Source organism: Cryptomeria japonica, chromosome 3 (genome assembly GCF_030272615.1).
Source record: "Cryptomeria japonica chromosome 3, Sugi_1.0, whole genome shotgun sequence".
Lineage (NCBI taxonomy): Eukaryota > Viridiplantae > Streptophyta > Pinopsida > Cupressales > Cupressaceae > Cryptomeria > Cryptomeria japonica.
Window position 1 is genome coordinate 971,724,015 of NC_081407.1, and position 288,358 is coordinate 972,012,372.

General features: G+C 37.6%; 1 protein-coding gene across 2 annotated transcripts; it reads left to right on the forward strand.

Moving 5' to 3' along the window:
- The first annotated feature begins 20,483 nt into the window (after window positions 1–20,483).
- Window positions 20,484–136,316, forward strand: LOC131035594 (uncharacterized). Of its 2 annotated transcripts, XM_057967328.2 has the most exons (5): window positions 20,484–21,039; window positions 21,111–21,349; window positions 91,872–92,020; window positions 127,154–127,396; window positions 135,998–136,316. In XM_057967328.2, exons 1-4 carry the CDS (start codon window positions 20,888–20,890, stop codon window positions 127,352–127,354), a joined length of 741 nt encoding a protein of 246 aa, XP_057823311.1. In that variant the 5' UTR covers window positions 20,484–20,887; the 3' UTR covers window positions 127,355–127,396; window positions 135,998–136,316. The 2 variants fall into 2 exon arrangements, with proteins under 2 accessions (XP_057823311.1, XP_057823310.1); XM_057967327.2 differs by lacking the exon at window positions 135,998–136,316 and having other exon boundaries at window positions 127,154–127,623.
- The last annotated feature ends 152,042 nt before the right edge of the window (window positions 136,317–288,358 follow it).

The following is a 288,358-nucleotide window of genomic DNA, read 5'->3' on the forward strand; positions in this document are numbered from 1 at the left end:
TTTCTTCTATAACCAACTGCACTATGCTTACCGACTGAAAGATTCGGTAGAAGTAACCAACTAGAATATATAGAATAACTTTGAACATAAGACTAATGGCAATCTTAGTAAGTAGTAACAATCTCCGCTTTTGACATTAGTCGAGATGTTTGACAAAAACTACTTTCAAAGTTATAACTCAAAAATCTATATACTTGCAAAATTTGACTAAACTAACAATATATACATTTGTCAATGAAATAGTATATTCAGATATACTCCCTTTATCAATATATTGTACATAACTCTGATTTTGCATGCTCGGTGATCAATGTTCTGTGTGCTACTCTTGTTCTTTGCTTACTGCTCTGTTCACTGCTCGGTATACTCCCCCTGTATACTACACTCCTGGTGCAGGAGCACCCTTTCAAGCACTCCCTCTTTCTTTTTTTGTTGGTATTATGCTTCTTATGAAGCCATTGTACATAAAATAATGAGCCATGTGCTCATAGGTCCTAGGTAGGGTCCTAGAGGAGATCTTAGGGGTCATAAGTCAAAATTGTGATTGCCTTGAAAATGGAGGATATGTGTGTCCTGGAGGTGTTTAGGGGTCCTTCATATCATGGTGGTGACCTTAGGTTGGCCCATTGTGGGTCTAAAGTAATGAAGAGCAACATTGGGAAAGTTGCTCAAAAGTTCGCATAAGTTGCATGACAACTTTTAAAAGTTGTCAAGCAACTTTTCCACCATGATGTCAAAATCGTTAGGTTGGCATGGACAAACCTAAATGTGGCACACTAAACAAGGTATGGGTAGTATAAGATGTTTTAAACCCTAAGTTAAAGGGTTGGTTGTCAGAGATTGTACAGCTCAAGTAAACTGTATTGACTATGACTATTTTTGAGTTACCAGTCTATTTAAATGAAGTTACCGAGCAAACAAATGGATTGATTTGTGATCAAAAACATGTGGAATGTATTCTTTGGTGTATATATCTTCATTGTGAGTGAGTAGATTGTATTTTTGTTTACCAGTTGAGTGTGTTTGTAAATAGTTTGTGAATTGCAGTCTTACTGTCCAGTTTTGGACCGGTTTGAGTAAATGAAGTCTTGACTCCATTCCCCATTGTGGAACCACCATGAAACCATGGGGAATGGATGTGGAGACCCTATACTATAGTCCCAAGCAAGAAGGGCCCTTGGAAATTCTAGGAGGCCAAGCAAATACACATTCCTAGGCGAGACTGGACAATGCCCGGTTAGGAATGGTCATTGGTGCAGAGGTCTTGGAGAGCAAGGTTGATTAGTGGAGAGTGCATCCTTTGGAGGAAGTGCAGAGGAGTGAGTGAAGAATCATTGGTGTGAAGGAGGAGCCTCCACCAATCCAAACAAGGTGGCTAAAACTTAAAACACTCACTGTGACCCAGGCAGACCCTAAAAACCCTCACAAAAACCCTTAAAAACCTTAAAATCCACCAAGGACAGAGTACGAACACCTGGAGGCCTAAAACCTAGAAAATATTTGAGTCCTTTCCAAATGAATGGCAGTCCTTTTTGGGAGATTGGGTTGTTTGTGCATCGTTTGTGAGAGGGAGCTCTAGAAGACTGGTTAGGAGGCCTAATTGGTCCTAATCCTTATAGCCCTTTTTGAAGGGCAAAAACACTAAATTGTGAAATCGGTAAGGGGTTAAAGGCTTGAAACCTCTTGAGGGCACATGAATGGGTGGAAAAACCTTGAAATAGACCTGAAACAACCTTGCTAAGACCTTGGAAGGTGTGGAACAAGATTAGCCCTTATTAGCCATAGTAAGGGGACTTGAGTCTCATGAGTAGGTGAGACCTTAGGAGCAGCATTGCAACTCATTGGTGGGTGGATTGGGCATGGTCAGGGGATTCCTCAAGCAAAGGGAAGTCCTAGAGACCCTAGGGTGTGTAGAGAACACCAGGTGATCCAAGGAAAGGATCCAAGAGCATAGACTAGGCTAGTCTATCCCAAACCCCATCCCATTAGATTGGTATCAGAGCAAGTAAAAGACTTGTTGGACTGTGTATGTCTCTATATACTGGTGAATCAGTAGGGGAGAGCATAATGGTTACTAATGTAGAGCTAGCTAGAGAAGTGGAAGGATAGAAGGAGAAAAATAGACTCCTTGAAGAAGTTGTGAGTGAGATGAGGGATAAACTACAGGAAGTGGTGGATCAAAGGGCACAAGGACCTTGGGATGAAGACACCAAGGGTAAAGGCAAGAAGACTATAGACATAGATGACATTATCCCTGAACCGGATCCCATGTTCAATGAAGAACCTTTTGTGAAAGATATTAAGGCCTTGAACACCAAAGCCTTTGAAGGATTGCCACATTTCAGTGGAAGAATGGATATAGACACTGTTATGGAATGGATTGAGGGCATGGAAAACCACTTTGAGTGTGAAGGAGTGACAGAGGCTCAGAAGGTTAAAGTTGCCAAATCAAGATTAAGGGGAGCAGTTTTGACATGGTGGAAGTACCTGCAAGAGGAAAGAGTTAGTATGGGGAAGCTACCTATTGCAAATTGGAAAGCTATGGTGGGTAAGATTAAGGAGAACTACTTACCAGAGGATTATGAAGTCCAACTTCATAAGAAGAGACAAGGATTGAAGCAGAAGGATCTTGATGTGGCCTCCTACATAGAGGAGTTTTAGAAGCTATGTCTTAGGTCCAAAGTCCAAGAAGATGAATCCATTAAGGTGGCTAGGTATCTAAGCGGCCTAAAGTGGAACATTCAAGAGGAGATAAGCCTATGGACTCCTAATGTTGTCCAGAAGTGTCATCAGCTTGCTACCAAGGTAGAAGAGAGGAACAAAAGAAAAGGAGACTCCCATAATAGGGGTAGAGGTAGAGGTAGAGATCAAGTGAACCACCGAGGTGGTTACCAAAGCAAGTCAAATGAGTAGAGGAACCAAGGAGAAGCCAAGTTGACTGAACATGGCAGTGAAACCAATCCTAGAGGAGGACATTATAGAGGAAGAGGTGCACAAGGTGGACCAAATAGGGGTAGAGGTACTGGCAGAGGTAACTCCTATTTTGCAACCATGAAGTGTTACAATTGTGGACAATTAGGACACCCAACATATAGATGCCCTGACAAGCCTACATCATCCAACAGTGGCAAGAGGGTTGCTTATGCACATGAAGACTCTTCAAGTAGCAAGACACCTGAGGTGGATCATATTGAATCAGAAAGTGGAGAAAATCTGATGTTCAATAGGGTCTTGATAAGACAACCAATCAAGAGTGAACCTAAGCATAGGAGAGCATTGTTTAGGGTAAGGTGCAAGATTCTTGGTAAAGTGTGCAAGGTGATAGTTGATTAAGGCTCAACTGATAATATCATATCAGAAGAGGCAGTTAGGAAGTTGAAACTCACAAGGATACCCCACACTAACCCATACGAGGTGACATGGTTGAATCATGAGCATAGTGTGTTGGTCAATGAACATACTTGGGTAGAGTTTTCCATTGGAGGATACAAGGACAAGATCCTTTGTGATGTGTTGCCCACGGATGCATGTCATATGCTGCTAGGAAGACCCTGGAAATTTGATAGAAAGGTGATCTATGATGGAGAGGAGAACTCCATTTCCTTTAAAAAGGACAGCAAGACCTTTAAAATTCAGTCTTTGACAGAGAATGAAGAAGGAACTTCAAAGACACCTAGTGTCTTAATGGCTACTGGTAAAGAGTTTTTGAACTTGCTACATGAGTAGGAGATAGTGAAGTGTGCCATCTTTGTGAAACCAACAGAGGAAGAAGACAAGTTGCAGGTAGAAATACCCAATGAGGTAAAGCAAATGTTGCAAGAGCATAAGGATATAGTGAGTGATGGAACACCTGCAACACTCCCACCTAGAAGGTCTATAAGTCATCAGATAGTTGTTCCTGGTGCATCCTTACCTAACAAGGCTGCATATAAGCTCATACCTGATCAGAACAAGGAGGTAGCAAGGCAAGTGCAGGAGTTATTGGAACAAGGATTGATTAAAAAGAGCATCAGCCCATGTGCAGTCCTGATAGTGCTAGTATCAAAAAAAGGAGGTAAGTGGAGACTTTGCACTGACTCAAGAGCAATTAATAGGATTACCATAAGGTATAGGTTTCCTATTCCTAGAATAGAGGATCTAATGGATTGTTTAGGAGGGGCTATGTATTTTACCAAGCTAGACCTTAAAAGTGGTTATCACCATATAAGAATTAAGGAGGGTGATGAGTGGAATACTACTTTTAAAACCACAGATGGATTGTATGAATGGCTTGTGGTGCCATTTGGACTCACCAATTCTCCAAGAACCTTCATGAGGTTGATGAATGAAGTGTTGAAGGATTTCATAGGCAGATTTATGGTGGTGTATTTAGATGACATTCTCATCTATAGCAGAACCAAAGAAGAGCACCTTGAGCATTTGAGGTTGGTCTTAGAGAGGTTGCATGAGGAGAAGCTATCCATCAACCTAGAGAAGTGTGACTTCTTGAAGCAAGAGTCGGTTTACTTAGGATTTGTGTTGTCTAAGGGAACCTAGAAGATGGATCCAAGTAAAGTGGAGGCAATCTTGAATTGGTCTGCACCTAAAATAGGGACTGAGGTAAGAAGTTTCCATGGATTAGCTCAATTCTATAGGAAGTTTGTGAGGAATTTTAGTGGCATATGTGCACCAGTCCTTGACACCATCAAAGGAGGTCTTAAAACTAAGTTTAAATGGACAGAGCAGGCTGACAAAGCATTTCAATTGTTGAAACAGGAAGTAGCCACAAAACCTATCCTTCTCCTACCTACGTTTGATAAGCTATTTACTTTGGAGTGTGATGCAAGTGGAATTGTAGTAGGTGGTGTGTTGAGTCAAGAGGGAAGACCTGTGGCATTTTTCAATGAGAAGCTTAATGAAGCAAAGAAGAAGTACTCAGCCTATGACGTAGAGTTATATGCATTAGTGTAGTCTCTAAAGAAGTGGAGACATTACCTACTCCCAAAGGAATTTGTAGTGTTCACAGACAATCAGGCATTGAGTTACATCAACACTCAAGAGAAGCTAAGCAATAGACATCTAAAATGGATGGAACATCTCCAATCCTTCACCTTCACCATCAAGCATAAGAAGGGACAACTTAACAAGGTGGCAGATGCATTGAGCAGGAAGTTGTTGACTGTTCAAGAGTTACAGTTGCAGAGCATAGGCATAGAGGGTTTCAAAGACCTCTATGAAGGAGATGAAGACTTCTCATTAGCTTACAAGGTTTGAAAAGAGTTTGAGAACCATTTCCATGGTGAGTATGCAGACTACACTCTCCAAAATGGTCTCTTGTTCAAGGGTAACCAATTGTGTGTACCTAGAGGATCTATGAGAGAGAACCTCATCCAGGAGAAACATAATGGCAGTTTGAGTGGACACTTTGGTAATAATAAAACCTTGGATTTAGTACAGAGGTACTACTATTGGCCAAAGTTGCCAAGAGATGTGAAGAGGTATCTAGAGCAGTGTGGTGTATGCCAAAGAGCCAAAGGTGGATCAAGCAAAGCCGGTTTGTATCAACCATTGCTGGTCCCTAATAGACCTTGGGAATGTATAAGCATGGAATTTGTAGTAGGACTTCCCAAGACTAAAATAGGTATGGACAACATCTATGTGGTAGTAGATAGATTTTCCAAAATGAGTCATTTCATACCATGTAAGACTACACATGATGCTAGCTATGTTGCACATCTCTTCTTCAAAGAGACTGTTAGGATTCATGGACTCCCTTTAAGCATTGTTTCAGACAGGGACAACAAGTTCATGGGTCATTTTTGGCAAACATTATGGAGGAGACTAGGAACTAACTTGTCATTTAGCTCAGCTTACCATCCACAAACAGATGGTCAAACTGAAGTCATCAATAGAGTGTTAGGCAGTTTGTTGAGATGTCTAACTAAGGAGTATGGTCAGACATGGGACCTTATCATTCCTCAAGAAGAGTATGCATATAATGATAGTGTGAATAGGACCACTGGTAGAAGCCCTTTTGAGGTTGTGTATGGCAGACATCCAAGGGGAGTATGTGAGTTGAGAGATTTGAGTAGTTTGGAGATGAAGAGTGGACAAGCAGAGGACTTCACCCAAACCATCAAGGAAGTACAAGAGCAAGTTAAGAAGGCCATCCTTGAATCCACTCACAAACTAAAAGCCAAAGTGGATGAGAAAAGGAGAGAAGTTCAGTTCAAGGTGGGTGACTATGTGATGGTCCATTTGAGCAAAGCTAGGATGCAAAGTGGTAAGCCTACCAAACTGCAGATGAAGAGGGTAGGACCTTGTCAAATTCTAGCAAAATATGGGGAGAACGCCTATAAGGTTGATTTAACTTCAGACTTAGCCATTTCACCAGTCTTCAATGTTGCTAATTTGGTAATGTACAAGGGAGAGATAGCAGAGTAGATTGAGAACCAAGCCAAGGTATTACAAGACTTGGATGTGAATACCTTACCTCAAGTAAAGAAGCCTAAAGAAGTGGAGATCTTGGAATCAAGAGTGACGAAGTCTACCAGACACCAGGTCTACATGGAGCACTTAGTGAAATGGGCAGATCAACCAGTTTCTGAAGCTACATGGGTGGAGGAGAGCAAGTTCAAGAAGCTTGGCATAGACCCGGCTCTCATTTCTTCTCCTATTTCTTAATTGTGTGTAGAGGGGGATTATGGTGCAAGATAACCCTTTCAAGCTCTCCCTCTTTATTGTTTTGTTGGTATTATGCTTCTTATGAAGCCATTGTACATAAAATAATGAGCCATGTGCTCATAGGTCCTAGGTAGGGTCCTAGAGGAGATCTTAGGGGTCATAAGTCAAAATTGTGATTGCCTTGAAAATGGAGGATATGTGCGTCTTGGAGGTGTTTAGGGGCCCTTCATATCATGGTGGTGACCTTAGGTTGGCCCATTGTGGGTCTAGAGTCATGAAGAGCAACATTGGGAAAGTTGCTCAAAAGTTGCATGACAACTTTTAAAAGTTGTCAAGCAACTTTTAAAAGTTGTCAAGCAACTTTTCCACCATGATGTCAGAATCGTTAGGTTGGTGTGGACAACCCTAAATGTGGCACACTGATTGAGGTATGAGTAGTATAAGATGTTTTAAACCCTAAGTTAAAGGGTTGGTTGTTAGAGATTGTACGGCTCAAGCAAACTGTATTGACTATGACTATTTTTGAGTTACCAGTCTATTTAAATGAAGTTACCGAGCAAACAAATGGATTGATTTGTGATCAAAAACATGTGGAATGTCTTCTTTGGTGTATATATCTTCATTGTGAGTGAGTAGATTATATTTTTGTTTACCGGTTGAGTGTGTTTGTAAATAGTTTGTGAATTGCAGTCTTACTGTCCAGTTTTGGACCGGTTTGAGTGAATGAAGTCTTGACTCCATTCCCCATTGTGGAACCACAATGAAACCATGGGGAATGGATGTGGAGACCCTATACTATAGTCCCAAGCAAGCAGGGCCCTTGGAAATTCTAGGAGGCCAAGCAAATACACATTCCTAGGCGAGACTGGACAATGCCCGGTTAGGAATGGTCGTTGGTGCAGAGGTCTTGGAGAGCAAGGTTGATTAGTGGAGAGTGCATCCTTTGGAGGAAGTGCAGAGGAGTGAGTGAAGCATCATTGGTGTGAAGGAGGAGCCTCCACTAATCCAAACAAGGTGGCTAAAACTTAAAACACTCACTGTGACCCAGGCAGACCCTAAAAACCCTCACAAAAACCCTTAAAAACCTTAAAATCCACCAAGGACAGAGTACGAACACCTGGAGGCCTAAAACCTAGAAAATATTTGAGTCCTTTCCAAATGAATGGCAGTCCTTTTTGGGAGATTGGGTTGTTTGTGCATCGTTTGTGAGAGGGAGCTCTAGAAGACCGGTTAGGAGGCCTAATTGGTCCTAATCCTTATAGCCCTTTTTGAAGGCAAAAACACTAAATTGTGAAATCGGTAAGGGGTTAAAGGCTTGAAACCTCTTGAGGGCACATGAATGGGTGGAAAAACCTTGAAATAGACCTGAAACAACCTTGCTAAGACCTTGGAAGGTGTGGAACAAGATTAGCCCTTATTAGCCATAGTAAGGGGACTTGAGTCTCATGAGTAGGTGAGACCTTAGGAGCAGCATTGCAACTCATTGGTGGGTGGATTGGGCATGGTTAGGGGATTCCTCAAGAAAAGGGAAGTCCTAGAGACCCTAGGGTGTGTAGAGAACACCAGGTGATCCAAGGAAATGATCCAAGAGCATAGACTAGGCTAGTCTATCCCAAACCCCATCCCATCAACTCCCCCTGTATACTTTGATACTATACTCCCCCTTTTTGACAAACATCAAAATTTAGTTACCATTTGGTGGAGGCAACTGGTCAAAAATGGATTTATACTTTGTCCTTGCTTCGGTGAGGGCGACAGAGAGTGCATCCTTGACACTGTCCATTAAAGAATTTTGTGCTTGAATGTCAACCAATAAAGAAATTAAGCCATCTAATGTGCTTCCCTCTTGTGTAGTAGACAGGTAAGTGGCTCGGTTGATCTGTTCTTGAATGAAGGACAAGTGTGGAATGAATAAGGTTTGAAGAGTCATAATGTCCATCCTTATTTTGTGTTCTTCATTCCCGAGTTCCAATTGTTGAGCCATGAGTTGTTGTAACTTTGTATAAAAATTATGAATAGAATTGGGCTCGGTGGTCAACTTATTTGAGAGATCGGTGATCTCTTTCTCAATTGCTTCTGGTTTATTTTTGATATCTTTAATGAATAAAGAGAATGTACAGAGTTTCTGAAATAAATAAAGAATGTGCTTGAGTTGAGGGGACAACTCAACAATAAATTTGACAAGTTTAACTTTGCCAATGGCAATAGCTTTCTGTACCTCTTCAATCATTTTTGCAGTGAGCTCTTTGTCCTTTAACTTGCTCAAATATTCAGATGCATCTACTCTAGATGTCTCTATCTGATTGAGGAGTTCATCCATTTGAATATGGATGGCTGCATTTGTTGACACTGTAGCTGCAGGTAGCATATCTGATAATAGTGTCTTTACTTTCTGAAGTACTTTATTTTTCTTTTGTATGGCCATTTGTTTTTCCTGTTCGGCCTTTGCTTTGCATAGTTCACCAAATTCAATGAGAGCTTGCCCTTTTAATTTTGATAAGTCTACATTGGGCAACACTATTGGTTTCGATATATCTACCTTGAAACTATGCTTTTTCATCTTCTTTTCTTTAGATTTGGTTGATTGAACCAATACAATATCTTGGGAGGCTTGTGGATCCTTGGTAGGTTGCTCCGTGGAGGAAACACTTTTGTCGGTTTCTTTAGCCTTTGCTGAGTCCTTCGGTGGTTCGGTGCTCGGGGTCTCAGTTGCAACATTTTTAGTGTTGGGAGGATCCTAAGAGGTTTGTTCCCTGGTGGCCTGAGGAGTAGCTTCTCCTTCTGTAGACTTGTGCACCTCTGCACCTTGTTCAATATCATGAGGGGCCTCGGTTGCAGTAGAATGAGTGATCGAAGGATAAGGCTGAACTTGTTCCAAAACTGACTCACTGGATACCAGTTTTGCATAGGCATTGCCTTCTATCATTTCCTGTTTAGGTGCCTCGGTGTCCATGATGTCTTCATCAATTTGTATGGTGTCAGTAGGGTCTTGCTTGGTGACATCAGGATCTTGCTCGGTGACATCAACTATTTCTACTTCACCTTGCTCACCAATAGTCTTGATTCGAAAGATTTCCTGCCACTTTTCTTTTGTCTCATTTTCCACTTCAATATTCAAACCATTCATCAGTTTTAAGGCTCTTTGTTTGATGAGGAAAGTTGTGTGGTAGGTTGTCAGATGTTCTTTTATTTCAACTACCGACATGTCTGGAAAGAGATGTACTAGACTTCTTTCTCTAATCTGTTTCTCTGAGTCCATTACATATTTCCACCTGTTATCAATATGCAAATATAATTCTTTTGGAAGATACTTCCAATGGGACCAATCAGAATTTTAGAAGTGTGCAGATGACAACTTCTTCTATTTGTCTCTTCTCATCATCAGATCTGGTTTCATACTTAACATATCTAAATCCTCCAAATCCACCATATTCTTTCAAATTAGTACATAAAATAGCAACACTATGTACATTTTCCTTTGTACTCTTAACAATTTGAAATTTGTTAGCATCTTCAGACTCTGTGTCACTGGACTCTTTAGTCAAAATGAGTCTCCAAGTAGATTTCTTATAGGTCTTTGTTACCTTAATAACAACAACAGTCTTTGGTTTCTTACTTAGTGACACTGCAGATGATCTTGTGTTTGGGCGCTTTACTGAGGGAGTCGGTGATGCCTTTGATGTGTCCTGTTTCTTCCTCTTCAAAACTTTCCCTTTAGGCAACTCGGTGCTTAGTGTAATAGCAGCCTCTTGGGCTTCTGATTCCTCCTCAGTGATTACTAGTGTGCCCTTGACATGTGTGGAGGAAGAACCTTCTCCAAATTTCTCTAATAGTGCCTTGATCATATTTGTTGCTTTTCTTGTAGCTTTTGGTACTACAATGCTCATCTTTACTTTCTCTTTCACTTCTTCATATGTTCCATACCTCAGCTCGGTAGCATGCCTTGGTAGTGTAAGAAAGGCATCTATTTGTTGTTGTGTGATGTCAAAGTCAATCTCATAGCCCATAGGTGGCAAAGATTGAGTTCTTGGTTCCACAACATTCACATAGTAGTAGTCAGTGTCTACTTCAAAACATATGTCATCTTTGTATTTTTCCACTAGCTAGGGTGGAATTCTATACCTATTATGCATCTTCTCTTGAAACTTGCTAAAATAATCATCCATAATATCATTGAAGTTGTCACCTAGATGTTTGATAAAGTCATTGATTTGATGGGTGATTGGTCGGTGTAGCTCCCAAACTACTTTACCAACTATTGGAAAGAATTTTTCAAAATAGAAAAACATGCATACTAACAGTGATCCAAACTTTAGTGTATTGGCTGAGTTGTTCTTCTTCGGCTTCCTGATGGTGTTCAGATTCTCAAACAGGCTTTTCATCAATACTTCACAAAGATCAATTTTCATTCCCTTTTTCACAATTTTGTATGCTAAGTCGACTGCTGCACAGGGTACACTGTTTTCCCTTGCCGATTGGAAGAAACAATAGCCTATCACTCTAATAGCAAACTTTAGCTCTGCATCAGTTACATTATTCAGTTTCAATCCTCTACAATTGGATTCCACTCCGGTTAAGGTGATCAATTCCTTTTGTGATATCATCTTCTAAGCTCGAGCATGATCATAAATAGGATAACCGGTGATCAGATGAATGATTTCCTTGGTGATTTTGAATGGTTGCTCCTCTAACCACATGAAATCATCATGAACTCTTCTCAGAACAAACTTGACCCACTGGGGTTTGAAGACACAGGGATAGGTTAGGGCTTCAGTCAATCCCTTGATCTTAATGTGCTCATACTTGCTATCCAATTTCCCATCGGTGCACAATTCATCATAGGTGTCTTTGATTTCAACATGACCTAGTTCTTCAACTCAACATTTGGTGAAGAATCTGACATCCTCAACTAGTAAAACTCTATCCAAGATGAGTGAAAATGTAGTTTTGTCATCCAATTCTGATGCTACTTTGGGAGTTAGAGAGTATTTTAGTGAGGGCTATTCAACATTCTTAACAACAACGGGTTCTTGGATCTTCGGTGCCATTGTAGATTTCAGATAGAAATTATCAGAAGATCCTTAGGGTTTGAAAACTTTCAAATGACAGATGCTTTTCCTCTTAACAAATATGAAACAAAAATCTTCAACAGATATGATCGGTAAACCAACTTAACAATGCGTTGAGATTGATGTAAATACCTTGAATTACGCTTCGGAGGAGGTTTGATCGCCTTGGAATCACTTTGCTCTGCTCTCTTGAAAACTTGGTAAGTGAAAAATGACCGCGTAAATGCTTTAAGTACACAATATACCTTATCAGGCTCCGTGTAGGTTAGGTTAAAACATTAAATGCACTCGGTTCCACTAAACCGATTTACTCTCCTTTTTTCGCTTTAAACAAGTAGCCATATTTCCTTCATTTACCGATTAGACAGGCTTCCTGTAGTTATCGACTTGACAGGTTTCCTGTATAGTGCTTTCAAAAGACTTTGATAGAATTTCAAACTTACTAATACATCTTAGCTATGCAGATTTTGAATTAAGTACATAATAAAATAGAAAGTGTTTAAGATTTAACCTTGAGAGAATGCAGTCCCTTCATACCTTTACCGATTAATTTGGAATAGGTGCACCTAACTCGGTAGGTAAGGTGCTTTCTTCATTTGACACAATTTCCTTCTTTTTCCAAATCATCTGTAATTTGCCTTTTATTTCTTCAGTGTATCCTCTAGGTTGATCTCTGCAATTTCCAGCCAAGTGTCCAACTTTGTGACAATGAAAACATGCCATACCAGGATTTCTCCATGATCTTTGGTTGTTCATTCCAAACCTTATAAAGTTGTTGGCACTTATATGTCCATATCTTCCACAACATTCACACCATATCCTTGTCTTGTAATCCCATGGTACTACAACATATGGTCGGTTAAGTTCTGTGAGTTCGGTAGCTTCCAGTATTTGCTCGGTGTGCAGACCACATATAGTTCTTTTGCTTAAACCAACACTTCTCGGTACTGTGTCCATATCTATTGTAGTTTTACAAAACCCTTTGAATTTTGCCTTATTATAATTGCTAGCAGACTTTGTCCTACATTGGTTAAATGTGTGACCATATTTATTGCAATTGTAACAATAATCGTTGGACTTAGTGACATTTTGTTGCTTACCTTTTCTGATTTGGCACATGTTGGCAGTATAACCTTGGTTTCCATAGTAGTTGCAAATAGGCTTCTTTCTTTTGATGTTCTTCTTGATTCAAGCTTGCTTTGATGATTCTCCTCTCTCGGTAATATGAATTCCCTTCTTGGTAGAGTCTTTTTCTTTGTAACCAAGTCCTGCATCTTTGTTGGGTCTTCTTGTATTCAGTTGCTCATCCAACATCTTTGATGCTTCATAACTCTTCTTCAGTGTTTCTTTGGATTTCTTCTCTATTTCAAGTTCATCGGTCAACCTCGATACTTCAAGTTTCAATGCTTGATTCTCATCATCTTTTAGATTTGCTTCATGATGTGCATAACCTAGTTGATCTGACAGATTTTGTTGAATCCCGGTCAATCTTATGATTTCATCATTCTTTTCAGATACTAATGCTTCAAGTTATTGTTTCTCTCTTTCTAGATCTCTTACTTTATCCTCGGCTGTCCTCAATGCATCAAGATTTTCAGTCATCTGTGTGCTGAAATGCTCATGTTCTCTTTTCATTGCTTTTAGCTAATCATTCAGTGCTTTGTTCTTTTCTTTCAACACTTCAATCATTTCTTCAGTCTCTTCAAACATACTGTTCTCAGATGATGCCTCAATTTGTTCCACCAGCTCTTGAGAGTCTTGCAAATCATCAGATAACCTTCTAACTTTCAGAGACTTTTGCATTTGTCTTTGCATGTCTACAATCACTTGATTAGCATGATCCAACTCTTCTTGCAAATATACAATTCTCCGAGATTGTTTATAGCCTTCCATTGATAAGATCTTTCTCTTTAGGCAGTTAAACCCTTTTCCAAGATTGAAGCTCTGATACCAATTGTTAGCCCCAATATGGAAAGCTAATGTACTGAGAGGGGAGGGGTGAATCAGTACTTCAAAACTTTTCTTCAACAATAAATTTACTGTTAAGCATAAATTGAATAGTGCAGTAACATAATATAATGCTAAAACAAATAAATAACAATCATACATGATTCACTCCATAACACATATATTTTGGTTACACAGAAACTCTTGGTTAGAGAGAAAAACTGCTGTGGGGATGACACCCACAACTTCACTACTGCAATAATAAAGGTTGCTCGGTTAGAGCTACATGTTTAGCTATTTCTGATAGCTTACCCTGTTAGGAGTATCAAGATCTATTAGATCTACCTTGCTAAAGGATTTTACAACACTTATTCTAAATGCTGCACTTGGTTAGAGCTACATGTTTAGCTATTTCTGATAGCTTACCCTGTTAGGAGTATCAAGATCTGTTAGATCTACCTTGCTAAAGGATTTTACAACACTTATTCTAAATGTTGCACTTGGTTAGAGGCTTTACAATTTATAGACTTAGTTAGAGTCTTTTACCTTGTTAGAGGTTTTTCTTACAACTCAAAATATTACAATCAAATCTTTACAAATTATCTGCTACTTTACATCTGAAATGTTATAGCAGATTCTATGTGCTCAAAATGATATTACCTTGCTTATAGCATACCTCAGTAATCCATATATTAACTCGGTAAACCCTTCTGTTTACTCTGTTCCTTGACTGTTCTTTGAAATCCTTCACGGTGACTTCTGTGTTTCTCTGTCAACTATAACAGTCATAACACTTTGTGATATCTCATGATTTTCCTTTTTGTATATGTCTTGCTTCACACACACATGCACATATATCTAATCTTGAATTCATGCTATATAAATAGATCTCTTATGTCGGTGATTTGGTCCATGCTTCGATCTTACAAACATGATTTCTCGAATGAATAACCATGCAATATTTCATTGGTTAGATGACCTCAAAATCATACACAATCTTTAAGTAAAATTTCCAATGTGATAACGGTTACTTGTTCCTCGATCTTTGTAACACATTTCCCATATATGTCCAGGTTCAGTGAATCTAGTAACACGTTTCACTCGGTGTGTGTTCACTCGGTATATCATTCTTGCTGCTCGGTAGACATAGAGTGTTTGGTGTATACTACGCTCTGAGACTACTTTCTTCTATAACCTACTGCACTGTGCTTACCTTGCTCTACAATCATTCTCAAGCTCCTTGTCCAGGTTTGCCAGAGGAGGATTGCCAGATCCTAGATTATAGGGTGTGACACCATTCTGTGTGATCTCCCAATTCTCCTTGCCAAAACATCTCAGATGAGTCTCCATATGAATCTTCCATACTATGTAATTTGTTCCATCAAGCCTCAAAATATCTCTTCAAAAGATATCTCCAGAAGAACTGGATGAACTTGAACTATTAGTCGCCATATGATCTTCCTCAAGTAGTTAAGCTTTCTGCAGAGAGGACCAAAGATCTGATACCAATTATTAGATAGTTCAGATAACCAGAAGACAATTGAGAGGGGGGGGGGGTGAATTACTTGTCATAGCCGGAAGCATTAACAATTTAAAATTTAATACCAGAACCCAAAACAATATTACCAGAATAGTAGATAAACCAATTAAGCATAAATAATAATCACAAAATAAATATCATCCACATGACACCAAGATTTGTTCATGGAAAACCCGATAAAGGGAAAAACCACAGTGGGAAGCCTACCCACAGTCAAATAATACTTCTGCAATAAGTATGTGAATTACAATGAAGGGGCCTGCACTTGCAGGAAGGCCAACGACCTAGAGCACACTGCTCATCACAAAAGGAGCCTCACTAAAAACATATAAATCTAGACTACAATCTGGAGAAGTGTTGAACTGCAAAAGATAGCATCTCCTATGCCTGAGTACAATTCCGATTAAGCTCAATACCAAAGGACTAAATCCTCTTACACAATCCCAATTCGATCTCCAATGATCGACCAACTCCTCTGCCTGAATGATATTACATTATTCGCACATTACATTCCTTGACCATGACCTCTTACATTAATCATGATGATCTACAATGAGATCTTACATCTATTTATACAAACCCTCGACCATAAATAATCAGGTCGGCCACCAGACAATAAACCGATTACATAATTACAAACCATGTCGGCCTTAGACCAAAATAAATAATATCAACACATAAGACATCCCAAAAATACATCAATAGGTCCTATCCACACATTACATTAATGTCGGTCCATAACCTAGATCAACCAGGACCAAGTATAGGTCCACATGCTTCAACAATGATCTCCAATCGCTAAGTCTCGAACATGATCACCAACAACATCCTGAAACTCCATCAGAAGATGCACCAACACCACTTATGCAATTCATCAAAGATCTCCATCAAAAGCTTTGTCGATGAAACCCTCGTCGGAACCAAAAACCAATCTTCTAAGCAAGCAGGATAGCATCCAATCACTAGAACAAAACCAACTGACCAAATATGAGTATAAGTATCATGAACAAGCTAATTCCATCACCAAACTATATCGGATCCAAGTTAACCAGAAACCACTCATCCTACCGCTACCAGAAGGGTGCCGGTAAAGCATCCAAACAACTAGTGTTGACATCAATGACAAAACATCAATGCAACACATAATCAATTCTACCAAATGGCCAACAATTGCTTGAACACCCAACAACATTTACAAATACTTATTTCCTACTGTCACATCAAAAACATGTTGGAACAACACAATTGATACAAAACACTTCATTCCATAGGGCCAAAATACTCAGTCATGAACAAATCATCATCATCAACTTTTGCAAACCACATGAATACTCAAAACTTGAATTGAGACACAACATAAATATTATAAACATGTCCTCTAGGTCACAACACCTAAAACATCAATGCAGATAAATGCCTAGCATTTTCCAGACCAATCATGTTACCCAACCAATCGCCAACAAGCTGCAATTACCAACCACATCAGGTGAAACACCAAATACTTGAAACAAACAGGAGCACACTATCCATACAACACACACATTATGTTCAAATATGAAAGACCATGTCGTCAAATGCGAAGGAATGCAGAGTATTCTTCCAAATAATCTTCAACATACATTCTCACAACTTACTCCATCAAATTTCGAAGGACTAGAATGTCGTAGAAACATCATTAGAAATATAACCACCATCCTATAGCATGCACAATATCAACACAAACACCTCAATTCCATTGCCATGCTTCTAATCCTCATCTTAATTCTTCTTAATGTATTTAATTCTCATGTTAATATGATATCATCATCATGCTTCAATACATCATATTGAGTGTAGACATTAGACACCAAGAAGGTGAACATCCACAACACAAAGCAACTACAACCATAATCCATCTGTACTCTATATCAATGACAACAACTTCCAACAATCTCCACATACACAAATACTCATCATACTAGACATATCAATAATGACAATTCACACAAATGACAACTTGACATCAATGACATTAACACAACAACTGCCAACAATCAAAGACAACACATATTGTTAGACATCAGGTTGACATCAATGACAACACATATTGACATTTAATGTGAAGACTTAAACTTGTGTGTCAAATACATTAAATTAGAACTATTGAAGGTGACGGGGCCTTGAAAATTTTATTTTGTTATTATATTGATTTCAATACCCATAATGGGAGACAAGCTTGAAAGGGCCTTGGTTTGCATAATAATCTTATTATGAAGGATCCTATCCAAATTTATGCTACTTTTGTGGTTAACAGAAAATGGAAAACCAGAGAAGTCAGTAAACCTTGGTTTAAAAGGGATGACAATGATTTTTGTGAGGGGATATTTATCGATTAATAGTCTATTTGATGGGCTCCTATTAGTTCTTTCCAAGACCCCCCTCTTACTAAGATTCCTTGGGTTCATGTTTTGGAAATTTTTTTAAAAAGAATCAAAATCCTTATAAGGTGAGCAAGAATCTCTCTTGACTCATGAATAAGATAAACATAAGTTTTCTAATTAGAATTTTTAAACTTACCGAACAATAGTTGAATCAATGCATCCCAATATGATTCAAAAGATTTAGTTTAGAAACTTTAAGCCGTGGTGGAAGGATTGGAATTGGTATTCTAATACATAATATTCCTCTTATAAGCCTCATTAAGGTTATTCTTATCTCTCTCAACACCTTCACATGATGCTTAAATTGAACTAGAGATGACTTCTTCAATCCTTTCTGAGCTCGTGGAAACACAAATTCCTAATTGTTTGGTTGACCATTATTGAGTTAAAGTTGGTTGATTTTGCTTTGTACATCTTCTATCAAGGTCTCTCTATTGGTGCTAAGTTGTCTTGTCTAGGTATTATGTGTCCTTGTTTTCAACTTTGTGGGCAACATGGAAATCTCAAGCACATTTTTTTTGGTTTCATCCTATAGTTCATGTGACTTGGATTTGTTGGTGATTTTGTCGACAATTTAAGTTGAATCCTTTCTCATGACATATATTCCTTTTGGCGGATTGGTATATAATCTTCGATAATTTTGCTTATTTTTACCATTCTTGTAAGGTGGAAATTTATTTTAGAATTTGGAAGGACATGAATTATGCCATTTTCCATGATATTTTATTGATATCCATTTCTTTCTTTGTTAAGGCTATGCTATGTTTTAATTTGCTTACGGAGATTCAAGTGCAAGGTATATAATGTTGCCTTTGAAGTAACAAATCTACAAGTACTTCTTGATCATGGCGACAATGCCCCTTGTATGATTGCTAGGGTTTTACCAAATTTGGCTCCTAGCAAGGGTAATCCCCCCTTGTCGACATAACTACGAAAGTAGTCAAACTAGTTGTGGAGAAGAAGATGTTTACTCATATGCTTCTTAGGCCCTACACATGTCTATTTATGGGTGGTCTCAACCCTCTTGACCTCACTTTGCCTCTCCCTAGACTTGTGAGTTAATTTGTTAGATGATTAGATTTTATCTAGTTTCTTCAACTTACTTTAAATATTTAATTTGCTTGTGATACTTAAGAAGAAAAAAAAAGAAGGTTTGATTTTTGGTTGGAAACTTATCTTAGATGACTCAAACCATACTGAAATAATTAGATGAGAGGGATCCCCTCCACCACCTAATAATATAACTCTTGTTGCTTAACATTTTTGTTTCAATTTTTACTTCGGAATTAAAGCCCAATTAAAAAAATTATAAGTTGATCAACCACAATTACGAAAGTCTATTCATTAGCCGATAGGCTATTATATTACGTGGGCTTTTGCCCATCGGAAATGTCTCACCCTGTCGGACGGGAAATTTGTCAAAAGTTGTCGTCGACGGTAAATATAATTGCATTGGTTGTATTATGTGAGCAGCTGATAAATTAGCAGCTTGTATCTAATTTTCGGGGGTGATAGCAACGAATGGCTGGAGAGATCAATGTATTTTATGCATGGATATAAGTTTTGCTCTGTGTCTTTCTTGTTTAACCTTATTTCATTTACAAATTTTAATGATTGAAATGTTCCATTTGAATAGAAAGTAGGCTACTTTTTAAATGTTTGTTTTTAATAATATATTATTTTTATTACTATTATTTTATATTACATTTTATTCTATTTGTGAAGATCCATTTTTTATTAAACTTTTTTTTACAATAATGATTTTTTTTACAATTATTTATAAATGTTTTAGTTTTGATTTTATAAAATATGTTAGCTTTTTATTTATTTTTATTTTTATGTATTTGCTTCTAAATTTGATTTTTTTAATTTCTTTTTTATTTATTTTTTATTTTTATTTTTATTTTTATATCAGATTTTATTTTATTTGTAAAGATTAATTCAATGTTAAAGTATTTTCAACAAATTTAAATTGTATTGATTTTTTTAATATTTCTTTAATGAGTATTCTAATTTTAATTTTGTATGATATGTGAATTTTATATTTCTTATGTGTTTGTATTAATTTTGTGTCTTTAATATGTTTTCTATTTTTATTTTTATTTTTTATATCATATACTACCTTATTTGTAAAGATGTGTTCTTATTGTAGTAGTATCTTAAGTGATTTTAAATTGTATTGATTTTATATTTTTTAATGTGCTTGTTTTTAAATATGTTTGTCAAATTAATTTTAAGGGATGATTTTCAACCAATAGAAGAAAATGGAATTGGTGTAAGTTAAAAATGATCTTTTATTTTCAAAGTCTTAAAATGCAAACTATTGCAAGGTGTCTAAGTTTCCAGAGTTTATGAAAGAAACTATTCCTAAAATATAATGCATTCATGAATTCTCTCTAAATTAAGTTTATTTACTCTCTATTGAAAATCCGCAATCACCATTTTAAAAGAATTTACTCTAAACATTCTCTCATGAGTTCACTCTAAATTAAGTTAAGTTTTTTTACTCTCTATTGAAAATCCGCAATCATCATTTAAAATAATTTTCTCTAAACATTCTCTCTTGAATTCACTCTAAATTAAGTTTAATTTTATGTATACTAAAAATATAAAGATAAATTTTTAGATTTATGTATAAAATGAATATGTTATATATTATATTTAAGATTACAAGACTTCTAACATATATTACTATCAGCTTTACCATTGTAGCTTCATTTGATACAAGCGCTAGTAAAATATATAATTCGAGAAAATCTATTTTGTTAATTACAATTACCGGCCGTCCGCCGAAAAAAAAACGAAGAAAAAAAACACCAGAGTTAGAAACAATGAACAGACCAAAAAAAAAACATATATTCAAATCTTTTTACTGAAAAAAGACAGACAATAATAGTGCGACAATTTCTTTGCCCGCTTGACTGCAATTCACTTGAATCGAGTCCTATTTGTAATTATTTACAATGGAAACACTTTGTCCTTCTTAGTGAGTGGACCAAGATCGTAATGGCTATTGCTCAGTCTTTCAACATTTTCTCGTAAGAAAATTCATGGCTCAACTACATCTCGTTTTAGTTCAGATAGGAAATCCCTCATTAGGAGCTGCACTAGTGCGGCTGGCTCGAAACGCTCGAGTGAAGAGACGTCTGCCGTTCAGAATAATGTTTTGAAATAATTTCTCATTCATGCAGCTCAGCTATTAAAATTGAGCAAAAACTTATATTTGGGTCAGGTAGGTAGGGTTAACAATGTTGCCTCTGATACGCCTCATTAGAGTGAAAGGGTTACCCATATTGCAGCAGCTTCAGCTGGAGGAGAGATTACTTCGCACCACTTCGCACAACTGGTGCATTATAAATGACGGCACGGATGCTCCCACTATCGTCATGGGCATTTCAGGGTACTTCCATCTTTTGGTCTTTTGCTATATTGAATAATTTTCATATTGAACTTAGAAATTGAGCAATGCAGGAAACCAGAGCAATTGATTGAAGTGGAGCCCGCTTTGCGCGATCGGATTCCTGTAATTAAGCGGTTTAGCGGTGGAGGCACTGTCATCGTTGACGGAGATACAGTTTTCGTGACATTAATTTGCAATCAGGGCGCTGTTCCCACTCTGCAACTTTATCCTCACCCCATCATGGCCTGGACGGAGCAGTTTTATGCCCCTGCCTTTAGAAGAATCCCGGATTTCCGCCTACGAGAACACGGTATTGCATTGGAAAACCCTACACATACGTCGTGGTTTTTGAACTAGAAAATCTTAAATGCCAGTTTGGAATTTTTTTTTTCATTTTAAATTTCTGTTTGATAAATTTTTGCATAGATGGGACTACTATATCATGAAAACCTGAAAATCCTAAAATCTTACTCTAGGAAACCCTATACGCGGGCTCCCAGATGGGAAATATTTTTTTGTTTAGGGCAGTTATGCGTACATGTGACTAGCATAGACTGGCCAAAAACACTTGCTTGTATTGTTTTCCATTTTTTTTCTGGATAACCCGTCGGACAAAAGCTTCTAGTCAGTTTATCAAACGCCTACTATGAAATTCTTCATTCTAAAATTGTGTTTTTTTTGTTTATCCGTCCCGGGCATCTGGTAATTACTAAATGCTCTTAATTTTCTTTAACCTTATGCTGTTATTTTATTTATGTTATGGATGGTTTGAAAATTATAAGATTTGCAAATTTTAACTTTAATTTCTGGCCTATCCCCTTGGGTTCTAATAGCCACGCCAGATTCCCAAAGCATAGATGCTAGACTCCTGTTGAAACTGTTACGTTCATATGGTTTTCTCTTGATATTTTTATGTTTAATTAACATATCTCTGGAAGCTGTTTTCTGCCTGTTTTGGGCACATTTTTTCCCATTTTTTCCCATTCCACATGATATTCAGGGGAAGGTGATAGTAAATTACTAAATGGTTCCACTAGAACATAAGGACACAGAGAACGGATTTCCTGAGCAATCAAAACTGTCTAAAAAAAGTTAAAACACATTTATCAAATTTGAAGAATATGTGGAACCCTCCTATAGCCATGTGCCTTCTTTCAGATCAGATCAACACACTAGGTGTCACTCAATTGCCATGTCAAGCACTCCATGTCATTGCCTTATTCATATCTCTTTTTTGCCATGCCAGTTGTCTTGCTATTCCAAGTTTTTTTTTGAAATTTTTGTTCTAGAACTAGTGGCAGCTACCCTTTTCTAATAAGTAGTTGTGCGAGTGGTTTTCAGTTAGGACTTTATGTGTTTAGAATAAGGCAGCTGAATCTTCAGTTAGGGAGTGGCTGTGCTTGTGTTTCTTTTAATTGAGCTGTGACTGAGTCTGTCAGTGGAAGCAGCCGAGTTTTGGTGTTGGTATCATCAGTTAACACCAGCATTCGAGGGGTTGATTCATCAGTTAACTGCCAATGATCGAGGGAGTGATTTGTGAGTTCAGTGCCACTGATTGGAGGATTGATTACCTATGATTTGGGTGTCCGGGTGCTGGAAGAATAGGAAGTGTTGAGGGAAAAGTTGGAAAAACACTTTTGAGATTTAAAACATTCCACTCTCATTTCCTGGAAAGTGACATTGCTACAGCAGTTGAGTGCCTGGGGATGAAACCCTAAGAGTAGCAAATGGTAAAGTTTGACAGCAGATTTGTACAGAGGGCTGTCAGGATCATCAATGAATTCAGACTTGCAGATTTCAGAGTGCTCAGGGTTATCAAAGGTGGTCAGTTCTGTATGTTGGGTGTGCTCAGTATTTCAATTAGACTAGTAGGTTCAATTCAAATCCATGTATATGACTGAAAATAAACCAAAAAAAATATATTGGTTGCTGAAAAACCCAAAAATAAATATACATATTTGTTGCTGGAAATTTTTTCTCTTTGAGTATTCTAGGTTAGGTTTTCCATGTGTTTTCAGTTATATACTATTTTAATCTATGTGTGAGATTTTGCCAAGATCAAGGGCACAATGAAAAGCATAAAAAAAAGAGACAATAGAATGACAAGAACAAACTGTATTCTCATCAATATGCAAATGATCAACTGGATTAACCAATACAATGAATATAGGCCTGCTTATATAGGCAAGGCCATATGGATGTACGAGCACACAATCATGACATGTGGCTCAATGAGAAACAAGGGTAGGTAAGAAATACTAGGGGTAGGTAGGAGAAATAATATAATATTCCACAAGAGGTGGATGACCCACCAAATGTGGAGTGTAACAGCAAAATAAGACCACAAAAGGTGGAATTTCTCCTACAAGCTCTATCCCTATGTGCACACTTCTCTAAGTGTCTCAAATCCAAACTACGAAGAGATGCATTATCGTAAGTTAACTTAAGTAAAGTGTAATAATATCCATGATGAATATTTATTTACACCAACACCCCCCCTTAAGTGCAACTTAGGGGAATGAAGACTCAAGTCAACAATGCAAGATGGGTCCCGACCGCTAGGCCATGATAGGCACCCATGTACAATATGCAAATGCAAGCAAAACTGTGCAATGCGATCTCTCACAAACAAAGAAAGGGAGAAAACCCAGTGGGAAAAAACTCCCCCCCAAAAGAGAGATGAATGTACAAAATAACTCTCAAAGAAGAAGGACAAAACCTCAAAGAGGAAAAAGTCCCCCCCATAAGAGAGGAAGGAGAAGTCAGCTGACCCCACCTAATGACACATCTCGCACCCCCAAGAGAGATCGCAACTGCTGGAACTTACTCTCGATGAAAGGTTTGGTGAATATGTCTGCAACCTGCTCCGTTGTAGGACAATACAACAAATCAATGACTTGCTCCTGAATCAGCTCTCGGATATAGTGCATATGAATCTCGATGTGTTTGGTCCGCTGGTGCTGGACCGGGTTCTTCGAGATTGCAATAGCACTCTGATTGTCACAATGTAGAACTGTCGGTCGTGGAGTGGTGAACCCAAACTCTGTGAGAATCTGGTAAAGCCAAATGGTCCCAGTCACTGCGTTAACAACTCCTCGATACTCAGCCTCAGTCGAAGAGAGAGCAATAGCATGCTGCTTCTTGCTTTGCCAACAAATGGGGCCTGAACCAAGGTGAAAACTGTAACCTGAAGTAGACTTACGACCATCAAGATTGCCAGCCCAATCGGAGTCTGTGTAACCAACCAAGTGAAGTCCTGTGCCTACTGCATAGTGAAGCCCATAGTGATGTGTACCCTGGATGTAATGAAGGATGCGTTTGGCAGCTTTCTGTAATGTCCCCACTTTAGCAGTTGACCAAGTGTATGTGCATTAGCCTAGCTCTACATAGTCCCGAGGGCTAACAAAGGGTTTAAGGGGGGATCCTGGAATGTTTTGGCCTAGTCATTTCCAGTTTGGGCTAAAACGGAGTTGATTTACTTAGTTTCAGGCATACTTACTATTTTTAGTAAGTCAGCAGGACACAACGGAGGCTAGCTTTGGTGATTGGATTCGATACTCCTCGGCGAGAACTTTCCGACGAGCTATCACTCACGCTATTCGGAGTCCAATTGCTAATATATTTTAATGCCTGAAGTGTTATTAAAGTAACATTTAATTTAATTGTAAAATATTAAAGTGTTACTTTAATATTTATTTTATGGGGATGTGTGCAAATCAAAGGGGCACCCAAGGGAGACATAAGTGAATATTTTAATATGTTTTATATTGCACATCTTTTATCCCACATTGCTCAAGTGAGTTGGGTCGACCCTTGGAGAAAGAATAAAAGGAAGCTTTTGTGGCTTCACTCGGCATGTTGAATATGAGAAAAAATTGATGTGTGAGTTGCAGATCCGTTCTTGGCATTAGGGGACGTCTATCCTCTCTTGTGACATTCTAGACGTCATTCCTTTGGGGTTTGGCCTTTGGAATCCATTGCTATCAGCTTCATTAGCAGGCAGATTGGGTGCATCTCCAGCTACAGGCAGATTTGGTGTTTTGCTCATACCTTCTTCACTTCTTGTCCAATGCTTATGCCATTCTGAAGGGATGATTTTATGAAAATGTTGGACTGATTGAAGACTAATTAATACTGTAGCAACACTGTAGCGCAATACTATTCACGTTACTGTAGCACGACACTATTCACGCCACTGTAGTTCGACACTATTCATGTTACTGTAGCACGACACTATTCATGTTACTGTAGCAGCAAGATGAGAAGTCATTGTTGGAACATTATGTCAAAAATGCTGGAGTATTTAGTGAGTTGAAAAATCTGCTATGTATTTGATTTTATTAATTCTGGAAATAATATCATATCAGCAATAGTTCAATCTTCATGTTGCATATTATTGTAATTTCCTTCTAGTTCATGTTATGTGATTTCAAATCTATGCAAAGACTTAAAAACAAACAAACATTTCATTTCCGAAGCCATAAGGGGGTTTAAACATTAAACGGAGAAATAAGGAGTTGGATGCAAACTGTTTGACTAAATTCCTACCAGCAGTTGGTTTAGTTTTTGGGCATTCTAGGGTGTCCATTACACTTTCCAATGAAGCTCATGTGGTTCCTGCATGAAGTGGGAAACCATGCCAACTGCAAATAAAATATTAGGGCGTGTATGAGTCAAGTAGATGAGACTACCCACAAGCTGACGATACAATGTGGCATCAACTGGTGGAGAAGAACACTCAGCCTCAAGCTTGACTCCTGAAAGAAAGGGAGTCGGGACAGGCTTACAATCAGCCATATGAAAGCGTACAAGTAGATCAAGAGCATACTTAGGCTGCGATAGTGTAATCCCGGAAGGTGACTGTGAAATCTCTATCCCGAGAAAGTAGTGCAAAAGACCCAAGTCAGTCATAGCAAATCTGTCATGCAAAGCAGATTTGACCTTGCTAATGATGGATGTGGTACTCCCTGTAATGATCAAATCATCAACATAGAGCACAAGTATCAAGTGAGAGTCATCCTGTCGCAAAATGTAGACATTTTGATCAGAATGACACCTGGTGAACCCTGCTGAGAGAAGAAAGGAATCCATCTTGGCGTACCAAGCCCTGGGGGCCTGCTTAAGGCCATAGAGAGATTTCCTTAGTCTGCAAACCAAGGAAGTATCCTGGATGAAACCCCGTGGCTACTCCATATACATCTCCTCATCAAGATCACCATGAAGAAAAGAACTCTTCACATCCATCTGATGTACAACCCAACCATAAGCTGCAGCAATAGCAAGTGTCAAGCGAATGGAGTTCATCTTGGCTACGGGTGCAAAGGTCTCAGTATAGTCAACACCTGCAACCTGAGAGAAACCTTTCGCAACAAGCCGAGCCTTATACTTATCCACACTACCATTCGCTGCAAACTTGGTCCGATAGATCCACTTACATCGAACCATCTTTCTCCCCTTAGGGAGATGGACTAAATCCCATGTGTTGTTCCTCATCAAGGAACTATACTCTTCCTCCATAGCGTGGTCCCACTCAGGAACCCTTGATGCTTCCTAAAATGTCTGTGGATCGGAAGCGGTAGCAATGAATGCATGTGGAAGATCTTGATGCTGTGATCGAGTTCTTTGTGTATCTGAAGGATCCCCAACAAGAGATCCCGTTGACTCAGGTGTCTGTCGAGCCCAACAAGGTCTAGGTGGAGGTGGAGAACGAGTCTCCTCAACTGCAAGTGGACCCTGCGGAGGTGTAACCCTATGAGTCGGAGTTGAAGGAGTCTCATCATCTGAATCACTAGCATCACTATCCACAATGGAGGAAGGTGGAGGAGGTAGAGAGGCAAAGCTAGGAGAGCTTTCCTCAAAGTGAACACTCTTCTCAATAAACACCTCATGTGTCTCAGGATCCATCAATCTATATGCCTTAACACCCTCAGGATATCCAACAAATATGCAAGGCCTACTCTGTGGTTCCAATGCCTTGCGTTTTTGCAGAGGTATGCGAGCCCATGTTGGACACCCAAAGACTCTGAAATGTTTGACAATCGGTCTCCTACCAGCCCAAGCCTCAAAAGGAGTAATACGTTGCTAGGCTTTGTGAGGAACTCGATTCTGGATGTGTGTGGCACAATTGATAGCCTCTGCCCAAAAGGCGGGATCAAGAGAATGTGCATGTATCATACAGCTAGCCATTTCTTTGAGAGTTCTATTCTTGCGTTCTGTAACTCCGTTCTTCTGTGGAGTGTATGCAACAAGATGCTGAAGATCAATCCCCTCAAATGTACAAAAATCCTCAAGTCTCTTGTTCACATATTCCCTTCCATTATCTGTACGAAGAATCTTGACCACTTTCCCGGATTGCTTCTCAGTGAAGCGGGAGTAGTCGTCAATGAAGGTGAGGACATAGCAGGCCTTGCTAAATGAAGGTGCTGGAAATGGACCTGCTACATCGCCGTGAACAAGTTGAAGAACTTCCAAAGCTCTCCAAGCTTTCCCCTTATCAAACTTCTCCTCGGGATGCTTGCCCATGGAACAACCTGAACATACACCCTCTGAAAAACTGATTCGAGGTAGACCTGTGACCATGTCTTTAGTGCTGAGCTGCTAAAGATAGCGGTAGTTGAGGTGACCAAACCACTCATGCCATAGCTTACTTTCTGAATTTGAATGAGTAAGCAAGGCTCTAGAAGGAGAACTTGGTACAAAGTGGGAGAATGAATAAAGCCGTGAGTTGTCATTGACTTGTCCCACTGCTACCAAGGCATCATCATCAAGTTCCTTTACCACAACTGAATCAGGTGTAAACTCAACCTTTTTCCCTTTCCCATAGTGAGTGATTTGGTAGATGGAGAGAAGGTTGGTAGACAAGTTAGGAACATAGAGAACATTCTCAAATGTGCCATCATCCATGTCAACTGAACCTTTCCCTTCAACCTCTACTTGTGTATCATCATCTATGTAAATGTGAAGTACCTTAGATGGCTCCAATGAAGAAAACTGCTCTTTTGTAGAACCCATGTGATAAGAGGCACTCGAGTCAAGTATCCACTGCTGTGAAGAACTTGTTGTAGCCACAAATGCTTGCCCTTTTCCCTTAGACTAAGGAAGAGGAAGGAGTTGAATCCTTCTTTGTGTAGGCGAATGGCAAGTTGATGTTGTTTTTCTTGAGAAGATTTGTCAACTCATCAACTTGCTTGGTGTGGCATCGATGCTCATCATGACCATACTTCTTGCAATATGCACAAGTTGGTTTATCCTTCTTAGGCGGAGTCCCCTTCTTGGAAGAGGATGAAAAATTGCCTTGTGATGGAGAGGATGATTGTCCTTTTTCCTGCGGTGGCTTTGACGTAGAGTGCTTCTTCTTGTTGTTGGTGTTAGTTTTCGTGATCAGATTAACAGTAATGAGCAAGAAATAATAATGCACAGTCACAAGAATCAAAGCACACAAATAGAAAGGGCACACAACACAAGTCTACCCTGGGAAAACCTCCCCCTTGGAGGAAAAACCCAGCAACAACAGATCCTCAGATCTGATTATTCATTATGAATAAAATTGCAGTCTTACAACACTTATCTTAGGCTGAATACATGTGCAGATATCTTCAGCTTCAAATGACCTTTTTGTAATCAGCATAACCGTGCCTTCTTCAACATGAACAATAGACTTAAGTTCGCATCAATCAGAGCACAGTCGCATCCATAGATCAGGTATCTTCACACCAAAGGAGAGCAAATATATTTCGCACTGTTATTGCAGATCTGATTCGCATATATAAATAATTGTATCAAGATACATTCTATGTAGCTTTTATATATGAGGATTGGTGCCTTATTGGGTCGGCCCAATAAGACACTTTTTGGCGCTAAAGTCTTTGTACTTTTCCCACGTTATATGTGCAAGATAGGGTCGGCCCTATATCTCACTCCACGATTTATTTAGGTTCAGCCCTATCCTGGGCGCTAATGTAGATGCTACAATCTCACACGTTTGACCTTGCTTAGCCTGTGGAAGAAAAAGTGCCCAACCCTATCCTAATTTGTGCACATAGATAGGGCCCAACCCTATGTGCTCTTTTACATAAATACATTAGATGGAGATAGGGCCTAGCCCTATTTACACGCCTCCTTAATGAAGAAGGTCCCAACCCTATAAGGATTCGGATGATGCCTTAAGGCAATCCGAATCCTTTTTATTTTCCTATCCTAGTTACACACAAAAAAAAACAACAGTTGGAATCTTTGCCTTGACCTCCTTGATTCCCTTGATTAGCCACCAAAGCCTTGGACTTTGAAGACTTGAGAAGCCCTATGTTCAACAACTTAGATTGTTCCAATATCAACATTTCTATGAAAGCATCAAATGAAGGCATAACATAGGAACTCCCCACTGTCAAACGATGAGTTTGGAAGCTAGACACAAATGCTGCATATTCTGGTGTAAGCTTGTCCAACAAGTTGGATATCAACTGAGCATCCTTTTTGTCAATTCCACAATCCTTAAGCTTTGCTTTTAGCTCATTTGCTTTGGTGACATAATCTTGGATTATATCAATACTCTTGGGATCCAAGTTGGTGAGTTCATTGTCAATTTTGTAACCTCTGATTTCATCAACTTGACCATACAATTTCTGAAACATATCCCAAGCATCTTTGATGGTAGTACACTTCTCAATATGAAAGATGAGGTCATCTGATACATACTTGCGCAAAGTTCCAAGAGCCATGCAATTCTTAGTGAGCCATTCTAACTGAGCATTAGGATCAGCCTTAGGATTAGGTGGTGCTGCTATTGTTCCATCTATATAATGCGTGAGACCTTTTTCCATTAATTTGCTCCATACTTTAATTTTCCATGATGCATAATTATGTGGAGTTAAAGGTGGAAATTTATGAGGACTCATTGCAACAAAAATGAAAGAGCACAAGGAAAGAGAGGCACAATCACACAAGACAACCCCCCAAATTCACTCAATCAAAGAACCCCCCCCAAAAGTGATGATTTGACACTTTATACTTAGTGCGTGTACAATGGGCTACTTGTAAAAAATGGCAAAGTGGACTTTTAATTTCAATTTTACAATTGCCTCAATAAGGCCAAAAGAGACTCAAACTACTAGTGCAAGAGATCTAAACTAGGATCCAAACAATTTACAAGTACCAAATAGGCCAAATAAGACCAATATCTGAAAGTACAATTTCCACTTAAAATCTTTGAAATCTGATCATAGAATATGAAAGTAGACGAAAAAACATGCACTTTAAAAAAAAATGGCACCTGAAAAAGATATTGTATGAGCTCAAACGAGGCCTTTGAAGTTGCAAAATTGAGGATTGGACAAGTACAGCTGAGAGAATCCGAAAATTCCGAAAAACCGTACCCCCCGAATTGGGCAAAAAATTCTCCACACCCAAAAATCGATTTTCGCCAAAATAGGTTGAGTTTATACTCGAGTTTTATGGAAACGGTCTCTCGGACGCAATGGTGAGGTCGAAAATGCTCCAAGATGCCTCCAAAAAGCACAGTTCCTCAAATCCGAAAATAGAAGCCTTCCACGATGTCTCCAAAAACCAATCAATGAAGCCCCAATGGCTCTGATACCATGTGAGATTTTGCCAAGATCAAGGGCACAATGAAAAGCATAAAAAAAAGAGACAATAGAATGACAAGAACAAACTGTATTTTCATCAATATGCAAATGATCAACTGGATTAACCAATACAATGAATATAGGCCTGCTTATATAGGCAAGGCCATGCTTATATAGGCAAGGCCATATGGATGTATGAGCACACAATCATGACATGTGGCTCAATGAGAAACAAAGGTAGGTAAGAAATACTAGGGGTAGGTAGGAGAAATAATATAATATTCCACAAGAGGTGGATGACCCACTGAATGTGGAGTGTAACAGCAAAATAAGACCACAAAAGGTGGAATTTCTCCTACAAGCTCTATCCCTATGTGCACACTTCCCTAAGTGTCTCAAATCCAAACTACGAAGAGATGCATTATCCTAAGTTAATTTAAGTAAAGTGTAATAATATCCATGATGAATATTTATTTACACCAACACTATGAGCTATTGGTGTTACATGCACAAGGCCAATTGCAAGCCATAAATGCTTTTGTTCTCTCCTAAATCTTGTTTCTTGAGTTGTCTAGATCATTTTGTGGCCCTTTCTATGTGTAGTAACCCTTAAGAGATTATGGAAGTCTTCCAATAGTACCATACCTTTCAGGGGAAAAACTTAACATTGAGGGCTTAGGGGATGATGTGCACTTAGTGTCTCATTTTCCAATGCCAAAGACATAAAACTTGGACTCAACAATAACTTGGCAGGCCCAAAATTTTAATAAATTCAGGGCTCGGCAAAAACTCGGCGACAAACTCAATAAATTTATAGAACATTTGAAATTACATAATTTTTAAAATACTCTTAAGAAAACACATATATGTTGAATTTGTAGAGCATATTACTGATTTCCATCATATATAAGTCAAAATTTGAGATTACTACATATCATCAACCAAGAAACAAGTACAACCTCTGAATAAATCTGAGTATAATACATATCATAGACCAAAAGACAAGTTCAACTTCTGAATACATATGTTTTGGTATCAAGAATAATTGTAAATCATAAATTTTGTCTACAGCTAAAGCTTAAAAAAGTTTGTTGTTATTGTGTGGGTGTTGCTGAAGTAGATGGTACAACTGAAATATCCTCAATAGGTGCCTCATCCATAGTGGTAGGATCAAGTTGTGCATGTGTGGAAACTGCCTTTGCTGGCTGACCAACCTTGCTTTCTGCCGTTGCCACTTCCACTTCCCATTCAGCTGCTTCCCTCTCCAAATCAGCTAACACATCATCAATCAACAATGGATCCACACCAACATCATCAAGCTCAACAATCCAATCTGAATATGGATCAACGTCATCAAGGTCAAGTGCTTCATGTGAACTCTACCCTTGTACCTTCTTTTCATGCAACCAAAGGTTGTACCTCACATAGACAAGGTCATTCAAGTGCTTTTGAGTCAACCTATTGTGCTTCTTTGTGTGAATGGCCTCAAAAACACTTTAGTTACACTCACAACCAAAAGCACTTCAAGTTTAAGATAAATGTGGATGGCAAGCTGTTGAAGATTAGGCGTTGTGGCACCATAATCTTGCCACCACAAATTTGCAAGGATAACAATGCCATTTATAACTTGGTAAGGATTTTATTATAAACTTAAAATATGAAATAAATGGCAAAATATAATTAAACACGTTTTTTTTTTCACTTGGTTGTAGAGTTTCTCTCCTACAAATGAAAGGATTTGAAGAAAACAATGCTCCTTTGGCCCTCTTATAACTCTGTATCTCATCAAATATGAGGTCTTGAAGGTTAACATCATCAACCAATCTCTCAGTACATGTGTTTAGGCCAACAAGAACCTCTATATCTGCTGTGAAAGTAGGGGAGAAATAAAACTTGGGGTTCAAATAGTAGGCAATAGCATGAATATGTTGGTGGAGTTGTTGGTTCCACTTGCACTCAATTATGCACCATATGGGTTCATATTTGGTCTTGTTTGACCCATATAAATGCCAAATCACCTCTTTGACTTTATACGTGGCTTCATATAGATACTCCATGGGGTTTTGATCTCCATCCACCAACCATAGAACCCTAACCAATGATTTTGACAAAATAAAATTAGTGAATTGTAATATTAGAAAATTAAAAAATAAATAATCAATTTAAGTTTGAAAACTTACATTGATGATCTCCTCCATGATTTTGGAAAATCTATAATCAAAATTGGTCTTAACGACCTTCTCTGCTTCAAGATTCCTACAATAAGGACTCTCTGACCATCTTTCACTTACAAACATGCACTTAAGGTGTGGCAATGTAGCTAATATGCTCTACAAGGTGAAGAAATTAGTAGCAAATTGTGTGACGATCACATGAGAACTTTACCATCAATGTTCTCTCATAAGATTTATGACCCATGAGTGGTTGTAGTTGTACTTTGTGCTATTCCTTTGATTGTCAACCACATTCTTCATCCAACTTAGTTTCCTAATGTCCTCAAGGAGCAAGTCATACATTGCGTAGCACAAGGGCTCCAAAATAATGTTGGGAGCCTCGCCTATAGAAGTTTACTAGTTGCCTCATATGCGACTGCATTTTCAATCACAATTTGAATGACATTTTGCACTCCCACTTCCATCACCGCCTCATCCAACATTTTGCACAAGGTCCTTGCATTTTTTATTTCATTGGAGGCATCAATTGATTTAAAAGTTATGTCCCCTTGAATTAGTACTTAAAACAATTTCTTTAATCTAATCAGCAACAATTAACCAAATCTAATTATCTAATGGCAAGAAGAGACACAAAAGCAAACAACCATAACACCAGATTTATGTGTAAAACCCAACAAGGGAAAAACCATGGTGAGAAAGTTACTTGGATCTACTGTCCAAATCCAGCCTCACAATAGTAAAAACAGGATTACAACTTCGTTTTAGGGCTACAACCCAAGGAAGCAACTACTCCTTGAATTACAACTTTGTTTTAGAGTAACATCTCGAGGAAGCAACAACTCCCTGAAATACAGTTTTTGGTACAGAAGAGATGACTGATATTGATGGCTTTATTCCATAGATCAATCAACAATTATTTCTATTTTGCATCTTTGGTTGCCTTCGGCTCACAGCCTTTAGCATTTACACCTGCTCATTATGAATACTCACACACTTTCACCAATCTTGATCTTCTCTCTCTGTATATATATATCCTCCGTAGGCTTCCAAAGATCAACTAGGCCAGCATCAAGATAACGCATGGATGAGACACATTAATTTTACCAGTCGGCCATATGGTAAATCCTCCACAAGTATTCAAAACATCAATTAGGTCAGTTGTAAAGAAAATGTGTAGTCCACTGCCAGTCAACCAGAAAACAAACATGTCAAGAGAGATAACATGTTGCAGTGCAAGGCAAGATTCAGGTGGGCCCACAATCATCTCATTGCAACCTCTCAAAGTGGTGTACACACTAGGAAATATGACGCAAGCATGAAAACTGTCTTGTTGGCCCATTCACCATTAGTCACCCAAGGAAAACAATACTGAACAGCTTGCGGTATTGAAAACATGGAGAAACTTCATGCACATCAAGCCTTGAGCACTTTTGAGACACGCGAAGAGTCCGCACAGACTCATACAGTTGAAATACATATCCTTTTATGTGCAAGTACATGATCACATGTATAGGTGAAGACGAAGCATACCCGTCGACTGTATCATCTTGATACTTTGAAAAACTGAACTTGCGGTACACCAAATCATTTGGAACTAGAATTGAACATGCCTTTGACATCTCTGATCATGTCCTCAATGAAAGATACCAACTACTAATTTGGACAGCTGATTGGTTTTGCTTGACTGAATTCTTTGACCAGCGAATAGTAGTTTTAGGTTTGAATGAGGTTTTTTGGTTTTAATGCGTTTTTGAGGGGGTTTGAGTGATGCACAATGGAAGTAAATTGCAAAGAGAAACTAAACTAATACTAAAAATTGAAATCAGACTTCTGATTCTTATTACAGCAATACAATATGTCAAAGAATAACAATTTATTTCACTTAGAGTGCAAATTTGCATACCAGGTGTCTTGAGCCTGGTTGAGCCTCCTTATTTAACTGAAATTCAATATATGCTGAAGTAGGAGCTTCCTTAATGTGATAACAGCTCCAATTGACTTTATTGACCCTAGAATGAATTACTAAAAACAATTGAAGAGGAATTGTGCAGACCCAGATGGAATTCTAACTCCTTGCTAGGTGTGGCCCTCCAGGAATGAAGAATTTCCCAGTATTATTGAATGTGCTGATCACATAAGACCTTATTTCTGCAGAATAACTTCTAATTTGCTGATCCTAATCACCAATGATGAATTTCAATGCAATTTGCTGATGTAAAACCCTTGCAATTATTTTCTACAATCTCCAGGCAAGATTTGGTGGTGCGGTTCAGCTGGGGATTGTACAATTTGCTAGAATATTGTCTAATTTGCTGATAAGATCTTCCAAACCTGCTCAGACCTGAAATATAAGCTCTGTAGTTGCTGTCAAACCCTGTAAACTTCTGATTTTTGGCCCCCAATGGCCTGAAATGAAGTTCTTTGTGCGCTCAAATGCTGAATTAGTGAAAGGGGCTACGTCTTGTCACCAAATTGATGGAGGTTTTCGTCTCCAAACTACTCTCAAATCTCTGCCTTGTTGTTGCAGACCTGCTGAAGGAGTTGTAATCTCAAAAAAATGAATCATCATACCAAAAATGATACTCCTTGCTTGGCTTTAAGCCTCAAAACCCTGAATTGAACTCTTCCTTGGCAAGATTCCAAGATTCCAAGGGAATCTTCTTCCCCTCAAAGCTACAGCTATGCATGAGGGTAACTTTTCATTATAAATCTGGCCACTTTTGTTTTTAAAAAAACTCTTATTCTCTTAGGTAGGCATGCCATGGTACTTTTTAAGAAAGTTACTTATTAATCATAAAGTAACTTATAAAGTCACTTTTAATTAACTTTTCTAAATTTGGAAAAAAGTAACTTTATAATATAATGTTATAAAGTTTTATTATAAAAAGCTCACCAAGGCCAAAATTAACTAAGTATAAACCCATTCTTGGTTAGCCAATCATCTCCAAACACTGAACTTCACCTGTGGAGTTAGGTGATAGGTGAATTTCCACTCCTGAACGATTATTGAGAAAGAGGGGACATCACACTCAAGACCACATGACCATGTCGATTAGTATAGCAGAATGTGGAGTATTCTAGCTTGCCTTCTAAGACTTTTTACTCTACCTAGGTGCAGTTTGGTATATTGTCATCTCTAACTTTCTTTGCGAAAGAGGCTGTGACTTGAATCTTTAGATATAACATCTTTTTATCTCTCCGGACTTGACTCCTGAACCGTAAGGCAGTATCTCGCTATGCGGAAGAATGCAGACCAAATTATTGTGTCTCTGCCTTAGAATATAAACTTTTATTGCTTTAGACAACTCTTGTGCTCTTTGCCATTATGTGAGATACATCAACTTGACAGTGGATCACTGCAAATCACTTCAAACATGTGTATTCACTACTGCATCTGACTTAGTCATCAAGATAGACTATCTTTGATATGAAACTCATCAAGAATGCACTGATACACAGTATAGATATGAACTTTAGAAGATAAGGTACAACTGTTTGCAGTTAGTACTTACTCCTTGTCCTTGATGTTACTGTCAATACTTACTCCTTGTTTTCCCCATTACTGCAATGCTGAATCATTGTCTTCCATACCACGCTGTTGACGTGTATTTTGTACACTATCAAACACAGAATAAAATACCCAAGGGTACCTTATCCTCTCTTGAGAAAAGCCTCTGAATGCTGAAGATATCGCGAGAAAGGATCAATCAGGGCGACTTCAAGGTTCTTCGTTGTAGGATCTCTACGTGTGGATAAGCACCAGTGGTCGTTGTAAATGCTGTTTCTTCAAGGGGCCTTACGTTTTCGAGCTGCAGGAACAAAATTTTCCTAAAACTAACAAGTTCTCAAAAAAGATCAAAAGATAGGGTTTGCAAGAGATGAATTCTAATCTAATCCTAAGAATGACTCAATGTAGGCTAGACTTGGTAAGATTCTACCAATTTCAGTATTGCCAAGGAATTACAACTCTACTGGAATTGATGCGATCTTCTAAGGTGAACAGTGATTTTTCAAATCATCAAGAATTATAGATACTACCATAAAGATACATATCAATAGTTCAATAATGATTGAAGGTTCAAGCAATCCAGATATCTCCAGTTGACCACACAAGGCGTCCTTACAATCAGTAAGAAGCTAGTGGTTTGGAACGTGAATCTCACCAAAGATCAGGCCCAACACTTAGTGCTTCAAACTTAAATACTACTTCGACTGAGAATGATTCAAGAAAGCAAACAACCATGAAGATAGCCACAAGAATTGCAATAAAACACCATAACTTCAATATTTTATTGATCTCAAAGCCAAAATAGACAACAATTGCTTGAAATTCTTTCTTCAATGCTCAATCTTGCTACAAAATAACTTTCTTCTCTCCAAAAGCTCTAATCTTCTAATTTCTAACTATTTTATCTCTAATATCTAATGACAAAAATGAAAATGAGTGAGGGTATATATAGCATCCTCAATTACAATGAATGGCCCAGATCAAAAGAAGATCAACGGTTGAGATTTCGACACCTAAACCCTAATTAGGGTTTGTTACAAAAAGTTCCTTTTTTAGTTGAACATTATTAAATGCATAGCCAAATATTTAATTGGCACAAAAATCGAGGGAACATAGACCAATGATAATTAAGATGCCACATCATTTTATAACAACCTCTCTTCTAGAACCTTATTCCCTTTCCAATGCTCTTTCTTAGCATATGCAACGAGTTTGGACATAATTCGTTCAATCTTAGCAATAGGAATCTCGGGAAGATTCCTCATTCACTCCTCTAAGTGAATAACCTGATCAAAGGCCTTGAGAAGAGTAGCTTCCCATCCTGGTTCGAGTTCTTTGATTTTCTCAATCAGGAGCATAGTAGTGAACATTTGATCCCGTTGCCCATCTGTGATGACATTCTCATCTTTGCAAAAGATGACCTTGACTCTTTCTTCCAACTCTTGAAGATCCACATCTGTCTCAACCTCGATCCTCCTACCAAGAATGGTACATAACACTTCAAACACCTTGTCCTGAATTGGATGGATGACGCCCTCCACTTGATTGCATTTGGTGCGCGCCTCTAGGATGAGAATTGTCTTCACTTGCGCTTGCTCCTCCTTCTTCTGGTCTTTCCTCCAAAGTAAAAGTCATTGGTACGTTCTGTTCTCTTAACTTTTGATGTTGAACATCCACCCATCATCGAGTACATGACAAAACTGGAGCCATCAAAGCTCTCAAGTCTGAAATCTCAGGCTCATTCCAATCTATCTTCACTGCCTTGTCTTCTCTATCATAGGATGACTGGAGATGTCTGCCACTGTCCTGAGCTTGATCAGCCACTCTGTAAACTTTGCATTTCCTGATGAAATCTAAAGGTAATCTGGAATGCATCTTTCTTTTCACTTCTAAATCACTTGAGAGATTCATCCAAAAGTCCTCTACCTGAAATTCGTGCTTGTACTTCCTACTAGTTGTCTCTTCCATATACCCATAAGGATCAAAATTCTCCCTCAAGGCAAAGAACTCGAATGAATATAAAGCCAATTCCCTCTCTGCATCATCCAAGGCTTGAGCATTAGGACATACCTCAACTGAATTCCCCAATATGATGGGCACGGGAATTCCACTTCCATGCCTGTGTCTGAATGCCTTCGCATAAGCTGCCAACTGCCTAGTCACCTCAAGTAGCACTATCTTGTCTGTCGGATACCTCGGTAACATATAGGGAGGTGAAGGACACTCATGAACTCTGATATAAGTAAACTTTTGAAACTGGATGAACCAAGCACCATACCTCTTTACAAGTTCTTGTGCATCTAGAGATAGTCGATTGTGAATCCTGCCTTGCAATATCCTAGTGACGTTCATCGTGAAGGTATCATTGACTAACTTGTAGTCACTTCCTGGTGGATGATGCAAATGAACATAAGAGTCACAAACTCTCACCTCTCGGGGTCCTCTTCCGATCACTCCTCTGTGAGGTAGTCCTGCATATTCGAAACTCCTGATCAAGGCATATATGACGTATGAGCTCACGTGAAATGACTTGGTAGGCTTTAGTCTTCTTAACTGCACATCCAGGCAATGGCTAATAATTCTAGCCCAATGAATCGTTCCTTTCCCTTGAACTATCACTTGGATGAAGTAGAACATCCACTTCTCAAAGTAGAAGGCCTGAGGGGCCCCTGTAACTCGATTGAGCAAAGTTATCAAATCTTTGTACTCCTCCTGGAAGTCGATCCTATGTGGTGTGTTGGGAATTTTGCTCAGGCGAGGACGACTTTTGAGTAACCAATTCTTATTGATGATGCTCAAGCAAGTGTCTGGATCATCTTCATACATTGACCTGGCTCCTTCTAGGCTTTTGTAAATCATATCTTTATGCTCTGGAAGATGGAGAGCTTCACTTATAGCCTCCTCCGAAAGGTATGCCAAAGTGTTCCCTTCCTTGGATACGATTGATCTTGATTGCGAGTCATAATGGCGGGCACACTCGATCATCAACTCATGACACTGGACCGCTGGAGGGAAACCGACCGCCTTGATGATGCCACTTTCAATTATTCTCTTTGCGACAGGTGATGGCTTGCCAATGTAAGGGACCTCTCGAAACTTCTTGACACTGAAATTTCCCAAGTTGGTATCTCCAATATTGCTCCACTTGGACACGATCTTGGTCTCCAATTCTTCATTCCTCTGATCTTCCTTCATGAGAGCCAGACGACTAGTAGATACTCCTGCCTTTGGAGTCGCCATCTTGATACCTACACAACATTTCATAATGAGTAATATATTTTGAAGTGTAGAAATATAGAGTAGACAGGAAGATTCAAAAGGAAGATAAAAGATATTAATTAGGAAACTTCATGATAAATCTTGAGTTATCATTTCCTAATTAGCTACATCAAACTTGGAATTTTCAAAACGAAGCACAAAATTCAAATCTTCAATGTTGGGACTAGGATGATCTTGCCATACCTCCACTTTGAGAATTAACCCTAAGAAATGATGCAAAAATAGGAGAATTCGCTAGGCAAAAAAAAATGTAGATCAAAGCTCTCCCTTTAGCAAAATGTGCCTCCTTTAGTCTTCAATATTTAAGATAAATTCGCTCCAAATAGACCAGCTTTCGCACCTTCTTCTTGATCTCCAAATTCGCACTTGAAGTAATGAGTGAATGATGGATTAAACTTGATCAAAACACCCCTAATATATAGGGCGCTCACCACTTTACTCCCCATAGGCCGACTTGGCAAAATAGGCCCAAAAAATAAATAAAATTGCAAAAAAGGAGAGGCCGACTTGATAAAATAATAAAAATAAGCCTCCAAGCGCTCCATTTTTAATTTTAATTTCACAAAAAATTAATTTTAAATGCCTTTATAATAAAAAATTCGATTTTTGAGGCCCAAAATTAATTTATTAAATATCAACGTGTCTTTTATTAAATGCCAATTTAATTAATTTTTTGAAATATTTCGAAGTTGGCAATTTTGGCATCTAATGCGATCTTAGAGGATATTAACGTCCAAATAAGGTAAAAATAAAGAATGCCAATAACCTCGCCTTGGTCCCTTGGAGAGGGACAGGAGCGAACTTGCAATTTAAACCTTGCATTCTTCATTTTTAATCGCCAAAACTTCATCTAGGCATCTAAAGTGGCATTTTCAACTGGAGTCTTGAGTTTGATTCGCTTGATTTTAAGAAGGGAAGTGTATTAGGACATTTTCGCCCTGGACCCTTGGAGAGGGACAGGAGCGATTTTTTACTTTTGTCTTCAATCCTTCATCCTTAAATTTGTCAATTCACGCTGAGGGGTGAGTAATGATCCCTTTCATTCATTTCATGCATGCCTAACTCGTTTTTTGCAAGGCAAAATTGATTCTCCAAAGATTTTCGCCCTGGTCCCTTGGAGAGGGACAGGAGCGACCTTTTGCATTTTAGCCTATGATTGTCAAGTTTTGGAGTCAAACCTTTGTTCACCATGCTTTAGAAGACCTTTCCCATCTTGCACAATCTTGCCTTAGCGTAATCTTGGGGGGAAATTGTTGATTTTATAAAAATCGCCCTGGTCCTTCAATGAGGGACAGGAGTGCTTTTGAGTCTTTTGTGCAAATTCTTGATCACATCAATCTTTAAATTACCCTCCAGGCGTAGAATATCACACATCACTCCCTCTTGAGTCTTGGGAACAAAATTATCAATTCAAAATGTAAGGTAAATGGGCACATTTGGAAATTTCGCCCTGGACCCTTGGAGAGGGACAGGAGCGACTTTCCTCATTATCATCAAAATTTGCAAATCTTGTATCTCAATTCCACTTCAAGGCATTTTAAACACTCTATCAAACTTGCGCCTTGATTTAGTTTTGTCTAAACTTGGAGAGAAAGGCTAGATATTAGGTTTTTCGCCCTGGTCCCTTGGAGAGGGACACGAGCGATTTTTCACTTTCAAGCTTGTCTGCCTTTTGCTAGCCTTCCAAATTATCTTCAACAGGCTAAACATGCCCTATTCCATTCATTTCAATCACAAACTTGCCTTGTCTTTGCAAGAAATTTGCACTTATAAAAAAATCGCTCTGGACCCTTGGAGAAGGACAGGAGTGCCTTTTGCCTTCTAGGTATATTTCCTTGTTCTTTAAACCTTCAATCGCATCTAAGGCATAAAACAACATTTTCCCCTCCCATCCAGGTCAGGTTTTGCCTCAAAATCTCAAACGAAGAGGACAATCTTGAAAAAACGCCATGGTCCTTCAGTGAGGGACAGGAGCGCCTATTGTCACTTGGGTTGATTTCCTCCTTTGTGGACCACTCAAATTATATTCAATGGACAAAACATGCCCTCCTTGATCTCTTCCAATCATAAAATTGTCCTGATCTTGCAAAAAGAGTGCAAATTTGAAATTCAAGCTCCGGTCCTTCAGTGAGGGACAGGAGCGAATTTTGCCTTCTAGGCCAAAACTTCATCATTTCATTGTTTTTAATCACGTTTGGATGCTCTATCACGTTCATTTCGCTGTCCACCATGCCTTTGATGTTTCAATTTGACCAAACAAGGCCAGGAATGACTCAAATAAGTCTTTTCGCCCTGGTCCCTTGGAGAGGGACAAGAGCGAACTTCTCTAAATCTTCAAAATTTACCATTTTCGTGCCTTCAAAATCTTCAAAATCATCAAGTCACCTCAAGTTATCTTTCCTGGAGACCCTGCACAAAACAAAATAGTAAAGTCAGTGACAAATATGCATTAAATAACATTTTCGCCTTGGTCCCTGAGGGAGGGACAAGAGCGATTTTGTCCTTTCTGGCTAAAATATTCAAAATTTAGGTCTCCAATCATTTCACAAGGCAGAGTTAGGTCATTTTCAAGGCCAGGAATCAGTTAGCAAGCCCTCGCAAAATAAGAAATTGCACTTAGAATGAAATTCGCCCTAGGCCTCCAGTGAAGGACAGGGGCAATTTCTTTGTTTTAGGCATCATCTTACCTCAAAAATGATCAAATTTACCTAGGCAAGGACACACAATTTTACCTTCAAAATGCTAACACTTAGACAAAATTTGGATTTTACCCAAAAAAAACCCTGACTAGACCTAACCTGGGACCTATCTGACTTTCCTGACAGACTTACCCTATTTCAACAATCTCAATCCTCGGGAGGACGCTTAATAACTTTCAAAAATTTGACTGGACTTAGCTTGAATAACATCCAAAAGAAACCCCTAAGGTTTAGCCTTAGCCTAGACAGACCACTCACTCAAAACCCTTAAAGCAGAGAGAAGAACAGGCAAAACAAAAGCGAAGAAGAGGGGGTCCCCATTTTAATGGGGCGATGTGTGAAATGGTCACAACACACGCCAAGGTTGAATCGCACCATAATGATAACACGCGGATATTATAACTGCACTAGTCTTCCCCTTATTCATACAAGTGTATTTGAATATATGTATCATGGGTTGACATGAATGACAATATACTGCTCCATATTTGCAACAATCTCCCCCTTTGTCATTGATGGCAATGCTATTTACAAAATGTCTTCTCTGCTCCTTTAACATCAAGGGAAAGGATAAGGGGTCTTCATCTGATTTTGCAACAAAAGCATGCTCCCCCTGGCAGTATTAACCCACTATCTACTTACCTTGAGAGGTTGCCTTGGTTTCCTCAACACTGATGTAGCAAAAAGTTCTTCAAGTGCCTTATGAAACACACTGGTAATCTGTACATAATGCCTTATCAAAAATTAAAATGGCATTTCTTAACTTATTCTTTTTCTCTTCATATGTACATGTTAACAAAATTGCCCTATCTGCAGCAATCCTTCTAACTACTTTGAAGGCAGAATGTTCTTTTTTATATTTTCACTTGGGGAAGAGTAGTATTTCAGTGCACCTTTGCAGAGGATAGGATGTGAATCTGAAATTCAGCTTGAATATATAACTCTTCGGCTTCTTCCACAATAGTTGGCACCTTCATCTTTTGATCAACATTTTTACTTCAGTCAAAATACCAGTCAAGGATGCCAAACTCAAACTCACAACTTCCGTAAGCTTACCAATTTCTCCTTTGATTTGTTCCTTTTGGTCTATAAGCTGCTTCAACTGAGTGTGTAGATTTTCTATTTGTGCCCTTGTAGCACCATCCTTATCCTTTGTTGGATCATAAATGTTGGCCAATTAAATTATTTGACTCAATAGAGTCAATTTGATCCTTAATGCTTATTGTGGATATTGGCCATTTGAAGCAGAATTGGTACAATGCAGTGGCATCCTCTAAGCCTTTTTGAATACTTTTAAAATTTTCTTGTAGTTTATTATGTGCATTAGCACATCTGTCAGAAGTATGTGCCATGCTTTTATTGTTTATTTGATTTATTGCATTTTTCTCTGCCTGCTTCTCTAGATGAGATGAATGGGCTTTGAAATAATCTAGCAAAAGCTTCATTTGTTGAGTGGGAGGCAGAGATGGATCCTTTTTTGCCTTAGGAAATTCTTCTTGAATTATCTTTATTTCTTCTTCCAATAGTTTAGTACTTTCAACATGTTGCTGTAGGCATATGAGTGGAATATGTCTCCTTGTTGCAACTTGTGGAGAGGTGATATATTGGATAGGTCAACTTGTTCATCATGGGTTGGTAGTTGTAACAGTTGTGGAGTGACCACCGGTTGATATTGCATTTGTTGTGTCAGGATAACACTAATAGACTCATCAGTGGAGGAAGATGTTTCCTGTTTTTTCTCAGATCTCTCTTTTGTGCTCAAATTCATCTGCCCATTTTGATTAGGCATATCTAGTTGCATTGTGGTTTTTGGTGGAGATGCAATCCCTTTTATCTTTTTCATCTTGCTTTTTAGTTTGTTTTGTTTTTGCACCTTGTTCGGTGTGATCTTTTTGTAGGTTTTGTTTCGTCGGAGGTGTATATGGTTGCTTTTCATTCACTACTCCAATCCTTTTCATTTCATCAAGAATCTTATTTGTCACATCTTCTGTTTCTTTTTGTATTTTGCCCTAGTCCTCCTTTTCCATGCTCACGAGAACATTTACTCTCTGTTTTGTCCGAAGGTCCTAAGTTTGTCTTTGAGATATTTTTACCATTTCTTCGAGAGACTAAGGATCCGGCCTCGTCAAGGGCCTGCTGTCTTATTTCCTCATCCATTTCTAAGGCTTTTTCTCTCTTCCATCTATCTCAAAACATCAGCAAGACTTTCCGAAATGTAGTTTAAGATGTAACTCAAGGGCACATTGTACATGATCAAGTACATAACTATTGCTTTTTTAATAGTTTTTTGGTCTACTGGAGGTACTTCCAGATAGAGTTCTCTTGTTTCCTTTAGGATTTCGTGTTGCACGATTCCATTAAGGACTGCATCCAATTGAAGAGGCTCATGTGGAGGTGCCATCGAAGTTTGCTTGTTTTTTTTCTTTGTTCTTTGGTTTTGAGGTGCCTTTCTATGCTTTTTCTTTTTCTTCTTCCGCATCCATAGTTTACACTTTCTTCCTTTTGGCAAGACGTTTGGGTCTAGCATGAGTATTCTTAGTTGTTTCCTGTTGTGTCAGAGGTTCATATTCTGGTCTTCTTTTGGTGGAGGCAGTTTGAGTAGATCTGGATGGTTGCAGAGTAGTTGTAGTGGAGAAATAGTTTTGCTTGACCTTCTAGGTCCTTGAGCACTCTTCGGAAGAATTGGGAGGGATTGAGGATCCACCATAGGAGCTCTAGAGGAGGGTTTTGATGGAATACCCCATTTTTCATGCAACCTTTTCTTTGTTCTTGTTGAGATTTTATTCTGCACTCATCTTATTTCTCTTATTGCTTATTTCATCATACATTCCGAGTCTCTTTGCATTAGGGTCTTTTGGTTAGCTAAGCAAAATATCAACATAACCAATTATTTCATGTTTCGAGATCTCATAGGGCAATTGTGGAACCCAAATAGTCCTTGGTTCTACAGCCTCCATGTAGCAAGTCTTTATTTACCAGAAATGTAATTTGGCCTTCATATCTTGTTACCATCCCGAAGGGGATTCTATATCTTGCTTGCATCTCAACTTATAGGATTTTGAAAAATCCATAGTACATTTGGCTACAGTTCTTTTCATTCCCAAAACCTCTCATGTGATTCCTAATTTGGGTGGCAACCCAAAATGACTTTTCTTAAATTTTACCCTTAAAGCTAGGAACTTCATTCAAAAAGAACGTAAGACAAATGATCAAAGATCCAAACCTTAAGTTATATGCAGTCTCTTTGGTTTTCTTTAGGTTTTCAAGTAGTTGTTCCTTCAACAATTCACACTAGTCAAAGTTTGCTCCTTTAACCATTTGGTACGCATTGTGGATTACGGCACCGGTTGCTAAACCTTCTCGATTTGTGAAGTAAATTTGTAGGTGATGCACATAGAAGCATACTACACCCCTAGGTTAGTAATGTTATTTACACTCAAGGTCCTCTTGTCAATCTTGGCCCTAGTCAATTTTGTAACTTCATCATTCTTAATAACTTTCATCACTGGGACAGGTCCAGTGGAACACAAACTAGTAATGGCCCTAATTGTATCCTTAGTGATCAAATAAGGCTTATCCAAATAAATGAACTTGTCATGAATTTGACTCAAGACAATTCTTACCCATTCATGGTTGCGATGGAAATTAGGGAAATCCTTCCACACATCTTACCCCTTTTGCCGCCAAATTTGTATATTCCACTTTGTACAAGCCAAGTGTTGTGACATTTTCACACATTGCCCCTTAAGGAATGAGTTTTAAGGTCTTGTTGGTCTAGATTTTGATCTTTGAAAGTAATAAAATGACTAAGTAGGGAATGGATTCTTAAGGAATATACAACCTAGATAGGATACAACCTCAATATTGTCATCAAGTCAAGAATGAGGATTTTGATGCATTGAGAAATGCATTGTGCTTTATCCTTTGAACTTTGCATTTTGCTAATTATGAACTTGATTGATACTTGTACTTCACAACGTTTCCTTGTCTTTTTCAGTTACATTGCAGGGAGCAGGACTTTGGATGCTGAGAGGAGGACATCATTGAGTGGATGATATCATCATCCAAGGAAGAGATTGCAGTGATAGAACAAAGAATGCATGTGCAGAGGAATGGAATGATGGATATTTGGCTAAGTGTCAAGATAACCTTGAGAATTGATATGAAACAGCTAAATTTTGGCTCTCTGCAAGTGTTTTGGAGAAATTTGTTTAAGTCTGGAAGCTGGTATTGTCTATTTTAGGGTTTTTACCCTTTTAGACTTAGAAAGGAGGTCAGTAACTTAGGGTTTTGAGAAATCTGAACGAATCATTGAAATGAGAACCCTTCAAGGAAGCTACCAATGAAATTTGAGCGAATTCTAAGAACTTACTATTTTTAGTAAGTTTCACTGCAGCTCGGATTGGTCTAATTTTGCGTTTAAACAAACTTACTATTTTTAGTGTCACCGTGTCTTGGTTTGCCCTAATTTGATGTTTGGAAGAAATTACTATTTTTAGTAAGTCTATTTTCGGAAAGCCTATATCTGGTAGTTGGCAGGACACTGACGGTAGAGTATTCTTGAATATCCAATTCTAAATTCGGAAAAGTTGAAAAGCAAGCAGACGATCAAAATTTTGTCTGTTTGGAATTCTTTCCCGAAATGGCAAAGGCACGAAAAGTTTATTCTTGGGCATGAAGGAATTCATCCTTCACTAAAAATTCCTCCACTACCTCAAAATTGCACTCAAGGACAAGAGGAGAGCGCATTTCCTTGGTCAAGGAAGATTTTTCTTCCTTGGCAAAATTCCTCCACTACCTCAAAATTGCACTCAAGGACAAGAGGAGAGTGCATTTCCTTGGTCAAGGAGGATTTTCCTTGGCAAAATTCCTCCACTATCTCAAAATTGCGCTCAAGGACAAGAGAAGAGCGCATTTCCTTGGTCAAGTAGGATTTTTTCCTCCCTTTCAAAATTCCTCCACCTCAAAATTGTGCCCAGGACAGGGAAGGGAGCACATTTCATTGGTAGTGAAGGATTTTCAAAAATGCCAAAATTCCTCCTTCCATGCCAAAATGCGCCGAAGTATGCTGAATTCCAAGAAAGTGAAAAATTGACTTAGTGTTGAGAATTCCTCACCTCCAGACTCTAGACTGGACAAAATTCTTGAAAGATGGAAAGTGGTTGAATGTCAGAAACTTCCTCCTTCAGGACAAATCACGCACGAGCGTTCACAGAATAGGAAATGACAAAAATTCACAAGGAAAGGAAGTTTTCCTTCTCCAGGGTTGATATGCGCTCAGGAATTCCTCAGAAATGGAAAAGATCATGAAATTTTCTCCTAAGCAAATATATCCTTTAGTTCCTCCCAAATGAGTCCAAGCGCTTTCAGGGCATAGACAGGATGAAATTTCACTAAGGAAAAATTCCTTCTTTCGCTTCCAATGCGCCCAAGTATCGAGGCAAGAGATGATGAAATTTTACTAAGTTTGGGAGGAATCTTTCTTGTCATTTCGTGTGCACCCAAGCAAGAAGAATCCTCCACCATGGAGAATTGGCATCCAGACATGGAGAATCCTTCCACCTCACAAATGCGCCCATAGAAGAAAAATGATTGGATACATAAATTGAAGTTCGTAAGGAGATATTTTGAGAAAACATGGCATTCTTGACAAGTCAGAAAATGATAAACATCAAGAATTCATCTATCCAATCCAAAGACAACATCAGGAAGTTCATGGAGGAATTCCAGTTCCAGAGAATGCCAGTTGAAAGACCTCAAGATTCAAACAAGTAAAGATGAGAAGAATTTACAACTATCTTCAATTTCCTTTGGAAGTCCAAGATCCCAGCCAGGAAAGAACAAGGAGGAAGAATTCCAGTTCCAGACGTTCAAGGAAGGCATTCAAAGTTCCCGAGATCCAGTTCAAGTATGAAAGACTTCAAGAATGACAAAATTGTCGACAAGGAAAGATATCCCAAGAAGGTGAATTCCCAACCAAGTACATGGAAGGAAGAAAATGATCAAGGAAAGACGATTTCAGAAAAGTTAATCAAAGTTAGAACCTTGATCACAAAATGATGCAAAATGGAATATTCCTTATGATGAGTCACTGGGTCCACATGGTGTCCAACATGTTGAGGTGGTGCCCCGTCATCTTCTCCAACCAATCACGTGTCTACAAACCGTCATGACCAAATACAATGCATTTGCTGCCAAGGAGAGGGATAGTGGGCGTGCTATTTTGGTCGAGAATCTATTAAATGCATGGAGTGGTAGTTCATTTAATGTATAGTGGCCGCCTTACTTGGAATGATGGGTCATTTAATGCAAAGTGTGTGCAATGCCTTATTTATTACTAGACCCATTACTTGGCGGCACGAAGTGTTCATTTTTGATCAAACCCTGATTAGGGTTTTGCATCTTGTAATCTCGGCCCTTGATTTCAAATCAATCTTGGCCGTTCATTTGTGGAGGGATCTCTATAAAAGGCCCTGTCTTCTCAATTGTAATTCATTAGATAGTTAGCTCATTAGAAGCAAAGAGCTCTTGCTCCTTAGAGTAGAAGTAGAGTAGGAGAAGGAGAAGACATTATTGTAAGACTTGGAGAAATAAAATTTGATTTCATTGAAGATATGGTGGCTTCATATTTATTTCAACTTGTTGCATGGTGTTCTTCCAATTTCTCAATTGTTAGATAAAGTGCTTTGATTTCAATGGAGAATGTAATGATGTTTGATGAATTTCCATGGCTCATACTTTTGCATCTTATTGATTATAAGTTGCAGTGTAAAGTTAGCCTCAACCTTTTGTATGGATGCTTAACTTCAGTCATTGAATGTGCTTTGTTCGTTATGATGGTGTTCATTATGATATGAAAATTCTTTGCATAACCCTTAGAAGATTGCACCAGTTCTTGTGGAGTTGTAGTTGATCTCGGCGAAGCAGAGCTTGGTTTATTTGGAATTCGTCCATTAGAGCACTATCCATTGACATCATTGTCCTTAGTAGTGGATTTAGATCCTTCTAACCCTTTCCCCTTTAATTTCAGTTCATATCAGTTGTGTCCGTTCAAAGGAGAAGGCATCATGAAATTGCAATAGCTGACGATCAAGTTCCAACCACAACAAAGAAGTGAAAGGATGATTCAAACATAATTCCCTTTGTGTTACCAGCATAACAAATCAAGCCAAATGAGCTCATATCCAACATAAAGTTGCATGTTCACAGTAGGCACCTTGGAGTTGCCTCTATGATCTTCACAATCTTAGCTAACGAGGGGTCTTTTCTCAAGAGAGGATAAAGTTTCTAGTGTCCTTTGGATACTTTATTCTATGTTGGTGTGGTCATAAAACACTTGTCAACACCAAGGTCATCTAGGAGTTAATGTCAGACTACTTTGAAATTTGTATGATCAATTTCATTGAGTGTACAATGAATGTAGGCCCTCACATCCTCTATATAAACCACAAATGCTGGAACGAAGGAGAATGCTCTATCTTTGTCATTTTTTGTAGACTTAAAAGAAAATTTCTTATGTTTCGGTTGTGGTCTTTCAACATCATATGCTTGTGGAGTTGCCATGATAAATTCTTCAAGTGTTAAAAAACTAGGGTTTCAAGATGATTGTAGGATGCCTCTACAAATGTTCGCTAGGGTTTCACCTTTCGTACTCGAAATCCTTGGATGCCTTCTCTTCTCATCTATCAACTCAAATGTTTGCTTTCAAATAAGATCAGATCGATCAAATGAAGCACAAATAGCTTTGCATTTGCCCTATCCTTTTTGGCATAAATGCATTTGTCCTTGTTAGGTAGTTTGTTGTCACCTGTCGCACAACTTTGTGACAATACAAAGATCTAGACACCCACTGCAATTCTCCACATAATGTGTTGTTGATCCATAGCTTTGAGCTAACCTCTAGATCTTCCTTCACAATCATGTACCTCAGATAAGTTGTTACAAATCAACTTGTATGTTGTAAACAATAGTATTTTATGCTTTCCAGGGGGTTGAAAGATTTTGCAGGTGGTAACTCCCCCTAAGCTTGTGCACTAACTCAATTCATTATGAGGTCTTGTGCACCAAGCACAAACACAGTGTCATCCTTCTCCTCATTATCCTACCCTTGTTTCTTTCTCCATACTTTTGTAGTTTCCTTCTTTTGCTTATTCAAGTTATCCTCCTTCCTGTTCTAAATAGATGGTTTCACAGAACCACTCTTGCAGAGCTTTTCTTTATCCCAAGGTTGTTTCATTTGTAGTAAACAATATTGTAGTCCTGTTGATGTGTCTTTTGTACACGACCAAACACAGAATAAAATACCTAGAGGTATCTTATCCTCTCTTGAATAAAGCTCCTCGAATGCTGAAGATTTCGCAGAAGGATCAATCGGAGCAACTCTAAGGTTCTGTATGTAGGTTCTCTACTTGTGGATAAGCACCAGTGGTTGTTGTATTTGCTGTTTTACAAGGGGCCTTACGTACTTTCTAAGAAAGCTTGTTCTTACAATTACTTTTTAATGAGGAAACTGGATTCTCTTAATATTAACTGATATTTCAAAAAAAAAGGCAAAAGATAAGGGGTTTAAGAAGCCGATGCTAAACTAAGCCTAGGAATGACTAAATGAGGAGTGGTCTTGGTAAAACTCTACCAATTTCAGTATTGCCGAAAGATTACAACTCTACTGGAATTGGTGCGATCTTCAAAGGGGATTCAATGATTTTTGAATAATCAATGGAATAGATACTATCAATAAGATACATATCAATAGCTCCAATAATGATTGAACTCTTAAACAATCTTAATATCTCCAGTTGACCACACAAGGCGTGCTTACAATCAGTAAGGAGCTAGTGGTTTGGACTATGAGTTTTACCAGAGATCAAACACAACATTCGTCCTTCAACCTAATTCTAAAATTCAAGTACTATCTCTACTAAGAGTGATTCAAGAAGATAAACAACCATGAAAATAGCCACAAGGATTGCAATAAAACACCATAACTTCAATATTTCATTGATCTCATAGCAAAATATAACAACAATTGTTCAACTTTCTCTCTTCACTACTTCTTTCTCTGCTGCTAACAATCTTACTCTTTTATTTTCTCTTTTCTCTAACTAACTCCTTAAAATGAATTGAGTGAGGGCTTATATAGCATTCTCAAATACAATGAACGGCCTGGATCTAAAGAAGATCAAAGACTGAGATCTTGACACCTAAACCCTAATTAGGGTTTGTTACAAAAAAGACCCTATTTAGATAAGTATTATCATCCCATAGCCAATAGAAATTGGCACAAATAACAAGGAAACATAGCCCAATAGGAATTGAATTGCCACATCATTTCATAACAACTTTTCATCTAGAATTTTGTTCCCTCTTCTATGTTCTTTTCTGGCATATTCAATGAATCTGGACGTAATCCCCTCGATCTTAACAATGGGAATCTCATGCAGGTTCTTCATCCGCTCTTCCAAGTGAAGGACTTGATCAAAAGCTGCGAGAAGGGTCATCTCCCATCCATGCTCTAGTTCTTTTGTTTTCTTGATCAGGAACATAGTAGCATACATCTGATCTCACTGCTTTTCTGTGATCATGTTCTCCTCTTTGCAAAAAATAATCTTGATCCTGTCTTCCAATTCTTGGACATCCACATCTGTTTCGATCTCTATCCTTCTGTCAAGGATTGTACATAATACATCAAACACCTTATCCTGAATAGGATGGATAGTGCCCTCAACTTGGCTGCATCTACTATTGATGTCTTCAAAAAGAACTTCCTTCATTTGGAGCAAAGTTGACCATTGTAGAAGATTATGGGTTCCTCCATCAATTATCTTCTCTTGTGCTAAAACCTGCCTTGACGTCCTTCTTACCACTTGTAATACAAGGATGACAATGTCTCTAGTGTGAGTGAATGCATCTACAGTTATCAAAAGATTATGAATGATCTCAAGGACTTGGTTAGCCCTGTGGACTGTTTTCATCATTCTTGTTACAAATTCCATAGCTACCCTGTAGGATTCATCAATCCATGAACTCATGAGTTGGGCTAAGTTTTTCATCTTTTTTGCCTCATCTATTGATTCAGGAGGGAGTGCATGCAAGGGTGATATTGCTGGATCCTATCGCCTTAATAGTTGATTAAGGTGGCTAAAATAATTCCTCCAAGCGCTAACTTCCTTTTCTAACCTCTTATTCTTTTCCATTTCTTCCTTGAGTTTATCATTAACTACTCTCACTGAATCAGTCGCTTCTTCCATGGCTTGCTCCGAGGTAAGTGGACCAAGATCAAATGTTTCTAAATCATATTCTTCTGCCATAATCTCATCCTCATACTTGTCCACTGCTGGTGTAGTTACCTGTATCTACCTGGATCCTGCATCATCTCTAATTACTTTTGATATCTTTGTAGCCTTTTTCTTTTCGATTTCTTCTTGGGAGTTTCCTATGAGATTTTCCAAATCAAATACTTGTTCTTCCTCCTCAACTACAACTACCCTCGTCAGTCTTTCTTTCAGTCAATCTGGAATGGAAGACTTTCTTTCCCTTACCTGTATTTCCTCAGGCAAAGGTCTCTCGGCTCTAAAAGGAGATGTTGCTTCATCATCATTCTTTTCTTCTTGTTGCTCATTAGCACCAATTTGGAGAGGTAGAGACGGACTTGATGAGTGATGAGGTGTTCGTCCTTTGCCTTGTTTATCATCCTGCACTGTGGATTCCATAGACTCGTCTACTTCATACACCTTCTTTCTTTGATCCTCTCCTTGACTTATCTCCTTTTCATGTCTAGAAGAAGTACTCGATGGACGATCAGGATTCACCTTTTGTTTTTTCTTGGATGGTTCTTTCTTCTTAGGTCCTTCCTTTCTCTTCGACCCCTTGGAATGAGAAGTATTCTCACTCACACTTGCTTCTCCTTCTTCTGTTCTTGCTTCTAGGGTGAATGTCATTGCTATATTCTGCTCCTTCAATTTTTGATGCTGTACGTCCACCCATCTGCGAGTGCAATTTAAAACTGGGTCCATCAATGCTCTCAGGTCTGCAACTTCTTGCTCATTCCAATCTATCTTCACTTCTTTATCTTCCTTCTCATAGGATGATTGGAGATATCTACCACTGTCTTGTGCTTGATCAGCTACTCTATAAACTTGACATTTCCTGATAAGATCTAAGGGTAATCTAGAATGCATCTTTCTTTTCACCTCCACATCATCTTGAACATTCATCCAAAAGTCCTCTACTTGAAACTCATGTTTGTACTTCTTCCCAACCGTCTCTTCCATATGACCATGAGGATCAAAATTCTCTCTTGAGGCAAAGGATGTGAATGAATACAAAGATAGTTCCTTTTTTGCATCTTCGGCTGCTTGAGAATTAGGACACACTTCAATTGAATTTCCCAGTAAAATAGGTACGGGGATACCATTTCCATGCTTATGTCTTGATGCTTTAGCACAGGATGCCATTTGTCTAGTCACTTCAAGTAGTATTATTCTATCTGTAGGATACCTTGGCAACATATAGGGAGGTGAAGGAAATCCATGGACCCTGATGTAGGTGAATTTTGGAAATTGAATGAACCATGCACCATGTTTCTTCACGAGCTCTTGTGCTTCTGGAGATAGTTGTTGGTGAATCCCTCCTTGCAATGTCCTAGTGATATACATTGTGAAGGTGTCATTGACTAGCTTGTAGTCATTCTTAGGCGGATGATGCAGTTGAGCATAAGAATCACATGCTCTTATCTCTCCCGTCCCTCTCCCAACAACTCCTCTGTGTGGTAGCCCTGCATACTCAAAACTTTTAACTAAAGAATATATAACATATGAACTCATGTGGAATGACTTAGTAGGGACTAGCCTCCTCAACTGCACATCTAGGTTGTTGCTAATAATTTTGGCCCAATTGAACATTCCTTTCCCTTGGACGATCACTTGAATAAAAAAGAACATCCATTTGTCAAAGAAGAAGGCCTGAGAAGAACCTATAACCCGATTGAGCATGGCTATCAAGTCTCTAAATTCCTCTTGGAAATCAATTCTGTGTGGCGTATTAGGTATCTTGTTCAAACAAGGCCTACTCTCGAGTAACCAATTCTTATTGATGAAGTTCAGAGAGGTATCAAGATCATCTTCGTAGATAGACCTAGCTCCTTCTAAACTCTTGTAGATCATATCTCTCGGTTCCGGGAGATGAAAAGCTTCACTTATAGCTTCTTTTGAAAGATAGGCTAAGACAGTTCCATCCTCGGTTACAATTGTCCTTGAATGTGAATCATAGTGCGTGGCACATTTGATCATCAACTCATGACATTTGACTGCTGGAGGGAAGCCTGCGGCCTTGATGATGCCACTCTCAATTATCTTCTTGGCTGTGGGTGATGGCTTGCCAATGTAGGGTGCTTCTCGAAACTTCTTCACATTGAAGTTCCCTAAGTTGGTGTCTCCAATATTGCTCCATTTGGACACGATCCTTGTCTCCAAATCGTCATTCTTTTGATCTTCTTTAATGAGAGCCTGACAGGTAGCGGATCCACTTGCCTTGGGGGTCGCCGTTTGCTACCTACAAAAAGAAGCTTAAGTTAGGTTTAAGTTTAGAACCTTAGCTAGGTGACTTGAGACTCCTTAAAAATTGAAATGATAAAACCTTAAAAAGTAAGAATTTCCTAACTTGGCATGACCTAGAAATTAAACTAGATATTGAAGACCTAACCTTAAGAAAATTGATGCAGAAACTTGAATCAGATCTTCAATACCTTGTCAAAAAATCAGATTGTACACCTTACCTTCGATTTCTAATTATCAACTTTGAAAAGATGGATAAAAAATGGAGATTGCTGCTGGATTCGCCTTCCTTCCATGGTATTCAAAGGGTTTCAAAAGTCTTTGATCTGTACTTCAGGTTCACTTTTGTTGATTCAGTCCTTAACCAGCCTTTATGAATCAAAAATTCGCCTTCTTACTGCAATCTGCTCTTCCACTTCTGCTCCTCAAGTTCGCTTTAGGAAGAAATACAAATGAATGAATGATTAATGCTCGTCAAACCTTCTTACCTTTATATGGTGATTTCCTCATTTTCTCAAGAGGCTGACCTCTTAGATAAACAAATAAAATTAAAAATTCATTCTTAAGGTGGCCGACCTAGCCATAAGGCTTTAAAAAAAATATAATTGGCAAAGGGTGAATTTTTTGAATTTTAATGCCTAAAAAAATCAATTTAACATATTTGACAAGTGTTTAATTAAGGTGGATTTTATCCAAATGAGGTTTGATTAGCAATTAATGAGAGGGAAAATGTGTCTTGAATGTGTCTTAATTTGTGAATCTCTTGAAGAGGCATAGGCAAGCCTAGGAGATATTGATGCTTCTTTAATGTTTGCCACTTTTCTCTATTTTTTTTTTATTCCACCATCTTGATCCTTAACCTCTAATGTTCTTGCCATTATGAGCTTTGCCTTCAATCAAGGTGAAAATGGGGTTTTCTAAGGACTTTGCCCTAGACCCTTTGGAAGGGTCAAGAGTGATTTCTATGATTAGGCCCAAATTGCATCACTTCTTCACTCCGAACCGCTCCTTAAGGTAAGCATATGCTAGTCTTAGCTCTCCCAAAGCCTAGGGATTCATTTTTTAGCCTCCATTATGAGTGAATTACATAATCTTAAGAATTTCGCTCTGGACCCTTTGGAAGAGTCAGGAGCGAAATTTATCCTTAGCTCAAAATCCTTACCTCTTGAACTCATAACCTATTCAAATGCATGCCTATGGCAATCTTTAAGTCCAATTCACCTTCATCAACGTTTTGGCTTAACACAAATTTGAAAGAAAAAGGATATTTTGTGAATTTCGCTCTGGACCCTTTGGAAGGGTTAGGAGCGAAATTCAAGTTTTAGACTTGATCTTTCATTTCCTTCACTTCAATTCATCTTGCAAGGCGAAAATACATCACTCCACCTTCAATCATGCCATAGGAATCAATGTTTTGGCTTCACACAAGGAGAAAATAGGTGATTTGAGGAATTTCGCTCTAGACCCTTTGGAAGGGTCAGGAGCGAAATTATTCCTTTGCTTGTTTTTTCTTACTTAGCTCCATTCTTCTCACTTTGTTCTTCCTTGACTCTCTCCTTTGGATCCCTCTCTCAACATGACAACACTTGCTTGACCTCAAAATGACTTGAAAGGAGAATTTCGCTAAAAATCGTGGCCAGGGACAGGTCCTATCTAGAATTTCGCTCTAGACCCTTTGGAAGGGTCAAGAGCGAAATCCTTGTTCTAGCTCAAAATCTTCATTTTTTGGTGGCCATAATCCATTCAAGGGCATGCCTAGGGGTATCTTCAAACTTATTTCACTTTGATCAAGGTTTGTCTTGACACAAAAGTTGGAAGAAAGAATAGGTTTTGGGATTTTCGCTCTAGACCCTTTGGAAGGGCCAGGAGCAAAATCCTTGTTCTTGAGCTCATTTCTTCATTTTTCCACTTTAATTCACCTCAAAAGGGCAAGGACATATTACTCCATTCCTACCTAGGCCATAAAAACCAAGAATTTGACTTTCTTTGAAGGGAAAATAGGTGTTCTTAAGAATTTCGCTCTGGATCCTTTGGAAGGGTCAGGAGCGAAATCCTAGTTTTTGCTCAATTCCTTCACATTTGGTGATTACTAGCAACTCAAATCCATGCTTAAGGACATCTCTAATCTTAATTCACCCTGACCCACACTTGTCTTGGCACAAAATTTAGAGAAAAGGGAGGTTTTGGGGAATTTTGCTCTGGACCCTTTGGAAGGGTCACGAGCGAAATCCACATTCTAGGCTTGACTCTTCATCTTTTCAACTCCAATCCACCTCAAAAGGCAAGGACACGTCAATCTACTTCCAAATACGCCCAAGGAGCAAGGTTGGTAGTCTAAGCAAGGAAGCAAATGAGGCTTATGAAGAATTTCGCTCTGGACCCTTTGGAAGGGTCAGGAGCGAAATCCTAGTTTTGGACAAAATCCTCACTTTTCAATGCTTTCAATCACTTCCCAAGGCAAGAACATATCAATCTACCTTCCAGCATGCATTAGAAACTAAGAACTTGGCCAAAACAAGGAAGAAAATGAGGTCTATGGGGATTTTCGCTCTGGACCCTTTGGAAGGGTCAGGAGTGAAATCCATGCTCTTGGTTGGTTTCACACTTCCTTCATCCAATCCTTCTTCAAACTTGATCAAATTCACCTTCCTTTCACCATATTTAAGTGAATCCACCATCAAATTAGCTCAAGACAAGGTCAACCTAGGGCTTAAGGCAAAAAAGAAACTCAAATTGAGGATTTCGCTCTGGACCCTTTGGAAGGGTTAGGAGTGAAATCAATCTTCTAGGTTATCTCTATCATTTCATCGCCTCAAACCTCCTTTCAAAGGCAAACATGTATCTAAGTCGTCCAAACCATGTCTTAGAAGTTACAAATTTGGTCATGTTAAAGAGCAAAATAGAGAAAATATGAATTTCGCTCTGGACCCTTTGGAAGGGTCAGGAGCGAAATTCTCATTTTAGGCTCATTTCTTGTTTCCCTTCTCCTTTCCTCAGCTTGGACATAACTTGTTTAGCCCTCCTTTGATCTCTATCAAGCTCACCTTGGCATCCATTTGGAGACTTTGTGAAGAAAAATAGGGTTTTATATGAATTTCGCTCTGGACCCTTTGGAAGGGTCAGGGGCGAAATTCACCTTAGGCTATGATCTTGACTTCAATTTTTCACATTTATTCATTCAAACAAGTGTTTTTACCTTCATTCAAGCCTAGGAATGGGTTAGCTCATAGTTTGGGTCAAGGTGGAGTGTCTTGTAGAGGAATTTGCTTTGGTTCCTTTGGAAGGGTCAGGAGCGAAATTCTCATTCTAGGCATAATTTCCCTTGAAATTGACTTGACTTCACCCCAAATTCATCCCTTGATGCATATCCTTCCATATCCTTGCCAATTCGCTCAACAACTCTTTGACTCAGGTGAAATCTTGGGTCCTTGATGAAATTTCGCTCTGGACCCTTTGGAAGGGTCATGAGCAAAATTCTTGTTCTAGGTTCAAACTCTTTACCTTTTCCATCCATCCTGTCTTAAATCGCTTCTTGAATCTTCTCTTTGTCATTGGCTCTATTCAATCGACTCCAACTCGACAAAAGACAAGACTTTGACCCAAAAACCAACAACCTTGACCTATCCTGACTTAAAACCTTTGACTCTTTTGCACAATTTATCCATTTTCCATCTCCTGAGAGGCAAGATCCTTCCAAGATAACATTAGGGTTCAAGGAAGACGACATATGACTTTCCCAAGCCTAGGTCAAATTTGGCTCTGAAAGAAAGCCTAGGTGAGCTCTCCGAAGGAAACCCTAACCTACCCAGCCCAGGCGACCACTAACTCACTCAAAACACCTAGCAAGCAGAGAAAAAACCTAGCTAAGAGAAAGCAAAACCAAAAAGCAAGAGGGGGTCCCCATCCTGATGGGACGATGTGTGAAATGGTCACAACAAGTCCGAACCAAAATGATTTCTCCTCACCTTAGTTCTGCAATCTACAACCTCATGGCCAAACTTATTGCATGCAGAGCAGTAATCATGAAAGGAATGTGAAGTCATAGCATTATATCTTACTTATGTGCTCATTTCTTCTTGCTTTAGTTCTGCAATTAATATCCTCATGACCAAACTTATTGCAAGAATAACAATAATCATGAAATGATTGAGAATACCTGGAAGGAGCAGCTTGTCTAGAGAAAGATTTCTTGAAGCCCTTCATTTGATTATTGACCTTTGTGTGGTCATTTTACAACTTCTGCCTTTCATCTTTAGGCTCCTTAGATTCCTTAGTGTAAGCTTCATTCTTCTTTATCTTAGAATTGTCTTTAGAAGCATCCGACTTTGAGTTCTAACCTTTTTCAAATCCAAGACCACCCTTATCCTTCTAGGATTTTGGTTATTGATTATTTCATCAATAATGTTGGTACTTTTTTTAAGTTTTAAGCCTTTATCAATCTGATCTTTTGCTTTTTCCAATTCTTTTTTAAGAAGGCCAATCTCTTCCTCAAGCTTTGAACATTCAACTGATTTGTCATTGAGCTTAGTATTTAGGCAATCTGTAATTCTCTTACCTTCCTCAGCATGAACTTTCAGATTAGTGATTGTTTCTTTTGACTCTTTGAGTTTGATTTTAAGATCTCCATTTTCTTTGCTTGCTGCATCTTGATCTTCTTGTGCAAATACGAGTTTTCCTTCATAATCAACTTCACAATCTTCTTCATTGAAGTCAAACATGTCTTTATCATCGTCCGGACGATTAGGTAGTGTTGTGCGTTGCACACGCTCGCTGTCGCCGACAGGGTCCCCTCTCCTCTTTTTGGTCTTTTCGCCTCCGCCCTGTTGAGTTCCGCGCGGGGTGTCTCGCGTCCTTTTTGAGTGTGCCTGTAATCAGTCCATGAGATGATAACATTATGAACGGAAGCCTGTGAATTCGCAAGGTGAGTTGAGCCTTCGAGCATTGAAATTCCAAGGGATCGTTTAAACTTATAAAATCGCCTGAGATAGGCGCGTAGAATGATAGAAACTGGCGAAATCCGCCAAGTAAAGGGATAAAGCGTCTGAAGGTCGCATGAGGACCCAAAGTGTCGATTTCGCCAAGGGATATAGGAGAAAGAATGCAAAGTGTCAAAAAACTGACAAAACTCCTCCAAATTTTGAAATTCGCACTAAGGAGGAAATTACATGAGGTTTTAAAGTTTACAGAATGGATGAAAATAGCGATTTTCGCCAGTCAGAGGGTAATTGCGAGAGGGAGTAAAAATTTTAAAATCCTCCCTAAACCCCGAAATTCGCGTAATAAGGACAAAATGCAAAAAGTTAAAACTTTCAAACTCCTTCCAAGGCCTGAAAATCGCGTAAGAGGAGAATATTGCAAAAGGTTCAAAGATTTGAAAAATGCTCCAAAATGCCGAAATTGGCAAAGTGGGTCAAAACCCCGAAAATGGCATCATAAGGTAAAAATGCAAAATTTAAAAATTGCACCAAAGTGCCGAACTTAGCAAAACCCCCAAAAACCCCGAAAATCGCACTTCAGAGGAATAATGCGGAACGTTAAAAGTTTGCAAACGCCACTAAAAGTCCGAAGTTGGCAAAAGCAACCCAATCGCCGAAATTCGCATTTGGAGGAATAGTGCGTAGAAGTTAAAAGTTTCAAAATGCCTCTAAACGCCGAAAATCGCGATCTAAAGGGTAAGTGCCAAAAGTTAAAAAGGTTTTCAAACACCCTCAAATCGTCGAAATTCGCATTTTAAGTGGTAAGTGATGCATGTAAAAGGTTTGAAAAGGCTCTAGAATCGCTGAAAATCGCCATCCGAAGGGTAAATGCCAGGGTTGAAAGTTTGAAAAGGCTCTCCAATCGCCGAAAAGCGCGATTTGGAAGAAAAATGATAAAAAGTTCAAAGTTTTAAAACTCGCAAAAGCACACAAAACGTTGAAGTTCGCATTCATAAGGCAAAGTGTGAAAAAGGAATGAGTTTTCAAAACACTTAAAATCGCCGAAGTATGCATTATGGAAGTAAATGCGAAAAGGTAAAGGGAAAGAACTTGCAAAGTGCCGCAAATGCCAAAATTCGGATAACCCCCCCAAAATCGCGTTTTTTTTGATAAAGTCATAAGGGTTTGAAAGCTTGCAAACCCCACCAAAAAACCCGAAGTTTGCAATATCAGGTAAAGTCGCGTAATGGAGGAGAAGCGATAGTAAATGAAAACTTTCAAAATGCCTTGAAATCCCGAAAATTGTGACCTAGGAAAATCTCAATGCTTTTAAGACTGCGTTTTAGTTAAAATCGCTATTAACCCAAGTCACCAAGGTAAGATAGCAAAAATTTCAAGGAGATCGCGATTTTCGCCGGAGTTAACAAAACTCTCCCACTCTCCGAAATTCGCCAGATAAGGCGTAGATGTTAAGGATTGAAAATTTGCAGAAGCCCCATCCTTTGAAAATCGCCATTGGGTAAAATGCAAGATTGAGTTTTCAAAGTATTGCAACTCCCCCGTTCATTTTTACCAGAATGGGATAGATGTGTGTGCGAAAGTTGATTAAAACGATTAAATCTTAAAACCGCATCTTTTCCCATTTATAGGACGTCAAGCAACGCAATGAAATGAAAGTTTGTTCCTAGGAGTTAACCAGAAAATGCATTTTTCAGACTTAGGGAAAATCTTAAATTTCGTCCATTTTGAAAATTGATCCTAGAATGCCTAAGTCTGAATTCAGCAGTCGGAATCACCTAAATCTTTGAGCCGCAGCCGAATGAATAAATTCATAATCGAAAAGCTTCATAAATATTCATGTCTAAATCAATCAAGCTTTTTAGCTAAAAGTATCATGCTATTCTTTAAATTCGGTTTTCGAATTGATCTTTGTATGTTGGCGTATCCCTTTATCTAACCCGCTTTGTTTCCTTTATATTGTCTCGTAATCTGCGTCCAGTTGTGCAGGATAAATGCCTAAATCGGCGGTAGAATCATCAAAGACACCTGCTGCAACTGAGACATCACGAGCGTCCAAGTCAGATATCCCTCGCAGAGTCGAAAAGATGCAGTATCAATATCAGAGAGGAGGACTGAGGGAATCAAAAGTCCAAAGTGTCTGGGAAAATGTAGGTGATACTGAGCTGGGGCATATTGATATTCAAGATTTCAGGGACCGAGTTTTCTCCCCTAATGCCTATGGCAGGCCTAGGCGGATGATGGAAAGTGGAATCGCCCAAGCAGCGGGATTTCCCCCGTCAGTACAAAACTATGAGCTAGTAGTAGAGGCTGCTCGACATTACCAACCAAACTCCAGATTGGTGCTCCTCGAGAATATGGTCCTTGCTGACTTCACTCCTGAGGCCATTGGCGACGCATTTAATATTCCCCTCCCAAACAACCCCATAGCAACAACTATAGATAAAGCGCAGGTGGTGTATGATATGAACCCTGCCAAATGCAGAACACTGATAAATGAGGAGTGGTACAAGGAGAGAAGACCTCCAAGCGTCAGGATTGGGAAAAAGACCCTTGGAAGCGACTTTCACAATGAGCATGGAGACATGGTCACATTGCTCAACAGGATTATGGGACTCCCCCAATCCAATTACTTTGAGGAGTGGACGTTTTACTTCACAGAACAGGTCTTCGCTGGGAAATCCAAGTTCGACTGGGCCCAGATCATAAGCGACAACATCCACACCCAATTGATCAAACTTGAGGCAAATAAATACTTTACCATGACATCCTATTTAGTCTACATGTTCGCTAGAAACCAGCCACTGCCGGGTTTAATCATGAAAGGTGAGATTGGGAATGGACCCAATCAGGTAAAGGTATATGATTGTTATCCACAGCTGCACTATCAGGACATAGCTCAAAGAGAAAAGAATAGCCCTGCCTATGCAGTTGGTCAGTATGAGCATGTCAATGACACCTTCACAATGCGCCTGGTCAGGCTGATGCAAGGAGGACTACACATAAGGCTCTTAGAGCAAGCTACTATTCTAGTACAGAGGTATGGTGCCTGGTTCATCCAGTTCCCAAGGTTCTCCTACATCCGGATAGTTGGCTTTGAGGGTGCTCCTTTCCGACTTCCGCAATACCCAACCGACAAGATAGTTCTCTTGGCAGTCGCAAGGTAGTCACGTCCGACGAACAGTTTACTTAGAGACAGGAAGCAGTTTGGATTCGCCTTCCCTATGATTATAGGTAACCTTGATGTCCATCTAAAGAACCCAGCCTAGGCAGAGGAATCCTTCGTAGAACTAGCCTCCTTCGGCCTACAAGAGCATTTTCCAAGGAAATGCTTTGATCACGACAATTTGGCAAAGAGAGACTATGGCAGGCGATACAGAGCATAGGAATCAATTGAATATTATTGGAAGAACTGCTCTGATGACTATGAAGTCCGACAACGCGAATATTCAAGGCTGAGTGTGCAGCAAATGCGACTATGAATATCGTCGGGTCCCAGATCAACTAACAGATTCAGGAAATTGCCTACAAGTTCGGGAATTTGAGGCGGTAAGACATCTTTTGCCAAGCATCGATTGGTCGCAGGATCCAATCACTAATTTTGAGGTGGTTATGGCAGCCCCAGGAAGATATACTGACCAGTGGTTGCACCAACAAATTGAGCGACCGATTCATGAGGGAGTCCAATTCACCTACCAAATGATGGGTAGCCTTGATTCTCAGTCCTCTGAAGATGAGGGAATATCCAGTGCACCAAAGGAAGAGGTTGAAAAGCCTGAAAAAAGGAAGAAGGCTAAAGCCAGCAGAGGAACTCGGACATCTAAAAGAACAAGAAGGGAAAAGATCCTTATTAGGAGACCAGAGGTCACTTCATCATCAAAGGACCCCAGTTCGTCTGATGATGTAGTTGAACTAGATTATATACCTGCTCTGCCTTCCCAGAGTCATATTGACGCATTTGGAGCTGATGATCCTCTTGCACTCGACATGCTAGATACCGAGGTAAGAGCCATTGAACCCGGTGAACCTAATAATCAAGTGGAGGAAGGAGAGATTCCATCCATTCAAGGACTGGAGATGCATGAACCCACCCAGCAGAGCCGCCATGAATTACAGCTTCATAATACTGCCAAGGATGACTCCACTGTTGAAGGAGAGCAAAGGACAGATGAGACCCACGAGCCTGAAAGGACAGAAGAGCAACCATCACATGAAAATACTAGACAGTTGTTCAGTGAAGTGGGAGAGAATTCAGTTGCGAGCAAGGAACTTGACACTTCCTCCACTCCATTAACCGAGCAGTTGCAAATATGCAATGAGCCGACTGAAAACATTGAAGAACAAAATGCAGATTTAACCATTGCATCAACCCAAACTGTACCTCAAGATTGGTTAATTGCTCGAGCTCAGCGTAAGACAGCCACCAAGCCACCCATTGACTTGGAGGACATCTTCTCACGCATAGACCAAGGCCAAGGGAAAGAAAAAGCCTAAGGCGTATTCCAGGATAACCCATGATGAGCAAAGGAACCGTACCCTTCATATTGCCACCCCGCCTGTCGATAAGCCAGCAGATCAAGTTACACTGGTTGATTATAGCATCACAACTGTCCCCATCGGACGAGCCACTAAGGAGCAGGAAAGAGAGGAATTCAAAGACTCCGTGCAAACGTGCTCAGACAACTCAAAGAGATAACAGTTGAAAAGAACATGTATCGAGTCCGTGCTGAACAGGCCGAGGGATACATTGATCAACTCCTGAGACCATTGCATAATGCTTCCGAATCCCACATTCCCCCTACAGCATTGGCACAGAGGACCACCACAAAATTTGAAGGAGTATGAGATACTGCAAAGGTCGTCAAGGAATGGATGCAAGGCCTTAAGGAAAGAGGAGAACAAATTATTGAAGAGGTAAAAGAAATGGCCCACCATCGAGAGACCATTTTGGTCAAGCTGCTCGAGGTAAAACGAGAATGCCTCGAAATCCATGAGGTAGCTGCTACAACCCTACCTCTTGTAAGAGCCCTTTTCTGGATCCAGGCACAGATCCCTACACTCTCCGCCATCCTGGACCTGTTGTGACGTTTTCACACATCGCCCCATTGCAAATGGGGACCCTTGTTTTTTTTTGCTTTTTAGGGTTTGTTTTCTAGGTCTTTTAGGGTTTTGTTAGTTAGCCTTGGCATTTTGAGTGCTGTCGGGGAGATCAATAGGATAGCAAGTCCGGCTTGAGTGATGTCCTGATCTTGAAATTTGGCTAAGTCTGAAAGTCCTGATCCTGAAATTTGGCTAAGTCTGGAATGTCCTGATCCTGAATTTGACTAAGTCTGGAAACTGAAAAAACCTCAAAAAACTAGATTTTGCAATATAACTCCTGGAGGTCTGAAACCACTCTCAAACATCCTGAAAGTATATATGGAATATAACTTAAAGTATAAGAAAGAAGAAACATAGAAGGAAATGTCACTTAATGTTATATTCCATTAAAATTGTCCTCATAGAGAGTTCGAAAAGTCACATTTCGCTCCTGTCCTTCTCCAAGGGTCCAGAGCGAAAAGCGCTCCTGTCCCTCTCCAAGGGTCCAAGGCGAATCGCTCGTGTCCCTCACCAAGGGTCCAGAGCGAAAAAGCTTAGTGGAGTCATTCCTGACCTTGTTTGGACAAATTGAGACATCAAAGGCATGATGGAGGACAAAATGAACGTGATAGAGCATCCAGACTTGATCAAAAACAATGAAATGATGAAGTTTTTGCCTAGAAGGTCAAATTCGCTCCTGTCCCTCACTGAAGGACCAGAGCGCTTTTCTTTATATGCACAATTTTAGACCTTTTTTGGACATTAACTTTTATTCATAGCATGAAGTAAGATGATATCTTCCTTAGCCAAGACTTTTTTTGATGAAAATTGTAACGATTTGGCCTAGAGAGCAAAATTCGCTCCTATCCCTCACCAAGGGACCAGGGCGAAAATGCTTTAAAGTGCACTCATTTCAAAGATCGAATAAATTGAACTCGAAATTCTAAGTAAAAATGCCATCTTGGACGTCAAAAATGAGGTCTTGGACGTAAAAAACAAGAAGTGTGAGGTCTAGAATGAGATCGCTCCTGTCCCTCTCCCAGGGACCAGAGCGATCTCGTTAATAGCCATTATTTTTCATGATTGGGCGCCAAATATCCTTCAAATTACATTAAATGTCAGATTCGATAAAACCTTGAAATATTTTTGGCATTTAATAAAAGCGCATGGTATTTAATAATTAATTTATGCCTTTAAAAAATCGAAATTTTAATTATAAAGGCATTTAAAATTAATTATTATTATTTAAAAAAAATAAAATAAAATTGGAGCGCTTGGGGTATTATTTAATGTTTTTATCAAGTCGGCCTCTTCTTTTATTAATTTTTATTTATCTTTTGGCCTATTTTTCCAAGTCGGCCCATGGAAATAAAATGGTGAGCGCTCTATATATTTGAGGCATGTTTTTCATTATTCAAATCATTCACTCATCATTTCAAGTGCGATTTGGAAGAGCAATTTGAGGAGCGAATTTCTACCAGGAGTGGAGACTAAGAAGGGCGAAATTCATCTTGAAGGCTATTGGAGAGGAGTATTTCTTGCTAGATTGGAGGATAAATTCCAGATGTTTTGAAGGTATTTGAAGGCGAATTTCCAGATCTTGAAGAAGCTAGTGGAAGATGGAGTTCTTTTCCAAGCTAAAGGGGGCGCATTTTGCTAAAGGGAGTCTTGATCTACATTTTGCCTAGCGAATTCTCCTATTTTTGCATCATTATTTAGAATCAATTCCCAAGTGGAGGTATGGCGTAATCACCTTGGCACCATTTTTGAAGATTTAAATTTTGCTTTGAAAATCCTAAATTAGGAAATGATAACTCAAGATTTATCATGAAGTTTCCTAATTAAAATCTTGAATTTTCCTTTTAAAGTTTAATTTTTTCAAAGATATATTACTAATTTTGAAATGTTGTGTAGGTACCAAGATGGCGACTCTCAAGGAAAATCAAGCCAGATCAAGGACGGTCTCCTCAAGGACGATCAAGCAAGGACAAGGGCGACCTCCTCCAGCCTAGCATCGACAAGGACGGCCTTCTTTGGACTAACGTCATCAAGGGCGACTTCTCCAATCCAGTATTCCAAGGCAAGGTACATCAATCGTCCTGCACATCAAGGACAAAAGGAGTTAGAACAAGAGTTAATTAAAGATAGCCTCTCAACGACATCAAATTGAATATCTAGCAAGCTACAAGTGTCAGATGAGGTGGCATCCCAGTCATCACTCCTCTAGTCAGTGTGGTCCACCTCAGCACGTCTAGATTCAATGTACCTAACTCATGGAAGGTGGCACAAACTCCGATGTACCTACCCCAGCTATCCATTGGTGGAATTTTCTAAAGAGGACATGTGTCCAAGCAATACAATTTTATCATTGGTCAAGCATTAAATGTTATGTAATGGTTGTAACAAACCCTAATTAGGGTTTTCATTGTTGAATCTTGGCCATTGATCTCGAATTGATCTAAGCCATCGAATTGTATTGAGGGCACTATATAAGCCCTGGCATTTCATTTGTAAAGGCTAATCAAAAGATAGTTAGAGTTAGAATATAGTTAGAAGCAGTTGGAAGTATTAGAATAGCAATTAGAGTAGAGTAGAGAGAGAAGGCAAAGATTGTTGCCAAGATGTTGTTGTAAAAGACTTGTAACTTCATTGAAGAAATGGTGAAATTTATGGGTCGATTCGACAATTTGCATGGTCTTTATACTTCTCATATTTGATTTCATGTTATTAGATGAGTGGAAGAAATGTGCTTGATTGATGATGGAATTCGTATATCCATACTACTAGCAGTTTGTTGATTGCAGACTTGCCTTGTGTAGTCAACTGGAATCATTCAGCTTAAGCCTAACTTCAATTGTCGCTTTTTCATTGATATGCATCAACCTGATGGTGTCTATGCCTGCAGTGATGATTTGAACATCATAAAGCTTCCCTTCGAAGATCGCACTAGCCTTGTGGAGATGGTCCTGCGATGTCAAAACAAGACCTAGTTAGAGTTTCATCAAAGATCAATCATTGCTCCTACATTCTTAGTATTAGGATTAGATCCTCTCTTCGCCCTCATCCTTTTTCCATTTTTTCAAGTCAAAGCCAGTAAGAGCCTATGTTCCAGCAATATTCAAAGCAGATCAGACGTTCAGGCATCAAATGTAAGTCCCCTTGTGATTCCAGCAAATCACATCATACCACAGAGAGCTTATCCACATGTAGAGACCCTACATACAAGAACTTTGAAGTCATCCTGATTGATCCTTTTTCGCGATATCGTCAGCAATCAGAGGCTTTACTCAAGAGAGGATAAGGTACCTTTAGGTATTTTATTCTGTGTTTGATAGTGTACAAAATACACGTCAACAGGACCCCCATGATATTAGCGTTTTTAAAGAATGTCACTGGATTATAACTATGAAGAATGAGACAAGGGAGATCATTGACAAAGAGCAAGATGCATGCGATGGAATTCTGAAAAACATGCAAGAACTTGGCAAGACAATCCTCCGATCAATGGTTTTGGGGTGGAAGAATGATCTATCCGATGACGTAATGCAGCCGAACTGGGAGAAAAGATTAAGAACAGACAAGATCGCCTACTCAACCGAGGACCTTGGTTTTGCCGGTCGACTACATGCAAACATGTTGTGTTTTGAGCGTAATCGGTCCAGCTGGCAGGATGGTTTGAGGCACGTAGACCGTTATCTAGAGGGCATGCAGTATAAAATTTGTCATCCCCCTATGCCTCCGTTCAGTTTGCTGTTCCAATTGTGCATTAGGTTCCAGGAGTATGTTCGTGAAGAACGTGTAGCAGGTCGGGACCTTTGGAAAGAGTATTTGCATGGCAAAGATGAATTTTTAGAAAGAAAATCTACAACTGGAAAAGAAAAAGTGCTTTCCTAAAGTGCTTTTTTCTTTCAAATTTGAAAAAGTCACTTTTTGGCCAAAGTTCATATTTGACTTCTAAGTCAACTGTAAACTTTAAAACTTTGTGCATGGGCACTTTTTGAGTTATTATTGATAGCTTTTATTTAATTACCTTTTTGGGTAGTTATTGCTCCCTTTGGGGTAGTTGCTGATATTTGCCCTCCATTTATGGGTATGGGTACCTTTTTGTAAGGATGAATCTGGGCCACTTGTTTAAGTTTAGATCTTGGCCATGTTGACATGTTTTTTAGGACAACGTCTAACACAGAATAAAGTTGCCTAACGGTCACTTCACTCTCTCTTGATCAAAGTACGATTGCATGCTAAGATTGCAAGAAGTTCAAACAATCGACTCCAAGGTTCCTTCAATGCGTGGACGTGACTTAGTTGGCTGATGTGATTGCTGGTAATCCAAGGGGCCTTAGGTGTGCATCGTTCTTTCACTTCTTTGCTGTGGCTGGAACTCCATCATCGGATATGGCAATTCTGCGATGCTATTGCTTCAAATGGACTAAAATGAATTGAAAGAAAAGGGAAAGGGTTCAGAAGGATCTAAATCTACTTCCTAAGGGCAGTGATAACAATGAATAATGCTTTGGTGGACAAATTCCAAATAAACCAAGCTCTGCTTCGCCAAGATCAACTACAACTCCGCAAGAACCGGTGCAATCTTCTGAGGATGTTGGAGAATTTTCATATTGAGAAAAGTGCATCTGAATACTCAACACGGCGCAATCCAAACGACTATTCACAATTAAACTTAGCACAAATTTGGGGGTTCAGGCTAACTTTACACTGCAACTTACAATTAGCAAGATGCAAAAAGTATGAACCATGGAAATTCATCAGACACCATTACATTCTCCATTGAAATCAAAGCACTTTACTATTTCTAATCTAAGCGAGGAAGGTGAAACCATGCAAGCTTTGAAAAAATAATTGAAGTGGACACCATCAGAGAACAATGTTTCACTATTATTTTCTCAAAAAACTTATCGCAACAATTTCATACAAAGCTCCCTCCTTTTGCAAATGAGGGGGGTCACCCCTTTATAGGCTTCAAGCCCTGGCTACATGCAAAACCCTAATTAGGGTTTTCCCAAAAGATTCTCCACACATGATGCAACAAGGTGGGAATCTCCAATTAATAACCCATCATGCCCATATACCATTAATTCAAAAGTACCCAAAATAGCACCCATTGCGCATTAAATGCACCACCTCCTTCAAATTCGTCCAACATGTGTTGAATATTCATCCATGCAAAAATCACCCCATTATGGCATAAATGCTCCATCATTTCCACATGCGGCGGCTGCATGCAAAAGGAATCTGCCATAAATTCAACATGCAATGACCAGGTTGCCATTTGGTCAAATATTCCGGCAATGAATGTGCCACCATACTGCCATGCGTTCAATAGATCCTCGCCATGCAAATGGACTCTGCCATCGTATATCCGCTCCTGCACATCTGGAATTGTTGGAGAGGGAAAATTCGATTCAGGAAGAATTTTCTTGAAGTCTCCTCAACTTTCCTTGCTTGAAGAAGGTTTTTCATCAATTCTGCACATTTCCTATTTTTTAGGAACTTTGCAATTCAAGTCCAGGAGGAAGAGAATTCTCCTACGAATCCGAATCTGTAAAACTTTCTAAATCTGGAGGTCATTTGAGCCCTGAAAATGGATTTTTCAAATTCTTCCCCGGGGGGGAAATTTCTTGTTCATTCATCCTTGATTCCTTCCTTGCCTTAGAAATTTTATGTTCAATTCATCCTTGGGTGTATTTCTTCCTTGCCTTGGAAATTTTATGATTTCCAAGAACTATGTCCTGAAGGAAGAAATTTCAAACACTTAGTCAATTTTTTCACCTTTCCTGGAATTTTGTTATGAAGGAAGGAATTCATTGTTTTGTGAATTGTCCATGTCTCCCTTTCAACATCCCTATTTTTTAGGGATCCTCCTAAAATTTAGGAGCCAGGTTCATTGGGTGAAGAATTTCACTCCGATTCTGAATCTATGAAAATTTCCATATTTGGCTGAGATTTGATGTCTAAAAATAGCATAATTGAAAATTCGCTCGAGGGGAATTCTTCTTTTTATTCCTCCTTGACTCCTTGGATTCCGTGCCTTAGGCAAAATTTCAAATTTTCTGCTTAGGTGAAATTTTACCACGCCAAGGATTCATGAATTTTCTTTCTGTGAATGGCTTCTTGGATTCAGCACCCCAGCCTATGCCCAGGCGCATTTTGGCCATGTCCATGGAATGATGGATTTTTGCACTTGTGAATGACCTCTTGGATTCAGCGCCCCAGCCCATGAGTGGGCGCATTTTGGCCCTGTCCATGGAATGATGGATTATTGCAGTTGTGAAAGCATTCTTGGTTTTAGCGCCCCAGGCCTGACTTGGGCGCATTTTTGCCGTGTCCAAGGAATGATGGAAAATTGCACTTGTGAAAGCTTTCTTGCTTTTAGCGCCCCAGGCCTGACCTGGGCACATTTTTGCCATGTCCAAGGAATGAAGGAAAATTGCAGTTGTGAAAGCTTTCTTGGTTTTAGCGCCCAAGGCCTAACCTGGGCGCATTTTTGCCATGTCCAAGGAATGATGGAAAATTGCACTTGTGAAAGCTTTCTTGGTTTTTCCACTATTTCAGGCTCTTCGTCAGGATATATATATGAAATATAACATTTAAGTATAAGTGGTACTTTAAGTTATATTTCATATATACTTTCAGGATTTTTGAGAGTGGTTTTAGGTCCATAGGAATCATAATGCAAATTCTGGATTTTGGAAGATCTTCCAAATTTCCAGACTTAGTCAAATTTCAGGCCATTTTCAGATCAGGATGACATTGGTGGATTGATGTGAATTTCTGGACTTGGATGATCATGCTTGCTTTCCTCTTCTGGAATAGGAGATCCAAACTTAGCCAAATTTTGACCACTGTCTGTGCTGAGATGCCACTTTGGGATTTTGAAGGTGGATTTTCCAGACTTAGAACAATTTTGTGCCTTCCACTTCAGGGATGATTCTCATACTTAGCCATTTTAGACCCCTGCCTGTCTGCTTTCAACTTTCTAGATTTAGAAGTGATTGTGCATGTTGATTCTTCGCTGTTTGCTAGCCTGATCCTGCCACAAATAGACTTTCGCAAAATAGAAACTTTTCCAAAATGTCAGAGTTAGAGCCTAAAATAGGACGCATGAATGACTTACTATAAATAGAAACTTACTAAAAATAGAAATTACTAAAAATAGTAAGTTTGATTTTTGGCAAAATGGTGACATTCCGAGACTCGGAAAAATCCCTAAAAAATAGGGACTTTCTAAAAATAGAAAGTTGCTCTGTTCGGGCTCAAATTTTACTGGGAGGTCCCTTGAAGGGTTCTGATTCCAGTCGTATGTTTAGTTTTCCCGAAACCCTAACAGGAACCCCTAAAATCTAGGACAGAAGGCAAAAACCCTAAAATTCACAAAACGAGTCCTTGACTTAGCCGAATTCGCTCAAACAAAAAGCAGATTTTAATCAATATGACCCCCAAACACTTGCAAAGCAGAGAGACTGCTGCGAAAAGACCCCAAAAACGCAAGCCAAAAGACCGGGAGGGCCAAAAAAGTAGGGGGTCCCCATTTGCAATGGGGCGATGTGTGAAAACGTCACAACAGGCCATTTATCTGTTTTTGGAAGCCTATTTAAAGGGGACTGGTTTTCCCTCATTTTGTAAGAAGTTCATGGATTGTTGCTGAAGCTTTGGTGAAATTTACACAGGATTTAATGCAAAGCTAAGACTGTTTCTATTTCATTGTGAGTGCATGGTCTCCTTCTTCACCATTTGAATTATTCTGTTATGTTTCTTTCGTTTTTCTATAGCATTTTCTAGATAAACATCTGATAGAATCCTCGCTGTTCATACCATTAGGGATTGACTGACTGTCATTCCTCTTGCATGGTTAATTTGAACCCTCTCACATGCTTAGTTCAGCTATTGAACACTTAGTGAATGAGTGTTAAAGTTCTGAAATTGTGTTTAATAGCATGAAAACTCTATTTTCCTCGAAGATCGCACTAGATTCATATAAATATTGTGCTTAAATAGCTGATAGTGTTTAATCTGGTTATTTGGAGGTGTCTGTCTACTTTTCTTGAATATGCTATCTTAGTTAAATAATTAGACTTTCTGTATCTCTTTTCCCCCTTTTTTACTAAGAAGAACCCATAGTCCTGCTGAATTAGTATCAATCCCGCTGAAACCAATCGATAACGAGACTGTTAGAATTTTAGGGAACTCATCCAGCAATTGCCCATCTCACCGTAAGTCCCCTTGTGTTTCCAGCAAAACACATCAAACCATTGAGTAATCCCGTAGTCAAGACCTGACAATCAAAACCTTGAGGTCGTCCCCTTTGATCAAACGAAAAACAACATTAGGGATTTCCTTATCTCAAGAGAGGATAGGATACTCAGCGAGTATATTCTATTTTGCGTTGGTTGGATGGAGTTTGCAGTTATGCGACTTTAGACACGTCAACAGGTAGTACATTAGATCCCACGTGTTCCACTCCAAGTTCTACCTTTGCTGTTAGTCTGTACAAAGGAACCTTGCTCTAATATCAATTGTATGGCTGATCCTATATGAGTACTAAGGGAAGGGGGTGGTGGGGGCGCGGGCACCAAACTTATGCGAAAAACTACAATGAGAAAGCTACTTGGGTCTACTATCCAAATCTAGCCTCACAATAGTAAAAATAGGATTACAACTTTGTTTTAGGGCTACAACTTGTTGTGACCTATTTCACACATTGCCCCATTGCAAATGGGGACCCCCTGTTTTTTTTTGCTTTTTAGGGTTTTGCTTTGGCATCGCAACTGCTAATCACCAGCCTTTTTGCAATGAGGAGTTAGAGTTTTTGAGAAGTCACCCCGAGCCAAATAGAGAATTCTTGCCCCAATCAGTGTCTAGCCATCGCCAAAGCACTCAGAAGGCCCAAAGGACAAAAATTGCAATTGCTTAGGGTCAATTCTAACACCTTCCTACTTTTTAGGATTTTTTTTTTTTCATTTTTGATTTTTGGCGCTTTGGGACCAATCCAGGAAGTAGCTTTTTTGGCTTTCTTCTTTTTTCTTTTTTGAAAGTAGGATCAGGGTTCTGTTCTTCATGTCATATGATTTGTGCCCATGTCTTCAGAATTGAAAATTTTTGTCTCTAAGTGTAAAAAGCTCCGAGCTAGGGTTTGTTCCAGAAGTTCTAGGTATGGTCATGGTTGAGCGAAAGAATTCATCTAAGTGTTGTGGCTATGAAGAGATTGTCCAAGAGTGGGTTCAACACCAAGCATGGCAAAGGCTGCTCAAAGTCCGCTCAGCTAGTGAAGCATGTCAAAGACCAAGTAAACTCCACCTAGGAAAGATGGCACAAACAAGGGAAGTATGGCAGGAGGTTGGAATGTCTAAACACAAGACAAAGTCTGCCCTTGGCTGATGGTCTTCAAAGTCCGCTCTTATCCAAGGAACCTCCAAGTCCGCCCAAGGTACAAAAGGCATGACAAAGAGGAAAGATGGCTGACCTATGTCCAAGTCTGCGTAGCTTGGGAAATGTGGAATGTCACATCAAACGTCAATTCTGCCCAGCATGTTAGCATTGTCTAAAGATCTTTCAAGTCCACCATGCCAAAGAGGAGATGGCAGCACGTTGGCAAACTCCGCTTTGTCCAAGCATGTGCCAAGTCTGCCTTGGCAAGGAAACCATCAAGTCAACAACATCGAGGAGATATCTAACAAAGTTTGAAGTCCACCTAGGAATGTCTAAAGATCCTTGAACCCTGCCTTACATTATGAAAAACAAAGCTGCCAAAGAAACATGTCCAATACACTCCAAAGTCCGCCCAGTCTGAGGAAAATATGGAAGGTATATAAAGCAAGACATGACATGAAAAGCAATGTCCAAGCTTCCTCCAAGTCCGCCATCTAGACAAAGTTGCAAGGAAAGAAAATCAGGAAAAGCAAACAATAAAGCAAAGCCAAAACAAAGTTGGCAAGACTTCCTCCAAGTCTGCCAAAGAAGAAAGACATGGTTAGAAGAAAGAGATATGGCTTATAAGCTTTCAAGTCCGCCTAGGTGGGAAAGGTAAAAAGCATGGCAAAGGAACCTTGATCTTTGCCTAGCTTTAAGATGGATGTCCAATGCACTTCAAAGTCCGCCAAAGACACATGTAAAGACATGGGCAAACAAACTTCCAAATCTGCCATGTAGAAAAGCAAGGCAAGGTTACAAGGAGAAGGATAAAAACAAATAAAGCACAAAACAAACATGTCCAAACACATGGGAACTCTGCCCTACCCAAGCAAGGGCAAACATGGCAAGGACTAAGCCAAGTCCGCCTTGGCCTAACACCCATGAAGTCCGCCCATACTAAGTAAAGTTGGCAAAAGACTATTCAACTCCGCCATGCAAATAAAGCTCCAAGTCAGCCCTGCCTATGAAAGATTTGGCATGTCAAAAAGAGAGCAAAGTCCTCCTTGACTAGACTTTCTTGAAGTCCGCCATGGCAAGTCTAGGAGGATAGAAAAGAATATGTCCAAAAGGAAGCCAAGTCTGCCTTGGCTAGAGAGTCTCCAAGTCCGCCCATGATGAGAAAGACTATGGCGAGCAAAGGTTAAACTCCGCCCAAGCATGTCAGAAGGTGGTTTGATATAGCAGGAAGATAACTAAGTTTGCCACAAAGAAGAAGAAAATGGCTAGGGGAGTCGACAAATTAGACAAAAAGCATAAGATCCACCCTTGAAAGATCAATCAAGACTGAACGGGTTGGAAAAATATACTTAGGATATTCTTATATTAGAGAAATTTCAAAAAATTGGCTGCGTGAAATTTCAAAAAATATACTTAACTCTTGAACCGCAAGGCAGTGTCTTGCTATGCGGAAGAATGCAGACCAGATTATTGTGTCTCTGCCTTAGAATATAAACTGTTAATGCTTTAGACAACTCTTCTGCACTTTGCCATTATGTGAGAAAGATCAAGTTGACAATGGATCAATGCAAAACACTTCAAACATGTGTATTCACTATGGCATTTGACTTAGTCATCAATATTGAGTATCTTTGATATGGAATTCAGCAAGAATGCATTGATACACAGTATAGATGTGAACTTTAGAAGATAAGGTACACCTGTGTGTAGTTAGTGTATGCGGGAAAAGTGGGCTGATAAAACTTAATATGTGAAAATATTGCTAAATACTAGTCCACACACACACACAAGACTTCTTGGTGCAAGCTATGGAGTAACAAAGTATTACTCAGCCTCCCAAGGTGGGTCCCATGGTTCTATATCTTACAATGTCCCTCAAACCAATGTTTTTGCTCTCAGATCACTGAGCAAAATGGTTTAGGGATGGCAAATGCAAGAACGAGGGATGCTTTGATAAATTTTAGTATGAGATGTGTTATAAGCTATGTATGATTCTAGAAATGCAATAAACTAGATGATAAGATGACAAGGTTAGTATGAATACTATCCTAACATGATATATTTAGTCTATGATTGAGCTAAATGATAAAGAAAGTATTCTAAACATGCATATTTAGACTAGTTTCTATTCTAAAGAGAGGCTAAAATGATGAGCATAAAAATGATATGAAAGATTGAATGTATTTGAGCATAAGTGTGATGCTACAAATTTGAAGGATGATTGTTGAAAATGGAGGAATGAGAGCTCTATTTATAGCAAAAACAGGGCAATGGATGGTCAAGATTGAATGGTTTAATCAAGGGTTGAGTTTGAAAGTTGGGGATCCATGTTTGTAATTGACACCAATGAAATGGTGACAAGTGTCAACATAGGGTTGGGTTGAGAGAAGGGGTTGGAGGCATTCAATGCCTGAGGAGACCTCATGGTTATCTAGAGGGTAAGGGTCAAGCTTAAGTTAGGATTACCCAATGGATTAAGAGTTAATCCAAGGATAAACCTTTGTGCAAATGTTTAAGAGATAATCATGGTCAAAGCATTAAAGGCCTGATGAGACCCTTGGGTTGGATGAAGGCTGAGTCAAAACAAATGTTTTAACCATGTAGGAGGGTTTGAATTAACCATTAATGGTTATTGGAGACTTTGGGGATTAAGTGGTTGAAGGTTGAAAGCCTTCAATGGTTATCAAAGACTTTGAGGAATTTAGTGGTTGAAGGTTGAAAGCCTTTAATGGTTATCAAAGACTTTGAGGTTTTGAGAAGTGACTTCCCTTTGCTTAGGGATGTGACAAAGTTTAAAGGAGGGGTTAGGTTAATTAGAAGCGATTAGAAGATTTTAGAAGGGATTAGAAAGGGGTTTGGGATTTTGCAAGTGGATGGAGGGATAATAGGATTTAATTGAATTAAATGATTTATTCAATTTGGTTGCAATTAAATAAATTAGATTTATTCAATTTAGGATAACTATTTAATTAAATTTGAATTTAATTAAAAGTGGATAGGGGGGTTTTATTGAATAAAATGATTTATTCATTAAATGGGTATAGTGAATTTAATTTAAATAAATTGAGTAATTTACTTAATTAAATAGAGGAATGTGGGTAATTTAATTAAATTGGATTTAATTAAATAGAGAAATGAACATAAAATATTCATTTAGGAATATGGTCATTTTTATACGTCTACATTTTGCCCTTCTTTGAAGTGACGTGTGTGCACATGTTATTTCAAAGAAAATGATGTGTTATCATGATTTATGATCAAATGCAATTTTTGTGTCGCTCTTTTGATTTGCAAGTCGTGCCCTAGATTCGATTTGATGTGTGATGCCCCAGATTCGATATTTTGATGGTGATACCAGATTTGATTTGATGTGTGATGCCCCAGATTCGATATTTTGATGGTGATGCCCCCTCGAGAGATGAATCAATTTTGTTTTTTGAAATTTTTTGATTTGATATGATGAGTTGCGTACCTTGTTTCAAGTTCAATGTGTGAAGCCTGATTTGTGTTACAAGCTGATATGGGTTGGAAACTTGAGTTGTGTTACAAGCTGATATGGGTGGGAAACTTGAGTTGTTTTACAAGTTTATGTGATTGTGGAGACTTGAGTTGTATTACAAGTTTTGATATGGTTTTTGATAACTTGAGTTGTTTTACAAGTTGATATGAAATGATAAGATTTTGAACTTGATGTAGATGAGCAAATTGTTTCATGTTGTTGATGTGAGTTTGATTTTGATAGCTTTGTTTTGATGTGGAAACTGATATTGGATTTGATGTTGAGATTTGATATGATAATGCCCCCTCGGGAGATCGTTCATGCACACAAAGCATGAATGATCTCTCGAAAGAAGAAGAATGTTGTTTGAAAGATAGAAGAGTAGATAGTGATGGCATGCATGGGTTTGATAAGATTGATTAGATTGATTGGAATGAGAGCAAGTCTGGTTTCAGGTATGACACCTCCTCTATAAGACATGGATGATTGAGCGTCTGGTTTCAGGAATGATATCGCCTGTATAAGACATGGATGATCAAGCACCTGGTTTCAAGAATGATACTGCCTGTATAAGATATGGATGATTGAGCGTCTGGTTTCAGGAATGATACCGCCTGTATAAGACATGGATGATCGAGTGTCTGGTTTCAGGAACGATATATCCTGTATAAGACCGATCAAAACGCCTGGTTTCAGGAATGATATATCCTGTATAAGAGCTGATCAAAACATTTGGTTTCAGGAACGATACATCCTGTATAAGACATGATAGAAGATAGTTTGGAAGAATGATGAAGATAGTTTGGAAGAATGATAGAAGAAAGATTCCATGATGATGTGATAGATATGCATGCGAGGGATGCAATGATGAATGATGAATGATATTTTGAAAATGAGATGTATGATATGATATGCAACTAATTGTAAAATGATATGCAACTAATTGTAAAATGATATGTAACTATGTGTAAAATGATATGCAACTATGTTTTTGGTAGCATCCTTATTCTGCATTTGCCATCCGATATAGCCATTTGTTTGCTTTCTTTGTAGATATCATCATTGAGCATTGATTTGTTTAGGATATGTTGAAAATTTATACAAGCATAATGGTATAATTGAACCATAATGACCTGAGAAAAATTTACATGATTTTTTATTTTGCAAGATAGCACAAGCGTCAAGGTATAATTGAACCAGGACGCCCTGAGTGCGTATTGCGTAAACATACAAGAGTTAACCTTTGTCCCATACAAATTCGAAATGTCCTCAGCGATATGCCACCTGATTTCTTCATAGGACAAATTTGCATGGTAAAAGACTTCACTCACAGATAGAAGACAAATAAAACATCACATTCCTTCCTTGCTTCTCTAGTCGTAAGACATCCTTGAGTCACTTAGGAGATATGATAAGCAAAAATTAACAACCATAAGTAATCATGCATGCTATTGGAAATGTATTCTTGTCAATTAAAACATCTTGCAAATAGATCTTTGTTTAGTTGAAATTAGTTCAAGTTTGTGATGTTTAGCCTTCTCGCATTGTCGTTTGGCATTTATTGGTTGTTTTGATCCTTGTTGTCTTGCTACGTTTTTGGTCTGATGTTGAAAACCCTGAAGGCGAGATGCCCCCAGCGAGGTCAGGATTTTGCCCCTTGCTGTTGATACTAATTTGATATGGATATGTATACTGATCACCAAGCCATGGTGGGATATTATTTGGATAATTGTTTCAGATAAACCAAGGACAGTGACTACACTAAGTATGTCCAGGATTGATAAGCATTTGTGAATTTCTGGTGATGCCTCGGATGGGTGGATATGATATGTACAATATGATTTGTGAAACATGTATTTCCATCAATTGATAAAGATAAGGCTAACTATAATAAAATCCAGCAGTCATACTGATTGATGTCATTGTTATGATTGGGTCGATGATTGATAAGAATGTCTGGTTTCAAAGAGTGAGTACCCCGTATAAGACCGATCTGTCTGGTTTCAAGTGTACCTATCCTTGTATAAGACAGGTTGATGTTGATGTTGATAGATGGATTGATTATCAAGACTTGATGATTGATAGAAATGTCTGGTTTCAAAGAGTGAGTACCCCGTATAAGACTGATCTGTCTGGTTTCGAGTGTACCTATCTCTGTATAAGACATGTTTGATGTTGATGTTGATTTCAAGTAATGAATTGATTAACAAGACATGTGATAAATTTGATTGCAGACTTTGCAAGTTTTCCTGTTGTTGATCTGATTTGATGGATGGTCCATGTGTTCATGCTTTGATTTTTTTTGATTTTTTTGATTTTTAGTTTTTGGATATTTTGATTTTTTTGATTTTTTGGAAATTTTGATTTTTTTGAGTTTTTGGATTTAGAAGAAAGATGTATTTGGTTTCCCCAATGTATATCAAGACAAGGAATGGATGAATGGATGACTGAACCATTGAGGTGGAAATAGATTTGTTGTCCATACTTTTGATCAAGATCAAGGATGAAAAAGGGGATATGGATAGAGATAGGATATAGATAGCACTGGATGATGGAAGCAATGAATAGATAGGATAGATAGATATGAATTAGAGTGAAGCAAGATTGTAGAAATAATTGGATGATAGAAGATATGAATAGATAGGATAAGGGATATGGATTAGAGTGAAGCAAGATTGTAGAAATAATTGGATGATAGAAGATATGAATAGATAGGATAAGGGATATGGATTAGAGGACATGGGAGATATGGTAGGAAGAATAGAGTGGATGAACTTTGCCCCCCAAGCATAGAGGTTTCCATTTGCAAAAAGGTGATATGTAAGATTGTCACAACATTTAGCATCATCTGAATAAGTGTTCTTTGAACTTTTCAAAGATAGAGACCCAACCCACACTTAGAACCTCTGGAAAATTTCAACTGAACATTTCGAGCAACTAGGAAGTAGATTCAAAAGGGAATAAGAATCCCAAACTGGATCAAGGTACTTAGTCTTTGATTACCCATGTGTGTGCAAGTGGGTTCATTTTGGCTCATATGATCATTGTAATCTTCAGAATCCAGCATGGCTAGCTACATGAGTTACCTTGACTTCAAAAGCATCCTGGATAGAGCCTCGTTGCCAGCGAGCGTCCATAGCCCCGACGAGGTTATTGCTGTAATCTCACAAATATTGCTCCATTGCCAGCCAAGCGTCCATAGCCCCGATGGAGTTACTTGCCTGTTCCCATAGCCAATCATTTTGATATTGCATTTCATTGCTTTTTGTTTTTCTTGATATTCATTTTCTTGCTCATGCTTTTGATATTTTTTTTTTTTTTTTTTTCTTTATTTTTCTTGCATTGGCTTGTAAGTGATGAAACTTACATGGGTCTGATAATTACAGTGGCGCTGAAGCAAGATTTTAGATTTTTCACTAGCCATGTCTTCAATTTAAGAGATCACAATGATTTAGAGCAATCGATTAAGTATATGAGATATAGTAATCAAAAGATGTCGGTACCAAGATACGATAAGTGGTTCTTTTCTGGATTGAGTGTGTATCCCAACCAAAAGAAAATGTTAAAGAGGAACAACCTCGGATTCTGAAGCATTTCATGAATAGATATCTAGGAAAAGGACTGAACATGAGATTCGAGCATGGGCAAGTATGTGACAAAATGACACAAACACCTATCTCATAGATGAAGGATTTATGCAAAGGATTGAATGAAAGGGATGGAAGGATAGAAAAGAGGTGTTGGATAATAGATAGAATGTTTGAAGATTTGTGCAAGGATAGATAGAAATGTTTTGAGGATGAGTGTTGGTACTTGAGAAGTGATGAAGAGATGGAGGAAAATTGAATTTTGGGACAGAAGGACCCTAAATAGATAGAGGAAATGATAGAAGAGTAGTTTTGGAAAGATGTTTAGATAGAGGGTTGAAAGAAGTTCAAAGATGTGTGCCTCGTTGATCTTTCTTATGGATCATTTGAGGTGATGGATTGGTGGATGGAGGGAAGTAAGGACCCAAGATAGATGGAAGGGATGAAGAGTTTGATTGTGGAATGAAAGGACCTAAGATAGATTTAGAAGAAGAAGAGTTTGACTTCGGAATGAAAGGACCTAAGATAGATTTGTAGGATGAAGAGATTGACTTTGGAATGAAAGGACCTAAGATAGATTTGGAGGATGAAGAGATTCCTTGATCTTGATCTTGACTTGGAGTAGGATCATTTGATTTTGTGTTTTTCTCTTGATTTTGAATTAGAATAGTGGAGGATATGGAAGGAATATCATGACTTTGCTTAAGAGATGGATGTTGAATGGGACTCTGCTCTTGAGATGAAAGAGGGTCATCGTGGATGGAATACCAAAATTTTAGGGGATCATCATAAGATTCTTGATAGGTGGGATCTTGATAAAAAATGGGATTAGATTGGAGAGCCATGATATCTTGATCTTGATTTATGCTAGGACTCATTTCCTTTGACTGAGTTTCCTTTTTCTCGGTTTGATGATGAATGGTCCTATGAATGATCAAAGTTGATGTTTTTGATAGGTTGATGTAGAGAAATTTACTCCTTTTGGTAAGGGTCTTAGGACTAGGTTGTCTCTTCTTTAACTTAGTTTTGTGATGAAGACTTGTTCATCTCAAAATATGAGGAGTGGTCATACACAAATGATCAATGGTTTCCTTCGATGTTTGGATTGAGATACTTCGTTTGGAAACTTAAGTCTACTTTTATCAAATGAAGGTTTAGATGCCCCCTCACGACAAAGTGTGTCAAATGATATGGATAAAGTCTCCCGATATAGAAACTTGATTTGACAACTTAAGGTTTAAACTTGGTATGTTGTTTGATAGAATCCTTTAGATGATGGACCTTTTGATCAAGGTGATGATAATACCTGATTTTGATAGGATAAAGTCTTATCTTTGGCTAGTTTTGGATTTGACAACTTTTGTTCTAAGACTGACTTGTTTGATTTGGAAATGATTTCTCTGGTGTTTTGATTTGATTAAAAGCAGACTTTTGACAGTATGCTCTTGTCTTCAAGGGTTCTTTGTCAAATTCGCTGGATTTGTTTTGGATATAACGTTTGACGTGATGAAGGAATACTCGATGAGATTTGAATAGTTGACGATTGATGTATAAGAACTTGTTTCTTTTGATGAATTTGGAAAAACTAGGTTGTTGTTTCTTCAACGTGATGTTACGATAAAGGTTCTTTCTTCTCAGAATATGAGGATTAGTCATGCATGAGTGATCAATGGTTTCCTTTGATTGGTTTGGATTCAGTTGATTCTTGTTTTTGAAAATTTCAAATCTTACTCTATCAGAGTGAAGGATTTTAGATGCCCCTTCACGACAAAGCGTGTCAAATGGTATGGATAAAAGCTTCCCGATATGGAAACTTGATTTGACAATTTGAAAATTTTAAACAAGTGGTGTTTGTGAGATAAAATCCGTAAGATGGTAAATGATTCTGTTGATACTGATGATGAGGTTTCCGCATTATGATAAGAGAGACATCCTCTATCGCGCGATTCGTTTAGGATTCTGACAACGTTCGTTTTGACACAAATTAGCTCAAGAAAGTCTTAACGGTTTGTTTTTGCTATTCTTGTTTGATGAAAATGATGCTGATGAAAAAAAGTTTCTGAAAATTTTAAAATTCCTTCCAGTTTTGCCCTCTGTTTTTCTGTTTTGATCATGCGCTAAGCCAGAGTCTAGATGCGCTAAAAAAAAATTCTCAACGCGCTAGAGAAAAGACTCCACGCTACACTGCCCCCTGATACGCGCTAACTGGTTTATTTTTCTTTTGTCTTGGTTCAAAAAGGTCATGCACCAATATGGGCCACCAATGCGCTAACTGTTAAACCCTACGCGCTAAAGTTTGACTTCCACATGCTAAGCTGATGCTTCAACGCGCTAAACTGTTTCTTTGATGCGCTAAAGGATGTTGCACTGTTTTTGTTTTAAGATGGAACGCTACTGTTTTGAACCAACGCGCTAACTGGAGGTTTGGATGCGCTAACAAAATTACTCCACGCGCTAAGAAGTTGCTCTCACGCGCTAAACTGCTTTGATATATTTTGACTTGGCTGTTTTTCTGCGATTTTTGAAATTTTTAACACTTGTGATTTTGATGGATGATTTCTTTTTGGATACTCAAGCTTACTATGTAATGTCCCCATTTTGCGAGCATCAGAGTTTGTAAGAATTAGCCTATCATTTGACCCTCGTAGGCTAATAATTATTGATAGAGGGCCTCGTGTGGCAGTTACTTGGTGATTAGAGACATTACTCTTCAGCTGGATTCAGGTTTTGGCCTTTGCACAGGTTTTTTGACTCAGATTGGCACACTTACTATTTATAGTAAGTTACTATTTTGGGAGAGTCAGGGTTCCTATTAATAGAAAGACACCTGAGCAGAGCTTATTGGCAGTGGCAACCTTGATTGGGCCTTTGCAGCTATTTCTAGACTCAGTTCCACATACTTACTATTTATAGTAAGTCACTATTCAGGGTTTCTATTTTTAGACAGGCATCCAATCACATGGAGAACAGGGAGAGTCGACTCCTGGCTCAGACGGTTTAGCAATCAGACAAGTACATCAAGAGATATTAAAGTGTAAGTGACTTAAGTGATTTATTTAATATTTTAATATTATTATAAAGTTCTAAAGTAACTTTATAATAATAAAGTCACTTTAATATAATAAAGTGCGTTAAGTGAATAATTTAATGTGGGAATAAATCTTTTATCCCACATTGGCCAGGAAGGTGTTTGAGCTCTCTTAAGGAAAGAATAAAAGGAAAGGCAAGAGTTCATTCTCAGCATCCAGTTGATGAATAGTATTTTGATTGATTTTTATTGTGGAGCCTAGGGCTTTCGCAATTTTCTTCTTTGATCATAGGAAACGAAAACTTCCTATTGATAGTAATTTTGAAGGTGTGAAATAACACCTGAATTATTGCAGTTGTGGGAAAGAATACTTCAGTTCTTTCATTTGTGCAAATTGGTGAATTTTTCTACAAGGGTTTGAAGTTTATTGTTGGAGAACATTTATAATTGGTTGTGAATCGTCCTTCTTTGGCACATGGAGTTATATCATTCTTGTTGGGAGAGATTATCAACAAATTATTCAAGGTTTTAAGAGCAGATTGCAAGTTTGTTCTTGCTGCTACAGTGCGCATGAACAGTGCGCGTGAACAGTGCCGCGCTACAGTATTTTGCTTGATTCCGATTGCAACTTTCATCTCCATCATTAAGCATCACTATTATCAGGTTCCTCTTGCAACTATTAGTAGCTAGTATTGAAATATTAGGCATATAATTTTGTTGTTGTAAGTGATAACTTAGAATTAGATTTGGCATTGATGTAGTCTTTTTGTAAGCCAATTAGTCTTGGCAAATCCATAGCAGCATTGTACTTAGGAATGAATTCAATAAAGAAGATATATGTTGCATACCATTTGTTTGACGAAATGTCCTTTTAATAGCATATATGATCAACATAATAGTTGCATGCCAGTTGTTTGTCGAAATGTCAGTTGGCTGTAGGTATGCATTCCATATCTAGTTTTCATGTATATGCATTAAAAATACCAAAAAGAACTGCACTCGCATACTAGTTCATTGTAAGAGGTATTGTCAACATCATTGGTGAACTTCCTAAATTTCTTGGCAACTTTCAAAGTGTATCAAACAATCTGAAATACAAAAATCAGAATAGAGAAAGACAGCATACAAAGTGTTTGACAATATTCCTTGAGCCAAAATCAGTCAGTTTGGGCAAGGGATATTACATACTAAGTCGAATAGATAAAATCTTGATCACTTGGTTTGGTATTCCCCTAATCTTGTTGGATGAAAGTCTTTCCTAAAGATAGTTGAAATGTTGATAACCATCTCAAAAGATGCTTTGTTGGGTTTGGAAATCTTCTCCACTTTATGTTTTCTCCTTGTTTGAACGGACTTTTGAGTTTGATTGTTGGATACTTTGCAAGATATTTTAACATTTGTGACAAGAATACATAGCACACATGAAGACAATGGTCATCCTAATGCTAAACATTGAGTGTATGTTCTTTTGAGGATGTGTTCAAATCTTCGATGTTATCACTGGTTTGATTTACAACAAAAGACACATCAGATAGACTCTTTATTCAAAGGTCATTGACAATATCATAGCCCACTAGTTTCGATACTCCGTCAGCTCAAACAGCCTTGTCACCCCCAAGAGGGCGCCCGTTTTTTTGCCTTTTGCCAGAAATTAACCCAAAGTGAATTGCTTCACAGTTGAGTAGTTATCTTGGGAGATATATGGTGAGTAATCTTGGGGGCGGATTCTTCCCCACCCTTGCACTATGATATTGCCAATGTTTGGCGAGTGACTCGGTTCAAAGTTTCTAATGCTATGGTTCGTAATCAGGCTTCCTGTTCGGCCGTCAGTGATAAACTCCCTCAGGAGGCTTCCCAACCTTTAGAACAAAGGCTTTACGTATTGCAAGGATACTGGGGGAAGGCTAATTGTTGCGCGCAACCGTTGAAAGGGACTTTCGTCACCCTCCACTTTTGATTATAGTGGGTTGGAACACTTGGCATCAAAGTCGTCCCCCACTTAGGTCGTTCCCTTCACACTGGCCAAAGAATGACTTTAAGAGTTTTTCAACCCCTCGGGAAGGCAGGCCTGCTAAAGGATTTAAATGCTTGAAGTACAGAAAGCTTAAGAGTGGCTTGACTTTTTGGTCACCCAGTTATGGGGAGAGCATATACCTTCCACTTTCAAGACAAGGCAATCAAGTTGTTCTTTTTAGCCTTCAAGACAATGATTTGCTAACTTCTATTTGGAGATGTTGCTCCAACAAGCATGATGTTCTTTTTAACCTTTCATAGCAAAGTGTGTATTTCCAAAACTTTTGTAAAACAAGCCTGGTCAACAAAGTAAATCGTGATGTTTGGTCAGCAAAATTAAAGTCGATAGGGGAAAACTTTCCCTCTTTGCCTTGCACAAAATGAAGATGAGGTTCTTTTACTTTGCAAAATGAAGTGAATCCTTTAAACACCAAAGGATGGTGAGGTTCTTTTTAAAACTTTTGCCAAAGTAAAGATTGTTGGTTCTTTTTACAGCTTCCAAAATGAAGTGTTTTTCCTCTAATCTTGCAAGAAAGCAAATATGAAGTTTGTTGTTTTTTTTACCTTGCAATAAAGAAAAGATGAAGTTTTATTTTAAAACACCAAAAAGGAAGGCATGAAGTTCATTTTATGCATCCAAATGAAATGATGAGGTTTATTTTAACTTTTGCAAAAAGGAGAGAGTTCTTTTTAACCAACTTTTGTTGAAAGAAAGTAAAAAAAGAAACTTAAAGCCTCTAAACTTGCTCCTTCCCCTACACAGAAAATATTAGAACCTGCACACAGTCAGTGATAAAATGTTAGTGTGGGCTTACACAAGCCTAAATTCTGATCTTGGTTACAAATTTTACAATCCTGATCCTGAAATGCCCTGAAATTTGTCTAAGTTTGAAATTTGGAAGATCTTCCAAAAACTAGATTTTGCATTACAACTCCTAGAGGTCTGAAACCCCTCTCAAACATCCTGACAATATATATGGAATATAACTTAAAGTATAAGAAAGAGAAAAGAGAAGAGGATTCTTATACTTAAATGTTATATTCCATATATATTATGCCTCCCACAAGCCTAATTTTTGACTCTGTCATAAATTTTTGGCTCTGCCAACTTTATGCGCTAAGAAATGATGTCTATGCGCTAAGAAAAAGCACCTACGCGCTATTATGTGCCCCCAATATGCTAAATTGTTTTTTCGATGCGCTATTCTGTTTTTCTTCCGCGTCGAGACCTACAGGAAAATATTAGTGGAAGTCATACGCTAAAGAAAGGACTTCATGCGCTAGAGTATAGACCCCACGCGCTAAACAGTAAGCGGGATGCAGTACTCTGTTTTTCTCCCGCGTTGATACCTACAGGAAAAGATTAGTGGAAGTCATGCGCTAAACAAAGGTCTTCACGCGCTAGAGTATATACCCCACGCGCTACACAGTAAGCGGGATGCGCTAGACTGTTAACCGGATGCGCTAGGGAATGTTTCCCACGCGCTGATTCATGTTTCCCGCGGACCTGCAAAAGTGGTTAAATTCAAAAACCGATTTGATATATGGGGTCTAGCCCCATGGTGGGCGCCAGAAATGTATTCGAGAAAAGTGGGTTGATAAAACTTAATATGTGAAAATATTGCTAAATACTAGTCCACACACACACACAGGACTTCTTGGTGCAAGCTATGGAGTAACAAAGTATTACTCAGCCTCCCAAGGTGGGTCCCATGGTTTTCTATCTTACAATGTCCCTCAAACCAATGTTTTCGCTCTCAGATCACTGAGCAAAATGGTTTAGGGATGGCAAATGCAAGAACGAGGGATGCTTTGATAAATTTTAGTATGAGATGTGTAATAAGCTATGTATGATTCTAGAAATGCAATAAACTAGATGATAAGATGACAAGGTTAGTATGAATACTATCCTAACATGATATATTTAGTCTATGATTGAGCTAAATGATAAAGAAAGTATTCTAAACATGCATATTTAGACTAGTTTCTATTCTAAAGAGAGGCTAAAATGATGAGCATAAAAATGATATGAAAGATTGAATGTATTTGAGCATAAGTGTGATGTTACAAATTTGAAGGATGATTGTTGAAAATGGAGGAATGAGAGCTCTATTTATAGCAAAAACAGGGCAATGGATGGTCAAGATTGAATGGTTTAATCAAGGGTTGAGTTTGAAAGTTGAGGATCCATGTTTGTAATTAGCATCAATGAAATGGTGACAAGTGTCAACATAGGGTTGGGTTGAGAGAAGGGGTTGGAGGCATTCAATGCCTGAGGAGACCTCATGGTTATCTAGAGGGTGAGGGTCAAGCTTAAGTTAGGATTACCCAATGGATTAAGAGTTAATCCAAGGATAAACCTTTGTGCAAATGTTTAAGAGATAATCATGGTCAAAGCATTAAAGGCCTGATGAGACCCTTGGGTTGGATGAAGGTTGAGTCAAAACAAATGTTTTAACCATGTAGGAGGGTTTGAGTTAACCATTAATGGTTATTGGAGACTTTGGGGATTAAGTGGTTGAAGGTTGAAAGCCTTCAATGGTTATCAAAGACTTTGAGGAATTTAGTGGTTGAAGGTTGAAAGCCTTTAATGGTTATCAAAGACTTTGAGGTTTTGAGAAGTGACTTCCCTTTGCTTAGGGATGTGACAAAGTTTAGAGGAGGGGTTAGGTTAATTAGAAGCGATTAGAAGATTCTAGAAGGGATTAGAAAGGGGTTTGGGATTTTGCAAGTGGATGGAGGGATAATAGGATTTAATTGAATTAAATGATTTATTCAATTTGGTTGCAATTAAATAAATTAGATTTATTCAATTTAGGATAACTATTTAATTAAATTTGAATTTAATTAAAAGTGGATAGGGGGGTTTTATTGAATAAAATGATTTATTCATTAAATGGGTATAGTGAATTTAATTTAAATAAATTGAGTAATTTACTTAATTAAATAGAGGAATGTGGGTAATTTAATTAAATTGGATTTAATTAAATAGAGAAATGAACATAAAATATTCATTTAGGAATATGGTCATTTTTATACGTCTACAGTTAGTACTTACTCTTTTTCTTCCATATTATTGTCAATACTTACTCCTTGTCTTCCCCATCACTGCAATGCTGAATCCCTGTTTTTCACATCTCCGCAATGTTGAACTGCACCATAATGATAACATGAGGAAATCATAACTGCACTAGTCTTCCCCTTAGTCATACAAGTGTATTTGAATAGATGTATCAAGGATTGACATCAATGGCAACATATTGCTCCATATTTGGAACATTTTGAAGCTTAACTTGTAAGCTATTCTTATTGAAAACTGACAATTGAATTGATTCTTCATTTTGAAGCTTAGTTGAGTACTAAAAATTGGTCTTGGCAGGCATGGTACTTAAATGATGTATCACTTTGTATTAGTCACCAATGTATAACTTGTTAAACCCTAAGCGCACATTGTATTTATTTATTTCTTTATAAACCCTAATTGTAAGTTCCTATATACTTGCAGTTTTGGAAACTTAAAAGACGGAAACCATCCAGTTGCGTTGTTGTGCCTTAGGTTGCACATTATGATTATCCCCTTTATCACATCCAAAAATTTCTTGAAAAAGTTTTATAACATTAATATTTTGTGTATTGCCTTTTTTAATAGCAAGTTTGGCTAGTTCCTAGACGAGTTTCTGCTTTTTTGGCAATTTTTTTCTATAACTTGTTGTGAGTTTATTGGAAAAGATGGTGCCAAGGTTATAGGAAAAGGCAGCATCAAGTTATTCTGCAAGTAACTTACCACCACTTATGGCGCGAGAGTACTTGTTTGTTTGGTAGGTAAGTGACAATTTTTTCAACTATGATTTAGAGAGCCTGAGTGTGAGAAGATTTACACATGCCATGGTGAAGTAGACTTATATGCATGCTTTGGTAAGTTAATTTCTGGCAGCAGGGACACACCATGTGTCACATTTCAATGCTTGTACACATAAGCCTATTTGGATCCAATTGGACATGTAGCTCAGTTCCTCTTTCTGTAGTTGTGTAACTTGTGTTTTAGCTCAATGTTTGTCATTTTGTAATGGCTGAAAGTTGAATCATTTTGGCTTGTTAATTCCCTGATGTTATTCTTCACTTGAGTAATAAAAAGAACCATGGAAATAACTGGTCAATCAAAATGAGAGATACCCGCTTTTGGAATATGTAAGTATAAAGCTGACAAATTAAGGAAAGGTTGCAAGTGAGCGAGTGCGTCTTGCAAGAAAGTCTAGAAGTCAAGATAGTTATAGGTTGTTTTTGTAATTTGAGTTTGAGTAGATGGTAGAAGTATAATCTGATGATGTATTTCACCAAATAACTGATGTAATGAAGTTGTGAGTGACCTATCAAATTGAAGAATCTGTTTTTATCTCAGCCAGTTTTTTGTATAGATGTGTTTGCAAAATCAATAAAGAACAAAAACTTTCTGCGACTGAATTTCGTTTCCATATTGTGTTTGTGCACACCGACCCATCTGAGTGGTTGATAGCCGTTGATTTGATTTTCAACCACGCCATGAGTCATAGTTTGAGTAAATGTATCTGTTTTTCAACTGCTTTTGTCTACAGTTTTTATTATTCTCCATGTTGAAAGTAATGGGATTATAAATTTTATTCCCCCAACTTTTCTTCAACTATTGTGCTGCTGATGCTTTTATCTTATTTACTATGGAATAATTCTTTGTTTGAGCTTCATGCCTTTTTTATTATGGACCCCATAATTCTACTGTGGGTCACTAGAGATTGTTTTTTGCATATTGGCATCTAAGATGTCAAACAAGAGTATTTGTTGTGATTCATTAATACAAGGACTATATAATAGGAGAAGGATGTTACTAGTTATCTAGCTATTGCCTCAACTTTGTAAAGCTTTTAATTTTTTAAAAATATATGGCTGAGCCAATCAGCTCATTGGTTTGCCCCATGTATAATTTAATGTGGCATTTATCTCTCATTTTGTCTGCTCTGGGCATATATGTTCTGTTATGGCCTTTCGGAATTCTGGAAATTTTGATTCTTTTGGCTTGTTTACAAGAATGATCGTTATAAACCAAAATACACTCACTGCATACACTTGTTGCAAAAAGTAAGATAACTAAATTTTAGAATACAACGAGCTGGTTTCTTTGTTTGAATGTTCTTTCTTCATAATATTCCCATTGATATATTATTTTGCTTCTGCGGTCTGAATTAATACATTTGCACCAGTTCACTATCTTTGTATTCCATGAGCACAAATGCTATATAATATACCTTCGGCTGCTAGAAGAACATGCAGCCTCTTAGCATATTGTGAGCAAGCTGCAATTCTATGCTTTCGTTTCTAATTTCTAAAATCCATATTGTAGTTGTGCCTTTCCTGGTTGAAATAATTGCAAAAGGTCTATAAAACAGCATAGAGTACATCTTTTTGTTTTATATTGGCATATAAAATGTGGGTATTTATGCTCAATATTACTCAAATCCTGAAGGCTGGCTTTTGAATATCCTCAGACTATGCTCTTGGGGATCGTAAGTTTGGTGGTAATGCACAATCTATAACAAAAGGTCGGTGGCTTCATCATACATCATTTCTGTGGGATTACAGAGCTCAAAACATGGCGTATTTGAAACTTCCATATCGTGCTCCAAAGTATCGTCTGGTACATGTTTTATTAGTTGATCTCAAACTCTCATTTCTCTCTATTATGACAATATTGCTTATTTATTAACTTTAAGTATTTGTGGAAAGTTAGAAACTATGAGGTTACTCAAACCAAACAATGTAAAAGCCTCTAATTTTAGGAGATTTCCAATCTGCTTTCGTCAGTAACGCTCTGCTTTGCAGGCTTCAAGTTCTCTAGAGATAATGTTTCTAATTTTTTCAAATATCTTTATGCCTCTTTTCTGATCACATCTATCTACATTTCATAGGTTTTACAAATGTGGGTTCTCTTATTTGGTGCTGGAAAATAATTCTTGGTAGGTTTTACTGGAAATTTAAAACTAGAACTTAGAAGCTATAAGATAAATTCAACATTTAGTGTGCTGAAAATACTCAATATGCATCAGCATTATCAATTGTAGAAGTAACAAGAACAAATAAGTCATTCAGTGATTACATAACAAAGACAGTCATTGTGTGATGATTTATAGGGATTCAACCACGTGATTTCAAGTCGATATTCATAAATCTAAATTTCATGAGTAGTGGTTTACAAGAACCCATTTCTCATGACTGTGAAGGGTCCGATTAGCAGTAATTGCATCAAGGTGATGCTTATAGGGTGAATCTCTTGGACTTCCAAGGAGGTCATTGATCTGAAAAAGGATCTGGCTTTTGTACTTATGACATGTTTTTGGAATTAGTATTATTTCTGTAATGCTGGAGAATGTTTGAGGGTAGAATGGGACATCCATGAGTATGTTTGGTGTTCAAGAAGATTTTTAAAACTGAAGTATTTTGCTCGTTTGGCAGAGTCACCATTTTGAGCAGGTGGCAAATGCATAACTGGTAGCATAATTGTCATTGATGTCAAAGGACTGATTGGTGACATGTAGCTTTTAATATGTGACAAAGCTATCACACCTAATTTTGACCCATAGGCCAACCAATGGCTGGTGCATTTATGGCTTAAAATGATCCATAAATAATCTTATTTTTTTGATTGATCCCCCTCCTATGGCCTACCTGGTTAAAGGCAACAATTTATATTAGTTGGCTATTTTTATTGAGTCCCTAAAAGGGACGACCTCATAAGGAAGTGCACTCACCTTGGGCAAGTGCAAAACAAATAAAATTTAAGACATTTTGCAAGGGCCGACCTCTTGAAAAGTGGCACTCATTTAGGAAGAAATTATTTCAAATTAAATAACTTTTATGCACCTTTTCTGGCTGACTTAGTGAGGAGTTATGTTCCTTGGTGAAGAGGTGCCTTTTGGAAGGAATAAATAGGAGATTGATGAGGGTCATTTATTCACCAATTCATTGAAAATCATTTGTAATTTTTGTGTTAAAAAAGGGTTTATTGCAGCAATTATTTATCATATATTTGAGCAGATTTATGAAGACATGTTAATGAAGATACTCAAGGCAACATTATGGAAATAGTGTGAGGAAATATATCAGATTACTTTTGAAGATTATATTGCAGATGTGAGTGAGGGTTTGAGAGCAGAATTGAGCAGAATTTCGAGGCTAATTTGTGTGAAATTGGGGGCAGACTTTGAAGACCTTGAAGGGATCTAGGGCAGATCCAAATAATACTCCTTTTACTTTTCAAATGTTGGTGCCTTCATTTGGCAAATTCAGGAGGTGCTCTCTTAGACTAAGAATTAATATCTGTTGTTAACAAGTCAGTTAAGGATTAGCCTTTTAGTTTATGAATCAAGTGGTATCAAAGCAATTTCATTCCTTTGGGAATGGGTTGTTTGTGAGTGTGTTTTGTAGGTTCCTGCCCAAAACAAGGTCAAGTCGAGAAAATATTAGCATTCCAAAGGGAGATCAAATCTTGTAGGTGGAGAAGTGAGTTGAGAAGTATGGCAGGAGAAGAAGACTTTGATGCTGAAAATTACATAAGATGGAGGCTGCAATGTGAGAAGAAGACTTTGATGCTGAAAATTACATAAGATGGAGGCTAACATTAACATTGCAAGCCTTATGGAGTCCATATATAGCTTGATGGAGACTCTTATGGAGAGTTTAGATGGTGATATAGAAATCAGGTCAAGTACACTATACTATTGGGGTTAGTTGGAGTTCATTTCTCAAAAATTTCACTTGTGAGAACTTTCCTTTGCCAAAATTGATGATATGATGCATGACAGCTGGAAAATTGGTTTTGAGGGTGTATGGTATGATCTAGCACACTGTTGCATATGCTAGCCTAATTGAAAAACTAACCCTAGTGGCAAACATCTATATGGTTCGGTGGATTTGTTGTGAAGTGATGAACAAAATATTGCCAGAACTGGTGAACTTGTCTTGTCACAAGCAACGAGTAGAAGTTGAGGATTTTTAGATGTTGTACTGACTCATTGGATGTCTTTTTCACTTACTAATTGTCATGGAAGCATAGACGAGGTTTGTAACTTGTGTAATTATGTGGTTGCAAGGGCCGAGTTGCATGACAAAGTTTGTTTTCTTGTGTGTTAGGAGAATTACATTAGGAAGATCAGGGTTTTTACAATATTAAGAGGTAGAGCAGGTGCGAAGAGGCTTAAATATGTTTTTTAAGTCTCAATTAACTAATGTGGTGATGTAATATCTATAGCAAACATCTGATATAGTGACATGAGATGCTTTTGCATACTCTTCCTAGTCTTTAACTTGTCTTGAGATTTTCTCTTGCTGAATTTAGTGTTTGTTTGCTAATTCCTTGTTGTAGACCAGCTATAAGTATGTTTTTATTGTTGTAATGGCCATATTGAAGTGATATTGCAATGGTAGTAGAGAGTATGTGTTTGTAGAACTAGTATAGTTTTGTTGTTGATAAGGACTTGGGGACTATGTAAAATTCCTGAACTATGATTGGTTTCAGAAAGACTCAAGTGCAGAATACATGCATTAAGTTCAACTCAGCAGGTGGAATACTTTAAACGGTTTATTGTCTTATTACACAAATCTCAATTGCTGATTAACATAATATTTACCAACAGGAAACTGAATCATCTTTATTCAATGCATTTGATAACAATTGATGAAATATTCCATCAATAAAATGAGTTAAGAATTCTTTTGGTGCACTTGATGAATACGCAGTGAAGGCCGTTGTTCTTCCGCGTGGTGCCAAACATAATGCCAAATACTTGTTGAGAGTCTTCAAAATACGATAAACCATTCAACCTCTGATTACTGGAAGTCACCCACAGTTCTTCCGCAGCAATTCCGTAGTATAGAATTCATCATCTTCCACAAAAACAACCTCCTTGCACGGCGACGCGACCTTGCTACATAGTCACGACCTGGCTGAACACCCTCACGGGTTATGGGGCACGGAGAGTGGAAAATGCGGCTGCTACACACCTTCACAGGTTACGACACAGAGTGTAGAAGATGCGGATTTCACTTAGCATCTGGTGTTGCACGGGAGGAAGGAAAACGCCCTCGATAATCTTTAGTTTTCACGTGGTTTGGGGTCTACACACGTGTGCAACTCTGACAAGCTCGTTTCAAAGTCCCAACTGGGCTCTTCTCAAAGCTCTCGCAACCAATAGGCCAGTGGTTAACTGGCGAAAGGCATCAATCCACTGTGCAATTTCGCACTAAGGCAAATCATTTTCTATTCCGCCATGAATGTTTCCTGCGCTGCCATCTTTTTATTCGAAATAATTTGGTTAATTTCCTATAGGAAACTACTTCAATAGTTAAGAGTAATCTTGGTGTTTGTCACTTTATTCACAAAAGTATTAATAATATTGTTTGTTACTTTATTCACCAAAGTATTAATAATATTAATTATTTATATTAATCTATAGCTAAGATATTAATATAAAGTAATTAATATTGTTTCAAGTTTACTTTTTGTAACTCAATTATTAGGGAACATTACAGTTTCCCCTGCCCCATGTTGCTTGCCCACAAGCAACTGCAATCCAGGATGTTGAAGAACCTGTTCATTTTCCCAAGTAGCATCTTCCAATGGTAAATTCTGCCATTTAATGAGATATTCCCTGATTGTCCTATTCCGCAAATGCCTGTCGCGGGTTTCCAAAATCTCTTCGGGTATCATCTCTAATTTCCCTTCCTCATCCAACGGTGGTAGATTTTCTGAAACTATCACCTGTTGACCCAACGCTTTTTTGAGACAAGGTACATGAAATACATTATGTATTCTGCTTTTGGCAGGTAAAGCCAATTCATAGGCTACTGCACCAACCTTCCGAACCACTGGGTACGACCCATAAAATCGAGGCTTCAATTTCTCAGTCCCACTACGCTTGAGGGATGACTGCCTATAGGGTTGTAGTTTGAGATACAACAATTCTCTAATTTCAAAATGTCGCTCAACGCACTTCTTATCTGCATAAATTTTTTGTTGATTCTGAGTACATTGCAAATTTTCCTTAAGTGCTTTTAATATATCTTGGCATTCCTGAAGCACATCACGAGATTTGGGAACATTACTCTGATCAAAAGCAAGATCAATAAAAGATAGTGCATCATACCCATATGATGCTTTGAAAGGAGTCATACCGATAGACATATGGTATGTAGTATTATAGCAGTATTCACCCAAATATAACCAACGAGCCCAAGCTTTTTGATGTCTTGAGACATAATTACGAAGGTATCCTTCAACCCACTTGTTTACTATTTCTGTCTGCCCATTGGTCTGTGGATGATAACTCGTACTATGATTCAACTCAGTACCTGTCAATCTGAGCAGTTCCCCCCAAAATATACTCAAAAATCTGGGATCTCGGTCACTGATTATATTTTTCGGTAAACCATGTAAACGGAATACCTCTCGGAAAAACAGTTCTGCAAGCTGGACAACTGTGAATTCTGTAGTGATAGATAAGAAATGTGCGAATTTAGTTAGTCTATCAACCACAACAAAAATGCAATCTTTACCTTGAGATCGCGGTTGGCCTGTGATGAAATCCATTGATATACTTTACCATTTCTGTTCTGGTATAGGTAATGGTTGTAATAGACCAGTAGGATAAGTATGCTCTGCTTTATTCTGTTGGCAAGTGATGCATTCTTTGACATAACGAAGGACATCATTTTTTTGCCCCTTCAAAGTGAATCGTTCCCTTATTTGCTGATACGTTTTGAAGTACCCGGGGTGCCTTGCCAAAGGAATATCATGCATGGATTGAAGAATCTTCTCTTTCAACTTTGAACCTGGAATCAAATAAATCCTGTCCTTGTAAAAGATAACATCATTTACAATCTTATATTTATCATCTTGTATATTACCCTCTAGCAAATCACATGCAAAAGAATCCTTAGAATATTCAACCAACAATAAAGATTTCCAATCAGCGGTGACTACAGATAATGCATTTATTTCAGGCCTTCTAGATAACGCATCTGCAACAACATTGTGCTTTCCTTTCACATATTCAATTTCAAAATCATAAGCTTGGATCTTACTGATCCATTTTTGCTGCCTGTCATTCAAATCTTTCTGTCCCAAGAAATATTTTAAACTGTTATGGTTAGTTTTGACTACAAATTTGCTACAGACCAAATATTGTCTAAATTTTGCCAATGCATGTATGATTGCCAACATTTTTTTGTCATAGATAGAGTACAATCTTTCTAGATTACTAAGTTTCCTACTTTCATAGGCTATAGGATGTTTATTTTGCATTAAAACTGCTCCTATTCCCTCACCAGATGTATCGCATTCCAGGACAAAAGGTTGAGTAAAATCTGGAAGGGCGAATACTGGGCAAGAACTCATTACCTTTTTAAGTTTCTCAAAAACTTGTTGTGCTTCCTCAGTCCAATGGAATGCCCCTTTTTTGGTAAGATCTGTCAATGGTGCCCCAAGCTGTGAAAACCCTCTGACAAACCTCCTATAATAACTGCATAATCCAAAGAACCTGCGTAAATCTGTAAGATTTCATGGCGGTGGCCAATCCAAAAAAGCTCTTATCTTATCCTGATGAACCTTTACCGCTGTAGCACTGATCATATGCCCCAAATATAAAATGTTTGTCATTCCAAATTCACATTTAGAAGCCTTTGCATAAAGTGATTGAGATTCCATAATACCAAGAACTGTATCAACATGTTTCAAGTGATCTTCCCAGGTTTTGTTGTAAATTAATATATCATCAAAGAAAACTAGCAAAAATTTCCTTAGCTGTTTGTTAAAGATGTGATTCATACAAGACTGAAATGTCGCTGGAGCATTTGTTAAACCAAACGGCATAACCAAGAATTCATAATGACCATAGTGACATCTAAAAGCAGTTTTATGGATATCTTGATCTCTTAACTTTATTTGATGATATCCCGACCTCAAATCAATTTTAGAGAAATAAACAACACCATGTAATTCATCTAACAATTCATCAATTCGAGGAATTGGATACCTATTTTTGATTGTCTTCTTGTTAAGAGCATGGTAATCTATACACATGCGAAGAGTTCCATCCTTCTTTTTTACCAGAACTATTGATGATGCAAAAGGACTAGAACTTGGCCTGATATGCCCCATATCCAACAATTCCTTAATTGCCTTTTCTATTTCATCTCTGAATGTTTTAGGATGTCTGTAAGGGGTCATGATAATGAGTTTTGCACCTTCCTCTAATTCAATGGTATGTTCAAATCCTCTGTCAGGCGGAACCCCTGGAGGTATATCACTGAAAACCAGATTAGGCGAATCTAATACTTTCAATAAATCATCTTGATAATTTTTAGACTCAAAATCTGTTACCTTGTTGGAAATTAAACATTGTGACGACCATGCCACATCACCATGTCTGAAAATAGCCTCCATTCTTTTAGCACTAACGATCCTGGGACCACCGTTAGACATACCCCGAAGTACTACTTTCTTATCATCAATCTTAAAAGAAAATTCCAAGCTTTTAAAACTCTGTGTGTACTCATCTAATGTTTCCATCCATTGAATGCCCAAAACAACATTTGTATCAGCCAAGTCAATCACATAAAAATCACCAGTAACAGTATAATTGCCAAGAGTAATACTCAATTTAGGGACTTCATGAGTATTGGGCAAATTAGTTCCACCTGCTACTCTAACATCAAAACCTTCATGTTTTTCAGTTTGCAATCCACGTTTTTCCACAAGAGCTGCATCTATAAAATTATGAGTAGAACCACTATCAAGCATGACAACCACACGCTGCCCATTCAAAACCCCTCTTAACTCTGAAAATATTATAATGAGGTGTCCCTGTCATAGATGCTATTACCCCTTCTCCATGTTTAGTTCCTGTCCCTGATTCTGTGTTCTGTGGTACAGTTTCTATATTAGGATCAACATTCTCTTCATCGTCACTATCTGACATAACCTCAATGTAATGAATTTTTCCCTTTCCCAAACATCTATGTACTGGCTGCCATGACTCCCTACAGCTGAAACATGGTATTTCCTCCTAAGTTCTTCTCTCTCTTCTTTATCTAACTTGTTTTTAGGGAAATTATGTTTATGGAGAGGTTGTTTGTCATTTTCAGCTTTAGATGGCGGGGCTTTAAAAACTTTCCCTTTTGAAGATGGCTCCAATTCTCTTGCTCTCTTAATAGCTGTTTGTAAAGTAGGAGGGTTCAAGGACTTAACCCAACCTTTGAGTGAATCGGATAGTCCATCTATAAATATCACGATTTTATGTCTCTCTGAAATTTCAGTTACTAAAACTGCCAGTTTTTCAAATTCAGAAATGTATTGTTCAACAGTCCTAGATTGCTTAAGTTTAGTTAAATCTTTAAGATGAAGTTCAGGATCTTTGGAGTCAAATCTGTCAATAAGTTTCTCAGTGAATTCAACATAAGTATTAATCTGATTATGACCCAAGGTTACTTGCCCATGGTGCCACCATTCGTGTGCTACACCATCAAGATGTAATGCTGCATATTTAATTGCTTCATCTTCCAACATAGGATTTAATTGGAAGTAGGTGTCAAGTTTCCACACCCAAGCTCTAGCAGCTGTTTTCCTTGACCCATCAAAATAAGGGATAGACATCTTACCTATTTTCCTCTGCAATTCACTATTATTCCCTCGCTGTCCCCTTGGCCTATGTTTCATTCTGACATCCAAGTACTCTCTAAATGTCATGGTTGATCTAAAATCATCTCCTGATAATAACCAATCTTGGTGTATCTCATCCTGTATTTCTCTAATTGTTGGTTCATTCTTTGGTTGCACATTTTTAACAGTGAACGTTGGCATAAAAGGTCTGGCTGTTCCTGTTCTTTCCGGCTGATTATTAATGACAAAATGCTCATCTCTACCCCCATTGTTTGCCCCAATATTTTGGTGTTGATTATTTCCATTATTTTGATGCTGGTTGATAAATTGGGTCATTAAATTAGTCATTTTGTTGATATTGTCCTTCAGATCTTGTTGACTTCTAATTAAGGCTATTATGAGATCCATGTTATTTTCTGGTTCCCCCATACTGTTTGTTTCAAAAATAATTTCTTCATCAGTTTCAATATGGCTATCCTCAATCTCAAATTGAATAGAAGAGCTATTGTGTGCTAAAGGAGAGTTTTGATTTCTGTTTTGTTGGACCCTAGTATTCCGGAAATTATAATTTCCTTGGTGCATACTCAGCTGTGCATAAATTTTACATGAATTTTCAACACCCTACAGGCTGGCAAGATTTCTATGCTCTGATACCACTGTAAAATTCCTGAACTATGATTGGTTTCAGAAAGACTCAAGTGCAGAATACACGCATTAAGTTCAACTCAGCAGGTGGAATACTTTAAACGGTTTATTGTCTTATTACACAAATCTCAATTGCTAATTAACATAATATTTACCAACAAGAAACCGAATCATCTTTATTCAATGCATTTGATAACAATTGATGAAATATTCCATCAATAAAATGAGTTAAGAATTCTTTTGGTGCACCTGATGAATACGCAGTGAAGGCCGTTGTTCTTCCGCGTGGTGCCAAATGCAATGCCAAATACTTGTTGAGAGTCTTCAAAACATGATAAACCATTCAACCTCCGATTACTGGAAGTCACCCACAGTTCTTCCGCAGCAATTCCGCAGTATAGAATTCATCATCTTCCACGAAAACGACCTCCTTGCACGGCGACGTGACCTTGCTACATAGTCACGACCTGGCTGAACACCCTCACGGGTTACGGGACACAGAGAGTGGAAAACGCGGCTGCTACACACCTTCACAGGTTACGACACAGAGTGTAGAAGATGCGGATTTCACTTAGCATCTGGTGGTGCACGGGAGGAAGGAAAATGCCCCCGATAATCTTTAGTTTTCACGTGGTTTGGGGTCTACACACGCGTGCAACTCTGACAAGCTCGTTTCAAAGTCCCAACTGGGCTCTTCTCAAAGCTCTCGCAACCAATAGGCCAGTGGTTAACTGGCGAAAGGCATCAATCCATTGTGCAATTTCGCACTAAGGCAAATCATTTTCTATTCCGCCATGAATGTTTCCTGCGCTGCCATCTTTTTATTCGAAATAAGTTGGTTAATTTCCCGTAGGAAACTACTTCAATAGTTAAGAGTAATCTTGGTGTTTGTCACTTTATTCACAAAAGTATTAATAATATTGTTTGTTACTTTATTCACCAAAGTATTAATAATATTAATTATTTATATTAATCTATAGCTAAGATATTAATATAAAGTAATTAATATTGTTTCAAGTTTACTTTTTGTAACTCAATTATTAGGGAACATTACAGACTAACCTTAGTCTTTTATGCAGAGAGGGGTATCAAAGCTATATTAGATTAACAATTGGAGTTGTGGACATGTCATGCCATCGACTAGATCAAGTGGAAGTGAAAATATTACTCCATATGAACTTGAGATTGGATCAAGAGAGTGGACAAGAGCTAGAAGAGCAATGACACTGGAAGAAGAAGATGGCAAGGCTTGCAAGGGGCTAGAAGATGTTGTGAGAATAGCTAGTTCAATGGGCAAAATTGATTGGTTGGAGAGCATCATGCTTGATCTAACTAGGAGATTGGGAATGGAAAAACTTACTCCGTATGAACTAGCATAGTTTTGTTGTTGGTAAGGACTTGGGGACTAACCCTAGTCTTTGTAATGTCCCCTTCTAGAATTGCCCTAGATGAAATCTTGCAAACACAATTACAATAAACTAGGGTTAGGGAAATGACTTACAATTAGTTGTTTCTTCATTATGCTCCTGAATATAAATCTCACAACCATCACATAGAAAACACAAGAGCATACATGTATAGATATAAAATTAATGACATTGTTAGAGTTAGCTAAAGTATATACATATATCTCTTATATTACTATTATACCAGACATATTGTGTGTTTAGAGATAGGAAAATGATAGGTTTGACCAAGCCATCCCATACTAAGCCCAAGAGCAGATCTTTGGCCCTCTTGGCCTGGTGGGAAGACTTAGACATCCACCCGAGATATCCTACTTAGTAGGGTTCCTGTCATGCTTCCCTATCCATGCCTCATCTCTTATAGTTAATAGCTCATCATGGTAGGAATAGCATGGAGATCATAGTGGGATTCTCGGCTTGTCCGATCTAAGTCCAAGAGCAAGACTTTGACCCTCTCGACCTCGGTGGCAGGACTTTGACATCCACCCAAGGTATCCTACTTAGATGGTAACCTTATACACTCTTATCTACCTCTACCCCTTCCATCCATGATGAGGTTCAACATTTTGCTTACATCTAAAATGTACTGGAGATGATTGTTCTGTAATACATACCAAGCCCTAACATTATTATAAATGCTGTGATTAATAATGGGGCTAAGATTCTATTAATAAAAATATTATGATATTAATAATGCAGAGATGTTAACATTTTATGACTGTTATTTCTAATAGATTATGGCTGAAATCAAATTTATAATCCTATAGCCTTAACTAAATGTTTAATGTTATCAAAGTAATAGGAGAATGATGATCAGATCATGACACTATGATACTGAGCCCATATGGCTTTGGCAGTTTTGCTGTGAGGACATGATTAAGGCTAATCCAAAATATGCTGGATGGAACTACATGCTAGAGAAATATTGATAAGATAACAAAGTATTAGATTCATACCTGTTGCCTTCCTTTTTCGGGCTAATTGCAGACTTATACCTTCCAATTGTTGACTGAATGCTTCCAATGGTTCCACGGGATGCAGCCTTTGTTTCTTGTTTTCTCTATTTTCTTCAATGCCTTCCACAAAATGATCGCTGGTCTTCTTATACTAGCATTTTCAAATAATGGGCTGCTTAAATAAGACGTGTCTTTTCTTTGTTTTTGTTAATTGTTTCCCTTCATTGATACGATGTATCTTTATGTCTTTAAGCAAGGTTTTAATCCTAAATAGAATTGCTGCATCAAATAAATAATAACCGTGCCTCTTTACCTCAGATCGCACCTTCTGTTATGGACAGATTAATAATACTTAACCGATGTTATTGTTAATAGGATTTGCTAATCGGATGGTAATATTGTTTAATTAATATTACAAATAATCAACTAATTAACTAACGGTTATATTGCTAATCATGATGAATAAATAATCAACCAATATTACAAATACGTACACTGTCATTTAATTAACAGTGATTGTGTTATACAAGCAAGATCAATTAAATCTTAGAGATTTATTATTATAGTATAAATGATCCAGTACATCTGATCAAAGGGGTGGGGCATGATAGTCTTTTATGGATTAAGGGGTATCAAAGCTATATTAGATTAACAATTGGAGTTATGGACATGTCACACCATCCACTAGAACAAGTGGAAGTGAAAATCTAACTCCATATGAACCCGAGATTGGCTCAAGGGAGTGGACAAGAGCTAGAAGAGCAAACACAAGGTAGGAAGAAGATGGCAAGACCAAGCGGTGAGAAGATGTGAGAATAGCTAGTTCAATGGGCAAAATTGATTGGTTGGGGAGCACCATGCTTGATCTAACTAGGAGATTGGGAATGGCAAAAAGCCATGAGGAAGAAAGGGAGCTTTAAAAGGCTAAATTCTAAATGGTGAGTTTTCTAAAGGCAGTTTCTTCAAAGCCGAAGCAAAAATAGATTACATCTTGTAATAAATTAGTAACTTGTAGTAGGAGGGAGAACCTACCCATGGCTGTCATCTGTCTTAGTAATAAAGATATGTTTATATAGTGAGACAACATCTTGGAAACTACCTTTGAAATGCTACCATCACTATAAAGAGCCAAGAGCACTACCATTTAATTTGCCAAGTGCATGATCACTATGGGTTTATGAATCATGGATTTATAGATGTTTAAAGTCCATTTGTTACCCTTTGTCATGTCTCCTTTTTCAAAATTTTGGAAATAATTAAATATTCTTTTTACTGCTTTTGGATTTGATTGTGTGTGTATTTGCATCAACGTTTTGGATCACATTCTATAATCCATCATTAGGATATTAGAGAGCTCAAGGACTTTCTACTCTTGAGCTCTCTAATATCTTGATTATGGATCATAGAGTTTGATCCGAAACGTTGATGCAAAAACACACACAATTGAATCCAGAAGCAACAAGAAGAATAATTATGGATTGTGGAAAACTAATAAATTTAATAATTAAATAATTAAGTTTAAGTTGTTGAAAAAGTAACTTTACGTTATATTTTTGAAAGACAACTTATGTTTAGCTATTTAAAAATGTGGTTAAAAGTAAATAAGTGTTTGTTGATGTGTTTTTTAGCACAATCGAACATAGAATAAAATACCTAGGTATCTTATCATCTCTTGAATAAAGTCTCTCAAATGCTATGCTTCACAATCAAATGACACAACTCCAAGGTTTCTACTATCAGGTCTCGACTTGTGGATAAGCTCAATGGTTGATGTGATTGCTGGTAATCCAAGGGGACTTATGTTGAATACTTGAATGTTGAACGTTTGGATGTTGTCAGAACTTTGATTCTAACTACTTGTTTGTTTGGAAAATAAAATGGCAAAAGAGAGAGGGTTTGAGAAGTTAATCTAATCCTAAGAATATAGGAATGATGGACAATCTTTGGTGAAACTCGACTAAGCCTTGCTTTGACATGCAAAGCAACAACTCCACAAAGCTTAGTGCGATCTCTTAAGGTAAGCACATGATGTTCAAATCACTATCAACAACAAGGATACCATCAAGGCAATGCATATCAAATTGTGAATAACAATTGAAGTTAAACTCATTTAAGGATTGCAGTTGACCACACAAGGCAAACTTACGATCAGCAAATTGCTAGTGGTATGGACATATGAATTTCACCATTGATCATGCACATAATTCTTTCATTCATCTAAACAACATGAAAATAAATTGAGAAGTAGAGACCATGCAACTTGTTGAAACAACACATTAAATTCACCATAACTTCAATGAAATCATATGTTCTTTACAACAAAGTCTTAGCAACAATCTTTGCCTTCTCCTAATCTAACTTCTATTCTAATTGCTAACTATTGATTGCTATCTATGAACTATTATCTATTACTCTACTCTTCTTGTCTTGCTATTATTAACCTTTTACAAATGAGTGATTTGAGTCTTTTATAGTGCTCTTAATACAATTCAATGGCTCAGATTGATTCACAATCAATGGCCGAAATTGAAACCCTAATTAGGGTTTGTTACAACAAACTTCCTTTTGGCCAATAAGATCATTACAATGAATTGGACACATGTCCATCTTGATTTCTAACCAATGAGAGAATAGGTTAATTACATAAAATAGTATTTGATGAGGCGCCATGTGTCACTTGCTCCACTATGAGATGAACTAGGTTCATTGAACTTGGACTTGTTGATGTGGAAGTAACTCGATTGGCTTGAATGCGAATAGGATGCCACATCAGCCTCTTCTGAAACTATCTCCATTCCTTGATCACATTCACTCTTCATTACTATAACTTGGAAATTTTCCTCCTTGTGATGCATTCATAACCTCAACCTTTGAATCCTGAAGTATTTTCTTCCTTAACCTTCTTTGATCCTGGGATTCCTTGCCTTGGACTTGGAACATGTTGTTGTCTTTGATGCTTTGGAATCCATGTGATGTGTATCCTTCTTCATGCATCTTTGAGGTATCTTCTATCATGTTGATGACCTTGATGTTGAAATGTGAAGCATGTGCTTCCCTTGGAACGTTGAGCTAGACGTCAATATTTGGATCTCCTTGTTGACTTAGCTCAAATGTGTTGATGTTGTGATACTCTTTATCTCTACACTTTCAAGCTTTTAGCCTTCCTCTATGATGCCAATTCGCCTTCTCCAAGTTGCCTTGATTCGTAGTGGTATCTTCCTTGACAAGAAACTGTACGAAGCTAGAAGTTAGAAGACTCAAAGTATGTTTCGAAGCCAAACAATAATACAGTTAAGTTCTGATTTTATTGATGAATATACATGCTTTCAGATTTGCAAAACCAAAACTTAGGATCACCTATGTTAAGTTCTGAAATTAATCATAATAATGCATTTAATTTATATTTCAAAACCTGAATTTTATGACCTTAGAAATCTGATTGTCACTCAGAAAATCTGAGATATATTTCTCTGTCTTTACTTCTGGAAAAATTGATCCAATCTCTGAGATAGATGTATCTTTAATCAGCACTCAGAATGCATTCAACAAATCCTTCCATTCAATCTAATAACAAGAAAGAAAATTGAGAAGTAAAGATCATGCAAGTTGTTGAAGCAACAAATCAAATTCACTATAACTTAAATGAAATCAATTGTTCTTTACAAGGGTTTGACAACAATCTTTGCCTTCTCCTAATCTAACTTCTATTCTAATTGCTATTCTATGCTTCTTTATTTCTCTGCTACTAACTATTAACTATTCACTATTAACCTTTACAAAATGAGGAGCTTGAGCTTTATATTGAGAGCTCATTACAATGAACGGTCATGATCAATTCTCCATCAACGGCCAAGATTTTGCAATGAAAACCCTAATTAGGGTTTGTTACAACAAACTCAATTTGGCCAATGAAATAATTACAACACTTTAGCATAACCAATAGATAATAAGGGTAGGTGCCCCAAAGTTTGTGCCATCATGGGCGAGTTAGGTACATTGAATCAAGATGTGCCGATGTGGAACTCCTTCGATTGGTGGAGATAGTGACTGGGATGCCACCTCAATTTGCTTGTAGACTTGGGAGATTTGATACCCAACATTACAAGCTTGCTCGATGTTTGGTGTGATGATGGGAAGCATCATTCATTCATCCTTGTTTGCTTATCCCGCCTTAAGATGTTTGTGTAATCCATCCCTTATACTTGAAGGCGTTGACCTTTTCATGTCATCTTGATGCAGTGAAAGTACTTGAGATTCTTTCTCCGTTGATACTCTTGTGCTTGCTGATGAAGTTTTCTTCTTGAAGTTGCATGATTGTGTAGATCTTGCAATTTTCCCTTTCTCATTTCTTCAAGATGTCGCTTTGCAATTTGCATCATCTTCCTTTCATATCCACAAAACAAAACAAGTATGGTATCAAATACTCATGACATATAGCTTTTACACACCTTAATATGATCTCTGATTTTCATGTATTGCAGTTCTGATAAGTGTATCTAGGGGAGATCACTCCTTTTGATGACTAAATTTACTATGTTTATGATGAAATTCGCTCAATATGCTTCCTTGCTGAGTTAATTCGCCCTTCATATGATTGAAATCGCTGCACTTCTGGGACAAATTCGCCCAATGACACTGATTGTAATTACTGGTTTGCTCTTGAAATTCGTTGTTAAAGAGGGAAACTTGCTGATGATATACTGAAATATGCTTCCTTATTGAATAGATTCACTGTCCTCTTGATGGATTTCGTTGCTCATATTGATCAAATTCGCTGATTAGAATGCCTGCTCTGCCTTTAATAGAAAGAAATTCGTTCTGAATTGGTGATTAAATGAATACTTTGAATCTCATTATATAGGCGCTTAGGGCTAAAGACATGTCTCTTAGAAGGCTGACTTGATTAAGTCAAAATGAAATGAAATTTGTTCTCTCAAGAAGGCGACATACATCTTTCAAATTGGGATTTTGTTTTGGGTGCCAAAGTAGTGTTTGATTAATCTTTAAAGTGCATTAGAATATTAAGGAAATTCGCTCCCCTCTCTCAATTTGTGAAGTTTGCTCCTGTGGGCTTAAACATGAAGTTTGCTTTCAACTCAAAATCGGATCAGCTCAAGGTAAATGCTCTCCCATCATCTCCTGGGTATATGAAAGAAATTCGGTCTCACTTAGGAATTCATGAAGTAAAATTCGTTCCACCACCTTTGCATATGAAGTTCGCTCTTGTATGTTTGAAGGTGAAGTTCGCTCTCCCAGGTCAGTGCATGAAGTTCGCTCTGATTTTGTTGCACATGAAGCTCGCCCTAAGGTGGGTGCACATGAAGTAACCTTCTAACCTGCCCTTTTCATCTTCTTAACTCAAAATCACTCCTTCCAAGCATTATATCGGTTCAAAGCAATGTTCTCGTAAACAATCTTGCAAATTTGCTCTACTTGGCTTCCACATGAAGTTTGCTCCCCTTGGCTGGCACATGAAGTACGCTTCCATAGGCTTGAAGATGAAGTACGCTCTCCTGGGCTTGGAGATGAAGTTCGCTCCCCATGCTCAAGACATGAAGTTTGCTCCCCTTCCTCAAGACATGAAGTTTGCTCCAAACTTGCCCTCTTCCTCTATTCCTTAGTCAGCTAAATGGGATACAATTGCAAACCAAAACATGATTGGCTAATTTAAGCAGCTTTACAATCCATTAGTGAATCGGCCAATTTGGGAGACCTCTGCAACTTGCACACTTGATCGGCCAAATTAGGTTCCTTTGTACTAAAGCTGTTTGGTGAAAGCATTTCTCATTATTGCATGAACAAAACTCCTTACTCCTGAATTGGTCATTGGAGCTTCATTTGTAGCAGATGATTGATCAATCAATTTTACTTGCCTCCATTCATCAAACAGATCAGGTCTTAAGGGTCTGATTTGTACAAAACACAATTTTCTGAGTGCTAATTCTCTCACATTGTCAAGTGGTGCTTTCTGCTCTTACTTGCACAATTGAATCAGGCCTGATTTTCACAACCTTTGGTCTGATTTTAGGATTTTTCACCTCTGTCTATCTGTGCTTGCAGGATTAATTCTATCTGAATGCATTCTTCATGTGGTGATGCACAGATCTTTTCCCTTATGTTGGGGAGTCCCCATTCTTGGTTTGTCATCATCTTATATTCCTTGTGCTCCATTCTTCATTTGTTTACAACCATACCTGCAAAGACACATAACTTAAATCAAACATCATGCACATTAATCATATTTCTGAGTATAAAATAATACTTAGGTCTGATTGTGGTCTAAACTCAGAGAAATTAATCCACTGGAAATTGCATTTAAACCAAGGGTGAATGAGGTCTGATCACTTCCCCAAAGATCTGATAAAATTCTCAGTGATGAGGAACCAGCCTATTTGAATCTCCTCTTACACAGCTTATCCTTTATAATTCACCTCATTTATGCTTGAAAATATTCTCTCCTTTGGAGCCAATCAGTGATTAATATCTTCCTTCAAGGTGAATCTGTTTGAACAGGTATGAACCTAGAAGTTTTGAATCAAATTTGAAGTGAGTTGCTTTATATTCTTTATCCTAAAGTTTTAGTGGAGCACAAATATGCCACGGGTGTGAAGAGGAAAGGGAAAGGTGTGGTAATGAAGGGGATATTGTGGCAAAGATGGGGTGATGTGGTAAAGAGGTGCCACGGAGGGGATAAGGTGGAAGGGATGAAGGGGTAGAGTGAGGTGGATGCTCTCCCTTTTATTTAAAATTCCTTAAAAAAACTTTTCTTTCATTTCAAAATTTTGGTGGGGCCCATGCAATGCAATTAAAAAAAAACATTCTAAATTCCCAATCCAAAAGTTAGTGGGTCCCAGCAAAGAGTCCTTCAAAACTTATTTAATTCTCTATTTTGAGTTTAAAGTGGGGCCCAAAATGTGATGTGGCAAGGATGGATAAAGAAATGTGAAGTGTTGTGGGGGAGGGAAGAGTGGTAGGGGAAATGCCACGTGAGGAAGGGAAGGAGAGGATGTTTGGGGAAAGGGAGACATAAGGAGTATGGATGATGAAGGTAGGAGATACGTGGGGTAAGGAGGTTTAGGACGTGGGAGGAGTTAGGAGATGTTGGGAGATAAAGTGGAGTGGGAGGTAAAAGGGGTAATGGAAGGGTAAAGGGGTGTAGGCTATAACGGGATGGGGTTTAGGCTACGGGAAGGAAGATGGGTTAGGATAGGGGTAGGGGTAGGTAGTTTGGGTAGTGAATGGGTAGGTTAATGGGTGTGAGGTGGAGGTAAGTGTAAATTTACGTGAAGGGTAGTGATTGAGAATGCTAGGATGGGAAGAGGGTTAGGTAGGTGAGGGTATAGGTGAAGGTAGGTGAAGGTGAGGGTAAGGTATAAGGGTAAGGAGGTTAGGATGGGATAGTGAATGATGTTTAGGATATGATAGGAAAAATGGAAAGGTAGGGGAGTAAGATAATGGATGGGTGAAAGGAAGGGAGGAGGCGGTGGGTAGGGAAATGAAGGGAGGTCTAGAGAATGTGGGTGAAAGTAGAGGTAGGTGGAAATGGAAGGAAATGGAAAGGTGAAATGGGGATGGCAATGGTGAGGGATGGAAATGAGTGTGATCAGGTTTGGGCACCCATTGACAGTGCTGGGAGAAGCAAGTCGAAGGCTTTGGAGGGCCGAGGAAATGTTGAACCTCACTTCATCTCAAAGAAAGAGATTTGACCAGCTTTTGAGCAACTACATGCAAAAAGTTAATAGCAAAGACTCGACAACAACCAACAACTAAGCTAAGACAACTATCCTAGAAAGCAAAAAAATGGGGGCCCCCATTTGCAATGGGGCGATGTGTGAATACGTCACAACACCTTCCATGAGTTGGTGTTTGAAAATCCTCTTTCCAATTGTACTTTCTCAAGGTAAATTCATGGCACTTAACTTTCTGATTTTTGGTCTCTAGGATGAATTAGTGGAGTCTTCATTTGATGCTGATTCAAGGCAAGTTTGTTTGACTAAGGTTGGCAAACTTCCTTCCTTATGCAAGGTTGCTGACTTGAAGCGAATTTTCCAACTTGCTTGCTGTACGAACCTGGAAGGATAGATGTTATCCGATTTGAATTTATCTACACCTAAGAGGCTTCTCTTTCCTTACTTATATGGCTGGGAGTTAAAAGTTGCACCTTTTCACCTTCTTATACAAGCCAACTGTTGGCAATTAAAACATCTTTATTGCTTTTTTTAATTCCCCAAAGGAAATCACACCTTTTCATCTTCAGCCAACTCGCTTAGATGGAAATTTGCCTTGCTTGTATTATTCAGCGAACCTCTACCCTTCAAACTTCCATCTCCCAGTGACTTGCCTTAAAACAATCTCTTGTGTTTGTTTAAATTCGCATTGCCCTTTGTTTTGATGACTCCGCCAACTTGAAAGCTTAGAGGTTCGAAATTTTGAATTTGATACTTAATGAATTTCACTCCTCATCGTTGCAACTTGAAAATCTCATCTTTTCACCTTCCTAAAAGAACCGATTTGCTTTTAAAACAACCTTCTTATTGCCTTTTGAAATTGGCCAAGGGTTTAAGTTCAATGCATGTGTTCTTGCAAATCAACTTCAATGTCTAGTTTCATCTTTTGAAGCATGGGACGGATTTTACCATCTATGATTGGAAGTTAACTTTTATTTCCTTTGCTTTCTCTTCTCACAAACTTATGTGGATTCACACTTTTCATCTTCTTAGAAAGATCAACTTCCTATTAAGTTAAGTTTTTGTGGCCTCTTCTCTTCTTAGGAAGATTGGCTTCCCATTGCTTGAAGTTGATCCTTAGCCTTTCTTATCATTGGGAGTTGAACTTGTATAAGCAAACTTGGTTTCATATCAACCTAAGTTGGCTTGTAGACACTTATGATGATGCTTTTATTTCCCACCAACCTAAGTTAATCCACAGGCCTTCATACTTAGAAAATTTTACTTCCTATCAACTTAAGTTGATCCACAGGCTCTCATTGAAAACTTCTTATCAACCTAAGTTGATCCACAAGCTCTCCTTATGTGGTAAGTTGAAATGCTCTTCACCTTGATTAATCCCTCAAACATGATGGTTTCGCCCTCTAGTCTTGATCTACTTAGTTTGGAAAGATTATTCCTTAATTCACCAAGAAAATGAAACTCTTTCAAAATTGACCCTTCTTTCTAACCTAGGTTGATTCGCAATCCTTTTCCTATCATTGAAGGTTGATATTTTAGTTTGAGCAATTTCACTTCCCCTTCTCACCAACCTAAGTTGATCTGCAGGCTTAATACTTAGAAAATTTTACTTCATATCAACTTAAGTTGATGCACAGGCTCTGTTGGCAACAACAAGGAAGGAAAACTGAGAGGGTGGGGGGTGAACCAGTTTTTATCGGATTAAACAATTTAAGCACTATCTCAAATCTGATCAACTGCAACAAAAAGAAAGATAACAACAATAATAGCAACACACATAACACCAATATTTTGACGTGGAAAGCCTGGTCAAGGGAAAAACCACTGTGGGAACCTACCCACAATGAGATGATACTTTGCAGTAGTATGTGTAAATATTACAATGGGGAATGCACATGCATTTAGGCACACTGCCTAGAGCTCACTGCTCAAAATACAATGACCCAAAAGGCTACAACCCTCAGGGAAGGTTCACTACCTTACAAAGATATTCAGACTACAATCCGGTTAAGATGAATTGCAAAGATAACATCTGCTAATGCTTGATGACAGTTCCGGTTAAGCTCAATTGTCTGCCCTGCAACACTCTCTGCTCAATACACCACACCGAAAGATGAATTCGCTTATTCGCACATACACCACTCTCTGATAATGCAGACTCAACATCCATACACCATCGAACCACCAATTACAAAAATATAACACCTATTTATACAGATCATCAACCTTGACTACATGGTCGGCCAAACTCTCAACACCTAATTACAAAATTACATCATACGATACATAAATTAACCACCAGACCAATACAATGTCATAAACAACATAGCATGAACCCAAATCAACTCCTCAAATGTGCACCACCACCGAAAATCTCACCAAGATCAACCGCAACACGTTACACCACCAAAAATACTGCATAACACGAAGAATATCACCGGACCCATAAGATATTCAAGAACGTGCACAATGCTCAATGGGGACCACCAAAACAAATAGGACATGATTAGGAAACACCAACAAGCACGTTAGAACCATCCGCAATAGCTACACCAACACCACTTAATCAAATCTTCATCGATCAACACACTATTACTCAAGAACACTTAACAACAGCAACTCGGACAAGAAAGATAGCTTGCAGAGCATCAAATCACTCATCTGAAATGAAGATACACACGAACATCCCAAACACTCTCTCAAATCTGCAACATAAGATATGATCATACCGGAGCACAACGGATCAAACATCGAAACACTGCCATACTGATCACTGAAAACCAATCCCCATATCGGAATCCTCAACTCGACCAAATCACCGCATAGGATCATAAATAATGAAGTATCTCTAGTTGATTCAGCACAGCAAACAAATAAACCAACCAGATCAACTCACTGCAATCACTGGGTTATCAAACAACAAAACACAGGTATATGTTGACATCAATGACAACAACATATCCTAGGAACAACAATGTCCAACAGGCTCTTGCTTGATGTTGGAGGTTGATTGTCCAAGTCCATTGCCTTAGAATTTTTTTTTCTCTCCTAAAGATGAAAATTGAAATGCTCAAGAGAGGGACTTCATTATGCAAGGAAGATTTTATGTCTTTCAAAATTGAGCCTTTCTAACAACCTTGGCAATTCTTGTAACATGACCTCAACCTGACATCTCCTACTCACTAGCAAAGGTTAACAACTAAAGAAACTTTTGCCAAGCTAAGAAAACTAAGACGCCTGATCTAAACAAAAAGTGGGGGTACCCATGGTGCTACGAGGAGCTCCTGCCGCTAGGGTTGGGAAACCATGGTTGTCGCTTGCCTTTGGATCTTTGCTCATGTTTACTGCCACAACTGGTAAATTGAATATAAAAAATAATAATGTACATGACAATGCATACCAGACACGACAGTAAAATATATCTTTATTCGCACATGCAATTATTACAGAGAAGAAGACCAGCGATGGTCGACCAAGGATTACAACAGATCTGACAATACTGTACTACTTCCTTTGCGGTACAAGACATATTTAAAGGCTTTGACGGTTGCCGAGAGGTACACAAACGTTAGCCAACTGACACATAACTACCCGAGAGTGACAACCCACTTAATACAATTAATTAATACACTGTCGGGTAACCAAAATTATCAAACATAACAATATGAGTTTTATGCCAACTACATCGCAAAGGACGAGTCTCCTGGGCCTCCGTTGCAAGGAACGGGTTTTGCTGCAATGCTTCTGCTGCTGCACCCAGTCGTGCTAGAAACGGTGGATTAGGTTTGGTGTTCAACGACTCTTACCATGATGCGAGGCCTGGTTTGGGGAAACGACCCCCCATTGGTAATATTGTAGAGGAAGTTTGTGCTAAAAGGGAAAAGAGCAGGTATGGGCCGAGTGGGAAGATGGGTCTATTTGAGAAGCATGGGGAGTTTTTCTCTCATAGAGCCGAGTCTTCGATCGAGCTCTCAATTTTGAATGGACCAAAGACGGTTAAGCTTGTCATAGTTAATATGACAGAGGAGGTGGATCACAACGAAAGGGTTTTTTCTGGGCTGGGGCTTATAGGGCGTTTCAGAGGATTGTGGCCAAGTTTAGGTGACCTACATAAATGGATTTCAGTGCATTGGGAACCCATTGTAGAGGGATGTGTGCAGATATATCCACATGCTAAAGGATTTTTTGTGGTAGTTTTTGAAAATGAGATGGACAAGAACAAAATCCTCGGTGACTGTCAATGGTGTTAGGAGGATGGCCGTCCGTTGATGCTGAAACCATGGCATCCGGCTTTTAATCCACTTTGGAATCTTTTGATCGGATCCCTATTTGGGTCAGATCTCCTAATCTTCCTATGCAGTTTTGGTTTGATTCCTGCTTTGAGGCTATTGGCAACTCTTTAGGTAATTTTCTGATGACTGATGATGATTCTCTTAATTTGTTGCATACTACTTTTGCTCGAACCCTGGTAGAGATGGATGTTTCTAAGGAACTTCCTTCGGAGATCTCTTTGAAATCATCAAGAGGTAGTTGGGTTCAGTCGGTGGATTGTGAAGGGGTCCCCTTTAGATGCAGGAGATTTTTTAAAATTGGGCACATTGCTGCAACCTGTGATGTAGAGTGGAGCGACCGGCTTTGTGGTGGAAGAAGGAGGATCCTCATCATTACATGGTGGAGAAGGTGGTGGCGAATGATAACATCCCCTAGGCTTTGAGTGTTAGACACAATGATATCACTGAAAAGGAGACAAAGATTATGGACAATTCAGGTCCTTGAAAGAATGGGAAGGCAGAGCAGAGTAAGGCTAGGGTTTAGGAGGTCGCGGTGAAAGATGTTTCTAAGATGGGGTCTACCATAGAGGTAATTGCTACGAGTCAATCTGCTCCGCCCTGCTTGGAGGAAGGGCGGAAGGAAATGTTGGGTGGTTCCAATTTGAAGTTACTAGAAAATGCAAGGGAGGAAGGGTAGATTGAGGTGAAAAGGAAGAAGGATAGGAGGGTTAGGGATGAGAGTATAAGAAGGGTATTTTGCTCTCAAGAGGAGTGGCTGTTAGACCAGCAATGTAGTCACTGATGTTTTTTATGATCAGTATCTGTGGGGAGGGGCTCCTTGGATGTAGCCCCAACTGGTTTAGGCCAGCTCAAAACCCGATTTCTTAATAAAATCAACTATTACTGAGCAAAAAAAACAAAAAAACAGAGGGGGTACCCATTTGCAATGGGGCAATGTGTAAAAACATCACAACAATGTTATTGGGCGCAAGGTCCTAAAAGTGAGTGAAAATAGACACCATTATTTTATAACATTGAAGGAAAAATAAAGATTTGAACATAAAATAATATTATACTCCCTCAAAAAATTATAAAAGGAGGTTTTGTCTCAAGAAAAGGTTTGCTAGCTCATTTTATAAATTTCTTCTTCTTGAGAATGAATGTAAGTTCTTCCTCTGCTTGAGGATAAAAACCCTTTTGCAAGATGGTTTTTGGGATGAAAATCCTCCCAGCCATTTGAGTGATTTCATCCAAAGACCAGCAGAGTGTTGAATGCCTCCAGTTTCTTGGTGTTTGGTATTTGTTGTTTGTGTTCCAAATTTTGGTTTTGGTTTTGAGGTATTTTCAGATTGTAAAGATTTATAGGTTTTTTTTGTTTTGTGGATTCCCAATTTCAGTTATGTTTATTATCAATTTTGGTAATTTTCTAAGGTACTAACAGTCAGTCTTAATTTATATAAATGAGGGGAGAGCTTTTAAATTTAATTTAATGTGAAGCTTTACATATGGAAGGATTGTTTACTGTATGAATCACTGTGCTATTCTATTTTGCTAGCCACACCACAGCCATATTGTATTGTCTTATATTCTTTGAAAGCAGCTGCACTTTAATTAACTGATTTATATTATAAGAAGAGTAGCTGTACACCATCATTATTGTAAGGGGACTGTATGGACTGGTTGAATATTAAAAAGTATATTGCTGTTGACTGAAATAAGTTTATTATCTATAAATATTAAAAACTATTGTACAATTATCAAAGAAAGATCAGTGTTATTTAAGTTATAATCTGCTAATAACAAAGGTGGCATTATTAGCTGCAACATTTGGACGGAACTGCCTTTGACAGGCTTGTTGCAGCCACCATTTCCCTTAGACAAAGCACCATTCAAGAGGTGACTGCAGAATTATTGTGGGCTCCACCATCCACTAGAAAAAGAGTATGCAGAACTTAATCCTTAAGTGTTTGGGGTGCTGTTTGGAAGGCTATTGCCCAAAAAAGGGGACAAGTTTTAACACAGCCAATCAAAGATCTAACTTATCCTTTTAGCTGATAGGCTATATAAAGTGTGAAGTTTCACCTGACAAGTTGTCTCATGCTGTAAATAGTATTTTGTAGTTGCTTGAATGAGATATCTTTAGTTGGAAATCCATTGGGAATAAACTTGTCCATCTTCCTTCCTGCAACTTGTGATCTTAATTTAAATCCTCTAGTCATGCTACTGCAGTAACGCCAAAAAATCTAGTTTGCAAATATAATTTTCTGCTAATATAAATGGAAAATATTACTTGATCAAGAGAGTGTAAGGTGAACAGTGGTAACTTTATTCCGTGTTAGATGCTGTCATAAAAAACACGTGTACAACTTCCTTTGCTCCCTTGTAGGAGCGAAATCCTCTTCCATTGTTCCCCTTTGCTTCTGAATTTCCTTTCCTTTGCTCTTGGTTGGGAGCAAAGTTGATTCTAAAGCCTCATTTGAGGTTAATTTGACACATTCACACGCATAGAGGGCAAAATACCAAGACATGAGTTCATAAGACCAAGGTAAGGGTGAATTTGAGTGACTTCCTTTGCTCTTCTCCAGGAGTGAAATTTGCTTCCATTGCGCCTCCTTAGGAGCGAATTTGACTTCTATTGCCCCATCCTAGGAGCGAAGTCATCTCCAACATATCTAGTGAAGGTGATTTGATGACTTTTGCACATGAGGATTAAAAACTCAAGGGATGAGTTGATGGTTTGGAAAGAGAGGATGAAAATTTGGCTATGTGAAATAATTTCCATTGCTCCCCTTTAGGAGCGAAATGTGCTTCCATTGCTCCTTCTCAGGAGCAAAATCACCTTCCTTTGCTCCTTCATGAGAACGAAAAACCCTCCTAGGCAATTTTAATGGTCATTTGAAGCATTTCACATAAGAAAGGTGATAAACTTAAGGCATAAGAGGGTAAAATTGATCAAATCTACCCAAGTGGGTTGAGTTTGATTTGACTTCCATTGCTCATCATTTGAAGTGAATGTCACTTCCTTTGCCTTCATGTTGGAGCGATTTCCATTGCCATCACCTTGGAGCGAGTTCCTATTCCATTGCTCCCTTCTAGGAGTGAAAATTACTTCCATTGCTCCTCTGCAAGAGTGAACCTCTTCTATTGGCACTCAAAAGGTCCCATAATTCTTCTTTTAGCATGACAGGGGGTGTATTGATTCAGTCGAATTTGTTATTTCATCAATATGATGCAAAATGTTTTCTTTTCTAGGGCTGATTGGAGAATCAAAGTGAGGAGTGAGGAAGCATATTCAAGATAACATCAAAATAGGATGTGTTGTGACCTTTTTCACACATCACCCCATTGCAAATGGGGACCCTCCCTTTTTCCTGCTTTCTAGGGTTTTTGTTAGTGTCCCGTGGCCTTCCGCTTCAGTTTTGGTCAGTTTTGTCAAGTTTTGAACGGTTTGAGTCTTAAGGATTGAAAGTCAGTTTTTGCAAACCAAGTGATAATAGAGTCTGGACTTTGTCAAAGTGCCCAGAAACGCCAAAGGATGAAGAACGCAATTGATTTGAGCGATTTTGGACAACTTTCTATTTTTGGAAAGTTTGCGTTTTTGCTTATTCCTATATTTTAGGAAGTTCCGTTTTTTGCTTTTTTAGCTCGATCTTCGGGATGGCTATTTTTAGAAAGTTTTCCCTATTTTTTAGGGATGTTTGCTTTTTGCTTTTTCGGAGTAGGGAGCTAAGGTTTGCACTGGTACCATTGGCCTGCATCGATCACAATCGAAAAATTTCAATCTTTGATCCAAAAAGCTAAGTTCCTACATTTTAGGGGTCATGGCGCTTTGGACGGGTTACCTGAGTATGGGTTTCAAATATCATGTTAATTTGGCTAAAATTGAAGAAGTTATCAAATTTTGAAGTTTTTTTCGAGTATTTCTCTAAGTCTGGCTAATCATGTTTGGTGTCTAATGTTATGTCAGGAACTCCAAAACTCCACCCCATGATGGAGACTCTCAAAGTCCACCCTACTCTGGATAACATTGGAACATGACTCACAAAGTCCGCCCTATGGAGATGGAGACTCATAGAGTCCGCCCTCTGGATGATGGAGATGGTGCAAGGAAGTCAACAAAGTCCGCCCTCCATGGTTCTCAAGTTTGATAAAGTCCGCCCCATGATGGAGACTCACAAAGTCCGCCCTCCAAAGTCCGCCTAAGCAATGTGGCATGAAGCTAGTAAAGTCTGCCCTCCAAGGTTTCCAAAACCTTCTCAAAGTCTTTCCAAGCAATTCCGCCCATGAAGAAGGTCCAAGGAGGCAAGAAAGTCCGCCCAAGGTGATGAGTGAGGGTGCCTAACTCCAAAAAGTCTGCCTTGTCAAAGTTGAAGGAAGCTTCTAAGTGTTTGGAGGTCATAGCCATGGTGCAAGGAAGCAAAAAGTCCGCCCTCCTAAGATTATGGATCAAATAAGGTCCGCCTTGAAATGAAAGATTAAGGTTTCTCAAGTTTCTCAAAGTCCGCCCTAGTGGTGAGTCCAAAGCAAAAGCATAATCATGTTCCTCTTGAAGTCCGCCTTGAGGCAAAGTGTCATTGACCCCTCCAAAGTCCGCCCTAAGGTGAGATAATAAGCAAGTAAAAAGTGCATAAGTCTCACAAAGTCTGCCTAAGGAGATGGTAAGTGGTGTGTGAACATGAGAAAGTCCGCCCTCCTACAAAGACCAAGTACATAAGGCAAGGATAGTCCGCCCCATGATGGAGAACAAGACTCACAAAGTCCGCCATGTGCAAGAAGGAGAGAAGCCATTCAAGTCCGCCCTTGGTCAAGGATTATGGTGCATAAGTGGAACAAAGTCCACCTTGAAGGTGATGGCAATGGGTCATGAAGAGATGAACAAAGTCCGCCCTCCTTGGTTCTTGGAGCTAAGAAAGTCCGCCTAACCTGCAGGTCTATAGTGCTTAACTTCAGCAAAGTCCGCCCTGCTGCAAATGAAAGGTTCAAAGATGATAAAGTCCGCCCTGCTGCAGATGAAAGGTTCAAAGATGACAAACTCCGCCCTCAAGCAATGAGCCATAAAGATGGATGAAGTCCACCCAAGGTGGTGAATATAAGATGGTGCCCAACTCTCAAAAAGTCCGCCCTACATCAGCATGTGATGGTTCCCAACCTTTAAAAAAGTCTGCCCAAGGTGATAAATGATGGTTCCCAACACTCAAAAGTCCACCTTATCTTTGATAAAGGTTGAAATAAGTCCAACAAAGTCCACCTTAGGGTGTGAAGCATTAACAAAAATGGTGCACGAGTCTCCTCAACCCCGACCAAAGAGAAAGGTCATGAATGTGGCAAAGTCTGCTTTGGAGCTGTTAGGAAAGGTTTTTGAAGTCTGCCCTACCTCAAGTGCAAACAGAAACAAACTTCATGAAGTCTGCCCAAGTGAATGAGAATAACATGGTATCAAGGAAGTCTGCCCTTGATCAAGGTTTTGGATGATGGCTGAATGCAATGAGTGTCTGAAAAGCTGAACTTTAGATCACATCAATTCATATTTTTGAGGAGTTATCCAGGGCTTTTTACCCTCCTCCCGTGCAACATAAATTGGCAGCTGAAGGCGGGATCATCACAGAAAGCACAAATGGAGTTTCAAGCCAATTTCAGAAATGAAGACAAGTCCACGAGCAAGGTTCGTCCAAGCATAAAGATGGCCAAAATTTGGCTAAGTATGGGAAAAGCTATTATCACGAAGGCCTAGAGGAATTCTTCGAATTCAAGGCACGTGAAAGAATCTCAAGGCATTAAGAAAGAAAAGTTCTCAGACTTGGTGAAGATATGGAAAAGTTAATTAAATTTCCAACTTCTTGAAGGATTTCATCTCCTGAAGAAATTAAAAAAAAAACAAGCTCCCAATCAGAATCAGATGGTGACAAGAAGAATCGAATTTCCATACTTAGGCGATTTCTTCACACAAATTGGAGAATTCAGAAAAGACATCCAACACGCTGAGGTGGCGCCTCGTCATCTTCCAACCAGTCAGATTGTTCCAAGTCAGCATGTCCAGGTTCAATGAACCTGACTTATCCAGAAGCTTCTAGAAGGGTACACTTCACGATGCAACAACCTTCTATTTTCATTGTTGGTTCATACGTAGCAAGGACAAGTGTCCCCAAATGTAATTTTCTCATTGGTTGAGGGGTAGTTAGTTTTGGGAAACCCTAATTAGGGTTTTATCTTTCAATCTGGGCCCTTGATCACTGTTTGATCTCGGTCGTTCATTGTTTTTTGGAAAACTATATAAGGCTAGCTCCTCTCATTTGGAGAGTGTGAGGTTTTTTATATATTGTTGCGTGAAGGTCATTTTTTAAATAGTACATTGCATGTGCACTTTCTCTTAAGGCTTTGTAATCTCTGTTATTTGAGTGATTAGCATGGTTTCAATTTTCTCAACACATTAATTAGAAGTTAATTTAGATTTGCTTTCAAAGTTGTTAGAATTGAATGAAGGATTTGATAAGTATTAATTAACGGTGTATCTCTGCTCATACTTTTGGTGAATGGATGATTTCCATTTCACTGTGCAAAGTTAGTCTGAGCCTATCCCCTGTGTATGCCAAAACTTCAATCATAAGCACAACCCATTGAAGATCGCACCCGCTTTGTGTAGTTGTCCTTAGTGTGGCGAAGCAAAGTGTGGTTTCCCAAGAACACCTAGTTAATACCGTCTCCAAAATTTATAGGTTTAGATCAGCTTTCTTAAACCCTATCCCCTTTTCCCCTTTTTTTGAAAGTCTAAATCTCGGAAAATCCAAGAAAAGAGAGCCTGAAATTGACAAATCTATCTAAGTCCAGAAGCTTGAAAGACATTTGTAAACATAAGTCCCCCTTGAGATTTTCAGCATACACTACCCAAGTAGCTATCCCACTAAAGTCACTTGTTCGCACATATAGACCTTGGAATCAACAGTGATTTTTCAAGAGAGGATAGAATACCTTTGGGTATCTTATTCTAATGTTTGGTAGATGATAAAACGTACACCAACAAGATGCAACACAAGGCAAGCATGACAACAAGAGGAGCATAATACATTCAAAGTTTTCATAGCATCATGATGATGTGAAGTTTTGTTGATCAAGACAAGCTCAAAAACCTTGAGGATATCATCCCGATATCAGGAAGTCAAGACCTTGTAACTTGAAGGAAGAATAAATTGCACGAGGAAAGAATATTTTATAATCTTGAATTTCGTCCAGAATTCCAAGAATAATTGCCAGTACATCAGGTGATTGTTCCAGAAGTGTTAATCAAAGTTAGAAGATTAGCTCAAACAACATGATACAATTTGGGAACACCCCTCCATCATCACCACATTGAGCAAGTGACTAATGTTGAGTATCAAGGGATATCGCTTGTGATGAGATATGAGGTCTACAAGTGCAGATTGAGGTGGCATCCCAGTCACTACTCCACCAATCAAAGGAGGTCCTACATCAGCATGTCTTGTTTCAATGAACCTGACTCGTCCATGAGGGTACAAACTCCAATGTACCTACCCCCGTTTTCTATTAGTTCGCATTTAGCATTGAACCTAAATGCAATTTTCTCTTTGGCTAGAGGGAGTTGTCTTAACAAACCCTAATTAGGGTTTCTATCTTGTAATCTTGGCCATTGATTGTGGATCAATCCAGGCCATTCATTGTAAAGTGAGCTCTCTATATAAAGCTCAAGCTCTTCATTTGTAAAGGTTAATAGTGAATGGCAAAGAGTCAGTAGCAGAGAACTAGTAATAGTTAGAAGTTAGATTAGGAGGAGGAGGAATTGTTGTTAAGACTTGTAAATGGAGATACTCTTTTCATTGAAGTTATGGTGAAATGTGTTATTTTAACAAGTCCCATGGTTTCTACTTCTCATTTACTTTCATGTTGATTAGATTGAATGGAGGAAATTGTTGAATGCATTTGCGTGGAATCCATTTAGTCTATACCACTAGCCTCTTGCTGATTGTGAGTGCGCTTTGCGTGGTCAACTGGAATTATATGAGATCAACTTCAATTGTTATATGTCCATTGTTTATGCATTAACTTGAATGGTAATCAATGTTTGATGATAATGATTTGAACATCTTTGAATTGCACCTTAAAAGATTGCACTGAGCTTGTGCCAAACTGTTTGGTTTGATGGTGAGACCTTGCCTAGTAGGATTCCATCGAATCATTCACTCTTCTCTTACATTCCTAGGAGTGGCGTAGTCTTCCTAAACCCTTCTCTTTTATTTTTTATTTTTTTATATTCTCCTAGCAAGTAGTTAGAATCCAAGTTCAAGCAATTCAAGCATTCATGTACAACGTAAGTCCCCTTGTGATTCGAGCATAATCACATCAAACCATTGAGCTTATCCAAACGTCGTGACCTGACATATTAGGAGCCTTGGAGTTGTCTCAAGTGATCCTTATGTGAATCTTCAGCATTTGAGAGACTTTGATCAAGAGAGGATAAGATACTTTTGGGTATTTTATTCTGTGTTCGCATGTGCCTAAAAAACACATCAACAGGGTCCAATTTCAAAAAAAAAAAAAGCAATGCAATTTTTTTTATGAAGATGTTGCTGCAAGTAGTGGTGATATCGTTTTTTTTTTTGAATCTGCCAGAAATAGATGAAATGTTTTTTGTGTCTTGGAATTTATTGGAGACGTGCTGCTCTCTTTGGGTCATGCAGGTTGAAATGATGGAAACGCATGTTCATACTGTTTTTTTATATACACAGTGGGAATCGTTTTTAAGGGGAGTGCGCTTCAATATGGTGCTTGTGGTGTTAATCCTCATATTTATTCTAAGCCATATTTTTTTTGGATCCTTATTAAAAATCTGGACGGGCTGTTTAGAAAGGTTGTGCGATGATATTTTTGGCGAATCCTTCGCTGGACGGGAGTTATCGTGTTTGGGTGGAGCTGTTTTTTTTTTCACAGCGCAGTTTTAGTGTGATATTGTATCCTCTTTGAGTGCGTTGAAGTCTTTATATACCCAAAAATCATTTCGCAAAAAGACTGCTCTTGTGTTGGCAAAAACAAGTGTCGGGTGCATTAGTTAGTGGGTGTATGCACAGTTATTGGGCAGCGCTGTTGATGGAATTAATTCTAGAGCTCAGGTTTTGGGGATTAAAAAGAATATTCCAAATATATTTTGATATCACGAGGCATAACGTTTTTTCCAGGTGGAGAAAATTTTTGATATCGCTGAAGGAGATTATGTAGTGTGAGGCTGAATATTTGATGGTCTGAAAAAGTATCCGTGCAGAGATATGTTTTGGGATTAAGGATGAAGTTTTTGTGAGTTGGAAATTGTTTTCAAAAGTGGGTATCGTTCTCTTTCAGTACAACATATTAATATAACAGTGAGTCCTTAAGTCTGAAAAAGGAGGACAATATAGAAAGTTTTCATTATCTCAGCTAAATCTGGAAATATCAGTGTGTTTGTAATACAGAACAGATTGATATGTAGGAGTAATTTTAATTTGTCTGGACATGTCTGTAGTGATTTGCAAACTATTACATTTCCAAATTGAATCTATTTTGTGACTTGATAAGGTGGAGTGGGCACTTCATCTTGCAGGGTGTGTTCTTCAGAGAGTTGGCGCTCTCAGTAAACTGGTTGTTCTTTTGTAACCTGGGTTGGTGTCCATTGAAGTTTATGAAAGCTTATTGATGCTGTGGTTTTTGACCCGAAAGGGTTTTCCACTAGAAATCTCTGTGTTCATGTTTGCTGCTTGTTTCTTTTATGTTTCATTTGGTTTAATTCTGAATATTGTTTTTAAAAGTCTCAAATACTGATTCACACCCCCCTCTCAGTATTTGTAGTGTGCTTCTCACTTTTTGCTTCTTAACAAAGTGGATTTCCTTTTAAAGCTTCACAAATTTGGTTATGACTTATTCCTTCTTCTAGCTTACTCCATTCCATCTGTAAATATCCTTTTTGCTTTTTAACAATGTGGATTTTCTTTAAAGCTTCACATTTAGAATTTGCTTATTCCCTCGTAAAGCTTAGTCTATTTAGACATTGAGGCCATATTTAACTTTTTGCAACATTTTTTATTATAATTATATTGCAGAAGTTCTGCATGCTTTAAATATCGTTTACCTTATATTTTTTTGCAAGCATAGTTCCTGAAGTCATTTGTGGCATGCTAGGTGCTATTTTTCTAAGTTAAATTGAAATTGAACCTTGGTAGTTTGGGATCTGTTGCTTAAGTGTAATGGCCCTTTCTGCAGAATAGACATGAGCAGTCAATTAGCCTATTTTATTCCTGTAGGCTAAGGTATGGGAGAAGGAAATTATTAAATATTATCCATTAACGTTTGTTTTATGGGTGATATTTTTCAATTGATTTAATAAGTTCAATAAAGTCACTATAATTCTTGGGATTAATTAAAATATTAAAAGTGTGGGAATTTGAGAAGTTTATAAAGTCACTATAATTCTAGGGGATATTATAAAAAGATGTTTTGAGGCTCATTTTAGGTATGCTTGGATTATTTATCTTATTTGGATTTGGAGAAGCTTCTTGGGAGCTGAAAATTGTAGGAGGGAAACCCTGAGGGTACTGAATTCAGTAGTGAGACTACCCTGGTGACTAAGTTGGAGGAATTGCTCAGATTTCTCACAATGGATTCATTTATTGGGATTATCAAAATTTGTGAAATTTCTCAGATCCACATTTTCGGAGTTTGGAGATTTAGTATTAGCTGGTATCTTGGATGCCATCTTTGGTATTCATTTACTTATATCCTATTCAAATGGCAAGGAAATATATTGTTTTATATGCTGGGCGAATTGGAGTTATTAACTAAAACTTAGGCTTTATGGCAGGGCGTTTGAATTAAAGGGATTTTGTGGAGGTTGTGGGTTTTATCCTTGTCAAGTCATCAGAGCTGTTTGCTTCCGTGAAGCCTGCTATATGAGTTTTGGGAATATATTACGTCTGGAATGAGGCGTGAGTTGATTCCTTGGGGTCATGGGTTACTCCTTGCTGGTTGTGGAACAGGCTTAGCTGCAGGGCGCAATCCTCCATCATCACAGGTTGAACAGAAGGGTTAAATATTGAAAGTGGCCTTCATTATCTGCAGAGAAATGCTAAAGTTTAATAGCAGAAGTGAGTTCAAGGAAGATAGTTCGAGTGTTAATTGAAGGGCATCTCAAAACGCCATTCTAGCTTGAGCCGCTACAGTTAAGAGCAATTTTGGGGTTGTGCTTGCCCAAATTGTGGGTATCTGAGACTGAGTAGCATTATTAGAAGATTCATTCTGCTGTCCAATGCTGTTCACCATTGAATCCATTGTAGCAGCAGGGTCATGGGTCAGTTATAGCCTCCATTGTTGCAGATGGTGGACCGTTCACTACCTCCCATCTTGCTGATTTATCACTGCTGTTTGATTGAGTTATTTTCAGATTTCTGCAATGTATACCAGGTTGGATTTAAGTAATGCCTCTGTAATTTATATCTGAGATTTAAATACAATAAATCCTTTGTTATCGGTTATGCAAGTTATTTTATTTTGCATATGTTTATGAGCATGTAAGCAAAACCATTTACAATACAAATTTGGCACAAACATTTATCATATTCATCATAAATCAACATGATTTGCCAACCTGAAACTATGCATTCATGATACCAAACATACGGTTGGAAGGGCAAAAATTTGGGTCAGATTTGGGGTAGAACTTTACATAAAGGAACATTTAGATCTGCCATAGCCAACTCCAATGGGGACTACTGCCTATGGTATTCATATATTTCATATAGATTCTAATTATGAAAAAATTAAACCTATATTAAAGGGAAGCCTGGGTAGATTGGATTCTGTTGCTGAATGACATATTTATACAAGCGATTACCACCTTCAAACTGGGCTGATTAGAAAAAAAAACTACAAAAACACTTTTTCATTGTTCCTTTTAGTTTTTTCTCTTGTTGTAAACCTTATCTAACTTGTTTATTTATAAAGTTACAATGAGTTAAAAACTACAAGTGTCTTCCATGATTTTGTTCTATGCTAGTTACTATTGTCACCTATGCATTTGCTTTTTCTAAATCACTCTTCTTGTCTTGCTTCCTCACAGGAACGGTCTCACAGTGATTTCATCTGTTCTTTGAAGGATTTGTCATTTTCAAGGGAAATTTTTCTTGAAAACATAGTTGCTGCACTCACAGCTCATTTCTCTTTAGAAAAAGTCGAGGTAAAAGATATTGATCTACCAGTTGACAATAAATATCCACATACCACTAGGGTTCTGACCACGGAAGAACTCAGAGGGCAGTAAATTCTTTATGCACAGGAAATGAATTCGGGAATAAAAATTGAGGTAATTTATTTAAGATTATTGGGCAGCAATTTATTGAAACTGTCTAATTTTTGTAAAGAGCATTTGGATGCTGAAAGCAATGGCTGTTCTTTGGACTGATAACACTATTTTGATATTCATTGAGAACTGCTGCAGTTTATTAGGCGATGTACTAGTTTGGCTTGAATTATTTTAAGAATTTTTGGAATGAATCTTATGAAAATGTCACAACTAAACATTTACTTTTACCTTTGTGGTGAATAACTTGTTTTTGTTGGCACATTTTCAGTGTATCCTCAGATTTGCAATCGGATTTAGTAGTCACAACTCACAAGTCCCTTATTAAGGAAATTATCCTTTCTAATCCTAATACGAGTGGAATCTGTTTTAGTTATTAGAGGTTTTTTCTGTGCATGGTATTGTTTCCATATCAAAAGAGAATTTACCGTACTATCTGGAGATGTGTGTGTATGGGTACCGGTATGGGGATGGAGATGCCACTGAATTTAGGATATGCAAGTAAATGGATAAGGGTATAGCTATATTATATACAAATGTGTTAGTCACAGGTTATGTTACAGGTTGTCATTGATGTCAATTTAGTAGTCTTCAGATTATACATGGTTGCATCAACAATATGTCCTCTAATCATCCAGTTGTGATCAGACTCTGAAATGAAATCTGTAATTATATATACCGTCTATTCAGGAGAAAAATATGACGAGTATCATCTGCAAAAAGAAATTAATATGATTCAGTTCATATGGTGGCAGAGAAGAATTGAAATAGTTAAAACAAAGATCTTGATTACCTTGCATAAAACTTCAAGATTGATATCTGTGTGATATATGTATTCTCACAGGATAAGACTTTTCAGATTGATATCTGTATGTATCCTCACATATTTTTCAGATCATGGGTATAAAATCTTCCTCACACTATCACGATACCAAGGCATTCGAATCAAATGGAAGCAGTAATGATTGCGGTTGGTATTTATAAACTTTGACATACAAATTATCATTGGCTTAAAACATTATTAAGTGTTAGTTGGCGGTTGTAACTTTACACAAATTACTTGGTAACCACGAACCAACTCGGTTATGAGTGATTGGAAAACCTTTGTTATTTATGTGTGTCCATTTTTGAAGCAGAATGAGAGAGGTTGGAAAGCCTTTTACATATGCTTTGTTATGATTGAATGGAAGGGGAGTTACGTGAAGTTTCGAATAGCACAAATTTATTGAGGAGTTCTTCAGAACATTAAACTGAATTGTAAGTTCTTCCTGCAGAACATCATCATGTATTCTTTCAGCATATATGCGTGAGACTTTGGTGCGAGACGTAGCTGTTCAAGAGTCAACTTTTACTACTGTTTGGTGTCAAAAGGCGTCGTTATTACTTCAGATCTTAACAAGCATCTGCACAATATATTCACTCAAAGGCTGTGATCAAGGTATTGCAAAGAAAGGTATAAAAGTTGTTTAAAATTCAGATCAATCTACTCTGAAAGTTTTATACAAACTTATGCTCAGAAGAATATATCTATTCTGAAAGTTTTATACAGTTTATGGTCAGAAGAATATGTTGTTCTCTTTCTTCATCAAATTATAAACAGTTCTATAATCATACATGAAAGTGCAGATTGAGAGTTGAAATCTTTAAAGCAAAACAAAGTCTTTGCATCAGTCAGGATTATGTTTGACTTCAGAACACGTCATTGATGTTCATTTGGCATTGATCTGTTTTTCAAAGGACAGTTTGTTAATCAATCTGTAAAATTTGTGGCACTTGAAGTTGTTTAATACTACCTTGTAACTCTTCCAGAATTGGTATTCTAATTTGTATGAGTTGGTGCTCAAAGGTTTTGAACTGCAAGTTGGTGCTCATATAGATAGGGGTTTGGTGACTCCTTAGGGTTGGTGCCCATAAACATTGTAATTGAGGTTTTGTTGATGTGTTTTTCATGCACATGCAAACACAGAATAAAATACCAAGGTATCTTAAATTCTGTTAGTGTGTTTTTCATGCACATGCGAATACAAAATAAAATATCAAGGTATCTTATCCTCTCTTGAACAAAGTTATTCGAATGCTGAAGATTTGCCTAAGGACCAATCGAGATAACTCCAAGGTTCTGGTATGTAGGTTCTCTACGTGTGGATAAGTTCAATTTGGTCTGATGTGATTATGCTGGAATCACAAGGGGACTTACGTTTGATGGCTTGAGTGTTTAATCTGTTGGAACTTGAATCCTATCTACTGGCTGGAAGATAAAGAAACATCAAAAGATATAGGGCTCAGAAAGTCTACTCTAAGACCTAGAATGCGAGAAGATGGATGAATGACTAGGTGGAGTCCTACTGGGCTGGGTCTCACCATCAGGCTGAACAATTCAACACCAACTCAGTGCGATCTTCTAAGGGATGCTTCGAATATGTTCAAATCGTACACCATCAGACACTGATCATCATTCAAGTTAATGCATGAACAATAGACGCGTAACGAATTGAGATTAAGCTCATTCTATGCCAGTTGACCACGTAGGGCGCCCTTACAATGAGCAAGAGGCTAGTGGTTTGGACTAGGCGGACTCCACGCGAGTGCATTCGATAACTTCTTTCGTTCAATCTAATTATTTACCATCTAAAATGAAGATTCAACAAGAGACCATGCATATTGCAAAGAAACGACATATTTCACTATATCTTCAATGAAAATGGGGTTCATTTACAATCAAGGCAACAATTTCTTGCCTTCTCTTCCTAACGTACTCTAATTGCTATTCTATTCACTATTCTAGCTACTAATTCTTAGCTATTCTAACCTCTATTAGCTAACTCTTAACTATTAACCTTTACAAATGAAGAGCCAGAGCTTTATATAGGGAGCTCTTTACAATTCAATGGCTCTGATTGATTTACAATCAATGGCTAGGATTACAAGATGGAAAACCCTAATTAGGATTTGTTACAACAAACTCCTTTAGCCAATGAGAAAATTACATTTCATGAGTGTGGACCAATAGAATTCAAGGGTAGGTGCCTCGAAGGTTGTGCCATCACTGGTGAGTCAGGTACATTGAATCTGGACATGCTGAGGTGGAGCTATTTGACTAGAGGAATAGTGACTGGGATGCCACCTTGTCTGACGTTTGCGCCTTGGTTGATCCTTGTCTGTCTTTGATGCGATGAATGATGTACCTCCTTAACTCCCATGTGTTTGATGAGGCCTCCTCATGGTCAAGTCACTCCTCCTCTAGTAGCATACTTCGCCTTGAAGTGCTTGTAAGATCCTTCTTCTCTATTATCCTATGGTTTCTTCATGTGGTAGAATGAAGATCTTGAGGATAGCTTGCAACTCCTTGAACACTTGAAGTCTTTCAACGCTTTAGAAGCACCTTGAGTCCTCCTCCATGCATTTGAAGTGTCCTTGATGATGATGGAACTTGAATATCTCTTCCTTGTCCTGGCCTGATCCTCCTCCATCTTGATTTTATTAATCTGCAAAACAAACAAAGGATGATTAAGTATACATGATATATTTGTTCTAACATGATATTTCTCACCTTAAATCATCAACAAGAAGGCATTAGAATGAAATTCACTCAGGATCCTGTCCAGGGACAGGCCCTATAGTGAAATTCGCTCTAGACCCTTTGGAAGGGTCAAGAGTGAAATTGGTAATTTCACTTAATTCCCTATTCATAACTCATTCTTCAAGGCATTAAACTTCATAATTGTGCTCCTTCTAGGTATAAACAAGCCATCTGCTCTCAAAAATTGCTTAGGACGGGGTTATCCAAGTGCTAAGTCAAGGTATAAGGTCCATTGAAGAAGTTCGCTCTGGACACTTTGGAAGGGTCAGGAGCGAAATTCTTCCTTTAGGTTGAATTCTTCCTTCCTCTCACTTCATTTTGCCTTGACTTTCACCTTTCAATCCCTCTCTCATGAAGACATCATTTATTTGACCCCCATGAAGGCCTGAAAGAAGGATTTCACTTTGGGCCTTGGCCAAGGACAGGACCTATAAGGAATTTCGCTCTGGACCCTCTAGAAGGGTCAGGAGCGAAATTTGCATTTTTGTACAAATTCTTCACCTTTTGTGATCACAACTCACTCAAATGCATGCCTAGGGATACCTTTAAGTTCAATCAACCCCCATCAACGTTAGGCTTGACACAAAATTGGGAGAAAAAGGAGGTTTTAGGAATTTCGCTCTGGACCCTTTGGAAGGGTCAGGAGCGAAATTTGTGATTTAGCCTCAATTCCATCATTTTCTTTGCTACAATCCACCTTGCAAGGCAAATATGCACCAATCTTCCCTCAACCACGCCATAGGAACTAAGATTTTGACCTCAAACAAGGAGAAAATAGGTGTTTTAGTAATTTCGCTCTGGACCCTTTGGAAGGGTCAAGAGCGAAATTTGCATTTTAGGTCAAAATCCTTCACCCTTTGACCCCTCACTTGCTTCCAAGGCATGATGACATCCTAGCCAAGACTTCAAGGCACAAAATTAGTTCAAAAAATGAAGCAAAGAGAGGATTCTATGAAAATTTGCTCCGGACCCTTTGGAAGGGTCAGGAGCGAATTTTGTCTTTTAGGCTTAAATCCATCATTTCCTTCACTTTCATTCACTTCTTAAGGCAATAATATATCAATCTTCTGTCCACCATGTTCTAAGAACAAAGATCTTGGCTTGAACAAGGAGCAAATAGAGGTTTATAAGAAATTTCGCTCTGGACCCTTTGGAAGGGTCAGGAGCAAAATTCTTCCTTAGGCTCATTTCACACTTCTTTTCCTCTCAACTCACCTCAAGCTTGACTTATCCAATCTCCTCTTTCCATAATCAAGTCAATTCGCCACCTATTTAGCTCAAAACAAGGTCCTAGTGTATTAGGCAAAATAGAGAGTCTAGTTAAGTATTTCGCTCTAGACCCTTTGGAAGGGTCAGGAGTGAAATTTGTCTTTTCAGGCTCAATTCTCACTCAAGTTGCCTAGGACTTGTTCATTTCCCCTTTGTCTTGTCATATTCAAGCTAACTTGCTGTCAAAGTGGTGAGGAAAAAAGGTTTTCTAAGAATTTCGCTCTGGACCCTTTGGAAGGGTTATGAGCGAAATTGCTATTCTAGGCTCAGTTCACCTCCCTTTTCACTTGGCTTTGTCTTAAACTTGATCTTTGACCCTTTTCCTTCCATAATCTTGCAAATTTGCCCAACCATTCAATGACTTTGGTGAAGAATTAGGTCCCTTGGGAAATTTCGCTCTGGACCCTTTGGAAGGGTTAGGAGCGAAATTTGCAATTATGCTCAATTTCTTGACCTTTTCATCACTTTGCTTTGTTGAACATATCAATTCTTTCTTAATCATGCCATAAGGACAAGTTTTCTATGCGAATTAGGACCAGGAAGAGAGATACAAGGAAATTCGCTTTGGAATTAAGGGTTTAGGCTCAATTTTCTCATTTTCCCCTCAACTTTGCTCTCCGACTTGCTTTTTAGATCTTTTCTTCATCTTAATCAAGTCTGTTTGCCTTCAAGGTGATGTCAATTCAATGCTTTTGATGACAAATTAGGTCTTTCTAAGGATTTCGCTCTGGACCCTTTGGAAGGGTTAGGAGCGAATTTTGTCCTTTAGGCTCAAATCTTGACCTTTTCATCAAATTTTCACAACCAAGCTTATCCAAGGCGTCTTCAAAGGTGAACTCAAGCTTATTTCCCTCAAATCCATGCCTTAAAGTGAAAGTTTTGTCTGGGATAGGAGTCAGAAGGGAGCTAAGGAAGATTTCGCTCTGGACCCTTTGGAAGGGTCAGGAGCGAAATTTGCAAAATGTTCAAATTTTAAACCGTTTTCCAAATTTCAAAGTCTAGGCTTGGTCGTTAGGCATTTCAAAGGGCCAAAATAGGCAAAGGGTCAGGAGCGAAATTTGCAAAATGTTCAAATTTTAAATTGTTTTCCAAATTTCAAAGTCTAGGCTTGGTCGTTAGGCATTTCAAAGGGCCAAAATAGGTCAATTTTACATCAACCAATGCCTAGAACCTCATCATTTATCAATTGGACCAATCTCAAACCCTCGAAGATGATATTCACTCACAAAGCTTCATTGACTTTCTCAAACTCAAACAAGACATCACCTAGCAACAAAGGTAAAGCCTAACCTAGAAAAGGCTTTCATAGAGACCCTGACCTAGACCACTTACTGACCTACTTCAACTTAAGCAGAGCCTGCTATCCTAATGATCTCTCTGGCAACTTTCACTGCAAAGACTAATAGCCAAGACCAGGCAATGAAGCAAATTAAACTAACCCTAGCAAGCAAAAGGTAGGGGTCCCCATTTGCAATGGAGCGGTGTGTGAATACGTCACAACAGGTTTCAAACGTGAGGCTGGATTAGGACAGTAGATACTAGCAGCGTTATCACTGTGGTTTTCCCATCCTGGGTTTCCACGTAAATCTTGTGCATTGTTTTTATTGTGCATCTCTTTTCATCCCTTTCAGTTTTCAGATTGAAGCTCTTTTTAAGTTGTTTAAAAATTAATTTGATAAAAATTGAAATTTTATTTACTACCGATTCACTCCCCCCCCCGCCTCTCAGTAGTAAATCTGTGTTCTACAAAATGTAGTTACCAAAAACTGTGGGTATGTTGACATGGATAGCGATGGGGATGGGGGATGTGCTCTTCATTTGTAATTTGGAGTGTCTTGGCTACTTTGGAGTTTATTTGTTCATTGCTGTAATCAATCATTCATTGTAAAAGGTGTTTATCACATCCTTCCCAATTATTACATATAATGTCATTCATCCCAACCGTTAGAAGGTGAAGAGTCATGTGGAAGCACAACTGTTTCAACTTCATAATATTCTTTATCCTTCATAGTTTTGAAACTTTACATATACATTTGAATTACTAGATTTCATAGTATAATCATGATATAAATGTAGCCAGTGGCAGATAGATAGCTATGCATCTTCCTCAAGAATATGCTTTGTGCAGAACACAGAAATAAGTAAATTTTTTTAGTTCCAAATGTAATTTTGATCTATGCATCTTTGTTTGATTGATTATTATCATATATGTTTGATTGTTAATATGAATTTCACATATATTACACGTCTATAGTCTCACTGTGTATTGTTGTCCCATGGATATCTTTTGAGATCCATATCAGTGATCAAAGTGGTTCGTCTTGGTAATATATGTCCCATTAAATGGTGTTATATCTAAAGCTTGTCATCAAACAATGAGACCTCTCAAACCATCCACCATGCTACCCTAAGAAAGTTTCAATGGTGAGATAACATGAACCACAAGATGCAATGCAAGTGATGATCGAAAGTGAAATTACAAAGGAACTTCAACAACAGAAAATGTTCTTGTTCAACCAGTACAGTGAATCCTTGAACAGGTGGCTTAATTGGCTCTTCTAACATTTTGGTGCTCAAGTCCCTTAAGGTTTCAAGTGTATTTAGACTTACCCTGTTTGAGGGTCAAATTGATGGTTAATTGGGTAGATCAGTTAGAAACATATTTTTCTATGAATTGACTTCTATGAAGGCTGTGCATTGTAACCTTATATATATAATCTAGATATAAGATTTTTCCTTAATAAATAATAAAAATTATAATAAAATAAAGTATATATTTAATATCCATTTGTATAAATAAAAATAAAAATATACACAACACAGGTCTCTCTTCACAATTATAAAAGTAGTATATAAACTTTCCAACGGTTGCAAAGAAATTCAACTGTCGGTAGCTACTCAAAATTATAACCATTCTTGCTGACTAACCAAAATTACAACATAACAAATAACTCATATATATCAAATTCCTTTTTACACTTTTCACCATAACTTCTAATCCAATAAGTTTTTTTGACACTGATTTTGTTTTTGCTTAGTCTAATGCATTGGTGCATTTACATTTGAGCAATTCTATCATTTGAAAGGTGATTTTTGTGTTTTTCCATCATGTATCATATATATATGTCGTTGAGAATTTATTTAGTTAAAAATATTTCACATGGAAGGTAAAAATAGTAGTTGTCCTACAACTTAAGGTTCTTTATTTTTAGTTGGTTGAACTAGCAGACCGAAAAGATCATGGGAAGGCAAAGGAGAAGCAGTTGGAATTTTCATTCTTCAGCTCTAAGTAAGCAACAACTATTTGTGCCATGTATAGATTGTTACACCTACTAAATAGGTATAGGTTGATTTGAATAATTTGCTTGTTAATACGAAAAACTAGAATTTTGCAATATCTTCATGAGCTGAATAATTTGAGATTTGCAGATATTGTTGAGCATATGAATCAAATTAAAAAAGTGAAACTACAACTTGCTGAAATTGGATATTAGTAGACCATGAAACGGGGGTGGTTCATTCTTTGTATTTTGCCTCACTATAATACCTTCATCTCTATCAACAGGAATTAGCTTTGAAATTTACTTTACAGGAGTTGCCCTTTATGCAGTGCAGGAAAATCAGCTTAAACACAATGAGGACTTAGGTCCTTCCAATGAAAATGTTTTTGTCTTGCATTTAATATGTTACAGAAAGCATGCACAAGAATAAATAAGTTTTAATTTTCAAAAACAAAATTTCATGACACATTGTAGGTAGCCAAATAGTAGCTGGTATTGTCGTAAACATGGTCATCTTGCAAAGGATTTCTTCAAGGGGAAGTTTGGTATTGGAGAACTTGATACAAAACAGGTAAAGCCTCAAGAAACATTAAAGTCGTTCTTTTGGGTTATAGTAGTTATTTGACAGTTAAAGGCATCAACAATTTGAATGACAATGGCTAAGCTGGTTTCAAGATGTAAGAGTTATCTACTCCATTTCTCAAATTGCAAAATGAAATCTGAAAGTATAATTGTATTCAAAAGATTGTATAATCAGAGAATGGATAATGGCGTCATATTTGTGGTTTCCAATAATATTGATGGTGAATTATATAAGCTTTGTGATTTTGGTATCCCCTTTCTCCTGCATGTTGCTTGTGTTTTCTGATTAATTTGTTGTTGAGAGACATGGCAATAAGAATTTCTCCTGTATGCATTCTAGATAGAATGGTGGCCATTCATTTATTTTGTAGGTGGTAATTTTGATGTTACTTCTAATGAATTTATGCAAGAAGATGATCACTTGGAGGACACAATTGATGGAACTGAGGAAGTGAGTTGTATGACAAATGAAAAATCAGTTAATTATCAATCTATATGCTTGTCATTTTTTAGTACATAGTCTAAGTTTGGTCAGTTTCCTTTGTGTTTTAGTAGCTAGTTTAGTTTTTTTCGCTTTGTCCTTGCTAGTTAGCTGGTTTTTTGGTAGTGTTAGATTGTTGTTTTGATTTTCTTTTAGTTAGTTTGGCCCAGTTTTGGGTTTGGTTTCAACTCACTGTTGTTTTGCTCTCTTTTCTTGAATCATTGGGTTTTATTTTACAAATTAAATGCACATTTTAATGGAAAAAGGGTACGTTTGTATGGGTAAACTATATACTGTTAATAGTCAGATGTTTTTAATTATTTCTTGATAGAAAATTAGTAATTTTCTCAAAATTTTCAGTTTACATCATTTATATTAGTTTGTGTGTTTGTTGGTCCAACTAGAGTAAAGGTGATTTTTGTGCCTATATTCTCACACTTTAATGCTTCCTAAGTATTGCTAGAATAAGTTATCATAGCTGGTTATTGGGTGAAATATATAAAAAAATTTCTTTCCAGGTCATCAACATGGTTTACGTTAGGAGTCGTTTGCTCCTTAGAGGTTAGCCAGTAGCAAGTTTCATTTCTTGAAATATCTACAAGAGAATGTGCCAAGGAGAAATATCAAAAGAAAGAAAGAAAAGAAAAAAAAATGATATATAATGAGAACTCAACTAGCTAGGTGATCTGGTAATATCTATCGGGGTTATGGATGCCTGGCTGTCAATAGAGCAAGGCCTTGGATGGGGTTAGTGATATCTTCGTCGGGGCTATGGACGCCTGACAGGCAGCAAAGTTATGTCCAGACGATCATTAGAAAGAAAAATCAACTGTAGGCAGCCCAATCTCTAGTTTGCAATGGTAAGTTCTTGTATGCTTAAGGAAGGGTAAAAGAATCATATCCACAGGCTTGGATTTTAGAAGCATTGGATCTTGTACTTTAATCATTCTTTCTCTTAGTTTTTTCTAGCACTCATTTTTTTGTTATGATTGATTGAGTTGAGATATTGGGTCTTTGATTGGTTTTCCACCTTGAAATGCTCAAGAGCATTTTTTCTGTTTTGGTTAGCATTTGTTGTACCTTTGCACACGTGCCCCATACTTTGCATCAGCAAAATGGGGACGCCCCTCCTGATTTGATTAGCATCTTTTTTCCAAGTTGGTTTTGGTGCTCGGATACATTCATTTGATTTTATTGAGTCAATCCACTGCTTATTCATTGATGGCCTTGGGCTCTTTTGGAAATTGAATCTTTGGTGTTTGATTGGTAACATTATGCATATTTGGGCAAAGTTGAAGGAAAGTGTTTTTTAATTTTTTTAAGAGGCAAAAAACTTTGAGGTTGTGACATCCCCCATTCTCGAAAATTTTGGGGTTGTGACATTCCCCATCCTTGAAAATTTTGGGGTTGCTACATCGGCCTATCCTCAAAATTTTCGGGGTTGTGACATCCCCCATCCTCGAAAATTTCAGGGATACCACATCCCCCATCCCCCAAAATTTTGGGGTTGTCACATCCTCCCAACCTTTAAAAGCAATGTTCACAATTCCGACCCTCAAGACTACAGGGGGCATTTTTTTTTCGTTTGTTTAGATATTTGAGAGATTTAATAAGATTTAGGCTTTGATTCTCAATAAGGTATTTGATTAGTTCTAGTGTGATTGTTTTTGATGCTAATTTAGCTCTTTTATGTAGAGTTGACAATGTCTCAAAAAAGGATGGTCCTGACAAAGTACAAGTTTAAATCCATCTTCTTCCAACCAAATTGGTTTCAACAAATGAAATTGTGACTGATACAGACTTGGGGCACACAGATCTTCAAGATTTGTTGAGAAGAACTTTAAAGCCTAATGGAAGAACCACCTAAGCCACTCCATTAGTATGCTTAGTATTGATATCAGCCATTGTATTCCCTATATCCTTGCAATCTTAAGAGCTAGTAATGGCTTGTGCAGTGAATTAAAATCAGATGAGAGAAGATTATATTGCCCACCAGGAGAATTCATTTTGAACACTTCTAACACGATAGAAGCAACTGTTTACATTCCTAGACAAGATCACTAAGTTACAATTGCTCATGGAGAACAATTCTATAAGGTCGAAGAGAATCCCATGGCATACACCAATCAACAATTACCAAGGGTAAAGATGGACCCTAAATTCCATATGACCCCATATCTGGTATACATCCTTGTAAAGGAGCTACATGGAATAGTGATAATTTTCAATCAATAATTCTTCGAGGTTGCCGCTCATCTGTGATAAATATACCTCGAATTTTAAAAAGTGGAGAATTAAAGTAAAATACAATCGACAGAGCAGTTGATAATGTTTTGAGTTCGAACTCTAGTAAACTCTAGTCTATGTGTGGTTTGAATTGACAACATGTGGGGACGTTTTTGTCATCTTTCTCACGTTCAAACAAGTCTAGTAAACTTTAGATCAAACTTGCTACAACCAAGAAGGTAAATTAGAAAGTGAGTTAACTCATGATACATGTGCCTGTATCGATGAAAATCAGACTAACCTTTTATTGCAGCAGGAGATTCATGTTAAAACTCAAATGGAGGAGGTACAAGAGGTTAAAAGAGACAATCAAGAGGCTATTGCAGAGTCTATATAAGTTACACATGACCAACATAGTGAAACAAGGGAGTATTTTCATGATTTTGGTGTTGCTGATTCAATACATCCAAATGAATTATCTAACACAAATCATTGTTAAACATATTGTAAAGGTTATAACCTAGTTGATGATGATGTTCATGATCTTGATGATGATTTGCAAGAATGCGACGAAGACAACAAATTGCCTCATGAGGAAGAGGATTCTCAAGCCTTACCAATCAACAAACAAGATGGCTTCTTGCCTCTTTCATTGGATGAGATAGACAAAGTGCTTGATCTAGTGTTAAAGTTGAGTAAAGAAATGTCAATTCATGGGTATTCCATGCACATATCAGACCTTGCATCATTTGATTCATCTAGAGTTCATCCATTTGATCAACATCTAGAAGTAAGTTGTCCTAATTTCTTGCCAGCTTGGGAGATTGCCTTAGAAGGTAAGGTTGATTTTGAGCATGTTTCTTTGAGAGTTGAGAAAGATAATGATTTGATTTATAATATTAATACTTCCTACAATTTAAAAGAAATGTTTATGACTGAAATTGTTAGCCTTAATGAGGTTAAACATGATTTATTATGTAAGACTAGTGATGATTATAACAAGGATTAAATTCTCAATGCTTTACCTCTTAAACCTTGTTGTAATGATGGATATAGTCAATCACTAATGAACATTTCGGTTGATGGTATGTATGTACTTGACGAGGATGGAGTGATGTACCATGAGTTAAGACCCCCAAAAGAAGAAATCATAGTGCATGAGTAGACACCTATAATTCCAAACACACTAAATCGAGTTGTATATTTCCATTATCCCTTGCATTTTGATAATTTTCAGTTTGAATATGATACTAAGGGTAATAAAACATGTTTGTGGATTAATCATGATCATGGAGTCTGTCACAAGTTCTGATTTTTCATAATTTGTATCCAAAATATGAACAAAACTTGCCTAAATCTTATTTTTGTGAGTGCAAAGATGACTTTTCTTTCCTAAGAACCATATGGGGTAGGTTGTTGATGCTAAATGTAATGAAAAATCAGTTAATTATCAATCTATATGTTGCTTGTTCTATTTTTTTTTTACATGTCTAAGTTTGGTTTAGTTAAGTAGGTGTCTAAGTTGGTAAGCTTCCTTTGTGTTTTAGTAGATAGTGTTGTATTTTTCGCCTTGTCCTTGCTCGTTAGTTAGTTTTTTAGTAGTGTTAGATTGTTGTTTTGATTTTATTTTGGTTAGTTTGGCCCAGTTTTGGGTTTGGTTTCATCTTTCTGTTGTTTCTCTCTCTTTTCTTGGATCATTGAGTTTTATTTTGCAAATTAAATGCACATTTTAATGGAAAAAGAGCATATTTGTATGGGTAAACTATGTAACTATTAAATATGATGTTTTAAATTTATTTCTTGATGGAAAATGAGTTGTTTTGTCAAAATTGTCAGTTTACATCATTTATATTAGTTTGTGTGTTTGTTGGTCCAACTAGAGTTAAGGTGATTTTTGTGCTTGAGATGATGCTTTCTTGAAATCTTATATATTCTCACACTTTAATGCTTCCTAAGTATTGCTGGAATGAGTTATTATAGCTGGTTATTCAGTGAAATATATAAAGATTTTTGTTTCCAAGTCATTAACATGGTTTAACTTAGGAGTTGTTTGCTCAATAGAGGTTAGCCTTGATCCCCAACCTGGTAGCAAGTTTCATTTCTTGCAAGTTGAGAAATATCTACGAGAGAATGTGCCAAGGAAAAATAAATCAAAAGAAAGAAGAAAAGAAAAAAAATGATATATAATGAGAACTCAACTAGCTGGGTGATCTGGGCAGTCTCTATCGAGGCTATACATGCCTGACTGGCAGTAGAGCAAGGCCTTGGGTAGGGTTAGTGATATCTCCGTCAGTGCTATGGACGCCTAATTGGTAGCGAAACTATGTCTGTAAGGAAAGCACAACGCGGAAACGCCTTCTATAGTGTTAAAATCAATGGGAAGAGATGTAGGGATGACTTTCAATTTTAGATTACATTCACTAAGATGCACATTACCAGAATGATAGAGTAAACAAAAGATTCACAGACACAGAGAGAACACAAAATTTACGTGGGAAAACCCTTACGAGTAAAAAACTCACCACCAAAGCCAATCTCTTGTATTACAATAAAATGTATATTACATACAAGGTACAAATTAAGCTCTCACATGTATATTACATAGTCTCTGTTTTGACAACATTCAACCTACAGATAGAATTCGACCCACGCACCACACATGCAACAAGATCAATAGTTCCGCAACAGACCAATTACTTCATCAACCTTCAATTGTCAACCCTCAACATCCAACCATAAAAAACAATTGTTACTGACTTCAAGTCTGCAAGGTAACCATCTGTCTGAACTCAGTTACAAATGTATATACAACAAGTCATTCAGATTTCTCACCCATCACACGGTCTCCTTACTGCAACCGTTTCTTCAAATGATTATATCTCTACTCAAGAAAATGGTTCGTTTCAGTTACATGGCTCCAACTGTCGAACTTCCTCAGACTATCGGTAACATGCCATGTTATTTCCATCGCTTCTCTGAGTCGTTCTAGTTTTTGCCAATCACCAACATACAACTCGACAGGTCAACATGAGTCCTTTGTGATCCCACCTAGTCTCAAGGACTATCGACAACTATTCCCATTCAGAACAATCATCGGCTTCCAACTCCGCAAGTCATCATGAGTCAGCTGTGGTCCCACCAAGATCATCTCAATGCTTATTGACAAGAGTCTCAACTTCGGTGACCCCTAGGAATCGTCTTATCGAACTTCGATGTTACATCGAAATTCCCTTTTTCACCAAGACAATTCCTTGTCATCGATATAGTCTTATCGGCATAGAAGAAAACTTTTGCTAGCTTTTTAACATGTTACAACGAACACGGATGTCACATCGAAATCTAAATGGTCTTCATCGACAAGAGTTAAGGCTTCACCATTATCCTTAACATCTCTCACCAAACACCAAAGTCTCAATGAAAATATTTGTCATTGCCAAGACCAAACCAAGGTAGACCGAAATGATCTTATCGCTACGAGATGTAACTTCGGCTATCGGCTAGAAGAGTCTTATCGAACTCAGATGCTATACCGAAATCACTGTCTTCATTTTTTGTCCTGCAGTGCACTTGTGACTCCTAGAGAACCCTCGCGGGGTAACAGGAAAGACAAAACATATCGTCTTCTGCTTATCCCGTAGATCCTTTTGTCGGGTCCTTAGAATCCTACGGGGTAACGGGAGAGAGACCGAGTTTCCTTCTTCTCGCTATCTTGCAACGCTCAACATATTGCTCTGTCAATAACACAAAGGTTATCCACTCTGAACTGCTCACTGCAGGAATTGAATGCCATCTGACCAAGATTTAAACCAGTGAGTTTGAGGCACCTATTCTCAACAATGTCGAGACGATCATTAGTACTTTGGCCATTGCTTCTCTTAGTTTTTTCTAGCACTCACCTTACTATTATGATTGATTGAGCTGAGATATTAGGTCTTTGATTGGTTTTTCATCTTGAAATGCTCAAGAGCATTTTTTCCGTTTTGGTTGGCATTTGTTGCACCCTTGCACACATGCCCCATACTTTGCATTAGCAAAATGGGGATCCCCTTCCTGATTTGATTAGCAACTCTTTTCCAAGTTGGTTTTGGTGCTTGGATGCATTCATTTGATGTTATTGAGTCAATCCACTGCTTACTTATTCATTGATGGCCTTGGCCTCTTTTGGAAATTGAATCTTTGGTGTTTGATTATTAACATTAAGCAAATTTGGTCAAAGTCGAGGAAAAGTGTTTTTTAATTTTTTTAAGAGTGGCAAAAAATTTCGAGGTTGTGACATCCCCTATCTTCGAAAATTCTGGGGTTGTGACATTTCCCATCCTAGAAAATTTCACGGTTGCCACATCCCCCCATCCTCAAAAATTTATGGGTTGTGACATCCCCTATCCTTGAAAATTTCAGGGATGTCACATCCCCCATTCTCATTTTTTTTGGGTATGCCACATCCCCCATCTCCGAAAGTTTTGGGGTTGTCATATCCTCCCAACCTTGAAAAGCGATGTCGCTACCTTGACCCTCAAGTTTGCATTAGGGCATTTTTTTTTATAGTTTGTTTAGATGTTTGCGAGTTTTAATTAGATTTAGGCTTTGATTTTCAATAAGGTATTTGTTAGTTCCAGTATGGTTGTTTTTTATGCTAATTCAACTCTTTTTATGCAGAGTTGACAATGTCTCAAGAAAGGATGGTCTCAATAAAGTACAAGTTCAATATTCACCTTCCTCTAACCAAATTGGTTTCAACAAAGAAAAATGTAACTAATACAAAGCTAGAGCACATAGATATCCAAGATTTGCTGAGGACTTCAAAGCCTAATGGAAGAACCACCTAAGCCACTGCATTAGTACATTCATTACTGGTACCAACCGCTACATTCCCTATATCCTTGCAATCTTTAGAGCTAGTAATAGCTTGTGAAATGAATTAAAGTTAGATGAGAGAAGGCTATATGGCCCACTAGGAGAAGCCATTTTGAACACTTCCCCTAACACAATAGAAGCAATTTTCCACATTCTTAGACAAGATCACTAGAGTTACAATTGCTCGTGGAGAACAATTCTATGAGGTTGAAGAGAATCCAATGACATACACCAATCAATAGTTGGCAAGGGTAAAGATGGACCTCAAATTCAATATTACCCCATATAGAGTATACTTGCTTGTAAAGGAGCTACATGGAAGAGTGATAATTTTAAATCAATAATTCTTTGAGGCTATCACTCATCTGTGATAAATATACCTTGAATTTTAAAAAGGGCAAACTCAATAACGTAAAAGACAAGTGACAGAGTAGTTGATAATGTTTTGTGTTCAAACTGTAGTAAACTCCACTCTATGTATGGTTTGAATTAGTAGCATGTGGGGATGCTTTTTTCATCTTTCTCACGTTCAAACAATTCCGATAAACTTTAGATCAGTTGCAACAAAGAAAGAGAAAGAAAACACCACATTTTTGAAATGCAAACCCATAGGAATGAAAACAATATTTAACTAGGAGCTCAAATGGTGGAAGAATTAGTCGTTTCCTTTAGTTTTGGCTGCCCAAATCCATAACAAACCTCTTGGGGAAGTTTTGGAGCATTTTTGGGGTGTTAATTCTCAATTTTTCAATTAGTTATGACCCAAAATTCTGCTTAGAAGCCCTAGTTTCATGTTTGTTAATTTCTAGTTTTAGACTCTATAAAAACCTCTCTTTTGTTTGTAATAAGGGGTTGGATATTATGCATAGGCATTCTATTGAGATATTAATACAACTTTGATGTGATATTTCTGCCAAATCTTGTGGAGTGTGAATGAATTTTGTTCATGTTTTGATATTTCAGTTTGTGCTTAATGACCCAAAGGGCTTAGTAGGTGGAATGTTGATCATTGAATGATTTTTAGGCAACAACTAAATTAGTTGTAGCAAGTTTGAGAGAAGCATATTAGGAATTTTGTCTTGCATATGTGCATTTAAATTGGCTATGCAATGTGATCGGTTTGAAAATAATTAGGGTATTACTTGGTCCTTGGATGATTGCATTTTATTCTCATTCATTGTGTTAATTTGATTTATGCGTATATGGTTTATTGGTATAGTTTTACATTCCATGCTTTGAATTGCTCATTGTTTATTATTGTTCGTTAGATTTTATTTTCGAATCGATCACTTTTAATCCTATATATTTTACAATTTCTTTACAATCTCCAATGGCGTAGGACAATTAGTAAGATTGTAGTTTTTGCAGATTTGCATTTCATTCATATATTTTCAAAATACAATTTTTTTTTTGTATTTGTGAGAAAGGTTATTGTTTTCCCAATAGTGAAACCAACAGGCCCCCTTGTTACAACACACTTGTTTCGATTGATCTATTTTGCACGGTTAAGACGTAGCCTTTTGGAACCTTGGAGTATAGTTCATGTGCTTTTCAAGAGAGGTGCTCTATTTTGAATCTCCCGCTGTTGACCATGCGAACACCCCAGTCAACAGTTGGATATGAAATTTCTCGAGGAATGTCTTCACATCTTTGTTCTAAAAGGAGGTACCATTGTCAGAAATCAAAGTGGAAGGTATACCAAATCGAGAAATTACATTATCTTGAATGAACTGCCAAATTACATCAGCAGTAATGGAGCGAAGAGGAACAACCTCTACCCACTTCGTAAAATAATCTATGGTAGCAAGAATGAAACTATGTCTTTGTGATGAAGGAAGGGAAATTTTGCCAATAAGATCCAAATCCCATAGTGAAAAGGGCCAAGAACCAAATTGGGACCTAAGTTCATGAGTGGGAGCATGGATCAAATTGTTGTGTTGCTAACAATGATGACACATTTTGACTAAAGAAAAAGAATATTTTTTTATAGTTTTCCATTAGTATCTCATTTGAAGTAACCATTTCACCAAAGACTTCCCACCAAAATGCCCCCCACAAGCACTTGAATGTGCTTCCTTAAGAGCAATAAAAATCTCGATCTTGTTAAGACAACAAAGAAGAAGGCCATTATAACCCCTTCTATAAAGAATGTTGGAAAGAATGATGTATCTCGTGGAAAGCTTATATATGCGAGCTTTAGTGTTCTTGCTCGTAGAATCCAGAAAGGCACCATCAGTCAAATATCGAAAGATATGAGAATACCATTCATCAGGATCTAAAGCACAACAACATGCCACTTCACTAGGACTATCGGTAATATCACGTGAGTAAGATTGTGAATGATGAATTGATAATCCACATAAGGATCTTCAAGGGGTATAAGGGAATCTACGCTTTCCATAACATTTGCATGTCGATTGTCCTTTTGAGGGATAGGATCTATCGTATAAGAAGCAAACTTCTTTAACAATGATAAGGCCAAGTTATGATATTGCGATAGTTTATTTTGTTTAGCTTGATATGTTCCCATAACTTGTCTTATAATCAATTGTGAATCACCATAGATACTGTATATGGTGAAAATGGATAACAACAATGTTGAAAGACTAAATGAATTCAACCACAAAACCCTAGCCTAACAAAAACAAAGATCCACCATAACATATGAAGATTACCTAAGACAATGCAAATCAAATGAAATCACAAAGATTATACCATCACATGTCCAATAGGGTTTGAATCTCCATTCTTTCTATCTCCATTGATCTTGCTTGATATATTTGCTCTCATATTTTATGTGCACAAGAGCTCAACAAAGAACGGAATGTGGTTGCAAGTAGGATCTCATATGAAAGAGCGTAGTGTAGTCAAGTGCATAAATTGATTAGGCATGGTTTGATAATGAAGGAAACATCTCCTTATATAGAAGACACTATAAGAAATAGAGGGATAAGATTGAGAGGTGTAAAAGAGGTCGGCTATGATTAGAGGGTAGGTAAAGGAAATAATAAAATAATGAAAGGGTAGGTAGTGTATGAATTAAGAGATGAATGACATGTGTCATGGGTAGAAAAGGCTAATGAATTAATTAAATAAATAAAGATCTATTTAATTAATAGAAGAAGTGGGATAATTAAATAAATAAGATATTTATTTAATTTAAGAAAAGAGATAATTTAAATAAATAAATGTATTTATTTAAATGAGAAATAAGGTTAGAAGAGGATAAATGAATTAATTAAATAAATAAAGATTTATTTAATTAATAGAAGAATTAGGATAAAGTAATTAGATAAATAAAGATATTTATTTAATTAGACATGACAATTTTAGGAATGTTGAATGTTAAAGGGCAAAGTTACTTTTAGACCAGCAATAAAGGCTTCGTACTCAACGATATTGTCAAAAAGAATCTTTTAAAGGTATAGTCACTCATTTCTTGGAGATGATACCACCTATGACATGAAAGGTACTGTTGACATCTCTTTGAAGTTCAACATTCATAGTTGCAGGCTTACTGATGTTTTGTATTCGCTAGGACTTACCCAAAAATCTTCTTTCTATTAATCAATTTCTTGATAATAACCTTAGGATTGAGTTTGATACACATCAGGATAAAAAGATGTCTTATCAAAGGGAAGTCTAAAAATGAAAATATTGTTGCCAGTGCTACTGATATTGGTTAAATGTTTATGCTTGATATAAATGTTAATAATCAAGCCTTAGTGATGAAGGACAATGATCTTGCTATGGTTTGGCATCGTAGATTTGGTCATTTAAGCACTAGTTATTTGTTGAAGCTTAGTTAGAAAAGCATGGTCAAAGGACTTCCATCACTTGAGAAGTCGAGTGCTATTTGTTCTAACTATCTTGGTGGAAAACAACATAGAGCACCCTTCTAGCTTAGTGAGCATAATGCAAGCAAACCCTTGCAGCTGGTGCATATAGATCTATGTGGCCCTATGACACCTACTCATAAAGGATACATGTACTTTTAGCTTTTTGTTGATGATCACACACAAAAAATGTGGGTATATTGTTTGCAGCATAAAGATGAAGCTTTTCCCTACTTCAGAGAGTTTCACACTATTGTGGAGAAAGATACAAATCATCGAATTCATGTCCTCCGCTTAGATCGATAGGGGGAATAAACCAACAAAAAATATCCACATATCTGAAGGAAAATGGTATTCAACATCAATTGACTGCAACATATACACCTTAGTAAAATGGAGACGACGAAATCACATCATCGTGGAGATGGTTTGAAGTATTTTGAAAGATTCTCAACTAGAACTTGCATATTGGGCTGAAGCTATTCACATAGCAATCTATCTTTTGAAACATGGCCCAACCAAAGCTCTTGATGACATCACACCAAAAGAAGCATGGATAAGGGTAAAGCCTTCTATCTCTCATTTTCGTATTTTTGGATACACTACCTATATGCACATTCCAAAAAAAAAGGGAAGAAGCTAGATGAAAAATCAATGCAATGTTTCTTCTTAGATATAGTAATAAATCTAAGGCATATTGCCTTATGGATCCTAATAGAAATAAGATATATATTAGTAGAGACATAATTTTTGATGAGTAGAGTGAGTCAAGTTCTCCTCCCACATCATCATCTACTTCAGATAATGCTCATATATTCAACATGGATGGTAAAAATGATGGAAATGTTGATAGTCAATCAATACGCACAAATGTTACAAAACCTTTACCAAAATGGTATACTAGTACCATTCAAGATGCAAAGCTAGATGAAGTTCTAGACACTTCAACTTTAGGTCGAAGGACTCGCAACATGGTTCGTGGTGAGGTAAATCTAGCCTTGATGTATTCAATTGTTGATAATTTTGAACCATGTACTATTCAAGAAGCATTAGAGTCAAAGCCTTGGAAAGAGGCTATGGATGTAGAGCATCAATCTATGATGAAAAACAACACTTGGGAGCTTGTAGCTCTACCACCTGGTAAGAAAGCAATTGGATGTAAATGGATATTCAAAACTAAGTATAAAACAAATGGTAGTATAGACAAACATAATTCTAGACTTGTAGTCAAGAGCTATGCCCGAAAAGAATAGATAGACTATGAGGAAACATTTGCTCTGATAGCAAAGATAAAAACCATTAGAATGTTTTTTTCTTTAGCTACCCAATTCGGGTGAAAATTATATCAAATGGATGTAAAAATTGCTTTTCTTAATGGAGACCTTAAGAAAGAGGTCTATATGACCCAACCGGAGAGATACATTGCACTTGGTAAATAGGAAAATGTATGCAAACTTATGAAGTCCCTATATGGTCTCAACTAGGCTCCTAGAGCTTGGTATATAAAAATTGATGAACATCTGCTACAACATGGTTTCACTAGGCATCCATATGATCCAAATCTCTACCTGAAGGATCAAGGAGGGATATCATGATTATTAATGTATATGTTGGTGACTTAGTTATCACAGGTAGCTCAGAAGAAATGGTTGAGACAACCAAGAATGATCTCAAGAAGGATTTTGATATGACAAATCTCAGGCTACTGCACTATTGTCTAGGCTTAGAGGTATGCAAACTAAACACCATATCTTTGTATCTCAAAGGAAATATTACAAGACACTACTTGATAAAATTAGAATGATGGATTCCAAGCTCATTTGTACACCTATAGAATCAAGATTATAGCTATCTACATCCATATATCTGCTCAGGTGAATGCAACACTCTATTGACAAATGATTGGAGGTTTGATTTACTTGACTTACACTAGACCATATATTAGTTTTCTTGTTAATTATATATTAAGATTCATGCAAGAACCAAAAATGTGTCATTGGAAAGAAGAAAAATGGGTACTAAAGTACATTCAAGGTACAATAAATCATGGTTTGGAATATAAAAAGAATGACCAATTCCTCGATAGGGTACACAAATGCAGATTATGCAGGTTCCGTTGATGATAGAAAATCCACTTTTGGATTTGTTCTCTTCCTAGGTTCAAGACCAATTTATTGGGGAAGTAAGAAGCAAGACACAATTGCTCATTCCTCAACAAAAGAAGAATATCGTGCAATAATTTGTGAGGCAGTTTGATAGCGTCACACACTAGAAGGATTGGGTCTACCTCAAAACCAACCTACCATCCTCTACTATGATAATCAAAGTGTTCTCAAGCTTGTTTGCAATCTAGTGTTTCATGAACGAACCGAGCATATTGAATGACTGTCACTTCATACGAGAACATGTTCAACAAAACAATATTTAGCTCCAATTTTCCTCAACTTAGCAATAATGCGCTAATATCTTCACCAAGCCTCTTAGACGTGTGAAGTTTGAAAGTTTTTAGGATTCTCTTATTAGTACTTGAAATGATGTAATAAAGGGGGAATGTTGAATATTCCATCATTTTTTATCATGTATGAGTTAGATTGTTATAGTTTGTTATTGTTTAATAGTATTTTTAGGATATTTGTTTATTAGTCTATTTGAATGTTGTTTCCCATGAGTTGTATTTGTTACATGAGTTTGCTATTCTTCCATGTATAATTTTTTTTCTTTTCTGCAATATAATCGATCAATCCTTATCACTTTGATAGTTAGTACATAGTGAATTGAGATAGTAGGATAAAGGGATTGGTTTTACCGAAGGTGGTGCTAGAATAACACTAGTGCTTGGACAAAATCGACACTAAGATCCATCAAAGTACAATACCCAAGTATTGTCAATATATAGGGGGAGAACAAAGTCATTAGGAAATGAATTCTGACTAGGTAAATAAAGTAGTCACCGGTTAGGAGGGACCTAAAAGAGATCAATCCAGACCGGTCAGCAAGAGTAAACACAATGCAAACACAAAGATATGATGGAGGAAATGCAAAACAGATTGATTTATTTTATGAAAACTGATTACAATCAACTGGTAACAACCAGGTTACAGAAACTGGCTCACAAGCCTGCTAAAACATGCTCAAAGCACATAATAGGTCACAACCGGGACCTTCAATCTTAAGATCTATCTTCTACGCTTAGTCTAGCTATCCGATTGTTCAATTGTTACATTATAATGCTCAATACAATGATTTATACGATCCAAGGGGATCCGGTGGGTCCAAAAAGGGATTAAAACCCGAAGAACAAGACCTAACATGTAAAATCAACAAGGTCGGCCTCCGCCAAGAGATTCCTTCGGAAAATCCAAAGGATGAAGTGTAGATCATGGGAAAGGTTGGTCACACGCCAAGGAACATCAGAATCAACACTCAGGGCTCCGCAAGCTACAGAAGAGGTTCCAATAGATCACCAAAATAGGTCAAGGAAACCGGTAACAATAAACTATCAATCGGTAACATGAAACTGTCAAGAAAACCAATAGTGATAACTTGCCAGAAAATGATCCAAATGCGATGCGGTCTGAAAATAAGAAAGATGATTAAGTCTTCAAGTAGAATCCAACTCCATAGGATCCACTAAGCCAAAATTGGGGGCACACAAAGAAATTCTAAAACTACAAAGAGAAAGAAAAACAGAAAGGAAAATGTTTTTGGTTGATACAAGATTTCTATAAACCGAGGATGCTCCTGCATCAGACATCCGGGGTTATTGGAAAAGTGAGCCTCTCACTTTGCTGGGGTCAGAGGAAAACCAAGGCTGTCTACCTCTGCCTGAGAAATCCAAGATGAATCTTCAACTGGCCTGTCCTTCCACTTCACAAGGTACTTCTTATACTGACTACTCCGGATACTACGCCCAATCCTACTGTCCAAAATTTCTTCAATCCGATCCGGTTTCTTTCGGGGCAACTGTTTCTCCAATTCTGCAATGTTGTCCTCACTGAATTCTGGTTCATGATACTCATGAAGATTTGCAATTTTAAACATAGGTGAATTACTCAGACTATCCGGTAACTCCACTTCATATGCCTTCCCAGAGCTGAACTTCCTCAAAATCCTGCAAGGTCCAAATGTTTCCATCTGCAATTTGCTATAAGTTCCAACCGAGAATCTCTCTTTTCTCAGATATACCATCACTTCATCGCCAACTTCAAATTCCTTATGTCTCCTCTTCTCATCTGCCTTCTCCTTATACTTGCTGTTCATGTCCTCCAAATGTTGCTTAACTTGAATATGCAAGGCTGCCATGTGATCTGCAAAGTCTTCTGCTTCTGAACTTCTCCGGTCTTCACTGCTAATATCTCTTAATTCTGATATACCTCTAGGGTGCACTCCGGTAGGAATCTCAAAAGGTGTTCTTTTGATACTCCTATTTACTGAATTGTTGTAGGCAAAATTTTCTTGTGCAAGAATCAAATCCCAACTTTTGGTTTTATCTCCAATTAAACATCTCAACAAATTTCTCAAGCTCCTGTTAACTACTTCTATCTATCCATCAGTCTGTGGATGAAAAGTAGAACTGAACTTCTAATCTGTCTTCATCTTCTTCCAAAGTGTTCATAAAAAATATCCAAGAAACTTAGTGTCTCTATCTAAAACTATGCACTTAGGTAATCCATGCAATCTCACTACTTCCTTGAAAAATAGGTCTGCTACATGTAATGCATCTGATGTCTTCTTACAAGGTATGAAATGAGTCATCTTCGAGAATCTATCCACTACCACAAATATAGAATCATTCCTTCTCGGTGTTTTAGGCAATCCAAGTATGAAATCCATGCTTATATCCTCCCAAGGCCTTACCGGTACTGTCAAAGGTTTATACAATCCCACATTTTGACTACTACCCTTTGCAACTTGACAAACTCTACAACTTTGCACATATTTCTTAACATCCTTATGAATCTAGGGCCAAAAGTACTGCTCACTCACCAATGCTACTGTTTTGTCAATACCAAAATGTCCATCTAATCCTCCATTGCGTTTCTCCTTTATCAGATTCTCCCTCATAGAACTCTTAGGTATGCACAATTGAACTCCTCTGAATAACAACCCTGATGAATACTAAGAAGGGGGGGGGGGTGAATTAGTATACAGAAAAATACTGCACTTAAACACTTAAACAGTCTAAAGATAAACCGATAAAACAGTTCAACAGACAGACCGATTATCACACATGCAAACCAAAATGCAAATAAAGCATTCACCCACAAAAGCAATACAACTATAACACAAGATATTTGATGTGGAAACCCAAATGGGAAAAACCACGGCGAGATGGAACTCACAAGTCACTATCTGCAGAATAGAAACCAGACCAGTTAAGGTCTTACAATGTTCTTCACTAGAACAGATCCTGTTAGGAATCTCAATCCCTGTTAGGAGATAAGTCCGATCAAGGACTACCTTGCTAGAGGATTTTAGATTCACAGAGGTGAACCACCTTGTTAGAGGATTTTACAATAGGCTTTTGGGCCTACCCGGTTAAGGGCTACAAACTTGTCAAAGATGTGAGTAATCAACAAGTGTTTGATCTATCTAATAGCACAGACTGCTTGGTTAGATCCTTGATAGCTCGTTCTTAATGCACTCCTGCATTACTTTAGTCTTCTACACATTCATATTCTTTCCAACTCCTCAACCACCTTAAACCCTAGCAACACCATAAACCCTTTCGACAACAACCTAAAACCCTAGACATGATGTCCTTTTAAAGGAATCCGATTTCATGTCGGTCCAATAGGATTACATTTCAATTTCCTAGGTTCAATGAATCTAGACATACTTAGTAACACGACACAAAAAGCACCGCCAGTGTGTCGGCACCGTCAAACAATCGGTGGATTGGTAACTCATCACAGAGTATTACCGGTTCATACAAAATACCGGTTGCCGGTTTATCAAAAATGAAGACTGGTAAGAATGTGTTATGCCGCTTTGCTCCCTCGTACTACTTGGTATCCACGAACTGCTTGGGGTCAACATGCCGCTCTAGACCGGGAAACACATTCTGCAAAACATCAATAGTCTAAAGACTATAATACAACATACCTACAACATATCGGTTGGAACAAATACCGGTTGTGCTCTGACTCATACATATAAAGAGGATCTTAATGCAAGTGTGTGTCTATCAATGACAATCACAACATGAACATCAAAAATGCCAACAAACCCATCCTGAATGAAGTAATTCAACCTTTTGATTCTATCTACCATAACCAGTTCTCTACATACTTTCCAAGGTTTTGCAAAATCCAGGTCATCATCATACAAAGTCTTCAATTGTTCAAATTCTAATACTGTCACTATCATATCTGTCAACAAATTCCTTCACCTACTCAATTCATCAACAACTTTGTTAGATTTTCCACTTCTATGCTTCAGCACAAAGGTGTAAGTCTACAAAAATTCTACCTATCTCATATGTCTTTGATTCAACTTACTCTGACTGTTTAAATACTGCAAAGCTTGATGATCTGTATACAACACAAATTCCTTAGGCAACAAGTAATGTCTCCAGTTCGTCAAGGCTTGAACTATGACATACAACTCCTGATCATCAACTAAATATCTCCTCTGATCATCATTCAATTTGTCACTGAAATAAGCTACTGCTCTCCCTTCCTGACTCAAGACTGCTCCTATTGCTGTTCTACTTGCATCACAATCGAATTGAGATACTTTATTGAAATCTGGTAAAGCTAACATAGGCTGATCATTCACTTTCTGCTTCTATAGTTCAAAACTTTTGTTTGCTCTGGTGGTGCACTTGAATTCATTCTGATCTCCCCTCATGGTCTCAGTCATAGGGTTACAAACTGAACTGAAAATTTTGATGAACTTGTGGTAAAAACTAGCCAATCCATGACATGATCTTACCTCTCCAATGCTTTTCGATGTAGGCCACTCAACAATTGCTTTTACTTTCTCAAGGTCCTTCTTCAAACCATCCTCAGATATCACAAATCCTAAATAGGCTAAGTCATCCTTCATGAAATTACACTTCTTAATATTTATCAACTTTTCTTCTCCCAACCTCTCCAAAACTTGTCTCAAATGCAACAAATGCTGCTCTTTTGTCTTACTGAAAATCAGAATGTCATCCAAATATACAATAACAAACTTACCCAATAATTTCTTCAATACCTCATTCATCTGCCTCATGAAAGTACTCGGTGCATTAGTTAACCCAAAAGGCATCACCAACCATTGATACAGTCCTTCATTTGTCTTGAATGTTTTCTTCCACTCATCTCCTTCTCTGATCCTGATATGATGATATCCACTCTTCAAATTTATCTTTGTAAACTATTTGGCTCCACTCAAACAGTCCATTATGTCATCCATCCTAGGCAAAGGAAATAGGTATTTCACTGTGATCTTGTTTAATGCTCTGGAATCAATACACATTCTCCACTCTCCATTCTTCTTAGGTGCTAATACTGCTGGTACTGCACAAGGTCTCAGACTCTCCCTGATCAAACCTTTCTTCAACAACTCCTACACTTGTCTATTCATTTCTTCATTCTCTACCAGTGTCATCCAGTGTGCAACTTTGCTAGGAAAACTAGCTCTAGGAACCAGGTCCATGCAATGACTAATAATTTTCATAGGTGACAATCCATCAGGTACATTATCTGAAATGATGTCTTCATATTCTGTTAGCAAACATTTTATCTCTTTCGGTTATTCCTCTTCATGCTTCGAATTCTCAGTCTTCTTAGGAATTAAGGCAAAACACACATTCTCATGTCTCAATCCATCCAGGAATTTCCTTCCATCTACCAAATAGATTCTAGCGTTCGTACAGACTTCATTCTTCAAAGGTTCCTCCAAGGGCAACAAGGTTTGCTTCATCCCATTGGCCACAATAGTGAATGTATTTTTCCTTCCATCATGTATTGCCTGTCTATCAAATTGCCAAGGTCTACCCAACAAAAGATGACAATTATCCATAGGCATAGTATCACACAAAAATTCATCATGATAATTCCCAATTTCAATTTCACCAAACATTGTTTACTTACTAACAACTTATGTTCATCCTGAATCCATGCTATTTGATAAGGCTTAGGGTGTTTCAGTCTCTCCAAATTCAAGTTATTCACCATCTCTTCTGAAACAAGATTATTTGAACTACCACTATCAATACCAACTTTACAACATTTACCAGATACCTTACATCTGGTCTTGAACAAATTCTTCCTTTGCAAGGGCTCTTCATCTCTCCCAGTATGACACAAAGTTCTCCTCATCATCAATAGTTCTCCATCGTTCGGTTTATTGTTTGATCCAGTGGGGTTTTCTTCCACCACTACTACTCTTCCGGTATTCTCTGTCTTCTTACATTTGAAAGCATGATGTGCTTCTCGTCCACACTTAAAGAAAGTTCCTCTAAATGTTCTCTTGTTTGGTCTTGCAAAATTCTCATTCCGGTAGCCATCCGGTAGAAATTTCTATCATCCTTTCGGTATGAATTACCTTCTTTGTTCACTTGTTTGTCCTTGTTCTGATCTATACAGGTTCCTCTACCTCTGGTATATTGTCTTCCTCCTTGAAATCTTCCTCTGGTAAACCTTCCACCTCTACTCATGTCTTTTATTTAGCTTCTCTTCTGCTTTAGGGCATACTGGTAAGCCTCTTCAACACTCTCCAATTTGATCAAACTAAGTTCGTTTTGTATAGACACCCGCAATCCATTCAAATATCTTGCAAATTGTTCAATTTAATCATCAACATGTTCGGATCTGATATTCAACTTGTAAAATGCCTCGGTTTATTCCTTCACACTAGATTCCTTTTGTCTCAAATTCTGTAACTTCCAGAATAGATTCACTTGATAATTAGCTGGCATAAACTTTGACTTCAACTTAAAAATCATTTGATCCTATGTCTTTATCTTCTCTTTACCTCTTCTCTATCTATCAACTTGCAAATGTTCCCACCAAAGAGATGCATGACCTTTCATCTAGGTACAAACATATTTCACCTTCCTTTCTTCTGCAGCGTTTTCAAAATCAAAATATTTCTCCATCTCCGAGATCTAATCCATCAATTCATCTGAATCCAACTTTCCATCATATTCCAGTGGGGTAAAATGAGGTTTAGTATTCGCCCTACTCAAAATTCTCAAAAACCTTTCCTCATCCGGATCAACCGCCAGTGGGTTTACTTGTTCTGCCAAGGGTTCTTCTCCTTCATCTTCACTTACATATTCGATGTGTCAGCCTCTTCTCTGGGCTGTCTCCATGACTTCCAACCGGGCTGCTATCCCTCACAACATTTTCACCACAATAGGGTCTGCATTCCCATGCACTCCACCATTCCTAGTTCCTCTTCACGCCATAGTTTACACTAGTCCTCTGCAGCTATAGGTCGTATCCACAATCCTCCACTCTATAACCAAATCTTAGGACACAACCTCCAGAACAAAAACTCGCTCTGATACCACTTGAAGCAGTCATCGGTTAGGAGGGACCTCAAAGAGATCAATCCAGACTGGCCAGCAAGAGGAAACACAATGAAAACACAAAGATATGATGGAGGCAATGCATAACAGATTGATTTATTTCTTGAAAACTGATTACAATCAACCAGTAACAACCAGGTTATAGAAACCGGCTCACAAGCCTGCTAAAACATGCTCAAATTACTGAATAGGTCACAACTGAGACCTTCAAACTTAAGATCTATCTTCTACACTTAGTCTAGCCATCTAATTGTTCCATTGTTACATTCTAATGCTCAATACAATGATTTATATTATCCAAGGGGATCCAGTGAGCCCAAAAAGGGATCAAAACCCGAAGAACAAGACCTAATGTGTAAAATCAACAAGGTCGGTCTCTACCAAGAGATTCCTTTGGAAAATACAAAGGATGAAGTTCACATCGTGGGAAAAGGTCGACCACATGCCAAGGAACATCGAAATCAATGTTCAGGGCTACACAAACTACGAAAGGGGTTTCTGTATATCACCAAAATAGGTCTAGACAACCGGTAACAAGAAACTGTCAACCGGTAATAGGAAACTGTCATGGAAACTGCTAGCAATAACTTGCCGAAAAATGATCCAAATGCGATGCAATCAAGAAATAAGAAAGATGATCAAGTCTTCAAATGGAATCCAACTCCACAGGATCCGGTGAGGCAAAACTAGGATATACAAAAAGAAATGCTGAAACTACAAACAAAAAACAAAACATAAAGGAAAATGTTTTTGGTTGATGAAAGATTGATATTAACCCGAGATGCTCCTGCATCAGTAAAGTAAGAGGAGAAGGAGGATCAGTCAAATGGTCAGTTAAAGTTTGTCCTTTGATTGCTTTTTGGAAAATAAACTTAAGGTCAAATTAAGTTAAGAACATATCCCATTTTGCTAAGCAACTTGAAAGATTAATTTTAGAAAAAAGATGTTTTAAAGGATCGGATTTGATGATGACATGAGTCTCAATGTCCAAGAGATAATGTCTTAGCTTTTGAGTTGCAAAAACAAGAGCAAGACATTAATTTTCAATTGTAATATATCATACCTCATAATCGAGTAAAGTGTGTCTTATATAATAAACCAGACATTCTTTACCATCACTATTATGTTATGCCAATAAAGCTGCAATAGCATGAGAAGCAGCATCAGTTAAAGAAGGAAAGGTTGATTAGGAAAAGTAGGTTGCAAAATAGGAGGATTAGCCAAATAAAGTTTCAAATCCTCAAAAGCTTTTTGACATTCTGTATTCCACTGAAAAGTAGTATCTTTCTTAAGCAATTGAGTAAAAGGGAAAGTTCGATCCACTATTTGTGAAACAAACCTACGAATAGCCTAAATTTTTCCTTGTAAACTTTGCAATTGAGAAGTATTTCAAGGAGGTGAACCACACATTTTTTCTTTATGTCAATGATCCCACTAGATCATTGCATGCCCCTTTAACTTGGTGCACACAAATTTTACTTTCCTTTCCTGATATGCTTCCATTCAAAGAATTTCCCCATGTTGTTCAACCAATCTACCAACTCCTTTGGTTTAGGACTACCTACATAATCTGATACTTCAATTTTGATCCCATCATTTCTCCCTTCTAATGCCTTGAACATCCTTTCCTCAAATGTTAGTTCATTTGATTGCTCTTCCTCTTCTTTAGCTTCTGCATGTTGGTCTGCACCTCTTCCTTGGCCTACTTCGTCATTAGAATCATCTCCACTTTGTCTTATTCTTTGATTTGCCATCATTTCTACAATATTTTCTACTTGCCTTTGGAGGTTTTGCATATCTCTATGCATATGTGCAAGTTTTCATATTCCTCTTCCTCTCCAAGCTATCTTTTCACTTTGATACCAAATGATGCAGCCAATTCAAAACATAAACGAAACCATTAATGAAAACACAAATAAACACCAGCATAAATCATTTTTTCCCTTACTATTCTTCTTCTACAATTTCTCTCTACAACCCAAAGAATTTACAATATCTAGTAATCTAAAATTACCCATTTTGGCAGTTTTTGACAACTTTCAAAAATTTCCATTCTTCTTCTTTTGGTAATTTCACAAACTTATCTAGAAAATTAAGAAAACTTCTAAGTACCTAAAAAAATCATAACTTCGACACATATTTCCCACTTTCTAAACTAAAAATTGACAACTTTCTAAACTAATTAAAAAATAATTTTTCTAAAATCTTAAGAAAAAATAGAACGCAAAGGCCTTGCATCATCTTCTTCCACAATATTGCAGCCAAAGAATGATGAAAGTAAATATGTGGTTAAGTAAACCCAAAGTCCGAGAAGGTTGAACTATAATACCATCAAGGATTAGGAGAGGAAGAGATCTCAAATAGTTTTAAAGAAGAGATATAACCTCCACCTTAATCATTAAGGAGGTCCACTCGGCAATGGCAACAACCAAAAATGTATACTCTCCTTAATTGAAAATGCATTTTATATTGATTACTACCATTTGAGATCTTGAGACTATAATGGAGGATATGAGTATGGATGATGGACTCCTAGATAGTGGCCATAGATGAGGAGACTTGGTACCTTTACTTGATGGATGAAATCTTGCTTGGTGCAAATGAGTTCAAAACAAAATTAGGGTATGATGATGTGGAGGCAGGAAAGAGAGACTGGGTGACTAGGACCTAATCTCACTTTTTCCAAAACATTGGGAATACGAAAGAGCCTAGGGAGATAGCTCACTTTGGCTACTTGTGAGAAAGAGAGAGCTAAAGATTATCTCTTAGGGTTTCTATTCCTCTTGCTGCAAATGATGAGAAAAACTAGGGTTTGAATGACCAAATAGATTGGGAGATAAAGAATGAAGCATAAATGAACTCAGAATTGAAAAAACTTGCAGATCTGAAACTAAGATACTGGAAGCATGAAAGGGAGAGGATTCTGGATGTGTACTTGATGTTGCAAATTGAACAAAATTGACCTGGACTAGGGTGCCATGCCACTACCCTATTTCTATAGATAGGAGGATCCAACTGAAAGACTGCAAATCTGATGACTAGAGCCTACAACCTGCTAAAAATCACTGAGAAGAAGAGGGATGATGGCACCACGCCACTGTCCTAGGTATGACCAGGGCGCCACACCCTTGTCCTAGGTAGATTAGGGCAGATCTAATGATTCTGGGTGGTTCCTGTGCCTTTTGCTGAGTTGAAAGTGCCTTCGGGTACTTGTTTCTGCACTTGCAACTGAAAAGGGAAGGTTTGGACGGCTATATGGGGTTTTGCCTTAGTAAAACCCCTGTGTTGGTGATTTCCACCTCCACAAATAGCCGATAATGTATTGAAAATGTGTGTGCTATAACCTTGTGTGTATGCAAGATCCTAAAATGAAAGTAAACAATCTAGAGCAACCCTAAAGAGTAAACCCTAATTGCTTGTATGCAAATTGATGTAAAGAATCTCATACAAAGACATGAAAATAACATGAAATCATACCAATCCCTAAGGGATAAATATTGCCACAAGATCTCCTATTACTCTTCAATGTCTTCAAGGCTCCTAATTGATGATGAATGCTTGATGAATGTTGTTGAATGTTGTTGAAGACTGCACATAGGCTTCTCTTTTGCTACATAGAAGGCTCCTTATGCTTGTTCCAAAAACCTGCTCTTAGATTCTTATATCCATCCCCTTCAAATGAAGAAAGAGAGCTCTTATGTATGAAACCCTAGATCTTAATTTTGACTTCTTTTGGGGTTAAGCATTATAATATCATAGAATTGTGCTCCCAAAATTTCAGGAAAAAAATGGAGGACCATGGCGGGAACACACATGGTCCGATCAACTTTTCACCAAATTTTTAGGGTTGTTAGATATGATGATATTAGAGCAAATCCCAAAGTTACAACTGATTTCGAGGTGTTTTGATATGCGAAATCGGGCCTTAAAGGTCGAAATAGGACATAATTAGGGTTTATGATTAAATGATTTATTGGAGGAATACAATAAAAAAGGGGCACACTTAGGGTAAAGGGCCCCGTTTAATAATGTGTGAAGTGATGAAATATGACTTTAAATTTAATTAAATTAATTAATTAAATTCTTAAAGGGAAATAATAATGCAAGATGCACGACACACTAAGGCGGGTGCTAACCTAAGTGTGAAATTGTACCACCCTAGCAAGGGTGTATAATTTAGGACACTAAATTTAGCCCCCACTTTAGCGGTCATATGACACTACGTGTATATGCAAGCTAAAGTACAGAAAAAAAACATTCATGAAAAAGGATATATCCACAAGTTGTTGGATGAAACCCCCAACGGTATCTGAAGTACACAGTTAGGATCCGCACCTTACAAAAACACGTTAGATAAAATCACAAAATCACCTAAATGCTTACTAATGAAGGTGATGAAAATTTGAGGGTACCTATATGCCCCCCTATTTTGGCTTGCTAATTTTAGTGAGTTGAAACACGGTATCATGTTTACCACATCGAATTGTGAAAGAAGATTGATGACAAATGCTCACAAGAAGATTTGATACAAGATAAAAAATGAATGGAGAATCATTTGACATTAAAGAGAACTAAGCCTCAATTCCAAGACAACAAAGAGTGTGCGGAATTGAGAGCTCTCTAACACAAGATGAAATATTTAAATGGAAACAAATACAAAGAGAAGGAAGAAGAACAAGGATACCTACCTTCAACACTAAGAAGATATCCACCATGCAACAATGTCATAAATCCAAGAAAGAGAGGGAATACTCCTCAAGAAGGGATAAGATAGCTGAAAAGAGATATCTTTATATATGAGTGTAAAGGAGAGCCTTGGAGGAGAAGAGATCTTTGTTCAAAAGATAGCTACCTTCAAGAGGAGTTGTCTTAGACAAATATAACATCTTCTAGAATGAATGAATGGAAGAGATTTGAAAAGAGAAGATGATTGAGGTGACATCAAAGAGAGATTATTTATAACAACACTCTTCTAAAAGAAGGAAAGAGATCCTCATCAGGGATATGCACGTGCACAAAATAGAAGGGTGTATTATAAAAGATACTGCTCAATGAAGAAAAGAAATTGATGACTGATCAAAGACTTCCAATAACCAAGGAGGAGGTCCCAACTAAGGATATGTACTTAAGATCCCCATCAGGGATCTTTGTTCCAATATGAGAGAAGGAATTCAAATATGAATACACCTCTACAATCAATAATAAATCCTTATAGAAGACACTAGTTCACAAAGGGGAAATTTTAATCTTAAAAAGAAGAGATGTTTGAAATCACTCTTGCCCCCATATCTATAGGGAGAAGAGATGAGATATAAATAGGCTATTATGTTGCTTCCAAAAGTATGATTGCACGTGAAATTGTACCATCATGAATGACAATGAGCCCCCATTAAGTGAACTACCAATGTCACATAATGATGAACAACACAGTAGCCAATAATGTTATTTAAGGACATGATAGATTGAATAAGGTATTTGAATATGACATGTTAAATGCTCTACTATAAGGGAGATTAAGAACATGTATGAAATGATGAATGTTAAAAAGTCTTAGAAAGAGAAAAGTTTATAGGAGAAGAATAGGCAACTAAGTCATACTTCTCTTGCACACAAGAAATCTTAGGATAGGGATAAGTGTAATTAATTAGAGCCTTATTCCTAGAAGAAGGGATTTTAAAATGAGTAGAAGATAAAGTCTCATAAGTGGGATTAGAAATATCTTGAGGAGATTCATAAAGAGATTTGGTCATCACCAAGATTTCCTTATGAGGGGGATGAGTCTTGAAAGAAGTAAAAGATGATTTAATTGATGTGAGGTTATCATCACTACTAAATATAGCATTCACATTGAGAGATGGTATTTTAGATGCTTTGGTGGGCTTAGAAGGATTATATCCAAGTCCAAATGAAGCTTCATGTGTATGATGTTATAAAGGAACTTTAATTCCTTGTTCATTTGCGCCACAACCATTTCCATCATAGCCACTGTTAGCTCAAATGTGAAAACCAGGACCATAAAGGGATACCAAATCAGAAGGATATGGTGATGTACCATAGGTCTTAGTGTTATATGAATTAGAGGAAGGATTTGAAGAATCATTTGAATTAGAAGCAGCCACAAAAAGGTTACTTAGTTGTCTAGACAAAGTGGGTTTTTCTTTGGGTTCCTCCTTAGATTTCTCCTTCTCAATCTTAGATCCGTTACCAGGTACCTTATATTCTCTTGTAAAAGTAGGGGTAAAGTCTAGAGATCCCCAATCATCATTTGCGAGCACTTATTTAGGAGAAAAGAGATCCTTGGGAGGAGATTCTGATTGAGTAGAAGAATAAAGAGTACTAGAAGGAACAAGATAATCGAAGGGAATGGATGTAGTTGTAGAAGAAGAAGGATTGGAAGAAGAATGGGAAGTAGTTGAACAAGAAGATCCAGGTTTTAATTGTTCTTGAAGTTTGATATTAGCTAATAAGGTTTATGTCGTATTGTTATGAATGAACTTGACTTGCCTATGCAAAGTTGAGGGGACAACTTTCATGCTATTAATCCAAGGTCTCCCTAATAGAAGGTTATATGTCAAATTACTAGGCATAAGATGAATAGGTGTGGTAACACAACAAGACCTACCTTAACAAGCAAGGTTATGATACCTAGACATTGTTTAGCCACATTATCAAAACCTCGAATAGTAAGAGAAGAAGGTTCGATGAGAGAACGATCCACTTTAATCTTATCCAATAAGTCCACGCCACAAACATTAAGGCCAGTTCCATTGTCCACAAGAGTTCTCCTTATAGCACTATCATGGATAATAACCGTAGACGTATAAAAATGACCGTATTCCTAAATGAATATTTAATGTTCATTTTATTCCCATTCCTCTATTTAGTTAAATTTAATTTAACTAAATCACCCACATTCTTCTATCTAATTAAATAAATTATTCAATTTATTTAGTTAACTTCACTTAAGCCCTTTGCATCATTTAATTAAATAAATCATTTTATTTAATTAAATCCCTTCTTCTTACTTTTAATTAAATTTACATTTAATTAATAGTTTATCCCAAATTGAATAAATCTAATTTATTCAATTTCCCAAATTGCAAACAAATTGAAATAAAGCAATTTATTTTAATTAATTCTATTTTCCCTTACCCACTTGCATTTTCCTACATCTCCCACTTGCGTCCTAAACCCTATTCCTAATTTCTTCTAGAATCCATCTAATCCTAATCAATTAACCCAAACCCATTCATTATCCCCTTTCCCTAAATTTGAGGAGGTCACTTCTCAAATTTGGAAAAAAGTCTTCTAAAAGCATTAAAGCCTTTATCCATTCAACAAGCTAACTTGTCGAATACCCCCAAATTTGGAAGGACTCTTACAAATTTGTCCCCAAAGTCTTCAAACTATTAATGGTTAACTAACCCTTAGTGGCATGGTTAGAGACTTTTTGACTAACTTAACCTCCATCTAACCCAGGGGTCTCATCAAGCATTCATTGCTTTGACCATGGTTATCCCTTTAACCTTTGCACAAGAGTTTACCCCTTGGATAAAAGCTTTATCCATTGGATAACCCTAACCTAACTTTAACCCTTACCTCCTAAGGTAACCATAAGGTCTTCTCAAGCATTTAATGCTTCTTTCATCTCCTCTCAACTAGTCTTATGTTGACAATTGTCACCATTTCATTGGTGAAAATTGTAAACATGGATTGATAACTTTCATTCTTGACCCTTGATTAACTCCTTCAATCTTGACCATCCATTGCCCTATTTTCACTATAAATAGAGCTCTCATTCCTCCATTTTAAGGATCAATGCAAGCTTTTAGTATCTCATTTATGCTCAAATTTATCAATACATCTAGCTTCTCTTTGTAATAGGAATTAATATAATAAGCATTTTAGACCATTTCCTTTATCATTAGCTTAAATCATAAACTAGTATATCATGTTAGGATAGTATTTCTACTAATCTTGTCATCTTATAATCTAGTTATTTCATTTGTAGAATCGTGCATAGATAGGATGCATTTCATATTCAAATCAATCTAAAGCATCCCTTGTTCTTGCATTCGTCATCGCTAAACCACTATGCTTAGTGATTTGAGAGAAAAGGCATTGGATTGAGGGACCTTGTGAGATAGAGAACCATGGAACCAACCTTGGGAAGTTGAGTCATTCTTCATGACTCCATAACTTGCACCAAGAAGTCCTGTGGGTGTGTGAACAAGCCTCTTTGAGACTGGATATTCACTTTTTAAGTTTCATTGTCCCGCTTTTCCCGCACACATTTCTAGCACCCACTGTGGGGCACTACCCCATTAATCAAATCGGTTTTTAAAAATAAACACTTTTGCAGGTACACGGGAAACAAGAATCAGTGCGTAGGGAACATCCCTTAGCGCATCTAGTTTATCTTTCAGCGCATCCAACTTACTGTTTAGCGCATGGGACTCATTCCCCAACGCGTGTAAACCATACCTTAGCGCATCATACCCACTAACATTTTTCTGTAGGTCTCAGCGCAGGAGAATAACAGAGTAGTGCATTCGGAAAACAATTTAGCTCATTGGGTCTGTCTGATAGCGCATCCTGGTTATCTTGTAGCACATACAGTCTTTTCTGTAGCGCATCACAGACAGAGGCAAAATTAAAAATTGTAACCGAATGTGAAATTAGACTTGTTGAAGTCCGCAAAATCCAAACATTTTTCTAACTGTTTTACTTGGTATTTTGCAGGGTTTTTGACAGTTTCTTGCAGATGGGAGCTTAATTTTATTTCTAGGATCATAAATAGTTTAAATATTTACTAACTTAGTTAAGTTATTTAAATATAAAGCTTTTTGATTCTTGTTGGATAAAATTGAACTCACTTTGTTTGGGCTTTGAAAAGAACCACAAACCAAAATAATTTTTCCTTGCTTTTCTAGGAGATAAATTTTCAAATTAGATCTTAAAAAGAACAAATCAAATTTTCAAGTTTTGCAAACAAATGGCTTAAAAAGAACTTCACCATCCTTTGGTGCATAAAAGGATCTATTTTAAGTTTTTGCAAGGTAAAGAATTACACAAAGTCCAAAGGTCATTTGCAACTAAAGAGGGAAGATCTTCCCCTTTCAAATCGATTTCTTTTGTTGAAGAAACATCGCGTTTATTTCGTTGACCAGATTCCTTTTCAAAAGATTAGAAAATCATTGCCTTGAAAGGTTAAAAGGAACACCATATTTTCATGGAGCAACATCTCCATATAGAGTTAGCAAATCATTGCTTTGAAAGGCTAAAAAGAATGTGTGCTTTGTCTCGAAAGTGGAAGGTATATGCTCTCCCCTTAATTGGGTGATCAAAAAACCAAAACACTTTTAAAGATTTCTTTACTTCAAGCAATAAATCCTTTAGCAGGCCTGCCTTCCCGAGGGGTTGAAAAACTCTTAAATCCATTTTTGGCTGGTGTGAAGGGAACGACCGAAGTGGGAAACGTCTTTGAAGCTAAGTGTTCCAACCCATTATAATCAAAAGTGGAAAGTGATGAAAGTCCTTTTCAACAGTTGTGCGCAGCGATTAGCCATCCCCCAGTATCCTTGAGATACGTAAAGCCTTTGTTCTAAAGGTTGGGAAGCCTCCCGAGGGAGTTTATCACTGACGATCGAATGGGAAGCCTGATTACAAACCTTAGCATAGAAACTTTGAGCCGATTCAGTATCTAGACATTTGCAATATCATAGTGCAAAGGTGGGGAAGAATCCGCCCCCAAGATCGCTCACCATATATCTCCCAAGATAACTACTTAATTGTGAAGCAATTCACTTTGGGTTAAATTCTGACAAAAGGCAAAAAAATGGGCGCCCCCTAGGGGGTGACACGACTGTTTGAGCTGACGGAGTATCGAGACTAGTGGGCTATGATATTGCTTATGACCCTTGAATAAAGAGTCTGATTGAAATGCATGTTGTATCTAAACCTGTCAAAACATTGGGGATTTGAACACATCCTTGCAGATCATACACTCATTGTTTAGATTAAGCAAAATGGTTGTCTCTTTTGTGTTGTGTCTTCATTTATTACTTTGGAAAATCATCTATCAACACTAAAAACTCAAAGTAAAATTCCAAAAACATCGCAGAAAAATAACCAAGTCAAAACTATCAGGGCAGTTTTATGCGTAAGAGCAACTTCTTAGCGCGTAGAAACCATCTTTTAGCGCATTAGACCTTCACCTTAGCGCATTAAGTGTAAACATTAGCGCTTCAGCAGAAACCAAAACTAGCAGTTTCAAGTAGCGTGCTTTGAAAACAGTTTAGCACGTTGAGGTATCAGCTTAGCATGTAGAGGTTAAACTTTAGTGCATAGGGTTTAACAGTTAGTGCATTGATGGCCCATATTAGCGCATAAGCTTTTGAACTAAGGCAAAATCAAAATAATTTAGTTAGCGCGTTGCAAGGGGTAGCTCAGCACGTGGAGTCTTTTCGATAGGGCGTTGAGAACTTTCTATAGCGCATTACGTCTCTGTTTTAGCGCATAGCCAAAACCATAAAAACAGGGGGCAAAAAAGAGGTCATTTTAAAAAATTTTGAAAACAATTTTGGAAGCTTTCCTTCATAAGCCTAAACTTCATCAAGCAGGAAACCAAAAGTAGAGTATCAAAAGCTATTTCCAAAGCAAAATTTCCATCAAACAAAGTTGTCTAAAATCTGAAACTAGCCGCAGGATAAACATATCTCTCCTATCAAAATCAGGAAACATCATCACAAGTGTCGAACAGGTCCTTTAATCAGACAAATTTCTATCCCAAAACACACTTGTTTTAAAACTCCAAGTTGTCAAATCGAGTTTCCATATCAAGAAATCTCGTATTCCATATCATTTGACACGCTTTGTCATGAGGGGGCATCTAATCCTTCACTTTGATAAAGTAAAACTTGAGTTTCCAAAAACAAGCTAAACTAAATCCAAAACAAATCAAAGGAAACCACTGATCGCTTGTGTATGACTAATCCTCATATTCTGAGAAGAAAGGATATTTATCATAACACTAAGTTGAAGAAACAACAATCGAGTTCTTCGAAACTTGCCAAAAGAAATAAATTTTTATACATCAATCGCCAACTCGTCAAATCTCATCGCACATTCCTTTGTCATATAATTTTGTATCTTCAAAACAAAACAAACGAATTTGACAAGGAACCATTGAGGAGTAGGGCATTCCATAAAAAATCAGCTTTCAGTCAACACATAAATCAAGAAGGGAAGATCAATCCGACCTTCTTTCCCGAGGGCTGCATCACTTATAACATACCCCAATTTGAACCACCAACCCTTGAGAAACACATTGAAGAAGAGTTCGTTCCTTTTGTCACAGAAAGCTTCTACTAGATGCTCGCTGTTACTCGCTTTGAACGAAACAAACAAAGCGAGATGCAACCAGAATCCAGCATGAACTGAAGATTATCAAATCCTTTCGAGGGTCCGCATCTAGAGGACACTGAAATTACTGAGGAACTCCTTCAGGAGTGTCAAGAAAGTGCTTCATTTCAAAAGCTTGTGGAAAGGCTCATGGAAAATGACAAATAAAAATATATGCTCATGCTCACAAGCAAAGGAGTTAAACTTCCTGAGGATTTGGACACAAACATTTTTAAAATAGAATCTCGACATTATGACTATCAAGAATGACAAAGAGAAGAAGAAACACATGACCCTAAGGAAAATATCCCTAAGCAAAACATTCTTGAGCAAAACATACCATTCCACACACCATTTCAACCTTGAACTAATGCAAGGGAAGAACTATTCCCTTGGCAAAATAATGCACCTTTGATTTCTCTCACTCAACAAATGGAAATGTTGCAAAGACAAATGCAAGACATGCAACAAGGGACAACAGTACGATACTCCTTAAACTGAAATTTGTCCTTATCCTTTTGACAGACGGTTAAACATAGTAGCTTTTCCCCAAAACTCAAGCGTTCCCAAATTTGACAAATATGATGGGAAAAATGATCCCCATGATCATGTTCGAGAATTATGTACAATGAGTCTTGAATTCACTCATGATGATACCTATTCGATGAGGTTATTCCCAAGAAGCTTGGGAGGACAAACAATGGAATGGTTATCCAAAATCACACCTCTTGTCAGATCATTCGATGAACTATTCAACAAATTCATAACTCAATATTCCTATAACATTCAACATGCTATCACTATGCTATATGTCTATAATACCAAGTAGAAAAACAATGAAACATTCATGGTATTCCTTCAACGTTGGCGATGTATGGTTTCAAGATATCCTCATGATGTGCCCCAAAAGGAGAAGATGGAAATTTTCATTGACAACTTGAATAGTGAGATGAGTTACAGACTCAAACTCCAATGCATAACATCTTTTGCTAAATTGATTGAGAATGGCATCCAAGTAGAAGAGGCATGTGTCAAGAAAGGAACATTGAAATTCTTCAAAGAAGGACCAAATTCATCCAACTACAACAACCCAAACAACAACTTAGACAAATCCAGATTCTGGACCAGAAACAAAAACAATGGAAATGAAGGAGGAAATGAATCAAATGATCCAAAATCAAAGCAGCCTGTGCTTGCATTATCAGGTAATCCTCAAGCTACAAAGAATCCCAGAGGTGCTAACCAAGGCACTAACACTTGTGCACCAAATACCAATGAAGATCAACTCAACACAAACAACACCAACAATGCTCAAAACAATAATACCAATCGAGTACCTAATCCAAACTCACGAGGTAATGCAAACAACTTTCCAAAATGCATTTACACACCACTGGGACAATCACTAGAGTCAGCATTCAGAGAACTCCTGGCAAACAAAATTATCTCCTTACCAGCAATCAACAACTTTGAACCACAAATCAAACCACCCTGGTGGAATGACTCTCACTTTTGTGATTTTCATCGTAACAAAGGTCATCAAACCAATTACTGCACGAGACTGAAAAACATTGTTCAAGACATGATTGATAGAGGTGATTTAATAGTCGATGGTCTCAAGACAAATGGTGACCATGGAGCCTTTAAGAATCCTCTTCCAAACAACAACAAGGATGGAGCTTCAACCTTGAATGATACACGTGGAGCTCGTATCAATCACATATACAATAACACCATCAATCATATATCAGTTGAAGAAAATCAGGTAAACGTCATCACAATCAGATATAAGCATGAACATGAATCTGTCAACGTAACAACTAGAGCTCAAAAATATGTCTTGAAAGGGCATATGTCAATAGCGAACACCGTACCCAAAATTCAATATGATCTAGTCAGTCAATTGTGCAAAACTCCTGCTCAAATATCTATACTAGAGTTGTTGAAACTTTCACCAAAACACAAAGACATATTGGAATAAGCGTTACTAGAAACAAATGTACTTCAAGATTTGGATGCTGAAAAATTCCAAGCCATGGTAGCTCATATGACAGGGCCTCATAACCTCACTTTTTATGAGCATGATAATATCTCATTTAGCCATCCACACAATACTCCACTCCACTTTGAAGTCTTAGTCTACAAGCATCGAGTCAAAAGAGTATTAATAGATGGAGGAGCTGGACTCAATATCTGTACCTTAAAACTTATCTGTGCATTAGGCTTCTTTGAGCAATCTATTGATCCACGCAAAAAGATCACTATCAAAGCCTATGATGATGAAGATAGATCATCCAAAGGGACATTAATGTTGCCAATACAAGTGGGACCAGTACAAATGGACACTATGTTCCAAGTCTTGGACATAGACCTCACATACAATATCTTATTGGGTTGACCTTGGATACATGAAATGCAAGAAATACCTTCTACTTATCATCAGTGTGTTAAGTTCTCCTACAATGGACATGAGATTTCCATATCAGCAGATCATAATCCTTTTCAACATTGTAATGCTATGGGGGTAGCCTAAGACAGCTTGGTTCTACATAATAGAGAAAAACAAAGTAACTCAACACTAGATCTTCAGCAAGAAAAGTCTACATCACTATCTATGGATTTCAAACAAAAGAAGAAAATCAAATATAAGGGCATGGGAGAATACTCTTTGGAGCCGTTATATTTAGCCAAATTACCAACATCACCTAAATCTCATGGATTACCTACAACATCAACACATCAAGCAACCTAGCCCATCACCAAGTTTGATGGCAATTTTATTCAACTGGGTACTCTAGCACACGAATCAGAGGAAAATGACATCCTTAGTTGGTTGTACAAGGATGAGGAAAAAGATAGAGCAACTACTGTGGAGGTGGCTATACCAATGCACGTGTATGGAAAAGGTTACCTAATCATGCAACAAATGAGATACCGTGGCAAAGGACCTATCGGCAAGCGTCAGGAAGGCGTCATAGAACCATTAGATCCTCCTTCACAATTCAGTAAAGACAAAAAGGGATTGGGCTTTGAACTCACTCTACTACCAAAGAGGGCACCATGCAAATACAGAAAACCTTAGTGGAAAGCAAAGAAAAAATACAAGGAGGACTCCTGGCAGGAGGCACTATTTGAGTCAGCTGAGACTATATGCAAAGAACATGAAAATCAAGAATGACAACAATATCAAAGGAAGCCCATCACACAAAAGAAAGAAACATCTACTATAGAAGCACATCATATTCAAGAACCAATATCCAACAAAGAAGAATCACCTCCTGATTACATCATTCCTCCCCAAGGAGAGACAATATATGAACAAATGCAAAAAGTAGAAGCAGGATCTGGCACAAAATCAGAGAAAACTATCAAACTTGTATCAATCATCAAAGACCTGTTCTCACCCTACAACATACCAGTTCACAACACTGCTAGAATCTGGGATAATACCTCTAAGACTGATTCCAATGAATATGAATGGGGCAACTATTCTAACATTACTAAAGATATTTGTGCAAATGAAAGTAATACACCCATCTCTCAAGAAGAATGCGACACAGAATATAGACCACTTGAATTTGGTCCGCAAAATATCTATGACGCCAAGGAAAACGAGCAGCGACATTATGAGCAAGTCTATACAGAAAATGATACCATCAAAGACCTCGATTAAATCCTTAACATCTTTAACACCCAGGACAATCATGAGGATACCTCTGTCTTGACACTTACAATAGCAAAACTTGATCCACCAAACGACTCCTTACCACTTGTCTTTCCTGACCTCATAGACTGGGACGAACCTGAAACTCATTATATACCAATTTTCCCAAATGAGGAATCCATTATCCTTTACTTATGTACCGTTAACCTAGAGACAAACTCTACCAGTGAACAAAGTAACGACATCTGCAATCAGAGGAGTGGCAAGTCTTTCAGTCGCAAAAATGAACAAATAAAGGATCTACTACTGAAAACTAGTCAATGGAAGCAATAGATCACAAAAAAGTAAAAATAAAGGACACATCTGAGGGTGAAAACCTTTTTAAGGCACCTAAAGATGAGAGACTTGACACTCTTCTTGAGCATTGTCACGAGTGATCACCCATATTGATTGAGCCCACTCAATCAATCAACATTGGTACTACAAAAGTAGCAAAAAATATACACCTTGCAGAATCTCTAACAGAGGAAGAAAGATTAGAATTTATTAAATTTTTTGAAGAAAAGCAAATCAACTTTTCTTCGTCATATGCAGATATGCCCGAGATTGATCCATAATTAATCATGCATCACCTATCCATTACTCCAGGAGCTAAGCCAGTCAAGCAAAAACTGTGAAAGATGAATCCACATGTGGCACTAATGGTCAAAGCTAAACTGAAGAAACTATTAGATGTCGGGTTCATTCGACCTATCAACTATGCTGAATGGATTTCCAACATTGTACTAGTATCAAAACCAAATGCTAGTATCCGAATATATACTGATTTTAGAGATGTCAACAAAGCCTGTCCCAAGGATGACTTTCCTTTACCCAGTATCGACATAATTGTAGACCTCACAATAGGCCATGCAATGCTATCACTAATGGACGGTTTTTCAAGCTATAATCAAATCAAGATAGCCCCGGAGGATCAAGATAGAACAACATTCACTTGTCCTTGGGTAACATACTGTTGGAATGTCATGCCTTTTGGCTTAAAGAATGTAGGAGCAACTTATCAATGAGCAATGACAATAGTCTTTCATGACATGATGCATACCTTCATGGAAGACTATGTGGATGATTTATTAGCTAAATCATTCACCAGAACAAATCATTTAAACATCTTAGAAAAGATTTTTGACAGATTGGAGAAATTCCAAGTTAGGCTCAACCCTAAGAAGTGTGTCTTTGGGGTTACATCAGGCAAGTTGCTAGGCTACATAGTTTCAGCTAAGGGTATTGAAGTGGATCCAACAAAGGTACAAGCCATTATGGAGATGCCACCACCAAAGAACATCAGTCAGCTCAAATCTCTACAAGGATGACTCCAATCAATCAGGCGATTCATCACTCAATTAGCAGATAAAAGTCTCCCGTTCAATCATTTGCTACATAAAAATGTACTGTTCAGATGGGAAGTCAAATGTGCAGAATCATTTTATCAAATCAAGTAGTATCTAATTGTGAGATTTTGCCAAGATCAAGGGCACAATGAAAAGTATAAAAATAGAGACAAAAGAATGACAAGAACAAAGTATATTCTCATCAATATGAAAATGATCAACTGGATTCTCCAATACAATGAATATAGGCCTTCTTATATAGGCAAGGCCAAATGGATGTACGAGCACACAATCATGACATGCGGCTCAATGAGAAACAAGGGTAGGTAAGAAATACTAGGGGTAGGTAGGAGAAATAATATAATATTCCACAAGAGGTGGATGACCCACTGAATGTAGAGTGTAACAACAAAACAAGACCACAAAAGGTGGAATTTCTCCTACAAGCTCTATCCCTATGTGCACACTTCCCTAAGTGTCTCAAATCCAAACTATGAAGAAATGCATTATCCTAAGTTAACTTAAGTAAAGTATAATAATATCCATAATGAATATTTATTTACACCAACACCCCCCTTAAGTGCAACTTAGAGGAATGAAGACTCAAGTCAATAATGCAAGATGGGTCTCGACTACTAGGCCATGATAGGTGCCCATATACAGTATGCAAATGCAAGAAAAACCATGCAATGCAATCTTTCACAAACAGAGAAAAGGAGAAAACCTAGTGGGAAAAAACTCCCCCCCAAAAGAGAGATGAAAGTACAAAAGACTCTCAAAGAAGAAGGACAAAACCTCAAAGAGGAAAAAGTCCCCCCCATAAGAGAGGAAGGAGAAGTCAGCTGACCCCACCTAATGACACATCCTGCACCCCCAATAGAGCTCACAACTGCTGGAACTTACTCTCAGTGAAAGGTTTGGTGAATATGTCAGCAACCTGCTCCGCTGTAGGACAATACTGCAAATCAATGACCTACTCCTGAATGAGCTCTCAGATATAGTGCATATGAATCTCGATGTGTTTGGTCCGCTAGTGCTGGACCGGGTTCTTCGAGATTGCAATAGCACTTTGATTGTCGCAATGTAGAATTGTCAGCCATGGAGTGGGGAATCCAAACTCTGTGAGAATTTGCTGGAGCCAAATGGTCTTAGTCATTGCGTTAATAACACCTCAATACTCAGCCTCAGTAGAAGAGAGAGCAATAGCATGTTTCTTCTTGCTCTGCCAACAAATGGGGCCTGAACCAAGGTGAAAACTGTAACCGGAAGTAGACTTATGATCATCAAGATCACTAGCCCAATCAGAGTCTATGTAACCAACCAAGCGAAGTCCTGTGCCTGCTGCATAGTGAATCCCATAGTGATGTGTACCCTAGATGTAATGAAGGATGCATTTGGCGGCTTTCCAATAAATCTCATGTGGTTCCTACATGAAGCGGGAAACCATGCCAACTACAAATGAAATATCAGGGTGTGTATGGGTCAAGTAGATGAGACTACCCACAAGCTGATGATACAAAGCGGCATCAACTGGTGGAGAAGAACATTGAGCCTCAAGCTTGATTCCCGAAAGAAAGGGAGTTGGTGCAAGCTTATAATCAGCCATATGAAAGCGTGCAAGTAGATCAAGAACATACTTGGGCTGTGATAGTGTAATCCTGGTAGGTGACTGTGAAATCTCTATTCCGAGAAAGTAGTGCAAAAGACCCAAGTTAGTCATAGAAAATCTGTCACGCAAAGCAAATTTGACCCTGCTAATGATGGATGCGGTACTCCTTGTAATGATCAAATCATCAACATAGAGCACAAGTATTAAGTGAGAGTCATCCTGTCGCAAAATGTAGACATTCGGATCAGAATGATACCTAGTGAACCCTGCAGAGAGAAGAAAGGAATCCATCTTGGCATACCAAGCTTGGGGGCTTGCTTAAGGCCATAGAGAGATTTCCTTAGTCTGCAAACCAAGGAAGTATCTTGGATGAAGCCCTGTGGCTGCTCCATGTAAATCTCCTCATCAAGATCACCATGAAGAAAATCACTCTTCACATCCATCTGATGTACAACCAAACCATGAGCTGCAGCAATAGCAAGTGTCAAGCGAATGGAGTTCATCTTGGCTATGGGCACAAAGGTCTTAGTATAGTCAACACCTGCAACCTGAGCGAAACCTTTTGCAACAGGCCGAGCCTTATACTTATCCACACTACCATTCGCAGCATACTTGGTTTGATAGATCCACTTACATCGAACCATCTTTCTCCCCTTAGGGAGATCGACTAAATCCCATGTGTTGTTCCTCATCAAGGAACTATACTCTTCCTCCATAGCTTGGTCCCACTCAGGAACCCTTGATGCTTCCCAAAATATCTGTGGATCAGAAGCAGTAGCAATAAATGCATGTGGAAGATCCTGATGCTGTGATTGAGTTCTTTGTGTATCTGAAGGATCCCCAATAGGAGAACCCGTAGACTCGAGTGTTTGTCGAGCCCAATGAGGTCTAGGGGGAGGTGGAAAACGAGGCTCCTCAACAACAAGTGGACCTTGCAGAGGTGTAACCCTACGAGTCGGAGTTGAAGGAGTCTCATAATCTAAATCACTAGCATCACTATCCACAATGGAGGAAGGTGGAGGAGGTAGAGAGGCTAAGCTAGGAGAGCTTTCCTCAAAGTGAACACTCCTCTCAATGAACACCTCATGTGTCTCAGGATCCATCAATCTATATGGCTCAACACCCTCAGGATATCCAAAAAATATGCAAGGTCGACTCTATGGTTCCAATGCCTTGCGTTTCTATGGAGGTATGCGAGCCCATGCTAGACACCCAAAGACTCTGAAATGTCTCACAATCGGTTTCCTACCAGCCCAAGCTTCAAAAGGAGTAATACCTTGCAAAACTTTATGAGGAACCCGATTCTGGATGTGTGTGGCACAACTGATAGCCTCTGCCGAAAAGGCGGGATCAAGAGAATGTGCATGTATAATACAACTAGCCATTTCTTTGAGAGTTCTATTCTTGCGTTCTGCAACTTTGTTCTACTGTGGAGTGTATGCAATAGAATGTTGAAGATCAATTCCCTCAAGTGTACAAAAATCCTCAAGTCTTTTGTTCACATATTCCCTTCCATTATCTGTGCGAAGAATCTTCACCACTTTCCTGGATTGCTTCTCCACATGAGTCTTGAAGTCCTAAAATCTGTCAAATACTTCACTCTTATGAATGAGAAAGTAGACCCAAGTGAAGCAGGAGTAGTCATCAATGAAGGTGAGGACATAGCGGGCCTTGCTAAATGAAGGTGCTGGAAATGGACCTGCTACATTGCTGTGAACAAGTTGAAGAACTTCCAAAGCTCTCCAAGCTTTCCCCTTATCAGACTTCTCTTTGGGATGCTTTCCCATGGAACAACCTGAACATACACCCTCTGAAAAACTAATTCAAGGTAGACCTGTGACCATGTCTTTAGTGCTGAGCTGCTGAAGAAAGCAATAGTTGGGGTGACCAAACCGCTCATACCATAGCTTACTTTCGGAATTTGAATGAGTAAGCAAGGCCCTAGAAGGTGAACCTGGAAAAAAGTGGGAGAATGAATAAAGCCTTGAGTTGTCATTGACTTGTCGCACTGCTACCAAGGCATCATCATCAAGTTCCTTTACCACAACAGAATCTGGTGTAAACTCAACCTTTTTCCCATTCCCATAGTGAGTGATTTGGTAGATAGAGAGAAGGTTGGTAGACAAGTTAGGAACATAGAGAACATTCTCAAATGTTCCATCATCCATGTCAACTAAACCTTTCCCTTCAACCTCTACTTGTGTATCATCACCTATGTAAATGTGAGGTACCTTAGATGGCTCCAATGAAGAAAACTGCTCCTTTGTAGAACCCATGTGATATGAGGCACCTGAGTCAAGTATCCACTACTGTGAAGAACTTGTTGTAGCCACAAATGCTTTCCCTTTTCCCTTAGACTGTGAGGAAGAGGAAGGAGATGAATTCTTCTTTGTGTAGGCAGATGGCAAGTTGATGTTGTTTTTCTTAAGAAGATTAGTTAATTCATCAACTTGCTTTGTGTGGCATTGATGCTCATCATGACCATACTTCTTGCAATATGCACAAGTTGGCTTATCCTTCTTAGGTGGTGTCCCCTTCTTGGAAGAGGATGAAAAATCGCCTTGTGATGGAGAGGATGATTGTCCTTTTTCCTGTTGTGGCTTTAACATAGAGTGCTTCTTCTTCTTGTTGGAATCTTTTCCTTGACCTCCTTGATTCTCTTGATTAGCCACCAAAGCCTTGGACTTTGAAGACTTGAGAAGCCCCATGTTCAACAACTTAGATTGTTCCAATATCAACATTTCTATGAAAGCATCAAATGAAGGCATAACATAGGAACTCCCCACTGTCAAATGATGAGTTTGGAAGCTAGACACAAATGCTGCATATTCTGGTGCAAGCTTGTCCAACAAGTTGAATATCAACTGAGCATCCTTTTTGTCAATTCCACAATCCTTAAGCTTTGCTCTTAGCTCATTTGCTTTGGTGACATAATATTGGATTGTATCAAAACTCTTGGGATCCAAGTTGGTGAGCTCATTGTCAATCTTATAACTCTGATTTCATCAACTTAACCATACAATTTCTGAAACATATCCCAACCATCTTTGATCGTAGTTTACTTTTCAATATGAAAGATGAGGTCATCTGATACATACTTGCGCAAAGTTCCAAGAGCCATGCAATTCTTAGTGAGCCATTCTAATTGAGCATTAGGATCAGCCTTAGGATCGGGTGGTGCTGCTATTGTTCCATCTATGTAACGCATGAGACCTTTTTCCATTAATTTGCTCCATACTTTAATTTTCCATGATGCATAATTATGTGGAGTTAAAGGTGGAAATTTATTAGGACTCATTGCAACAAAAATGAAAAAGCACAAGGAAAGAGAGACACAATCACACAAGACACCCCCCCAAATTCACTCAATCAAAGAAGCCCCCCCAAAAGTGCCCAAAAGTGATGATTTGACACTTTATACTTAGTGAATGTACAATGGGCCACTTGCAAAAAATGACAAAGTGGACTTTTGATTTCAATTTTACAACTGCCTCAATAAGGCCAAAAGAGACTCAAACTAATAATGCAAGAGATCTAAACTAAGATCCAAGCAATTTACAAGTACCAAATAGGCCAAATAAGACCAATATCTAAAATTACAATTTCTACTTAAAATCTCTGAAATCTAATTATAGATTATGAAAGTAGATGTAAAAACATGCACTTGCAAAAAAAATGACACCTGAAAAGGAGGTCATATGAGCTCAAACGAGGCCTTTGAAGTTGCAGAATTGAGGATTAGACAGGTACAGCTGAGAGAATCTAAAAATTCCAAAAAACCTATGCACCAAAACCAGAAAATAACCACACCACTGCGAAGAGCACAAAAAATTAGCCCAAATGAAAAAAACTTGCACCCAAAATGGAGCAAAATTGAGCAAGTTATGGGCCTCCAAAGTTGACCCAAAAATCCAAACTGCTCAACAAAGAGGGGTCTAAAAATTTCTAAAGAAAATGCTGACTGGGCATAGACTGTGCGCTGCTAACTGGGCAGAAGGTACGGATCCCAAAAAATAATTTTTAATTTTTTTTTTTTCAAATTTTTTTTTTCAAACTGGAAAATATATATATATTTTTTGAAAAAAAATCCATACCGTACCGCCCGAATTGGTCAAAAAATTTCCTCCACACCTAAAAATCGATTTTCACCAAAATAGGTCGAATTTATACTTGATTTTTATGGAAACAGCCTCCCGGACGCAACGGTGAAGTTGAAAACACTCTAAGATGCCTCCAAAAAATGCAGTCCCTCAGATCTGAAAAATAGAAGCTTTCCATGATGTCTCCAAAAACCAATCAATGAAGCCCCAATGGCTCTGATACCATGTGAGATTTTGCCAAGATCAAGGGCACAGTGAAAAGTATAAAAATAGAGACAAAAGAATGACAAGAACAAACCGTATTCTCATCAATATGAAAATGATCAACTAGATTCTCCAATACAATGAATATAGGCCTTTTTATATAGGCAAGACCAAATGGATGTACGAGCACACAATCATGACATGTGGCTCAATGAGAAACAAGGGTAGGTAAGAAATACTAGGGGTAGGTAAGAGAAATAATATAATATTCTACAAGAGGTGGATGACCCACTGAATGTGGAGTGTAACAAAAAAATAAGACTACAAAAAATGGAATTTCTCTTACAAGCTCTATCCCTATGTGCACACTTCCCTAAGTGTCTCAAATCCAAACTACGAAGAAATGCATTATCCTAAGTTAACTTAAGTAAAGTGTAATAATATCCATAATGAATATTTATTTACACCAACACTAATGAACCCACCAGTTCTAGTACCACCAATAGCAGGGAAGCCACTCATTCTCTAGATTTCAACAATAAACATATCACTGGGGGCATTGTTAGCACAAGAGGATCAACAAGGCAAGGAACGAGCTATATACTACATCAACAAGACATTGAACATGTATGAACTCAATTATACATTCATTGAGAAAGCTTGTCTAACAGTGGTATTTGCCTCTCAAAAGTTCTGACACTACATGCTAGCTCACACAATTAAGCTGGTCGCAAAAATTGATCCTCTTAAATATTTACTTAGCAAGGCAGTTCTTACAGGCAGATTGGCTAAATGGGTCATGATTCTCAGTGAGTTTGATATCCACTACACAGAACGACGAGCTATCAAAGGACAAGCAATTGTAGACCAATTGGCTGCAGCACCACTACCTGGGAAACAACCTATGGAGACCAAATTTACAGACAAAGATGTTCTTACTATTTCCACACAACAATGGACCATATATTTTGATGGATCCTATACTCAACATGGCTCAGGTGCTGGCATTTTGTTCATCACTTCTGAAGGGCACACCATACCAATATCATATAGGCTTATATTTCCATGCACAAATAACGTTGCTGAATATGAGGCACTGTTTATAGGCATCAAAATGGTCGTAGAATGGAGAATCATAGAATTAAAAGTCTACAAAGATTCACAACTAGTCATCAATCAAATCAACAATGACTATCAGACAAAGGACGATAAGCTGATACCATACAAGCGAATGGTGGATGATTTTAAATAATATTTTGTACACATCACCTTTGAGAAAATACCAAGGTTGGATAACAAAGCAGCTGATGCAATGGCTACTATCGCTTCACTACTGCAAATTCCAGAGCAACATAATCATTACGAGTTTCTGGTAGAGCAACTGTTCTCCCCAGCCTATGACCATTCTGATTCCCATGTTATCTATGCCTTGACCAGTTCAGACTCTCCATTATATGGACTGATATACAACTATCTTAAGAGCAATATCCTACCCATTGACCTATCCTGAAACCAAAAATGTAACTTTATCTAGCAAGCTGCCCGTTATACTCTTACTAATGATACTTTGTACCGGCGAGGTCTAGATGGTACTCTTCTTCGTTGCCTTGATCGTAATGAATCTGAATCCACTTTATAAGAGCTTCATGAAGGTATCTATGGCACACATTCAAGTGGTCCTACTCTTGCTAAAAAGATTGTAAGAATGGGATATTACTGGCCGACAATGGAAAAAGACTCTTATCACTTTGCAAGGAAGTGTCCTAAATGCCAAATCCATGGCAATCTTATACATGCACCAACACAGGAACTACATCCATTCACAACATCCTGGCCCTTTTGCCAGTGGGGACTGGACTTGGTCGGCAAAATTCATCCTTCATCTTCAAATAGACACAAGTTCATTATAACTGCAACATAATACTTTACCAAGTGGATTGAAGTGGTTCCCATGATCACAGTAATTGGGAAACAAATAGCCTCTTTCATCCTTAATTATCTGATCTGCAAATATGACATTCCAAGATCCATCATCACAGATAATGGATGACCTTTCAAGAACCAAGATGTATGAGAACTATGTAAAAAATTCAAAATCCAACATCATTTTTTCTACACCTTACTACCCATAGGGGAATGGTCAAGTAGAAGCATCCAACAAGACAATATTGAAAATCCTAAAGAAAACAATGAATGATGCAGGCAAAAATTGGCATGTACAACTCAATCCAAGACTTTGGGCATACAAAGCTAGCATCCACACACCTATGGGAGCTACACCATATTTATTGCTATATGGATTAGAGGCAATTTTACCCCTGGAGGTAGAAATTCCATCTCTCAGAGTCTCTTTAAAAGGCCTAATTCCAGATGAAGAGTATCGAGTTAACCAACTGCAAGAGCTCGAACTGCTAGATGAAAGACATCAATGTGCCTACACTCATCTCAAAGCATATCAACAATGAATGTGTAGGAGCTACAACCAAAAGGTCATTCCCTGAATTTTTAAAATTGGTGACCTAGTACTCAAAGAAAATCGTAGAAATCAACAAGATCGAGAAAGGAAAGGAAAATTTAAACCTAACTGGTTAGGTCCCCATGTCATCATATCAGCCTATGGATCAGGTGCTTATCAGCTAACAAATTCAGAAGGAGATGTGCTCGACGAACCAACTAACAACATCTATCTAAAGAAATACTACACTTGAGTAGTCTAAATGCATGGAAAAGTAAAAAAATAAAAAAAATCAAAAAATCAAGAAAAAGCAAATAAAAAGGTACAATAAAAGCAACTGGTGAAAACCTGTCAATATGCGCTATTGTAAGAGGACAAATCCTCTATCTATATACATACCATTATATCCACAGTAAAACACTATCAACCATCGCCCGACATTTTTATCACAATATCCATCTAGGACATACTTAGTGTAGTTAATATCCTGATTTATCATCATATCATTTCACCGCATCTCACCATGGCTTGGTAATCCCTGTACATATCCACATTAAGAGGAACACTCGACTAGGGGTAGTATCAATTAGAGCTTGCAGCACACTCAAGACATCAAAAACTTGTCGCAAACTCAGAACATCATATCCAACAAACAAAACTCAATAATCACAAAAACCACACATTGATCACTTAACGGGATTCACAAAATATGATGGATAATTTTCTGAAGTATCAAATGTTGCATCTTGCATAAAGTTTTGGCTATTTTTGCACTTGAACTTTTTGAATTATTGGATCCTCTACATGTTCTCAACAAAAGCTTCATGCTAGAGAAAGTCGTGGGGACTCCAATATGTTTTTTAGTTTTCTGTCTATGAGGCAATCATTTGTACTGTATAGATACTTGTCTCGAGACGTGATTCACAACATATCACTGAAGACATGATTCCACTTTACGCATACAAATGGTTTAATCTTGTCTATTTATACACAATCCACACTTAGGTTGTCTTGGTTCAATTATACCTTGACGCTTGTGCTATCTTGCAAAATCAAAAATCATGTAAATTTTTCTCAGGTCATTATGGTTCAATTATACCATTATGCTTGTATAAATTTTCAACATATCCCAAAATAAATCAATGCTCAATGATGATACCTACAAAGAAAGTAAACAACATGTGGCTATACAGGGATGACGAATGCAGAATGAGGATGCTCAAATCAATTAGTTGCATATCATTTTAAAATTAGTTGCATATCATTTTAAAATTAGTTGCATATCATTTTAAATCTTTCATTAAAAACATATCATATCATACATCTTATTTTCAAGATACATCTCACAACATATCATTATCATACATCTCATTTTCAAGATACATCTCACATCATATCATTATCATACATCTCATTTTCAAGATACATCTCACAACATATCATTATCATACATCTCATTTTCAAGATACATCTCACAACATCATGAATTATCACATCATATTCATCACATATCCCATCACATGCATCTATCTAAGCATTGCATCATCATAGAATAATCAAAAGCATATAGAAAGCATAATCCATAACACATCACATGAGGATCAAAGAAAATGGTATCATATATATATCTCAAAAAATGATCAATGTACAAAATATGTCATGTCTGTACCAATACAACAAAATGATCAAAATACAATAGAGACAATGTCTCTCAGGTATGACTATCTCCTGAAGGAGACAGTCTCACTGTAGATGTGCCAACACTTGGATCTCAAGGTGGATCATGTCTAGGAGGCCCTGTCACACCTCTGCTCTCTGTCCTCAACCCAGTCTCCCGAGATCGACTAGATCTCGACGCTGTGAAACTCTACACTTGATGCTCCCTGGGCACCATATCCTCATAATGTTGCTGGTAGTACTCCACCGCCTTGGCTCTCAAAGACAACTCTCTCAAGGTGTCTCTCATTGGGCCACCTGCTTTTGCTCTCTACAAACTTGATGCAAGCTCCTCTGCTCGACCTCGACACTCTATCTCAATATCACGCTCTGTGTCAGTTGAATAATCTGACGTTGATGCACCAACAACTATGTCTGCAACTTCTGCACTGACAATTGCAGAGATCTAATTTGCGCATCCTCCAGATGTGCCGGAATCCACATCTACAGGGGTACTTGTGAAGGGGTACCCCCTATCCCTCTGCCTGTCCTCGGTGCTGGTGGAGGTAAAAAATCTGACCTCCTCCTCTGGGCTAGTCGTCTGAAATTATCATACCCTCCCACTACCGCTATCACCTCTCCAAACCTCTCCTCACCCTAGCTCTGATAGCCAAACCTCCTCTCCCTCTATCCATTGCAGCTCACTACTCTCTCCACCCATATCCCTCTGTCACCACCATATCCACCCCTATCTCCTCTCCTCCTCTAATCCAATCTCTCCCTATCCTCTTGCCGACCTCGGCCACCTCCTCCACCATCTCCGCCATCGTCTCCTCCTCCATCACCACCTCCCTCATCTACCTCCTCACTCGCCTCTCCCTGTCTCTATAGTCTCTTAGGCTGATCATCCTCATCATCATCAAAAGCAGGAATCATCTCAGTTGGATCTGATATCCTGGCCACTGCACGCACTGCAAAGAGTGCTGCAAACTCATCAGTCATCCCTGCATCCACTATCTCAGGGGCATAATACCATATCTGGCTAGCTAATGAAAGAACTCCTCCATGACCGTCACGCTATCAATCGTAGGTCCCCAATCTGGAATATCCTGTCTTCGTCAAGCATATAGGCATGCTCCCTATGGAATCCCTTGCTGTCGACCATACTACCGCAACACCCGACTATGCAGAAACCTCTCAATGAAAAATTGCATCCGCCCTATCAGATACCTAGACATATAGACATAGGGCATCTCCATCCCGTCCTCTGCCCATACCTCACAACCCGTATATGGTCGCCAGACGACCGTATCAATATCATCCAAAACTCTCCTCTAGTGCTCCAATTTTCCCAGCTTACGCTGGACAACTATCCCTCGATATCCGTATGTGTACGCACACCCAACAGGCCTATCTCTGTCCACCAGTGGCCTAGCTGCGAGAATATGTTCCCATGCCCATACTTGTAGCAATGTGACTCCAACAGATAGACTGTCATATCCCAAATATACTACCTGATGCAAATCCCTATATAAGTGGGCCAGGATAGCCAATCCCCATGCAAACTGGTGACCCTGCGTCACCATGTTCTCTAGAACCAATCCCCATCCCACTGCTAGTCCCTTCAACCTACGGTCGGGACATAAGAAACCACCTATGAAACTTGCCAGCACTGATGGTAGGGGAGCATAATCCAAATCTAAGATCTCCTGCTAGGGAATCTCGTATCTGCAAACTATGTCATCTTGCAGAATCTGGTGAACTGCCTCGGTACCACCCTCCTCAGTCTACTCATAGGGTAATAATGCCCCTACCACAGGAATCCGCAGAATCCGGTAGCAATCCTCAAGCATCACTGTGATCTCGCTTGTCACCAAATGAAAGGTTTTCATATCACTATGCCACCTCTCAGCTAATGCTGTCAATAAACCCTGGTTAACAATAAACTGAGGCATCTCTGAAAATGAAGACATGCCACACCTCTCAATAATATCTCTATCAGCCTGTGTCAATCATGGTATCAATAACCTAGGTCTTGGAAACCACTCTCACGACTGAACCACTCCAATGCGCTCCTGTCACACAATAAAACAAGTCCAATATCAGTTTCCTCATCAAAACAATTTATATCCAAATAAATTCATATCAACTTGAAACTTTGAAAATCTAATCAAGTTCCACATCATATCAATCCATTTTCATATCAAATCATATCAGCTTGTAACACAACTCAAGTTTCAAATTCATATCAACTTGTAACACAACTCAAGTTTCACAATCATATCAACTTGTAACACAACTCAAGTTTCACATCCATATCAGCTTGTAAAACAACTCAAGTTTCACAATCATTGCAACTTGTAACACAACTCAAGTTCAACATATATATCAACTTGAAACAATTCATATCAAATCAAGTTCATATCCACCATCCCTATCAAAAACCACATCATATCATATCAACATCAAATCAATATCAACTTGAAACATTGCAAATCAAATCAAGTTATATCGGAACTCCTATTGGACAACTTATCAAAACAACGACAACAGGCATGCAGACTGACAATTTGTACCTATCTCGGCAGAACTAGCATCAACCTACCAATTTTCTTCATCCAAAAATCACACTTTACCAAAATTTTTCCCCTATGCGCTGAAAAATCTTGTCTACGCGCTAAACTGCTTACTATGAGCTACCCTATCCTCGCAAAGCACTACCCAATCCATCTTATGCACTAGCCAACATCTACGCGCTATCCTATCCTATTTCTGCACTACCTAACCTAACCCAAGCGCTAAACTACACTATGCGCTATCCTACTTGGCTCCTGCGCTATAACCCTTCTCCGCTGGGGTAGGGTATACCTACGCGCTACCTAGGCCTACCCATGCGACCCCCTGGAAACCCTATGCGCTAGGTATCTCCTACACGCTACCCATTTTTCCTCTGCGCTACCCTGTGATCCCGGTGCGCTAACCTAATCCTAAGACCTACCCTAATTTATTGTTGCGCTACCCTAAAATTTTCGGACGCTACCCTATTTTATTAAAACCTACGCGCTACAAAACCTATCGTATGCGGTACACTTTGACCCTAACGAGCTAAACCGACAAATCCGCATGACAAAATTGAAAACATGATAAAAAATGACAAAATTAAAAATCCAAAAGGGGTCAAAAAGGTTGGCTTACCGGTGGTCCATATGTGATGGGCCTCCAATACCTCTGCACGCGCTCGAATCGATGAGAAACATAAGGAACCGACATGTTGACTTCTCTCCAAATATCACTTTCTCCAAGGTCAACAAGCAAAAATGAGACAAAAAGAGATCACTTTTTCCCTTTTATAGGGTAAATCGAAATTAGGGTTAGATGGAGGGATGCATAAATTGCTCGTGGTGTCTCATACAACCCTACCAAATATCAGTATCGGGAGATGAATCAAATTACCACATTCAACATAGACAAAATTTTACAATGCAATGAAATTTATCAAATTTATCTAAATCAAATCAAAATTTCAAAATTTTTGATTCATCTCCAGAGGGGGAATTATCAACATCGGTTATCAAATCTGGGGCATGACGTGAAAATCTCAGAATGACATAAAAATTGATCATAACTAAATCATGATGACACATCATTTTCTTTGAATCAACATGTGCACACACGTCACTTCAAAGAGGGGCAAAATGTAGACGTATAAAAATGACCGTATTCCTAAATGAATATTTAATGTTCATTTTATTCCCATTCCTATATTTAGTTAAATTTAATTTAACTAAATCACCCACATTCTTCTATTTAATTAAATAAATTATTCAATTTATTTAGTTAAATTCACTTAAGCCCTTTGCATCATTTAATTAAATAAATCATTTTATTTAATTAAATCCCTTCTTCTTACTTTTAATTAAATTTACATTTAATTAATAGTTTATCCCAAATTGAATAAATCTAATTTATTCAATTTCCCAAATTGCAACCAAATTAAAATAAAACAATTTATTTTAATTAATTCTATTTTCCCTCACCTACTTGCATTTTCCTACATCTCCCACTTGCATCCTAAACCCTATTCCTAGTTTCTTCTAGAATCCATCTAATCCTAATCAATTAACCCAAACCCATCATTATCCCCTTCCCTAAATTTGAGGAGGTCACTTCTCAAATTTGGAGTGAAGTCTTCTAAAAGCATTAAAGCATTTATCCATTCAACAAGCTAACTTGTTGAATACCCCCAAATTTGGAAGGACTCTTACAAATTTGTCCCCAAATTCTTCAAACCATAAATGGTTAACTAACCCTTAGTGGCATGGTTAGAGACTTTTTGACTAACTTAACCTCCATCTAACCCAGGGGTCTCATCAAGCATTCATTGCTTTGACCATGGTTATCCCTTTAACCTTTGCACAAGAGTTTACCCCTTGGATAAAAGCTTTATCCATTGGATAACCCTAACCTAACCTTAACCCTTACCTCCTAAGGTAACCATAAGGTCTTCTCAAGCATTTAATGCTTCTTTCATCTCCTCTCAACCAGTCTTATGTTGACAATTGTCACCATTTCATTGGTGAAAATTGTAAACATGGATTGATAACTTTCAATCCTGACCCTTGATTAACTCCTTCAATCTTGACCATCCATTGTCCTATTTTCACTACAAATAGAGCTCTCATTCCTCCATTTTAAGGATCAATGCAAGCTTTTAGTATCTCATTTATGCTCAAATTTAGCAATACATTTAGCTTCTCTTTGTAATAGGAATTAATCTAATAAGCATTTTAGACTATTTCCTTTATCATTAGTTTAAATCATAAACTAGTATATCATGTGAGGATAGTATTGAGCTACTAATATTGTCATCTTATAATCTAGTTATTGCATTTGTAGAATCGTGCATAGATAGGATGCATTTCATATTCAAATAAATCTAAAGCATCCCTTGTTCTTGCATTCGTCATCCCTAAGCCACTTTGCTCAGTGATCTGAGAGCAAAGGCATTGGCTTGAGGGACCTTGTGAGATAGAGAACCATGGAACCAACCTTGGGAAGTTGAGTCATTCTTCACGACTCCATAACTTGCACCAAGAAGTCATGTGGGTGTGTGAACAAGCCTCTTTGAGACCGCATTTTCACTTTTTAAGTTTCATCATCTCACTTTTCCCGCACACAATAACCATAATCATAAGAGGATCATATTGATTTTGGATTTAAGGAGAAGGTAACTCATCTTGTGTGAATACAATCTGAGTTTTGGATTTGTTTGTAGGATCAATCAAAGCAGACATGTTATTAGGTGTCACTACAAGTGGGACATCTATGTTTTTCAAAGCGTCTTGTAATATCCCATGATAAGAAGGTGAAGTTTGAACCAAATCCCAAATAGAAATCTTTGCAGTAGTGGCCTTAAGTTGTTCAATGAGATCATACTCCTTGCTAAGATTTGATATGTGAGGTGCTTGTGAAAGAATAGGTTGAGAGGGAGCAAATTAAGTTGGGATAACTGGAGGAGGACTAGGTTGCCTATTGTTTCTTGTGTTGTAGATATGAGCAACTGCATGATAACTCTCTCGAGTAATTTTCTTAGCATACTCATAAGGTCTCTCAGTGGGATAACCTCCTTGCACATTAATAATAGGTTTCTTAAGAGTGCAAAGAGAATCATTAGCTTAAGCACCTTGAACCACTAAGATAGGCTTATGTGGGGAATTTTGAGAAGGACAAGCACCTTGAACTGTGAAAAATGGGTTTATTAGGTGTTTCATTCACATGTACCAAATTTTTTATTGATTGAAGATATTTTAGGAATATCAAAGGTGTCCTTATGAATTTTATAAGAAGAATGGACAAGATTGTTGGAAGAATTGTTGATAGTCTCTTCTTGCACTAAAATATCATCATGGATAAGACTAATTTTAGGAGGGAGACTAGATGTAGCATTGATGTTTTAGGAGGAAAAGTATTAGTAGGAAAGGTCATATCATCCTCTATCACCAAAGGATCTACATGGGGAATAAAATATCTAGGAGAAAGATCAACATTACTTTTCAAAGTCTCACCTTGAAGAGGGAGCTCTTTGAAATAGATGTCAACACTCTTATCTTGAACTAGGGTATCCTTATGAGTATAACTGAGTTGAGGAGAGGGAGATGTTTTACCTTTAGAGAAAAAATGATTGAGATTCATGGAAGGTGAGATGCTATCAAGAGAGTTATCAATCATAATTTTATCCCCTTTGGCTAGGGTTATCTTATGGGGTAGAGGATAATCAACACCTTCTTCTAATGGTTCTTCCCAAATAGTGAGGTCATTGAAAGAAATATATTGCACAAAGATGTCCTAATTGTTATTGCCAATTTTGGGAGAAGGGATAACATTGTTCATTAATTATTCATCCTTAGGAAGGAGAGAATCACTACATGTATTTAAATCACCCTCTCCTTAAAAGGTCTTCAATAGGATCTTTACAGGAGAGAGAATTAAGGAAATTTATTATGATTTCATCTTCTTTCTCTAAGGCATCTTTAGGGGTAAGACAAACTTGAGGAGAAGGGAAAGCATTTCTCATTAATGCATCATCTCTAGTGGGAATTTTGTTGGAATCAAAATAGGAAATGCCATCGCTAGGAAAAGTAGAGACAATACCATCTTCTTGCACAAAATGAACCTCATGAGGGGAGTATTATTTAGGAGGGAGATGAACATCTTTCTCCACAGGTTCATGCTTAGGAAGGAGATCTTTGGAAGAAGTTCTCATAACCTCTTGTTGTACTAACATGCCCCCATTGGTAAGACCAAATTTAGGAGAAGATAAGTCAATGTCAATAAATAACTTTTCACTTAGAGAGGAATCATGTAAGGAAGGTAAAGTAACATTAAGAAATGTGTTTATGATATCATCATCTTCCTCTAAGATAGCTAGATGAGAAGGGCATATTTAAGGAGAATTGTCAAGATCACTCTTCAAATCTTCATCCTCAGAGCATGGGAGAGTTTTGAAGGGATTAGTAATAACTCTTTTAGGCAATAAAATGTTGTCATAGATGGGAGGAGGTTCTTTAAGATATGGAAAAATTGAAATAAGGGAAGCTAACCCACTATCACATTTATGAAATGAATGCATCATGACAAAAAAATTCCACTTTCAAATGATAACATATGCAAAATAGAAGGAAATGTTCAATTTCAACCAATGCAAGAACTCTAAATGTTGGTTTAGAAAATTAAATTTATAAGTGAAATGAGTTACTAAATCAGATTTGAAATTAATGATCCCAAATAAGCTATCCACAAGTTCAATTTTGAATTGAAAAATTGGGGTTTTAACAAAATTAACCTCTAAATTTGGAGATTTGCAAGGAATTGAAACTTGTAAATGTAAATTTGAATTTGAAATAGAAAAAACACTCATATCTGAAAACATAAATCATAATTAAAGAAGGTTGGATTCATGTTGGGTTCACCAAAATGTGGAGGTAGGAAAGCGAGACTGGGTGACTAGGACCTAATCCTGCTTTTGCCAACACATTGGGAATACGAAAGAGCCTAGGGAGATAGCTCACTTTGGTTAATTCTTGTGAGAAAGAGATAGCCAAGGATTATATCTTAGGGTTTCTATTCCTCTTGCTGTAAATGATGAGAAAAACTAGGGTTTGAATGACCAACTAGATTGGGAGATAAAGAATGAAGCATAAATGAACTCGGAATTGAACAAACTTGCAGATCTGAAATTGAGATACTAGAAGCATGAAAGGGAGAGGATTCTGGATGTGTACTTGATGCTGCAAATTGAACAAAACTGACCTGGACCAGGGTGCCATGCCACTGTCCTATTTCTGCAGATAGGAGGATCCAACTGAAAGATTGCAAATCTGATTACTAGAAGCTACAACCTGCTAAAAATCACTGAGAAGAGGAGGCACGATGGCACCACGCCACTATCTTGGGTAGGACCAGGGTGCCACACCCTTGTCCTAGCCAGAATAGGGCAGATCTGATGATTCTGGGTGGTTCTTGTGCCTTTTGCTGAGTTGAAAGTGCCTTCGGGTACCTATTTCTGTACCTGCAACTGAAAATGGATGGTTTGGGTGTCTATATGGGGTTTTGCCTTAGTCAAACCCCTGTGTTGGTGATTTCCACCTCCACAAATAGCTGATAATATATTGAAAATGTGTGTGCTATAACCTTGTGTGTATGCAAGATCCTAAAATGAAAGTAAACAATCTAGAGCAACCCTAAAGAGTAAACCCTAATTGCTTGTAATTAACAAAGTAAATTCTCTAAATAAATGATGCAAAGTAATCTAAAGCATGAATGCAAATATGCAAATTGATGTAAAGAATCTCATACAAAGACATGAAATCATACCAATCCCTAAGGGAGAAATATTGCCACAAGATCTCCTATTACTCTTCAATATCTTCAAGGATCCTAATTGATGATGAATGCTTGATGAATGTTGTTGAATGTTGTTGAAGACTCCAAATAGGCTTCTCTTTCACTACATAGAAGGCTCCTTATGCTTTCTTCAAAAACCTGCTCTTAGATTCTTATATCCATCCCCCCATTCAAATGAAGAAAGAGAGCTCTTATGTATGAAACCCTAGATCTTAATTTCGACTTAATTCCACCTTTAGGCTGACCTAGGAATTGAATTTCCCACCAATATTTTGGGGTGAAGCATTATAATATCATACAATTGTGCTCCCAAAATTTCAAGAAAAAAGCCGAGGATCGTGGTGGGAACGTACATGGTCCGACCAACTTTTCACCAAATTTTCAGGGCCGTTAGATATGATGATATTAGAGAGAATCCAAAAGTTATAGCTGATTTCGAGGTGCTTTTATATGTGAAATCAGGCCTTAAAGGTTGAAATAGGACATAATTAGGGTTTATGATTAAATGATTTATTGGAGGAATAAAATAAAAAGGGGCACACTTAGGGTAAAGGGCCCAATTTTATAATGTGTGAAGTGATGAAATATGACTTTAGATTTAATTAAATTAATTAATTAAATACTTAAAGGGAAATAATAATGCAAGATGCAAGACACACTAAGGCGGGTACTAACCTAAGTGTGAAATTGTACCACCCTAGCAAGGGTGTACAATTTACGACACTACAAATGAAAATATTGAGAAGTACAAGGTGAGATTGTTGAAAAGGGTTATTTCCAAGTTGACGAACTGTATTATGGTGAGATTTTATCTCTAATAGAAAAGTTTATGTCCATTTAATTTTAATTGTGTCTTGTTGCAATATATACTCTTGAGGTAGTTGATTTGTGCAATGATGCATGTCGCCCAAGCAAATTTGAGATTCACCCTTGCCGCCCTGAACGAATCTCCTTCACGTGGATCTATTGTGGTGATCCCTCCAAGTCTGGTCGTTGGTTCTGGTGTCGTCGATGTGCCTACTAGTTTTTTCCCTCCTATTATTTTTTTCCCTCCTATGGACTTTGGTTTGGTCGTTGTGCATAGTGCTCTACTTGGCACCTTTGTTGTGCCCTCATTCACTGCCTTCCCTCTCCTGTTGACTGAGCGTGGTGCTACCCGTAGTGGAGGTTGTAGCTGCCTGTGGGGTGGTTGGTTTGTGCCCTCACCCATCTATGGATTATCTTCTTGGTGGAGCTCCTTTGAGTAATGACTCTCAGCTAGCTACTTCTGATGCTATGGATGCTAAGGTCCCACCCATACCTTCTTTTGCTGGCAGACATAGCTTTTCTCGTGGACAGATTTGCTACCCAGCCCTCCAATGGATTTCGTCCTCTTCCTGTGCGAAGTTCTCCCCCATGGTGGTTTGTGGACATGATGTGGTGGACAATATTGGGTTCTACCAATGCTGTGCTTTAGTGTACAGATTCTCTGGGTTATGGCCTTCTCTACCTGACCTTCATCACTGGGTGAGTGACTCTTGGAGACCTTTGGTGGCTCATAACATTGAACGTTTTCCTTGTGTCAAAGGCTTTTTCATTACTTCTTTTACATCTTCGACTGATCAGGATTTGGTTTTGGGCAAGTTGTGGACTTGGAGAGTGCACCCACTCTTTGTTAAGCCTTGGACAACCTCTTTTAACCCTCTCATTGAACTACTTAGTATGCGTCCAATCTGGGTTCGCCTTCCAATTCTTCCTCTTCATTTTTGGGAGTATTCTTGCTATGAGGTTATCGACAACTATATTGGCCATTTCTTAAAGGTCAATGATGCTACGTCTTCTATGGACCACACCACATTTGCTCGCATCTTAGTTGATATTGGCATCTCCTCACCTCTTCCGAGAGATGTGGTTCTTATGGTTGGGGATTGGCCTTGGACTCAACAGTTGGATTTTGAGGGCCTCTCTTTTTGCTATCAAAAATGCTTCTCTACAAGTCATCTTGCTTCAGACTACTCTATTTCATTCCACAAGGGTGCTACTACTTGGTGGAAGGATGCTACTGGCGATCATTTGACCATCCATGTTGCCGATTCTGATTCATATGGCTCCTCTCAGGATGGTGAGGTGCCTCTTAAAACTATTGATGCTACTCTTGATTGCATTGGTATGGATCTTCTTGCTCTGGTGGATTCAACTTATGTCACCTCTGATCTACAGGTCCGCTCTTCACCTACCGAATCTATGTCTGTCGTTTCTCCTCTGCAACATCTTGTTGTTGTTCTACAACATCCCCCTACTATTCTGTAGTAGTCAACTTTTGTCCCGCTGCAACACAATGCTAGAACTATTAATGGTGTCCAAGAGGTACCCTTACCACTTGATTATTCCCATGATGATCGTAATACCAGTATTGCTTGGATGGTTGTTTGTCACAGGGAGAAGGGGAAGTCCTCCCTGCCCCCCAAACCCCTCCTTGTCAAGGATTGGGTGCTACCCCTCCTTGAGTGGGGTCTAGGTTATTGATGGTTAGGAAGGTTTTTCCTTCTCTTGTCTAACCTTGTTTGTTCAGGACTTGCTCCCTTGTTTTTGGTACTTGGGGTATGCCCTTGCTGGTTGCTATTAAAATTTTTATGGATAGTTTCTGACTAGGTAAAAGGTTAGCACCTTAGTTAACGGTTTTTTTAATCAAAAACATATACTCTTGAGGTTGAGAAAATGAATGTGAAGACAAAATTCCTTTATGGGGTTTTGGAGGAAGATGTTTAGCTTGTACAATTAGATCGCTACATTGAAAAAGGTAAATAAAATTTGGTCTTTAGGTGCATAAATCACAAGATGTCATTTCAAGGATTATTGTTCTCCCAATCTTCTCATTCATCCTTAAATATTGATCTCTTAGATCAATCTCAACCATTTATTAATCATCCATCTAATTTGTAAATAGAGCCTCTTGTAGGCTATTTTGAGAAGTCTTGTTAGATGAAAATTCATGCTATCAATTTGAGAGACTACATACCATCTCTCAAGCATAAACTCACTTGAGCATAATCATTGACATTTTATATCTGCAACAAGTTGTGGGTGAGATAATTCTTGTTTTCTTTCATCTTTTGTTAAATTTATTTTCTTAATAGGAGGTGCAATTAAGTGTAGAATAAGATTTGAGTTTGATTCATTCTTTTCTCTTCTTCCTTTTTTATTGTTTATAGAATTATCAACAACAATAGAGATATAGTAAAACTTTCAAGTTATGCTCTTATAGGAGTATCACCAACTAGAGGGTCTAGAGCAACTTTTTCATCATATAATACTTAAAAATCTACTAGGAAACCTACATTATAGCATCTAATATTTAGAACATTCAATATGTCTAATCATAAGCGGTAAACCAAAAATTATTGGTTAATATCATGACCCATATATGTGAAGCAGTCACCGGTGAGGAGGGACCTCAAAGAGATCAATCCAGACCAGTCAGCAAGAGGAAACACAACAAAAACACAAAGATATGATGGAAGCAATGTAGAACAAATTGTTTTATTGCATGAAAATTGATTACAACCAATCGGTAACAATCGGGTTACACCATAACTGGCTCACAGGTCTGGTAGAACATACATAATAGATCACAACCAAGACCTTGAATCTTAAGATCTATCTTCTATGCTCAATATAGATACTTAATTCTTCTATTACATACATTATAATGTATAATTATAATTATATATATCGATCCAAAAGATCCAGTCAGCCCAAAAAGGGATCAAAACCCGAAAAACAAGACCTAGCGTGTAAAATAAACAAGGTTGGCCTCTGCAAAGAGATTCCTCCAGAAATTACAAAGGATGAAACGTAGATCATGGGAAAAGGTCGACCACATGCCAAGGAACATTAGTTACAATTCCCAAGGCTCTGCAAGCTTCAGAAGGGGTTCCGGTAGATCACAAAAATAGGTCCAGGCAACTGGTAACAAGAACTATCAACCAGTAACAGGAAACAGTCAAGGAAACTGATATCGATATCTAGCCGAAAAATGATCCTAATGTGACATGGTCAGTAAATAAGTAAGATGATCAAGTCTTCAAGTAGAATCCAACTCCACAAGATTTGATGAGCCAAAACCAAGACACATAGAAAGAAAAGATGAAACTACAAACAAAATGCAAAACAAAAAGAAAATGTTTTTGGTTGATGCAAGATTGCTATGAACCGGGGATACTCCTGCATCAGACATCCAAGGTTATTGAAAAAGTGAGCCTCTCACTTTGCTGGGGTCAGAGGAAAACCAAGACGGTCTACCTTTTCCTGAGAAATCCAAGATGAATATTCAATTGGTCTGTCCTTCTACTTCACAAGATACTCCTTATATTGACGACTCCGGGTACTATGCCCAATCCTACTGCCCAAATCTCTTCAATCTGATCTGGTTCCTTCTAGGGCAACTGTTTCTCCAAGTCTACAATATTGTCCTCACTGAATTCTGGTTCATGATACTCATGAAGATCTGTAATGTTAAACACAGGTGAAATACTCAGACTATCCAGTAACTCCACTTCATATACATTTCTAGAACTGAACTTCCTCAAAATCCTACAAGGTCCAAACTTCTTCATCTGCAATTTGTTATAAGTTCCAACTGGGAATCTCTCTTTTCTCAGATTTACCATCACTTCATCACCAACTTCAACTTCTTTATGTCCCCTCTTCATCTTCCTTCTCCTTATACTTGTTGTTCATGTCCTCCAAATGTTGCTTAATTTGAATATGCAAGGCTGGCATGTGATCTGCAAAGTCTTCTGCTTTTGAACTTCTCTGATCTTCACTGCTAATATCCCTCAATTATGATATACCTCTAGGATGCACTCTGGTAACAATCTCAAAAGGTGTTCTTTCGGTACTTCTATTCACTGAATTATTGTTGTAGGCAAACTTTGCTTGTGCAAGGATCAAATCCCAACTTTCGGTTTTATCTCCCACTACACATCTCAACAAATTTCCCAAGCTCTGATTAACTACTTCTGTTTGTCCATCAGTTTGTGGATGAAAATTAGAACTGAACTTCAAATCTGTGTTCATCTTCTTCGAAAGTGTTTTAAAAAAATAGCCAACAAACTTAGCGTCTCTATCTGAAACTATGCTCGTAGGCAATCCATGCAATCTCACTACTTCCTTGAAAAATAAGTCTTCTACATGTAATGCATCTGATGTATTCTAACAAAGTATGAAATGAGCCATCTTTGAGAATCTATCCACTACCACAACTATAGAATCATCCCTTCTCGGTGTCTTAGGAAATCCAAGTACAAAATCCATGCTTATATCCTCCCAAGGTCTTACCAGTACTCTCAAAGGTTTATACAATCACACATTTTGAATACTACCCTTTGCAAATTGACAAACTCTACAACTCTGCAAATGTCTCTTAACATCCTTATGAATCTGGGGCCAAAATTACTGCTCACTCATCAATGCTACTGTTTTGTCAATACCAAAATGTCCAGCTAGTCCTCCACTATGTTTCTCCTTCATCAAATTCTCCCTCATATAACTCTTAGGCATGCACAATTACACTCTGAATAACATCCCATCCTGAATGAAGTAATCCAACTACTTTCTTTTATCTACCATAACTGGTTCTCTACATGCTTTCCAAGGTTCTGCAAAATCCGGGTCATCATCATACAAGGTCTTTCGACCTTCAAATCCTAATACTGTCACTCTCATCTTTGTCAGCAAATTCCTTCTACTCAATGCATCTGCAACTTTTTTAGTTTTCCCACTTCTATGCTTCAACACAAAGGTGTAATTCTGCAAGAATTCTACCCATCTCATATGTCTCTGACTCAACTTACTCTGACTGTTCAAATACTACAAAGCTTGATGATCTATATACAACACAATTTCCTTAGGCAATAGGTAATATCTCCACTTCTTCAAGGCTTGAACTATGACATAAAACTCTTGATCATACACTAAATATCTCCTATGAGCATCATTCAATTTCACACTGAAATAAGCTACTGCTCTCCCTTCCCGACTCAAGACTGCTCCTATTGCTGTTCCACTTGCATCACAATCCACTTGAAATACTTTATTGAAATCCGGTAAAGCCAACACAGACTGCTCATTCACTTTCTGCTTCAACAGTTCAAAACTTTGGTTTGCTCTAGTGGTCCACTTGAGTTCCTTCTGATCTCCTACCATGGTCTCAGTCAGAGGGTTGCAAACTGAATTGAACTTTTTGATAAACTTCTAGTAAAAACTAGCCAAACCATGAAATGATCTTACCTCTCCAATTCTTTCTGGTGTAGGCCACTCAACAGTTGATTTCACTTTCTCAGTGTAGCGTCCTAAAATTGCGACACTTGCAATTTCGACTGCATTTTAGTCTTCACGATGGCGATGCAACACGCAACATGAATGGAGACCCCGAAACCTGATTATGACACCAAAAACTGCATTTTCTTGCACCCTGGCCTGAACCTCCTTTGCACCCTGCTGTCCCGGGAGGTGGGACCAGAGCGCGCAGCGCCCTGGTCCTTCAGAACCAGGGCACCCAGCGCCCTGGTCCTCGAGGAGCATGGCGCCCAGTGCCCTGGTCCCTGGGTCCTATTTTGGGCCCGGTCTCTTTTGGACTTCGGGTCTTTATGTTTGCAAATTGGAAAATTATCTTTCCTGGTCGGCCTAAGGTCGGGAAAATCAGTCTATCAGCCCTAAATGACAAGTATATAAACTACATTTTCCTCTCTCATTTGGATAGATACATACATGAGGGAAAAAGCGTGGAAACTATATTCAAGCATTCAAGCATTCTTTCAAGCAATTGATCATTCTAAGTCTCCATTCAAGGCTAAGTGTTGCATTCAAGACAAGGATTCAACCATTGAAGAGGAGATCACATACTACATGCTACATACAACATACAACAATACAACAAACAACAACATCTATACCTTCGCACATAAGGATACAAACATCCTTACAACAAGGTATTAGTACTTGTTTTACATTACATTTACAACAATTTCTCATTTCTTTGTTAATTCCAAAACCGGGGTTTGACCTAAAGGCAAACCCCTAATCCCTAACCACTCAATCGTCTTCTCTTTTCTGTGTGTAGGTTGCAGGTACGCGGCTGAAATTGAAGATTTGGAATCCTTGTGCAGAGATGAACAGATCCCCCTTCGTTTCGCGGATTTTTCGGAGGACCGTGTGCACGCCGGGCACCATCGTCCTGACAACTTTTGCTCAAATTTGCAGGACGGTGCCGTATCGACATTTTACTGCTAATTCCAGGTCCGCAGCTTCATCCTATATCCCTATCTCATTTTATAAGCGAATCTTCGTCACTTTCTATACATTCCTAGCTTAATTCTTCTATCAACATTCTTTACAAAAGAGGGTAGCCTTGCTTTCTTAACCCTTGAAACTCATTTAGCATCCAATCTTGCATTGTGTGGGATTGGATCTTGTGGGTTTCAACCCCTCTTTTGAATGTAAAGTCTCTCCCTTAAGTGAAAACCATCAACCCTAGTGAATCTCCCTTCTCTCTCCTTGGAGTTGGAAGAGGGGAGAGCAACTAGGGTTCGATCGCGATTTTCCGCTTTACATTTTGGTGAACCCGACGTGAACATCCTTTCTGATTATTCATAGTTAGATCTGAAAATTGATTCCTTGATTACATTTCCATGTTTGATCTTTTGCAAAATTTTAGAGGTTAATTGCATAAAAACCCTAAATTTTCTTCTTAGTAATTAAACTTGTGAAATGTTTAATTGTTAATGCTTGTTTCAGATCTGCCCTTCTATTACAAATTATCAATTCAATTATCCATTCTTATCTCTCTAGTGCATGAGTTTTACAACAATAAGTCCTACTTACACTATTCCCGTTAGGCGAAGCCTTAGAATTAAGTCCTTCCAAGGTTTAATTACTGAGGAGATGGAACCTAATTTGAATGGCCTTTTTAATGAGGACATGGGTAATTCCTCTAATCCTCTTAATGATGAAGAAGCTCTCCATGAGGTTTCTGTAGAACAACTTTCAAAATTGGATAACCAATTTGATGATTTTCGACAATGGATGTCTCAAGAATACCCTGATAGTCAAGCTCTTCCTTTAATTGAGGGTCTAAAATGTATGCTTCAAAGTGATAAGAATGGAATTGATATTTTGCGTGGTATTGCACACATTGTGGATTCAAATGTGATGCCTATAAAGAGTTGTGCTGAAACCTTAGGTTATACACAACCTCCTACTCAAGACAATCATTCTATTCCTTTGACGACTTCTATTGCTAGCATACCTACTTTTACATCAAACATAATGACTACTTTAATACAAGACATTCCTCCTATGATCACTAGTCATGGGGGCAATCCCTCTTCTTCAATTAACCCTCTTCCTTCATTCAATCCAACTTCTTCATTCATTCCTTCAATGAGTGTTCCTATTATATCACCACAAATGAACATGACGCAAGGGGGAATTCATTTAACCCTCCCATTCCTCCTTGTAGTGTTCCTCCTTTCCAATCATCTCCTATGACTAACTATCATAGTGTCCCACCACCTTACTCTCTACCTTCTTTCAATAACATAACACCTCCATCTCAATCTAACACGTCTAATATGAACTCTTCAACTGAAGCGACCATTAACAATCTTGCACAAACTGTCTCGTCTTTACAGCAACAAATTGCCTCTATGAATCAATCTAAGTTTAGTGTGCCCACATTCGATGTTGCGAGCCCACTTTCTCTTGATATTGTTCGAGCTATTCCCCCTAAACATGTTGAAATTCCACATTTGGAGCTTTATAATGGTAAGGGTGATCCTCTAACACATGTTAAGACCTTTCAAACAATATGTACCGATTTTGCTTATGACCAAAGGTTGCTTGCAAAATTGTTTACTAGAACATTAAGAGACAAATCCCTACAATGGTATTGCTCGTTGTCTTCTTATTCTATTACTTCTTTCGAACAACTTGCAAATGCTTTCATTCAACAATTTCAAAACAATATAAGTCCTAAAGTTACTTTGATTGATTTAATGCATTGTAAACAAGGTGTTAAAGAAAAAGTGACTGATTTCATTGGTAGATATAAGCATTTGTATGCTCAAATTTCTTTTCCAGTGCCTGACAATGATATTCAAAGAATCTTTATTTCTAATTTATAGAAAGATATTCGAGACAAACTCCTATTTTCTGAGTTTACTTCTTTCCAGCAGTTGTGCGCAACTCTTCACAATTATCAACTGACTGTGAGTCAAATGGAACAATCACATCCTATGACTCCGAGTGATAAGGGTGATAGTAGTCAACAACCATTTGGGAAGTTTAAACCGAATAGAGAGTCCATTAAATTCAATGAAAACATCATCAACAACAATGTGAATGCGGCATCAGGTGTGTCTCCTATTTCTAAGTTTTTCAAGAAAGAAAGAAAGTTTACTCCTTTGAATGAATCATTGCATAGTATTATGAATAAGTTATTGGAACAAAATGTGCTTACTCTTCCTCCTATAAGGCAAATTGATCCTGCAAAGATTACTTCACCTTATTTTGATAACAAATCTTTTTGTCAATTTCATCGTCAACCTGGGCATGATACTGAAAAATGTTTTGCTTTAAAGGGTAAAATTCAAGATTTGATTGATAATAATACTATCTCTGTTTCTGGAGTGAATGATAGAGGCAACACATCTGTAGCTCCTCCTAACCAAAATCTTCAGATTTTTACTGATCCATTGCCTTCTCATACCTCTAATGCGATTGATACTACTGATTCCTCTGTCTCACCTGATGATCTCGTGTCTATGACTCCGAATGTGATTAATTTTGTGGAGCAACAGAAAATCCCTAAAGAACCTTCCATCACATTTGATTCCAGTGAAACTATCAGGGCACCTGATGGTCCTTTATATATAGTTGCAAAAGTCAAGAATACACCTTGCCGTGGAGTGCTTATTGATCCTTCGTGCATGGTTAATGTTATTACTGAAGAATTTCTTTTTACTTTGCAATTGAATCAAGTGATAAATGACAAAATAGATGTGATTGTGAAATTATTTGATGCATTTTCTTCTCCTGCAATTGGTTCTATTACATTACCTATTGAGGTCCATAATAAATCCCTTGATGTGAACTTTGCTATTATTCCATCGTCCGAACAATTTCGTGTGAAGCTAGGCTATCCTTGGCTATCTTCCATGAAAGCTATTGCTTCTCCTATTCACAAGTGTCTAAAATTTCCCCATAATGGTGAAGTTGTTACTATCAATCATAGTCTCTTTAAACCAGCTGAAAGAACTTCTAGCGTTCCTCTTGATTACTTTTGGCCTAAACAGTTTCAATCTCTTCCTCCGCGAAGTGATCATCTTTTCAAATCTTATCAAAAGTGGAAAACAGATATGATCCTATCTTTAAGTGAACCTAGAACACCCAAACTTGATATTCCTATCATTCTTGAGAAGGAGGTTCTTCCTTTGAAAGATAAAACTAATGTCTTTCCTCAAGAAGATTCCCAACCCATTCCTATGGATGTGACTGTGTCTATGCCTAATAAACCTTCTAAAAGTAGACCTATACCTCCTCGTCATGATGGACTTGGTCTTCTTCCTAAACCAAATATTCCTCCTTTGTATGGAGCAGTTCCTCCTCCTTCCTCTTATGGAGAGAAGAGACCTTCCTCTTCTCTTATTGTCCAGCCTAAGAGACCACAACCTAAACACCCAAGTGATAAGGATGAGAACATTCCTCCTCCTCAATCTTCGCAACTACCTACTAAGACTAGACGAAATCGTTCTGCACGTGAACGCCGGCGAAAGCGTCGTCTTAGAGCTCAGGCAGCTGCTTCTCAAACTTTGCAATCTCCAAAAACACCTTCAACAAGCATTATTCCATTTTCTCCTCAGCCGACGATTGAGCCGAAATCTCCTAAACATAAGATGCATGATGGTCTTGATCCTGTGCGAGTTAAAGACCCTATTTTTATAAATCTTGATGATGATATGGATGAAAATGTTATTCATGATGCAAATGTTACTTCTCTTGCTTCTGATAGTGAATATGAACTTGTTGATATTGATAACCATTTATCTAACGAATTTTCTAAAGCACTTATCCTAGCTCCTAGACAAGAACAACGTGGCTCGGAACATGAACATGGCCCTTGTTTGGATCTTGTGATAGCTCCATCTGCTGTGTTGGATGTTCCTCCTCTAGCGTGTTCCCTACCTTCCCGAAACATTGATCAGCAAGATCGGGGGGTAGATGACGTGCTAGACTAGTTTCATTAGCATAGCAGATTCTCTCCCCCTCTCTTTTGTTACTTCCTCTATGTGTTATTCTCATTCTTCTATTTGTTGTCCTTAGTGTTGTCTACTTGAGGATGATGCAAAGCATTGAGATCTCTCGATCTCTCTCATGTTGACTCAAAAGACACATGTGTTCCCTTCTTCTAGGTGACCTTCCTTGATTGGGGAATGAAGAACAATTATGCATACATACATATGATATACATGAATTATCATACAGCATACTGACCCCGAGGAAAGCAAAGTCACCTTGTGCTTTGTGTTTTGTGTCTATTATCCTTGGGCTTATCTCACACTAGGGGGCTAAATCCTTGTGATAACGTGCTCCTTTCCTTTCTCATTTCTTATATGTATCACTACCTTAAAGCAATCACCCCCGGTGAGGCATGTGCGATCGCTTTAACGTAGGGGGGCGTACATCCCATCCATATCTTTTCAAGATACTTGAAAATTTCTTGGCAAATTTAACCTTGGCTTGAAATTTTTTGATATCTTTCTTGCATGACTCATAGTGAGGGAACCTTACTACTGACAGTCATGGTTCTCCCTTGTGATATTCCCTTTTACTTTGTCAATCGAAGTCATAAGATCCTTAGTCCACTGGGGGCTTGGTGTATCTTGCCTCCTTGACGTGGTGAAAGTCTTTCAATGTTGTTTCCTTGTACTTTACCGGAAGTATGAGCGTACGCCTATACTCCCGCTAAAGTGGGGGCTAAATGTAGCGTCCTAAAATTGCGACATTTGCAATTTCGACTGCATTTCAGTCTTCACGATGGCGACGCAACACGCAACCTGAATGGAGACCTCGAAACTTGATTATGACACTAAAAACTGCATTTTCTTGCACCCTGGCCTGAACCTCCTTTGCACCCTGCTGTCCCGGGAGGTGGGACCAGAACGCCCAGCGCCCTGGTCCTCCAGGACCATGGCGCCCAGTGCCCTGGTCCCTGGGTCCTATTTGGGGCCCGGTCTCTTTTGGACTTCGGGTCTTTATGTTTGCAAATTGGAAAATTATCTTTCCTGGTCAGCCTAAGGTCGGGAAAATCAGTCTATCAGCCCTAAATGACAAGTATATAAACTACATTTTCCTCTCTCATTTGGATAGATACATACATGAGGGAAAAAGCGTGGAAACTATATTCAAGCATTCAAGCATTCAAGCATTCTTTCAAACAATTGATCATTCTAAGTCTCCATTCAAGGCTAAGTGTTGCATTCAAGACAAGGATTCAACCATTGAAGAGGAGATCACATACTACATGCTACATACAACATACAACAATACAACAAACAACAACATCTATACCTTCGCACATAAGGATACAAACATCCTTACAACAAGGTATTAGTACTTGTTTTACATTACATTTACAACAATTTCTCATTTCTTGGTTAATTCCAAAACCGGGGTTTGACCTAAAGGCAAACCCCTAATCCCTAACCCCCCAATCGTCTTCGATTTTCTGTGTGTAGGTTGCAGGTACGCGGCTGAAATTGAAGATCTGGAATCCTTGTGCAGAGACGAACAGATCCCCCTTCGTTTCGCGGATTTTTCGGAGGACCGTGTGCACGCCGGGTGCCATCGTCCCAACAACTTTTGCTCAAATTTGCAGGACGGCACCGTATCGACATTTTACTGCTAGTTCCGGGTCCGCAGCTTCATCCTATATCCCTATCTCAGTTTATAAGAGAATCTTCGTCACTTTCTATACATTCCTAGCTTAATTCTTCTATCAACATTCTTTACAAAAGAGGGTAGCCTTGCTTTCTTAACCCTTGAAACTCATTTAGCATCCAATCTTGCATTGTGTGGGATTGGATCTTGTGGGTTTCAACCCCTCTTTTGAATGTAAAGTCTCTCCCTTAAGTGAAAACCATCAACCCTAGTGAATCTCCCTTCTCTCTCCTTGGAGTTGGAAGAGGGGAGAGCAACTAGGGTTCGATCGCGATTTTTCGCTTTACACTCAGGGTCCATCTTCAAACCATCCTCATATATCACAAAACCCAAATAAACTAATTCATCCCTCATCAAAGTACACTTCTTGATATTTATCAACAACTTTTCTTCTCCGAATCTCTACAAAACTTGTCTCAACTGCAACAAATGCTCCTCTTTTGTCTTACTGAAAATCATAATGTCATCCAAATATACAATAACAAACTTACCCAAGAATTTCTTCAATACCTCATTCACTAGCCTCATGAAAGTACTAGGTGCATTAGTTAACCCAAAAGGCATCACCAACCATTCATACAGTCCTTCATTTTTCTTAAATGTTGTCTTCCACTCATCTCCTTCTCTGATCCCGATTTGATGATATCCACTCTTGAAATCTATCTTTATAAAGTATTTTTCTCCACTCAAATAGTCTATTATGTCATCTATCCTAGGCAAAGGAAATCAATATTTCACTGTGATCTTGTTTATTGGTCTAGAATCAGTACACATTCTCCACTCTCCATTCTTCTTAGGTGCTAATATTGCTGGTACTGCACAAGGGCTCAGACTTTCCCTAATCAAACCTTTCTTCAACAACTCTTGCACTTGTCTATTCAGTTCTTCATTCTCTGCCAGTGTCAACCGGTGTGAAACTTTTAGGAAAACTCGCTCCGGAAACCAAGTCCATGAAATGACTAATACTTCTCACAGGTGGCAATCCATCAGGTACATTATCTGAAATGATGTCTTCATATTATATCAGCAAATATTTTATCTCTTCCGGTTTCAGTTTCTCAGTCTTCTTAGGAATTAAGGCAAAACCCACATTCTCATATCTCATTCCATCCAAGAATTTCCTTCCATCTACCAAATAGATTCTAGCATTCGTACAGACTTCATTCTTCAAAGGTTCCTCCAAAGGCAACAAGGTTTTCTTCATCCCATTGGCCACAATAGTGTATGCATTCTTCCTCCCATCATGTACTACCTATCTATCAAACTACCATGGTCTACCCAACAAAAGATGACAAATATCCATAGGCATAATATCACACAAGACTTCATCATGATAATTCCCAATTTTCAATTTCACCAAACATTGCTCACTTACTAACAACTTACGTTCATCCCGAATCCATGCTATTTGATAAGGCTTAGGGTGTTTCAGTCTCTCCAAATTCAAGTTATTCACCATCTCTTCTGAAACAAGATTATCCAAACTACCACTATCAATAACAACTTTACAACACTTACTAGATACTTTACATCTGGTCTTGAACAAATTCTTCCTCTGCAAGGGCTCTTCATCTCCTTCGGTATGACACAAAGGTCTCTTCATCACCAATAGTTCTCCATCTTCCAGTTTGTTGTCTGATCCGGTGGAGTTTTATTCCACCACTGCTGCTCTTCCGGTATTCTCCATCTTCTTACACTCGAATGCACGATGTCCTTCTCCTCCACACTTATAACATGTTCCTTTAAATGTTCTCTTGTATTGTCTTCTAGAATTTTCATTACGGTAACCATTCGGTTCTTTCCTCCGGTAGAAATTTTTGTCATCCTTCCGATATAAATTAGCTTCTTTAATCACTTCCTTGTCGTTGTTATGATCTGTACTGGTTCCTCTTCCTCTGGTATATCCTCTTTCTCCGGTATATCCTCTTCCTCCTTGAAATCTTCCTCTGGTAATCCTTCCACCTCTGCCTCTGCTTATGTCTTTTGTTTAACTTCTCTTCCACCTTTAGGGAATACTGGTAAGCCTATTCAACACTCTCCAATTTGATCAAACTAAGTTGATCTTGTATAGACATCTGCAATCCATTCAAATATCTTGAAACTTGTTCAACTTCATCATCAACATGTCCAAATCTAATATTCAACTTGTAAAATGCTTCAATGTACTCCTTCACACTAGATTCCTTCTGTCTCAAATTCTGCAACTTCCAGACTAGATTCACTTGATAATCAGCTGGCATAAAATTCGATTTCAACTTAGCAATCATTTGATCCCATGTCTTAATCTTCTCTTTACCTCTTCTCTATCTATCAACTTGCAAATGCTCCCACCAAAGAGATGCATGACCTTTCAAACGGGTACATGCATATTGCACCTTCCTCTTGTTGAAATGTGGTGACTGATCAACAAAGTACTGTACACTCAACACGTATCCTCGTCGGGGTCCGGGGCTGGGCCGGGCCCCGGGCAGGGGTTTGGGGGTGGTAGCCCTCGAGAAAAGCGGGGGTTCGGGGGTGGCAACCCCCGAGAAATTATTTTTTTTTGCCGTTTTTCGTTGATGAAAACCGACATTGTAATAAAACCCTAAAAAGGCCGACTTTGTTTGTTGCCCTAAAAACACATGTTATAAGCGGCGGGGATGCTTAAGGCATTGTAAGGTTGATGTACTATCTTTGCTGGATAATAAGAAAGATTGGACGACTATGTATGGTGGAGTAACCCATTCTGGGTGAACCATGTTAAATCTCTGTGTTATCTGTGTCCTGTTTTATTTCTTTATCTTTTTGTATTTAAATCTGCATATAATTGTTAGTTCATATTTGCTTCTGATCTGCTTGAAACCCTAACAATTGGTATCAAAGCGAGGTTTTCTGTAATTGGTAGGACTTTCAGATTTGAGTGGGAGCAATGGAGGATTCCAAATTCAAGGTCGAAAAGTTTAACAGCCAGAATTATCAGTTATGGAAAATGCATATGGAGGATTACCTGTATCAAAAGGATTTGTGGCGGCCATTGGAAGGAAAGGCAAAGAAACCGACCACAATATCAGATGAAGAGTGGGACATTTTAGATAGAAAGGCATTGGGATCCATTCGATTGTGCCTTGCGTCATCTGTAGCATTCAATATAACAGAAGCAAAAATGACTGTAGATTTGATGGCAACATTGGCTAAGTTGTATGAGAAACCCTCAGCTTCGAATAAGGTATTTCTTATGAAGCGTTTGTTTAATTTGAAAATGAGTGAGGGAGGATCTGTAGCGGAGCACTTAAATGAATTTAATACAATTACCAGTCAATTGTCTTTGGTAAAAATTACCTTTGCAGAAGAGGTTAGGGCTCTCTTGATTTTATGTTCTTTGTCAGAAAGCTGAAATAGCTTGGTTATGGCTGTAAGTAACTCTATCTCTAATAAAAATACTTTAGTATTTGATGATATTGTTGGTGTTATCCTAAGCGAGGAAATGCGAAGGAAAAGCACAGGTGAGACTCCAACATCATCGGGTAGTGTTTTGAATGTGGAGAACAAAGGAAGATCAAAGGAAAGAGGAAAAGGCCCTAGGAATGAGAAGTCACGAGGGAAGTCAAAGAAATGACTCTCTCAATCTAGAGGAAAGAAAAATTGCTGGTACTGCGGAAAGCCTGGTCAGCTAAAGAAAGACTGTTGGTCTCAGAAAAACAAAGAAGGAGACAAAAATGAAAATGAGAGTAAGGAAGCTAATATTGCAAGTAATACTTTACAAGATGCTTTAATCTTATGTTTGGATAATGTTAATGATTCTTGGGTAATAGATTCTGGGGCTTCATTTCATGCTACACCCCATAGAAAATATTTTCTAGATTATGTTCAAGGTTATTTTGGACAGGTATATTTGGGTGATGATGAGCCCTGTCAAATTGTTGGAAAAGGAAAGATAAAGATCAAGTTGCAGAATGGTAATGACTGGTTTCTACAGGAGGTAAGACATGTTCCTAATTTAAGAAGAAATTTAATTTCTGCAGGGCAACTAGCTAGTGAAGGTTGCATAGTTACCTTCTCAGACAGTATGTGGAAAGTCACTAAAGGATCATTAGTAGTAGCTAAAGGTGCGAAGGTAGGCACATTATATCTATGTACTGGTAACACTTACTCTACCTTAGCTACTACAGATAAAGTTACTGCAGGGACAACAACAATAAATGTTGCAAGAACAGATTCGATAATATGGTACCATAGGCTTGGGCACATGAGTGAGAAAGGGATGAAAATCCTTCACTCCAAAAATCTATTGCCAGGACTAAAGAAGATTGATTTAGAGTTCTGTGAAAACTGTGTTTATGGTAAATAGAAAAGAGTCAAATTTCTCAAGGTTGGGAAAGAGAAGAAGAGTGAGAAGTTAGAGCTTGTACATTTAGATGTATGGGGACCGGCTCAGGTATCACCTCTTGGTGGATCTTGTTATTATGTTATTTTGATTGATGACTCAACCAGAAAAACATGGGTATATTTCCTAAAACAAAAATCAGATGTTTTTGAAACTTTTAAGAAATGGAAAGCTTTGGTTGAAAATGAGACAGGAAAAAAGTTGAAGTGTCTCAGATCAGATAATGGAGGCGAGTATTGCAGCAAAGCATTTGAAGATTACTGTTCTTTAAATGGGATTTGAAAGCAGAAGACAGTTCCAGGAACTCCACAGGAAAATAGTGCGTCAGAGAGAATGAATAGGACCATCATGGAACGTGCGAGGAGCATGAGATTGCATGCTGGATTGCCCTTACATTTTTGGGCAGATGCTGTACATATTGCTGTCTATTTGATAAATAGAGGACCTTCAACCCCTTTGGATAGTTGTATTCCAGAGGAGGCATGGACTGGTAAAAAGGTAAATTATTCTTTTCTAAAAACTTTTGGTTGCGAAGCTTTTGTCCATGTTGATAAAGAAAACAGAACCAAGCTTGATGCTAAATCTCAGAAATGTACCTTCATTGGATATGGGATAGATGAATATGGCTATCGGTTATGGGATTTTGAAAATAAGAAAATAATTAGAAGTAGAGATGTTATATTCAATGAGAAGGTTATGTATAAAGAACAGATGTAGGAAAAGAAGCATGAACAGGACAAACAAGAATATGTGGTGTTGGATGAGATTCCTGAAAATGAAATGCCACAGGTACCTGATGCTCAGCAACAACAGATTGTCCCACAAACTCTTGCAAGTGTTAGATGTTCTACGAGGACAAGTAGACCCCCTGAAAGATTTTCTTCTTCTTTGTATTCTATTTTATTAACGGATTCTGGTGAACCAGAAGAATATGAAGAAGCAATGCAGGTAGATGCCAAACAACAGTGGGAGCTAGGCATGAAAGAGGAGATGGACTCCTTGATGAAAAATAAGACTTGGGACTTAGTCCCTTTACCTGCAAAAAAAAGAGCCTTGCCTAACAAATGGGTTTATCGGCTGAAGGAGGAGGAAGGAGGTCAGAAAAGATATAAGGCTAGACTTGTGGTAAAAGGTTTTGCACAGAAAAAGGGTATAGATTATGATCAAATATTTTCTCCAGTTGTAAAAATGACTTCAATTAGAACTGTACTTAGTCTTGTGGCTGTAGATGATTTACATCTTGAACAATTAGATGTCAAAACAACTTTTCTCCATGGAGATTTAGAGGAGGAAATTTACATGTTGCAACCACAAGGATATGAGGTCAAAGGTAAGGAGAACTTGGTGTGTAGGTTGAAGAAAAGTCTGTATGGCCTAAAGCAAGCACCCCGACAATGGTATTTAAAATTTGATAGTTTCATGGCTGAACACGGTTATCATAGATGTCATTCTGATCATTGTGTATATTTTAAGAGATTTGATAATGGTAGTTATATTATCCTGTTGCTTTATGTTGATGACATGCTTGTTGCTGGATCTAACATGCAACATATAAATGATCTTAAACAGAAATTAGCCAGGTCATTTGCTATGAAGGATTTGGGTGCAGCTAAGCAAATTCTTAGTATGAGGATTACATGGGATAGGAAAAATAGAACCTTGAATTTGTCCCAAAGTGAGTATATAAAGAAGGTGTTGAAAAGATTTAACATGCAGGATGCAAAAGCAGTTAGTACACCTTTGGCTAGTCATTTCAAATTGACTAAGGAGATGTGCCCAAAGGCATAGGAAGAGGTTGATAAAATGTCTAACATCCCGTATTCATCAGTTGTTGGCAGTTTGATGTATGCAATGGTATGCACAAGGCCAGCTATTGCACATGCAGTGGGAGTTGTGAGCAGGTTTATGAGTAATCCGGGTATGGAACATTGGAATGCTGTGAAATGGATTCTTAGGTATTTGAAAGGAACTACTACGAAGGCATTATGTTTCAAAGGATCTAATGCTGCTCTAAGTGGATTTGTTGATTCTGATCTGGCGGGTGATATTGATTCACAGAGGAGTACTACAGGGTATGCTTTTACTATAGGAGGAACTGCAGTCAGTTGGGTTTCTAGGCTGCAAAAGGTTGTTGCACTTTCAACCACTGAAGCTGAGTATGTTGCTGCTACAGAAGCCAGCAAGGAGATGATTTGGTTACAATGTTTTCTGGAGGAATTGGGTCAGACACAGGAGGATCGCCCATTGTATACTGATAGCTAGAGTGCCATTCATCTTGCGAAGAACTCTTCTTTTCATTCAAGGACAAAGCACATTCAGCTCTGGTACCACTTCATCCAGACTGTTTTGGAGGAGGGTCAGTTACGGCTTGAGAAGATTCACACAAGTGAGAATCCTGCCGATATGTTCACAAAGGCAGTTCCACAGGAGAAGCTGATTTCTTCATCAGTTTCTGTTGGTCTTCTTGATTGATAATTGTGGAATTTATACCAGTCAAGTCCTAGTGTTTTATCCAGCGAATGTTGCATGTACAGTGGTGTCGTGTAGTATCAGTCTCCAAGTGGGTGATTGTTCGGTGTGGAGCCTGATTAGTCTCCAAGTGGGAGATTGTTGAAATGTGGTGACTGATCAGCAAAGTACTGTACACTTAGCACATATCCTCGCCGGGGTCCGGGGCCGGGCAGGGCCCTGGGCAGGGATTCGGGGGTGGCAGCCCCCGAGAAAAGCGGGGGTTCAGGGGCGGTAGCCCCCGAGAAATTTTTTTTTTTGCCTTTTTTCGTTGATGAAAACCGACATTGTAATAAAACCCTAAAAAGACCGACTTTGTTTGTTGCCCTAAAAACGCATGTTATAAGAGGCTGGGATGCTTAAGGCATTGTAAGGTTGATGTACTATTTTTGCTGGATAATAAGAAAGATTGGATGGCTGTGTATGGTGGACGTAACCCATTCTGGGTGAACCACGTTAAATCTCTGTGTTATCTGTGTCCTGTTTTATTTCTTTATCTTTTTGTATTTAAATCTGCATATAATTGTTAGTTCATATTTGCTTTTGATTTGCTTGAAACCCTAACACCTCTCTTCTGCAGTGCTTTCAAAATCAAAATACTTCTCCATCTTCGAGATCCAATTCATCAATTCATCTGAATCTAACTTCCCATCATATTACGGTGGGGTAAAAGGAGTTTTAGTCTTTGCCCTACTCAAAACCCTAAAAAACCTTTCCTCGTTCAGATCAACCGCCGGTGGGTTTGCTTGTTCTATTGGGGCTTCTTCTCCTTCATCTTCACTTACATCTTTGATATGTCGGCCTCTTCTCTGAGCTGTCTCCACAGCTTTCAACCAGGCTGCTATACCTCACAACATCTCCATCACAAGAGGGTCTGCATTCCCACACACTCCGCCATTCCTAGCTCCTCTTTGCACCATCGTTCACACCGGTCCTCTACAGCTGTAGGTCGGATCCGCAAACCGCCACCCTACAACAAAATTTCAAGACACGCAACCTCCAGAATGAAACTTTGCTTCGATACCACTTGAAGCATTCATCGGTGAGGAGGGACTTTAAAGAGATCAATCCGGACCGGTCAGCAAGAGTAAACACAACGAAAACACAAAGATATGATGGAGGCAATGCAGAACATATTATTTTATTGCATGAAATTTGGTTACAACCAACCAGGTTACAACATAACCGGCTCATAGGCCTAGTAGAACATACAAAATAGGTCACAACCGGGACCTTGAATCTTAAGATCTATCTTCTATGCTTAGTCTAGCTACTTGATTCTTTTATTGCTTACATTCTAATGCACAATTACAGTTATATATATCGATCCAAAGGATCCAGTCGACCCAAAAAGGGATCAAAACTCGAAAAACAAGACCTAATGTGTAAAATAAACAAGGTTGGCCTCTGCTAAGAGATTCCTCCGGAAAATCCAAAGGATGAAACGTAGATTGTGGGAAAAGGTCGGCCACACGCCAAGGAACATCAGAATCAATATCCAAGGCTCCGCAAGCTTCAAAAAGGGTTCCGGTAGATCACCAAAATAGGTCTAGGAAATCATTAATAAGAACTGTCAATCAGTAACAGGAAACTGCCAAGGAAACCGATAGCAATATTTTGCCGGAAAATGATCCAAATGCAATGCGGTCAGGAAATAAGAAAGATGATCAAGTCTTCAAGTAAAATACAACTCCACAGGATCCGGTGAGCCAAAACTAGGACACACAAAAAGAAACGCTGAAATTGGAATCATAAAGCAAAACAAAAAGAAAATGTTTTTGGTTGATGCAAGATTTCTATGAACCGAGGATGCTCCTGCATCAATATGGCACCCAAATCTAGGGCCTGGTTTCCAATAGCCTTGTCTATGATAATTCAAATGCTAAAAATAGTAGATACTTGCACATTGCCATATTGTTAAATAACTTTGTCATAATCCAATCACCAAACCAAAGTGTTCCATTTTGTCTCCATAGTCTCCCTTAAAATATTCTCTACAATGCGTCATGACGTACATCATATAGTTGGTTAAGGTTCCTAGTCAATATCATAAGTCCCCTAAAATTATGGTCTTACACATATAATTATTTCTAACACCACTATATCTTTCATAGATACTCTTACATATTCTTCATGACAAGATATCCTTTTATGCACCGTTATGCACATCATAATAATGCATACACATAGATCAATGGAAGTGTTATAAGTGGGATGCACTTTTTCTTGCAAGATAACAAATAATAACATTATTTTAATTAATTCATTTTAAATATTAGAATTCTAAGGTGTATGTCACACCTATCTAAACATGGGTACTACTACTTTTAGCTTAGATTAAATCTCTTACCCTTTTCTTTTTTCTACTCTTAATATTTTCAAAGATATTTTTTTTGCACAAGTTGTAGTTAATCTGTACATAAATATGTGATAAATTCTATTGATTGCACATTTTTTTGTTTTCGTAAGTTTTCAATGGAGTGCCCATTGCAAGGAGAATTCAAGCATGACTTTTGAAATGATTTATTTTGTATGTTTACTTGTTTACATAGACACATACTTGCATTGCTTAAAATTATTTTCATTTATTTTACATCATATGAAATTCATCAAATTTTTTTTTTAAAACTAACAATAAAAAAATAATTAAAAACTCATAATGCAATAACAACATTATTAAAATATTACATCTTTAAGCCCATTTGCACACTTTTCTTGTTATCTTTTGACATTATTCCAAAGTATTTGATTCAGTTTTATCCATCCATGTTAGTATAACATTATTGACCCAATTTTGTATATTTTAGATTAGTTGGCATATGAATATAATTCTCCCTCCTTTTGAGGGGCTCCTTTCCCATCAATTATTAAAGTAATAATAGAATAAAATTTGCAGATTAGTAGAATATCTTATTTATTTTTGCTACGTTGTAAAATGAGATATGATGCCCATTCGACAAGATCTTTTATAACTTGTTCAAATATTCTTCTAAGGGGGAACCAATTAATATCTATTTGACAATTAATATTTCTTTTTCAATTAAATGCAAGTTAAGACTTATATAAACTAAGAGTTTGAAATCTGAAAAACTTTAGAACGTTCTTCAACTACTTTTGAAATTAAATTCATTATTATCTTCATTCAATATTTTGATTATGTTCTTTTAATTTCCTCATTGTTGTGGTGGTATTTCAAGATATACACGTCTATAGGGATGTTCAATATCAATTGATTATATATTGATATTAAGTATTTAATATTTTATATGTTGTTCGATGCGAGTTTATTTTAGATTTAAGTATTAATGTAGATAATTTTTTTGATATAATTTTTTGTTTTATGTATTCAATTTTTTTATAAGGGAGATAAATAGATATTTGCAATTTAAATAGTCAATAAAGTTGTAAGAGTACTATAATATATTTCTTCGTCTTAAAGATATCATAATCTAACTTGTAGGTTACACCAAGTTCAAGTTGTCTTGTAGTTTGAGGGTCTTTTTGGCATAGTTTAGAGTTTGTTTGTGTCCACTTTGCACAAAGATTGATCATCGTATTCTTCTTGAAGATTGCATTTTTCAAATTTGTTTAATGGAGCATAAAAGTGCGGATTATATTTTTAGATGCACTCTTTACTATGAAATTGGGGGGTCATTTGTTTGCCTCCAAAAAATTTACTTCCACAATACTCTCTACCTAGACTATCGCTTCTATCATTTATGTTTTTTTTTATAGGATTGAGTAGGTAGTAACTGTGTGGTTGGATTTTAGATAAGACGAGATTTGCGATGCATCAAAAGATATAATTTATTTTCATACTTTTTCTGTAGTGCTTATTTTTTGTTCTCTTTTTGAGTTTGTTTGAGTTATACTTGCACTCCCTTTTCCTTATTTTTTATTGTATTTTACCAAATCCCATGAATGAGTTTTAACCATTTGTAAATTTAATATTATTATCTTATTGATCCAACACCAAACTTTTATATATAGACATGTTTACATGTAAAAATAAAATGCTCTAAAATATAACTATACAAATACTCGAGGCCAAGACTCCAACTTCAAATACAAGGGGAATTAGCAAGCATCCAAGAAAGAGAAAAAATTCCTAAACGAGTTTATAGGTGAATGAGATAAAAAGGATATTATTTTTTATGTTTTTTTACCTTATTTCATTATCTTCAATTTAGTATTTGATGTGAATGTAAAAATCTAATAAACATCTAAATATTCATTTAATTTAAACTAAGAATAAACAATAGAGGTTGCTCATCAAAAATAGGAAATGGATAAAATGTTATAGCGTTTTTGACATTTAGTTTAACATTGTTGTCTATTCTAGATTGTCTGAATTATTAGGGAGGAATTCAAATCCCACATTTACCTTCTATATTCTCTATCCTTTGAGTATGTGTAAGGGGACTACTATGCACATAGTATTGTTTAGTTTGTATTGTCTTATCACTCTACCAAATCAGTATCATATATGACAACAATGGTGTCCTTAGTAACTTTGCACTTGTTACACTTACAATTAGTATTTGGTATCTAGATGAGCTAGAACTAAGTGCGTCTTTGGGGGTTTGTCTTAAGTAGGATGGTGTTTTTCTTCAATGAGATCGAACTTTAAAAATATTTTAGAAAGATAAGATGGTGAATGCCTTGGTAGTGTGTAGAAAGTGAATACTAGGTGAAAGGTGTGTGAATCTAAGAAAATATTGTTAGTGGCGTTTTGACAAGTGGTAGTAAATATTGATTCTATTGCATGTGTGCTCCTAAGTGTTGTTGTGTATTTTTACTTTTCTCTATATTTTAATAGCCCCTTTAATAAATTTATAAAATGATCATTTTCATTATTTTGATGCAATAATTAATATGCAAAGTGAAATGGAAAATCATGCCTTGGAATTGAAATGAAAATTCTTGACTTTTGTAGATACATTGCTTGGGATCATGTTTAGGGACATTATCATGCATGGTTGCATAAAGAGGACACTACAATGGGTTGAAATATGTTTGAGGTAGTCAAATGTTAAGGACTATGATATAAAAGGGTTTTCTACATTTGAAAGGGATAAAAGTAGAAAATGATGTAGAATTAAGAATCATATATGTGTCAAATGGTCTAAATTAGTTATTATAATATTTATTAAAGGGAATAAGAGTAGATACAAGACATGTGATTAAATTTATAATCATGAACTTTTGGTCTCTACATTTTTTCCCCTCTTTAGTATAGATGTGAGGAATGAAGAAATAAAAGCGATAAAGGAAGGAATAAATCCACATACACAATAAAAATATCATAATAAACAATCTACAAAATTCTATGGATTTTTTTCACATATAAATCTAGAAGAGAATCACAGAGATGTGACCAAGTTTTCCTCCATGAAGCCATGAGAAAGAGGTTGGTTATTATCAATTTGGTTCTCATGAATGATACAATCCATGAACAACATAAGTAATATAGGAGTCATTGAGAGCTCATTCTAATATGTAGCTAGTGTAGGAATATCCCTTGAAGGATACAATCTATAAAAAATATAATATATGAATTGTAGAGGAATCATTAATTGCTAGGTAGTGTAAGACTCACGAAGAGTCAATTTTAAGTAAGGTGTGAAGAGTAGGCTTCATGGAGAGCCACTTCAACCATTACAAAACTTGAGAGTGAGTGATATTTAGTTAGGATATATGCCCACTCATATTGATTACATATATAAATATGTGATCAATTTGAGGTAAGGGAAAAATGATTTGCGAAGAAGAATGGATAGATAGAGCAATTTGCATTAACCTAAAGTGTATATTCAATATCAAAACACATGGGAAAGAAAATGTTGCATCTAGTATGATGATGAGTATCATGTAAGATATATAATTTAAGTACAACACAATGAAATGAAATATCAACCCAAAATTTACTATGTAAGATGTATTCATTTAGAAACATTGCTAAGTAAAAAAGAGAGAGGTTTTCAATATAGGCATTTCATAGATAATAGAAAACTAGGACAATAACAAAATGTGACCTTAGAAATCTATGAGATTCATTTGACCATTAATAAATATAAATAGTTCATTTCTTAAAGTCAAATTGAAGAAATAAACTATAAGGATGGTAGTATATGTGTATGATAATTTTCATTGAATAATATGAAGATAAGTATGTTATTGTAGCATTGTAAATTGTAAACCTTTAATTAGGGTGTTCAATTTCACACTCTCCTAGCACCCATTTTATTATTTCCCATTCATCTATGCATTATAGGACCTTTGTTGTAATTAATTAATCTTTAATTCAATATTAATTAATCTTTAATCCAACATGACCAACTCACTATCTTCAATCGTTTTCCAGATGCTTATATGTCTCTGTCAAAAAATAGTTCGATTCAGTTATCACATCTCGAATTGTCTAACTTCCTCAAATTTTCAATAACACACCATGATGTCTCCATAGCTTCCTATGAGTCGTTCCAATTTCCGCTAATCACCTACATACAAATCAACAAGTCATCTCACATTCGGCTGTGGTCCCCACCTCAGTCGCTTTTAGCTTAACTCATCATTGAGGTCGCTTTTGACATCGTTGTGGGATGGTGGGATGAGCATGTCTCCTTCTTCCCGCTATCCTACATGTTCTCTTATTTGATTCTTAGAGTTCTACGGGGTGGTGGGAGAGATACCGAGTCTCCTTCTTTCCGCTATCTCGGTCCCTATTCGTCACACCTTTATCAAGTTGTGTTGTAAAACATGAAAGACTTAGTTTCCTTTCCCCGCTATCCCACAACACTTTGCACATTACTTCTCAGGCGAGTATATAACACAAAGGTTATTCAACTGCTTTGTCAATAACATGAAGGTTATTCAGTTCTCTTCAAAGATGATCAATAAAATGAACGTTATCCACATTGAATTGCTCATTTCAGAGACCAAGTGCCATCCAATCAAGATTTCAACCAGTAAGTTTGAGACAAATATTCTCAACATTCTCTCACTTGATGAAGAACTTACTGGTATCTCCAAAACACTTAGGGATTAGTGAGAATCATGGGCTCCAAGGCCCATCAAATTTGCACACCATTTGAACTTTTCTATGTTCACAGGTTTCTTGAATGCATCTACAACATTATTCAAAGTATCCACCTTTTCTAGATTAACCTTTCCATCTTCCACCATGTCATGAACAATGTGATACTGCACATCAACATGTTTCGTCCTGGCATGTAAAGTTGGATTTTTTGCCAAACAAATGACACTTTGACTGTCACAACAAATAGAAATATTTCCTGCATTAAACCCAACATCAGAACACAAATGCTTAAGCCAAACAACCTCTTGACATGCACGAGTTGTTGTCATGTACTTTGCCTCAAGGTATATAAAGCGACTATAGCTTGCCGCTTGCTCATCCAACTGATTGCACCAACGTTCAACATGAATATATATCCACTGGTGGATCTTTTACTGCCAATGTCCCCTGCCCCATCATAATCCACATATCCTCAAATGCTAATAGTCCTTTGAGATCCAACCAAACTTCCATGGTAACACATAACATATTGAGAGGTATCTTTTAGGTATCTAAACACTCTCTTCACAACATCCCAATGCGGTCTTCCTAGATTTTCCATAAATCGACTTAGTAATTCCACTGCTTGGGCAATGTCTGGCCTTGTAGAAACCATTGCATACATTAGGCTGCCAACTACACTTGCATAAGGCACCTTGGCCATGTCCTCCATCTCAAATGAAGATTTTGGACAATCTTCAACAAAGAGTTTCATTCCCTGTAATATTGAAACAACTAACTACTTGCAATCTGACATGTTAAATCTCTCTAGGATATTACTAATGTACTTGTTTTGATTGAGCCAAAGATTTCTATTCTTTCTACATCCCTACTAATTTCCATCCCTAGAATATACCTAGCTGCACCTAAATCTTTCATTTCAAAATGTGCTGACAACTGATATTTTAAGTCATAAATGATACCCTTAATCATTCCCAATGAACAACATGTCATCCACATACAGAGAAATGATAAGTAAATGATCATTTTCAATCTTGTAGTACACACAATGATCAAAATTCGATCTTACAAATCCCATAGACAACACAAAGGTGTCAAAATTATGGTACCACATTCTAGGTGACTGTTTCAAACCATAAAGAGACTTTTTCAACTTACAAACCAAGGATTCTTTACCTTTCACCACAATATATTGCTCGGGCTGGGACATATAAATCTCTTCCTCCAAGTCACCATGAAGGAATGTTGTCTTCACATCCATCTTCTTGATCTCAAAGTCATATGATGCTGCAAGTGATAGAAAAAGTCTGATCAATGTCAGCTTTTCTATAGGAGAAAAGATTTCTCCATAATCAATTTCCTCATCTTGGGAATAGATCTTTGTAACTAATCTATCTTTATACTTTTCCACACTACGATCTAGAATGATTTTCTTCTTAAATACCCATTTGTAGCCAACAGGTCTTCTACCTTCAGGAAAGGGCACTAGATCCTAGGTTTCATTCTTCTTTAGTGAAGCCATTTCTTCATTCATGGCCTCCAACCAGGAATTTGAATTAGGCATTTGTATTTCCTCTTTCACAGTCGTAGGCTCATCAATGTTAGTAACCAAAGCATAGGCACATTTTGTATCCAGCAATGAGAAACCATACCTATCAGGTTGTCTTCTCTCCCATGTAGACCTCCTCAATGGTTGAGGTGAAGGTTCTTGTTTTTCTTCTTGACTAGAACTGTCATAGTTACTTGAGCTCTCCTCATTTCTAGGTACACATGAAGTTCGAAGTTCCTCCTTTATTGGAGAGGATACAATTTAAGAAACTATGCACTACTCTGATATACTTTCAGACTACTGTATTTCTTCACAATAACTTCACATAATATATCCAATACTCATACCTCTTCCTACAATCATTCAGCCCTTTGTATACCAACTGCAACCTCAAAACAATAGTTTGGTTGGCCTAATTAGGTGTAACATGTAAATACAAAATAGTAGCTAGAAACAAACTCCAATGCAAATCCAAAAGGAAAAATGAGATGTGTGAGGAATCACACCATATCAAAACACCTTCCTCTCCATCCTAAAACATCACCCAAATATTCACACACCAATGCATAGACCAAAACATTATAGGTCAATTGTAAAAGATAATATTGTCAAAGCGCACAACCCCAACTTTGCACAAAATTAAATTGGAACACTAAGAGTACTTTTGGATGCCCAAGATGGCATCAACAAACATCTACATTATTGAATAATCAAACCGCATCACCAAAAAACTAGCAAGTATAGGAATGCAACACATTCTTATACACATACACTAGAACAATCACTTGACTAAACACCAACTGTGGATCCTAGCAACCAACACCAAAGCTATAGAAATTTCAAAATATATCATTATAAGTCTTTTGAAATATCTATAAATAGGTTGTGGACACATCCACATGATCATAGCGCCATCCAACTATAACTACACTATATCAAACCACATCTAGACCAAGGAATGTAACTAAGTTGCACATCTAGATCAACAAGTTTGACATCAATGACAACAAGAAATCATATTCACAACAATCTCTCCCTTTTTTACTAATGGTAATGCTTGTGCAAACCCCAAAATCACTCCCCCTTTGACATCAAATACAAAGGGTTTCTTCGTACATGAAAATTAATACTCTACACACACCTCCCCTATCTACAAGACCTCCTAAAAAACTAAAAAACCAAAATTATTTTACAAACTCATCTGCCTATGTACATGATCAAAATGTCTTGTGGAAATCCATCTAAGAACCTTGCTAGACAAGTTTCCCACTTTGTTGAGCTAGGGGTATTATTTCTTTATACACTACTTTCAACTAATCCTAAGCAAATTTCTAGTCAATTCTTGTAGAGACCAAAATGTTTCGCTCTTTCCATCTTCAATAGAAGATTCTCTACCTCATCATAATTATTTGATACCTTTAATTATTTACTTACCACCTAAGATTATTCAATAATTTTCACCATACGAGTGAGATGTATGTCAACTATATCTCTCAACCTAGGTGTTTCTTATATATTTGCTCTTTTTGATCCACCAGTAGATTTTTTTTTTTATACAGACTCTCTATCTTTACCCTCTTTTTGCCATCACCATATTTCTTCAAGTCTACTATATTAGTCACCTATGTAATTTGATTTTCAAAAATATTTATTTGACTATGTATGTCCTATGTGGGCTCAAGCCATCAATAGAAAAACATATATATATTGACCACACTATCTACACTCTTCTAAAAGATGTTTATGCTCTCCTACAATTGGTTGTGTACATCTACGCACTTATTTACCAGATCAACTAACCTCTTCTCTGCCATCTTCTTCTTAGAACCTACCAAAATTGTTGCTTCCAAGTTAGCAGCATAGTCCTTCAGTCCACTTAGCAAAGCCTACAACTACTCCTCTTCACTAAGAGACTCATCGACCTTCACCTCTAGACTTTTCTCATGGAAAAAATTCACTGTGTTATTTATCAATTCAGTACATTTCACCTTAGAGATAATATAGTTCTTCCTTGATGTGTGGTGGAGGACATCACCCACATGTCATATATGAAGGGGTTACAACTTATCTAGGTCCATCTTACCTTGTGGCATTGATACCTACAAATCTTTTGATGTTACAACTCATTAAAACTTCATTTACATATATAATAAATCTGATCCAAAATATTCTTCCACTAACATTCTTCTAATCTCCTTCTTCTCCTTTACTAGACTTATTTGTTCATTCTTTGTACTGTCTTTCTTCTCTGATTTCTCTATACTTTCTGTAGTCATATAAATCTGTCCAATTTAATTAAATGAATATTTGCTATTTATTTGATTAAAAACCCGCTAGCCATCAATTAATTAAATTAACATTTAATTAATTCATCTCCAAACATTCTCCTATTAATTAAATAAATTATTCAATTTATTTTAATTAATTCATCAAACCAAAATCACAATCAATTAAATGAATAAATCCTATTTATTCAATTTAATCCCCTTTCTTCTTTTAAATAAATTAAATAAAACATTTATTTAAATCATTAAATCCCCCCCACTTGCATTCTCCTAAAAATGGAACTTGCACCTATTTATTGAAATAAATGAATTTTATTTCAATAAAAATCCTATTTTTTCCTCACCCACCAAACCCACTTGCAATCCTAACCCCCTTCTAGATTCTTCTAACCCCTTCCTAATCAGCCTTATCCATCCCCTAATTATTGTCACATTCCTAAGCAACTTGAAGTCACTTCTCAAAGACTCCAAAGTCTTTGAAAAGCATTTATTTCTTTGTGTGCTCAACAATTTAACCTTTAAAGTCTTCCAAACCACTAATGGCTCTTACATGACCATTTATGGTTAAATCCACTTGCACCCATGGTTAGGGACTTTGACCCCTAACTCAACCCTCATGTAACCCATGCGTCTCCTCAAGCATTTATTGCTTTGACCATGGTTATCCCTTTAACCTTTGCACAAGAGTTTATCCATTGGATAAATGCATTGTTCTTTGAATAATGAATTTATTCACTCAACCGAACCTTGACCTTAACTCCCAAGTTAACTCTCAGGTCATGTCAAGCATTTAATTCTTATTCCCTCTCCTCTCAACTCATCTCATGTTGACACTTGTAATCCTGGGATTGGGTTGGAAGCCCTCACATGGATTGAATATCATTCAATCCCGACCCTTGTTGAGATTACTAAATCTCAACCATCCATTGCTCCATTTTACCTATAAATAGAGCCCACATTCCTCATTTTCAAATCCTCAAGCATTTAGCATTCATAGTCATAATCCTGAAAACTTGTATGCATTTACATTATAGCCATTTTTAGAGAGCATTAGATAATAAATCATATTCACTCTTTTGTTTTAAAATCAACACTACCTAATTAGATAATCTCTTGTTTTAGCTCTTGTTTACATTTGCATGACATTTTAGATTAATCATCATTTCAATCTTGAATCTTCAGAAGGCATCCATAGTGCAAAAAGCTACTGAGAGCTGCACTAATTTGGAACTTGGAGAGGAGAGGAACAATGGGGAAGGACCTAAGATCATGTTAGAAGGCATTTGGAGATGCCTTGTTGTATTTGCTTCCATAGTTATATATTTCATCATGTTTTTAGTGTCTCTCTTGGTATGCCTGCTTAGACTAGTTTTTGGTTGATTAACACTAACATTTGTCTTTGTTTCTTGTGTTTTTTTTGTGTTATATGACCACATGTTTTAGTCTAACATTGTTCATTTTGCAGAGCATCACTTTCTTCTATAGTTTCTTCTTCAATATTCTCCTTCTTCATTTCCTCTTTCTTTTCCTCTTCGTCAACATCACCCAACATCTCCATTGCCACATTTTTTACATATTGTCCTACATCTACCTCATCATTCAAAACACTTTCTACTTTTTTCTCTTCTCCTTTATCTTGCAAAATGGCCACATTGCTTGTTTCTCCCAAACTAGTTCCAATGTTTGTCTTCTTTGAAGTAGGAGACAAAGTCACCTTCAGTGGCTCCATAGCCTCCATGGCTTTATTTTCAAATTATTTTGTTATTTTTTTAATGTACTTTGGATCTCCTCCCATGATTGAATTCACTCTTTCCTTCATTCAAAAAATTGTATTTAAGGCTTGTTTAATTCTTGTCCTTTCTTCTTTTGACAACAAACTAGTTACCATATCAAATTATTGAGTACTTATATTTGACTCCTTCATCAATGTAACCTTTCTCTTCTTTGTAAATACTTTCAAGAGTTCTTTAGGTATTTTCTCTTCAATATCATCTATATATTTGATAAAAGTAATCATATACTTGATTATAGCCTTCTTAATCTTCTCCTTATCTATCAAAGGTGTCTTTGGATACATCTTAGCAGATAAATCCAATGATTCATGTTCACATATAGCTTTTACCAAACTATTAAAATCCAAAGCCTGATAATTTGGATCATATTCAATATTCTTCTTCCTTTCCTTTGGATTTGCAAGCACTTTCTTCTTAGCTTCTTTTCTTCATAGGGGTCACTTCTAGAGTGACTAATATCTCTTTCTTATACTTAGAAGAATTGTTTCCTCTTATTTTTCTTCCTCTTTCTCCACCTTATTCCTCTTGGACCTTTTCTAGATATATAACTTTTCCTTCTACACTTCCTCATTCGAGCTACTAGTGTCCACTTCTTCCACTTCAAGATCTAGATGATTTTTCTTTCTTGTAGCTTTATGCTTTTGCCTAGGTTCCTTCTTCTCACTTGTTACTGACCGAGCGAGGGTTCTGGAGGAATCTATATTCATTGAAGGGGATGTGAACATAGACCTTGTCCTCCTCTATTCCAATCTAGATGACCCCTCAATAGTAGTCACACCAAATATTTCTGGTACCAAAGGTAGACCCATATTCTTGTACAACTTCTCCATCCTCTTATCATGTCATTTGTCTACTTTTTCTTTCCTCAATACTGCTTCAATTTATTCTATGGTACCCAATATAGGCTCATTGGCATCTACCAACATCTATATAATTATAGGAATATGTCTCTCAATCTCTTCTATAGATACTTCATAGGGTATCTTTGGTACCCACAAAGTCCTTGACTTAGCCACCTCAATGTAACAATTATCTCTGCTCACACAAAATGTAAATACATCCTTATACTTCTAGACCACGTCCAGAGGAAACATTTGTCTTTCTTACATAATGCCCAAAAATGCTTAAACCAACCAAAATATATAGTATTGAACACTTTATTGTCAGTCCCGAAACTTTTAAATATGTTATCTATTGTACTATAATGGGAGAAAACTTATCCCAAACATGATTCATAGCTCTTGAAAGATCACTCATAAACATGAATGCCAAATAGATAATCGGTGATCCATATTTGAAATGGTACTTACTTTTCTTTGTTCTATCCAAGTTCTCAAGCAACTGCTCCCTCAACAACTTGCATAGGTTGAATGTCTCTCCAACAACCACCATCTGAGTGTAGTGTGAATAACTATTGTAGTGGAAGATATCTCCTAGTTTTGATAGTAATTCTTTTATGCCAAAATATTCACCATATATCGAACACCCAAAGAAACAATATCTTCTATTGTGATTTCCTTCCAATCAGATCTAGCACCAGTCAACTCTGCAATGGTGTCATTCTTCATAGTTTTCTTCTTCAGAACTATACCAATGGAGCACATACTAGTTAATGCCCTAATGGCATCCCTTGTTATCTTGTAAGGTTGGTCCAAATAAATTATATCTTCATGAATATGACTCAAAATGATCTAAATCCACTCCTCTTCATAGCTAAATTGGTAAATTCCTTCCAAACATTCAAACCCATCATTAGAATATTCTTAAACTGTTCCTTAAAGGTAGTTAAATCTACTTCTATCAATTTATACTAATATCATGAAACTTCAAATGACTAGCCTTTTTTAGCTCTGCATGAATGTATGTCCTAATGTCTTCAATGTAGGTATAGTCGACCAAAATGCTAAAAAATGCACCTTCTTTATCTCTCAGCATTTCTATATACAAATAAATTTTAAGCACAGGTTGTGGCTTCAATTTAGGGTCTACAAAATTGGGGTCTATTGCAAATGTGAAGTTTCTTAATGTTTCAGTATGGTTGTCATTGATGTCAACATACATAATATTTGTTTCACTATTTGGCTGCTCCAAATTTTCTGATTTGTTGTAGATATTCTCATGATGTGCTGGCACGCTGTTTGATATTGCCTTGAGATTCTACTCTCATGTTTTGATGGTCCGAAAGTTATGCTCTGGAAGTCTATGCATTGATGATGATGACTGTCTGGCAGAAATTGCAGAGCTCCACATTTTTAGTTCTCCTATTGTATTTTTGGATTTATGATAGTCATGCATGTATCTTTGTTATTTTCATTCGGCACGTGTTGGTGTGCTCCAAAATTATGTTTTTGGCTATGTCTTTTGTTGGTCCGGTTGACCTCATATGCTCTATCTTTTGGTCTGGTGATTGCGGTGTTTGGATAATGTGTTGTTGCATTGTGGTGTAGTCCACTTCTCATTCCTTTCCACCATGGGAATGCTTAGTGAAGACCTATTTTGAAATATGTTTTATTATCGCCTTGGCCAACTTGGAAAATCTATTTTAGAGATTAGTATATAAAGAATGGTTGTAATGAAACACATATTGAAGGATTTGTAGAAGGAAGTTGATTGTAAGAAGAAGATCTATCTTTGTTGATTTGAACTGGTTGATCAATATGGTTGTGTGCTGATGCTTTTTGGTACCAATGGCAGTGAGCCTAAGGTTTTTTTTGACGTTGCAGTTGTATGATAGTTGTGCCCTTGTGGATTTTTTCCTTCTTCCTTCGGGTAGTGAGCCCTCCTTTTTTCTAGTGGTTTTAGCCAGGCAATGAGACCACCTTCAATGAAAAATGAGCCATCTTTGTAAAAATCACCTTAACTGGCGTCACCCTAATAGGTGTTTTTATATTGATAATTAGCATTCTTCGTGTTTTTTCCCTCCTTGGGGTTTCCTCGCCATATATGGTGTTTCATGTGTGCATTATTTCATGTTCATATTTGTTTATGATTAAGTAATTTGAGTTTTAATCTGTACTATATCTATTTTTTGTGAAAAAAGTAATATATTTTAATATACAACTAATTCACCCCCCTCTCAGTTGTTTGGAATATTCAACAATTGGTATCAAAGCTTTTGTTTCTAGAAAGTGAGACTAACCACCCAAGGAGATCCAATGGCACATAAATTGACTATTCCCACCTTTGAAGGATCTTATTCTAGTTTCTAGAAATTTAAGATGCGAGTTTATTGATTTCTCTGAGTTACAAGATCTGAAAAGTTGTGGAGAACAAATATACACTACTAGTAAATGGACCTACTACAAGGGATGAGATTGAAGCCTATGAAGAAAATGAGTGAGAAAGGTATGCTATCATTAGGTCTTTATCTAATAATCAATTGGCAAAGGTTGTTTCTTTAGATACTATTTATGAGGTTTGGTAAAGATTGAAAAGTATCTATGAAGGAAATGAAAGAGTCAAGTTATCTAAGATGCAGACTACTAAAATCACAAATGAAAATTTAAGACTGGAAGAAGGTGAAGGTGTAGCAAGTGACTTTCAGAAGGTCGATAGTGTTGTAAATGAGATCAAATTTCTTGGTGGTGTCTTGGATGAGAAGGAAATTATACAAACGATCATGAGGACTTTATCGAAGAGCTATAGTGACAAGGTTTCAACTATTGAGGAAACCTATGATCCATCAAAATTCAGTAGATAACAGTTGTTTGGGACTTCGACTGCATGTGAGATGAGGAAGTTTGGTAGAGATAAAACAAAATTAGGAATATCCTTTAAAGTATCAAAATTTGTAGATTGAGATTCAGATGATGAGGATAGCCTAGATGAGATGGAAGAAAAATTTATGAGAAAATTGAAGGGAGGAACCAACAAATATAAAGGTATGTTACCCCTTAAATGTTTTAAATATGAAAAGCTTGGTCATTATGCATCTAGATGTCCCAAAAAAGGATCAAAATAGAAGTTTAAGGAAAACAAAGGAAAATTCAATAAGAAAGCCTACTATGTTAGAAATGATGTTGGTATTTCACATGATGAATTTGATTATGAGGATGGTGATTATTTATTCTTAGTAGAAGAAGATGGACCTAAACCTAATAATTATTAGATTGTTGAGAATGTTTCTTCAACATTGCATGTCAGGAGAGATATAAATGAATGGCTAATTGATAGTTGGATGTTCAAATCATATGACTATTGACAAAAGTAAGTTTGTAAAGATTGAAAAATATGATGGTGGTTCTGTTAGATTTGGAGATGATCAAACTACTTAAATTGTCGGAATTGGTTTTATTACCTTTGATGGAAAGCATAATATTGACAATATTTACTATGTGAAAGGATTGTTGGAATCAAGGAACACTGAGAGGGGGGGTGAATTAGTGTTCTACAATTTTCAACCTTATTAAGTTGATCATTCAAGAACTTAATGCAAATCAACACAAGAAAAATGCAAACACATAAAGTAAATATCCACAACACCATAACACTAATATTTTTATACGTGAAAAAACCTAGTCAAGGGAAAGAACACGGTGGGAACCTACCCACTATATGATGATACCATTTTAGAAGTATATGAAATATTACAATGGGAAATGCACATGCATTTAGGCACACTACTCAAAAACAATAAAGGGCTACAACCTCAAGAAGGATCAATGCCTTAAAAATGAGTTACAAATAATTATAAGAGAATTTGAACTATTTAATAGCATCTACAAATTCCTAGGTATAGTTTTGGTTAAGCACAATGTCCACTGAGTTCAGACTCTGTATGATACTGCTCTGTTTCACTGTTTTGCAATATTCTGGAGCACAAAACTCTAAGTTGTGCATGAGAAACTATGCATAATCAATCATAAACAACTCTCACATAACCACCAATACTCAGAATGATCATATCAATTTCTTTTATATATCCACAACAAGATATTAGGTCATCTACATGTCAGCTTCAACAATACTTAACAAATAATGAAACATGTAAATGTTATCGGCTGAATCCGATATCCATTGCATATTTAGACTAAAAATAATTTTCCACATGTTTCCCACAAGTCTTCTTATCATCCATGAACACAAAAATAGTTACCAAATTGGCTCCACCAATTTGGCACAACAATCAAACATACAAGTTGGCCATACTGCACTGTTCTACCCAAAAACAATATACCGGATCTTCTATCTTGTACATGAATTATCACCACAGGCTAAAATCACGGAACAAGGTACTCTAAACATCTATCAAGATTTTGTTGGCATAACTAATAGTGTTGGCACAACCGGTTCATCAATTAGTATTGTCATTGATGACTAACACTTACTGGTGAATAAGGCCAAGCTCATAGGCAAGGAGGTGTGGTAAACCCCAATGGTTTACTCATGGCTGCAACTAGTAGGGAGGATTCAGTGCTTTCCTCATATGCAATAAGTAGTATGTTGGTAGAAGACTAATCGGTTGAAGGATAAATGGAGTAGCTGACCAGTCAGTCAAGCACCCGATAGGTGTTGAGACCAGTTTCTTATATTGGCAGTTGAAATGATGATGCGGTTATAGGAGGTGACTCAGAGTGCAGTTCATTAGTCTTATGCATGACCAAAACACTCTAGACAGACAGGTTACCAGTCCGCTTGATGATCAGTGATTGGTGGCAAGAGATGAAGAGTTACACTAGTGAACCGGTGATACAGGTTGAAGAATTCTATCCACCAAGAATCTTAGAGCAGTGACCGGTAAGTTGGATGTGATGACCAAAGGTGAGTCAGTCAGGGTGAGATATCATCAAATAAACTTCTAGTGAAGTCTACAATAGCTAACAACCAATTAAGGTGAGATTTGTGTGGATTTTCTAGTTTACATTAAAAGGACAGAACACGACCCAGAGGTTGGTGAAATTATGAGTTGCGGTGGCATATAAGGATGAGTAGTTGGCAAGAATGATGGAGAGCATGCAGAGAAAGTGCAAGAAGATTTGAATTTAAAATCTACGGAGGTATGTGTTGGCAAAATATGGTATAAAGGTTTTTGGCGAAAACCAAAAAGTTTGATCGTAAAATTGCTAAATGCAATTTTGAAGAGAGGTGATCTAGCAAGGTGAAGAGGGTGCAGAACTACTAAGTGACTAACAAAGTGGTGAAGAGAGTGTGTAGAGATCAGATAGTGTGAAGAGTAGAGAAAGAATGCAGAGCACTAGTAGAGTGTAGAGCAAGTGTAATGCAAAGCACCAAAAGAGTGCAGAGCAAGTGTAATCGGTGGTCAAATTGGAGAGCTTCAATTGGATATGATTAAGATAAGAGTAGCTATTATAGTAGATCATTCTCTCTATTGTTTTCTAATAACTACAACAACAAAATCCCTTATCCGGGTGGACTTTAATAGGTCCCTTTATAAAATCCCTTAACCGGGTGACATCTTAATTGATGATCATAAGTCCTTTAACAAGGCTACCTCTAATAGGGTAAAGGTTATAACAGGCCTTAAACAAAATCCCTTAAGTGGGTGGCACCTAACAATGTCTTTGTAATCTCCTAACAGGGATGGCTCCTCACCGGGCATACTCTAGAAGAGTGCAAATTTTGTGATTTTCTACTCACCCGTGGTTTTCTCCCATTTGGGTTTCCATGTGATAATTCTTGGTAGTCATGTGTGTTTGATTTTATGTGTGCATGTTACTTATTAATGCTACTTATACTGATAAGTGTTAAGTTTGAATAGAAACTTTGACTAAGGTTAAATCTGCTAAAACCAGTATAGTTCTGATTCACCCCTCCCCTCTCAGCACTGGTTGGGACTAATAGCTTCCCATATCTCCGCAACACAAAATATTCATTTGATATGAGATACCAATCAATATACCAGACTCTGTCGGATTCTCTTTTCTAACTTCATCGGACTTAACCAAATCTTCAAAGTGACTTCTCATATAGGAAAATTATGAACTATGGATAGAACTCTTGAGTGGAGTTGACATCAATGACAATATTGACTAGTTGTGCAATGTCTCTTACCAACAATCTCCCCCTTTGGCATTGATGGCAACACTTAGTGAAAAATAACTAACTGTCAAAATCAGTACCAATATATATACACTGCAAAACTCAAAATCTCAAAATTCCAAAATTCTCCCTTTGACGAGTACACCATTTTTCACTTCCCTACACTCCCCGTTTGGCATTAATGGCAAAGGTAGGGATCTAGATGCAAAAATTCAAACCAAATCTCTATATTCAATAGCACATATACATACAGACTTTACATGAACTTAAAGATATCTACAAAAATGGTTCTCAATGAGCTCAAGTGACTATCCCAACCATTCTTAAAACTCTCCAAAATTGAAATGTGCCCATTGAAAAGAAATACCTGCATCTTTGCTGATTATAGATATGTTGGTTCATTGGCTACCATGTCATCTTGTTTTTCATTCAAAGCAATGAGCAAAGTCTCCATCTTGGGACCAATTAGGCTTCAGAGCTCACCAACTCTATTCACAATCTTGTCCCTATCATGCATTAAGATTTTGATCTTGTCAAATAATGCAACAACTTGACCTTCCTGGCTGCCCACCAAGATAGTTAAAGGATCAAACGACTAGGAGATTCCTTTCAATTGCTTCTCATGCTTTTTGATATGCTTCTCAAGACCTTTAGAAAAATTTGACGGGGCCAAACAAGCCTTATAGATAATTCCACCTTTAGATAAGGCATCTTGAATGCTCTTCACACAAGTGTCTAACAAAACTCTATCATCCGCAATCATATTCTTTAACTAACTAATTTTATTATCATCAAATTTATTTCTAACTTTGATCGTAGCTGACTTCTCAAACAACTCAAAATGGGTACTTATGAAATTAATAAGACTCTTCAGCTAACCGGATGGGGAATCAGATGTGTTCTTGACATATGTGGGCATGATTTTCTCCAATAAAACTTTATGCAAGACTCACCAACTCATTATCCTCTAAGTGAGACTTCAGAAAATCGTCCCTTGCCTTAGCTTGAGCATTTGAAGCTAACTATAGCTTTTGAATGGGAGATAAAGAAGCAAAGTTGATTGGACCTTGGATGAAATTTGGATCAAACACTTCTTTCTTATCCTTCTCCAAAATCTTATTTACTACCCCTACAGTGTCTCTTGCTCCCATCATCGGAGCCTTGGTCTCAACTTCCATCTCCTCTACCATCTTTATTGCTTTTGCCTTAGCTAGGATTTCATCCTTTACAAATGTCTCATCAATATCAACCAGAGGATTTGGAGTATCCTCAATTGCATCCACTTTCACCGACTCATTACCTCCTTTATCCCACTCCCCTTCTTCCAGAACCAAAGGACCATCTACCTCAATCTGCTCATCTTTGGATTGCACACTCTGAGCTTCTGGAACAAATGTCTTAGCATCATCACCACAATCTTTCTCAGGAAGAACTTCATATTTGCTTTTGAGTAATACTGATCTTAAGATCTTCTCTGTGTCTTTGATGACTTCTCCTGATTCGCGAATGATTAACTTATTGATTCTAGTTTTGCTCCTAAAATCATTTTTGTCTTCCTTAAGTATTCTGTCAACTTCTTCTATAGCTATCACTAGATATATATTTACTAGCACATACTCTCTTAACCTTTCATCTTTTGTCTTAGCATTGTTCCTTCTACATTCTAAAATATCATAGAGACTTTTGGGAACTTCTGATATAATTTCTATAAGAGCCTTATTATATTTGTTCAAGTACATTACAGTGGGACTTCAGGACTAGGGTGCCCAGCGCCCTGGTCTCCCAGGACCATGGCGCCCAGTGCCCTGGTCCCCCAGGACCATGGCGCCCAGCGCCCTGGTCCCTGGCCCTATTTTGGGCCCGGTCTCCTATGGGACTTCGGGTCTTTTTGTTTGCAAATTGGAAATTATCTTTCCTGGTCAGCCTAAGGTCGGGAAAATCAGTCTATCAGCCCTAATTGACAAGTATATAAACTACTTTTCCTCTCCCATTTTGGTGGATAAAAGGAGGAAGGACATATGTGTACAAGCGGGAAAACGATATTAAAACATTCAAGCATTCAAGCATTCAAGCATTCCTTCAAACAATTGATCATTCTAAGTCTCCATTCAAGGCTAAGTGTTGCATTCAAGACAAGGATTCAACCATTGAAGAGGAGATCACTTACAACACATTACATGCTACAACATACAACATACAACAAACAACAACATCTATACCTTCGCATATAAGGATACAAACATCCTTACAACAAGGTATTAGTACTTGTTTTACATTACATTTACATCATTTCTCATTTCTTGGTTAATTCCAAAACCGGGGTTTGACCTAAGGGCAAACCCCTAATCCCTAACCCCCCAATCGTCTTCACTTTTCTGTGTGTAGGTTGCAGGTACGCAGCTGAAATTGAAGATTTGGAATCCTTGTGCAGAGACGAACAGATCCCCCTTCGTTTCGCGGATTTTTCGGAGGACCGTGTGCACGCCGGGCGCCATCATCCCGTCAACTTTTGCTCAAATTTGCAGGACAACGCCGTCTCGATATTTTACTGCTAATTCCAGGTCCGCAGCTTCATATCATATCCCTATCTCAGTTTATAAGCGAATCTTTCTCACTTTCTATGTATTCCTAGTTCAATCTTTCCATCTACATTCTTTACAAAAGAGGGTATCCTTGCTATCACAACCCTTGAAACTCATATAGAATCCAATCTTGCATTGCGTGGGATTGGATCTTGTGGGTTTCAACCCCTCTTTTGAATGTAAAGTCCCTCCTAAGTGAAAACCATCAACCCTAGTGACTCTCCCTTCTCCCTCCTCGGAGTTGGGGAGGGGAGAACGACTAGGGTTCGATTTTTCCGCTTTACATTTTGGTGAACCCGACGTGAACATCCTTTCTGATTATTCATAGTTAGATCTGAAAATTGGATTCCTTGATTACATTTCCATGTTTGATCTTTTGCAAAATTTTAGAGGTTAATTGCATAAAAACCCTAAATTTTCTTTTAAAGTAATTAAACTTGTGAAATGTTTAATTGTTAATGCTTGTTTCAGATCCGCCCTTCTATTACAAATTATCAATTCATATTGGTGCGTTAATTTTGAAAATTAAGTGGTTAAGTGTCAAAACCCTAATTTTTGAAACCTTCTTGATTCAACCTTTGTCCGACAATTTCACTGATCAAAACATCTCCAAATCAGCTGTAACTTTAGATTCCGCAATAAAATCACAATATCTTTCATCCCTGGAAATTTGGAAAAAAGTTGCGAGGACCGTGTGCACTCCGAGCGCCATCGTCCCCGATATTTTTTCTGAAATTTCGGGAGCGAGATCTTACTGTATTTTCCTGCTAAAATCTAGAATTTTGGCTGATTTTATCAATTTTAACACCTTCAAAATTACAGTCAAAGTTGGTCTAGTGATTGCTTGGATTGAGGCTTCTAATCATTCAAAAATTGTTGAAATTGAAATTTGTGTCAAAATTGTGTTTCTTACAGTCCTAAATCTGAAAAGTGTGTTATCATTCATTCGAAATTTCAGTGATTTATTCAAATTTTTTGCAATTTGTGACTTTTGAAATTAAGTGCTTAATTACAACAACTTTGATTTCCGCTTTCAGAATTGAATTTTGCGTGAAATTAAGTCAACTTTTAAATTTCAAAACTTGCATTGCTTTTGGTATCCCCTCTAAAATCATAAAATTCAAAATTTCAGTTTCCCTCTCTTTTTCAAAATTCAAATTTTGCATTTTTCGACAATCTTGGTAGGGTTCAATTTTGAGATTGCAACTTTAATTTGGCCTATCTACAGATCGTAAAATCACTCAATTTTTTCAGGTTAGCTGTAAAATCATCATAACTTTCATCCCTGCAAATTTCGAAAAAAGTTGCGAGGACCGTGTGCACCCCGAGCGCCACGGTCCCGGACATTTTTTTCGAAATTTTGGGAGATTGTCCTGATTGTATTTAACAGCTTAAATCTAGAAGATTGGCTAGTTTTACTGAGATTTGTTACCTCTAAAAATTCAAAATCTTCTCTCTCTCTAGTGCATGAGTTTTACAACAATAAGTCCTACTTACACTATTCCCGTTAGACGAAGCCTTAGAATTAAGTCCTTCCAAGGTTTAATTACTGAGGAGATGGAACCTAATTTGAATGGTCTTTTTAACGAGGACATGGGTAATTCCTCTAATCCTCTTAATGATGAAGAAGCTCTCCATGAGGTTTCTGTAGAACAACTTTCAAAATTGGATAACCAATTTGATGATTTTCGACAATGGATGTCTCAAGAATACCCTGATAGTCAAGCTCTTCCTTTAATTGAGGGTCTAAAACGTATGCTTCAAAGTGATAAGAATGGAATTGATATTTTGTGTGGTATTGCACACATTATGGATTCAAATGTGATGCCTATGAAAAGTTGTGCCGAAACCTTAGGTTATACACAACCTCCTACTCAAGACAATCATTCTATTCCTTTGACGACTCCTATTGCTAGTATACCTACTTTTACATCAAACATAATGACTACTTCAACACAAGACATTCCTCCTATGATCACCAGTCATGGGGGCAATCCCTCTTCTTCAATTAACCCTCTTCCTTCATTCAATCCAACTTCTTCATTCATTCCTTCAATGAGTGTTCCTATTATATCACCACAAATGAACATGACGCAAGGGGGCAACTCGTTTAATCATTCCATTCCTCCTTGTAGTGTTCCTCCTGTCCAATCATCTCCTATGACTAACTATCATAGTGTCCCACCACCTTATTCTCTACCTTCTTTCAATAACATAACACCTCCATTACAATCTAACACGTCTAATATGAATTCTTCAACTGAAGCGACCATTAACAATCTTGCACAAACTGTCTCTTCTTTACAGCAACAAATTGCCTCTATGAACCAATCTAAGTTTAGTGTGCCCACATTTGATGTTGCGAGCCCACTTTCTCTTGACATTGTTCGAGCTATTCCCCCTAAACATGTTGAAATTCCGCATTTGGAGCTTTATAATGGTAAGGGTGATCCTCTAACACATGTTAAGACCTTTCAAACAATATGTACTGATTTTGCTTATGACCAAAGGTTGCTTGCAAAATTGTTTACTAGAACATTAAGAGATAAAGCCCTACAATGGTATTGCTCATTGCCTTCCTATTCTATTTCTTCTTTCGAACAACTTGCAAATGCTTTCATTCAACAATTTCAAAACAATATAAGTCCTAAAGTTACTTTGATTGATTTAATGCATTGTAAACAAGGTGTTAAAGAAAAAGTGACTGATTTCATTGGTAGATATAAGCATTTGTATGCTCAAATTTCTTTTCCAGTACCTGACAATGATATTAAAAGAATCTTTATTTCTAATTTACAAAAAGACATTAGAGAAAAACTCCTGTTTTCTGAGTTTACTTCTTTCCAACAGTTGTGCGCAACTCTTCACAATTATCAACTGACTGTGAGTCAAATGGAACAATCACATCCTATGACTCCGAGTGATAAGGGTGATAGTAGTCAACAACCATTTGGGAAGTTTAAACCGAACAGAGAGTCCATTAAATTCAATGAAAACATCATCAACAACAATGTGAATGCAGCATCAGGCGTGTCTCCTATTTCTAAGTTTTTCAAGAGAGAAAGAAAGTTTACTCCTTTGAATGAATCATTGCATAGTATTATGAATAAGTTATTGGAACAAAATGTGCTTACTCTTCCTCCTATAAGGCAAATTGATCCTGCAAAGATTACTTCACCTTATTTTGATAACAAATCTTTTTGTCAATTTCATCGTCAACTTGGGCATGATACTGAAAAATGTTTTGCTTTAAAGGGGAAAATTCAAGATTTGATTGATAATAATACTATCTCTGTTTCTGGTGTGAATGATAAAGGCAATACATCTGTAGCTCCTCCTAACCAAAATCTTCAGATTTTCACTGATCCATTACCTTCTCATACCTCTAATGCGATTGATACTACTGATTCCTCTGTCTCACCTGATGATCTTGTGTCCATGACTCTGAATGTGATTAACTTTGTAGAGCAACATAAAATCCCTAAAGATCCTTCCATCACATTTGATTCCAGTGAAACTATCAGGGCACCTGATGGTCCTTTATATATAGTTGCAAAAGTCAAGAATACACCTTGCTGTGGAGTGCTTATTGATCCTTCTTTTATGGTTAATGTCATTACTGAAGAATTCCTTTTTACTTTGCAATTGAATCAAGTGATCTATGACAAAACAGATGTGGTTGTGAAACTATTTGATGCATTTTCTTCTCCTGCAATTGGTTCTATTACATTACCTATTGAGGTCCGTAACAAATCCCTTGAGGTGAACTTTGCTATTATTCCATCTTCTGAACAATTTCGTGTGAAGCTAGGCTATCCTTGGCTATCTTCCATGAAAGCTATTGCTTCTCCTATTCACAAGTGTTTGAAATTTCCCCATAATGGTGAAGTTGTTACTGTCAATCATAGTCTCTTTAAACCTGTTGAAAGAACTTCTAGCGTTCCTCTTGATTACTTTTGGCCTAAACAATTCCAATCTCTTCCTCCGCGAAGTGATCATCTTTTCAAATCTTATCAAAAGTGGAAAACAGATATGATCCTATCTCTAAGTGAACCTAGAACACCCAAACTTGACATTCCTATCATTCTTGAGAAGGAAGTTCTTCCTTTGAAAGATAAAACTAATGTCTTTCCTCAAGAAGATTCCCAACCCATCCCTATGGATGTGACTATGCTTATGATTAATAAACTTCCTAAAAGTAGACCTATTTCTCCTCGTCATGATGGACTTGGTCTCCTTCCAAAACCAAATATTCCTCCTTTATATGGAGCAGTTCCTCCTCCTTCCTCTTATGGAGAGAAGAGACCTTCCTCTTCTCCTATTGTTCAGCCTAAGAGACCACAACCTAAACACCCAAGTGATAAGGATGAGAACATTCCTCCTCCTCAATCTTCTCAACTTCCTACTAAGACTAGATGAAATCGTTCTGCACGTGAACGCCGGCGAAAGCGTCGTCTTAGAGCTCAAACTGTGCAATCCCCAAAAACACCTTCAACAAGCATTATTCCATTTTCTCCTCAGCCGACGATTGAGCCGAAATCTCCTAAACATAAGATGCATGATGGTCTTGATCCTGTGCGAGTTAAAGATCCTATTTTTATAAATCTTGATGATGATATAGATGAAAATGTTATTCATGATGCAAATGTTACTCCTGTTCATTCTGATAGTGAATATGAATATGTTGATGTTGATAACCATTTATCTAATGAATTTTCTAAAGCACTTATCCTAGCTCCTAGACAAGAACACCGCGGCTTGGGATATGAACATAGCCCTTGTTTGGATCTTGTGATAGCTCCATCTGCTGTGTTGGATGTTCCTCCTCTAGCGTGTTCCTTGCCTTCCCGAAACATTGATCAGCAAGATCGGGGGGTAGATGACGTGCTAGACTAGTTTCATTAGCATAGCAGATTCTCTCCTCCTCTCTTTCGTTACTTCTTCTATGTGTTATTCTCATTCTTCTATTTGTTGTCCTTAGTGTTGTCTACTTGAGGACGATGCAAAGCATTGAGATCTCTCGATCTCTCTCATGTTGACTCAAAAGACACATGTGTTCCCTTCTTCTAGGTGACCTTCCTTGATTGGGGAATGAAGAACAATTATGCATACATACATATGATATACATGAATTATCATACAACATACTGACCCCGAGGAAAGCGAAGTCACCTCGTGCTTTGTGTTTTGTGTCTATTATCCTTGGGCTTATCTCACACTTGGGGGCTAAATCCTTGTGATAACGTGCTCCTTTCCCTTTTTCATTTTCTTATATGTATCACTACCTTAAAGCAATCACCCCCAGTGAGGCGTGTGTGATCGCTTTAATGTAGGGGGCATACATCCCGTTCATATCTTTTCAAGATACTTGAAAATTTCTTGACAAATTTAGCTTTGTCTTGAAATTTTTTGATATCTTTCTTGCATGACTCATAGTGAGGGAACCTTACTACTGATAGTCATGGTTCTCCCTCGTGATCTTCCCTTTTACTTTGTCAATCGAAGTCGTAAGATCCTTAGTCCACTGGGGGCTTGGTGTATCTTGCCTCCTTGACGTGGTGAAAGTTTTTCAATGTTGTTTCCTTGTACTTTATCGGAAGTATGAGCATACGCTTATACTCCCGCTAAAGTGGGGGCTAAATGTAGCGTCTTAAAATTGTGACACTTGCAATTTCGACCGCATTTGGGTCTTCACGATGGCGACGCAACACTAAACCTGAATGGAGACCCCGAAACTTGTCCACGACACCAAAAACTGCATTTTTCAAGCACCCTGGCCTGAACCTCCTTTGCACCCTACTGTCCCGGGAGGTGGGACCAGGGCGCCCAGTGCCCTGGTCCCCCAGGACCATGGCGCCCAGCACCCTGGTCCCTGGCCCTATTTTGGGCCTGGTCTCCTATGGGACTTCAGGTCTTTTTGTTTGCAAATTGGAAATTATCTTTCCTGGTCGGCTTAAGGTCGGGAAAATCAGTCTATCAGCCCTAATTGACAAGTATATAAACTACTTTTCCTCTCCCATTTTGGTGGATAAAAGGAGGAGGGACATATGTGTACAAGCAGGAAAATGATATTAAAACATTCAAGCATTCAAGCATTCAAGCATTCCTTCAAACAATTGATCATTCTAAGTCTCCATTCAAGGCTAAGTGTTGCATTCAAGACAAGGATTCAACCATTGAAGAGGAGATCACTTACAACACATTACATGCTACAACATACAACATACAACAAACAACAACATCTATACCTTCGCATATAAGGATACAAACATCCTTACAACAAGGTATTAGTACTTGTTTTACATTACATTTACAGCATTTCTCATTTCTTGGTTAATTCCAAAACTGGGGTTTGACCTAAGGGAAAACCCCTAATCCCTAACCCCCCAATCATATTCGCTTTTCTGTGTGTAGGTTGTAGGTACGCAGCTGAAATTGAAGATTTGGAATCCTTGTGCAGAGACGAACAGATCCCCCTTCGTTTCGCGGATTTTTCGGAGGACCGTGTGCATGCCGAGCGCCATCATCCCGTCAACTTTTGCTCAAATTTGTAGGACAGTGTCGTCTCGACATTTTACTGCTAATTCCAGGTCCGCAGCTTCATATCATATCCCTATCTCAGTTTATAAGCGAATCTTTCTCACTTTCTATGTATTCCTAGTTCAATCTTTCCATCTACATTCTTTACAAAAGAGGGTATCCTTGCTATCACAACCCTTGAAACTCATATAGAATCCAATCTTGCATTGTGTGGGATTGGATCTTGTGGGTTTCAACCCCTCTTTTGAATGTAAAGTCCCTCCTAAGTGAAAACCATCAACCCTAGTGACTCTCCCTTCTCCCTCCTCAGAGTTGGGGAGGGGAGAACGACTAGGGTTCGATTTTTCCGCTTTACACAACTTAATGCTTAATACCGGTAAACCAGTTAAGTATGCCAGTAGACAGTGTTAACAGTAAATTGCTATATTGGTAAAGATTAATGCATGAAACATAAACATAAAGTCATCCACAACACATAACACCAATATTTGTATGTGGAAACCCTATAAGGGGAAAAACCATGGTGGGAACCTTACCCACAATCAGATGATACTACTGCAGATAGTAAGTGTACATAAATGGGGTCTGCACATGCAAAAAGGCCAATAGCCTAGAGCTTACTGCTCAATCACAAAATGAGAGTCACACTGACTACAGTTGGATGGTTAAATCCAATAAGAATGTACTGCACAAAATAGCATCTTCATATGCTGGATTCAGTACCGGTGTAATGCTGATATGCTTCTACAAAAACCTAGCTTCACCTTCAAATGATGTCTTCATGTATACCTCCACTTAATCTCGCATATACCTTCTCACAAACATTTTTCGCATACCACATTCATTCTTACAAATAAGATTTTACATTTATACCATAACCTAAGACCAATTTTAGTAGGTCAGCTCTACAAGATATTACAAAAAACATTTTACAAACAATATAATATCCGATGCAATAACCGATTGAACATGTCGGCTTAATGCATTTACAATAATAACAAATAATCTCCATAGAGTGTCATGCTGATTTGGAAAAGATAAACTTGCCGGTGTAACCCTAGACCTATTTGCTGGTAAAAGAAAATATGCAAATATGAATATACCAATGTTTAATTCTTCAAAACAAAGTGTCCACATGATGTCTTCGACATTACCAAGTGTCTTCCATATCATTCCAAGTGCTGGTGAATCATTATATCCTACCGGTGAACCATATACCAGTAACTGTGCAATAGTTGCTTGCTGGTGAATGTTGCTGGATCTCCAAAGAGCTAGTGTTTCAGTAGGTGTTGACATCAATGACAAAACCATACCAAAATACCAACAATCTCCCCCTTTGGCATTGATGGCAACACAAGATGGAAAAACCATCAAAGTGCCAAAACAGAAATGCCAAATACCAAAAACAAACAATCTCTCCTAAACAACAATCTCTCCCCCTGGGAGCAACATGTGTTTATCCAAAGATTTATTTTCAATACCAATCTTTCTCTCAATATTTTCTCAAAGATAATATGTTTTTCCATAGATATCTCTCCCCCTTTAACATCAAATGCCAAAGTTCATATACAAAATACCAATCAATTCAATATACCAACTACTCCCCCTGAGAAGTAGCTTCCTCGTCAAAGACTGGAGTAAAAGATTTGTCTTTCAATTCTGTCGGTTGATGACAATCATCAACTATCTAAGTTTCTACCGGTGGTGGTATGACTCCAAGCTGATCTCTGAGATATTCAAAAGTCTCCTTAGGCAAAGGTTTTGTGAAAATATCTGCGAGCTGTTCTTTAGTATTCACATAAACTAGTTTTATCTCCTTTTCTTCAACTTTTTCCCTTAGAAAATTCAGTTTGATAGAAACATGTTTAGGTTTAGAGTGTAATATCAGATTCTTAGATATATCAATTGCTGCAGTGTTATCACAATATATAGTAATAGGTTCCTTGCATTTTACCTTTATGTCTTTCAGCGTTTGCTTAAGCCATAGTACCTATGTACAGTTAGTTGTTGCTGCAACATATTCTGATTCTGCTGTTGATAAAGATATACAACTTTGTTTCTTACTCAACCAAGAAATTAATCTCTTTCCAAGAAAGAATGCTCCTCCAGTGGTACTTTTTCTATGATCCACATCTCCTGCCCAATTTGCATCTGTATATGCACATAGATCAAAATTTTCATCTCTAGGATACCGTAATCCAAGATTTGTTGTGCCTTGTAAGTACCAGAAAATCCTTTTTACTGCTGATTCATGATTTTCCCTAGGATTACTTTAAAATCTAGAAACAATACATACTGCATTCATAATATCAGGCCTAGTTTGTGTCAAATACAGTAAACCTCCTATCATAGATTTGTATCTAGTTGGATTAACATGTGTAGATTCATCCCTTTGAGATAATTTGTCGATTGTAGTCATAGGTGTGCTTACCGGTTTAGAGTTCTCCATCCCAATTTTCTTTAGTAATTCTTTCAAGTACTTGGATTGACTCAAAAATACATTTATCAGTCTGTGAAATCTGCAATCCTAAAAAGAATTTTATTTCTCCAATCATAGACATTTCAAATTCTTGCTGCATTTTAATAGAAAATTCCTTACATAATCCATCTTCTCCTCCAAAGATTATATCATCAACGAATACTTCTATAATCAAGATGTCATCATTAGTTACTTTTTAATATAAATTGCTGTCTGCATTTCCTTTAGTAAAACCAATCTTTAAAAGATACTTATCCAACCTTGCATACCAAGCTCTTGGGGCTTGTTTCAATCCATACAGAGCTTTTCTTAACCTGCAAACCATATCATTGTCATCTATTAAAGAAAATCCATTAGGTTGTTCAATATAGACTTCCTCTTCAAGATATCCATTCAAGAATGCACATTTAATATCCATTTGATAAACTTTGTAGTTCTTGTGAGCTGAAAAAGCCAAGAATAATTTGACTGCCTCAATTCTAGCTACCAGTGCAAAGGTTTCATTGTAATCAACTCCTTCTTTCTGAGAATATCCCTTACACACTAGTCTTGCTTTATTTATGACAACCTTACCATCTTCATTAAGTTTGTTTCTAAATACCCATTTGGTTCCAATTACATTTTTATCTTTAGGCCAGGGAACTAATGTCCAAGTATTATTTTTCTCAATTTGTCCTAATTCTTCTTCCATAGCTTTAATCCAAAATTTGTCTTCACATGCCTCATTGATAGATGATGGTTCAATTTGAGAAATAAGAAATACCTCTTCATTTTCCAATCTTCCTCTTGTCATAACTCCTTTAAATTTGTTTCCAATTATCTGATCTTCAGAATGATTCAATCTTACATACCGAGGTGTCTTAGTTTGTTGTTGTTCTTCAATTACTGTGGAATCCTCTAATGGTACCAGGGTAATTGGATCTTCATTCTGTACCGGTGGATTTAGTGTAGGTTCATTTATCACAATTTCTGTTGCTGGTTCAAAGTCTATATACCTTGAAGTTCCTCTGAATTGTTCATCAATCTTTACATTTGTACTCTCAACAATTTTCTGCAATCTCTTATTAAAACATCTATATGCCTTGCTCTTAGATGAATAACCAAGAAATATTCCTTCATCACTTCTAGGATCAAATTTGCCAATATACTCATCTCTTTTAATATAACATTTACTTCCAAAAATTCTGAAATACTTAAGAGTAGGAGTATTACCAAACCATAGTTCATGAGGGGTCTTACCGGTTTCACCTTTGATGTGAACTTTGTTGAGTTTATAGACAGTAGTGCTAACTACTTCTCTCCAATATACATGTGGTAAATTTGCTTCAGATAACATACTTCTTGCTGCATCCAAGATAGTTCTATTTTTCCTTTCAACAACTCCATTATGCTGTGGTGTCTGAGCTGCTGATAATTGTCTTCTGATTCCATTCACTTCACATAATGTATTAAAGTCCTAGGATGTGAATTCTCCTCCTTGATCTAATCTTAAACATTTGATTTTCTTACCACTTTCATTTTCAACCATTGCTTTGAACAGTTTGAACTTTCCAAGTGCTTCTGATTTTTTCTTGAGAAAGTAACCCAACACATTCTAGAATAATCATCAATAATTAGCATGGAATATCTATCACCTTGTAATCTTTTAGTTCTAGCTGGACCACATAAATCAGTGTGAATTAAATCAAGAGCATTATTGGATTTTCCTGGAATACTTTTGAAACTAGCTCTAACTTGTTTTCCAAATTGACATTCCTTACAAATTGTATTATGAGGTTTCACAATTTTAGGTAGATCTCTAACTACCTTGGAATTACTAATTTTTACCATGCAATCAAAGTTTACATGACATAGTCTCTTATGCCATAACCAACTTTCATCTATATGTGCAATCAAGCATGTCTTTTCACTATTATTCAAATGAAAGGTATTACCTCTAGTCTGATTACCGGTTGCAATTTCCAAACCAGTTCTATTCATGATTTTGCATTTTCCATTTTTAAATTGTAACTGAAATCCCTTCTCAACTAATTGACCAACACTTAAAAGATTATGCTTTAATCCTTCAACATAGTAGACATTGTTAGTGTTATGCTTACCATCAAGAGATATTGAACCCTTACCTTTGATTGAACAGGCTTTGCCATCTCCAAATCTTACTAAACCTCCATTGTATTCTTGAAAGTTCAAGAATTTACCTTTGTCTCCTGTCATATGATGTGAGAATCCTGAGTCAATGATCCATTCATCTTTTACTTCAATTTTAGCTGCTAGGGCTTGTTCTATCGGTTGAGCAGTAGGTGCCAGTTGATCTTCTGTTATAGCAACAAAAACCCATCCATTGTCTATTGTATCCTCATCAGAATCATCAGTGACACCTTCATCAACAATGTAACAAGATTTGTCTTTGTTCTTCTTAAATCTGTATCTCTGATATTCAGGATTAGGCTTGTATGTTCTTCTAGCTTCTTCTCTTAGTCTAGCATGTCTATCAGGACATCTCAAAGCCATATGACCAATCTTATTATAGTTGAAACATTTAAAGGGTGCTTTACCTTCATAATTACTTCCAACTAGACCTTTTGGCATTTTCCTTACAAATAGTGCTTCAAGTTCTTCAAGCTCTTCATTCTCCTTCCTAGTTTCTTCAAGTTCTCTTGCATAAAAGGCTTTCCAGTCTGATTTGTCAAATGATGGAGCATATGATGTTGATGCTTTAAAGGCCAAATCTATCTCTATAGTAGCAATAGTACCAAATTCCTCAATTTCAAAGGCTGAAAGTTTTCCAATCAATGTATCCCTAGTTACTGATGTATTAGGCATTGTTCTCAACTCATTTATAGCAGTAACCTTCATTTTATATGCTGGTGGCAATCCTCTTAAGATTTTTGAAACAATTTCATCCTCACTTAAGGTTCCTCCACAACATTTATTACCCAAAACAATTTCATTTACTATTTCCATAAAAGTAGAAATCCTTTCATCTTCTTCCATTTTTAGATGTTCATACTTGATTCAGAAGCTTTCAAGTTTTGCAATCTTGACTGTGGAATCTCCTTCATTCAGTGTTTCCAAATGATCCCAAATAGCTTTAGCAGTAGACCTATCTAATAATCCCATGATTTGTTGATCTGATAATGCGCTCAGAAGTGCTTTTCTTGCTTTGTAATAATTCTCCTCATCTTTAGCTAAGGTAGTTGGAGTAGTCTGACCAGCTATAGTAGCAGTATAACCATTCTTTGTAACTTCCCAGATTTCTTTACCAATGCAATTCAGATGTGTCTCCATCCTGATCTTCCATATCCCATAGTTGGGTCCATCAAGTTTAGGACTGTCCTTCCTGAAATAATTAGTAGACATTGGATCTCCTCAAGTTGTTAAACTTTTGCAAAAGAGGATTGGGCTCTGATACCAATTGTTAGGTCCCAGAGACAACTGAGAGGGGGGGGGGGTGAATCAGTTGTCTAGTAAATTCAAACCAAAAACCATTTAACCAACTTAATGCTTAATACCAGTAAACCAGTTAAGTATACCGGTAGACAGTGTTAACAGTAAATTGCTATACCAGTAAAGATTAATGCATGAAACATAAACATAAAGTCATCCACAACACATAACACCAATATTTGTATGTGGAAACCCTGTAAGGGGAAAAACCACGGTGGGAAACCTTACCCACAATCAGATGATACTACTGCAGATAGTAAGTGTACATAAATGGGGTCTGCACATGCAGAAAGGCCAACAACCTAGAGCTCACTGCTCAATCACAAAATGGGAGTCACACTGACTACAGTTGGATGGTTAAATCCAATAAGAATGTACTTCACAAAATAGCATCTTCATATGCTGGATTCAGTACCGGTGTAATGTTGATATGCTTCTACAAAAACCTAGCTTCACCTTCAAATGATGTCTTCATGTATACCTCTACTTAATCTCGCATATACCTTCTCACAAACCTTTTTCTCATACCACATTCGATCTTATAAATAAGATCTTACATTTATACCATAACCTAAGCCCAATTTTAGTAGGTCGGCTCTACAAGATATTACACAAAAATATTTTACAAACAATATAATATCCAATGAAATAATCAATTGAACATGTCGGCTTAATGCATTTACAATAATAATAAATCATCTCCATAGCGTGCCATGCTGATCTAGAAAAGATAAACCTGCCGGTGTAACCCTAGACCTATTTGTCGGTAAAAGCAAATATGAATATACCAATGATTAATTCTTCAAAAAAAAATGTCCAAATGATGTCTTGGACATTACCAAGTGTCTTCCATATCATTCCAAGTGCCGGTGAATTATTATATCCTGCCAGTGAACCATATACAAGTAACTGTGCAATAGTTACTTGCTTGTCGGTGAATGTTGCTAGATCTCCAAAGTGCTAGTGTTCCAGTAGGTGTTGACATCAATGACAAAACCTTATCAAAATACCAACAAGCTGTAATCCCAATACTCTCTGCATATGCTTCTACTTCCTTCCTTACCTTCCTCACTATTGCCAATTTCTTGAATTGACTATGAAGTTGCAAATCCTTCTCATCATATGTGCCAAAAATTCTTTCTTCAGAGGTGTCCACCGGCTTACTCAACAAATGTTGAGCATACATCTCCAAGATTTGTTCTTCAACTTCATACCCCGTGGGCATGATCCAGATAGTTCTCAGCTCAACTTCTTCCATAAGGAATTGATCTATTTCAATCATGAAGTATATGGTGTCCTGATATTTCTCTATAATAGACATAGGGATTCTTTCCCTAGCTTGCATCATGCTTTGGAAATTTTTGAAATAACCCCATAAAGCAACTTTCCTAGCTTTCATATCACCAACACCATGTAGAAGATTCCTAATTTACGCTACTACTAGTGCATCATTACTCCATTGAACAATACCTATTTTAGGGATCTTATTCATAAAATAGAAGAACATGCATAAGATTAATGTACCAAATTTCAATGTGTTCTTCTTATCCCTTTTGATAGTAGTGAGATTCTCCATCAACTGGTTCTGAAGGAATTCACATAGGTCATAATCCTTATTCTCCTTCACCATCTAATATGCAACATATATGGCAATATTGGAGACTGAATTCTCTTTTCTATAATGATAGACTTTGTATAGATGCAAATTTCACATCAAGATCAATGATGTCATTAATAGTCATAGCCCGTTTATCAAAATTATAACCAGTTGCATTGGTGACCATCTGATTCTTTATCAACTAGAGCACGGGTAAACTGCTAGATACATTCAAGCTAGTAACAATTCGAACTACTTCCTTCGTGATCTTGTACGACTGGTTTACCACATGAATTCATCATGAATTCTGCTCAGAACATATTAGACCCATTCATTCTCATCGAACAGAAGAAACCTAACCATCTACGTGAAGTTTTTCTCTTCTAGGACCTTGAAATTAGGTTTAAACTTAAGATTCACTCTTGCAATTTGATTAGATTACAAATTCGGCATTTGGGATCCGACCAATTCCTCAATTTCTACATAAATATAAGCCCTGATGTCTTCTACATGAAGAACACCGTACAAACTGATGAAAAGCCTCCTTCATGATCATCTTCCATGGATTTATAGGGGTTCTTCTTAAATTTGGGTTGAGCCCTCTCCGTAATATCAACAACTAGAGGTGTATCCATTTGTAAAGATATCAAATTCACAAACTTTTCTGATAGTTACCTTGCTTCACCAAACTAGGGTTCTTCACCAAATTGCCTTTATGCTTTTGATCACCCAGAAATCTCTTTGCAGAGCTCACTCCTACACTTATCTCAGAATGTAAAGTGAGAAATGAGGGAAAAAGTGCTCTTTTTATCTTCCACACACTTAACCTTTTGGTGTAATAAATGCACTTGCCCTAATTTTTCCGGATAGCTTGCATACATAGGTAGCTCACAAGAAATTCCTTGTGGATCTTCAGCTCATATTCTTCCAAAAATCCTTCCAAAAGATCAACACTACCAAAATATAGCTACTAATAGACTATTGATCTTCGACATCAACTCCTGGTAGGGGAGAAAAGGATTTTCATGAAAACTCCCCTTAAGCCAAAGTCCTTAAACTAATTCCCAAAGGAATTTGTAGTGACAAAATTAGGTGCAGACCCATTTCCAACATCTGTGTCACTCTTCTTCACCCATGTTTTATTCATTTGATCTTTGATCTCTTCCACAGTCATTTTCCCTTATCATCAAGGATAACTTTAAGAAACCACCCCTGGGAAAAAGTGTAAAATCTTGGCGAATTATACATTATTTTTGGGGGGAAATTTTCATATTGATGGCGAATTATTTTTTCAAAATAGGAAAAAAAATTATTTTGTATTGGCGATTTTTTTCTAGGGTACGAAAATTCCATAAAATTCTGGCGAATAATACCTTGTGCTTTGGGGAAAATATATATTGTAGGAGGCGAATATTTTTTCATTTAAAGGAACAAATATATAATTGTATGGGTGAAAATCTTTAGTTCGAAGGAAAAATTATTTAAACGTATTGGCGATTTTTATCTACCACTTGAAAATTATTTAATTTGTTTGGATAATATTTTGTTATTTATGGAAAATAATATATTTTATTGGCGATTTCATGAATTCATTGCCATTAATAGACAAGGCACATCACATGACATCAATACATCACATTGAGTCCAGACTTTGCACGATGTATCGAAAAGCGCAGCCTCTTTGACACGTGAAGGGTGACACGTACCTAAAATCCATCAATGATTTTAAACTGTTCGATGATCGTTGATCAATGGCAAAAGTTTTATTTCGGCCCAATTTTCTGAAGAGAACATAGTTCACCAGAAATTGCCCGAAATGGAATTGGATTCAATAGACACGTATCAAATGTCACGATCGATAATGTTGGTCATTTAATATATGTCTAGTCACTAACTGCAATCCACTTTTTCCCCACGACTTCCAATGTGGTACTTGCCAACTTGGTACTGGTTTATAGTTGTTTCCAATTTCACACACTAGTGCATTTATGGGAAATATTTGCAGATATATACGAACAATTTAAAAAAAATTAAAGCAATTAATATGGTTAGAGAAGGTATTATTACAATCAAGAGCTTCAACTATTTATATATGATCTCTGCTTCTTTCATCTTCAATTAGCCTTTGCCATTTGGTAGATAAATCGTCAGAGCTCACAACATTTAAATTCTGCCTCTGGTTTAGGTCTATAGGCTTAGGTTGTTTAATTTGGTAATCTGATTCGTCAAGATGGACACTCTTATCTGCTTGAGAAGCATTTCTGCACAGGACCAGAGGGCCTTTTTGGGCTTTGATAAAGACCCAACCCTCTAATCAGTCTGCAAGGAGGTTGGAATGTTCACCAATGAGGCTATGAGGATGGTTCTGGGTAGAGGCTTTCTGCATAACGAAAATAGATACCGTGTTAACACGGACATTACATCCCAATTTTTTAGCATCTTTTCTGGACCTTAGAGGAGACAAGGTGGATATGTTGATGTTGATAAGGAAGGTGTTTAAGGAAGACTTCCTTGGAGGCGATATTACTATTGTCGTCCTTGTAGAAGTAGGGGTGGGGATCCCTTGGATGAGTGAATTAACCAAGCTTCTCCTCCTTGACCAAACAGTGCCAGTGGCCAAACAACCGTTTCTTTTGAGCCTGAATGCGGAGTAGTTGATGTGTCATAGGAAATGGGCGCGGATTGGCAGAGACTTTCTCCAGAAATGGTTACTCTTGGACGACTTTCCAAACTATAGTTGGCTTGAAGAATTCTCTCAACTTATGTTGTTTGAAAAATTCTACATGGAGGGAGGGCCAGATTCTTAGGGTATATCATCCACTACCTGTTCCCTAGCCCTGACCCCCTAGTAGTTTTTTTTTTAGCTATGTCCTCGTAACCTGAACCTCACAGGCTCACTCATTTTGGCTTTAAATTTTTTGAGGAACTCAAGTCTCAAACATGTTAAAATTGTAAATTTACGAAACATAAATATTAATGATAATTTTGCGAATTCTAGTTTATTTCAGTTTGCCTCTTATGGATATAAAAATGCTTTCTATTTCATTTTATTAATGATAGTTTGCAAATGCTTTTTGTCTATGAGCTACATTATTTCAATATTTTATTAAACAATGGAAATAAATTTAATACTATGATCTTTTTTATGTAATGCTTCTTCCTCTATATTTAATATATATAAAAAAAATCATGTTCGTTCCATTAATTATTTGTACATTGATTATGGTCGATTATAATTTAATAAATATAAAAAAATAGATGTTTATCTCGCGAAAAACAAGTGAATTAAAAGTCCAACTTACTTGTTGTTGAAGTTTTGAACTAGTGCATGCGTGGGTTGGTACATGCTATGATTTATAGTTAAGATTTTGTCATTATGAATAAATCTGAGACATCTATGAACGGTAGATGGGATCGCTTTCATGGAAGAGAACCAAGGATGTGAATATATTATTAGAATAGTTTCAAAAAATAGAATTGAGAAGCGGATATATTTTATCATTTATATGTATCAATATACAATGTGGTAATTGGTCCCATTTCTTTTGTATCAAACAAATTAAATTAATTAATTACTTTACAAAAATCCCCAATGAATTAGGTATTTTACGAAGAAAGGCACGTCCGCTTATTTGGTCCTATCACTCATTTGATCTTATAATCTATCTTTGTAATAGAAAAAAGGACTTTTTAATATACTTTTGATATGATAATCGACAACTTACCCTCTTTTTTAGTCCCTTTGGTGTGCTTGTTTTTTCTAGCAATTACAATGCTTTTTCTTTTTTTCTATATTCAAAATGACAAAATTTTATGAATCTGATCAATATATCATACATATATATATATTGGAATGAATCATGAGAGTATATCTTTGATCTTTGTAGTGATATATATTGGGACATCAGGTGTCTCAATAGTCTCACTAGGATCAAAGGTAATGCATATTGCATAGGTCCTTAGGAGGTGCAAGTTTATCAATAAGATTCACCACATTATTAGACTCAAGGACAAGGTTATTAGAAGAAAATTCAAGATTCTCAGACTCAATTAGAGAATAGTATTAGACTCAATTAGATCAACGACTTAGGGTGGATTTCGATCTGAATGTGGGAAGTAAACACATTTGTGAGAACTTTGCCTGGAATTGAACGTTTACATTTAATTAAATATAATTAAGTCTATAAAGCTCTATTTCAGGTGGAAGTTGAAAATGATTAAATAGACTTAAAAAAAAGTCCAAAAAAGTGACTCAAGTGTGGTGATGTGCTCAAAAAATGGCAAAAATCATGGGACCCACGACAACTGACAACAGATATCATCGTCTATTGGATGAGCACAGATCAACGACTTAGGGTGGATTTCAGCTCGAATGTGGGAAGTGAACACATTTGTGAGAACTTCACCTGGAATTAAACGTTTTACATTTAATAAATATAATTAAGTCGACAAAGCTCTATTTCGGGTGGAAGTTGAAGGATTAAAAAGACTTAAAAATTAGTTCGGGAAAAGTGACTCGAGTGTAGTGACGTGCTCGAAAAATGGCAAAAATCATGGGACCCATGACAACTGACAATAGATACCATTATCTGTTGGATGAGAACAGATCAATGACTTAGGGTGGATTTCGGCCCGAATGTGGGAAGTGAACACATTTTTGAGAACTTTTCTTGAAATTGAATGTTTTACATTTAATGTCCTTAGAATTTATACTAAAAAGTCGATAAAGCTCTATTTCTGGCGGAAGTTGAAGGATTAAAAAGACTTAAAAATAGTCTAGAAAAGTGACTTGAGTGTGGTGACGTGTTCAAAAAATGGCAAAAATCATGGGACCCATGATAATTGACAACATATACCATCGTCTATTGGATGAGCATAGATCAATGACTTAGGGCAGATTTCGGCCCGAATGTGGGAAGTGAACACATTTGTGAGAACTTCACCCAAAATTAAATGTTTTACATTTAATGTCCTCAGAATTTATACTGAAGCAATGAATGTTTTGTCCTTCAGCGGCGAATAGATATTAATAATAATTAATAAAATTACAACAGGCTTCTAGATATTTTTCCCTTTAGGTATTACTTTTGTACTTTTTTAGTGTTTTCAAAATAAGTTACTCATAAATCATAATCGTATTTAATTTCATGGACAAACCAGTAAATCGAGGGAGATTCAGAAATGACTAGTAGATTGAGGAATGCAAGTTGTAACAGAGAATGTCTGCGCCAATCTAGTGAAATAGAAATTTTGGGTAAAATCTAGAGCACCTACATCCTGTCTTTTTTACTTATTTTTAATCTCATGGTTCAATTTGAGGGTTAGCATTTTTAGGCTTGTATCTAGCATTATTTTGAATTATTAACAATAATAGTGATGGGGAAAATGAGAAGTAGTAGTTCAATAGGAAGCCAAGTGAAAAAAAATTGTACCTAACTGAACTAGTTAAAACACCAGGTTTCACTGATGAATACCATGATATTTATGACCTTGCTATCCATAGTGAAAAGTGTATCATAGATATTATATATGCATTATCTAGTAAGGCGCCAGATCCAACCAGGGCAAAATTTAATGTTTTCAACACAATGTTAAAACAAAGAACAAATAAAATCGCATCATGGGATGTTGGATCGGGAAGCATGGTGTTACCTAAAGTATTCCCTTGCCCTAATTTGTCATGGTCTGTGCAAAAAATTATGATGAAGATAAAAAATAATTGTCAATAAAAATACAAAAGAGGAGATTCTATCCATAAATGTGGGAGAATTTGCTTGTTTGTTGAACCTAGGGTTTGAAGCACAAAACTCAAATGTCCACATTGACCTAGGAAGCTGCCAGAGAATTATGAGAGTCTTGATCCAAGTAGTAGAGATTCATTTATCAAAGATATAATAATGCATGGTACTCCATTGGATTAGAATCATAAGCCTCCTTATGATTCTAACATTTTTGTTCCATGGGTTCAAGATACTATTTCCACGCTGACATTTTGCCTAGGATTGGAAAATGATAGGGAAGTGGGTGCTAGCCTTCTTGAAATGATTTTTAATATCCATTGTGTAACTCAGCCAGTAAGATATAATTTTGTTGATCACATTATTCAATCCATGCAAAAACAATTACTAATGATCAAAAAAGGTTCATGTAAGACATTTAGGTTCTCATCCTACTTGTGCTATCTCCTTCTATCCAAGTATTGTGCAATATTCGAGATGAACAATCTTCAAATTGTGAACTATAAGATTGATGAGAAGACTCAAAATAGAACAGTGTCCAATATATGAATGGACACCAAAGATAAGGATGCATGATAACAGAAAGAACTACAACCATTTTGTAGACTTCTTTTTGGCACCAATGTATAATAAAATTACCAGCACTCCAATGCCTAGATTGCCCGTGTCTTGTAGAGATTGCATTCAACTTGAAAGTCAAATACAATTGGCTGACTAGTTCTTCATGGAAGAATACATTGTGTTAAGGTTTTACGGATCAGCAGTAAAACCATATAGACTTCCAATACATGTGACAAAGAGGGTATTTACATTGGAATATGTACGACAGTTGGAGAGCATAGATAGGCATTTCCATGGTCAACAACAGAAGAGTATATTTTGTTAGGATTCCCAAAGATACTGAGAGGGGGGGGTGAATCAGTATCTAACCAGTAATAATATTTTCTTAACTTATAACATGAAAAGCATATTAAAACTGTGTACTGGTAAACCATAAATAATACAACAAATAAGAATAACAACCACAACATGAAAAGCACACCATAACACAATATTTTAATGAGGAAAACCGGTGTGGGAAAAACCTCGATGGGATTTGTGACCCACAATATTCACTTACTGGCCAATAAGAGAATATTACCACTACAATAGGGGCCTGCACATGCAGGAAGGCCAAGTGCCTAGAGTTCACTACTCAATTACAAAAGAAGTCACACTGACTTACAAAAATGGATTATACAAATCCAATGTCTTGTACTACTTCAGATTAGCATCTGTTATGCTAGATTCAGTACCAGTTTAAGCTCTACTACATACATAAACCCTTATCCAATAATTCGTATATTAGGTCTGCTACCTTCTATTCATATTTTGCATCATATCTTTTCACACTAAAATGATCTACTATGATCTCATACATATATGAGCCATGTTACAATCCACCATGTCGGCTTACAAAAGATTTTACAATTAATTACAAAATACATTAACACAAAATTGTTGTCAGCCAGGGTGCCGATATTCTTCCTTTTTTTGTCGGTGTTCTGTATGCCGGTGTAGAGTCTGTCAGTGGCAGTGCTAGTTTCTGCCTTTCGGTATCACATGATTGTAAGGTTGCCATCAATGACAATACCTTCAATCACCTATAATATCTCATCAGAGTGTGCATTTGCCAACAATCTCCCCCTTTGGCATTGATGGCAACACTCATGAGAAAAATTCAAGAATGTATCCAAAAATTGAAGTCCAAAAATCTTGCCAAAAAAATTGTACCAGATGTGTGCTCCCCCCTAAGCAGATGATCTCTACTTTTTGATTTTTCTCATCTCTACTACTCCCCCTTTGACATCAATGACAAAGGTTGTCATTCGCTGTTAGTGGAGTCCTACCTAGATTCTTGTAACCGATGGGTTACAATCTAGAATATATCTATCAAAATCAGTTTTAGGTTGTCACTGAATCTTGTGCTTTACTATAATGCCTCTTGGGTTCTCTGAATTTTATCGGTGAGTATGTGCATTTTCTCTTCTGGTGTCTTAAGTCCAGGAATCAGAGCCTCAAAAATTTCTTTTCTTCAAGAAATGAGGTAGTCTAGTTTTGGACCAAGTTTACATTTCAAACTCTTTGGCCTTATCCTTAACTTTTTCTTTGTCCTTCTCTAACTTCTCAATTTTCTCTTCTAGATCTCCAATTTTCTTTTCTATCTCCAAAAATGAATTGGATGTACCTATCAAATTGTCAACAAAATTGTTTATTTCAATTTGAGTTTTGTTGATCTTTGAATCTATATCTTGTGTCAAGAGGTCTGTTTTGCAAGTATCCTTGTACATTTTCTTAAAATCCAAAATTGTTTTTCCTAGATCCGGTAACAAAGTGTCCATTTTCTCCTTGTTCTTCTTCACATTTTCCTCAAAGAATTTCTCTTTTTCCTTAATCAAACTCTCTTTAAATGTATTCTCAGTTATTTGATCCACTGTCAAAATGTTGCTAGTGATGAACTTAGACAATATGTCTAGTTGACCTAAAGAATCTTTATTATCCACTATGCATTTAGGTGCTACCAGTTTAAGAATAGGGATTGTATCATCTATAGCCTTGTAGGCTTGTGCATTGCACTCTGTGATCTTCTTTATTGAATCCAATAAGACCTTAGTTACATTTGTAGGTCGGAATTCTACCATAGAAGTACCAGATGTTTGTCCAACTATCTTCACAATAGCCATGCTACCAGTTGTAGTAATCACCTTGCTTGATTCGACCTCTGCTAGGTCAGTCTGTGTTTGAATTTCTACAAACAAAGGTTTGGGCTTTTTAGTTTTGGCCGGTGGCATTGTCTCTGTTTGAACTTGTGTCTCAACTTGCTTATGTTCCGGTTTTTCAATCTGTATCTTAGAAGGTTTCTGTAAGCTCTCAACAGTCAGTTTCTTAATCTGTGTCTCTGTATGCACTTCTAGTTTCTCTGTTTGTACCTTTGCACTGTCCATTGCTGATTCTCCTGATTGTTTTTTAGTTGTATCTACTGGTTTCTCTAATGGTTTACCAGTGGTATCCTCTGCTAGTTCCTCTATCCGAGTAGGTTTTTCTGTGTTTATTTTTATAGTTTCATTTACCTCAACCTCAACATATGCAGCCGGTGACTCAGTAGTCACATATGTCTTCTTGTCCTCAGTGGTTTCTCTGTCAACCACAACATTTACTTCTTGAGTATCTATATTTACAGTGTACAAAACTTCAGACTCAGGATTTGTATCCTCTATTGGAGTCTCCATACTCTTAGTATCTGGTTGACTGTCTGTAGTATCTACCGGTGGAGTATCCGAAGGAGGTGGGGTTAAGTTATTAGTTATTTTTAGGCTTGGAGGTCCACCTACCTTACCTTTCCTCTTATCCCTGTCCTTTTTGTATACTCTAATAGTTTTAGGTCTTATTAACTCTTCCTATTTCTCTTTTTCTACAAAGAATATATCCCATGCATCTATTTTTTCCTCAGAGACTTCATTTACTCTACCTTCCATCAGTGCTACGTGTCAGTGAACAGTTGAAAATAGTGTCCGGTTTGCTTCACTGATTAATTTGTCTATCTCATCAGGTGAGTTAACTGGATGCACTGCAAGTAATTTTTCAATTCTAATTTTCTTATCTAGCTCAACAATGGCTAACCTTCTAGCTTCTAGTCTCCTATACAGATCATTTGGTATTTCATCAACAATTTCCATAAAAATTTCTTATATATATCCAAGTGTAAGATTACATTGTTCTCTATGCTTTCCTTATCATCTATAGATAGTGTGTTGTATATTTTGCTGATGTTTTTCAATTTTCCATCTTTAGTTATTTCACTTAAGAGTTTGTCCAGTGGAGCAATATCTTGTTTTACCTTCCTTTTCTTCTTAGGAGTCAACTTCTTTTTCACTGGAGGCCTTACTACCTGTTGTTTTTGCCTTGTTTTCCTGGGTGTAGGTGAGGGTAACGGTGAGGGTTTTCTTTTCCTTTCTACCCTTTTAAATACCACTGGCATATCACTCTCAGAGGAGGTTCCAACCGGTGAAAGATGAGCTTCCAGTTGAAGTCCTTCCAACTCACTTTCCTTTATACCAGTTTGCTTCAAAACATCTTCCTTAATTGCTTTAGCCTACTAGGTTTCTTTTCTTACTATTTCTTTGACCTTCTTAACCCTTTTTCTAGACTGAATTCCACTCTCAATTGTTTCAACATTTCAAAAAACTTTCTCAGTGGGTTCCTTTGGTGCTTCAAGGAGGGATTTTGCATAAATTTCAATAATATTGCCATCTGTTTCATAGCCCATTTCAGTTACCCAGATAGTTCTAGGGACAACTACCTCCATCTAGATTTCATCCTTTTTAATTACAAGACAAATTTCTTTCTGATATTTGTCCACAATAGCTTGTGACAGTCTTACTCTAGTTTTCATTCGAGCCTTCAATGCTTGAAAATATTCATTTAAGTTTTTCTCCCAGTTTTGTCCCATGTTGTTTAGTAGATCCAATAGTTGCTTTCCTACTGGAATGTCAAAGCCAAAATCTCTTGCACCAATACTGGGTACTTGTTTATTTATGTACAACATTAGACAAACAAGCAAATTTCCAAATATGAATGTTCCTTTCTTATCTCCTTTAATCTTCCCCATATTTTCTATCAATTCATCTTTGAGCCATTCACATACATCTACTCTTGCATTATCATTAACCATGTCATAAGCATTTTTAATACATAGGCTAGAAATTGAGTTCAACCTATTTGCATGTGTAGCTTTGAAGCCTAAGATTATACTAATAAATCTCACATTTATGTCCTTTACATCATTTACCCTTAGAGACCTTTTGTCGAATGTTGCACTGGTTAGGTTTATCACTGTGTCATTTGAGACCTTCTTTGTTCTGTCAGGTCTGCTACCGGTGGAAGGTAACCCTGTTACTGCCTTAACGACTTCCTTTGTGATTTTATGAATTGAATCCAACCAGAAGAATTCACCATGAAATCTGCTTAGCACAATCCTTATAATATCCTTGGGAAAATCTGGGACACTAAGGATTTCAGTAAAACCTAGGGTTTCCACTATCTTATGTTCTGGCTTGATATTTCTAGATTAATCACTGATAGGGAGGATAGTGCTAGGTGGTTGTTAAGTGGCTAGTATGTTTGCTAAGTGATAGATCCTTACTATTTTTGAGGTGTAGTCCCCAAGGATAAAGTGCAAATAGCTCAAAGGTAGTCTAACAACTCACCTTGCTCCACCTCCCTATGTCAAGCTATCTTTGGCTACTCAAAAGCTCCAACTCCCTAGTTGTTGACATCCTTCCAAGTGCTCCAAAACCAACTTATGAAGCCAAACTCACCAAATAGGTTGAATTCATGTTAGGTTAACCTATTTCAACTTGATTTGTTGGATTTCATGCTTTGCAACCTTCACTGGCATACCCGATTTGACAAAAACTTGGTTTTAGGCCTAAAACGGGCTACTAGGCATTAGCCCTCCATTTGGGGTTTTGTGCTCACCCTGCTCAAGTGATGGACTTACAAACTAAAAGCTTCACATATATGGACACCCTTTTGGGAATACTTGAAGATTTTCAAAGTCTCAGGGTCTCTCAAACCTTCTCCATGACTGTCCCAAAAATGAGTGCAAAAAGGAGGGTTTGGAAGGGTTTTGGAAGCAAGAATCAATTTGGAAATTGGAAATTTTCAAAGGGAACCATGAAACCTCATTACTACCATGTCTCATGCTATTAAGACCAAAATGAAGTATTTTTGCACCCTCAAAGGGTTGGAGAACAAGAATTTACAAAAAATGCTCATAGGGAGTGAGCAACATTGACAACTTTTAAATCTTGCTTTCTACAAACACAACTTTTGCATGAGAACCAATTGCAATACAAAGCATGTGAACATGGATATCATAAATGACAAGAAAAGGATCATTTTAGCCATGCACAAAAGGCATTAAGAAAATTACAAAGCATTGGAGTATCTGTTGTCAACTAACTATCACTGCACTTTCCTCTTTTCACTGTTTTTTTTTCCACTTTATCCTTGCACTTTCACTGTTAAAACTCTTTACAAAAAGTCTGTTTTGTGCTCCTTAACAAGGCTCTATCTTTAATGGTTTATTGACCTTCATACCTATCATTTTGAAGGAGAAGATTACATTTATAACTTCAAAAGAAAATGTAAAACTCAGTCCTAGTTGACTGTGACAACCAACTAGCATTACAACCTTGCCTCAAAGATCATTGATTGATCTTGGCAACTTCAAACCCATAGATAACACCAAAATCACTCCTTGTTCTTGTTTGCAAGAAATTAGAAGGAGGTACAAAACCTTACAAGCTCCAATGTATGGTGGAGAGTAGGCTAATGAAAGAAATTCACTCTAAAACAGTGACTCACTGTCTTTTACATTATTTTCACAAACTAAACATGAAATCATTCTCCTTATGTCTTAGAAAGCCTCTTTGCCTTGACATACAACCTTAAACATGAAGACAAGTCTATTCAACTATTAAATGCACTTGCTATAGAAGAGAAAAACATCAAATTTCTTCAAGACCCTAGCCAAATGGCACACTTGCCTAGGGCTCCATGGCCACAAAACTCCTTGTACCTACATTCTTGAAAGAAAAACATGTATTTACATAATTTACAAATTGACCAACTGATTCTTGGGAAGCCATGAACATTTTAGGACTTCAAGAAGCCAAGTTGGTCAAGCATCCTTGCCAATTACCTAGACAATGTAGTGAAACTGTCAAATCAAACTAATTTAGCTACAAACTCAAAAATTGATAAAATTAGATGCAACAAAAGGGAAAAGCTTAAGAAAACATAATAGAAACTAAAAATGAAAGAACAGTATGACCATGTACACCAAGTGTATGGACTGCTATTCACATGGAGTTAAAAACTAGTGCAAGTTTGCAAAATGCTTCATAACTTCGAATGATCAACCCTTACAATAGTTAAAATAGGAGATTAAATACCTTTCCCATTTGGTTAGCCTCCTGTATGGATAGGTACATGTCCAAGGGCACTTAAATTTGACATTTTGATGCCTAAATGACAACTTTTGGTGCCTAGAAAATGCAAGATTGACCTCCAAGACTAACAATCACCTAAAAAAAGTTCTCACACCTAAAACCCAAGCATAAAACATGTCTAAAACCTTTTAACACAAAAACCACATTAAAAACTCATTTTTCCATCATTTTACCAGGCAACACCAAACTGGCAACTTTGAGCAAAAAGATAAGAAAAAGAAACCAAAACCACACAATGTGTTCAAAACTCATCCAAACAACCTAGAACAACTTCAAAAACATCCTAGACAACTTTCCAACTTAAAACTCACAAAAATCAAACCTGTGATGAAAATGAAGCTAAGAATGAAGCTAGATGCTCCTGCACCATACTCCCCTGATGAAAAAGAAGTCATGTGACTCCTTTGGGCAGAAAAGAGAGAGGAATACCAGCCTTGGTGAAGTCACTTTCAGGTATCCAAGTGGCTTCAGAAGCTAGTTGATCTTTCCACTTGATCAAATGCTCAAGGTAGTCATGCTTTCTAGTCTTTTTGATGATTCTGGAATCAAGTACCTATTCAGGATTGGGAGAAGAAGAAGAGAGGATAGAGAGATCAGAAAGGGAAAGAGAAATGTCTGAAGCTCTTTGAGTCTCTTTTGGAGGCTGCCCCTTGAAAGGTACCAAATCTGCAACATTAAAGATAGGAGACAATGAAACATCAACAGGTAAATCAATTTTATAAGCATTTGGACCATACTTAGCCAAAATCCTGCAAGGTCCAATTCTTCTCATCTATAACTTGGTAGGAAATCCCTTTTGCAATCTAGACTTGTTGAGATGTACCATCAAAAAATCTCCAACTGAGAATTGGACATCCCTCTTTGAAGCATCCACCCTTGCCTTGACTCTTGTTGTGGTGTCCTGCAAAGACTGCTTAACCTGTTCATGTATCTCTTTTAGAGATTGTGCCATATCTTCTACTGTCCCACTAACATGTTGCAAGTTAGTCACATCATGTAACTCAAAAACACCTCCTGGGTGCATACCATAAACAATCTGAAATGGACTCTTACCAGTGGATCTGTTTACACTGTCATTGTAGGCGAACTCTGCCTGTGGGATGAGCTGATCCCAACTTTGTCCATACTCCTTGGTGAGACATCTGAGTAGATTACCCAATGTTCTATTCACCACTTCTATTTGGCCATTTGTCTATGGATGGTAAGCTGAGCCAAAAGACTAATTTCTTTCACAAAGTCTTCCAAAAATGACCCAAAAACTTAACATCTCTATCTGATACAATGCTAGATGGCAAACCATGTATTCTGACAAATTCTTTAAAAAAAAGGAAAGCAATATGACTAGCATCATTAGTAGTTTTGCAAGGTATAAAGTGAGCCATTTTACTAAATCTATCAACAACCACAAAGATACTATCATGCCCTATTTTTGTCTTTGGTAAACCTACAACAAAATCCATAATGATGCACTCCCATGGCCTAGAAGGAATGGGAAGTGGCTGATATAAACCAGCATTAGTGCTATTACCTTTGGCCTTCTGACATACCATGCACTGTTCAACATACCTTCGGACATCTCTCTGCATCTTAGGCCAATAATAAAAGCATTGAACCAACTCTAAGGTCTTATTGAGACCAAAATGGCCACTCAAACACCCATTGTGTTTCTCTTGGATGAGATTTTCTCTCATGGAACCTTTAGGAACACATAGCTATCCTCCCCTAAATAACAAACCATTCTGCAATGTATAGCCAACATACTCACTATGGAAATGATTCTCAAAAGCAAGACAAACTTTATAAGCAACAACAAAATCATCATCATTAGGATATAATTCTTGAAAGCAATCAATCCCAATACTCTTAACTTGGATCTCCTGAATAGTCAACAATCTCCTACTTAAAGCATCAACTATTTTGTTACATTGGCCTTTCTTGTGCTTAAGAGTAAAGGTATATGCTTGTAGGTACTCTACCCATTTCACATGCCTATGGTTGAGTTTATCTTGAGAATTCAAGAAACTGATTGCTTGTTTGTCTGTGTACACAACAAATTATTTAGGAAGCAAATAATGCCTCCACTTCCTGAGTGCTTGCACCAATGCATATAACTCTAAATCATAAGATGAATACTTTTTCTTTGCAACATTTAATTTTTCACTAAAGAAAGCAACTGGTCTATTATCCCGACTCAAGACTGCACCTACTGCAAGATGACTGGCATCACATTCTATAGTAAAGAGCTTATCAAAGCTAGGAAGGATTAACACTGGCTATGTAGCAACTCTAGTTTTGAGTAACTCAAACCCCTTATTGGCTGCTTTGATCCATTGAAACTTCACCTTATGACCACCTTTTATTGTATCTAACATAGGTGCACAAATTTCGCTGAAACCTCTGATAAACTTTCTGTAAAACTGGGCTAGACCATGAAAACTCCTAACTTCACTGGCTGATTGTGGGGTTGGCCAACTTGTTATGGCTGCAACTTTAGATTGATCCATCTTAAGATCTCCATTAGACACAACAAAACCAAGATAGACTAGCTCTCGCTGCATAAAATCACATTTCTCAAGATTTATAGTTTCTGTTGGTTAATGGATTGGATTTCTCAAAATTTACAAATAAATATGCCTGTTGCCCAAATAGAAAACCAATGATAACCAGCAGTTGGGTAAATAATTATTGTTCTTACCCTCTACATTAAGGTACAACTCCCTATATAATATTCAATGAATTTTGAATAATTTTCTCTTTATGTGATTCACTTTTAACCAGAAAGTAAACAAAAGGTTTCAACATTCATTAGTCAACACAATATGAATGCTTAATGATGGATAATAAAATTCATAATAAGACATTTGATCTCAAATGGAAATTAACTCTCAGGATGATAAAAGAATGTTTGAATTCAGATTGACACTCACTCATGTCTCACAGGACAAGGGGAATCAGGAAATTCAAAAGCTTATAGCTAGTTTCATTTACCAGATTCGCAGACTTCAAATGAAAAATCAGAGAAAAGAAACTGATACACGAACACATAATCATTCCAATAGAAATTTTATGCATTCAAAACACACAGGTTTCTCAAATTGTACCATATATTTCATTCCACTCAAAGATGGGTATTTCACTGAAATTACAAGTGAAATTAGTTTGGTCATCCAAGTTTTACCCCCCAAAAATTCTATATATCGCGCAAAAACATCCTTACAAATATATATAGCCGCCAGGCTTAATTGTCTTTTTAAATAAAATGCAAATATGAAATTCCAGAAACAACCGCCTATAACTGAAATTTAACTAAACGGTTACAAGTTGTAAATAGAGCCATAACTAAAAGAACAAAAAATCACCTAAATTGTCTCTGAAGTGTGCGTGGTGCCACGTATATTTCGCCACTCCATATGAGCCGCGGAGAAGTTATGAACTACTTGGTAATGTGGGAGCCCAATGTGCAAGATGCGTTGCTTCCACACTTCTTTATCCATACCCACCTGCGTGACTTTAGTTTTGTGCACTTCCAAGTGATCTGAATAGACAATCAACATGGATTCAATGCAGGCCACTCTGGTGAAGTCATTGCGGGTGAAGGATTTTGATTCTTTAACACAATTGATTTTCCCTTTGAAATTTTGCACCATATCTACTACCTGTTCAATGGTCTGTCCGTCTTCCTTCAGAAGTTGTACATCGATGCACTTTAAGTCTTTCTACATCATGGCAATGAGTTTTTTTAGTTCTTTTAGCAGCTTAATGGACTCTTCATGACCTTGTTTTATGATTGAATTTCTCCATTCAATGTTTTCCTTGGCCACATGTAGTACCTTGTCATCTAAATAATTTACTACCTTTTCTATAAGGAAGTTCATGACGCCATACTTCTGTACATCTTTCATTTGAACCAGTACTGCAGCCCATTTTTTCCTTTCTTTTTTCCACGCCAACACTTCTGTTTCCAGCTCTTGAGTCACAGTCACAACATCCTCATACACCTTTACCAGATTAGCAATATACTCTGTTCCTTGCTGAATTATGAACTCAAGCCACTCTTCAAAGGTTTCTGCCAGCACATGATTTCTCAGAACCTTATCCAACAAATTCTGGTTCATGGGAGATCTAGGATCAAAATTTTGAGGAACCTGTGATAGGGGCTGTGGGCTGGGATGATGAATGGCGTTAATATACTCTACCATCTACTTCATAGTCTGCTTCAACCCTCGTTTGTCTTTCTCATCCTTCCATGTTCTGGACAGCATTCATTTAGCAGAGGACTCTAAGTGTTTTGCATCAGCAACCCTTGAAGCAGTTCCTAAATCAAGCTTTTCAACAACAAAATCCTACTCCGTTTCGTTTTTTGGATCTTTGTCAGAAATAGGCCTAGCCACTTCAGCTATCCAGTGCTCTCTATTCTCATCCACCTTCAGCATAGCTTCTGCTTTTAGCTTTTTGGACTTAGGTGTTTTTCCAAGGCATTTGCTCACCATATCTTCCATGGGTACAGTGATAGGGACCACATTGCGTTTCTTACTTATTGATGCTCCTAACCACCTTGAAACATTTGAGGATATCTTAGCTGATGACATTTGACATTTGGATGAATCCATGGTCACCAAAGTAATCACTTGATCGGGGCCTTCCCTAGACTGTTCCTTTTCTTTACCTGCATCTTGAGCTGCAGGAATGTTTGTTTCTGGTTCACCCATACTCACTTGCGCCTCCTTAGTATCAAGAACTATGATTGTTTCTTTTCCTACGATGTCTGCACCTTTCCTTTTACTTCTGGAACGGGTGACTCAAACCGTTGAAGGGCCAAACAGTGGTTCTTTAAGTCCTCTGGTTTGAACCTTTTCCCTTTGAGTACGAGTGACACCTGCAATATCAACAACAATGTTAGAAGTAGAAATTGGTACAACAGCATGAGATTGCTCAACTGATTTCTCGACTGAGCTGGCAGCAAATTTTATTCCAGGCCTACAATCTCTTAACCATTTCTTCATTCTCCTTATTACATTAAAGGTTCTTGACTGAATATTTTCTTCTTCTTTCCTATCCCAATCAATTTCAGGAATAGGTTGCACATGAACTCTTTTATTGAACTCTGGGTCCAATACATCTTCATCTTCTGCTTCTTGTATTCCTGCAATGTTCATGGGCAATTTCAAAGTAATAATTTGCTGTAAAGTGAACCTCGACCATAAACTTCAAATTCATCATAGCAATCCTCCCAATAATCTTCTAATTGGGGTATATGTGAGAAGTTCACATCAACATTTAGTTGCTTCATTGCATATTCTTTGCTGTCGAACCTCTGCCAAGCAACATATGACAACAAATTCATCTTCTTGAGCTCCAATTCTAAGTTCAATGCATCAGAAATAGTTTGGCAACTATAATGTCCGAGTTCAACTGGGAAAATTGCTTCAGATTCACTTTTCATCCCAAATCTCTTATCCACATGAGCTAGCTATCTGCTAACTTCTAAAAGTACATAGTTGTTGAGAGCATATCTGGGTAATCTGAAAGGTTCATCTTCAAAGCCTCCAATTCTAATATAAGTGAATCTAGGAAATTGAATGAAACAACTCCCATATGTGGTGACCAACTTTAATGCCTCAGGTGACATCCTATTATTCAAATTTCCTTGTAGTTGAAAAGTTAATCTTCCCACAAAGACATCATTCCATCTCAAGAAATTTTTTGTGTATCTCCGTGTTTGCAAATGTTGATAGCACTCATAGACCTTCATTCCATTAACCCAGGGTTCCTGATGTAATCCCGACCATTCTCTGATACATGCTAAAATATAGATCAAGTATAAAGTCATGTGAAAATTAGCTGTTCCAACAAAATTACTCAACCCTTCATGCAATCTCTCAGCAATTACTTGCACCCAGTCCAAGTATTTTTCACCAACTAATAATACTTGAATGTAAAAATACATCCACTCCTCCCAATAGAAGGCATGTGAATTCCCCTTAAGCCTGTTCAAAAGGACCACAATATCCCTAACTTCTGTGATGAAATGCTCTCTTGTTAAGGGTTTGGGCAACCTAGAACCTCCCTTTTGTATTTTAAGGAGCCAATTCCTAGCTATGACGCTCCAATAAACACTTCTCTTCTCAGAGAAAAATGCGTATGAGGTTCCTATGGACCAATCTTAATACGGATCTTTGTGAGGAATTCCAATTGCAACCATTACAGTTTCTCTATTAATCCGCACTAGCATGTCTCCATTATTGGCTCTAATACACTTATTACCAGCATCATATTGGTTTATACATTCTTATACTAATTGTGGGCAAGGAGCAACAATTGGGAATGCAGTGGCCTCAACAAGAACACTATGACATATCTTTTCCATCATGGAATTAGCTGTCGGGTTCTTGGCCCTCTCTAAAAAGTTATCTAACTCATCCTGAATGAAGGCTTTATCATCTAACTCTGGAAGGGTACTAACTAGGCATGATGTTCAACCCAATTTGGGCATAATCGGTCTCAATTTTGCTTTAAATTGCGTCAATCAGACAACATTCAATTCCGAAGCAAAGAATTACAGTTTCCAATTTTCAGAACTAAAGAGAGCAGGGGAAAATACGCAATTAAAGTCACCTATCTTCAACATCAAACTGTGAAACCCTGGGAAGAATGGAGCTAAATTACCTTCTGCGTCTCCACTCTTCGCCAACGGCAACAATAATTACCTTACCTGAGACGCCCCATATTTAAAGATGGAAAAGACTTAAATGAACCAACACACGCTTTGGCCCAACTTATTCTCCATGTGAAACCACTTGTGATTTGATATAATTCTGACATGCTTATTGTAAAGCGGAAAAATCAAACCCTAGTTGTTCTCCCCCCCCAGCTCCAAGGAGAGAGAAGGGAGGTCACTAGGGTTGATGGTTTGCACTTAGGAGAGACTTTACATTCAAAAGAGGGGTTGAAACCCACAAGATCCAATCCCACACAATGCAAGACTGGATTCTAAATGAGTTTCAAGGGTTAAGACATGAAGGATACCCTCTTTTGTAAAGAATGTAGATAGAATGATTGAACTAGGAATGCATGTAAAGTAAGAAAGATTCACTTATAAATAGAGATAGGGATACGGGATGAAGCTGCGGACCTGGAATTAGTAGTAAAATGTTGAGACGACGCTGTTCTGCAAATTTGAGCGAAAGTTGATGGGATGATGGCGCCCGGAGTGCACACGGTCCTCCGAAAAATCCGCGAAACGAAGGGGGATCTATTCATCTCTGTACAAGGATTCCAGATCTTCAATTACAGCTGCGTACCTACAACCTACACATAGAAAAGAGAGGATGATTGGTGGGTTAGGGATTAGGGGTTTGCCTTTAGGTCAAACCCCGGTTTTGGAATTAACCAAGAAATGAGAATGCTGTAAATGTAAATGTTTGTAATGTAAACAAATACTGATACCTTGTTGTAAGAATGTTTGTATTCTTACATGCGAAGGTGTAATGTATGTTGTATGTTGTATGTGATCTCCTCTTCAATGGTTGAATCCTTGTCTTGAATGCAACACCTAGCCTTGAATGGAGACTTAGAATGCTCAATTGCTTGAAGGAATGCTTGAATGCTTGAATGTTTGAATGTTTGAATATCGCTTCTGCATCTTGCTCTTGCTTATTTTTCTTCCTCTCTTTCTAGGAGAGGAAAAGTAGTTTATATACTTGTCAATTAGGGTTGAGAGACTGATTTTCCCAACCTTTGGCCAACCTAGAAACAATATTTTCCAATTTGCAAACTTCAAGACCCGATGCCCAACAAGAGACCAGGCCCAAAATAGGGCTAGGGACCAGGGTGTTGGGCGCCCTAGTCCTGAAGGACCAGGGCGCTGGGCGCCATGGTCCCACCTCCCGGGATAGCAGGTTGCAAGGAGGGATTAGGCCAAGGTGCAAAAAGATACAGTTTTTGGTGTCGTAAACTTGTTTCGGGGTCTCCATTCAGGTTCAACGTTGCGCCGCCATCGTGAAGACCCAAATGCAGTCGAAATTGCAAGTGTCGCAATTTTAGGATGCTACATTTAGCCCCCACTTTAGCGGGAGTATAAGCGTACGCCCATACTTCCGGTAAAGTACAAGGAAACAACATTGAAAGACTTTTACCACGTCAAGGAGGCAAGATACCCCAAGCCCCCAGTGGACTAAGGATCTTACGACTTCAATTGGCAAAGTAAAAGGGAAGATCACGAGGGAGAACTATGACTGTCAGTAGTAAAGTTCCCTCACTATGAGTCATGCAAGAAAGATATCAAAAATTTTCAAGGCAAAGCTAAATTTGTCAAGAAATTTTCAAGTATCTTGGAGAGATATGAATGGGGTGTATGCCCCCCTGCGTTAAAGCGATCGCACACGCCTCATCGGGGGTGATTGCTTTAAGGTAGTGATACATATAAGAAATGAGAAGAGAAAGGAGCACGTTATCACATGGATTTAGCCCCCAAGTGTGAGATAAACCCAAGGATAATAGATACAAAACACAAAGCACGAGATGTTTTCATTGAATTTAATTGACTCTCTGTTCGGTTTAAACTTCCCAAATTGTTGTTGACTACTATCACCCTTATCACTCAGAGCCATAGGATTTGCTTGTTCCATTTGACTCACAGTCAGTTGATAATTGTGAAGAGTTGCGCACAACTGTTGGAAAGAAGTAAACTCAGAAAACAGAAGTTTTTCTCTAATATCCTTTTGTAAATTAGAAATAAAGATTCTTTGAATATCATTGTCAGGTACTGGAAAAGAAATTTGAGCATACAAATGCTTATATCTACGAATGAAATTAGTCACTTTTTCTTTAACACCTTGTTTAGAATGCATTAAATCAATCAAAGTAACTTTAGGACTTATATTGTTTTGAAATTGTTGAATAAAAGCATTTGCAAGTTGTTCGAAAGAAGTAATAGAATAAGAAGGCAATGAGCAATACCATTGTAGGGCTTTATCTCTTAATGTTCTAGTAAACAGTTTTGCAAGCAACCTTTGGTCATAAGCAAAATCAGTACATATTGTTTGAAAGGTCTTAACATGTGTTAGAGGATCACCCTTACCATTATAAAGCTCCAAATGCGGAATTTCAACATGTTTAGGGGGGATAGCTCGAACAATGTCAAGAGAAAGTGGGCTCGCAACATCAAATGTGGGCACACTAGGCTTAGATTGATTCATAGAGACAATTTGTTGCTGTAAAGAAGAGACAGTTTGTGCAAGATTGTTAATGGTCGCTTCAGTCGAAGAGTTCATATTAGACGTGTTAGATTGTGATGGAGGTTTTATGTTATTGAAAGAAGGTATTGATTGAGAGTAAGGTGGTGGGACACTATGATAGTTAGTCATAGGAGATGATTGGACAGGAGGAACACTACAAGGAGGAATGGAATGATTAAACGAGTTGCCCCCTTGCGTCATGTTCATTTGTGGTGATATAATAGGAACACTCATTGAAGGAATGAATGAAGAAGTTGGATTGAATGAAGGAAGAGGGTTAATTGAAGAAGAGGGATTGCCCCCATGACTGGTGATCATAGGAGGAATGTCTTGTGTTGAAGTAGTCATTATGTTTGATGTAAAAGTAGGTATACTAGCAATAGGAGTCGTCAAAGGAATAGAATGATTGTCTTGAGTAGGAGGTTGTGTATAACCTAAGGTTTCGGCACAACTTTTCATAGGCATCACATTTGAATCCATAATGTGTGCAGTACCACGCAAAATATCAATTCCATTCTTATCACTTTGAAGCATACATTTTAGACCCTCAATTAAAGGAAGAGCTTGACTATCAGGGTATTCTTGAGACATCCATTGTCGAAAATCATCAAATTGGTTATCCAATTTTGAAAGTTGTTCTACAGAAACCTCATGGAGAGCTTCTTCATCATTAAGAGGATTAGAGGAATTACCCATGTCCTCGTTAAAAAGGCCATTCAAATTAGGTTCCATCTCCTCAGTAATTAAACCTTGGAAAGACTTAATTCTAAGGCTTCGTCTAACGGGAATAGTGTAAGTAGGGCTTATTGTTGTAAAACTCATGCACTAAAGAGAGAGAGAAGATTTTGAATTTTATAGGTAGCAAATTTCAATAAAATCAGCCAATCTCCTAGATTTAAGCTGTTAAATACAATCAGGACAATCTCTCGAAATTTCAGAAAAAATGTCAGGGACCATGGCAAACGGAGTGCACACGGTCCTCGCAACTTTTTTCAAAATTTTCAGGGATGAAAGTTATGATGATTTTAAAGCTAATCTGAAAAAATTGAGTGATTTTACGATCTGTAGATAGGCCAAATTAAAGTTGCAATCTCAAAATTGAACCCTAGCAAGATTGTTGAAAAATGCAAAATTTGAATTTTGAAAAAGAGAGGGAAACTGAAATTTTGAATTTTATGATTTTAGAGGGAATACTGAAAGCAATGCAAGCTTTGAAATTTAAAAGTTGACTCAATTTCATGCAAAATTCAACTTTGAAAGCGGAAATCAAAGTTGCCGCAATTAAACACTTAATTTCAAAAGTCGCAAATTGTAAAAATTTGAATAAAGCACTGAAATTTCGAATGAATGCCAACACACTTTTTAGATTTAGGACAATAAGAAACACAATTTTGATATGAATTCTAATTCCAACAATTTTTGAATTATTATAAGCCTTTATCCAAGCAATCACTAGACCAACTTTGACTTTAATTTTGAAAGTGTTAGAATTGATAAAATCAGCCAAAATTCTGGATTTTAGCAGAAAAATATAGTAAGATTTAGCTCCCGAAATTTCAGAAAAAATGTCGGGGACGATGGCGCTCGGGGTGCACACGATCCTCGCAACTTTTTTCCAAATTTTCAAGGATGAAAGATATTGTGATTTTGTTGCGGAATTCAAAGTTACAGCCGATTTGGAGGTGTTTTGATCAGTGAAATTATCAGTCAAAGGCTGAATCAAGAGGGTTTTTAAAAATTAGGGTTTTGACACTTAACCACTTAATTTTCAGAATTAAAGCACAAATATGAATTGACAATTTGCAATAGAAGGGTAGATCTGAAACAAGCATTAACAATTAAACATTTCACAAGCTTAATTACTAAAAAGAAAATTTTAGGGTTTTTATGCAATTAATCTCTAAAATTTGCAAAAGATCAAACATGAAAAATGTAATTAAGGAAGAAAATTTTTTAGATCTAACCATGAATAATTAGAATTAGGATGTTCACGTTGGGTTCACCAAAATGTAAAGCGGAAAAATCGAACTCTAGTTGTTCTCCCCCCCCAGCTCCAAGGAGAGAGAAGGGAGGTCACTAGGGTTGATGGTTTTCACTTAGGAGAGACTTTACATTCAAAAGAGGGGTTGAAACCCACAAGATCCAATCCCACACAATGCAAGACTGGATTCTAAATGAGTTTCAAGGGTTAAGACGTCAAGGATACCCTCTTTTGTAAAGAATGTAGATAGAATGATTGAACTAAGAATGCATGTAAAGTAAGAAAGATTCACTTATAAACAAAGATAGGGATACGGGATGAAGCTGTAGACCTGGAATTAGTAGTAAAATGTCGAGACGATGCTATTCTACAAATTTGAGCGAAAGTTGACAGGACGATGGCGCCCGGAGTGCACACGGTCCTCCGAAAAATCCGTGAAACGAAGGGGGATCTGTTCGTCTCTGCACAAGGATTCCAGATCTTCAATTACAGCTGCGTACCTACAACCTACACATAAAAAAGAGAGGATGATTGGGGGGTTAGGGATTAGAGGTTTGCCTTTAGGTCAAACCCCAGTTTTGGAATTAACCAAGAAATGAGAATGCTGTAAATGTAAATGTTTGTAATGTAAACAAATACTGATACCTTGTTGTAAGAATGTTTGTATTCTTACATGCGAAGGTGTAATGTATGTTGTATGTTGTATGTGATCTCCTCTTCAATGGTTGAATTCTTGTCTTGAATGCAACACCTAGCCTTGAATGGAGACTTACAATGCTCAATTGCTTGAAGGAATGCTTGAATGCTTGAATGTTTGAATGTTTGAATATCGCTTCCGCGTCTTTCTCTTGCTTATTTTTCTTCCTCTCTTTCTAGGAGAGGAAAAGTAGTTTATATACTTGTCAATTGGGGTTGAGAGACTGATTTTCCCGAACTTAGGCTGACCTAGAAACAATATTTTCCAATTTGCAAACTTCAAGACCCGATGCCCAACAAGAGACCGGGCCCAAAATAGGGCCAGGGACCAGGGCGCTGGGCGCCATGGTCTTGGGGGACCAGGGCGCTGGGCGCCCTAGTCCTAAAGGACCAGGGCACTGGGCGCCATGGTCCCCCCTCTCGGGACAGCAGGGTGCAAGGAGGGATCAGGCCAAGGTGCAAAAAGATATAGTTTTTGGTGTCGTAAACAGGTTTCAGGGTCTCCATCCAGGTCCAACGTTGCGTCGCCATCGTGAAGACCCAAATGTAGTCGAAATTACAAGTGTCACAATTTTAGGACGCTACACTTATTAATTAGAAATCAACTCCACACAGTCGACATGCCTTCTCATGATTGTTTCCATAATTACAATTTGAAAACACGAAAACCAAGGAAAATTCTATTTTGATTGCACCGCTTTTTCTTTCATGACACCATTGAGCTGAGTTGAAAACACCGCTTTGAACCTTGAACTCATTTTTAAAGAAGTTCATTGGTTCAAAGTTCAATGACAACAAGTCACATTTGTGAACAAGCAAAAAGAGACAAAAGGAACGTTCAAAAGCACGAGAATGAACCTTGAACCTTGAACCGTTTCGAAACAAAAGTTCAATGGTTCAAGTTCAAAGAGAACACAAGACAAGCACTAAAAAGACCGCCACAAAACACAAGACAAAAGACCGATTGAACCTTGAACCTTGAACCGTAAAGGTTCAAAGTTCAAGTTCAATGACTATGCCAATGACAACTTGGAACTTTATGGAACACATTTCTCTTGAACTCGAATTGTGAACTTTATTAAAGGTTCGTCGAATGAGTATGAAGCTCGTGTAATGAAGACTTAATTCCTAGAAAATAATTACCCTTTTTTTTGATAGGCTATAAACGAAAAATAAAAAGGGGGCAACAATTGGCTCTGACTGAGGAACAAGAATGTGAAGGACTAAGAAGGAACTTAGGATCTCTAGTTTTGCACTAAAACAAGGACGAGGATACAAAATAGGAATGACTTGACACAACAAAACTGACACAACAAAACCAACACATCAAAACTGAGCTATGTACAGAAAAATGCGAGGGACACTCGCTTACAATTTGTAGAGCTTGAGATCTTGTCCATTATAAGATAGGGGAAGGATAGTACCATCCATATACGCGAGCCTGAAAGAATTTGATCCCTTCACCTTATGAATTAGAAACGGACCTTTCCACAAGGACTCAAATTTTCCATGTGCTCCTCTGAGTTCCCTTCTTTTGTCCCAGAGTAGAACTTGATCTCCCTGCATAAATTTCCTCGACCTAGCTTTATGGTCAAAAAATCTGTTTAACCCGCTGCTGATGTTCTGTAATGTGGTCAGCCAACTTTTCCCTTTCCTCTTCTATTCTAGCCAGATGCATAATCCTCCTTTCCAGTGCATTTTGAAAATGTGAATCTTCAATAACTGTCTGTAACTTGGAAGCTGCCAATTCAAGAGGAAGTGAGAGCTGAGCCCCAATACCATACACAAGTTCAAAGGGTGACATACTAATTTCTCATTTTGGTGATGTCCTATCTGCCCATAGGGCCTCATATAAATTCTTATGCCAATCCTTAGCATTTTCGCTGACCAATTTCTTCATGATGTTTATCAAATTTTTGTTACTAGATTCTGCCTGACGGTTACCTTGTGGATAATAGTCAGAGGAATGCGCCAAGGAAATACTGTGATCATAACAAAACATGGATATTTCTGTAGAAGAAAAACTTGTAGCATTGTCAGTCACTATCTTCAATGGTACTCCAAAACGAACCAGAATATTTTCCTTTAAGAACTCACATATTACTTCTAAGGTTGTTCTCCTAACAGGCACTGCTTCTACCCACTTAGTAAAGTAATCTGTAGCCGTGAGAATATGTGTATGCCCAACATTGGAAGAAGGTGTCAGTGGACCAATGAAATCTAGTCCCCATTGCTTAAAAGGTTCTTCCACAACTACTGGCTTTAGAGGTAAAGCAACTAGTTGTGGTTTCCTTGTAAAGAATTTACATTTATCACACTTTGCAACCCAAACATAAGCATCTTTAAACATACCGGGCCAATAATAGCAATTTCTTAATATTTTGTATGCAGTGACTATAGAGGAGAAATGACCTCCACAAGCATCATCATGAAATGACCTCAGCAAAGATTCACACTGTGCTTTATCCACACATCTCAGGAAGGTTCCATCCAAACCTTTCTTATATAATATGTCACCAAAAATAACATATTTAGCCACTTTTAATTTCAGGTTTCTCTTTTCTCTGGGGGACAAATGCGTAGGACATTCTCCATATGTCAGGAAAAAGGCTACATCAGTGAACCATTCATCCTGAAGGCTAACAAAAAGAGCTAAAGGCAAACTTTCTTCTTCTTCTTTATTTTCTACCATTAGACGACACAATCCCTGTCCACGAACTAACTTCGTTGGCCTGATATCCAAATCAAATTCTTGAACCTTTGAAACCTAGGTTGCTCTATTATTCAATCCCACCTCTTGCTGAGTCAAGATACTTTTAATAGCAGAATTAGGCACAAAAACAATTGAATGAGAATGCAATATGTAATATCTAAAATGTTTAATAGCTTTAACAACTGCGAAAGCCTGCTTCTCATTCAATGAATAGTTTAACTCATGCTTTTTAAGTAGAATGCTCATAAATGCAATAGGAAACTCTTCATCAAGTTCATTCTTTTGTAGGAGAATATCAGACATTGTGTGTTCTGATGCATTACAATAAATAATGAAACCTTTTTTGAAATCAGGATTAATTAATGTTGGAGCATGAGCAATGGCCTTTTTAACTTCTTCAAAAGCTTTCTTTGCATCCTCTTTCCATTTAAAGTTCTATTTCTCACTCATCATTCCTACAATATGCTTAGTGGTTTCAGTGAAATCTGGCACAAATCTCCTAAGAAAACTCACCTGCCTAAAGAATGATTTGACACCACTCCTGTCTGACGGCAAACTTAACTGTTGAATTTCTTTAACATGATCAGGATCGATCTTGATACCATCTTGAGAAACTATATGTCCTAAAAGCCTTCCTTCAGTAACACAAAAAACTGATTTCTTTGGGTTAAGGGAAATACCATGATCTCGACACCTTTGCAACACAGTTTTAAAATCCTTGAAATGATCTTCCCTTTTCTTGGAGAAAACTGTCAAATCATCTAGATACACAACAATGATTTTACCAATCAGATGACCAAAAGAAAGGTTCATTTCCCTTTGGAAAGTAGTTCCAATGTTTATTAGATCGAAAGACATGCAGTTATAGGCAAAAGTTCCCCATGGTGTTGTAAAGGCGGTTTTGTGTTGATCTTCTTTTGCCACACTTATCTGATTATAACCAGAGAAACCGTCAAGCATAGACATCATCTCAGACCCGGCAATAGTTTGGAGAATGTGATCCATTGCAGGTAAAGGATAATTATCTTTTAGGCTATCCTGATTCAGATTTTGAAAATCAACATAAATTCTTATCTCTCCATTTTTCTTGCGAACTGAAACAATGTTAGCCACCCATGTTGAATGATGAATTGGATAGATTATCTTTGCCTAAAGCATTTTATCTATTTCTCTGAAAATTTCATCTGCAACCTTTGGGTTATAATTCTTTAATTTCTGCTTGAAAGAGTCACTTCTGGCTTTGGGGGAATATGATGCTGAAATTGACCATCTCTGAAATCTTTCAAATCTTCATAGGACCAAGCAAAAACATCAAGAAACTTTCTCAACAGTTCGATGTACAAATGCCTTTCTTTCGGAGTGCAACATTTACCCAAATTAACCATTTTTGGATTCTTTTCCTCACCAATATTAATCTTCTCATATTCACCTGATGTATAAGCATCGTGGGAATCAGTTCTTCTTATAGACTTGTCATTGCAGTCGAACAAGCTCTCTAAAGTTACCAATCCTTTTGGAATTCAATTTCCCTTAAGTTGAACTACTCCCTCTCTGAAGCTTCCCTTCTCATCTGGACAAAATTCATTACATTGGTTTTCTGAACCTTCAAAATAAGAAGAAGCAAACATAGCAGCATTTTGTAAGAACTTATCAATATGCTTATCATCTTCAAACACTTGCCAGAAATCTGAATTATTAGGGACATTTGGGCGATAAACTACTTCAATTCTGTAAACAACTATACCAAAATCCGGATGTGGAAGTAGTGATGATGCCGATACCGCTAGGGAATCTGCGCGAGAATTTTGACTTCTAGGAATAGCTTCTATTGAAAATGCATCAAAATACTCAATTTCATCCCAAATTCTATTTCTATAATGCTTGAGCCTCTCATTTTTCACAGAATAATGATTGCGTACCTGATTAACAATCAATTCTGCATCACCTTTAGCACACAACAGTTTAACCCCTTTCTTCTTGGCTTGCTCAATTCCTAGCAACAATGCCTCATATTCTGTGGTATTATTTGTATTTTTGAACTCCAACTTAAATGAAAAAGGAAAATTCTCACCCTGTGGAGAAATAAGTATCACTCTAGCACTGGATCCAGTAGATGCACAACTCCCATCAAACTCCATTATCCACAACCCTGCAGTGTGATCATCTACATCTTCTGACATATTTTTAGTGTCATCAGAGAAAAACAAGTAGTTACCAAATTCACATTCCTGATACAATATTTGTGATTTTGGATCCTCTGAAGGAAACACTGTAAATTTGGATTTTGGTTCTGGTATGAGAGTGATCTTCTATCTTCCTATAGGAATTGTTGCCTCAAACCAATCCATTTTAATCTCACCACTTAGGTCTTTACAAAAAGTTCTACTCAACAACATTCCGTAACTCGCTGGAATATCAACAACCAATATTGTGAGCTTTACTCTTTTATTGGGATGAACTGCTAAAGCCACTTGAGTATCTTGGATCTAACCAAGTAAAGGAATTTGTTTAGAATCCATTGAGAAGCATTTACCAAAGGTTTTAGTAAGTGTGAGACCTAAGACTTTGGCCACTGTGGAAGGCATTATATTATCTGAAGCTCCCGAATCAATAATACAGTTATTAAGTTTATAACCATTGATAAATAGGGAGACATAGAAAGGCTCAGGTTTTTGGTCAAGCACATGTGATGGTCCTATAGATTCATTAACTGGCTCTTTTGATGTAAAAGCATTAGCTTGTTCTGTTAACTGACCTTTAGTATTGAATGGTAAAGACTCAAAGTTTTACAATACTTCTGAGGGCTGCAACTAAAAATTTTCCCTCCACACATACTTAATCAACTTTTCCAGCTCTTTGGGATTCAACCTAAGGTATTCAGCAGGAGAGATTTGAATTTTTGATGTTTTACAAAACTCAACAATATCAAAAGGGATATCAGACTCAGGTCGCTTCAATATTTGAACCTCTTGAACCTTTGAACTTACTTCTAAATTTCGGTTCATAGGTTCCTTACCCTTAGTTGAATTTTCATAAGATGCTGGAGTGCTTGTATTTTTAAATTGATGCTGGTTTCTAGTGAAAATGACACAAGAGGGATCTTCAAGGGTTACCAATATATCTCCCCCTCTATCTATTTCAAATTCATATTCAAGGAAGTGTATTCTAGAGTTGCCAGCTTGTCCATGAATTTCCTCTATTGAGCTAGGTTCATTTAGAACTTCTCCTGTGCTAAGCATCTGTGCATGTCTCACCATTTCTGGACAAGAGCTACCATCATGGTCATCTGTTAAATGGAAGATGCACATATTTCTCCTGGGAGGGGGTGCTTCAATGGCTAGTCTTTGCTGAGTTGGGGGCAATTGTAAAGCTTTATTTCCTGTTCCGATAGGCTAATTATTAGGCCATCTTGGAATGTCTTGATAAGGTTGAGGATATGATGTGTTAGCCTTGGGGAGCTGTCTCTTGAGGGTGATCACATCATTAACCAATCTTTGGATTATGGGATCAGAGGGAGTTGTGGAAGTTGATAGCTGTGAGTTAGCAGCTTGAACTTCTCTTCTCCATTTGCCTACATTAATCAAATCATCTTCTAATTCTATTGCAGTGGTTTTGGCAGTGGCTAAGTCCTGGACCCTTTGTCTACGAATAAAGAAACTTATTTCTGCAGGCATTGCATTAATGAAGAAACATTTCAAATTATCATCAGAAGGTCTCCGATTAACTGGAATCTTATGAACAATCTTGTCAAACCTTGCCACAAAGTCCCTCATGGATTCAAGTATTTCCTTTTTCAGTTGAGGTAATTGGGCTAAAAGAGAATGGTCATCTTCTGCCACTTTAAACCTATCCTCGAACCTAGTTTTCAAATCCTTCCAGTTTGTTATTACACCATTCGGCAAATGGTAAAACCAGTTGGCTGCTATTCCAGTCAATGTCTGAATAAACAACCTTACTGCTACATCTTCATGCTGAATCGCCAACACGCCACATGCAACATTAAAAGCATTAAAATGCTCATCAACTGTAAATTTTCCATCACCATTAAACTTAGGTAAATATTCTCTAGAACCTTTAGGTAAAGGATTCAAATTTTTTCCAAGGGCAAGTGGTCCTACTGCTGGACCCCAGGGATTATTTGCAGCCATAAGAAGGACAATATTTAGAGGGGTGGGATTAACCATAGTGGGAAAGACAACACCATGTAAGGTCAAGGAGTGACAAATAGAGGATTGGGAAGGAACAAAAGGAGATCTTGGGGGCCTACTTCTTGCCCTTCTTTGAGGTGTGAAGGAAGGGAAGGAATTTAGGTTTTGCAATTCTTCAAAAGCTGAATCAACTAATCCTTCTCACCTTTGGGATCTAGTATATCTTCTGGTCTCCAGTGTGCTCACACCCTACAGTCATCAAAGTGAACTACGAACCAATTTAAAGTAACTTATGGCTATAAAACTAATCTTATTATTCAACTCCCCAGTAGAGTCGCCAAAAATCTGTTGGTTAACGGATTGGATTTCTCAAAATTTACAAATAAATATGCCTGTTGCCCAAATAGAAAACCAATGATAACCAGTAGTTGGGTAAATAATTATTGTTCTTACCCTTTGCATTAAGGTACAACTCCCTATATAATATTCAATGAATTTTGAATAATTTTCTCTTTATGTGATTCACTTTTAACCAGAAAGTAAACAAAAGGTTTCAACATTCATTAGTCAACACAATATGAATGCTTAATGATGGATAATAAAATTCATAATAAGACATTTGATCTCAAATGGAAATTAACTCTCAGGATGATAAAAGAATGTTTGAATTCTGATTGACACTCACTCATGTCTCAAAGGACAAGGGGAATCAGGAAATTCAAAAGCTTACAGCTAGTTTCATTTACCAGATTCGCAGACTTCAAATGAAAAATCAGAGAAAAGAAACTAATACACAAACACATAATCATTCCAACAGAAATTTTACACATTCAAAACACATAGGTTTCTCAAATTGTACCATATATTTCATTCCACTCAAAGATGGGCATTTCACTAAAATTTCAAGTGAAATTAGTTTGGTCATCCAAGTTTTACCCCCCAAAAATTCTATATATCACGCAAAAACATCCTTACAAATATATATAGCCACCAGGATTAATTGTCTTTTTAAATAAAATACAAATATGAAATTCCAAAAACAACTGCCTATAACTAAAATTTAACTAAATGGCTACAAGCCGTAAATAGAGCCATAACTAAAAGAACAGAAAATGGCCTAAATTGTCTCTAAAGTGTGCATGGTGCCATGTATATTTTGCCACTCCATATGAGCCACAGAGAAGTTATGAACTACTTGGTAATGTGGGAACCCAATGTGCAGGATGCGTTGCTTCCACACTTCTTTATCCATACCCACCTGCGTGACTTTAGTTTTGTGCACTTCCAAGTGATTTGAACAGACAACCAACATGGATTCAATGTGGGCCACTTTGGTGAAGTCATCGCGGGTGAAGGATTTTGATTCTTTAACAAAATTGATTTTCCCTTTGAAATTCTGCACCATATCTACTACCTATTCAATGGTCTGTCTGTCTTCCTTCAGAAGTTGTACATTGATGCACTTTAAGTCTTTCTGCATCATGGCAATGAGTTCTTTCAATTCTTTTAGCAACTTAATGGACTCTTCATAACCTTGTTTTATGATTGAATTTCTCCATTCAATGTTTTCCTTGGCCACATGTAGTACCTTGTCATCTAAATCATTTACTACCTTTTCTGTAAGGAAGTTCATGACGCCATACTTCTGTACATCTTTCATTTGAACCAGTACTGCAGCCCATTTTTTCCTTTCTTTTTCCTAGGCCGACACTTCTATTTCTAGCTCTTGAGTCACAATCACAACATCCTCGTACACCTTTACCAGATTAGCAATATACTTTGTTCCTTGCTGAATTATGAACTCAAGCCACTCTTCAAAGGTTTCTGCCAACACATGATTTCTCTGAACCTTATCCAACAAATTCTGGTTCATGGGAGATCTAGGATCAAAATTTTGAGGAACCTATGATAGGGGCTATGGGCTGGGATGATGAATGGCATTAATATACTCTGCCATCTGCTTCACAGTCTACTTCAACTTTCATTTGTCTTTCTCATCCTTCCATGTTTTGGACAACATTCATTTAGCAGAGGACTCTAAGTGTTTTGCATCAGCAACCCTTGAAGCAGTTCCTAAATCAAGCTTTTCAACAACAAAATCCTGCTCCGTTGCATTTTTTGGATCTTTGTCAAAAATAGGCCTAGCCACTTCAGCTACCCAGTGCCCTGTATTCTCATCCACCTCTAGCATAGCTTCTGCTTTTAGCTTTTTGGACTTAGGTGTTTTTCTGAGGCATTTTCTCACCATATCTTCCATGGGTACACTGATAGGGACCACATTGCGTTTCTTACTTCTTGATGCTCCTAACCACCTTGAAACATTTGAGGATATCTTACCTGGTGGCATTTGAGATTCGGATGAATCCATGGTCACCGAAGTAATCACTTGATCAGGGCCTTCCCCAGACTGCTCCTTTTCTTTACCTGCATCTTGAGCTACAAGAATGTCTTTTTTTGGTTCACCCATACTCACTTGCGCCTCCTCAGTATCAAGAAATATGATGGTTTCTTTTCCTGTGATGTCTGCACCTTTCCTTTTACTTCTAGAATGGGTGAGTCGGACCGTTGAGAGGCCAAATAGTGGTTCATTAAGTCTTCTGGTTTGAACCTTTTCACTTCGAGTACCAGTGACACCTGCAATATCAACAACAATGTTAGAAGAAGAAATTGGTATAGCAGCATGAGGTTGCTCAACTGATTTCTCGACTAAGCCGGCAGCAAATTTTATTCCAGGCCTACGATCTCTTAACCATTTCTTCATTCTCCTTATTACATTAAAGGTTCTTGATTGAACATTTTCTTCTTCTTTCCTATCCCAATCAATTTCAGGAATAGGTTGCACATGAACTCTTTTATTGAACTCTGGGTCCAATACATCTTCATCTTCCACTTCTTGTATTCCTGCAATGTTCATGGGCAATTTCAAAGTAATAATTTGCTGTAAAGTGAACTTCGACCATAATCTTCTCTGAACTTCAAATTCATCACAACAATCCTCCCAATAATATTCTAATTGGGGTATATGTGAGAAGTTCACATCAACATTCAGTTGCTTCATTTCATATTCTTTGCTGTCGAACCTCTGCCGAGCAACATATGGCGGAAAATTCATCTTCTTGAGCTCCAATTCTAAGTTCAATGCATCAGAAATAGTTTGGCAACTATAGTGTCTGAGTGCAACTGAGAAAATTACTTCAGATTCACTTTTCATCCCAAATCTCTTATCCACATGAGCTAGCTGTCTGCTAACTTCTAAAAGTACATAGCTGTCGAGAGCATATCTGGGTAATCTGAAAGGTTCATCTTCAAAGCCTCTAATTCTGATATAAGTGAATCTAGGAAATTGAATGAAACAACTGCCATATGTGGTGACCAACTTTAATGCCTCAGGTGACATCCTATTATTCAAATTTCCTTGTAGTTGAAAAGTTAATCTTCCCACAAAGACATCATTCCATCTCAAGAAATTTTTTGTGTATCTCCATGTTTGCAAATGTTGATAGCACTCATAGACCTTCATTCCATTAACCCAGGGTTCCTGATGTAATCCCGACCATTCTCTGATACATGCTAAAATATAGATCAAGTATAAAGTCATGTGAAAATTAGCTGTTCCAACAAAATTACTCAACCCTTCATGCAATCTCTCAGCAATTACTTGCACCCAGTCCAAGTATTTTTCACCAACTAATAATACTTGAATGTAAAAATACATCCACTCCTCCCAATAGAAGGCATGTGAATTCCCCTTAAGCCTGTTCAAAAGGACCACAATATCCCTAACTTCTGTGATGAAATGCTCTCTTGTTAAGGGTTTGGGCAACCTAGAACCTCCCTTTTGTATTTTAAGGAGCCAATTCCTAGCTATGACGCTCCAATAAACACTTCTCTTCTCAGAGAAAAATGCGTATGAGGTTCCTATGGACCAATCTTAATACGGATCTTTGTGAGGAATTCCAATTGCAACCATTACAATTTCTCTATTAATCCGCACTAGCATGTCTCCATTATTGGCTCTAATACACTTATTACCAGCATCATATTGGTTTATACATTCTTATACTAATTGTGGGCAAGGAGCAACAATTGGGAATGCAGTGGCCTCAACAAGACCACTATGACATATCTTTTCCATCATGGAATTAGCTGTCGGGTTCTTGGCCCTCTCTAAAAAGTTATCTAACTCATCCTGAATGAAGGCTTTATCATCTAACTCTGGAAGGGTACTAACTAGGCATGATGTTCAACCCAATTTGGGCATAATCGGTCTCAATTTTGCTTTAAATTGCGTCAATCAGACAACATTCAATTCCGAAGCAAAGAATTACAGTTTCCAATTTTCAGAACTAAAGAGAGCAGGGGAAAATACGCAATTAAAGTCACCTATCTTCAACATCAAACTGTGAAACCCTGGGAAGAATGGAGCTAAATTACCTTCTGCGTCTCCACTCTTCGCCAACGGCAACAATAATTACCTTACCTGAGACGCCCCATATTTAAAGACGGAAAAGACTTAAATGAACCAACACACGCTTTGGCCCAACTTATTCTCCATGTGAAACCACTTGCGATTTGATATAATTCTGACATGCTTATTAATTAGAAATCAACTCCACACACTCGACATGCCTTCTCATGATTGTTTCCATAATTACAATTTGAAAACACAAAAACCAAGGAAAATTCTGTTTTGATTGCGCCGCCTTTTCTTTCATGACACCATCGAGCTGAGTTGAAAACACTGCTTTGAACCTTGAACTCATTTTTAAAGAAGTTCATTGGTTCAAAGTTCAATGACAACAAGTCACATTTGCAAACAAGCAGAAAGAGACAAAAGGAACGTTCAAAAGCACGAGAATGAACCTTGAACCTTGAACCATTTCAAACCAAAAGTTCAATGGTTCAAGTTCAAAACGAACAGAAGACAAGCACTAAAAAGACAACCGCAAAACACAAGACAAAAGACTGATTGAACCTTGAATCTTGAACCGTAAAGGTTCAAAGTTCAAGTTCAATGACTATGCTAATGACAACTTGGAACTTTATCGAACGCATTTCTCTTGAACTCAAATTGTGAACTTTATTAAGGGTTCATCGAATGAGTACAAAGCTCGTTTAATGAAGACTTAAGTCCTAGAAAATAATTACCCTTTTTTTTGATAGGCTATAAACGAAAAATAAAAAGGGGGCAACAAAATGCTCATCAGATAATCTTTGCAAAACAATAGCTAAGTGTTTCAAATGCTCCTCTTTAGTCTTACTAAAAATTAGTATATCATCTAAGTAGACTACCACAAACTTACTGAGAAAATCCTGCAATACTTCATTCATTAACCTCATAAAGGTACTAGGAGCATTAGAGAGTTCAAAAGGCATAACCAACCATTCATAAAGACCCTCATTTGTTTTGAAAGTAGTTTTCCACTCATCACCCTCTTTGATTCTTATCTAATGGTAACCACTTTTTAAGTCTATTTTGAAGAAATACGTCGCACCCCCTAAACAATCCATCAAATCTTCTATCCTGGGAATAGGGAATCTATATCTTTTTGTGATCTTGTTGATAGCTTTGGAGTCTATGCATAGTCTCCATGTACCCCCTTTCTTAGGTGCTAACACAGTGGGTACGACACAAGGACTTATACTTTTTCTTATTAATCCTTGATCCAATAACTCTTGAATCTGTCTAGCTACCTCTTTGTTCTATTCAGGAGTCATCTTGTATATTGCTTTGTTTGGCAAAGAAGCTCCAAGTATAAAGTCAATTTGATGACTAATGGCTCTAGGAGGAGGTAATGTTGCTGGTTGTCCATCACTAATGATGCCCTTAAAGTTATCAATAATTTGCTACACTTCTTGGGGGATCTCAACTTGTTTTTCTTTCTTATCCTCCTTAGGTTTCACTACAAGTGCATAACCAATCCCATCTCCCTCTTTCATGGTTTGGATGAACTCTTTTTCATTGACTAATAACGCTTTAGGTGCCTGTGGTTTGTTGTTCTCTATCTCTTCACTAAGGGACTGAATTTTGTAGACAATGCCATTGTTTTGAAAGGAGTATGTGTTTTTTTCACCATCATGGTGTGCCCTTCTATCAAATTGCCAAGGTCTACCCAATAGTAGATGGCAAGCATCCATGGGAAGGCTGTCACATAGTATCCTATCCTTGTATTCACCTATATTAAAGTCTACCCATGCTTGTTCATTCACATAGTATCCTATCCTAAACAACACTCTTCTCTGAGACACTTCACACTTATGAGGTTCTTGCATCAATACTCTCCTCATCATTAGACTTTCACCATCTTCCGGTGCTAGGTGCATTGCTGGAGTTCTTGTACTACTTCCTTCCTCCTGAACATAATTCACTCTCTTTTCACCTCCATGGGAAGAACAAGGCTTTTTTGGACACCTATAAGCAGGATGACCCAATTTCTGACAGTTGTAGCATTTCATTGTGGAGAAGTAAGACCCTATGTCTGGGCCACTAGACCTACCCCTTCCTGGGTTGCTTGATCCCCTTCCCCTATAATTAGGTTTGCTCTGAGAATCCATGCTTTTCTCTATAAGCTTAGATTCCCCCTGGGACCTTTGATCTAGGTGTCTTCCCCCAAAACAGCCTCGATGGCCTCGACCATCTCTATCTCTTCCTCTACCTCTGTTATGCTACTCTTGCTTCTTCCTACTCCTTTCCTCTACCTTGAGTGCAAGTTGATAGCACTTCTGGACTATTGTAGGGCACAACAAACTTAACTCTTCCTGTATGTTCCATCTCAAGCCATTGATATACCTAGCAACCTTAACATTTTCATCCTCTTGGATCTTTGACCTAAGGCATAGCTTTTGAAACTCCTCAGTGTAGGTGCTGACATCTAACTCTTTATGCCTAAGGTTTTGCCTTTTCCTATGGAGCTGTATTTCATACTCCTCTGGAATGTAAGCATCCCTGATCTTGGACAACATTCCCTTCCAAGTTGCTATGGGCTTTTTGCCCTCTTTCTCACATTCATCCTGAATGAACTTCCACCATGTTAAGGTAGCTCCTCTCAACCTGGACTTAGCCACCTTCACTTTCTGGGCCTCTGTCACACTATCACACTCAAAATGGTTCTCAAGCCCCTCAATCCACTCCATGACCACTTCTGGGTCCATTTTTCCACTGAATAGTGGGATTGCTTCTAGTGTTCTCCCACTCATAGCCTTCAAGGCTTTCAAAAAGGGTTCATTCTCTACCATAGGGTCTGGTATAGGGGTCTCATCCTCTATAGCTAATAGCTTACCCTTGCCTTCTGTTCCCTCTATCTTATTGCTGGCTTCATCTGCCTTCACTTCTACTTCACCCAACTTCTACTCTAAAAGGTCTAGTTTCACTCTAAGTAACCTATTTTCTTCTTCCTAGTCTTCCACTTTCTTTGCTAATTCTGCATTTGTCACCATGGTTTCCAAATTGCTACTTCTTCCCAAGTGTAACTGTGCTCTGATACCACTATGATAGGGAGGATAGTGCTAGGTGGTTGTTAAGTGGCTAATATGTTTTCTAAGTAATAGATCCTTACTATTTTTGAGGTGTAGTCCCCAAGGATAGAGTGCAAATAGCTCAAAGGCAGTCTAACAACTCACCTTGTTGCACCTCCCTATGTCAAGCTCTCCTTGGCTACTTGAAAGCTCCAACTCCATAGTTGTTGACATCCTTCCAAGTGCTCCAAAACCAACTTATGAAGCCAAACTCACCAAATAGGTTGAATTCATGTTAGGTTAACCTATTTCAACTTTATTTGTTGGATTTCATGCTTTGCAACCTTCACTGGCATACCCGATTTGACAAAAACTTGGTTTTAGGCCTAAAACGGGCTACTAGGCATTAGCCCTCCATTTGGGGTTTTGTGCTCACCTTGCTCAAGTGATGGAATTATAGACTAAAAGATTCACATATATGGATACCCTTTTGGGAATACTTGAAGATTTTCAAAGTCTCAAGGTCTCTCAGGCCTTCTCCATGACTGTCCCAAAAATGAGTGCAAAAAGGAGGATTTGGAAGGGTTTTGGAGGCAAGAATCAATTTGCAAATTGGAAATATTCAAAGGGAACCATGAAACCTCATTACTACCATGTCTCATGCTATTTAGACCAAAATGAAGTAGTTTTTCACCCTCAAAGGGTTGGAGAACAAGAATTTACAAAAAATGCTCATAGGGAGTGATCAACATTGACAACTTTTAAATCTTGCTTTCTACAAACACAACTTTTGCATGAGAACCAATTGCAATACAAAGAATGTGAACATGGCTATCATAAATGACAAGAAAGGGATCATTTTATCCCTACACAAAAGGCATTAAGCAAATTACAAAGCATTGGAGTATCCGTTGTCAACTAACTGTCACTGCACTTTCCTCTTTTCACTGTTTTTTTTACACTTTATCCCTGCACTTTCATTGTTAAAATTATTTACAAAAAGTCTATTTTGTGCTCCTTAACAAGGCTCTATATTTAATAGTTTATTGACCTTCATACCTGTCATTTTGAAGGAGAAGATTACATTTATAACTTCAAAAGAATATGTAAAACTCAGTCCTAGTTGACTGTGACAGCCAACTAGCATTACAACCTTGCCTCAAAGATCATTGATTGATCTTGGAAACTTCAAACCCATAGATAACACCAAAATCACTCATTGTTCTTGTTTGCAAGCAATTAGAAGGAGGTACAAAACCTTACAAGC

Excerpts from the sequence above, each read along its gene's own strand:
- LOC131035594 (XM_057967328.2), top strand. The coding sequence starts at position 20,888 with ATGTTGCCTCTGATACGCCTCATTAGAGTGAAAGGGTTACCCATATTG. Across the intron at positions 21,040-21,110 it reads ATCGTCATGGGCATTTCAGG|GAAACCAGAGCAATTGATTG; the intron begins GTACTTCCATCT and ends TGAGCAATGCAG. Across the intron at positions 21,350-91,871 it reads TTTCCGCCTACGAGAACACG|ACTATGCTCTTGGGGATCGT; the intron begins GTATTGCATTGG and ends GAATATCCTCAG.